Source organism: Pezoporus wallicus, unplaced genomic scaffold (genome assembly GCF_028554395.1).
Source record: "Pezoporus wallicus isolate ANWC-B61680 ecotype Strahan unplaced genomic scaffold, APGP_CSIRO_Pwel_v1 scaffold_2584, whole genome shotgun sequence".
In the NCBI taxonomy this organism is placed as follows: Eukaryota; Metazoa; Chordata; class Aves; order Psittaciformes; family Psittacidae; genus Pezoporus; species Pezoporus wallicus.
The window spans coordinates 12,003,461-12,260,670 of record NW_026642851.1 but is presented as its reverse complement, the minus strand read 5'-3'; the positions used below and the strand labels follow the sequence as shown (position 1 = coordinate 12,260,670).

The following is a 257,210-nucleotide window of genomic DNA, read 5'->3' as shown; positions in this document are numbered from 1 at the left end:
AAAGACGTGTGCTGTCCAACATGGTAAGCCAAAGGAGCAAGGAGAAAAGGAGTATGCCAGAGACACAAACTATGTTTGTGAAGCATGTTCATGTCTCACACACAGAGCATCCCCCCTGCATCCCAGCTCACCCTTACCGGAGGAAGTACTCAGCTTGGGCTAAGGAGCAGCTATCTGGTTAGAAGGAGGTTGAAAGCAGCTTCTGCTCACGTACAGGGCTTAAAATAAGCTTTGCATCAGAGTGGGTAAATACTGCTCTAACATCACAGCACCTGGCACTAGCTGGGTGTGATGCAGGGCTATGGAGTGGGACACCGGTGAAGTGCTTAGGGGTGTTTCATTCAAGCTCAACCACTGGCATAGGTCTGGGCTTTTTCATACATGGAAAAAGCGACAGTTTGCCTTCACCTTTAGTAATTTTTAATAATGCTTGGTTTTCTCCATCTCCTTCCATTTCTCTTTCCTCACTTTTCACTTTATGATTCCCAAGATTCAGCAACAATCACTAACCTTCCCCCACCTCTTTCCCAAAGTATCTCAATATTTAAAACTATAAACAGTTCAGGCTGTCCAAAATTCTTTGATACAAGACCCTTTTCCAGTGGATTATAAAACCATGAAAAGGGGGAAAGTTTGGCAAGGTTTGAAATGTGGGATTTCTGTTTTGGTTTGGAATCTTCGAGAGCAGCCATCACAAAATCTGTTTTGAGAATCCTCAGAAGGAGCTTAGGGGAAGACCTGGGGGTGACAGATGCTTTGTTAGGGAACATTAATCAATTGTTTGAGGCAGACATTTAGCAACCTGCTGAGATCACCCTCACTTTAGTGATGGGCCTTTGTCATCTCCATGCAGCCTGACCAAATTTGGCCAATTTTTCAGCCTCTGAAAACTCTCAGAGTGCACACAGGCAATAAATGCCAGCTGGAGTTTGCCAGCTAAAATATCTTTGCATTGAACATGCTCCAGCTGAAACACTAGTTGAGCTTTCCACATCTCCCCTCGTGGGACACAAGCACTGGGGGCCAAAGGGCAAAATTAGAGCTATTTTAGCAACCTGAATTTTGGAGTTCCCTTTATTTCAGTGTTTGGTTTAACAAAGCTGTGTGGACAAACAATTCCCGCTGCAATTGAACCATTGGAGAAGTTAGTATTGAATGTATTTAGTGTTAAAATATGCAAAAATTAAGGCTTCTGTGAGAAACATGTTCATGTCACAAAAAATGTCTTTTATGTTCATCAAAATAATTGTTTAATTATTTGTAGATCTACACAGCATTGCTGAGATTTACACAGTTGTTCAAAGAACAGACTTGCTTTAAAGAGCAAGATGATGTCTTTATAGAGAAAGCCTGTGTAATTGGCATAGCCTCATCTTGGCTGGACTCTGTCAGATTGTCTGTAATATTAAATTACCGGGATATGGAGTCAAGAGGAGATAAGCCCAGCAGGCTAAAGCCGGGGGTGGGGAATGCCAAGAAGGGCGAGAGCCTCGCAGAAATGAGTTTCTCCACACGAGCAGCCTGGAAACCAGGCTCAGGAAAACGCTTCGTAAAAGTGAAGCGAGAGGTAAAAATAACAAGGCAAAAAAATAGAAAACAAACCAAAAATACCCCCACCAGGAAGTGAATGTATCTCCGAGGCAGGATGGGAGAGTGGCTCAGGAAATGTTTCTACAGATGAGACAGCTCACTAAACAAAACCCGTCGACCCCTGCACCCTGCAACTCACGCATTGATTGTGTGAGGGCTGTGTTTACCCTGACTGAAGGAAGGGCACTGTGCTGCTTTCACAGCTTACAGAGACCACGGCTGCTGCAGAAATTGGCCTGCAAAAAAGGGTTAAAAAGCACAGCAGTCTGCCAAAGCCGTCATCTGAAATGTCAGGTATATGCAGGTTGAGCAGGGATGGTGAAAGGTGGCTGGCTGAGGTAGAGCCACAGCCTTCAACTGCGAGGCCCCAGTCAGCCCAGGTAAAGAAATGCCTGTAAGCAGCATGAAGAAATGTTACACAGTTAACACAAGGTTACTTACAGAAAGACTACAAAAGAAAAAAATACCCTGCTGTACTCCTTGCAAGCTTCCTTTCCTAATTTGTTTCTATTTAATTCCAACAGAGCAGAAGGAAAACTTTAAGAGGAAAGAGGATAAACCTCTAACTCAGCATAGATTCCTCTAGGCCTCTAAACAGCTACAGCTACACAGCCTTGACATTCCTGATCTTTTACAACAGACTGGGCGCTGAAGCAAGATTTTCCATGTTTGCTTTCTTCAAGTTACAAAAATTAGAAAGTAATGAAAAAATTGCAGGCTACACTGAAACACACAGACCCAGAGGGACATTCCTGAGCGTCCGCCCTGCGCGTAACCCCGGGCTGGCATGTTTAACTTGAGCTGCTCTGGAAACGCCAGTCACATTGATGGCCATCAGGAAACATTCCTGCTACAGCTGTAACTCCAGCAGGTTGGTGAAGAGCCACAGAAGCATTACAGGAGCCTGGTGGTCCAAACAGGCACCCCTCAGAGGCACTGGCATCTGTTGTGGCTTTAGGGTTTCTGGAGCTTTGCCCTGCTGGAAACAGTCTCAGAATCACTGAATTACCAAAAGCTAGGGCTGGAAAGGGCCTCTGGAGGTCATCTGGTCTAATCCCCTGCTCAAGCAGGGACACCTAGAGTAAGGTGTCAAACCTGGCATTTCTCCTCTACCGCTGCTACTCCTAGGAGGCTTGCTCTGTACTCAGTTCACATCCTACAGAAAACAGAGTGTGAAAGTCAGTGTGTGAAATCAGTGCATGAAAGTCCCCTTTCCCACTAAATAAGCACTCATGGCAGTGTCAGTACTGCTGGTACCGCCCTCCCTTTTCCTCCAGCTTTGCCATCAAAGCACTCATGCAGCATGGATGAGCCTGTTGTTTAGCTCCTTGCCTGGCCCAGAAAGTACCAGAGGCCCCCACGCTGCGGATGCTCTCCACTTGCTGATCATGTGATGATCACAGCTGCAGGGACAGTGGTCATCCTTGATCACAGACAGCATAGCACAGCACCTCTTCTTGTTCCTCATCCCTCCTCTAGATAACCATGGTGCTCTGCCTGTGGGATTGGGGCACCTTGGCAGGTGATCTGGGATAGACCAGAGCCCAGGGGAACAATAGCAGCCACTCCGGACAGGGGGAATTATCATTTAAACCCCACTTCTTCAACTGGTGTGTCTACCAGCAGCATGGTGATGGAGCCATCCTGTCTTCCTTTGGCCAGATCTGGACAGAAAAGGCTTTTCACTCAGCCCTTCCTCAGTGACTACTTCAGGGAAAAGTCTAGGCGGTGAACTCCCCAAATGGCAGGATCCATTCCCCTAAGCAATACACCTCCTAGGTGCCAGGTCATGCAAGTCTCCTTGGATTGTCCTTTTATATGGGGACCACATGCCTATCATAAAGAAAGCAGACTTGAACAAGGCCTTTACATTGCAGAGGGCTGCTGACTGCCTGATGCAAGGAGTGGCACTGTTTTGAGCACTTAGGCTTTAGGTTCTTGCAAAGAAGCAGCAGCAGAGGGGAATAAAACCCAGCCTGCTAGGGCTTCCTTAGTGCCTGGCAGGCAGTGAGTCTCCAGCGTCCCCCCTTCCCATCACAACTTCATTGACTACCAGAATCGCGGCTGTATCCACTGCCAAAACAAAATGAACATTCGTGCCCAAATTGTTCACAAATGTTGGGAACGTCTCAGAAAATACATAAAGCCCTAAATTGGTCTTTCACTGAGATTAATATAATGTCATCCTGGCACTGTGCCACTCAGTAATCTGCCAAGCCAAAGAAAGTAATTAGCAAAGTGAAGACTGTGCTGTAAGCCCAAATAAGGGAAGAGGAAAATGAAAGTTTATCTTAAGCTATCCTTAGCTCACCTTGCTAGATGTGTCTAGATGTGGCAGGTTGTCAGAGAACTGTCTAAGCACCTTGGAAGTGTCTATGCAGCAGTCCCAGCTGAGCAAGACGTGACTGATGCTTACAGGCTGAAGCTCACTGGGAACCTCACCAAAGCATGGCTGGACTTTAAGCCTGCATTTTTCAGAGCTCCTGATGTATAGAGCACAGGGTGAACTGGAGAACAAATCCAAAATTACAAATCTTCTGCAGAAAGGTGTGAGACCTTAGTTACTGTCTCACTGCCTCTTCTGGGTATTTTAGAAGGGTCTAAAGAACAGCTCACTGGAGAGACCCCCACAGAGCATCCTACCATTTGTTAGCAGATTTATAAAAGGAAGACAGTTATGTGTCAGCATAAGGGCAATACAAAAGCCATGAAATCTTGCATTAACTATGATCTAATACCACAAAACCCCTACATGTACACAAAACCCACCCTCAGGAAGATTACATTGGGTGAGAGGAGGAAGAGGAGTAGTAAGGCTGTAGATTCAATAACTTCAAAAGGAAATAATATAGATTATGTATCATAAAAAAAATTTTCACTGTGAGGAAGGTGAGGCACCAGCACAGGTTGCCCAGAGAAGCTGTGGCTGCCCCATCCATGGCCGTGTTCAAGGCCAGGTTGGATGGGGTGTTGAGCAACCTGCTATCAGTGGAAAGGTGCCCCTTCCCATGGCAGGGGCGTTGGTCTGGATGAGCATAAGTTTCTTTTCAACCCACACCATTCTGATTCTATGAAAGGCCTACCAACACCGAATTATTCAAAGAAGAGTTTAGTCTTCCCTATGTGCTGGTGCTCTTTGAAATTATGTTCATGCAAAAGAATTTGCTTTAGATATGGGATTTTAAAGGAAGACTTTGACATGTTTGGCCTTAGAAATTAGTATCTAAGATGCAGCAATAGAAGGAGATCATGGTGGGTATGAATTGGTAACAGAGAAGGAAAACGGCAAATGGAGCTGGGAAGGATCAATAAGCATGAGCAGAGCACAAAGCAGACCATAGCAATTACATCGTCATTTTGCTCTTATGCCAGCACTGTATTTTGCAAACAGTGTTTTTCTGTTCCCTGCGGCTTAACCCACAAAGTCACAGGCTCGCTGTGCCAAAACCCTTCAAGTTAACATGCTGTATATTTATATCATTAAAGAAATAAGAGGCCACTTCATTCATGGTATTTGAGCCTATATATTTTAAGATATAAACAGGTTTTGAGTGACAAGGCTTAGTAAGGTTATTCCATTCTGCTATGAAATTCTTCTAAAATATCTGACTGCTGCTACAGACACATACTGGCATAGCCAGATCACTCACTACAGCAAATTCACCCTCCTGCAAGTCTCTGTATTTACACACATCCTTACTCTCCCCCCATCCCTATCTGAGATCAAAGATGCTGCTGTGTCCTGGTTCACAGCACGGCAGGAGCTGAAACTGGAAGTGACATGTTTAAAGAGTGGTCATTTAGCACTAGCATGGTCTTCATGAGTTTTCACTAGCCTTGATACTAAACAGGTGTTAAACAGTAGGCAATTCTGTAAGTTTCTTCTAACTGGAAACTGTCTTGAAAGCAACAGAAACCTCACAGAGGAGGTTTTGTGAAATGTCAGAGGGAAACAGCTGTTATTCAAAAATCCAATAGAAGGAAAGAACTCGAGTTAGAAATGTCTCTTTTGCACATTTTTCCCATGCTGGGAAGTGCTCCTCTGGGACTCCCACTCTCGCCTGTCTGCAGCTTTGCTGGTTCAAGTCTTGCTTGCAAGAACGGTAGGATCTATTGCTGCTGGAGGTCCAGTCAGGACCTGAGCCACCAGAGAGCAGTCAGGGTGAGGCATTTTGGCATTATACACACAAGACCATGCAATAGCTTAGCACCCCTTTGCCTCTTTGATCTGCTGCACTTCAAGCAAAACCTGACTTTTAAGCACTGCTGGTGTTCATCAAATTATGTTGCTTACCAGAAAAAAAAAATGATTTCAGAGACAGAAATTAAAGTTTACTGAGAACATCAAGGAGGACTCCAAACACAGGGAGGGAATAACAGGTAGGAATACATGACAAGTGCTTGCAGTATAGACAGATTCATCATATTCCTCCCCTCAGCATCTGCTATTGGTCACCAACCATAGGCAGCTGGCAAACTCAGGCAGGGATTATTCTAAGGGATAAATCTGAGATGGCTCCCAGAAAGCCATCATTTCAGCTGCAGGCGCAGTCCTGGCTGCTCCGCTGGGGCTCAGGGAGAGAAAATGATACTTTTCAGAGCATTATGCAACTGGTGTTTTCAGCCTCCGCTGACATCCTTTCTTTTGCTGCCCCAACCTCGGGCACAAGGGTGCAGTGGGTCCCCAGTTTCTTACAACCTCAGAAACTCTGGACAAGAGCAGTTTCAATGATAAGGCGGTGGGTCCTAGAAGAGACCAAAGGGGTTGCTTTTCTAAATAGATCTGGGGAGTGATCACCTAGGTCTGATGTACACCTGGACGTTATTCATATGCAAAACAGGGGGATCTGAAGTAGATCAGCAAGACAAGACATACTCAGATTCTTGTTTCTACAGTCATTTCTTTATTTCAACTCAGCCTGAGAGCAGTAGGGGCTGGTAATCTCCCACATCAGGGGACAGAGGTTAGCAAGGGGAACCACAGAGTTTTAGCTCTGTCCCATGAACAGATGGTGGCCAAAGCAGAAAACAAACCCACCCGCGGGGGATTTCTATTAGCTCCATTTTGTTTAGGGCAAACTCTTAGAGCCAAAGACACTGGTTGTTTACTGTTGTGCTGTCCACTTTAAACTGCTCAGTGTGACTGTTTTCGGGTAGAATAAATAGCTTTTGTTTCACTCCTCTGCTGTCTTTGGCTCCTGCATGTATGGGTTTAGTGGATTAAAACACACAGATTAAGGGGATAAACTAATCCACAAACAAGTACTGAACTTTGCAAGGATGGAGCAGATGGTGGTGTAGTGTGCACTGCCAGCTCAGCCTCCATACCTGGGAGCATTGGTTCTCCCAGTGAGTACTGCTGTTGGTATAGAGATGGGTTTGTCTTAGCTCTCTCTGGGGCATCACACTCATGGGCAAGCACCACTGCACATACCTGGATGAGAAGTCATATCCACGTTCTGTTCACATGGACTCACATTCTTCTAGATTTCTGTGGTCCTGTTTGGTCTGTGTCTGCACCTACTTTGAGATCTCCTGACGTAATTTTAGACCCCAACCGAGTACTTGCAATGCGTCCTGGCAAAGGCCTTAGGCAAAGTCAGCCCAAGGCCTGTGACAGGAAAACCTATAAATAGGACACGCAGATATTTGTGAGTCACACATTTTCGTGGGGCCCTATTTAGCCAACAACAGACAATTGGCATAGGGTGGAGCTTATGTATGAGACAAACCCTTACCAGGCATCCCTGCACTGATTTAAATGGGCAAAAGACCTTGTACTACTGTGCGGGCTGCTGGCAGGATAGGGGTGCTGGCTGACACTCATTTTTACAACCCCCCAGCCTTTAAACAGAAAAACCCAACACAAACCAAAAGCCCTGGGTTTTTGGGGGGAAGGGAAAGAGTGACACATGCATGTACATATGCACTTTCTTGTCTAGGCATGGGCTCAGCCAGACACGCTCTTTTTCCTTTTCCTCTGAGTAATCTCTGGAGACACCATGCTTAAATTGTCCCTCTTTACACGGGCTGTTTGTTGCTGTGTTACATCCCCACGGTATTTGCTATAAACTAGGTTCCTAAAAGCCTTAGCCTGAAGTCCCTTATAAGAAAGTTATTTGACATTCATCTGCTGCTCAGTTCCAGGGAAGGTTACCTTGGGCAGGTTGCAAAGTTATGATGTAAATACATGTAGCTTTACATTTCAGAGCTAACATAGCCCTGCCTGGGGACTCACTACTGGGCCTGCAGGGAAACCCCAGCAAGTGCCTCTGCAACCCTCTTGCAAAGTGCTCTGTCCTCCCTGGCAGAGGCAAGACTGCTGCTTTGGCAGACTGTTGAATGCCATGCCTCATGCCTCACAGTTGGGTCAGTGCCACAGCCACCTCCTTGCTGCAAGACACATAATCACAGCCTTCATGACAACCTCTTCATGTGGGCATCACAGTCACCTTCTTCTCCACTTACCTCTCATGCAGTCCTGTTTCTCATGTCCTCCCCTGAACCACTGTGCTAGCAATACTGTTGCATGTCCATCCACAATCTGTCTACATGCTGGTTATGAAAGAACCACTTCTGATGCACAGCTGTCAGAAGGCAGGCAGTGGCCTCAAGCACAGTGGATTAACTTCATGAATTATGAAATCCCATTTTCATTATTCTTCTAAAATTTTGGAGCGGAGGAGGAAACCCAACTTCTGAAATTGCCTTCTTGTCTAAGGAAGAAATCATATGAAATAAAGCTGAGGCAGCTTCTCACCCAAAGGCATGTTTTTAATCTCCAGCAAACACACAAAGGTGATGCAAAATGTCCATATTTTATCTGCAAATGTTGTATTAGGCTGAGAGTACAGGCTGACCCAGCTGGGCATGGGTTCTAAAAGCAAATAATGTGTCCTGAAGCATTATTTCAGCATCTATTCCTCTTAGAAATATGGCCAAAAGAGCAATCCTAGCTGCAGCAATGAACAGCTTCTTAGACCTTAGAGGTGAAGGCAAGTCAAGCCTGCTCTGTCCAGAGCTGCAACCACTGCTCCACAAACTTAAAAGGCCCAACCCATTCCTACCTGTGCTGTGCAAGCCACTTCATCTAGACTCTGACGCGTTTGACTCCTTTCAATTGTCTTGATTTTGTGGACCGAAACATATGGACACTTACAGCAGGAGCCTTTTCCCTTCTTAAGTGAAGTCATGAGCTTCGTGTCAATTGCTTAACCTTCACGAATTAGGACCTTTTTTTTAAAGATGTATTTTTTAGGCTATACTGACATCTGCAGGTGCACCATAATGGATTTTGGAAATCAGACATGTTATAGATGAAAAATCAAACTCCAGGTTTGCAAAGAAAACGATGATTGCCCTACTTCGTCAGAAAGCAGTAGAGGAGCAGTGCAAGTTCCCACGAGAGGGTGCTATGCAGCTCAGCAGCCAGGCTCTGCTACCAAACTCATGCTGATGCTGTCAGAGCTGACTTAATTACTCTCTGCTCATTAAATTGGTCTCAGGCCAGTAAATCACATCAGGCCAACACAGTAAGGCACCTGCAAGCTGCAGCCCCTCAGGATTAGCAGAGATGTTGTACTTAGGTATATTTTTGCTGGTAATCAAACCTGTGTTGTCCAACATTGGCCTTAATTTATTGTTAAACTGTAGGCACAGAAATCTACATTTGGAAAAATGCAGGAGATTATAGGTGAGAATGAGGGTCAGATTAAGTTATGTAATTTTTTACTTGAATTTAGAATCACTCATCGAAGCCGTATTCATCCAGAATATAACGTGCTTTACAAATGTTCCCAATTTTCTACAGTTGTGGTCTTATAATGAAGAAGTATTTACACTTCTGCTTACTTGCAAAACTGAAGTAAGATGTCATGGGTTCTTCAAAATCAAGAGGGATTCAGAGTGTTTTGCCTTTAATGAAGAGCACAAAACCCAGAAGAGATGCAACTTGAAGGAGTTGAAAGAGCACAGCCCAGGCACCAAGACAGGTAGGCATTTCTGCTGTTTAATACATGTCTGGAAGTTATGGAACTGAAAGAAATTGGCTGAAGCTTAACTACCCATTACAGTACTATAGCTTTACAGCTTTGCAAATATGAGTTGTTCTTAGAAAATTTCTTTATGAAGTACACACACAGAATATTATCTCCATTTTCCTCTCAAAGATTTTTCTGGCTTCTAAAAATATTCTCTTACCAATACAAGCCTTTCTGTTTTATCTCATCCTCGAAGTATTTCAAGGCATGAGGATGTGCACAGTCATTATGTTACTTCTAGACAATGAAGTCTTACAAAAGAACAAATCCCTGGAAACAACACACAGTCCTTTTAGTTTAAACAGAGAAACTTCCAGTACCTAAGCTGTGATTTGTTTGTCACACATCAGATGGTTAAAATTCAGGCTCCTCGCCCACTGTACAATGAACCTCAACAGACACCTAAGCCCACCTGAGCTTCCCACAGGAAGCCCCAAAGGAGGGGGCTGCAGGGTGAAAATCTCCACCTTCTGCTCACAGACCACCCTTGTGTGGTCCATGCTCCAGATCTGCACCTCTGAGCCCACCAGATACCTCATGCCAGAGGTGGCAGTGACTGATCTGGAAGCTGTTACTTTTTAAGATGAGATTGGCATGGTTTAGCACCAAATTATAAGAGGAAATACGTGTCATGCAAATGAACCCCCTCAGATGACAGAAAAGCAGGAGAAAGCCTGAGATTAAGACATGCCTCTCTCTCACGTCAAAGGCCAGACTCTGCTCACTTTGTCTTTCCACTGAAGTCAAAGCAGCTACTGAGGCAGCTAAAGAGGAGTTGGACTGCGGGTGTGCTAACATTAGATCTTTCCTCCTCCACAACCCAGATACTACATCTGAGTGTTGTCTCAGTGACTGCGTGGGTGCAGAGCTGCCTTTGCACCATTTCTGAGACCTGATCGATCTGGTGGGTGCATGGAGAAGCAGATGAGGTGCCATCTCCCCTGTGAGCAGAAAACTCTGGCAGCTTCCTCCTGTGCTGAGGACTAAATCTCCCAATCAGAATGTACAGTGCTTAAAAATTACCCTAGCATGCATTAATGCTGAGTGCTAGCCAGCTATGGATCAGGAGAGCATAAGCATGAGAAATGAACTCCTACTAACACCATACATTTGACACACATCTCCCAGGGTTAGATTCACAAAAAAGGTTTTTAAGACCCTAACTGCCAGATAGAACCCATTGAGTTATGTCTTTAAGCTCTCTGCATACTATATGACTGCAGGGAGTCAAGCACCTATGAATAACAAGTGGTGAAAACCAAGTTGCAGGGTAAGGAGTAACCCTGCACAGCAATTACTAAACACTCGGGACACTGCCTTTTGTGTCTCCCTGTGTACTCAGAAAACATCTCCTGCAGTGAGAGCAGTGATTTATCTCCATCTGACATTCACACCCTTGGAGCTACAGAGCCTGTATCCCTCTAGGCACAGCTGTCTGCACCCTTTTATAAATCCTGTAATGGCACATTGATGAGCAGGAGGCAGAGGTACAGCTCCCTCCGGCTGTCATGGCTTCAGGCATGCCCCTCCCAGCCCCAAGTGCTCTCCCAGTGAAGATCAGAGGTGGGAGCAATGCAGTTTTTCTAGTCCCTGTAGCAGGAGTTACTCCTTTTGCAGCACCAGAAGAAGATAAGGCTGGAAAGCTGGAGCAAAAGTGGATCAGAGACAAAAAATTTATTCAGTAAAACAAGTACAGCAGCTCCGTGTCTGATTTCACTGAGTGTGAACTGAGCTTTGCTTCTCCATCCATTTAACTATCAGAATGAACTGCTTCACCTGGGGAGAAGCTAGTCCTTCTGACTTGGCTGCACTGGGGAGAGGCTTTCAAACATTCTCTTGAGAGGAGGCAAGCCAAAATCTTCATTGCCCCCTCTGTTTATATTGGCCATCTGGACAGAGAGAGATCTTGCTCTACGTGTGAGTAAACTAGCCATAAATGCATCATTTCCATCATAGCTTTATACACGTAGAGAGAAAACAAATCTCCCTACCTCTTTGTTTCCACAAGAGAAGCCCTGGGTCAGGTAAGCCCTGTACTACACCTGTCACACATTTTGTGCAGCACAGCCAACAGCTGTGAACTTGTGTCAGCCATGAAACAGATGAGGAGAGGGTGGGTCCAGTTCTTATACTGCCATCCCAGCAATGGTAAACACCTTGGAAAGCAATCCACAGGAGGTCACAAGGTCCAACTGCTTCTCTGTGCCAAGGCAGTTGTAGTACCAATCAACTTACAGACTGAAGCAGGGTCACAAGAGCCAAGGCCATAAACACCAGGGTGAGCCTTCCTTTTCTTCTGTTATGAAGACATTTAATGAAACAGGGAAAATTGACTGCATACAAGACCCTCTGAAGCCCATATGTTGAGGCCCTTGCTCACTTGCTGATGTGACACAGCTTTAGTTCAGCAAAGAAGAACATGAGAGGAGGCAAAATCCTCATCCAAACCCTACTTGCTGGAAGTGATGGGGAGAAAGTAAAACAAACTGCATCAGGAGCCAGAATGTATGTTTTGGTTTGTGTTTTGTGATGGTCTAAACCTGAAGTCTGATCTTAGAGTTTCTGAAATGCAAGAAATTCAAATTCAGGTCCAGCAGACTTCATATTTGGATCCATTGCAAGTAAAACTAAAAAGGACTAAGTCTTCTGCTGTCTGAAGATTAGACACCTTTATCTGCCAAACTGTCTGTTGCCAAGCATGCGTTTAGCCTAATTTAAAAAAGAGTGTAAAAAAAGAGGGAGCAGTGTAATGAATTTATCTGGTTTTTAAGCAGCGACTGAATAATCTGCATCTGAAAATGCCACATATGAGCCCAGCTCTGAAATTGGAAGTTTTCCAAACTACTAAAAAAACGTGTAACATATTGTCAAAGCAAGCTACAAGTAAACAAGCATACAACAGGTGAAGAATGTGACTGCAAGGGGTGTGATGACACTTCTGTTTGCACAAGGCATTAATTTCAAGGTACTTCAGTGTCTCCTGCATATTTAGCTCCTTTCTGTTAAATACATTAAAGCAGGTGAGTATCATTTACACCAAAGAGACCATATGTTTGTGAGATGCTGGGAGATTCACTCAGCAGAGAGAGATGCATTCACTTCAGGGAAGAGCAAAGCAGACTGAATTTCTTCTTTACACAAATTGCTCTTTATTATCATAAAGCTATTGATGCAGGTGATTTAAAGTTATGTATGCAGAATACAGCACCTGGGCTAAATACCTCCTCTTCCTTGCTCCCAAGACAGTAAACAAGGATCTTGCTGTGGCTTTTGTTGACAAATAGAATATAGAAAGTTAAAAGTGGCTGCTTTCCTCTACCCTTTGTACTGCATCCTCTTCTAAATTGTCAGGATGGGAAACTGGACATGAAAAGGTGGCTGCCAACTAGGTTTCTACTACTAAAGAGAAGCTCCCGGGTACTTAGCTTAAAGCTTCAGCTGGAGACAGGAAAGGAAGAGGTTACTTTGTCTTAAAAATTCCTGTTCATGATGTCCCCATTCACAGAAACACAGCAATGGCTGCTTTTGCTCCCACTATTTGAGGCATTTTTATTTGAGTGTGTGGCTGCCAGGACAATTCAGCTGGAAGGGCCCAAGTAGACACTGCCTGATTTCTAACACGTTTGCCCAGCTCAAAAAACTAACGAGGTGAATGTGTCTGCTCTTCACTGACCACTGCACTGGTGGGACAGCCAGGCCTCAGCCTGGAGAGAGGTTATAGATTTAAAATTAAATTCAGCTGTGTGCACAAACCAACTGATTTCATATTGGTGTAGGTGCACAAGCAGAGCCTCAGAGGAGATTTGCTGCAGCTGAAGAGGGGGGTAAAGTCATAACAGCAGAATAATGTCCCAGACTGTTTGCTGAAAGGGTTTTGAAGCGTCTAGAAAACAAGCAACATGATGCTTTTCTTGTCCAAGTCTAAGGAATTCAGGTACTGCACTACAAATAATGGTTGTGCTACAAAGGCAGAAAAATTATCTCTGAAAGACATTCAGAGGGGACTATGTTTGTACGTGTGTACTGAAGTACGGAAGTACAACTGTTTTGGTATAACCTTGCACAGCAAGCATTTGTAATGGTAACAAAGGGGAAATTCTGCATGACAAAATGCAAAGGATTTACTGCTTGAATGGGCTTTACTTAAAATTAAAGCACTGGTATACCAAATAGTTGTTAATGTGTTTTTTTTATAGTGTATTAAATGCTTATTTATTAAGGAACTCTACAGTGTTTCCTCGCTGATGTTCATGGGAACTATTGACATATTTAGTTAAAAACTAAGATCTATGCAATGTTTTCTGAAAAGACAGAGCTGAAGCCCGTGTTTCAGGAAAGGGTTAAACAGAGATCCCCAGTAAAGGAGAGCTGGATGGTTACTAAAGGGCTGGCACTGAAATGGGGTTACACATGCAAATGGGAAGGACAATTACTATAGTTAAGCACCATCTTGCTGCCTCTGTTTCCCTAGGATAAAATCAGGATGATGTTACGTGAGCTATGAAAACATTGTGCAGGGCAGGAGATCTCCAGCCCACCAGATGAAGACCCCCACTGAGCTGCAGCAGCTGGGGAGGGCAGAAACATGTCCCTGGAGAGCCAGCTGGTGCAGAAGGAGAGGTGAGAACCATCACCCCATCCCATCCCAGGAGAGGCGTTAGTGTAAACAGATCTGCCCATAAATCCTCATGCTTCTCGACAAGAACAGCAAGTGGAGCACCCATCTGAGTTTCTCTGTGTCTTTCCTGGCCATTACTGTGGGACTCCCGCTGACAGAAAGGCAAAGAGGAGCAGCCTCCTGAAGCTACGAAAACCTGCCAGCATTTTAGGGCTGGTGAGTTAGGGGTGCATCTTTGGCGTCCCCAAGCCCTTTGGGACAAGAGACAGGCAGGCCTGGGAGCTGTTTTCCTGAGCCCAGGGGCTGGGCTTTTCTCCATACCAGTGCTTGCAGCAAGGCCGTGGAGGTGGAGGGGGGTGGCCCTGTGTGGGGGCACGTGGCCGCTGGGCTGCTCTCCTCAGGCAGGCCGCTGGGGCCGCCGATGTAACGTGTTCTGATGGCCTGGGGCGCTTGGTGGGGAGCTGCACAAGCTCTGCAGTGGAAAGCAAACGCTGACCTCCACCATGCCACGTACTCCTCAGGGCCTCCAGCAGCGCAGAGCCCCCAGAGCCCTCTGCCTGCTGCTTATTTATTTATCTTGTAAAGATGAGCCTGGAGCGTTTTGACCCCTCCTGCGCCCTTGAGGGAGGAGGTAATGGAAGACCTGGCAGGAGATGCAAACGCTCATCACCCCTGAGGTCCCTCACACCGCCTTTAGAAAGCACCCCACAACAGGATGCTCTGTCTCACAGGGAGAGGATCACACCAGCATTGATAAACATTTATCAGCTCTGAAATCATTAATCTGCATGCCTTTTAAAATAAGGAACATGAACCTAAATAAATCCAGGGAAAGAGTATATGTAAAAATAGCAGGAAGCACTGGGGACTTGGAGTAGCATTTTTCCTATACTGGGGGGTTTCCTTCGGCATAAACACAACAATAAATAACAAGTGCTTCAACTAACAGCTATAAATAGCATCTTGTGTGCACACTCAGATGATTTACATTCTTGCCCTGGAGTGATTGGGCTGGAATGAGTTGCAGACTGTTCCTCTTCCTACATGGCAGGAGTTCTCCCATTACCTAAGCTTCATTGTTTTTGCACTTTTTATTCCAGAGCTTCATGCATGGCTTGTTTGCTGCTCAGTTCCTTCCCGTGTCCAGCTTCCCCGCTTGCCAGCATTTCCAGCGACGGAGATGACACCTGATGGTGAGCTGATCAATGGCTGGTTTCCTTCCTCTGAACTCACCCCGTCCCACACACACCACAGCCCATCAGCTTCCCAGATGTTCCCACTTGTTTTGTTTTCATAGGATATTTGAAATCGTTTCAAATCCACCATGGCGGCTGGATGAAAATAATTCAGGCCTCAAGCAACTGTGCTGATTTTAATCATATGCTTCCTGTTGAAGAGGGGACACATGCATTTATACAGTACGCACTCTTTCCACACAAGTACATGTATACATGTTTTGTCATGCAAATAACATGTTTCTTCTATTGGTTACTCTTGATATGAAAGAGTATCTTTTGAGACAAAAGAATTTGTATGACACCAACAAGAAGTTTGTATTATTTGGATTGTTATGGTAAAGGTACTAATGGAAATCTATCTTGCAAAAATACATAGCACCTGAGATTTCTCCTTACATTCATGGACCCTTCATAAATGAGTCTTGGTTGTATGAACTGCTAATTGAGAAGATGCAGTACAACTCCCCTTGTACTGCATCTTCTCATATCTATGCAATTGCACGTGCTTTCTTTAAAGCTTTCCTGTCACCTCAACTAAACAGAGGGCAGAAAAAGGGAACTACTTTACTAAAACACACTGCTGTCCCAGAATAGGGGTTCGCAGACTTTTTAATCTGATGTGCCAACTCTCAGCCTTTTCAACTACAGCTCCACAGATGAACGCCATCTCCTCTGCAACCCACATGTTGCTGGAGATGGTTCAAAGACATATGGGGAGTGAGAGCCTGTTAGAAGGAGAAGACAGCACCGCTTCTGCCGAAGGCAGGAAACAAGCCAAATGAGAGCTTGTGATGTATAGATGAAGTCAAGACTGTGCCCGCTTAGCCTTACTGCTCTGTCAGCCTTGGCAACTCCCACAGACAAACTGCAGAGTCACAACCATCAACTGAGAATGGTTGACCTAGGCGAAGTCACTCGCTGCTTCAATATTTCTTATAGGCAGATATGGAGGCAGAGCTCCCACTTCATCCCAGCCTCACAAAGATTCACTTTTCTCAAGCAGCAGTAACAATTACAAAGACGATGTGCCTGTGCTGAGGGTCCACACAGCTGCAGGGTGCTGCAAAAGGGCTGGAGGCACTCCCACTGATGACAGTTGTTTGCCTGCAGCTGGATTATGCACATGGCTGCTTGCAATGTCCACAAAAGGTTGAAGAATGCAGAGAAAACAGCTCAGATTGTTGTTTGTTTGTGTTACAAAAAGGAAAAGAAAGAAGAGACTTTCTCAGTGAAGAGCATCAATTCATGGCCAAGCACATGTCTTTGGGGCTACAGTAAGTAGTGCCTCCACTCAAGGAAATGAAAGCTGAGATCTCCTGCTAGGCTGGGCCACGACACCACCTCCTGCTTCTGCCTCACCACAAGTGGCAGGGCAGCCTCTCCCCGAGGTGAGCACAGCAGAATTAGGGTCTCAACCTCTTTGTGCATCTGTCAGTAGAGGGCAATGTAGTTACAAATAATTGACCAGCTCCAGGTCCCCACCCAGCAGAAGGCACAGACCTTACCTAGTATTTTATATTGCCATGTGTGACCTAACAGTGTATCCTGCTGTTATGTGCTGTGTTTAACATACCAGTAACACTATGTCATGCAGCTGATACTAGAATTAATGTCTAGGGTATTTGTTTATGAAAGTAGGTTCCCTTGTGATCACTGCTATTTGTGGCAGGGGGAAAGGAGGGGACACAGTACTGGAATGGGTTTCCAGTGGGCGTTTGTTTACTGTACTTTCGATGTACTGGTTTATCAGCCCAGGGAATAAGTTATAGCTTCCCAGCCTGCCTGTCTGGTTACAAATTCCAGTCTGTTCTTCCAAGCTGAATATAGAGAGCAGCTGGCTGAAGCTAAATGAATAATACTGCCTCACAAAACAATAGTGCTGGGCTCAACATGTTGCACAGACATCTATTTTGAGTTTGGATATTTAAAGACTAAGAGGCATGACAGGCACATCTATGGGGCAGCAATTACCAGCAGCCTGCAGACTGTGCCTTGGATGTGAACAGATTAACACCTTCCTCCCTGTGTGTGTCAAATACCCTAGTAAAGAGCTCACCTCTGCAAAGAAAGTTATCTCTGAAGGGTTGACAATTCCTTCCACTTCTTGTACATCCATCATTTGTATGTTCAATAACCAAAAGAAGAAAGCTTCTGTGCTACAATAAATCCTGTCTACAATACAGTGATGAAATTTAATGCTATTATTTTACTCCATCCCAGACCTTTTATCAGTGGGAAAAGGCAGAATGATCTAACAAACCTATGGTTTATAGTTTTCTAATTTCAGGGCAAATGCTTTTCTGTGTAAGAATAAAAGCACTGCTAAGAACATCCTTAGCATACAAGATACTCCAATACAGCAGTTACTGCTTTTTGAAAGCTAATGGACAAGGGAGGATATTTTCTGTTTTTCAAGGCAATCAAAGCTAGGATGTAAGCAGATATATATTTTGCTTCTGGAGATACTTCATCTCTTTCTGCTTCCTTATCTGAGTACAGCTACAAATGCCTGCATATACCTATATTCCAGCAGACTGGATTCCTATTTTGGACAGAACCTGCTAGCCTCTATTTTAGATGAATCTGAACCTGTGCAGAAGAGTGATTTGTATAATTTTGTGGCCTGGGACTGCAAGTATGTACTGAAAAGCATAGCTCTCAGGACACTGACACGACAGATTAAACTACTCTCATGCAGCGCAGTGCTAGGACAAGACATTACAATCTATTTGTTTTAAAACTCAGGGTCATAAAACTGGATATAAGCAATTATATCCAGAGATTTTAAAAGCTTATGGTAGCTTCAGGTACTTGGAAGCTCCAAACAGACTATTCTTTTCAGCAGGAAGGAAAAATACTCTCATTTAAATGGTGCTTAAGGGAAAAAATTCAATCTCTCTTAACAAGCTCACTGGGCAGTGACCCTGTAGTTAAAGAAAGCTCCTGATCATAGTGGGAAGTGACACTATAACCCTGGTTTAGGGGTTGAGATCTAAATGAACACAGGATGAGAAAGCTCTTGATCCAGATTTCAGCTAATTAGCAATGTGGATTGGCCTGCAGATAGCTTGTGCATTGATGCATTAGTAGTTTCATGATAAGTAACTCAAAATACCTAGTAAAAACCATTCAGACATGTTAAAAAAAGAATGCTAGGAGATCCTAAACAGCTATTCATTACATCAGAATTAGCTGTCTTTTTCTGTAGTTTTTAAACAAGCACAATTTTTACTCTCATCATGTGATTCTGTATATTGCACATGACTAGGACAGTGAAAACAAGCAGTGGACAGAAAATCCCAGCGGAAAATTTAGTCTACCGTACTTCTCACCTTTTTCTGAAGGTGCCTCATGATATAAATGCTTTAGTCTCACCAGTAGTCCATATTAATTAAGATGAGCATGTGATTAAATGCTTTGCAATGCAAACAGTATTTAGCCCAGGCTTTTGAAAGGTGAAAAAAGAAGTATAGAAGCATTTTGTAAGAAACAGAAAGACTCAGGTTTCAGGTTGAGACTTCCAGAAAAAAGCAGAACTGACATTGCAGCAGAATTAAATGTTCACAGCTGTATTTGTGTCATAAGGCTTACAGCAGATAATTAAGGAACATATTCCCTCAGTCCCATACTTCACACCTGTTTACCTGGCTAGCCTCTCTAAGATCTCAGTAAGGAGCGAAAAACTTCTTTAGTGGGCAAATCAAAGACTGTAACCTAGAACTGTACTTTAGAGCACAGGCTTGAGGAGATCAGATGGCCAGTGTAGCCTGGACAGTGTCTTATAGCCACAGACTAATTTAGATCAGAAGGGACCTCTGGAGATCATCTTGCTATCCTGCCACTCAGAAGAAGGTCAAATACAGCAAGTTGCTCGGGATTTTGACTAGCTATGTGTTGAATATCTACAAGGATGGAAACTCTACAACTTCCCTAAGAAACCCATTGCAATGTTAGGACCTTCTCCTGCCCTTCTGATGAAAAAGGTTTTCCCACTATTTGGAATTTCCCATATTCCAGCTGGGTGCCTGTTGCTATCACTGTGCACCACTGAAGAGTCTGACTCTATCTGCCCTTTTGAAGGCTTCGCTTCTCCATGCTGAACAAACCCAGCTCCCAGCTTCTCCTTGTACATCATTTGCTACGATCCTCTCACCATCTCTCTGGCCTCCTCTGGATTGATTCCAGTTTGTTGATGTATCTATCCCTCAGTTTACTGCCCCCACTCATGCTCATACAGCTCAGTGTGCAGCAGGCTGCCTTTGCTGCCAAGGAACACTACTGTCTCATGTCCCATGTGTAGTCCACCAGGACTTCAAGCTATGTTTCTGACAAGCTGCTGTCTGCCACTTGGTCTCCACTTGTCCTCCTGCATGGGGTTTTTCCATCCCAGGTACAGGCCTTTGTTGAGTCAGCCCTTCTGGGAGTCAGTTGTGGAGACAGACACATGGCACCCGCTGGTACAGACTGTCCTGCCGCTTGCAGACAATCTTTCTAGGTACCTGTCATGTTTCAGATAATCAAAGCATAGGACCGCAGTGTCTGAATGTCTAGGGTATGTGCCCTGCTCTATCTGGAGGATTTATTGTTACGGTAATGTAATATTAAGACAATAAGCAGGAGACAAAATGTCATTATGTTTGTTATGAATCCTTTTGCCATCAGCCTGCACTGCTACATTTTAAACAACCAAGAGCATGGGAAGTAGCCAAGAATCATTAATTGAGCCAACCAAAATTCCCTGATTTCAGCAGTTCCCTATCTCACTTTTCACCTTGATTTTAGAGTGCTTTTGCTGGGACCAGCTCTGTCCTCCGCTAACAAGACTGCAGCTAGTCCAAATCTGATGGGTTAAATGCTCTGTTCTTATCTCTGCCCATGTTTTGCTGCTCTGGAAACTTTGCCAGGGCCATGTCTGCAATTTGAATTTGATCTAATAAAAGGCACAGCATCTAGACGGTGAAGCAAACTGTGCAGGGGATGCACCGAGCCCGACCTCCGCTCACGGCTGCCGCAACGCAGCGTGGTGCAGCACAGCTCCTTGCCTCGGCCTCCTGCCCGGATGGCTGTTGGAAACAGCTCTTTGTGTCCAGTGGAAGATACCAAAGCCTCTTCTGTACCAGGGAGAGCTCTCAAGCAAGAACAAACCACTTCTTACTCCATGTAAGTGTTACTCAGCACAAAAGGTTGCGCCGTTTCCCAGGGATGTGATTACAAAGCTGAGGAGACACACTCGTGCTGCCTATTAATAAACATTTGGTTAGTTAGACAATTGAAATCTCCTCTCTTTATGCTGAGTTTTGGCAGTGCTGGCCACGCAGGGCTCCCAGCTTCATGCTGTGGTGTGCACAGCGCTCCCTGACTCCACACTAAACAGGCTCCCACCTGCTGCAATACCCAAGGAATCACTTGGCTTTGCTTACTTATAAATAGCATACACCTAATCCAAGTGCTAAATTAAATTAGACTTAAAATAATCACATAGTCTACACCTGGTTTCCTGCTAATGGCAGCTAACAGCAATGTTAGTAAATGCCCCTTTTCTCTACCAAATCTCCCTGCTCTGAGGCAGCTCTGGCAGCATTGCTCACTCCCAGGGAGTGAGGCTGGGATGAGGGATGCGCTCCGCCTCTGCCCCTCGCTGGTGCCAAGTCTGCCATCCAAGGGGGCCACCCCTGAAGCCTGCTGCCAGTTTTTTCCCTCCAGAGAGTTCTAAGTTTGCTATTTTTTTTTTTGCATCAGGCACAAAGTACCAGTTCCTTTCAATTTAAAATATTAAAAAAAAAAAATAAAAAAAGACCATCTTGCAGTTTTGGGGATGCTGAGAGAGTGTGTACTGGGCGCTTCTGAAAACACAAACCAGTATTTTTTCAAGGTATCTAATAGGTCTCCACCTAAAATCTTTCATTTTCTCAGTGACATACTGGATACAGAGATTGATGATGTGGCTTTATAGTTTAAGGATTGCTGCATAATAATTTCCTTATAATAATATGGTAGAAGATGCTGTATTTTTAGCACCTAACTTTGGCCTAAAAGGTAACTTGCCTGCTAGACTTCCAAGGAGCTGCTGCAGGAGGAAACAGTTATTGCCATACATGTGGTTCAATAAGCAGAGGTCCAGAAACTTGCAGGGCAATCAAATCTGTTAGCAGGTATGAACAGTGAACCACTGTGGCCAAGCCCCAACAAAAACCATCTCCCCCAAGCAGGAAGAACACTGAAACTTCTGGATAATTAATTTATTAAAAAAAAAATGAAAAAGCAGTATTTTTCATTTTTATTTTAACCTTGACTTTTAGTTATCAGAATGATAAGGACAAGTAATTCAGAAGAAAAAGTCTTTATCTCTGGCCTGAGGAAAGAGTATTTGGGGGTTCACTCTTTTGTAACAGTTTTGGCTGCCAGAAAAATATTCCATTATTCATACAGCTCTTTTCAGGCTACATGTCCCGTCTCAGCCTACATGTCCCATATGTCAGGGTTTAGGCTTTGAGAAGTAGCAAATATCAAATATTTTATGCAATTTGGGGTGGGGGAGGAGAGAAAGCCTAAGTGAATGTTCGTAATTCAGGTTCTGTTTAATCCATGTTAAGAAAAGTCTTTGAAAGCCACTCTGGAGGCAGAATTTAATGTGTTTAACTCAGAACTATATATCCTGGCAAGCTGGAACTGAGTGAGAGGCATTAAAAACAGCCTTCACAGCTCTATAAAGCCAGTTCCTTGTACAGTTCCTTTCTGCTGGTAGTTAGGAGCCTTGTTCTTAGTGGTATGGAAGCTGTGCCAAAAACTGTATCCGTGTAAACAGGACTTCTGACTTGATCACTTTGGAAACGACAAAACAGCAGTAGTGCTCAGGGAACCCGAAGAATTGACAGGCAGAATTATGAATAACGTGTATAAAATATTAATCATTTGCCATTACCTCTTATTGGCTGAATATTGTGTAAAAATAGAGACGCTGCCTGTTCTGACAAGCATATGGACCTTGGTTTCTTAACCAGTAGCATGCAGCCAGACCACGGTGGCTGAAAGGCGAACCACTGCTTTCATGTGCATTTTTCACCAGCAGACCCTGCTACACAGCAGAGCCACCCAGTAGGAAGGATGAAAGGGAAACCAGGATTTTGAAAATGGTCTTTCTATTCCTTGCTTTACTGTGGGCAAGCCAAAGGCTCATGTTCCCCACCTTTAAAAGACTGGCGACAGCACTTTGCTACCCTGCAAGGATGGTGAAGATATGCACATTTAAGTCTGTGAGACATTCTGGCACTAAAAAGAGAGAAACATCCTTAGACAGATACAGAGTAGTCAGACTGCTCTGGAAAGCCCTGAGTGATGAATGTGGCTCAGTATTTGCAAATCATAGTTGACACTTTTTTTAGGACTTAGTATTTTCTGGCAATGATAATGTTCTCAAAGGAACAGACCCACAGTCTCTTGCAAATCATGCACTAAAGCAGATGTCATATTTTTGATGTTTTGGTCCATTACATATATTTTTGGAACTATAAGAACTCTTAAATCCTCCAAATCTAGATTGAACATCCTATCTGTGTTGTAACATAAATATGCACAGCTGAAACCCTGGTTATGACTGTCAATACTAACTAGAGAACCCTAATGTGCTTAAATTTAAGCCCACTTAATTTGCAGAAAGCTATTCAGGTGCTGTCAATCAAGCTGGGAATTTGCGGAATATTTAAGTTGTTGATTAAGTACTTAACATTGCAGGTTAATGCAAAATTATCTGCCCTACTTTTCTTGTGGTTACATGGTGACCTGTATAAATATCAGAGTTCTGTTTCATTCCTTCACTGCAATCAGATCCACATCACCCCATATAAGAGGACTAGAGGAAGTGAAAATGTGCATACCCTTGTCAGGCTGCCTGCTGTCATCTCCCTTGTGCTGCTCATTTCTCTTATCAATGACATGTGGGTGTTTGCCAGTCATCCATGTGAGACCCAAATAAGGCAGGAGGAAGAAGTAGAAAGTCCACAGAGCTGTTCCTTTTTCCAGACCTGTAGCTAGGCGTTCTTGCATGGGAAAGGAGGACATTGCCAGCAAAGGCGTGGATGGGAAGATGCATGCTCTTCCAAGAGCCTGGGTTTTATTTAAGTTCAAAAGTTCTATGAGTCAATGTGAAATTGATGACACTAGATCCCTCTCTGCCCTAAACATCTTCCATCTGAGAAAATCCTGACCCTGTCACCACTTTGCACATGAAAAATGGAAGGTTAAACTCTCTCTCTTCTAGACACTGGAGATTTGTGTGCAGGACAGAGGATCAGCACCACAGAGCAGAATGGAGCATTTGCACAGCTAGTGCTAGAGCTTTCATGTCAAGGCTTGAACTCATCAACTCTGCAACAAGGGTTACAGGATGTTTTCAGCATAAAACAAACTAAAATATACCAACTCCCCACCAACTTTCTAACCCGTTTTCTTAAAGAGAAAAGATGACCAAATGCAATGTAAAAGACTTAAAATTTAGAAGGTGTTCCATAGTTGTTGTGGGCTATTGTAAAATCTTGTCATTCTAGGCAGATGGACATGCTGAATGTTGAGGCTGCCAGCATAACTCTCTTGAGCACTGCACAGGCCAAGGTGATTCTGTTCTTATGCACTTCCTTCCATCAACTGTGTTAGCACTGTGTTAGCACTGCTGTGCTACAAAGCTCCTGTGCAGGTGTCTTCTTTCTTGTGAACCTCACGTAGGGAAGAGGAAGCTGAAGACCTTAGATGCTCTCTGTCCTCACAGGTCTCACTTCATGTGTTTGAGGCCAGCAACAGTTCATGTTTAACTCCTCCTGACATTGCTTCCAGACCTGAAAAAATCCATTGTGGGGGCTGAAACTCATTAACTGGTTGGAGCAGAGATCACCCAATGGCAACGTCCTCCACCTCCATATACAGTTGCAGAACTCACCTCATCTCCTTCAGCTACTGACATGACATCGCCATAGCTGCTGCAATTACTTTTCTATGTGACACCAGGGAAGAGTATCATTGATTTTGTGCTTGTTTTAATGGAGTTTAGCAGCTAGAAGGGAGGTAGAACAAATGCTGCATCATTGGCCAGTTCCCACAGATCAGCTCCAAGTGGTCCTTCAACTGTAACTGGGAAACCAGCTGATGAAGATGACATGTGCTGATACATACATGGACTCGATGTGATGGAAGAGTTCCTGGCACTGTTCAAGGATTAGGATTCTGAATTTAGCTACATAAACCCTTGTTTTTACTGAGTCGGTTTCTCTGCAGTTAAGGAAATCATATTATTGCCTGCCTGTTTTACTACTGGGCTGTAAGGATGCAGTAGGTTGTTAAAATAATGTATTCTAACAACCTGATACGCACATTTATAAATGGCCTAAAAATCTAGGTCTTGTAACAATGGCACATGAAGTATGTGCCTTAGGTTTAGTCCTAAATGTGCACGTGAACTGAACCAGTATGTTGTTTAGTTCAGTATTAAAGGAAAATGTTCTTGACTTATTTCTAAGTGTTTATTCAAGTATTTGTTACTTTCCCTGGAGTTAGGTATTTTTAAACTGTATTCTCAGGGTAGTAAGGATGTTGGTAAATATTCATTGGCAAAAACATCCCCACATGACTGGAATTCACTCCCAGCAGGCATTAAATTGGAACAGAGGAACAAAGGATATGCCAGACTTGATCAGACCACTGGTCTGTCAAGCCTGGTACCCTGCCTATGGCAGTGGCCCATTCTTTACACTTCAGAAAAAAGCAAAAATACCCCCACCTTTCTGGGAATGCATCCCAGATACTTAACTCATACTCACTACCTCATCTTAAAGTAGCTGGGACTGGAGTTACTGAGAATAAAATATGCAGTGTTGCAGGGAATGATTGTACTCAATTTTTGCTGCACTTTATTGATCATATAATTAGGAGAGACCTTCCTTTAATATTTATGCAGCCTCTGAATTTTCCTGTCACTGCTGAAAATGAGCTGTGACTTCTCAGGGGTAATTCTGGTAGGTGAGTGTCTCAGAAATCAATCAGTTTCACTCTGGCAGTTTGACACAAAATACCCTGCCTTTTACTTACAGCTCGACAATCCCAGTCCAGGAGATCTGGGCAGTGCTCTGAAGTCAGCATCTTGGGTGAGCTTTGCAGAAATTGATCCTAAAAACTAGGTTATACTTTTGTTATTGTAATTTATCCTGTATTAAGGCTTCTCCAGGCCACCCTGTTCAGGACCCATCATGGTGACCCATGCACAAGCCTAATTAAGATCTGACACCTCCTGGCCTCAAAGACTTTACAGTCCAGAAGAGAAATTGTGGCAAGTGAATGAAACAGGTAAACCAGCAGGGAAGATGGAGGGCAGACTATTATACTCATCAGGATAAAATTAACAGGTTTCTCCCATACTGGTACAATCTGACAGATCTGCTCTGCTCATTGAGTATGTATGTGGTTTTATTGGCAGTGTCAGCAGAAAAGCTGAGGTCTGGGGCATGCCGATAAAGAAGGTGCTCAGCACTCAGGCTTGGGTGATAATAAAGGCTCTTAGAGACCTTAGAGGTCTCCAATGCTGCATTCTTCATGGGCAACACATGAATAATATGAGTATGCATGTACATGTGCACGTAAAGTCTCTTCAGATCTGTGAGCAAGCAGAACACCTCTGTTTCCAGGTAATGAAGAAGGGTCTTTGGACATACATTCTTCAGATTTTGAGTCCCCCTGCCTAAGGCCAGTCTCAACCACTTCAGCTGAGAAAACTTTGATGCCCACTGCCTTTATTAGACAAGGGAGATGTGTCATGAAATCCTTGCTTTTGACCCTAAGAAATTACAACCACAATTATATGTTGTGTGCCAGTGTTGTGTGAAACTAGTGCATGTGAAAAGTGGTGTTCACAGAAGACAGGTGCTGGCAGTAAATGACTGACTGCCGAGGGGGGCAAGCATGGTAAAAGAGACCAGTGCTTTGACCTTAAAGCTGTTCTGAACACATCCAGTCTGTATAGAAAACCCAGTCAAGAACAGCCATCTGTGTTTTTGGTCTGTTAACTTGTATTTGACAGCTTGGGGCTTGGCAGCCTGAAAAGATTAAAACAGAGGAAAATAAAGCAGCCCAGCCAGGCCTACCCTTGTACTAAAGCAGGTAGCTGTGAAGGGATTAGAGATGGAAGGGAGACTGAAACACCAGGCGCAGCGGTAGTGGTGGACCCAAAACTCTGTGAGCAGCCATGGTGCTCACTTTTCCTCAGCTGGTAGCCAGTTCTTTGAGGATTTGAGCTGCCTGGCTGCTGGGAGAGGGTTTGTAAAGTGCCTGCATAGAAAACATTTCCATCTGTGTTTCTGCACACAGCTGCTGGAGGAGAAGAGCAAGGCCCAGGAGGCCAGCAACATTCTGCGCACCCCATCTCCCTCAGGCATGCCCTGAGCTGAGCGGCTTTGCTGCTGGTTTCAAGCTCCTCCAGTGTTTTTAGAGCTGGTAGAGCTCTTCTCCTCACTCTAGGGAGCATTCACTTGCTGAAGATAATTAAAAAGAGGAGCTCACATATCTCACTGCTATGGGGTATAAAACTGGATGAGAAGAAGAAATGTTGAGCTTCCAGTGGGTAACATAATTGCTACCCAATGTCTGCACCCGTGCTCTTATTTGTCATCAGAGTCGTTTTGTTTCATTGCCTTAAGAAAGGAATAAAGATTTTTTTGCCCGATTGAGCCTGTAATAGGACAGCAGATTCAGAGAAAGGCACTTCTCAACTTTTTTGCTCCTAGAATTCCAAGTGCAAGATAGAGAGATGCATGCAATACTCATGCCAAGACATTTATTAACCCTTACCTCTGTTAGCACTGTCAGACCAAAATACCCTTCATCACACTGCAGCATCTAATGGTGATATGCTGATGATAATGATATGTTAATGATAAGATTTTGCAAGCATTCTCCTTCCTCCAGCAGCAAGAACCAAGAAGCTGAGATTGCTGTGTTGATTGTGGAAATGCATGTACTCTAGTAAAGAGGTGTTCTGAGAGAGCTCAGGGCACTGCTGACTGTCATCCTAAAATGTTGATCTGGTGGAGGGGGCAACTATTGTTAACACCCAGCAGTGTTGTCTTCTGCTGGTGCAATGAAGGCTGGAGCTAGCCGGAAGGCAAGGGTGTGCAGGCTGTACTGCTTCAGAAACTCACCCCATTGCTGAGCAGCAACCTTCCAAAGCCTGTAACCATTCCAGCTCTGGGTCATGTAGCGATAATGCCTGACAGAGAGGACATTTTCTACAAGCTGACATGTGATTGCAGATGTTTTGAGGCTGAAAAAGAATCCAGTCTGTAAAGAGCAGTAGGAAATGCCAACCTAGCTGATCATTGCAAGTAAACCATTTGTTTAAAGCTGTGACTGGTAAAAGAGTAGGATTACATTCACAACATCTGTACTGCCTAAAATGAAGTAACGAACAGGAAAGCACCATAAAAGCCCAGTTCAAGTCCCCAGCAAGGACAGAAACATCGAACATTTGGAATTATTTTTGTTTACTTCTCTAGAACAGCATGCACAGCCCTCATGAAGTGTCCAAGCTGCCATGTGGCTTGTTCAGGGGAGTTGCAAGTGTCTGAGCAAACATATGGTGAGGTGAAGAACCAGCTGGTGCAGGTTGATACAGACACTGCCAACTCAGTTTCTGCTGCTGCTGGGCAATTAGGCACATCAGGAACTCTCTGCCTTTTCCCCCCCCTCCCTCCATGTTTGTAAGTGAAAAAACATAAAATGTCCATGGTGCTTGTGTGCACTTTCCCTGCTGATGCCTTCATCTGCATGTCCCCCCTCAGCAGTCACCGAAACATAAGACAAAAATAGCACTGTTTGAGCTGAATGTATCTCTGTGAAGAGGGATCCTGTAATGCCCTCTGCAGTATTCAAGCCTTGCCTTGGGACTGCATATGGCTCATGGGTGAAGCAGCTGCACAAAGAGGGCTGTTGTATTGAACAAGTTCCTTCGGTACAATAAAAGTCTCTGCCATGAGAATAAAGCTCCTTTGTGCAGGGAGCAGAGCATTTCCAGTGTGTGGCGGTGGAAGGAACACCCCTGCAGATGGAGCAGCATCAGGCGTTCACCATCATCCTTTCCCAGCACGAGGCATCTTTCTGTGACGCTGCCTTCTTGCAGTGAAACACACAGTGGCTTTGATCTCAGAGGAGCAGGCTATCCAAGGAGGCCTTCTCCTGTGCCCGCCTCTCCCCACAGACCACAGAGAAGCCTGGAGAGGCATGTGGTAGTCATGCTGCTGTGGGAGGGGGCTTGCAGGGTGCGGAGCTGAGACCTTGCTGCAGCAGGGCTGTCTCTGAAAGGAAGGATGAGGGCTGGGAACTGCTGCTGCTGTGTGTCCAGACCATCCTGGGGCCTTCTGGGAAGGATTCCAGGCGTGGCTGGAACACCAGGAGCTTGTAAACCCTTGTCCTGAGTCTGCAGGGCCAGGGTTACAATTCACGTGCCAACTGGAGAGCTGGAAAGTCCCAAACAAGCTCTTACACCCTATGCAGAGATGCCTGTGCTTAAATGATCTTCTGACGCGGGTCCAGATCCAGATCATGAAATGAGGGAGCTCCTGCTGCTGCTCATTCCCAAAAGAAAAGCATTCTGTAAAGGCAGCAGCACTTGTGAGGCCTGTGCTCAAAACCAGATCTAAAAAGAGACAGTGTCAACAGAATATCAAACCAGACTCTGGCTACCTCTAAAACCACATGCAAGGCCTGGCCTGATATTAAGCTGAAGCTGCCAAATGTGCATGGCAAAATGGCTGGTGTGACCACATTTCTTGTTGTCTCTAGACCCAAGGTGCTTTGGTGCCATGAAGCAGAGCATTCATCCCTAGCAGCACTGGACAGAGGATGGGGCAGCCTAGGGCACCTTGGTACAAATTCTCCCACTGTTGCCACTGCTACCCAGCCCTGTGGCTGGAAAGCAGGCATGGCACAGATTGTCCAAGTGCCTAAATGCTGAGTTGTGAAGTGCAGCAAGACCTGATTCCATCTATTGTTGCCATTGAAGGGCCATTTGCTGGCTTGTAAGGTGGGAAGTGGGTAGGAGGGGTCCCAAAAGAACATGGTCTGCAGAGAAGCAGGAGCTGTTGGGTGGCTAACAGCAGCAGACTCTTTGGGCACCTTGGAATCTCATTGAGCAGCACAGAAAATGTTTTTGTCTGCATCTAGTCATAGCAGGACCTGTGATGGTTACAAAGACCTTTCATGGAGGCTTGGGGGATACTATATCCCTCACGATAGCAGAGGCTGCATGTAGAATGAAACATTTCAGTATTTCATGCTTCTCCTTGGTTTGGGAAGGGGATGCTGATGGTGGGAAAGCCAGGCTGAACAGACCTGAATCCCCCTGCTGACACAGCGCGAGACACAGCGCAGTTTCCTCTACTGGGCTGAGGAAAAGGCTGCTGGCTCCTGAGTACCTCTGATGGTGACTGCCAGGTTTTTGTCTGTGAGGTTTTTGACTGCTCTTCACTGCTGGAATGCCTGGGGAATTTCTGCCTCAGAACTCACCCTGGCTCCAGAGCATTCAGTGCAGGGACGAGAGGGACCAATTAGAGGGACCCGCAGAGAGTGGGAGAGGCCGCAGCACTATTCACTCGCTGTCACTTCAAAAAGGTTTTCTTTTCTGTGTGTTTAATATGCAAATATTTAATGAGGTGTATTAGAGCACAACAGCCATAACTTGAGACCTTTCAGTCAAGAGTAAACAGGTGCCGAGCCTTTCTTTTCAAGGCCCAGCACAGCTGCAAGCCTGCCCTCCTGGTACGTGATTCCGGGATGCTGCTGGGGCCTTTTCCACATCCCTCCCCCACGATGCCTCGCCTGCTCCTGCAAAGACGCCTTTTTTTGTCTTTCTGCAAGAGACTGTCCTCACCATTGAAGAAGAACGGGAGAGAGAGAATTGTGATTTATTAGCTCTGGCATGGAGGGCAGGGCTTTGACCTCAGGTGTGAATCTGAGAAAAATACTATTTTCCTGACAGCCAGCCATCTCAGAGTGAATTAAAACTGCTATTGTGAGGAAATAGATTAAAGCCATTTCAGCTTTTATGACAATATCAAGGTGGTTACTTTATAGAGAGCCTAGGATGTAGACTCACCCCAAGCTGCTTTATAATCATCGGTTTAAAGGGGAGAATTTTCCTGCAGAGATGAATCAAGGGGTATATTTTATGAAACATTAATGACTGCTTTTGTAGATGTAAATTTGGGTGTATGTGCCTGCATCTCTCTGTTCTGTCCTGCAGCTGCAACTTAAGCTCTTTTGCTGTTAGTAAGGATCATAATCCAGCAGCGGAGTTTTGCTGGAGGAGCTTTACATCATCTTTTAATGTAAACAATATTGTAAGAGAGCCGGACAGCCCCACAGGATTTTCATTGAGCGCTGATTGATGTGGAAAGGGAGGGAACTGCAGTGATTCTGCATCAGTCACAGCTCTCGCTTGGCTCTAAAACTGACCCTGTTAGCACAGTCTGACTTGGATCATTTGTCTCAGAAGTACCAAGGGATTTTAAAACAGCTGTGGATTCAACCATTTCAAATGGGAACATATTTTTGGTTTGTGGTAAGAACAACATAAACCGTATGTGTTTCAGAACTCAGGCCTCAGCATTCCTGGCTTGTTTTGTCAGCGTGTATTTGCTCTCCTCGGCACCATTTGCATATGCTGCTCCATGGTGGCTATTTTTTCTTGTTTTGTTTTTCCACTTCAGGTCTTCCTCCCTTCTTTTTTTCTCCCATTCCCAAAGAAAGACAGAAAGAAAGAAAATGTGGCACCTTTGCTTTTTACAGCTAGGCAAGGTTTAAACTCTGGGAAGGCTTAAGCAAAGGAAGTATTTGTTTTTCAGCCTTTGATATATCCCACATCTGATGTGTTTTCTCCTAAATGCTGTTGTATCAAGTGCCCACTGGTGAAAGCAAGTATGAGGCATCACAACAGAGCCCTGTGCAGTAGCTGCATGCTGCCAGCCCTATCTCTGTGTCCAGATGGATATCCCATTTCACTAATGCAAAATTACTCTGATTTTCTGCTTCTCTCTCCTTTCCATCACTTCTCCCTTTCTCCTTCGGCAGGCTCCTTCCCCACTGACATCTGTTCCAGGGAATGATGAACTGAGCTTTGGAGCAATTGCTATGGTCTGCATTTCCCAAACCAGCTTACAGCGTGTGTATTAAAAACACCAGCACTAAAAGTCAACAGGGTGTAAAAGGTAACAGAGTCTCCCACCTCAAAGCTAATGATGTTTTGCAGTGTGAACAAGAGCTGTGTATCTTAATTTGCTGGATCCTTTCTCATTTGTACAGTTTTCAGCCACTACTTGATGGAACCCACTTGGTTCCCATGATGTGATATTATATTATCACAATGCTTATGTTAAAGGCCTTATATTTCACCCCAAGCACCTGTGGCTGCTCAGCAAGGAGGAAAGCTCTAAGGTGCCAACTTGGATTCGGATTTTCCAGCAGAAAAGCCTGATTTTGGAAATGCTCCTTCACCTTCCTTGTGGCTGAGCACAGCAGGGGGTGGGGAGCCGTCGAGCTGCTCGGGGTGCCTGCTGCCTGAGGCATTCTCTGTGCTACAGCCAGCGGCTGGGGATTAATATCACAGAGCGAGTGAGAGCCGAGATATTTCCGCAATCCGTTCACATAATGGATGTGAATGTCAAGATGCCGCCATCTGAAGTATGAGCACCTTGGAACAAAACAAAAAATTACTGGCAGTGTCAGCTTTCAGGAATGCTTTTCAGAGTAGTGGAAAGCTGCACATGCAGCGCCGACTTTCTTCAGCATCTTCCTTTCTGAGTAAAGGGGGTGCTCAGGCCCTCTTTTCTTCCTCCACAGACATTCATGTATAGATCTCTTATAAGCTGAACCCTGTGCACACCTAATACTGTGTGAGCAGCTTTGTGGCAGGCAGTTTCTTGGGCAAGCACGCTGCTCCGGATGGATTTGTGGCTCCAGTGTGTGTGGACTCTGCAAAAGGGCTGTGGACAGACCAGAGCATCTACAAACCCTGCCTAAGGTTTTATCCCCCTCCTCACTGCAGACTTCCTGGAGCTCATGTTGGACATGAGACATGCACTGGTTTGGCAGTGTCCCATGTACAAACAGACTTGAGACACAAGCTGATTTGGTAGTGTTCCATGTACAAATACACTGTACCTGGAGCTCCAGGACCAAACTGAAACTGAAGTAGGGTTTAGTATTAACCAGGAGGTATTTGTAACAAGCCTGGTACTGAGATGAACCCTTCTGAGCTCGTGGGCTTCCTGTCTGGAGGTTTAAGTGCTGTCCACATCATCAACATCACTGCAGTTGGTCAGAATAACTTACTCTGTGAGCTCTGATTACCCTTGAGAGCTGCCTACTCTTCAGCTGTTAAAATACTTCTCTCTCTATCTGGGGACACAGGTAGAGAAAGCTGCATTGCTCAGATCTTGGTCTTGGATGCCCAGCAAGCCTCAGCCCCCAGGGCTGTAGCACTGCTATAAGGCATTAGTAGGGAATTTTGACTTATATTTTCCCGAGAAAATTGCTACTGACTTTGCAGTGGGTCAGCGTGTGGGAGAGCACTTCTCGCAGTTTGGAAGGGTCCTGGCCCAACCCTGTAAGAGCTCTGTAATAGGGCCATGAAGGACAGAAAGGGAATTTTCCCAGGAGTTCCTGTATTTAGTGCCTAAATTGCACAGTGACTGATGTCCTGGAAATTAAATACCTGGCTGTTACATCAAAATAGCTGTGAAATAATTATTTTCTCCCATATAGGCCCAAAAGTGCTGCCCGAAACTTTTTTTGGTAGAGAACCTTCAAAGCTTGGATATTGCTCCTCCCCTGCCCCAAGTCAGCTGCAAGGAGATCATCAATACTGAAAACAGTAGGTGCAAAAGAAGTATTAAATCCTTCAGTCAGACCCTGTCTGTGACCTCTCAGGACACTTCATGGGCTGAACAATACCTCCAGTCTGCCACCCCATGTTATCAACTTTCCCATCATGTAACGAAGTTTTGTTTCTAGGAGGACAGGAGTGCCTTGGCATTCAGATCTGGTTGCCTGATTTGAATATAGATTATTCCATCAAGGTAATAACAAGATCTGGGATCACAATCTGCTGGAATAATTTAGTAAGCCATGCGAGGTCACTATTGCTTCTTACAGATATGGCTTAGACATAATTTACCTGGCAGTAACTTGACCTGGAAGAGAGAGGTTTATCTTCTTGGCATGCTGTGTCTGGGTAGCTTGACAATTTCGACATAAATTTGAGATCTTTCATTCTCCAGCTGGTTGTTATTACTTATAATCTCTTAATGCAAAAAGTATTCCTTCCAGAGGCCCCTTTCCTTGCCTTTCTTACCTTTATTTAAAAAAAAAGAAAAGATTTATTGCATGTTAGTTTGTTTTAGGATCTCAGGCACATGTGCTTGCAGACATTATAATTTGGTCATTGCACCAAAAGCTCTTATAATGTTTGAGGTGCCTCTTCTAAATGTAGACTATACTATATTAATGTTTCACAAAACATTGATTAAAGGACCTGTGTTGAAAACCTTTTCTTGTGGACATATCCTGTAGCATTACTTAGAAACCCTTTTGTGGGGATATTACACGCAGAAGAGAGGAATTATAGAATTACAGTAGAGCTGGGGAAAAACGGCTGCAATGATTCCTGAGGGAGGCCTGATCCTGGCTGCTGTCATGGTGGTTATGGTGCAGCTCCCACTCCATTCCTCTCTGGGTGTTTGATACCAGCAGTGAGTCACTGTCTGCCTGCACTGTGCAAGTACGCTGCTCTTCTCTGTCATGGAACACTATCCTTTGCCCCCTTTTTTGGTGCCAGCAGGGACTAAGCGCCTCCTCATCACCAGACAGCTGCTTCCTTCTGCTGCCTCTGGTGCTGCTGCTTCTCCTACACCTACTGCTGCTGTTAGCTGAAGTACTGGGGAATTTCTTTGCACCCCTTTGCACCACTGGGTTTGCTGAAACATGAAACACCCCCTTAGCATTTCCATGTTCTAGAAAGGGTAGTTTCATTTCCCTTTAGGGTTTGGTTTTTTTTTAAGTCCAGGAGGGCAGCCCACTGCAGGCTCTGCTTCCTCCTCCTTTACCAGAAAGAGCCAGCACTGAAGGGCTGCCCTGTCCTTGTGACCAAGTGCTGCAGGAATTCCTGTGCCACCTTCACCATCGTAAGGGGAGGGAGGCACAAAGCTCTGAAAGTGAGTTGTGCCTCTGTTGTCTGCCCATTGCTGGCAAAGACCCACCTTATGAACCAACTGGTGTGTCTTGGTCACCACAAGCACATGGCAGCTGCCCTGATCTGTGCAGCAGGGCTCCCCTGAGGGAATCCTGGAGGCAAGGTCCATAGCTATGGCATATGCAGAGTGAGTCTTGAAGTACAGGGATCTGTGGAGCACTGTGGGGCCAGCCTGCACTGCTACAGAGATGCAGCCCCTGAGAGCTGGAAGGTGGCAGACATGGTGTCCAGCCTCAGCTTCACTGACAGAACAGTGTCAGTGCCTTGACGTGTCTAGCCCCAGCACTGGGCTTAGAGAATGGTCACCAAAAGCAGTCACATTAGAAGGCAAGAATAAGCTCTCTGGAAATGGTACTGTTTGTTTGGCAGAACATATTGGTGTTCAATAAAATATACTGCAGTGCAAACTTCCAGTTGGATACAGCCATTATAGTTATTGTCTGGGACAATGCCCTTTCTCTCAACAGTCTTTTTTTCCGCTATGATTATTTGGGCACCAGTCATTACCAGTGTTTCCTTCCCATTATCATTGTATCTCATTTTAGCAATGTGACAAGCAATGGCAGTCTCAGAAATGCCGATTTTAAAGTGACTAAACTCTCACCCACACTTTCAAATTGGGACAGCTAAGAAAGAGCTTTTATGTAAGATGATGCAGAGCATTACAGCAGCCCCATCAGGTTCAGAACCTTTTTTTTTCTTTCTCCCTCACCTTAAGATGTTGTAATTTTAGCTTATATTTGCTTTTTTTTCCATCTTATGACTCCACTTCTGACTGGAAGGCACAGCTTCTGAGCAGGGCTCTGCTGATGTCTGTAACATTAGCACAGGGCTGTCAGGGAGCAGACGGCATGTGATTAGGAGAGGCTAAACCAGGATGCTGCGATTCAGATAACTGACTTCCCTATTTCTGGCTCTGCTTGGAGGTCCAGGTTCTGCTGCCCCACATCTTGGAGATGGGGGTGCAGGGCCGCAACAGCCCACCATGGTCGGCAGCCAGTGCCCAGGACTGCACAGAAGAAACTCATGCATGAAGCAGGGCAATGGCTGTAGAAGAGGAACCAGTCAGGGGACTGGGCTGGAAATATCCCAAGGAACAAATACTTTTACTAGTCCCATTGCAGAAGCTGAAGGATTTCCTGCTTCTCTGGAGGTAAGGAGCACCCAGCCCTGTGTGAGGGAGCTGCTCTGTCCCCTCTGGCTCCTCTCCCACTGCTTTTGCTTTTGCTGTGTGTTTCTCAGCAACTTTCCCAACAGTCTGTCATCCTTAGCTCTGCCTCCCACCGCTTAGTCAAGTGCCTGTGATGGATGGGAGGTAGAGGGGGTGCTCTTTGGGAATTTATCCAGCAACCTCCGAACTATGCAGAACTGTACAACTTCAGCAAAATTGCACTCTGCCCCTGGAAACTGTAGGCTATTTCTTATTGAAGGGGAGAATTTAATAGAAAATTCAGGGCTGTGTCTCCTGTTGAGCTATTACTTACGATGAATGTAAACACTTGAAGTGAATTTTACTTTAAAATATGGGGCAATGTCATAGGAAAGGAGCATAATTTCATTCCTGTAAGAGTTGCCCACAGACATCTGAGAGGGATGCTCTTCCTACGCAGCCTGCCAGAGGCTGGCATCTGAAATGCATAAACCTACAAGAGGCAGAAGGCAGAAATTAAGCTGGTACATTATAGAAGCTTTAATTGCGCAAAAAACAGTGACAGCCCTGTGCCATGGTGATGGCTGCAGGCAGCCTTTCCCTGCCCCAGCCACTGAGCCAGCAGGGCAAGCAGTCAAGGCACAACATCTGCCTGAACTTCACAGCTTCTTCAGCCCAGACCCTCAGCCTAAACCCTTGCTTAAGGGCCTCCCCAGCCCTGTCTCTCTTCCCAGTCCCCTCTCCCCACTGGCCTCAGCCTGCTCCTGAACAGGCCTAGTTTCCTTTCCTCCCCCTTTCCTTCACAATGTCTTTATTTTCTTTTCTGTCTCCTCAGCAGTCCTCTTGCTGTCTGTGCCCTGCCAGAAGTTTCTTCCTCACAGCATCTCTTCCTTCTTCCTCTATCTCCTCCCCCAGTTTCTGTGCCCTGGGCAAATTCACTGCATATGGGCTGCTTTGCTCCTCCCCATCAGCTCTGCCCACCTTCTGCTGTGTCTTCCCTCTAACATTTCCCCATGACCTCCTGCAATGAGGTCCAGTTCCACCACTGCCTCCCTGTCTCTGAATTTGCTTCATGGAAGTGGTATTAGACTCAAGAGGACCCAGGGAAAAGTGGAGATTTGGGTATCCCTCATTTATCAGCAGTTGGAAATAAGCACCTTAGCTTGACCAGTGATGACCCCTCTATTGACTTCACCATGGACAACTGCCCTAGAAGAAATGGCTTTCTCTTCTGCTCCCTCCTGCTCTCTTTAGATGTGCTTTTTGCCTCTGGTTTCTCATATTTTACTCACCATCCTCCCACTCACCAGCCATTCCCCACCTACAGCCTCCATAGACCACCGTATGGTGTGATGGTAATAGCGTCTACTGCACTGCCGCATCTCAATAATTACAGTCAGGCTGTGCTCCGACTGTCCTCTGCACCTGCCTACTATCACCCCATGCCTAGTACACACACATTTGCCTCCTGCTGTCACTCTTTGACTCAGACCAACCACTCATCAAGGTGCCAGGATGCTGCCAGGTAAAAAGGGGGAAGGGTCATACCCTCAGTCCTGGCCTTCTTTTTGCCAGGTTTTCCTTTCCCTTCCCTTTTCTCCACTTTCTTACTCCATCAGAGATTCTGTGTGTTAACATGCCCTGTTTTGATTTTTGAGTCCACTCTGAAAGGTAACAGTTCAGTTCTTTTCCTGATCTGGACTGATTTTATTTTATCAGGGCTTTTTGTCACCCTTTTAGCAACTTTTTCAGCTCTCCAGCTTGTGCTTTACTGTCTGCCCCTGTGCCTGCCTCTCAAAGGGTCCCTTCCATATTTTTTTTCCCTCACCTCTTGCATCTTATGCTCAAAGGCATATTTAGATTAGAAGAACTGGGGATACTTGTGCATTTTAAGTTCCAGCAATGATCTGGTCTTGGCAGATTTCAGTGACGTTGTAGCAGATTAATCTATTTCCCAGGATACCAAAGCACCCCACCTGTGTCCTGCCCTGCCCTCAGCAGTAACATGCACTTGGACTTGGCCGTGTTCCATATAATTATTCCTTCAATATGTCTCTCTGGGCTTATTATCTATTCAGTGTAAGACTCACTCTTACCTTTTTATTTCCAACACTGGCCACATCTCTCCTGCTCTGTCCTCTCCCTTACCTCCACATTAGCAGATCATTCCAGTTCATTTCTTAGCAGAAATCATGTGTCTTCATAACTCTCTACGTTGTGCTTCTCTTCCCGGTCGAAAGAAAACAGATGAAATGAAATTGAACTTTGGGTGTTCTCCTCTGCATATTTGTAATCCCAGCCTGAGGAGCACTTAAAAAAAGTTATGGAAGAGCTTGTGATGACTTAATATGATGCTGTCATGCAATTAGTACCATACAAATTTAATAATCTAGTTTTAGGAAAGAAATTGCCATTATATCAAGAAAATGTATCAAACCCCCAAAACACTAACCATCCTGACATCAATATGGCAGTTCATATTTCCTCTTCAATCACTTGCTGCTATGGAACCTGGCTTATTATACACAGCAAGTCTGCTTCTGTGAGCCCTTTTCTTCTTCAGAAATAATGGTGTGCCACACCATTCATGAAGAACAACCCAGTCCAGGAGCTTTTCTCAAGCAATATTTGGCGTTGGATGTTTCAGAGGAACACCTAAGCTTCATTTGCATGAAATAAGGCAAATTTTTTCTGCCTCTACCTGGCAATGAAGTTATATGCCTAAGGAGAAAGATTGCTTTTGTGTAGCTTTACAATCCCTGGCATAACTACAGGTACCAATCTTATTGTGTCCAGTACATGGACTCTATGTTTCTGTTTTGAGTTTTGAAAAAAAAACCCGCTAAAGCCTTATCTGAGTGGAAAGCTTTCCCTTGTCCCTGTGGTTTCTGGTGCTGTCCCTCTTTTATCTTATTCCCTTTCCCTACACAGTGCATGCTGGAGGAGAGCTGGGTGTGCTCTGCCATGCCTGCAGAGGGGAAAAACTATGGCAAATTCATCTTTCACCAGCGTGGTGGTGAGGAGTCTGCTTAAGTTGTATCAGGAATCAGAGTGATTTTATATGCCATTACTCTGGAGGAGAAACACATGCTGCAGCAAGTTCAGGGTCTAAAATACTAGACACCAGGGGGAAATAAAAACATGTTGGCGAGTGGACTGTTAAGCCCACACAGCCAAATCATGAAAGGTCTTAACCCCTCACAAGCAAATCCTGTTGGCTTCAAGAGGGCTTCAGGTGCTCATCTCCCCCCTGGATCTGCTCACAGGGCCTTTACTTAATGAAAAGATCTTCACTGACGGGGTGAAGAGTTAAAGGTTTTTGAGCACAACAAAATGACTTCCTTGGATTTGTGGAGCAGAGAGCGTGGATTAGGGTTTGTAACAGCAGTACCTCTTTCCCTGCTGGTCATGGCTCCTGGTGTTGGGAATATGTTGCTGCTTCTGTACTCGTTACAGTGAACCAGTGCGTAAAATGGGGAACAAAAAGAGCCGCTGTCAGAAGGGTTTGTAGGTAGCAGATGCCTGTTTGGCTGTCTGGAGGGAGGAAAAGCTCTTAATTCAGATGACTTTTGACTCCTGACTCTTCAACAAACTCTGTATTGTACAACCCCAAACTTACATTTAAACAAAAGAGACTTCCTTGTTTCCATGTGGCGTGGAGTGTCTCCCATATAACTCCTTGCAGGGATGCAGAGCGATTGGTAATAAAACAGCATTTCAGTGCTTGTACATTCCACAAAGGGCAAATCTTTACCAGGAAACTGTTTTAATATTATTATTATTATTGTTATTATTTAAAGACACTGAGCAGGAGTGCATTAACTCAGGGTATTATTTCCAGTAGTTCCAAAAATGTCTGCAGCACACCTGCTCTCTCTGGCCACTTCAAGCCAGCTCCTGCTCTGTTGTTGTTGGCTCCATACCAAGAGCCAGCAAAGCAAAAAATTTTTCACTTAAGCCCAGACTTACTGTTGTCCTGTCAGCTTCCTCGTAATGTATTACCTCACCTCGTCCTCTGAACTCTCGCATTTCTTTGTAGAGAACTGTAATTAATTGTGAGCCACAGTTTAGCTCTGGGGGTTCAAAACAGTTTCACGTGTTTACCCAAACATTAACATTTTTCCTTCTTTTTTAATTTCCAAGCAGAAAAGGTGATGAGGGTTAAACAAAGCATTGCTCCTTCCAAGAACTCCAAACCCCAGCAGGGCTGGAAGGAGCTGATGGGAGGGAGGAGGGTGGAAGAGATGGACAAGGGGGTTTTCAGCCAGACACCAGGAGCCAGAGCTATGCCTGGGAACTCAGGTTCAGGAAGAAAAAGGGAATCCTCTACTGCAGAAACAGCTCAGCTGATAGAGTAGTGTATCCCAGGGATCCAGGCAAACATCAGTATCTTTATTTCTTACTGAGGAATTGGTACACAGAGGGGGTGTTAAACTGACCTGCCACCTTTTTTATTCACACATTAATTTATGAGGATTTGTCATACAAATGAGGACAAATCTTATGACTGGAGGAAGGTCTTATTTACTCATCACACCAATAGCACCTCTGTAGCAACCCTACCAAAGCTGAAGATATCCCACTTCATTTGTGGATTATTGTCAGAAGACCTAAGGTGTTTCTAGAAGCCCTGAAGGACCCAGTTAAACCACTTTTCCATTATTTTCTTGCTGCAGAATCCTTTTGTCTGTTGCAGAGCCTGCTCACGTCTCATCTGAGGGCAGCTCCTCCAAATCCAACACAGGGGTGCTGTTAATCCCACAGGAATTTTCTTCAGAAATAGAGCAAAAAGAAAAGTTGCATATAGATCATAGAATATAGATACAGGAATAAACACAAAAACCCCTCATGAAACTTCAGAACATTTCTACTTCTCAGCCATTCAGGGCTATCCAGCACCATAAGAAACCAGTAACTGGAAAGAGACCTATCCAGTAGTAATAAGAGATGCACTTGGGTTTCTGCTTTCAAATGGATGTGAGGTTTCTAGTCCATACAAACTTAACAGTAGTCCCATAGCTGATGCTCCCCAGAAAACCATGATAACCCTTTGCCAGTCCAGTCAGAACCTTTGAAGTCAGTGACAACGTTGTCACAGTAATAGCTCTGAATAGCTATGTTGGCCCTTACGTTTCTGAAAGACCATCTATTTTGTACCACTCAGGTTCTTTGAAATAACGCCAGCGCCCAGTCTTACAGCACCTGGCACATTTGCCATCAAGCTTCTTTGCTTCTTACTGCTTTTCCAAAGCAAGCTTTCCCATAACTTCATCTTTATTGCTGTTAGTAGAAAGAAAAAATGGTTCCATAATAACTGAATGTCTAACTTTGCAGGAATGTTATACAAACAGCCCTGCTGAGACTGACGTAGCAACCAGTTGCTGGAGATCAAGTTCGTCCCTTAAATTACTTTTCTTCAATGCAGTCATGAAAACATTCTTGCTTGAAGACTAGTGGGGAAAAAGGTCTAGATTTAATATCAAGAAAGGTGCAAAGCTAGTTGGAAAACAGATCCGCTTTTAAAAAATCAACATTTCAGTATCATATTGGGAGGATTTAGTAATGTCCCAACAGTGTTTGTCACAAATCTGTTAAAGGCAGTGGCTAAAAGCTATTAATAACAGCCAAAGCTGGCATCTAACATCATGAATCAGCTAAGAAAACATGAAACCTCACAGCACAACTCTGATTTAACCATGATACCTTTGACAGCTGTATGGCAAAAAGTTATTTGCAGGTTAGTGGCATGTTGGAGTATCAAAACGGGGAGGTGATGCCCTGCCTAGGCCTTGCATGGCAATCTCAGCCTCAAGTCTATGGCATAAACCAAACAGTCAATGCTAGTGCATAATCTTCTGCATGAGGAAGATGTGCTAACTAACCTGTGTGAGATTGCATGCCGAAGGGTGATCTTACCCTTGACCATTTTCTATGCACATAATGAGGAGCAGAGTACATTAGTAGAATCATAGAAGCAATAAAAGGTGAGTGCTCAATCCTGCCAGATCCCACTGTGCCTTCTGCTTCTGCTCACCACCTACCACAGTGCCCAGTAACCTGAATGTCAAACCCAGTACCAAACTGAACTTCCGGGCCACATCACATCTAGTCCTTAGCAGGGGTGGAAGAAAAAGCAGCCTGGAGTAACTGGTTGTAGCCAGGGACCAGGAGGCAGCAAACAACCTGTACTATTTTTTTTTATCTGAGAATTGTCTGCTAAACATCCAAATCGTTATGACATCTAACAAGGAAGGAAACCAATAGTAATTTATCTGAAGCTTTATGGTCCTTTGGGTAAACTAATTCCCCTTGCCTCTCAAGCACAGGCCTGTACAGCCAATGCAGTTTGGCCACTCTTTTAGTACTCAAAGTAAGATAAATGACCATCTTGTCCACGAGTCATCTATACTGTTTCCCATAGGAAGACAAGGTTTGAATTCAAATTGATCCTGAAAAGCCCAAAGGAATGGACAGAAATCAAATGAATGACAGTAAAAAGCACTTAAGAGGGAAATGTCAAATGCAAAAGTCCCCAGCAAACAAGCCCAACCTGAGGCCTTTATGAGCAGTGACCTGCCAGGCGGCAGTGTGCAGAGAGGGACGCACAGCCTTTAGAGATCCAGAAACTGCGGGAGTCCTCGGTATTGTCTGCCTACAACACAAGAAAGGGCAAAACGTCACCCCAGGCCACACCTGCAAGAGTGTTTTATGTAAGGCACAGAAGAAATTATTGTGCTCTACTTGGCACTAGTGCAGTCTCAGCTGGAGCACCATGCTTTAAGGAAAATGGCAGTTGGACAAGGTCAAAAGGAGCTCATATGAAAGACAAAAGGTTTAGAAACGCACCCCAAGACAAAAGGTTTATGGAGTAGGCGTCTTCTGTGTGGAAATGGGAAGGTGAAGGAAACCTAACAACACTCAGCTGTCAAGCAGAAACTTGACTTCTTTCTGCCCATTATAAACTGGTGCTGTGAAGTGTAATGTCTTCTGCTCTTTGCTTACATTTGGTGGGCTTCGTACAGCAGGACTGCTTTTGCAGTGCAAATTCAGACCACTTGTTAGCACATCTTCAGACCTTTAGTATGTCTGTAGAACCAGACTTTCATCAGATCAAAGTCCTTCATGATTCCCCTCAGGATCTGGTTTTGTGGCTGGTACTCATCACAACCAACTGCTTTTGGACATATCCAGTTGTCTGGAAGATTGTCCACTTTAGTCCTGCATTGCTGCTATTAAGCTGAGACAACCTCTGGGACATGATGGTTCTTAATGTGCAGTGCCAGTCTGCCTAGTGACTTGCTCTAGGAGACACAACCTGGACACACAGGGCTTGAGTCATTTCCAACATGGGTATCTCATGTAGTGCATCTGCCAGGGCTGGCAGGTATGACATAGTACCTACAGAAGACCTACATGTTTCTGGACAGGCATTTGGACTCAGGCGGCACTTCCTAGGGGAAAATAGCAACTAGCATGCACTCAAGCAGCTGAATTGTGCCTGCTGCCCAAGCAGAAGAAGAAGCATCAGAACAGCAGTGAATTTATTAAATTGCATATAATAGGGGCACCTGGTGCATGGATGAAAATCACACCATGCTGCAGTGACACTACTAAGCAGGAGATGGAGTTTCTGTCTGCCCTCCAACAGAGGCTCCCAAACTGAAGCGTTCTATCCACAAGCACGACTTGTCCAAGGACCACGTGCAGTGCAGTGCCCAGCTGGGCTGGCAGCAGGGTGCACATGTGAATGCCAAGGAAGGCAGCAGGATAAAGGGAATGGCTGGGATAGGGGCTATTTCCTCAACACGTTACTGCAGGTACTGTCTCCCCTTCCCTTGCTGGAGGCATTACTACCAAACCCTTTGCTTACCCAGGGTGCGGAGCTGGCACAGACCTGCATCAACCCCAGATCCTGTTTCTGGGCCACAGTGACCAAGAGTGCAATCATGCACACTTCCTTCCAAATTTATGCAAAAAGCATCCACCCCACACATATTTTATCCACTGTATTTAAGGCCTTGTGTAGTCTTGGCAGAAGTGGATGGATTTTGCCCAGAATACACAATTTAGTGTTAATTATCCCTTCCTGCTGGGCTTTAGAGCACAGAGCTTTCAGTTTAAGAACAACAGCTACAAGAGCTAATGAATTGCTCTGTTACCAGGAAGCAAACCCTTTGCAAAGTGCAGAGGATCCTGCCCCAATGCAGGTCACACGGAAACTCTTCAACAATAGGAGGATGGAATTTGTTAACTCTTCAGGGAAGGAGAGAGCATCACCAGCATCACTGCTGCTAGGGGGAACACCCCAACACAAAAGAGCATCTTGCCCCCCCAGGACACAGCAAATCATACTGTAAAAGTAAGGGAAGAACACTCCCCTCATCAGTCAGTGAGAGGCTGTAGAAAAGGAAGGAAGAAACATGGCTGAGATTCATTTCTTTCCATGTAACATACAGTAAAGTCTGTATTTTCTGCTTCCATTTGGGGGAGTATATAGGAGCCGGATTAAACTGCTGCATTCCAAACCCCACTTCTCACATGCATTTATGCCACATCTAAGATAGTCTATGCACCTGTCACTAGGGCTCCACTGACAGACCACTTCTCTTTTGCTGATACTCCTTGAGATGAGAGAGCTTTGCACCACTTTGCTGGCAATTCAGCTGCAGGTAATGAATTAACAGCACATGGGAGTCATGCTTGGAACCAATAATAATTTAATTCACCTGCACTGGAACTTAACCATCCAGCAATAGCCATTGCAGAGTGCCTCTCTACACAGCTGATTTAGGAGCTTTATAGACCTACATGTGGTGATCATTTGATTCTGAGACTGACACGTTACCTGAAGGAGAGTCCAAACTACAGTCTAGCATAGCGAGTATTTTGGCTGGTGGTGACCACATTTTAGCTACTCTTTCAAATGCAGTCTTTTAGGTGTAGATGCTCACTTACTTGAATATCCTTACAAGAGTAGGAAATGAAATACTGAAATATAGAGCAGATGCTTCAGTACCTTGGACTAGATCCATTATTGACACAGGACCAACATTACACCCTTCTCAAAGATACTTTCTCACTTGCTCATATGTTGTACAGATGTAGGCTGCTGGCAACGATCTCTAAGGCAAAGTGGGCAACTTCCAGAATTTCAGCTACCCTTTGTCTCCATTTCTGGTGCAAGATTCTGGACAGTTTATTCTCATTTGGGTCTCTGTAGTTGTCATACTAATATATCCTCATTAATGCCATATTTTGGCTCCCTCTTGAAAACAGGGTAAGGGAGACACCACTGGATGAATGGAACAACATCCAGCACTGGAGGCAAGGGATGGTGTCTGTCCCCAGGAGCATTACTGCAGGCCACTGAGATAACCCTGTGATCTACCTGCCAACATGCAGAGGTTTTAACAGCAGCTCTTCCAGAGAGCCTGTGGCAAAAGTCTTCAACGGCTTGGAATTGCAACTACAAGCACCAAGAAGTAAAAGTCTATAAGGAGTGAGAATCTTTCTTCCTGAGTCAGTTGAGGAAACAGCTGTATGAAGCCTGACATCCCTTTGCCAAGACAGCCGTGAACATCTTCCATCACATTCAGATGCAGCTTCCTGTCTCTAGAACAAGTTGTCCAGCAGTGGCTCTCTGGGAAACACCAGGCGAAAAAAGAGAAATACCAGATTGATTAGAGGGAAGATTTTATTCTGTGAAATGAAGATAAATCTGCAGCTTTATGACTGATGGTTTTACTGTGAGGTACTGCATAACAGGCTTAAGTAATGCTGAAGTATGACTGCCTCCTGTTTTATCTGGCTATAGTGTTTCTCCTTAGCTCATTGAGTCTCAGAGAAGGTTGTGAAGAACAGAAGCCTTTCAGAGCTGCAGCCTGCTTGCATGTGAATCCTTCTTGCCTGGCCACAGTAATAAGCATGAGAAGCGCATACTGAAGTCATTCTTCATAATGTTTTGCCTTGTAACATTTGAAACTGAAGAAAGCTTCTTTCTTTTACAAATAAATATTGAGCTAATTGCAGTAATATACATGAATCAAAGCCACGTATTTTGGTGAATAAAAGGCAGAACATCTACTCGGCATCTGGACAGCCCCAGTTTCCAGCATGAGCAGGTCCATGGGGGAGCAGCATGGGCAGGCATCTTGAGGGAAATCAAAGCAAGTGGATGCCCTGTTTCCAAGCCCCCATGGGCCTCATCATGGAGCCTGCAATGGCCCATCTCTCCTACTGGTTGGCCTGCCCTATTTCTTGAACAATTTTAGCAGGGTTTGCCATGCTCCTTTTCTGTCTACATGGCCTCTACCTTAGTACTGTCTCAAGAGACAGGAGAGACTCGACCTCGACAAACCTGCTGCCCACCGTGTCCAGTAGAAAGAAGCCAGGGCAACTCCCACCTTGGAAAGAAAAGCATTGATTTACCTCTTTATACAAGACACTGAGGATGCTCCATCAACACCTTCCCCACCCAGCTCCTCAGAGGGCAAGTTGCTTGTCTTCTGTCCCTTACTTCTTTTTTTTTCTTTTGAAAAAAACTCAGTTGAAAAACTGAGAGGCAAGTCCCCACATGGGAAACAGAGCTTTTGATAAGCAGCTTGAAGCAGATCCTGCTGGAGGGGAGTTAAGCAGGGGTGTCAGACAGTAAATGTTGAGCAGACCCAGAGACATACATTTTCTTTTGTGCAGTGTCTTCAAGCCCAGTGCCTTGGGTGTGCTGTGGCATGGGAGAATTGCACCACACACGTGGGATTTAATATGTTGCAGCAAAGTGCAAGAAAGCCATGGTTTGTCATCCCTTCACATGAGGCTTGGGATGTGAGCAGTAAGTACAGGACAGCCCATATTGCACAGGGCATCTGGCGACTGAACGCCAAGTGACCTCCATACTACAGGCAATGCTCCAACCCCATCTGCATGGCTACAGCTTTGCTCTCCTAGAGCTCCTACGCTTCACCAGCTAGGCATTACTGAAATTAGATCCCACAGCATGCCTGTAGATAATGATTTATACTTATCTTTCCTCTAAAGATAGGGAAACTGGAGCAGAGACAAGATTTTTTTCTCCTGCTGTTGTTTCCACCCCTGAATGTGCTGTCTGTGATCCAGGACATCTGCCTCCCACTCCAAATATTCTTGCACTGGGTCAGGATGCAGGCCCCTGGCTGTCCCTCCCAGGCAGTTCTGCTACCTGGCTTTGACAAGGGGGCAACACAAAGCAGAAAGAACCACTCGGACACCCACCAAAAATGTTTGGGTTCTCTTCTGGTTTTCAGTAGGGCAACATATTGCCTGCCTGGGGGCAGGGAGAATGAGGCTGAGCTTTAGGAATTTTTTGGAAGGTCTGCTGATCATCAGTCATATAGATATAAAAATCTTATGAGGGTGTGTAAACTCTGCCATCCTCTTCACTGGAGAGTCACCGATAGACACTGGGTAAAAACTAGTGAGGCAATGGACACTGGTGTATTTCCTTTTTGTTGTCACCATTGACAGAAATAGACAGTTTATGTGTTTTCTGACATGATGTAGACAGCAAAACCTAGATCTGAAGTAAGTGCTTGTAATAACTATCGGCCCCTTCATCAGGCACCCAGAGGTCCCTGCTGCTCTTGCAATCAGGGCTACCTCAGTGCCAGCGGGTTGGTGTACCTTCCCTGCCCAAGGCCACAAGGTGAAGGATGCCTAGTTTTTGGGACACCCCAAAATCTCCTGAGGAGCCTGACCTGCTGGCTCTGCCTGTCTCTGTATACTGATTTCTGCTCTTGTGAAACAAAGGCACAGTCAGTGTTTTCTTCTAAAGCTTGGGTGGAGGAGGTACCCATCTCTTATATAGCAGCTTGTAATGAAAGCATTCATCAAGGATATTGTGCTTTGCCCAGGCTGGTTCTTGTCATCTCCTGCTCTATGATGGTGGCTGAATATGCACGGACTGGTCCTTGGGACACAACGCATCTTCTCTGCCAAGGGACTGCTCTTCCCATCGGAAAAGTGTTAGGTTCCCTCTGGCACCTGTGCTTGTTTGTGTGAATCTTATCTTCTTTCTCCACCTTCTCCTTTCACCTAGGTCCTGAAATACAGTCCAAAGAGGAAAATATCTTCAATAAAAGGAAGGGGAGTGCCTCTGCCCTGCTCAGAAATAGCCTGTGTCCACTGAGTTACAGTTTTCAGTCACTGAGGTTATCATGGGTGGAGTAAACAGGATATTGGGATCCTCCTGATATGAATAATTTTACCTTTAGGACGTGGGCAAGAGTGGGGTTTGAAGGGACACAGCAAGCCCTGTCCAGAAAAAAGATTCTCAGGGAGAAATCCATGTTTTGGAGCATGTGAGGACAGAAGCACCTGAGTGCTAGCTTCCCAACAGAGATCCCTGGACTTTGTTCCAGAGATGGGCTCTCAAGTTCTTTCTTATACTAGCCTGTAGTCTCAGTGTGATGACATCCTGATATCAGCAGCTCATTTATGTGCAGGGAAAAACCCAACCCATTCTCATTTTCAATATGCTAAATAAGTAAGAGAGCTAATTGTGCCCTCTGCTCTTGTAACAGCTTGAAAGTGAAAAAGAGGTGTTGTCGCAATAGGGCAAAGGACATTCTCTAGCTCCGACAATAACTCAGCAGTCTGGACTAGAACGGTCCAGGTTTTTTTTGCAGAGAACATGCCATGCTGCCAGCAGCCCACTCTTGCTGGGGTCTTGCTTGCTTTTGTGATTTACTTCTGGGTTTTGCCATTAGTACAATCTTAAACATCATCGTTCTTGGCTTCACTCTTCACTCTGGTACCTACCAGCATATACAGAGACCCTGTGACGGATAAAGCAAACCCAGAAGAATAGAGTAGCTGTAATCTAGCCTCTACTTATTTTTACCAAAAGCAGCAGCATGCAGAGCACAGACATAGGAGTGGGAGAATGGAGAAACATGATTTTAAGTCAGCCAGCACAGGAGGTGGTTCTTAGCTCAAAACCGCTTTCATCATAAAATAAACGCAGCTTTTTGCAATAGCTGGAGGTCTATGCAGCCACATATACAGGGAACAAAGAAGTTTGTTTACGTGACACTGCTTACACTGCATTACAGGGTAACAAATGTCAGTGCAGCACTAAGAGCAGAGCAAATCCAGTAGCTGGGTTTAATCGTGAGCTGTTACTGCTACAGACTGTAATGAATGGATCTTTCCTAAATTGTTTCCCACCACTGATATTGAGGCATTCGCCTTGGACAAATAAACTGTACAGGTTGATGACCTTTGGCAAACTTGCTTCAAATTAAAATGGAGAACATTTCAGAAGGGCAAAATCGGAGGTAAATAGAAGCTGATGAATCTTATTAGTAAATATAAAAGAGCTTTAAGGTTTCATCTAGATGCAGTACCAGGACCAAACTTCTTCATTTGAATTAATTCATTCTCTCAGAGCTGTATATCAAAGTGCACCCCTCAGAAGCTCCAGCCAGGAACTGTGTCCTTGGGAGGCAGGGATACCCTCAGCAGATCAGGCTGTGACTCAGAGCATGCTCGGTGCCTGCTTTACACCACTGTAAAAGGAGCAATCCCCACCCCACCCTTCCTTTCTCCTGCTCTGGCAAAAGCTTTGGTTACTCAGTGAATGGATTCAGTTGAAAAATAACCTAGGAAACATGGCTTGTTACTTGTTCACTGGATTAGTCCTTATGGGACTGTACTAGCCTTGGAAAGGGCAGAGGATGAGACAGGGCAAGAAACTCCCTTCTAGCAGCAGCAGCACTTGCTAACACTGATAGCAGTGGTTGTCGAGTTTCAGGCTCAGTGTTCAGAAATACAGTTCTCAGGAGGTTTAAACATCTGCTTCTGACATTCCCAGAAGTCCACCAGCATCCATATATTGACTCACCCATCAGAGCCCACAGACTGGGTCTTCCTTCACCTGTATTGCCTGAGGAGCATGGTGAAACAGGCTTAAACCTGCTTAAACCATTTGGACTGAGCTGCACAGTGGTGAGGGAATAACAGGATAATCCATGATTATGTCCATGTTATAACACTCATGAGGGATGTGTCAGTTTTTCCATCGAAAGAAGGAAGTTCAAGGGCAGCATGCTCTGTTTTGGCCCTCCTGGAAGACAAAGACTCTATTATTGAGTTAGTCTTACTTTGCATGACAATTTTGTATTTGTTGGGCTGGAGAGTGAATAACATGATTTATTTGTCACACATGTCTGTGGTGGAGATGATGGTGTCAATCGTCTTGGCAGTGTCCCACGTGAATAACGGCCAGACACTGTAACTGGTACCATAATTCAAGTCTCCTTTTTAAAGGCGCTGCAATAGTCAACTACTAATTAGGAATTTATACTTACTCTTGTGTGTTTTATAATTGTCTCTTTTGTCCTCTCAAATAACAGCATTAGCAGGAATGCACCTGAACAAATGGAACCCTCTGTCACCTCCCCTGCTTTTCTTGACTAGACAAGCAGTGGCATATGCTGGGAGTGGTTCAGAGCTGCACTTGTGAAAGTAAGGCATTGAATAGAACCTGCCTTTGCCTAGCAAGGACACTAGTTTGGCAGCCAAGTCATGCAAGGACTTGGCATCTTCAACACATCCCGTTTTCTCTTAAAGCTGGCCAGGAATAGTCGTCAGGTCAAAATGTGCTGTAAGATGACAGAACATGCAGTATAGGCTCACAAAAGCCATTGTTTAGGAGACCAAGGCCAAAACCAAGGTAGGTGGGTAGGTGGTTACAGGATATTAAGAGCAAAGAAATGGTATTCTGCAAGGAGACTTAATTTATTGCTGTCATTTTTTGACTGACAAATACATCATTATCTCAAATTTAAAGTACTCCTGACATTATACAGCAGCAGTGTTCTTTCACCCCTTGCCACCGCTGGTCATTCAGCAGAGCATCGTCATGTGCTGCAGGACACTGATGGTAACATGCACCTTTCGGGGGAGGAAAGGCTCTGCTTTTCACAAAGAGAGCTTGCTGCCAGTGTGTGCTCAGCAAACTCCACATCAGGTAACACCACATGCCTAAACACCTAAGAACAAAGGTGGGCAAAATGCACTTCAGAAGCTACGGAAGACAGCTAGTTTAGTAAAACTACAGGAAGAGCTAATTTGTGAAATATGAAGGTATTAACCATGAGAAATCCTACAGAAATTAAAGTTTCTGCTTAGAAGGAAGTATATGACTAGACTATGGTGCAATGGTCTGGCTGCATAAGCCGGTTCTGAAGTGACAATGAAGCTAGCCTGCCATCTGTTTTGGTGTTTTGAAGTGCTCGCTTTTCCAGGAGGAAGGACAGTCACTAGAGCATGGCTCTCCCATGAGGAGAATCTTATTTACCTACCACAGTCACAAGGGATGTGCACAGGTTTGGGTGGATTATGTGTACTGGGCAAAACTGTAGAAACAAGGTATCAGGAGGAGCAGAAGATGGACTTGAACGTGCAGTTCAGAAAAGTCAGGAATATAAGAGCTCTTTGACCCATACATGGTTCTGGCTGTGAAATATTTGCATTTTTTGCCATCAGATCTTCAGCTATTTTCAATTAGTTTTAAATACAGTGAGCTGAACTGTGTATAAATCTGAACCCAGATTTTACTGAACCAAATACATTCCCATTATCAAAGAGTAAGCAATGCAGTACTGCCCTTTTTATACAGAGATGGTGAGGCCACAGTTAGAAACCAGATTACATAATAAGGTACAGTAAAGCAGGAGTTAAGTTTTTATTTTGCTTAACACTGAAAGAACCCAGTATATTTTAACTGGAGTTAACACAGATCCTACAATAGCTTTACTTACATAAGTAATGATGAGTTGATCGATTTCTGTAAAGAAGGATTATTCATAAGTGGAAGAATTTGCTGCACTGAGGTGCGTTTTTCCCCTCTGCTCCTCTCCCGTGGGGATTACAGCTGGAGCCTCCACTGGGGAGCCAACAGGACCCAGACAACTTGTCCCTGACAGGTGGTCTTCACAAAAGAACCTGCAAGGAACAAGATGATGTGTTGGGCCAGCAGGAAATCAGCAAAGCTTTTATTCTTTCCCCTTGGTAGGAGCCCACTGGCAGAACCTGAACTCCCCCCAGATGCATAGCACACTTGCCACACTTTGCTTATAGCAGTGAACCCAGCATCAGCCCATGAGGGAGCACTGAGGCACAAATACTACTGGTTTCAGGAAACAGTTCTGGAAGTAAATTGCTAGTGGCAACCGACCACCTAGCCAAATGTCCCATCAGACCATTTTTTCTTTTCGCATCCACTGGCCTGAATGAGATGCTGTTACTGTATACAAAGTCTGAGCCCTTGCTGCTTAAGCAGAAGAACTGGCTTCTAAACTGCAGTGTAAGAGGGTAAGCTTGTCAAGTGGTGTAGCTGCTCCACTGGGAGAGCTCCACTGTGCCACTGAAACTCACATAAATGCTCCATTTGCCATATTCCTTCAGAACAAGCTGCATGCTAAAGTAAAAGGCAGATGGCTTGCTCATGTTAGAGACCTCCGTTCTGTTCCCAACTCTGCCTGAATAACCCTGTGCATTCATCAGTTATTCCTTTCTATCCGCCTTTTTTTTTTCCTAAGATAGGAAAACTGGGTTGGAAAAGATATGGAAATTGTTATAACACTCATCGCAAGTGCAAATGCTGGAATTCCTTGTTCCTGGTGAAGCTCAGTGCCTCTCACTAAGCTTCAGGATCTTTTAAGGGCACCTGACGTAACAAGTTTGTCTTGGAGACCAGAATGCCAATAAGAGACAGCCTGATTAAAAAGATTAACAAAAAAAAAAAAAGTTCCAAAGACAATGCCGTGTTTTGGGAACATGAGTCACTACTCTCCAGAATTTCTAGTTTACAGACTGAGGGATGGCTCTTATCCAGCCTCAGGTGATACAGGCTGGCAGCTCCTCCAAGTCATGGCTACTCACTCCTACCAGAGACACTCTTTGGAGTTGTTTAAATGGGGGGAAAAAAGCTGACTTGAGGTCAACTTAGTCAGCTTGTCCTGATTGAAGCCCCTGTTATCTCTGCAACCACAGCTGAGATCATTTGACCTGGTCAGGATGTAACCATGACCACTTCAAACACTCCCTTGGCTGGTAGCAGCAGCAGCTTATGGGAAGGTGCTGCTGGCAGGACAACTGGCCCCAATTGACAGGAAGGTTAAACATTCCTCCTCTTCCTCCTCCTAACTCCAATACTTACTGCTCCCAAGGCCTCAAAATGAAGAATCTGCAAGTCAGATAATTGTTCAGCTCCTGGTTTGGAGACCAGCGACAGCACTGCGCTCAATATGAGCAAAAGAAATTGGGGACTACTGTCCACAGAAATGCTTTTGTATTATTGGGTTGATTTGATTGAGGAGAGGGCAGAATTCCAAATACCTTTTTTGTATATAGTGACATGGCCTTTCAGAGCTGTTGGAAGCCCTTGTTATTTAGAATTTTGCATGATTTTCCAATGAACTTACGTCTTGAACAATTTGGTCCAACAGATTTTATTCTTGCACACTGAAAGAGCAAAATGCTTACTCTGTATCTTTGTAACAGCTTACCTGACATTAAATTTGTAGAAAGCTTCACAGAATTCAAGGGCTCTCATTATCTTCATCAACAGTCATGCAAGATCTTGGCTACAGAGAGAGCTCCTGAAGAGTAAGTGACGGGAACAGGATCCGGTCAGGCAAAGCACTGGCAGACTTGTGTCTGCCTTTGGGCACAGAGTGTGCTAAAAGTGAGCAGGCTCTCCATGCAGGTAAGGAACAGAAACTCATGAGGAATGACACAAAGATAGCGTAGGAGTGTTTAAGTTTTTTTTTTTTATTTTTTTTTGGGGGGGAGGGGTAATTAATTTATCCCCTTAATTCCTGAATTAACACACAATGCAAATCTTGTGATTATTATGCAAACTTTAGTTTACACAGATATGATCAAAACCCAACAACGGTTCCCAATATAGAAATGTTAAAATCTAAAACAGCATCAGAGAACTTGAGACTCCCTGGAAAAATCATAGGAAAGACCAAAATGGCATTCTCAAGATATTTATTTTAAAGATTACTTCCCACCGTCCTCATATTTTTTAAAGATCTTTTTGGGTATCTAGTCGTGTAGAGGTAAGGCCTTGGAGAACTTTACCTAGTTGTAGATTAATACTACACTACTTTCACGTTCAGCAAGCTATTAGGACAAGCTTTGCCAAAACGTGCTCTTGACATCAGCCCATTTCATGTTTAATCCCACCTGTCACATTATTTTCTAACTACAGTTTAAAGGAGCAGTTTTTGTTTTCTGAAGCAATGAAATATAAAATATATAATAGAGTTTCCTCTAGACACAACATACATACAATGTGCATGATAGCCATAACACACACAATGCAGAAGGCTATGTGACAGATTAGTGACCAGAGGTCATGAAAAAACAGAGGGACAAAACAAAAGTTGTAAATATTTGATCATTTTTAAGAGTTTATTTGACTATCATAACATTTTTGCATAAATTTTTTGGTGAAAATCATACTGTGCAAATATAATTGGAACAACTGCCTAAGAAAAACATGAACAACAAATGACAAAAAAAAACCCCTCAAAATATATTCTAATATTGAATTTCTCTTATGAAATTCAGAGATTATTCTAGTAGCAATTAAACAAGCTATCCTGCCAAGGAAGGAGAAAAGAAATACTTTTGTATTTAAGTACCAGAATGTGAATTGCAAAATATACAGCAAAACCTCTATCGAAGTGAAGAATTGAGCGCAGACTTACACACTGGTAGTAAAGAAATTAAAACCAACACACTTTTCAGAAGCACTGAGGACAGCACAGAGCAAACTTTTTCCTCTCTCCTCCTCCTTTGCTCAAAAGCCATTACCTATCTTCAGTATGGCCTCCAAGAGCAAAATGCCCTTTTCCCATCCTCAGATGGTCTTCTGTACAGTAGAAAGTATTTTCATTTCTCTACTATAGACTTCTATGTTCGTTTAGAGTGTGAACTCCTGATCCTTCATCACTTTGATGATAAAAGCCCCAATGTAGCCTGTTGCTGTGGCAAAATGGTGCTTTTAGTAGTGTCATATTTTCTGTCTTGCTTTCAAATTGCCACCCAGTCTTGTGGCCACCATTGTCCCAAGCACACTTTGCCAGCACAAATATCAGTGAAGTGCTGCTTGTGCAGACACTGGCTGAGGGTTTACTGGCAATAATTGCATTAGAATAATTTTATTCAAGAGTGCAAACACAGCCCTTCTTGCCAGTTTAAGCAATTTTTACTCAAATCTGTCTGAAGAATAGTGCCTTTTAGGGTAACTCGTGCATTTTGGGCTACGCCATGGTACATTCTTCTACAAAAATATAAGACAGCTATTGGAATGCACTGGCACTCTGAGATTAGCCAAACTAACAAAACTTGCTCATTTCTTTTTTTTTTTTTTTTTTTTTTTAGTATCTGTTGATTTATCTGATTATTTGTAATTCTATACAATTTAAACCCCCTTGACTTTCAAGCTCATACCTACAGCATTGTTGTTACCAATCACACATACGGACAGGCTGCTCCAGAAAACCAGCACGTAGACAGCAATGAGGCCATGGAGAATTTGACAGTGCCACCAGAATCACCAGTGGGATGTTACATGAACACTACTAAAAGAGGAGAAAGGAGTTAACTTCTCTTCAACACATCTTTTAGTTTCTTATGTTTCTTTCTGTTCCTGTTTGCTCACAGTCTCAGAAGTGTATTCCCCATCCATATAAGCATGACACTTAATATATACTTCTGTAACATTCTTCCTATAGTTTTTCTGTAATATTGTTCCTGTTCTCAAGTTGCTTGAGAGAACATCCCACTGTCACAATTTTGCAACTGGAACTGATTTTTAAACATACAAATTGATTACATTCTGCAGTCATAAAACAGGTTGGTAGCAAAACCGAACCCAGAACATCAGGCTCAGGTCAGTGCTCTGTCCCATGCTGCATTCAAAAGACACTTTTCATTTTGTCAGTCTGGACAGGTGACAGTCCCCTGTTTGCTTGGCTGAGTCATGCACAGTGAGCATGACAAAGCATCAGGCACAGACAACAGCCTGGGCAGACAGGCAACTGATATACTTTTCATCTTCTGACCGGAGAAGAGGGCACAGGACAGTGAAGTTTTATTAAAACTATGTTCCATTTTTACTGCTCTTTTCCAACTTCTATTTATCTTCAAAGAGCAGAATGCAAAGGCTTTATGCTTTTGCTTTCATTATTTTTTCATGTGGGAAACGGCTTGAAATGGCTTTACCGTTAATGTAAAGAGAAGGTCCATGTGCTGCAGCTGGAGCAATTCTGGGACCTTGGTGAATGTACTCCTTCACAGCTGCCTGGCCTTCTCTATGCTGCACACCTGTCTATGCTGCAGGGATCTCACTGGTGGGGCTGCGAATAAAGCCTGTGCCTTCTAAGCTGCTTTATGTTCCAGATGAGTTTACTCCACTACATGAAGATGCATCACAGTTTTTTGTGGTTTTCAAAGGGATAATAAATGATGTTATTAGGTCACAATCAGAGGCATCTTCAAGCTTAACAGATGCAAAATTCAATACACCAATCCACTATGAAGATAAAAATGTTAATGATGGTTTCACAGTCTAAGTAATGAATATAAATTTTCTCCACAAAACTATAACATTCCCTGAATCAAAATTGCTTGGACTTTGCTCTCTATACAAGCACAGTTTTCTCTTGCTTCATTTAAAGTTCTGGAAATGGAAGTTACTGGCCTTTCACAAGCTTAACCATGGATTTATTAAAATTCTTTCTTTGTTCTATTACAAAAGACAGCAAAATTTTCCCGTTTCAACAAATGTCTCCCTGGGCTTATTACTATAGACAAGTAACATGTTCCTGGAACATGAAAAACCTTAAAATAGTTTAAAAAAGGTTGTGTTTCATTACCTAGAACAGAGCAAAGCCATTTTTACCTGCAAGAAATCCTGACCTACCTGTTTGATTCTGTTACAATAATAAATACATTGCAACATTATTGAGGCAGTATAAATGACTATTTTTTTCAAACCAGCCTTTTCATGTTTACCTCAATGATACTACTGAGTTAGAAGCTTACTCCACCTAAAAGTGCAATATTTGGTATACTGTACGGCAAATACAGACAAAGCAAAACAATTAATATATGGAATAAATCTTTTGTATGTATTAATGTTGAGATAATAAGATTAAGAAGTATTCAAAACTTAGATATGTGAATATAAAATAAATTACATGGTGTTTGTGAAAGCCAAATGAAATTAACAACTGAAATCCCCTTCTAGGAAATCATTATAAAACAGAATGTTTCTTACAGAACAGTCTCTAAACTCCGCTTAAACTGCAAAACATTATAAACACGCATATATAATACAAATTTCAAGCCTTTGTACTTACATTGCTGAAATCTTATGTATAATATATATGTAATGTTAGTGCCGTATCTTTGGAAAGTTCAAGAGCAATATATACATCAATCTTTTCACTAGCTTATTGCTAAATCAAGGAAACAACTATAAGCTTACTTCCTTTAAAAGCAGTCATATTAAAGAGAGCATTAAACTCTGTTATGTAGATAAAGAGAGGGGAAAAAAAAATCACAAACCCACACAGTTCATTCTGAAAACTCAGTTGTTCTACTAAGGCTGGTAAATCAAAGAACTAACGCAGCAATTCCTGTGCCTGCACACAGTCAAACCTTCCTTTCACTTATGTGCTCCTTATGAACCATTGAAACCAAGTATTGACACTGAAGCGGGAACCGTGTCTGAATAACATCTCATAGAAATAACTTAAAACCATTTTCTAAATGACCAGAATAATGACAGTAAGTCAGACTTGTTGACACATTTTATTGTGAGATGGGGAGTCTGGTAAAAAACTAGAAAATGACCATGATGTAACAAGGAACTTAAAAATGAAGTTTCAGATTTGTAACATACATACATGAATACAGGAACAAATTGGCACAAAAATGTTAAACATTGCTCCCAACACTGTTTATAAGATCATTCTAATTTGGCTTACTAAGGAAATGAGAGGTTTATGGTTAGACTAATCTCTTAATAAAACTGCAGAGCATCATGCTATTAGTCACACAGTGAATTTCAAAATTTAAGAGCTTTATATTAAAAACTGGGTAAAGGTAAAATGAATTGATTGCAATTGTAAAATTAATACATTCCCATTTTAATTCTTCTGTTCTACAGTCCAAGGCAAGTATAAATGTTAACATAACACTGTTAAATCAAATCTCAATGCAAGAGAACCGATTGCATCTCTACTTTAAATCTTATCAACTTTCCAAATTTTCATACTAAAATATATTATTGTATTAATACAAACTACAGTATTATACACTACACTGTGTAATAAATAAAGAAATATAAAAATAAGACACATAAATATAAAAGTTTTCTAAAACTAAAAAGGTACATATGTCAGTAAGAAGGGTATTAATACTGCCAGGTTTGAAGACATACAGTACAAAATGTTGCACAGATCTATAAACTAAAAGAAATAAAATAATACTGATAGGTAAAAATCAGCTAACATTGTTAATAAATGGGGTCCATAATAACTAACATTTGAAAATACTTATGAGCCAGATAACATGTCATGTATGTGTCTGAAATTAAAGTAAACCAATAAAGCAATAAAGCAGATTAGAAAATTTCCCTTGTAATTATTTTAGAGAAATTCTGCAAGTCAGGTATTAACCCAAAATACCACCAAATAATTAAATAAAGAAATATACCAGTGTTCTTACTTCTCTGATGGCTGAGTGTTTTTTTCCCCATGATTAGTTTAGAAGTTTGATACAAATCAACAAATGCTAGTTATTGTAGGCCACATGTTGGATAAAGGCTGCTTAGAGCCTTTATAATACTGATAAATGGCACTTACAGCACACAGGTCTTGCATAAGGCCAAAGGAGATACAAAGCTTCATATCATATCCTTCATATTGTTACTACATACTCAAAACACAATTACAAACACTGATTTTGACGACTTTGCTGTCCTTACCAGTATTAACACTGTTAGTCCCTGCAATCAGAACTCAACAACAATCCTTTCAACTACATTTTTAACCACATGAGTAAGAAACTTCAGTTCTTCTATCATCTGCTTTCTTAAGGCTAACAATACACTTTAAATGAGAATATGCTCTACTACAACATCTAATGTCATAAACCGCTACCTTCTAGGTTGAATTTATTAAGGTAGCCAAGCACTGTTTGCAACTGCATTACAGATTTCTGCAAAAGGGAATTTTGTAGTGCAGAAGTTCTCACATTTTGAAACATAAGAAAATACTGAAGTGGATTTAGGAAATGTTTTACCATTAAAAAAAAAAAAAAATCATATAAATCTCTCCCAATTGTACAGCTTAAAAATTAATCAACTTAAGAATGAAAATTAATACTGATAAAACAAACAATGCCAGATGCTTGTCTAATAAATCAGGTTTCCTAAAACCTGTTAAATCTTTGCTTCCAGAGTCACTGTATTTTTCTAATCTGCTTCATGTTATAAACTTGTTCCTAACTTTGAAAACTGTGTGAAAAATTACTAAGTTTGAGGTTCAGGCACACCTGGATTTCTTTTTTTTTTTTTTCCTTTTTTTTTTTATATATATATTTTTTTTTACACAGTAGTGAACAGAAATCACAGTATGCAGGCTACTGCGTTTCCATGAAAAGCATGTATAATATAGAACAAACTTCATTACCAATTTTTTTCCTTATAGAAAAAACTATCATTTAAGCTTTATCTTTTTCTTCTGACACCTGCCCATTATTCTGTATAACTTCTGGTTCTGCATTGCTTGCTTGATTTACAGCTTCATCATTCTTGTTACCTTCAGTTTTCCCTTCTTCATCTTCTTCTACTTCTTCTTCTTCTTCGTCCTCTACTTCTTGTAGTTTCCTACGTTCTTTTTCTTCCTGAAGTCCTTCTATCTCTTTTTCTTCCTCCTCCTCTTCCTCTTTTTCACTGTCTTCCTCTTCTTCCCTGGTTAGACTCTCTCTCTCATCTGAGTCGATCTGTGATGGAGATGCCCTGGAACCAGCATGCTCATTATTGAGGACCTCCTGGCCTGTCTCCTCCTGTTCCGTGCTGTCACGCTCTTCTGCCTCTCTTTTGCAATAGGAGTATCGATGATTCATGTGTTGAGAGTAAGACCCCGAGTGCGAAAACCGCTTTCCACATTTGTCACATTGGTAGGGTTTTTCCCCAGAATGCAGTCGCATGTGTTCGATCAAATGGTGTTTGTGTTTAAATGCTTTTTTGCAAATTCCACACTCATGAGGTCTTTTACCTACAAAATAAAGCACAAACAGTTGGACATCTTGTAGCAGCAGTTGTAAAGAATTACGTTGTTGTTTTCCTCATAAAATGCTGTTGGTGAAGGTATTACCAACAATTAATTTTATTTAACAAGACAGTCTATTCCATGCACTCTCACCCTGAATTTTTCACCTGAGGATCAAAGGATGCAAGGGTACATTATCACAATTACAAGGGTAATTTGTACGTTTTTTAGGAAACCTGAAGGACAGATTCTCAGATGTAACTTTTAGCACAAAAAAAATACAATACAAGTAAATCAGAAAAGGAGATATTTTTCTTTCAGTAAACATTGTTTTGATTCAAAACCATTCTGATTCTTCTGTATCAATGGAGATTTTAAGCAAACTAAGCTTGTATGTTGTTTTTTGTGTACCAATTCCTTCTTCCACCTTCTAGGTAAAGGAAAAATCATTCTAAAATCTAGGTTGGCACAGGCAAATAAATGCCTTAGGTACAAAACTTGCTGACTACACGTACATTAATACGGCAAATCTGCTTTGTTTCACTTAGTTCTCTTTCTCCTCTCTTTTGCAGCTTTCTACTTCGTTACTTTGTTGCCTCGTTTTTGGAGTCTCTTATGAGCACAGCAGGAACCTAGCAATGTTATTTTGATTTCAATACTCTAAGTTGCTATGCAAAACAACTTTGCACTGTCTTGGCCCATGAGAGACAGAGACAATCAGCAGTTTTTTGGTCACACTATAGCGATTATCAACACCTCCATGTCAGCTCATGCCAAACAGGCAGTGAGGTGGATGTTGCTCTCTCTTCCCAAGTAACAAGTGATATAATAGAGAAAATGGGCTCGAGTTGTCCCAGGGGAGGTTTAGATCGGATATTTGAATTTTTTTTTTCCCTGAAAGTGTTGTCAAGCACTAAGACGGGCTGCCCAGGGAAGCTGTTGAGTCACCATCCCTGGAGCTGTGTATTTAGAATATGTGTAGTTGTACTTAGGGTCGTGGTTTAGTGGTGGACTTGACAGTGTAAAGTTAATGGTTGCACTTGATGATCTTAATGGTCTTTTGCAACCTAAATGATTCTATGATTGTGAATACTGCACTTAATTTAAAAGTTGAACGAAGAGTCGTGTTATGTAAAGGAGGAGTTCAGAGTCTCAGGACAGGAAAGGCATGAAAATAGCGTTAATGAATACAAGTTGAGAAACTTGATCAAGTGGTGAATACAGAAGGGGATTTTTTATCTTTTAAATTCCATATGTAAGATGAAATATATATAATATAGGCACCTAAACAATTAAAAAAAATAATTAAGCCATCACAGAAGAAATAAGAAATCAACAGTTATTTTTAAAAATGACTAAAGATAGCAGAACTGGAGTCAAAAGGAACAACCATGAAAAGTTAAAAATAAAAGTAAAATCCAAAAATGCTAGAGTCCATATCTGATAAATGGCTGTTAGTTTCAGATCATTACAAATGCAGCTTAATTTGAAAACCCATTGTGCTAGAGAGATCTCTCTGCCTCTCATGTAAGGTATCACACTCATACACAATCTTTTTTTCTTAATTTATTATTTTAATTTTTAATTTCTCTTAATTCATAACCAGGCAAGGTAAATTAGAAGTAATACAACCTTGACTACAGGCTGTTGCTTGCAGATGACTGTTCATGAGCCAGATGGAAGAAATTCTGGTTTTTCTATTCAAGGGTTTAAGTCTCAAAAATTTAAAGAAACATAGAATTGTAGCTGTTGAACAAATATACAAAACATAGGTTCCTAAAGACAGCTGAGCACAGATTGTAAGAAGGACTATTACATTTGCCTACACTTTCTGAGAACTGGGTTCCAATTGAGATTATCAGTTATACACTGCATGAAATAATGATCTGAAACTGCTTTTCCTAGTACATACCTGTGTGTTCATACTTATGTCTCAATAATGAGCTGCTCTTCTGGAATATTTTGTCACACAAATCACAGGCATACATCCCATTTTCTGTCTTTCTCATCTTTTTCTTTGGGGGTGTTGAATCAGAATCATTTTGATCTTCTACATTCGATACTCCTTCTGAGCTAGTGTCTTGCCTTTCATCCTTAAGAAAAATTATGAAAAAGGTTTAGTTCAATAAAAAAAAAAAGCATGGATGCAGCACACAATATTATAAAGTATAAGCTGAAGCCACACTGTTATTCGCATTCAGTTCCATAAACAGCCAAACAAAATTGTTTAGACTTACATAGTCAAAAAAATCTGCTGCTGCATTGCTCTGCTTTGCAGTCCCTGCCACCATACAGAATCAGAATTCTCACTGGGACTGACTTTCATCACATCCAAATCTGACTGCTGGCCATGTCTAAGTTACACTGACACATCGTTTTTAGGGCCCATAAAATAAATATGATGTTAGGAAGGAAAAGAAGACTACAGACCTATAAAGTACACCAGCAAGTTGGAAGAGTAAATTCAGTATCTAATTGCATTTTTCAACTTATGTTTGTCACCCACATTTTGCTACCTCTAGGATTTTATGAAAGGTAAGACTATTTTTTGCCAGAGTTTTCACAAAAAGCTATTTAACTTACCATTCAAGTTTGCATATTTTACTATCTTCTTCCTCATAAAACTATCACAAATAATAAAGCAACATCTGGGGGACTTCAAATGTTCCATTAATAAAAAGTTTTAAAAATCTCCTGTTGTTTATTGCTAAGCATTTAAAGTGCTGAAGCTCATCTGTAAGAAGCACAGTATTTTCTACCGATATCAGTAATATCACTACACACAATTCATTTTATCATATATTATCAAATCTGAATATAAAAATGTACCTGTTAGTTAGCTCAAATATCATCTGTCTTATAAAACTTAACACATAAGCAACCTCATAACTCTTCAAGGCTCCTCAGCCTCTGGCAGTACAGAAGCCTGCATGAAATGCTAAAAAGCATTTCTAAGTTTTAGTTGGAAACTCTCAGTCTTTACATGAGCCACTTTCCTGTTCTGCTCTGTCCCTACTCAACATGTACAGGTGTTTCTCAGGAGGACTGACTCAGATCAGGTCATATCTAGATGTACCCAGGGAGGAACATGGCAGGATACAGGAATAGCAGATGAGAAGATAAATACCTGCCTGACTTCCAAAGAGAATACATCTGAATTTTGTTTAAGGTGCCATTATGGTGTAAGGATACATTCAGCTACTCTGCAAGCCAAGAAAGCAGAGCAGTGTGAAGGGAGTAGCCAAAGTTCCAGAGAGTTTATTTTCTGAATGTGGGGAAAGCGATGACACAGAGCCAGCAAGAAACAGAAGTCATGGCCTTACTTTGCTTTTTGATCAGGAGGATTAGACTGCCTTTAGAATACTGAGCACTGATGTCCTAGAAGACACTTCTGAATGACTGAATATGGTGAAGAACCGACTTGATTGTGCATAGAACTACGTAGTTTCTGTAAGTCTGGACTCAAGCTGCCTGAGCTTACTAGCTTTACAGAGGACTTAACAGTAACATCTCTTACCCATTAACAATCAAGCCAAATAAGCCTAATAGCTTATAGTTACATTTTTATTTATCTTGACAGTTTTCAATTAGTTCAGCACAGGTACAGAACAAATACATCATACACAGTATCAAGTGATACAGAAACCAAAGTACCTGATTTCCATTGGCTTGGGTTGGTTTTGGTGGTGTTTCTTGAACTGCAGGACTAACTGTGGTAGAGTATGTATAAGCCACCTGTGGAATCAAAATGGTTTGCTTATTGGCAGCAAGAGCTCTCAAGCATGGAACACTGTTCTGGTCAGCAATGGCAACAATTGTAGGTAACTGGGCAGTGACTGCAGGTATAGCAATATTTATGGGATTGGCACTTGGTGGGATTACATTTACAATAGGATCAGAGTCTGTAATACTGTTGTCCTTTTGTGGTTCTTTTTTTGCACAAGTTAAGTTCAAAGGTTCTTCTTGGACAGAATAAACACTGTTCTGGTAAACACTAGTTATGGTAGATCTTTCCAACAGTTCTCCATGTTGCTTTGGTAGCGAAAGGTCAAGAGGTTCAATTTGTGGCTCTTCTTGTACACCCTCTGTTGTGTACGTATAACCCTGTGAATTTCTTGATGAAGAAAGGTTTAGTGGCGATGGGGATGGCGTGCTACTGGGTGAACCATTCAGAGTTGATCCCCCTGGTACAGTCTGAGACTTTGTTGTACTGACAGAACTTTCAGAGTTATTTGTGCTGCTCTGGGGTTTGCTTGCATCTGTAGCTGCCGCTTGATCATCATTATCTGTGGGACTGCTTAATTTAACTTGCTCAGGAGAAGATGGTCCAGAAGACTGCACAGAAATCTGTCCAGCTTGCATTTTTTCAAACCACTTTTTTACCACATCCAGTGGCAGGTTTACTGAATCTGCTATTTTTGAAAGCTCTTCTGCGCTCGGTTGTGCATTTAATGCATAATATGCTTTTAGGAGCGATAAAAGGTTCTTTAAAGGTGGCTGACTAGGAGATAAGTTGTTCTCCCCAGTTTCTGATGGGACAGGGGAGTCAGGCTTCTCAGCATCTGTTCTACTGGGCTGAGGAAGCTGAGGAGGATTTTTTGTTTCATAGTGCTTTAATTCTTGAAGTGCATTAAGGTCTCCTGGACAGTCATCACAAAGAAGACAAGTGCTATCATTGGTCTCTCCTTCAAAGTTCTTATCTTTCTCAGACTTTACTGTAAGATCTTCTGGTAATTTTTCATTTTTGCAACTATTTGTAGGAACAGAGTTTTCTTTTTTTAGATTTTGTGGAACAACCTGAAGTTGACTTGGCTGCTCCAAGCTGTAGTTGATGATAATTTTGGTTGTCCCATCTTGGTCAACCAAAGGAAGACTGATAGCTGAAATGAGTGAATGGCCAGCTTGTTGTATAGATGCATTGTTGATTGTTTCTTGTTCTTTGGATGCAAGATTAGCATGATTGTTTTCCAGTACTTGCCTTATTACATTACCATCCACTGCCACTTTAAGTACATTTTGAATGTCACTTAAGTTGATGCTTATGGGAGACACCAGACCTACTGTTGGTAGAACAACAGCTTGCACCACACCCTGAGGAGAACTGGTTGCCTGCAATGGGCTACCACCACTAAAGACCCCATTCTGCAAAGGGGTTGAACAATTAATTCCTGAAGCAACCACTATGGGCTTGAATTCATAATCCACAGGTTCAGTTTTAATTTGGTTAACAGGAAGTTGCTCTTGCAAGGGTTTATTTTCTATCTTTTGTCGTATCTGTGGTCTTGCTGGGCTACCTGGTGATGCAGAAAGGGAAGGGGAGGAGCACTGAGACGTCTTGAGCCCTGACCGGGCTCGACCATTCACGGGCATCAAACCAATACACTTCTTACTGCTTATGTGTGAACTGTATGAACCAGAATGGGAAAAACGTTTCTTGCAGTTTGGGCACTCATATGGCTTCTCTCCTAAAGATAAAAAAAAAAGAAACAAGGCATATGCAACACTTTACTAGGTTACAGCATAACTTCATCAACATGACCTCTCAAAGAGTCCTACTGAAAAATTATCTCATACAGTTAACTGATCACTAAAGGCAACTATGTTGTGTATAGCTTAGAGTCCTTTAGTGAGTTTATGATCCACTAGTAGATATAGGATGGAGCCCACATGATCATGGTATGTTCCAGTATTTCCCAGTAACTGTCCACATGTCACAAAAATCAGTCTATACGATACTTGAAGATTTCATTTAACTCTGTTCAAATAGTACAACTACTAACTTCAGAAGGTACATAAATTTCATAATGGAAAAAAGAAGAATATTATTAACTAAAGAAAAAAGGGCCATAAATACAAATCATAATTGTACAAAGAGCTATACACATTTTATTGTGCAAGCTCAAATACACTGTATCCGAATCTTCATACAATACTCATCAGCTGAAATCCAGGCAAAGTTTAAGTAAAGGGAAACCAGATACAGGTAGAAGTCAGAAGTGTATTTGCCTTCAGAGATGAATGTCAGGTTAAATCGCCAGGAAGAGGCACACAGCTATGCAATCATTAAACCCCTAGTAAGAGCTGGCTTTTCAGGGGATCCGTGCTACAGAGGAAAAGGGCAGAGCCAAAACAGCTGTTCTGTTTTCAGGTTGAAAAGCACATTGACTGAGGCTTTCCCCCTCACAGGCACAGTGCCACTACCCTCTGGAAATGAAATGAAGATGAGGGAGGACTTGTAAGTGAAGTGCACTTCACTGCTATTGTCATGGCTAAGCAATTGGTAAGAAAGGAAAAGATGGCCTAAAAACTTGTTTTCAGATTTCCTGTCAATGGGTACATCTGCGTTAAAAATAGAAATTGTGAATCTCTTTTGAGAGACCACATTTAACTTATTGTTATATTATGTATTAAAATATACTATTACATATTAAATTTCTTATAAACTGGACCTTTTCTTAGAAACTGAAACTGTTGTGACAGTACATCACAATCCTAGATCTCTGTCCTGAGCCTATTTTCATATGACTAGTCTCAAATGATGACAATCACAGTCACAGTGGGAAGCACAGCTCTTTCTAGGCTCATAACATGCTGAATGAACTGCAAACACTGAGAAAAAATAGACAAGTGAAAAGGCACCAGAAGGACGCCCCTGCTTCTTCTGCCATAAGCGAAGCTTTCCTTAACTGTTAGAGCTTACGTTGCAACTGCAAATGCTCGAGTTATTCTACGTATTTCCTCCACACAGCTGAAGGCTGCAGTCAGTGCTTAAAGTCCCAGAGGGAAAACATAAAAAAAAGAAAATACTGGTATTTTAAACTTACACTTACGAGACTGATAGCACATCAACATTACAAAAAGTAGAAATAGCAACATTAGTACACAATTCAATGCTTAGTTTATTTACCACTGTGGATTCGTAGGTGTTCCTTTAGGTGATGTTTGTATTTAAAAGCTTTTCCACATTCAGTGCACTTGAATTTTCGATTACCACTGGACTGTGTCACATGTCTCTGTAAGAAAGAATTCATAATTATCGCATAGGACAGCATGTTGGAAAAACACTTTGTATTTTCACATTGTAACAGAGAAAATGCAATACGAAACTGAAAAGAATTCAGCATAATTTTAAGAGACTGAAGGTGATATGCATTATGCATGAGAAAGAAACAAATTAGAATTCAGGCTAAAATTGAGCCACGTGTGTCTTCTGAAAAAGCCCGGTATAGTAAAAATAAAATAAAAAACAAACAAAACCCCAAAATATATTTGCTCCTTCTCCCAACTTTGGATGAAGCTTGCACTGACATGTTATATGAGTCATGCTAGTTTTGTGAAAGCAAAAAACCCAAGAAAAACCCCAAGCCCACCACCCACAGAATACGTCACACAGGACAGAGAAACATTAGAGCGTATAAAAGCCTGTTTAAAGTTAATCAGTTGACGTGATTTTTCCATTTACGTGCTTCCAGCACTTACAGTTGGCCTTGGATTCCTCTATGTAATGATGCCACACGATTGCTCAAGAGAAGACAGCTTAGTGACAACAAAGGCACTCCCAGTCACAATGAATTCTCAAGATAAATGCAAAAACTAAAATAACAATATGGAAGGATTTCCCAAGTACACAGCATCAAACCTCTTCACTATCTGCATTGAAACTTTGTGCTTATTTTGTTATATTTTGACTTGTGAGAGAGTTTATTGTTAAGCTCCAGATTATTTTTGATTTATCTTTATTGTTATACTACTTTAAAACCCACAAACGCTAAGACAGACATGTAAAAGTATGTAGTATATATGTGATGTGTATGCAAGATATATAATTTTATCACAAACTGCATAAATCTATACATCTTAGAAGTTGGAGCAGCTTAATTACCAACGTGAAATGGAACAATTATAAATTTTGTGTTCAAGCAAATTATTTAATAGAACAGTGTCTCCTTTCTAAGTAGAGTTCACTTTGCAAAAAGACACTCTGCCACCATTTGGATGCAGCTGTACATTTTTGGTAACCAGAGCAAGTATTTTCATAAACTAATAGAGTTATAGATGTATCTGGGGGAAACAGCCTGCCTCTGGAATGAAACCATGGTGGGGAGCTCCTACACCCAAGTCGGGTCTACTGCGGTTGGCAGCACTGGAGCAGATGCTCACCGGGTGCTGAGGCTATTCCTCAAGTGCAGACACAGTAGCTGGGGGCTGAGATGTGTGCTGGAGAAGCAGGGATTAATAAAAAGGCAGGATGATGTTCCTGGACTGATTTATGTCTTTAGATCTGAAGAATGCACATCTGTATAGTCTGCTGGATGAAGATCTGAGCACGCTGCTATGAGATACGCTGTCCAAATTATCAGCCCTCCCCATTCTACACGTTGTCCTCCTTTATATGATACAGGTGCTAACAGAAGACAAATGGAAATAAGATAATCTAAATTGCTTCCAAGTATTTGAATTTGACAGTTCCCTTGGGATAAGCATTTGGTTAAGCTGCAGTTCTAACCTCTCAGCAGATACTGCTCTCACCCTCCTTAGGGTAGGTTCCTTCCTGCCTCCTACCAGGCTCTGCAGTGAGGCTGCCACTCTGACTTACCCTGATTAGCACTTGACCCTTAGTTCTGGTTTTGTCAGCTGTCTTTTGCTAGTCCACACAACTTTTCAGCTTTCTTTAACTAAGTCCCTTGAAGACGATGTTCTAGATGATTGTGCCTGACCCACTGCCTTTCACTTTAATGATCCAACTTCACTGAGTCTAGAGGACCATGTCAGGATTTACTTAAGCCTGCAGAGAACCAGTTACTACTGTCTGACTTGAGATGATACAAGTTAAAGAATCTCAGCATATACACAGCTATTGCAGATGCTGGACTACATAAATATTCACAGTAATTATTAGTGCATGTATTCAATCTATCAGAAATTATTCTGCTACAGTCTTTAAAATTCAATGTCCTGCTTCCAAAGCATGGAAGCCCATATTCCTCTTAGCAATTTTTTAACGAGTTTTCCTGTTTTCCTGGCCACAGCTATAAGCTGCTTTGAACTTTCTGCTAGGCAGTGTTTCCATTTATTTTGCCTTACCTTCTTATATTTGTAATTCCTTATTCAGCTTTCTGGCTGTCTGTCCTATATTCTTCTTCTTTATAAATCTGTGATATCCTTAGAGTTAGTATCCAGGACCTTTTCTTTAAAATAACTAAGAAATCATAACTATCCTCTAAAGTACCATCTTTGGTACTCTTTCACTCTTAATCTTCTCTTATTCAAATGTTTTTTCCCCTTTCAGTACTGTTAAATCCACATTTTTTGTGCGTCTGATGTGTGATATATTTTTAAATGCACTGTACATAACTGTTTTCTGCTTATTAAAGAATTATCTGTACCATCCAGTAATACTACTCTGCATTCCTTTAAGGACAGAAAGAAGAAACATCCACATTAAGGTTTGTAACTAGCCACTAATGCATCCATGCATCAAACACTTATTATGCTTAGGGCTAAAGTTCACTCTTTTCATAGAAGAAAACAAAAACTAATTAATGGAAATCCTGAAAAGTTATTTGGAAGATGGGAATTACAGTTACATCATGTTTTTTTTAGAGATGGTTTGAGCATGGTGTTCAAGAACTGCCCATTTCTCAGTGGAGTCCACAGCAATATGAAATTTCAACAGACTACCTATGGGCGCTTTGTAAATTTATGAGAAGAAAAGTAAAACAAAGATAAGAAGCACTTATCCCTCAACATCTTTATTTGGTGCTTCATGTGTGAAAGCAGATGATATATAGGCAGCATCACCTCCTACCAACTGTTAGTGGTGTAGGAGCAGCCAGGAGAGCCATGAGGATGCCGGGCATGGGGAGAAAGAAGAAGGTGCAGGATGGTTCTCAGCTCTCACAGAAGTAGCTGCAGTTTGGCCTATCTCCCCATTCCTCAGGGAAGGCAGTGTCAACATACCTGTTCCACTGCCTTCACTACACTAGATACTACCTTTGCTCATTGCTTCCTTGTACAGAACAATTACAAAACTGTCAGTCACATGGTGGACATTAACCAGCCAACAAAGTTATCCATGTAATCTGCTTTCAGGTGAAGTCCTTTAAGAATGACACATTAAGATCTGAAGATGCAGCTGCTTAAGATCCACAACCAGGATGTCTACACTTACTATGGAAAAAAGTTAGTCTTGCATTACACAAATGACGTTACCAAGTACATGCACGTGAAGCCTGTTCTGAAGACATGACACCTTTGTGACAATAACATAAACAAATACATATTCCAAATTTGCCAAGTATCTAAACTATTATAGTTTTGATTCTAGTTATGGCTCTAGAGAAAAAAATACACTAGCATGGGTGTAATATTCAGTTCCAGATACTTCAAAGAAACAACATTTATCAAAAGCAATTGTGCCCATTGAAACGTATCTGCAGGAATACAATTTAGACTTCCCTTTGTGGCAATTCTGAGATCGCTTCGTCGCTTGGCATTTTTTAACTTTTCGTTCAAACTACATGCGAATATGGGAAAGGCTTCTACCTCTCCAACTACTTTATTCTTACGCATTTATGCTTCTAGTTGGAAAAACTGGAAAAATGTAGTAGCTCACAAATAAGCATTATACAAAAGCATTAATAGATTTTATAGTTAGAAATACAATGTGTATATAAGACCAAGTCTCAAGTGGAAGCCAAGCCAATAAGACAGCAAGACAAATAACTTGTTCATGGGAAATACATTTGAATAAAGAACTACCACCCCAGCATATGCAGGTGAGGTTATTACAAACCCTGAGAGAGAGCAAAATCCTTGCAGTGGGATAGCCAATACCTGTAACAATTTTTCCTATTTAATTTACCCATGAATGTAAAAACTCAGGTATAAAAATGTATATTAATGTATAATAAATTTTTAAGCCTGCTAAATTCTTGGATTTAGTGATACTTTGTAGAATGGAAGTTAATATGCAATGTGTAAAAACGCATTTCCTTTACTCTGTGTTACAGCCTTTCAGTTTAATAAAATATCTGTTGGTTTGGAGCTTCAACAAATACTGAAGCGCCTTCTTCCCCTTTATATTCTTTTCAGTATTCACTGTTTCCTATCTTTCTGTGATGTTTCCCTCCTGTTTCTTTCCATGGTGGTGGAAAGTATGTATCTTTTTAGCTTGGGTAATTCCTGACTGTTTCAGTAATTTTCAATTGGCTCTTGAGCCATAGAGTGCCCCTGAGAAGTTATGGAAGCATGTAATTGGGGGCGGGGAGGGGGTGTGTGTGTGATAGGAAATTGTGGGGATAAAAGCAGTAAAGAAAAAGAGGGAGAGGTGAACAGAAGCTCAGGACCTTCTGTTAGTGATGAGATGACTAACTTATGGAAGGCATTCGAGGGGACCATGCCCTCAGGACAGACCATGAACCAGACAAAACAAGCTCAGAGTATCTTTAGCCCTTTCTGTTGCTTCATTTACTATTGAAATGCTGTATTTCATGCACAAATTATTTGTATATTGCCTTATTGCATGGACTGCATTTAAAAACCGTTATCTCACAGTTCAAGCAAATGAATCAACGCAATGATTTGTTTCTTAAGGGCAAAAATGAGTACAGTAAATTTTAAATTAGCCAAACAGGATTTATGACAGAAAAATATGTTTCATTAAAGATTTGAGATTAGATCTGAGTCACAACTTTAATGTAATGCTAGCTAATGAACAGAAAAACACTAATTACCTATAAATGCAATAAAGCACTTCTGAAAACTAAAATTTAAACCCAACCAGATGCCTAGATGAAATGAACATAGGAATTCATATCTCATCCTTTGACATCTATGGAAAAAGCCTGACTTCAGCAGCAAGTTTAAGTGTGTGCTCCAGAACTTGGACTTCAGCACACAGATGATCTGATGTGAACAGTTTTATTTGCTCTGTCCATTTTTGCTCACATAACAAATCACAGCGTTGTTACAGAGGACGACAAATCCTTAATTCAAACGCCTCTTACTTGATCTCTTCCTGATTTGTGTGACGTCATGTGGCGGTCAAGCTGTGTTCTGTACGCAAACGTGTAACTGCACAAGGAGCAACTGAAGTTATCTTCATTTTTTTCATGGCGATACTTGATGTGTTCCTTCAAAGAGGTAAAACGCTTGTACCCTCGATCACAATATGGGCACGTAAGTAACTGGGAAAATGCATCAGGTGTTCCTACACAGGAGAGACAATAGACCATGTTTAAATAAATGTAAGTTCCAAACTTATTACCATCAACAGACATGCTTTACATTTACATATATTACTGTAAGAAAAGATGCAGCTGCTAGAAGGTCCATCTGTTTTAGAAAAATGACAATTTGTATCTTTTCCCACACATATTATGTTACTAACTACGCTATGGTACCATTGCCCTGTGTACACTGAAGAAAGTTCAGCACTATACCCAAACCCACACCTCTCATTGAGTCTGCCGGACTTCCCAGTATAGCACTAGAGATTCTATATATGTATTTCCGTTTAGAAAGTGGTCTGAAAATTGTGAAACAGTTTAAGATCCAGCAGTCTTTGTAGATCTGATTGACTCAATCACAGCAATCCTCAAATCCTGTTTACAAATTCACGTCTATCACTGAAACAACTAATAGCAGCCTATTTTCAGCTCCTGATATTATGAATATTATAAATAATATTTACAAGTTGCAGAGTATGTTTTTCTCTTTACCTAACACGGAACTGTAAGTGAAAAAGAGAACTGAAATAAAAAAGAAAAAAACAAACAAACAAAAAAAACAACAAAAAAAAAATCCTAGAAATGTGGTTTATAATTCTTATACCTGGACCTGTTGGAGCAGGTCCAGAGGAGGGCCACAGAAATGATCAGAGGGCTGGAGCCCTCTATGAAGCCAGGCTTAGAGTTAGGGTTTTTCTGCCTCGAGAAGGCTCTGGGAAGACCTTATTGTGGCCTTTCAGTACTTACAGGGGACTTACAAGAAAGACGGGGATAGACTTTTTATCAGGGCCTGTAGCGATAGATCAATGGGTAATGATTTTAAACTGAAGGAGAGTAGATTTAGACTAGATATAAGGAAGAAATTTACAATGAGGGTAGTGAGGTAATACAACAGTGCTCAGTGCGGTTACAGATGCCCCATCCCTGGAAGCATTCAAGTTCAGCTTGGATGGGGCTCTGAGCAACCTGATCTAGTTGAAGATGTCCCTGCCCACTGCAGGGTGGTTGGACTAGATGACCTTTTAAGGTCCCTTCCAACACAAACCATTCTATGATTCTATGACACATCATGTACATGCTAATAGGACATGCTGTCTGCAGATCAGAAAGGAGAGAGATCAGACGTGAGGCCATAAATATGATTCTAATGTGATCCTCAGAATTTATTCTGCTGGCTTTCACGAAGTTACTTCTGTATCAGTACAGGACAAAGTGAAATCAGATTGAAGCTGAATATCATTTTCACAAGTCTATTTCTGAGAAGTCAACATTTATGAAGTTTTAACTCCATCTCTTCTTATCAGCATATATTTAGCGCCATAGAATAGTAACATAGTCTATCCTTGAAAAATAATTTTTTTTTAAAGGATCGGAAAGGAAAATATTTTTTATAAATTGACAAAAGTGCTTGCATAAATGTCTGGCTTGCTGTATTTGATCAAACTATCAATTTATACAAAGTGATATCCTTCAATGACCATGCTACTCTTCCACGTTTTAAGGGAAATGGGAAGCAAATTTTGCAAGGATGCACCTCTCTGCTGTGCTGAGTGAGAGCAGGAGAGAAAGGTGGAAGGTCTTTATTGACTATCATTTTATGCTCTGAAGCACGAAGGGCAAATTTGTGTGCACCGTCATCTTAAGTTGAAGAACTATAAGCATTATTAATGCTCATAAAAATAATCAGTACTTTACAAAGTACTTCTGAATTATTTATCTCCATGACCTCTTTTAGGACTTATCACCATAGACTGATTACATGCTCTATAAAGTAGCAATTCACTCTGTTTGTGTGGAATTTACTGACTTTATTTTTACGGAATGTGCCATTGTTCTTGCAACAGTGAAAAGGAAGAGTCAGACCAGTTTTCATTATTACTAAACCCCAACACCTTCTCTGTCATATATGGTTTTTTTACACTTGTTATGGTAACAGTCAAGGTCACACTTGTATTACACTGTTTTTTGTGTTCTTGTACTCCTTTCTGCTTTTCCTGGATCAGCCAGGTTGTCAAAAGATTAACCTCTCCCCACATGCATAGATACAGCATGCTTCCTTTCAATCCTCTTTTTTCCATCTACAATTCAATTCACCTGACATAAAGAATACTCCATTTCTGCACAAATACAACTCAGTGAAAATTACAGAAATATGTTAATTTAAATTCTGTTCCACTGGAGCAAACGTCAAAATGGCAGTGTTTTCCCAAAGCCACTATTTTTCTGTCACTTCTTTTGCCCAGTCCCCTGGTTTGGAATCATGTATCTTTAGCAAATATCACTGTATTTTTGGCATGTTCTGTTCCAAAAGATTAAAACCCTGAACATTATTTTTCAGCATCTTGGTTTTCCAAATACTTCCCTGTTAACCTACTGGGCTAGTTCAAATTGAAATTTTTGATAAAAATGTGTATTTTTTTAATGATTACATGGAAATTATATCGCAAGGCTGTAAAACTAACTTGACAATCTGCGCCACTGCAACCACAGAATAACATCTTAAATTACCTGTAATTTTTAAGATGCTACTGTTGAGCATGTATCTTAATTCTATCTATAGGGATGCTGGAGAGGGACCCTTCATTAGAGACTGTCGTGATAGGACAAGGGGTAACGGGTTAAAACTTAAACAGGGGAATTTTAGGTTGGATATAAGAAGGAAATTCTTTCCTGTTAGGGTGGTGAGGCACTGGAATGGGTTGCCCAGGGAGGTTGTGAATGCTCTGTCCCTGGCAGTGTTCAAGGCCAGGTTGGACGAGGCCTTGGGTGATATGATTTAGCGTAAGGTGTCCCTGACCACAGCAGAGGGGTTGGAACTAGATGATCTTAAGGTCCTTTCCAACCCTAACGATTCTATGATTCTATGATTAATTGAATCGTGCAAAACTTGTATACCACAAAATATTTGTAATTCAGGTCCTATTTCTGTATATGAATAGGCATATACACAGTTTAAATTTCTCAAATATTTTAATTTACTTTTTTTTTTTTTTTAATCTTTAATAACATAAAATCTCTCGAAGAGCAGAACAAAATTGTTAGTGTTAACCCATTCACCACTCTCCCTTAAACTTCAGTACAGTAATACAGCTACAGTGACAGGTTTTTGGCAATGCACATTTTCTTAAATGACTGGAAGACAACTCCTAACCCTTTATGCAGGATGTTACTTTCTTTCGACAAATCTTAAATACAACAGTAAAGGAACACAATCTGGTTGAAACTGCAGTTGTCATAGGTTATGAAAGCTGAACACATCAAAAAGCAAAACAATGCATAACCAATCTGAACAGGTTTTGCATTCAAATATTTCATGATGAAGAAACCTTCAGTCTTTCACACTTAACAAACTATGACTTCTCATCTCACTCAGAGGAGCATTTTAAGCACAAAACTTACAGAAAAAAAGACTTCTATTTAAAAACAATAACAGGTATTTTTTTTTCACAAAAATATTTCTGTATAAGCAATATTTCTTTTTTCTCCACTGCTGTTTTTTCAGGAAAATACCCAAAAGCCTGTCATAGATTGGCTACTTAATAAAAGAACTCCTACCTAATATGTCCTTTTGGGTGTTTTGTTTAGAAATATAAAAAGGAAAGGAACGTGTTACAACTCCCCTGAAGTTATTCTTACATAAAGTCATACTATCTTGCTTCACTCCCATTATATTTAATAAATATTTGTTCTGTTCTTTCGTTTAGTGCTGTTGAATGATTTATGAATGCTTGAATTTTTATTTCCAGATACTTAGGATTATCAATTAGGTACCCATACAACTGAACCCCAGTGCATGTCTTGTTTTACAAAATCAAGTAGTATTGTTTTTTGCATGATGATCCCATCCTCATAGAATTATTTAACTAAGATTCTCCCTCAACCCCCAAAGTCATATGTATATGCATTGCTGTCTTCTAAAATACAATGGAATGTTTGGGTCCAGTCGTTAGTACAACTTATTTGTCAGAACTGAACTGGTGGTATATCTACCATTTTCATCCTGCCCACTAGCTTCTGGCGTGCCTTGTCTCTGGTCCTCCTCAGGTGCTTCAGGGTAGATAACAGCTGTATCTTCTTGCTGTAGGAACTCTTCAACATTAGGGTCATGGTTTTGTTCATTTTCTGCATCAGAATCACATTCATCTTCTTTCACTATGAGTTAAAAACAAGAAACAAGATATGAAATGAATAGTTTAAAAAGAACATAAATGAGATTCAGTAATTCACATTGCCAAACCACCCTCTACCCAGGGATTTCAAAACTCTTTACAAATAGCTGTACAGTTCAAGCTCTTTTAGATGAAGGAATATGACAAGTTTTAAAAACGAGAACCAGTGGCATAACAACATTTTGACTAAAACACATTTGGCTCTTCAATTCAGTGCATTTTTATCATTTCAGATTTAGCTGTTCAGCTTCCCGAGAAGCTCCCCTTAATTTGATTTAGCCCTTGTAGTTTGAAGGCCATCTTACCATCTTGGCTCCTATGTTTGCAAATGTAAATTTTTTGCCTTCAAGACATAATTTTTAACATATTTAAGACCTGCTCATTAGTGCAAGCCCAGAAGATATTTAAACTCTGATAAACAAGTTGGCTGGCTGAAATGCAGCAAACTTGAACTTTTGAGTGGCCTGTTTTCTGCTATCAAAAAGGTTTCAGATCTAGTTAACATTCTTCAACATTTCCCAGTTTAAAACTTACGAAAACAATAAATGAAGAACTATATTTCAATGTTGACAAATAATAAATTAAATATTTTACTTCATGTTTGTATGATAAATATTTACTACCAAGTATTTGCCTAAATACATTGTTCATTGAGTTTACTTTTACCATGGTGGAACATTCTGTGAGGGCTCTACCTGCGGCACACTAAATCATGATAGATCTTCTCCACTTTTAATAACATGAGGTACATTTTTAATAGGAAGGAGTTTTCCCTGTGTGAAGTCACACACTCAATTTACAATTTGACACAATCTTTTTACGCCATGTTCCTGTCTCTCACATAGAGACTGTAATACAATACATAATGTAGCTCTCCATACTTGTTTGGAGACATCTGACTTTGTAGTAACTAAAAAGAATGTGCAAATCTACAGTTTTAAACACATCAAAGTAATTTACTTATTCATTAAATAAAGGTTATCTGGATAACATTGAACTATTTAGTGTTATGGGCATTAAAAGAAAAAAAAAAGAAAGTATAAAAAAATTTTTAAAAGCTGATGGGCTATAAGTTACTTTTCTTTGTCAATCAGAGAAATAACAAAATAACAAAGTATTTGGTTTTGTTTGGTTCTTAAACTGAAGTACACATTTTATTCTACCTTCCGTATAATCATTATAAACAGAGGAGTTGATAATAAGATATGGTATGAGCTTAAGTTTATTTTGCTATATTCCTTATTAGTTTAAAATACTACCTACATGCAAGATCAATGTTATTCTTTGTTTTGCCCTTAGGAGATGTGCTGCTGCAGCCAGCCCTCATGGGAGGGGACAGCTCTGTGTCACTAGTCAGCAACACCTCCAGACCCAGGACATCCAAAAGGAGCCCAGACTATTCTTCCTAAGCTAGAACAGTTTACAATTTAAGACATCTACTGAGGAAGAGCAAAGCAGTTTATAAATAGAGGTGGGAGAACTTCGAAGACTTCGGGAGAATACTCACCTAGCCCTAATTCAATAGCACTTTATGAATAAAGGGCTCAGATTAACAAATAAATACCTGTACATCCAACTTCATCTGTCTGAGCTTCAGGCCCCAGGATTTCTTTCGTTTCTTTTCCAGCTGAAATAGTACATTTCACAAAAAGAAGAATGAATATTTATAAAGAACCCAAAACACACACAAAAAAGCCACACACACCTCAACAGCTTAAATATCACAGAATCACAGAACAGCTTGGGTTTGAAGGGACCTTCAAAGGTCAGCTTATATTTGAGTTACTTCTTCAGCATTTTTTCCCATTTCTCCATTGTTTAGAAGAAATGTATTTAAACACAATGTTCTTTCAAAAGCATGGATTGCACGTTATTTCAGCAGAGTGCAATCAGCTGAACCACAAAGATATTCCATCATTACAGAAATGAAATCTTAAAAGGGAGAAACATTAAACACAAACCATAAGTTTAAGAGAAGGACAGGGACAGTGTATTTCTCCAGCAAATACAGTCAGCTACTTAAATAACCCTATCTACAAATGTAGATCTATGATACACTGGAATACTATTTCTGGAAACCAAAGTATCATAAACCAAATATATGAAAAAACTGTTTTCTCCAATTAGCAGTTTTTTTAAATGACTGACAGTTTGCTAGTCAAGTCTGCGAACAACTACCTAATGCGTTATCTTTCTTGTAAATCATCTAGAAACCACTTTTAGGCTGCCATTGCTTAAATAAACAAGGATTTTAAACACATGCTCTCCGATTCAGATCAACTGTGCACTACAAAGATGTTTCATGTATCGATTCCAATATTCAGTACAAGTTTGCAGGTACCAGATGTCCACAGAACTAATGCTGAGGAGCCTACCTGCCTCCAAAACTCTACCAGCTCCCGCTGAGCTGCAGCATTCAAGGATGCAGCATGGAAGTTTTAACTCACTATAGCTGTGGATTCAAATCAATAAACTGCCCAAGTTGTTCCTAATTTATGTTTGTTGGGTCACCTGAACTGGGAAGTTCCTATTGGAAAGGACACTGATGCCACTCTGTCAGTGCTTAGGAAAGCTATGCTGGATTTTGAACTAATTATAATTTTGGCTCATGATACCACAGATTTGGTTCAGAATGCAATGCAAAATTTAAATCCAAAATTTAATTTCTTAAAAACAATCATGATACAAATCCACTATTTTTATTTAAAAAGGGTTTGTGATTTTTCTCCATTATGAAATAGGCTCTGTGGAAGAGGGGGAATATCAGTAAGTTATTACTCATAGAAATTTAAATTATAGTGTTGCTAGTAAATTCCATTTGCTTCAGTATAAATAAAAGCTATGCTTTCCATGGCAATGTCAAGGAATTTATGACATTATAGATTAATCTCAGTGAAGTTGAAAACCATCTCAGTTCTAATAATCAGAACCTCTGCTTGGTACTTTCTCTTGCAATATCTAAAAGTGGGGTGTAAGACAAGGAGGAGCCCTTTTCCACAGGGAGTGATCTTCCTTAATGCTGTAGGAATAATTAATAATTTGAGAAATGTTAATTAGAGCTCCATCTTTGTAGCTATGGATGGTCCACATAGGAAGGCAACTTTGCAATTGTCCCTTCAGAAGGCCAATTACCATGCTGCAAATACAGCTGCTGGGAAGCAACGGAAAGGGATGTGAACAGATTTTAAACCGCTGTTCCACCAAGCAGAAATCACAGCTCTGAATTCCAGAAGAAATTTGAGCTACCTGCTGAATGACAGCTTAAATACAGGTTTCCATGAATAACATCTAGGTCATGAATATCCATCTTGCCACTACATCTGGACCTACCACATAATTCTAAAACATGTTCTTGGACTTCTGTATCTCATCATCACTTATGAGCAGCTGTTTAGAGATACAGTGGGACTTCCCAGGGTTAAATACTAATGATTTTCAGATCACAGGCAGCAGTGTGTACTAGCGGCGAACATGCATGACACAATCACTGCCTTATAGGCTGACTGTAAAGATCTCTCCATGGGTAAGATACTGATGAAATTAAAACCACTAGCAAATGGAAAATTTGGATGCTGGCAGAAAGTCAGACTTCATTGAAATTTTCACTGCAGTCTTATCTTCAGAGAAGGGAACAAACTCGAAAGCCCATCAAGAGTTTCTAATTTAAATTCTTTAGAACTAATTTTCTGATATGCATGTAGCAAGCGCTATTTACAGCTTACAGTATTGCCTGGTTGTTTGCTTATGTGAGTAAAAACTTGATCAAAAAGATGCTACACTTGTTTAGCCTTCCTCCTAAATGAAATTAATAAAGAATAGTACAGTAACCTTCCTCAGCTACCCACCACACCACACAGAAAGAACACAATCCATCTTACAGCACATAGGCTCAACCTAAAATTTTATGAGTTAAAGGAATTTTTGAGTTCCAGGAAGAACTTAAACATAAAACATAACTTCCTTAATTTTTAAAGGTTATTTCAAGGTCTAGACAATTTTTTGACATTTTCAAAGATATCCTACTTCCAGGGCTTGAGATCTCTAGAATTGCTAAATACTCATAATACATAATAAGGATTTTTAAATGCATTAACATAATAAGTCCATAAATTTAACCCTTAATTAAAACAAACCCCCAAACATCTGTAGTGTAGGTTTTACTTCTAACTAAAAAAAAAAATAAAAGTCACATTACAGAATCATCACACACATGAATGCTGGCGTACAGCCAAGAACTTGTGCAGGATACACGTGATTCACTTTTTCAAACCCATTTAACCGTTTCCATTAAACCTCTTGAGATACACACCTTATATTTAAAAACACCTGTTCTGAAGGTCTTTCATAAAGTCAGTTAGAATGACTAGAAACGGAAGGAAACTAATCTGATGAAGAAATGTTACGTGTGTTGTTTCTATTCCTGGGCATTTGTGAACGGAATAAATATGTAAAAAACTCATTCTGTCAGGTTGAGCTAAACCCAGGAACTTTCAGTACTACTTTACTGATAAAACACAACTTACTAAAACTGCTGTAGTATGTATTCTAAAAATAATCGCTAGCCCTGAAGATGGTATTAGTGTTGCAGAGACACCTACACCAGTACATTTCCCTGCATGAGAGAAATCATGCATTCAATACTCCTCTCTTAGAAATCTTCAGATTTCTAATGTGCAACCAAGACTAATGATTTTCAGGTCACACCTTTCCTTCTAGGAAAGCTATAATAAAGTAAAGAGTATTTTACCCCAGCAAGTCAAAGCTCCGTAAAATCTAATGTATCCTTAATTTTTCTCATGTAGTCATCACCAGACTGCTACAAAAGAGGCTTCAGAACACATAATTTTTACGGAAGAAATTTAGTTTGAGCAAGCCTGTATGGCAACTATTTAATCTTTTGTCTGTCTAAACACTGATGAAAGCCTGTCTTCATCAGCAATGACCAAGGCAGAGAAAACATTGCCTACATAGTGAATTCTACAATCACAGTAGAATTTGATTCAAATGCTTCATTTTGGAAAACTAATTTTAAAAGGTTAAAAATACTACATTTGAAATAAGGAGTCAAAAAAGATGCCACCCCATGTCTAGAGCTCTGAAAAAAACCAAAGGTTTTCTGATGAAAGACACTGTGTCATGACTACCTGTGTGTAGGTACATTTTCCAGCAAATTCAGTCCAAAGGGTCTTCACCCAGCACCTCTGTGAGGCAGCGCTGCTCTTCGCTCCCTATTTCAGGTTTCCTACACTTACACTTGAAGGGTTCAAGAAATAGTCTACACACAGCCCATTTTTATGTAACTGCAATTCCTGATAGATACAGCCTGCAGTAGAGCAAAGATATTACAAGAACTAAGAAAATTACCTACCTAATAATTTAGCTACAAAATACTCATTTCCCTGCACAGCATACCTTGGCAATAGCAGCTATGTAAAAACAGGCTGAGCTGATGCTATTCTTTGAACTCTCAGCTGCTCTCTCTCAGCTGGATTGCAGTTAGGGACCATCTGACTGCTTTCTGTTTATTTAGATGTGAGGTCATGCAATTGATCTTAAACCCCCAGTTTTAACAAGGTAGATGCTGAAGAGTTGTGGCTTGAGATCAGACACCAACAAGGATATGACAGAAAATATTCTCTATCTTTCAGGGAACTAAGGCCAAATTCCACGATAATTTCCAATAGTTTATGCATTTATCCCAATTTGGCACAAATGTAAGCATGCTGTGTGCTATTATGAAACTCGGGATCTGATTCCACAGTAAAAAAGGCCTATTTCCTGATTGCTTCAAATTTTCAGCTTCTAAAGCTGCTGCATAATACGTGAAACATTTAAGTCCTTTTAGTGTTTTTGAAACACAGATTCATTATGAATAAGAGAGCAAATTCTAAACTTAATAATCTAAACCTTTTTTTTTTACTATATTTTACAAGGGAAAAGGCAGAGGCAGCTCAGAAGGAGAAATTTATATCTGAATATTACTGTTTCATGTTTTTGGCTTATGGCTTACTCTGTAAGTTGAGCAAACCCTGAACCTTACCGGGAGTTATGGCAGAGACCTGCCATACGAAAAACGAAAAGCAAGTGGCTAGTCTCTGATCACCCTTGAGAACCTACATTTGAAGCTCCTGTTTAACAATGCTGGTGGAATGAATGCACCTTTGAATCTGCCTCAAATATTAAAAAAGAACATGAAATATATTACAATATACATACAAATATGTTAAAAACCCTCTATTTTGACTATGACTATCACACGTTATTTCAGTGTCCTGGGTTCAGCTGCAGCAGTCATTTTTCTCCTTCTTAGTAGCTGGTGTAGTGTAGTGTTTGCAACTTTAGCCTGGGAACAATGTTGCTAACAAAGTGACCAAAAAAAATTTCTAGTGAATCTACACTTTAGAAACCTTTCTTTACATATCATCATCAGTGAAAATGAACATACCTTCATCTTCCCAGCCACTGTTTGTACTCCCTTCTCTTTCACTGTTTTCTGGTAATACTGTATGGTCTGTTGGCAAGTCATCTTCTGGCACGCTAGCATCACAGTCTGCTGCATCAGTTACACTTTCTTCTTCCACTATATGCAATTTATCTTCATCGTCTGAATCTGAGTTTGCTTCTACCACGTTATTATAATTGGTGACTGTAGACAGACAAAAAGCAAAATACTGATCAATATACTCATTTACAGCATGGAGGTCCAAAGCTTTCAGAACTTTGTCTTACTAGTGTTAAACAATATTTTGTTACAGATAGCTGTGCATAAAGAGGATAAGCTGTATATATATATATATAGCAATCACTGGGGTATAGAAGGCACAAAACTGCAGGGAAACAACTGACACTGAAGGCCAAGTGACCCCAGGTTGACCACACTTGAGATGGCAGCTCAACTGCTCTTGTCAGGTCCCGTGAAACAAGACCTTGTCTGCAGTTACCTATGCTAGCTATGCGCACCCAGTCCACCTTCTGGCTGGCTTTTCCTGTAACTGATGGGTATGTGAATCAAGGAGCAATAAATAGGAACAATAAGATTTGACTCAGAAGGGCTAAAGTGCTCTTGATTTAAGCAAAAAGGCTCTTGTAGTTACACCCAAAGATCCCACTAAAGACTCAACAGCACGAAATGTGAAAGGAAAAATCTCAGAGGTGACTTACAAAGGAAATCTTGCATAATATTTTCCCTAGCTACCAGGAAAAAGTAATAACTCTACATTTCAGCCTGAAGAACATATTGTGAGAGTCTTGTGGACAAAGGATTATACAACGATATATGCTTCTGCCATATGGGAGCAGATTATTATTAAAATAGTCTTCATTTGTAAGCACAAAAGATCAGTTATAGCCATTTCAATTTAAACTGTAAGGATTATGTATTAGGAAAAAAAAATCACTTTCATAATCTGTTGAAATGTCTTGTTACACTGAAAATAAACTATTAAACATTTACATCTATATGCGCATTACTTCTTCATTGCCACATTTGAATTTCTTACAGAAATGCTTTAAAATACAGTTTAAGACAAGAGAATAAATATATTGATGAATAAACTAACAAGACTTGTCATGGCTGCAGTACTCCTTCAGTGGTTATCAGAATAACTGACCTGGAAGGCACATAATCATGCTACTTAATGATACCTGCATCTTGTCACTGTTAGCACATGAGAAGCCAGACTGATTCTTTCATGTGAAATCCAGCCCATTGTCCTGGGTTCAGCAGTAGCAGTCATGTTTTTTTCCTTTGTGTTAACTGGTGCAGTGCTGTGTTTTGACTTCTAGTTTTGAGAACAGCGTTGGTGAAGCCGATGTTTTCGGTTGTTGCTAAGTGATGTTTACCCTGACCAAGGACTTTGTGAGGCTCATGCTCTGCCAGGGAGGAGGGGAGGCTGTGAGGAAGCAGAGACGGGGCGCCTGACCCGGGCTAGCCGGGGAGGTATTCCATACCACAGCACGTCATGCCCGGGGTGGGGGGTAACTGGGAGTTGCCCGGAAGGACACGGGCTTCCGGGTGGAACTCGTTTTCTTGGCCGGTGGTATCGTATTCTCTTCCCTTGTTATTTTCCCTTATCATTGTTTTAGCTGATAGTAGCGGTGGTGATTTGTTGCTGGACTGTTCTTGTCTCAACCCGTAGGAGTTGCACTCTCTCGATCCTCCTCCCCGTTCCTCCGGGAGCGGGGAAGGGGAGAGCCCCGGTGCAGGGAGGGGGGGGGAGACGAACACGGACCTTGATTGTTGTCAGCTTGGCACCACTCACTGGGAGTGAGTGAACAAGTTACCTGACTGGGTTTAAACCACGACAGTTCTTTTTGGCGCCCAACGTGGGGCACGAGGGGTTGAGATAAGAACAGATCTGACTGGATTGATAGTCACTCGTCACAATGCTGATTTATTGGCTCTCAAGGTTTTTCCTCTTGATCTCACAGTTTCAGTATACCATATCTTACGTCCATCCGGTATTGGCTGTATTAGTGTTTTTCAAGTGTGGGGCTTGGGCTAAGGTTTTTATCCCATTGTACTTTATGGTAATGACTTGTAATACAATAGAATCATTGATCATGAAACTGATCTGGTTTATGTTCCCAGTGTGGTCACCACCTTTATACTTTGGGAGGTATATGATGGAGGTGCATTACACATTTTTTTCTCCTTCTCAGGTGCTCAACCTGTGAAGGAGACATCCTTTTACCCTCCTAGTCGTCCCCCCAGACCATTTACATTTGAGAGTTTTGAATTTTTTAAATGGCCTTTTAATGCTCTTGAGACTTGTTTGCTGATGGTGATGGGAATCACCATGCTAACACGCATACAGAGTGTGTTTTGCCCACTACTGATTTCAAGAGTTAAGCAGATTCAGGTTTGGGTCTTGTCTGGGGTCAAACGACGATGTAGGAGGACCGAGAGATTTTCCCAGAGGCTGGACAGCCATGAGTGGCAGGGTGTGTGGGATAGTATGGGCAAGTATCTAGGTCAGTGGGCCCCTCCAGTATTTTGGAATTTCACTACCGAACAACTGCAAAATCCAGAAGAGCGTGTGCTGCTTTGACTGCTAAGTTTCTGCAATGTGTTTACAGTCACCACAGAAAACTACTGAAGAACATCAGTCTATGAAATCACATGAAATTGTGTCTCAGTTTAGCTGCTCCCACATAGGCTTCCAAGGACAAATCCTTGAGATGTACTAGGCTATCCCACCTGATCCCTGTCTGTCTCATAAGTGTTGTGAGAGCCATGTACCAGACAGGTTGGGTATTCTGGGGCAACTCAGGCAGCCCTAGGCACTTACATGGAATTAATTTACAAATTGATTGACTGAAGGTTATTGAATGAAGTCCTGTATATCCACTGTGTAGAATCCACTACATGTCCTGTATCCAGTATAAGAATGCAGTCCTACATATCCACCATGTAGATGTCTACATCTGAGCTGAATAGCCTAGTTTTCAGTCATAATCTCTCTACTGGTGTAGAGAGAAAAATGTGGGGGGTTAGATAAAATTAATATAATTTACTTGAGATGGGATGTATTGTCCTCCAAGATTTCTCAAGTGCCTAGATCAAATCAAGACATCAATACCTTTTCTATCATATTTTTCTCATTCAAAAATACAATGTCCCTTGATTGCATTTTGCTTACGGCCATACCACCCTGAACACGCCCGATCTCGTCCGATCTCGGAAGCTAAGCAGGGTCGGGCCTGGTTAGTACTTGGATGGGAGACCGCCTGGGAATACCAGGTGCTGTAAGCTTTTTTGCTGACAACAATCAAGGTCCGTGTTCGTCTCCCCCCCCCCTCCCTGCACCGGGGCTCTCCCCTTCCCCGCTCCCGGAGGAACGGGGAGGAGGATCGAGAGAGTGCAACTCCTACGGGTTGAGACAAGAACAGTCCAGCAACAAATCACCACCGCTACTATCAGCTAAAACAATGATAAGGGAAAATAACAAGGGAAGAGAATACGATACCACCGGCCAAGAAAACGAGTTCCACCCGGAAGCCCGTGTCCTTCCGGGCAACTCCCAGTTACCCCCCACCCCGGGCATGACGTGCTGTGGTATGGAATACCTCCCCGGCTAGCCCGGGTCAGGCGCCCCGTCTCTGCTTCCTCACAGCCTCCCCTCCTCCCTGGCAGAGCATGAGCCTCACAAAGTCCTTGGTCAGGGTAAACATCACTTAGCAACAACCGAAAACATCGGCTTCACCAACGCTGTTCTCAAAACTAGAAGTCAAAACACAGCACTGCACCAGTTAACACAAAGGAAAAAAACATGACTGCTACTGCTGAACCCAGGACACCCATTAAGGTAGAGGTAGATAAATAACAACCTAGACTCCTGCTCTTCTGAGGTTAGCTTTTTTTTTTTTTTTTTTTAAGTAGATATTCTAGTGATTTAAAAATGCATTTGAGCAGGGAAAGTGAGTAACATTATAAACTGACTGGCTACCATCTCATTTCCTTCCAATTCAGGGGAAAAATCCCTCATCTAGAACATGCGTAAGCATGAGAAAAGAGCATTCTGAATTTAAAACTATCATTCCATGTTTTCATATTTTATACAGACAGTGCTATTTAAAAAATATAGTAACGCTCCACTATTCATGATATTGACCTCTTCTAAGACAACAAATTTAGGCAAATTACCTGAATACTAGTATTTGGTCCATTTCAATCAGTACATTGATATTCACTTTATATTCTGTAACTAGTTTTGTGAAGTAAAAAAAGTACTGTAAGGAATGCTGTAATGTTGTGTGAAAGAGAAACATAGATGTATTCCCTCACCAAAGCAGAAGAGATATATGAATTTATTTGCCTGAGAAATTGTAAATGTAATTTTAAAAAAGTGCACGGAAAGACATAAACCAGGAAACTTTTATGGAAAAGTGAAAAAAATTATTTTGGCCTGTTGTCTTAAATAGGTTTTACTGTGATGATTAGATGTGGAGCATTATTAATACAGAACACCAACATACTTAAATTTGCCACACAGAAAGGAGATCAGTAAGAGCAGGAATCAAAATTTATAAGCAAAAGTTTTTATAAGCAAAAGTTCAGATTGCAGTACTGTAGATAATGAATACTTGATTTTTAAAAAATAAATTCCTTGCTTCGCTTGGGAAATTAAGTGAAATACCTTATATTAGGTTTAGAGTGGTTTCCATGGAAAATGAAAATCTAATCAGAAAGTTTGTCCTGAAGAATTACACTTACAGAAAACCCCCATATCTTCTTTTCCTCATTACCTATTTTTTTATTTTAAGTATAATCTATTTACTATGGCTCTATTTACCTTGAAACTTGTTCATAAATTCTCACTACGCTCACTCATGTGCCAGCTCTGCAAACTCTAAAATACCACCTTCTCCATAAAATGTAAGGAACAAATGGTCTTTGGGATTTAAGTTCCTTCCACCAAAGAGCACTTGTCAACAAGGCAACACAATAAAATCAGCAAGAAATCTGGCTCTAACATTCTGGTTTTCCTCTTACAAAGGGCTTTGGGGGAAATAAAATGTATTTAAAAGGGCTCGGCACGCTCGAGATGGCCGCGCAATCCACACACCAGACGCAGCAGCAAGTCAAGTACTTAAACCAACAGAAACATCCATCTATCGTTGAGCAACTCTAAATGATTACATGCTGCTTTCCTTCTACAAGATCCTTGCCTCATCTCGTACAGTGATGGCAAATATGCATGGAACACTCAGTTTTATGGAGTGAACTGAGTATTTGTAGCAGCCTGCCTCATTTTTTCAGATTGCAAAGTGATTGCTCATTCTCTTTATCCCCACCAGCCAGCAGTGCTCCCAAAGCCTCACTTATAGGATGCTAGCCAAACTGGGATTCCTTATTATACGTTATACTTTATATCCTCTATTTTATATACTCATTATATAGTATATATTAATTATATATTATATTACACAATATAGTATAACTACATCTAATGTAATCATATGATTATATATATTTTCCCTACATGGCATTCAGCAGGAATGCTTCAAAACACATAATTTACTGGACTGTGGTAGGTTGATGGTTTATCTCCATTTAACAGAACAGAAACTGTCTACTTAAAACCCAGAGGATTCTTTTGGCAATCCTGGTATTGCCACGTCAGTGTAAGATGTTTTGTGCCTTTCTTTTCAGAGGACTTTGAATTTATACAGCATTTCACATATTTCAAGCATGTTTTTGTTCATTCCAATCCAGCTGTGCTCAGAGCCCAGGTATCCTGGACTGCATGCCACAGCAACTACATACACAGAGATCACCCCCAAAATAAGTAACCTTCTAAAATCACATAAAAACTCCTTAAAAGAGAGAGAATAAAATCCAGTCTTTCCATGGAGCTTTCAAATGCCTTAGAGAGCGTGCTTTTGATTCCTGCAGCTCTCTACTAAAATTACTACACTTTCTAGCAATTAAGGCAAGGGTTCTGGAGGCAACAGCTTTCTTTAATAAACACCCCTAATTCATTCTCTGGGCACCATTCCTCCTGTGAAAAATTATGTGATCACATAATTAAAGATCTTATCGTTATGCACACATGCAAGGGACAAATTAAAACAGTTTGAACAATCTTCATTCTGACATTTTCCAACTTCTTTTTAAACACTCGACTTTCAAAGTCAAGTGTTTGATTTCAAAGAATGTATTATTCTTTAATAGAAATGATGGCTAAAAAACCAATCAAGCCCTGTAATTTACTGTATTTTTAACTAATTAAAATTAAAATCCCATTACATGGTACTATACTGATGCCTGCATGGCTGCAAAGCTTAGCTTTAGCAATGCAGATCTGCTCCTGGTGCCCTACAAGACTAAGAGGTGGCAATAGCAGGCTGCTGCCTTCATTTGCTTCAGACATGCTTTAGGTACATGTTTCACAGCTCTTTGTAGATATTAAAGAAACCCTGAAACTAAAGCACCCGGGATTCAACTCCAGAGGTAAACATCCTCCCCTTCTCCCTTCTCCAGTTCAATAGTAGAGCCAAATTCAGAGCTTCCCTATCCACACATCACTTTGGGTGTTTTCTCCTCTGTCCTTCATGTTTCCTCAGGATAGCCACAACTGAAAGAAGAGGACAGCAAAGTTCATGAGCCTCAGTTGATGCCTGGCACTACAGTAACTGCTTAAGTTGGAAGCAATAAATTTAATTACACCTTTTTGGCTAGAATTGAAATACATTTAGTAGAAAAGCCGTATGGACAGTCTTAAAGCCTCTAAAAGAAATTCAATTGAATACACATAATGATGACTTCAAAGGACTTCTAATTAGGCCAAATATTCCAGAAAATAAAAAACACATGTAAAACATTGCTTAAAAGAGCAGTTACAGCTTTCCTCTGAAGTAACTACAAATATTTTAAACTTCAGTAATACCTATTTTTAGTTAATGTAATTTAAGTGACTACCAAAGCAAAATAATTCAGCCTGGATCACATAAAACTGGCACAAACAGCACTCGGTATCTCCACGATGAGACACTGCTCTGTGAAAAGCAATGATGGCAAGAAAGGTTACGTTGCCCTCAGCCACCACTGCTCTGGGGATGGCCATCAGCAGCAGGGAAGAAGCAACTACTGAAGGGAATCTTATCTTCATTGTAAAAGCTAAATCTGACTCAGATAATGAACCACGGCTGTAATCCATGTTCACCAGACAAGCATATGTGATGTATTACAGATATATACAAGCCTATTCTGTCCATTGCATTGCATGTAACCTTAGCATAAAATTATATATTAAACAGTTTCATTATTAATTTTAGCTTTACTTTTACAGATAAATAGAAAATGACCCATTTTCAACATATATATTACAAATGACACTGAAGACTAAATATTTATTCAATAAAAATAATTTTCTATCATTACTATGTATCTTTTGAAATAAAAGATGAAATATATTAAAAAGCAATATATGAAAAATGCACATTATGAACCATAACTACTTCTTTCCCTGTTGATCACTTTCTTGCTACAATAGCCTGACTTCTAAACAATAAATGAGCATCTGTAGCTCTAAAAGTAAATGACTGCAAAATAAATTGCATAAAATGAGCTTTGCTTTCTTGATTTTTACCATCCTAAATGCAGAGAAGGTGTATCATGTTGCACAATTCTAATTAAAAAAGAAATATGTTCAAATGGAATTAGTAATTAAAGAGCTAAACCAGAGAAATATATTATTTTGCTAGTTGAATACAGCTAGGAAAGAACAATACATATGTCTAGTCAATGGTACTAAAAGGAAAAGAATCTTTTATTCTTTGATTTAAAGAATGAATCCAGGAAATTTAAGGTGAACACTAATGCTGCTTTGATGAAAGACTGTAGGACTAACTGTTTCCATAGCATATATTATAATGGGAGATTCCCCAGAAAGGTGAGTGACCTTGGTGGCAATAGAAGGAAAACTCAAAAACCTGGCAGCAGAGCCCACTCACTGCTTCCCCTCCCAGATCTGCTCTCAGAATCATTAGATGACATGAAGAAGAACATTTCCAACCCGAAGAATGACCCAATCAAGTTCATATCACTCAAATTCTGATAGGAATTTACTCGTCTAAACAAGATAAAAAAAAATGTGGTGGAATATATATCAAAATAATTTGAGATCAGGTGGCAACAGCACAGAACTGCACTAAAAAGAGGACAGGGTTCAACAGAACTAATCTGTAACCTCTAACATGTATTACCAGGATCTGGAAGCATACAGAGGGAAGAATGCTTTGAACCTGATCTGTTACAATCTTTTCAATTCCTGCCAGTAGTCACTGTCTTTTACTTACAGTCTGGTCCAACACTCTTACTACCCACCTCTTTCATATATTTCCATACTTAATCCAAAATCCTCCCTTTCCACTGAAAATAAACCCTAACCAATTTTTAGGAATTCTGAGTTAACAGAAGCACCCTTGAATTTTTTTAAGATGTTGGACACATCACCAACATGTTAGAGTTGTGTGGGCTCAGTATCTCAACACTGAAAAGACTGGAGACCTAGAACAGGTGGGATTCTGATCTTTCAGAGATCCTGCTTCTATAAGCTCTTCCAAATTCTAATGGAAGAACTTGAAAGCTTATTCATTAATACTGTTAGAAAAGAAACCTTTGATTATACAAACTGGAACAACTCCTGTGCTCTGTTAAGTGCTCTCTTGGTTCATGGATTTCTGCTCTGACAGCCTACAATCATCTCCTGGAATCCATTCACTCTGTCAGATCAACTGAAAATCTGCATCTATGTATTATTTTGCTCTGGTCTTAAAGATATTTTTAGCAAAATATATTGCAAAGGCAGAAACCTGATAATTTATTGTTCAGTATTTTATAGTTATATTTCAGGTCATACTATTAATTTTATTACTACTACTGAATGAAATGCCTTACTTATGCCTCTCCACTGACAAGCTACTTTACTGAAGTCAGCCCTTTATGTTCTTTTCATATTTTTTCTCCCAATTTAATATATACGCTTGAAATTAGTGAGTAGCTTCCATGCAATAATACACACACAATCATGTTACCATTTGAAGTACAAACACAGGGAAGAGCTAAAGGAAAGGGATAGCCACTAGCACTACAGAATGGAGTGGAGGTAGCAGAAAACATTGCATCAGGTAGCTTGTTGAACTCAGTAAAAAATACACTACAATGAGATCTCGTTATGTGGAAAGTGTGAGGAAACTGTATTACTCTTTTGATTAAATCATTCCAGAAAATAAAACCAAACCCAAACAACTGAAATAACTTCTGCCAGAGCACAGTTTCTGAAATAATCCATTTTAAATTTAATCTAAAAAAATATTTGTAATTTTCAGAGGAATAATTCTGTTTTTAAGAACAGTGTATGTGCTATAACTGTGGAAAAAAGAACTATATTCTATATATAAAAGATTAATTTACTGTTTATTTAGACATATACACGAGTGTGCTCACACAGGAAAAGGGGACCTGGATTCAGTCCTTCCTCTGCCTGAAGGGATCAAACTTGCATCTCGGACATGTGTTTATATAAATACATGAATAGTTGCAAAAATGTAAGTCTAAACATTTACATGCACCAAGCACATATCTGATAATTTTGTTTAACTAATAAAAATCTCTTTCAAAATGTTTTCATATCTCTTAACTGAATACTAATGTCTACTCAAATGCAGCTTGACACATACTGATGGAATATTCCAACACAATAAAACCCATGAAAAATCAAGAATCCTAATACACACTACGGTATAGAAATCAACTCAATACACACACACTTGATTATTTGGTCTTCTCGTCCAGTCAAAGAAACTTGGAGTTTAAAATAAATGCTTTGCAAATGGACAGCATCTAAAATGTGCTAATTTTAAATGTGCTCACAATGTCCCAAATGCGAGACTGAATGTCTGACTTGGCTTACACAACACACATTAAAATCAATGGTGCAAACACAAATTTTAATTTTAAATCATGGTTTTAAAATGAATCGGTATTTGACACTAAAACCAGCCCTCAAAGTTGATTATATTTTTTATCGATAAGGCAAAGTCTGGAACAAAGCCTGATGATCTAAGTCAGGATCAGTTTCCTACAATGAGGGTAATGGTTACAATTTTAGAACTAGACTCTGAGATGACATAAATGATACTTGGAGCAAATATCACAGACACAGTAATTTAACTGTATTTAGGTAACTCCCAAGATTGTAGATGACAAGCTCAATTTAGGACACTGGTTTCACATGCATGGCAGGGGGGTTGGAACTAGATGATCTTAAGGTCCTTTCCAACCCTAACTATTCTATAATTCTGATTCTATGATTAGAAAGCATCACTACAACTAATGCAGGCAGTCCTCTCAACAAGGGGTCTTAGTACAGGTCACCAACTGGGAGCTCTTAAGGTAGCTCACGTGCCTTTTAGTTTTAACTGTCCATAACCTGAGCAATAAAATCACAGCATTTGTACGTTAGGATCTACATAAACCTTTCCTAAAAGCACAACACCCCAAATACATGTAACTTTGAATGGCTTTCCAGATGCTGTAACAGTGCCTTAATGCTACACGTTAAAAATCTGCACAACTCATAAGGGCGGGAAACAAGTTTAAAATCAACTCTCGGGCTTATATGAGAATTTGGTTGCATGTAGAATCGACATGAGTCTGTGGATGAGAAGTAGAGAGTACACAAATTACTATTTCAAGTATGTAGTCTTGGTCCCATAATAAGTTTAAAATACAGGAAGACATATGCTTATGTATTTATAGATAAATATACATACTCACATAGGTATTTTCAGGTTTGATAGCTTACAATTATATTTGGAAATGCAAACCTATACCATCATACAAAAAAAATTGATTTTGAAATATTTCTCTTATTAGGGATACTTCAGAAAAGTAACTTAAGCAATTTTCACCATGCTGCTTTGAGAATTCTCATTACTCGGCAGCTCTTCTGTGCTAAAAAAGAAGCTTTAAAGCTTCGCAAAATGAAAGCTTTCAGTCTATCAGCAAGAGAGAGGGACTTGCAATGATAATTTCTCTACTGGATTTGCAAATTATGGTCCTTTTTCTAATGAAAAAGCTAACTATCATTGAAATATTCTATCCCTCTACACTCTGGATTGATGTAAATTCTACACGCAAATACAGAAATTGTCAGTGGGGTCATAATTTGAAAAAAGGTATTATTATAAGGTGCTTATAGGTTTGGAAGTACTAAAAATAGTACCATAAGAAAAAAAATCATATTTAGGAACAAGATAGCCAAAGGTATATGAAAAAATTAACTGTACTCTTTACCTGTTATCACCACTTACAAGCCAAGGTTGCAGAGCTTTCTACAAATGAGAACTTAACTCTGAGTAATTCCATGTCAAATGCTGCTGTCAGGAAGTTTTACAGAAGTGTGAAGTAAGTTTAATACTTTAAAGAAGTATTCACAAAAACTTACAGCGAAAAGAAAGAACCATATCCCTTCCTCCAGCATTTTTTTTTTTCTTAATCTACTGGAGAAAAAAAAGAAGTTAATAATTTCATTGATGCTTTTAACATTCGTCAGGGGAGAAGTCATACCTTGGTTCATCATCTCTCAGCTCCCCATTTTACATGTGTCCCTAAGGCAGCCTCATAAAATGCAGAAAGGTGTTCATGCATTATAGATGACAAAACCTCTCCTATTCAGCATGGAAATTTTTACAAGTATTTATATTTGTGAATGCATGTGGTCAAAATAAGTATCAATCAGAAGGTGGGGACAGCTACATAACGCACAGGCAGGAACTTGTGACTGAATCTCCTGCTCTCTGCCCATTTCTGTCTTTTTAAAGAACACACATAATTTTTCTATATAACTATAATGATATAAATATCAAATAAAGTCCCAATTTTTATGATAAAAAAAAATAATCTGAATTTTCAAAGAATATCCTGTGGGGACTAATTCTGTTTAGACTGTAACGACCTAGTCATTTTCTGCTCCAAATTAAATAGGCAAAAAGTAGAAACCTTTCCCTCATGTCCTATTTCATCCCAGGTAATTTTGCATTTCTGCCACCAGGATTAGTTTTATAGTTTACCATTTTACTCAGAAGACTGGAAAAACCAATCTACGCATCTGACTAGTGTCCCTGACAGCCAAGTACAGTCTGACAGCTGCGATGGTTTACTGCCTCTGAGACAACCGACTGTGGTGATCATTAAAATTAAGCATAAGATATATAAATATCTGAGAAGCCTTCATCTTTTAGTACCTCCAATTACTGAATAACTGAGAACAGTAAACTAAACTGAGAAAAGACTGAGAGGAAGAAGTATTTCCATGGGTTACATAGTCTATTTCACTCTCTAAAAAATTATTTATCCACTGGTAACTGTACCACTCTCCTGTATGTTTAAAACACTATATAATGGGCACATTGTTTCTACACAGTTCCTACTACAGGTGCTTGGGAATTTTTTCATCATAAAAATTCTCACATATAAAAAAAGTTAGCTAATAGAAGTATTTAAAATGCAAGATTATTAATTACTTTCTTGGAGATATATTTTTAAAAATAGATTACTTATTATTAAAAAAAAATTAACAATTAACCCTTGCACACAGATATATGTCACCAAGTTAAAGATGAGACACAGAATATTGTCTCATAATTAACTGGTACTAGGTACCAATGGATACTGGTAGTAGGTACCAATGGGTACAAATAATTTGGAAGAATGTGGACCATAAGAGGAATTTGCAGCAAGATGGAGGTACTCACTGTAAGATATATACAGGCATAAACCACATGCATCATAGTAGCATGCTCCAAAATTACAAATTCCCTCATACAGACCAACTTGCTAAAAAAGCATGATATCCTTTTTTCTATTCATAACTGTAGCATAAATTCATCACAACTGTAATGCAGTTGCTTTAGATTTATCCTCATTAAAGAATTAATCTGAACTACATTTTGATAATTACCTTAATACGTACTCAAAAACTTGACAGCCATGTTTTGGCATTGTAACTAAAAACTCAGGTTAGTACAAACTACCAACTGTATCCAAAATCAGTCCGTCATGCTAACTCAACTACCGTGTGACATAATGCACTACTGTTATCCACTCTTACAGAGCATTATCCACTTGTACCTGAATAGGCCTGAATCTTGTAACAATTAGGCCAGGTTACTTCCTCAGGAAGACCCAGCTCACATGTTTATAGAAATGTATATTATATATTTCATAATACTGGTGACTTTACAACATTAATAGCTAGGTTTATAAATAGTGATTATTTATTTAATAGACCATAAAACCACTGTAATACGGGAGTACCAGTTTGGCTTATAAAGTTCTGAGATCTTCTTAGAAACAAGGCAGAGGAATGACACTCCAAGTGCCACATTTTAAATACAAGAGTAGCCTATTACAGTAATTCTTTCTTGCCCCTGAAGTATTATGACTGTCATAAGACTGCCATTAGAAAAGTCTTCACCATTAAGAAAGTTATATTCATGGCAGAGATATCACCATAATGAATCACATGCCTTATGAAGCCCTGACATTTTTCTTTCCTCATTCCTAAATTAACAGAAGAATAAATTACACAACTTCAAATAGATATTGTGCAAATATGATCTAAATTAAGAATTTCTCAAAATAAATCTATTTAGAAATATTTTTTTTCCTATTTCATATATCACAGCATTTTTTCTTAACCTCTAAATAATCCCTTAACTATACCTCTTGAAAGCCAGTTTGTCAAATGCATAAAGGTGGCTATCTATTCTGACTACAAATTTAAACATTGGCATGAAAGTAACTCCCCATGCTGTCTCCTGCTTATGACAAACGACCAGGGACTTCTTTAATTTTATTATTAATTTGACTTTTAAGTTGAGCAGCTACATTTTGGTTTCACGCAGATTTCACACAGTGACAGAATAGATTTTTAATGGTGATCTAGGTTTCAGTTTTCAAAAATATGGGTCTTGACTTTTGAATTCAGGGTAGCAAAGTTTTAGAGATTATATGTTATTATCACGACACATTGTTATATCAAGTATACCAAATTCACTTTTCTGGAAAATAAAGACTACAAAGAGATGTTAGGATACCAAAGTGTAGTCAGACACAATTTTAGTATGTAATCTGGACGATCTGGTTTGCTTCATGTAGCTTTCCATCTTGAATAACACGAGGTTCTTATGCATACTCATATATGACACACACATAATGTTTTGCATTTATATTTACAGCTAATCAAACAAAACACGGCAGTAGAAAATTACTTTCTAGGAGTGGTATGGCAAGTTTCAAGTCTCTCCAATTTTAAGTTATCTACTCTGTTTTTACAAGGCTCATTTTTGCATTGCAGATTTTTCACATTACTGATTTTCAATTATTTTAAAATATTAAATCACTGACAATGTATATAATTTATTTGTGTGAAGTGGGAAATAAAGCACCACCTAAATTCTAAGTGTTTCTTGTTAATTTTGCAAGATAACAAGCAGTTATCATTCCCAGAAACCTACTACAGTGTAGGAGCATGAATAAAGAGACAATAAAAAAATGCAATGGATTTACTGGGTTTCAAGGGTAGACATTCCCTGGTGTTTGATTTAAACAGGTGGACACATGAGATTATTAAAGATTTCATTTTTTCTGTTTAAATGGCAGTACAAAGCTTAAGAAATAGTTTAATTTTCAAAAGATGCATTCCATAAGGATGATATACACTGCTAAAAGAACATTAGGAAATTATAGGTTAGTGAATTTTTACTCATTTAAATAAAATGTTGTATATTTACACAAATCAGAATGAAACCTAATGGGTATTTCCAACATTATACTAAAGAAATAAATGCATTTTTCCACACTAACCTCTTCACTTCAAAAGGCTGTGAACCTAGTGCACAGCACACATTTTACCAAGACCTTTATAAGATCAAGTAATTTATGATAGATGATTCCAAAGGCAGGGCTGTTGACTTCTGTAAAACTGTAATCTGGATTTGCACTGTTCCATTCCTGTACAAAAACTGTTCATATATAGCTACTGAATCTCCCCAAGAAGGCAATTATACCTAGATTTTTGGATCAAGAACTGGATAAACCAGCTCTTCATTCCCCATGTTGATGCACAACCCTTATCTAGCTATTAAAATATTTCACAGACATAGTGAAGCACATGCTTCAAAAGAAGTCAGGTTCACAAAGAAGGTATGAAAAGAGACCCACAAGCTTCTAGGTTCACACAGCCAGGCTGACTCTGACACTACAGCTGCTTCCCATCAGAGATGAAGATTCAAAGCATCATTAAGAAAGTGCTGCAAGGATGAAGAAGAAAACATACAAGCACCTCTTGTTGAAATACAGACTCACGAATGCACTCTAACACAAAGAAATATTAAATTTAGGCACTAGCATAAACCAAAAAACCAAGGTCCTTCACTTCTCAACACAAACTACTTAGATGAACTAGCAAGCTAGTCAAACCACTTCAGACTGTTTTCCTTAAAATGTGAAATAATATCCTGAGAAACCAGCACCCGTAGCCTTGAAGAATGATAGTCTACCTATCAAAGCGGCCTTAATGAATAAGAAAATATATTGCTAAGCCTGGAACTTCTGAGCAGATGTAAAACGATGACATGATACTATCTCTGTCTGAACTTCTGCAGAAGAAAATGCTATTACTATGGAAAAAGATCTTCAACAGCTAACTGACTACTGAAAACACTGAGTGTACACATGATCCCTAGTAAAGTATTTTTTTGAACCACTCATCTAATTCAATATGTAAATAATGAAAAAACATGCCACAGGAGAACATGCAATTCTGCTTAAATACTCCTAATGCTTGAGCACCTGCCTGAACTCCTCATCACCACTTGCACCCAAGTTAAGTATACCCCTTCCCCTTTAACAGCTATATGCATCTACAGATAGAATAACACACATTTTCACATAGACTTTGACGGTCTGTCAATGGATATGAGTTTGAAATCTGACAAGTTCAGTTCTTTGAGACTGAACTGAAGACAAATGGAACTGGCCCAGAAAACCATGGGCTGCCTGTTCTCCTGTCCTGAAGGTCAGCAACACACACTAGGTAGGGCTCCCACTCTTCTCTGCTTCTTCTCCTGAGAATTAAGTCACTTTCCAAATGACAACCCTTGCCTTTAAGCCTTGTATTACACTGATTCCAGTTCAGTCTCATATTTCTGAATCCTACCACCAACTGAAACTCCTGACAACTACTGAAAATTTGTTTATTAATCAACGTTTTAGGAAAAAATCTGCTTCCCTCAAGAAAGGTGTGGAATTCACAAACAAACCCAGTATAGAAAGAAGGGAGCTACAATTGACACAAGGGCAAGAATTTCCAATGTTTATATCTAATTTGACCTAATTTAAATAATTTATCTAGTTTAAGGAAGCAATGGCCAAGAAAGCATTTTTCCAATCAGAAGAGAAATAGCTTTCCTTATTAAACAAAACTACAGTAATTGGTTCTGTAACATGACTGAGTTTCAGAGAAAGACATTCTGTCCATCAACTCCTGCTGGGCCTCTGGAACAGCTCCCTCCACTGCTTTGCTTCAGTCTCAGATTTGTTTCCGTATATATTCCAAAGTGAATTATTCCTTAAACTATTTCAGAATTTCTCATCACAAAAAAAAAAACAAACCAAACACAGGCAAAAATATTTCTAATCTTTCATTAGTTTCTTGCTGCCTTCCCCTCCCCCCCCCCCCCATATAAAAAGAGATACTGAAGATTATCTGTAATTATGTGGAGGAGCAAATGAAGTGTTGGCACAACATGGTAGAAGTGAGAAACGAGCTTTTTGACATACTCCAGTTAGTGTAACATTACTGTAATATGAGCTGAATGAATAGTAGCTAATAAGCTAATGCTAAACTCTTTCTTAAATATTCATAATTACTTTTTATAGTACGCAGCTACACAATACACTGAATTTCCAAGATAGCATGCGCTCATGTTTGCATAGGATCAACACACGGCACAGTGAAGCTTGTAAAAGGCTCCCAACAAATCAATACTCTAAAAAAAGAGTCCTGCAAATGAAGATGATGTAAAATATCAGCGCATAAAAGACAGCTGTGAGATTTTACCTATGATACTGGACTTCATAGCAGGTATGCTCCAAGACTAGTTAATGGTGATACATAACTGTATTCAATTTAGTCCAACACCTCCAAATTCTCACCGTCTACACAAGGATGAAGTTAAACATTTTGAGACTTTAATTTAAAACAGCTTAGCTGTTCCATTTGACATTGAATTCATATGTAAGGTCAATGAACAGCAATGAAAACAAAGGATCAGTGATGGAGTAGCTTAAATAAAGAGATGAGTTTCAAAATAAAGGAGAAAACATCCAACCCTGCATTTATTCACGTAAATGACCTGACTTGCGTTACAGACATTCTTAAATTTAATTTTCCCAGCTTACGTAAATGAATGGAAAAGACCTTAAAAAAGCAACAGAGACATGCTTGATGACAGATGAATACTGAGGAGGACAGTAAGAAACATCTGTCAGTCACTTCAGAACAGCAACTTTAGAATCATAGAATCATAGAATAGTTAGGATTGGAAAGGACCTTAAGATCATCTAGTTCCAACTCACCTGCCATGGGCAGGGACACCTTACACTAAACCATATCACCTAAGGCTTTGTCCAACCTGGCCTTGAGCACTGCCAGGGATGGAGCATTCACAACCTCCCTGGGCAACTTTGCCTCTATACAAACGCCCGTAGCATGGGGAACAAACAAGAGGAATTAGAGATGTGTGCACGTCTACGGGGGTATGATATAATAGGCATCACAGAAACTTGGTGGGATGGCTCCTACGACTGGAGTGTTGGAATGGAAGGTTACAGGCTCTTTAGGAAGGACAGGCCTGCCAGGCGGGGAGGGGGAGTTGCCCTTTATGTTAGGGATAGGCTGGAGAGTATGGAGCTCTGTCTGGGGACAGGTGAGCAGTCAACACAGAGTTTGTGGGTCAGGGTTAAAGGGACAACAGCTATGGGAGACATTACTGTGGGGATCTGTTACAGACCGCCTGATCAAGAGGACTCTGTGGATGAAGCACTGTACAGACAGATAGGAAAAGCCTCACACTCACAGGCCCTTGCTCTCATGGGGGACTTCAACCACCCTGATATCTGTTGGAGGGACAGTACGGCCTGGCACAAGCAATCCAGGAGGTTCCTCAAGTGTGTGGAAGACAACTTTCTTCTGCAAGTAATAGAGGAGCCGACAAGGAGAGGTGCCGTGCTTGACCTCATGCTCACCAACAGGGAAGGGCTCCTTGGAAATGTGACTCGCCAGGGCAGCCTTGGATGCAGCGATCATGAGATGGTTGAATTCGAGATCCTCAGGACAGTGAGAAGAGCATGCAGCAAACTCACTGCCCTGGACTTCAAGAGAGCAGACTTTGGCCTCTTCAGGAACCTGCTTAATAAGGCTCCATGGGATATAGCCCTAGAGGGCAGGGGGGCCCAAGACTGTTGGTTGATATTCAAGGATCACCTGCTACAAGCTCAGGAGTGGTGCGTCCCAAGTAGAAGGAAGTGCAGCAGGAGGGCCAGGAGACCTCCTCGGATGAGTAGGAGCTGCTGAGGAAAATGCCAATGAAAAAAGAGGCTTATAAAAGGTGGAAGCAAGGACAGGTGGCCTGGGAAGAATACAGGGATGTTGTCCAGGAAGCTAGGGACCAGGTTAGGAAAGCTAAGGCCCAGTTAGAATTAAACTTGGCTAGGGATGTTAAGGATAACAGGAAGGGACTCTTATAGGTGCGTAGAGAATAAAAACCAGACTAGGGACAACATGGCCCCTCTCTGGAAGGTATCAGGAGAACCGACTACCCTGGATTTGGAGAAGGCTGAGGTTCTGAATGACTTCTTTGCCTCAGTCTTCACTGGCAAAGGCTCTGACCACACCACCCAAGTCTTGGAAGGCAGACGCAGGGACTGTGAGAATGAAGACCTTGCGCCCACTGTAGGAGAGGATCTGGTTCAAGACCATCTTAAAAATCTGAACGCGCACAAGTCCATGGGACCTGATGAAATCCATCCGCGGGTCCCAAAGGAGCTGGCAAATGAAGTTGCTAAGCCACTGGTCATCATATTTGAGAAATCATGGCAGTCAGGTGAAGTTCCCAACAACTGGATAAAGGGAAATATAACCCCCATTTTCAAGAAGGGTAAAATGGATGACCCAGGGAACTACAGAGCAGTCAGTCTCACCTCTGTGCCTGGCAGAATCTTGGAGCAGATTCTCCTGGAAGGCATGCTAAGGCACATGAAAAACAACAAGGTGCTTGGTGACAGTCAAAACATGGCTTCACTAAGGGGAAATCCTGCCTGACCAATCTGGTGGCCTTCTATGATGGGGCTAGGGAACTGATGGACAGGGGTAGAGCAGCTGATGTCATCTACCTGGACTTGTGCAAAGCATTCAACACTGTCCCACACAACATCCTTTTCTCTAAATTGGAGAGACATCAGTTTGACAGAGGGACCACTCAGTGGGTAAAGAACTGGCTGGATGGCTGCATGCAAAGATTTGTGGTCAATGGCTCAATGTCCGGCTGGAGACCTGTAATGAGTGGTGTCCCTCAGGGATCGGTGTTGGGACCAGCCTGGTTCAACATCTTTGTTGGTGACAATGGACAGTGGGATTGAGTGCGCCCTCAGCAAGTTTGCCGATGACACCAAGCTGTGTGGTTTGGTTGATACACTGGAGGGAAGGAATGCCATCCAGAGGGACCTTGATACGCTTGTGAGGGGGGCTGACGCCAACCTCATGAAGTTTAACCGTGCCAAGTGCAAGGTCCTACACCTGGGTTGGAGCAATCCCAGGCACAGCTACAGGTTGGGCTCTTTGTCAAGGCTGCTACAAAAGCAGCTGAGCACTGACAAACCACGATGGGACTGCCTGGCTTAAAAATAAGTATGTTTTGTGTAGGAGGTAAATGACTTTCAAGCTTACAGTATCTGATCTCCTACAAAGAGACAGGACTTCTAAAAAGGGAGAAAAGCTTTTGACTGCCTTGGGAATTGCTTTTTACTGCTTCACAGCCAGTCTCTTAGAAATTTCTCAAGAGCTACCTGGTTAAAATTACAAGCTAGAAAAACACTGAAGACAGAAAAGGCACAGTGTTACCTGCAGCTATTTTAACATATGTAATCCTTTCGTTTTATATGCAGTATTTCTACAACAGATTTTAGTTTTTAAGAATCTTATTTGCTCTATCAGCTAGTCCAACTGCAATTCGCTGACACAATAATTAAAAAAAAACAACAATAACAATACTGCTAATAAATATAAAACACTTTAACCTAGTTACTCTGTTTGTGAATCTTACTAATAGATAGTCGGCTGTTAATACCTCAGATACTAAACATCATTAGGCTTACAGTGCTTAATTCCTAGGGGAGAATGAATAAGAAAACATGGAATTTAAAGCAGAATGAAGCATTAAAGCGTAATCAGACCTGACTTCTGGATCTACTGAAATGAGAATTATGTTTTCCAATCTGATAATTTTTCCAAGAAGATACCCTCACCCATTTTTAAGACCTATCTAATTTTCTGTTTCTCATAAAAATAGTCGAGACATCTTTCTGGTTACAAGTATAACAAAAATGATAATGATCTCCTAAAACAATTAGGATCAGAGAAGGGGCTAAGTCAACCTCTGAATACTTCTGCAGAGGCATTTAGTTCCTTGAAATCTGTGAAGCCATTAGAGAAAGGAAGGTGTAGGGAAGTGTATCAAGGATTACAACACAAGCACAGCCGGTGAACAGTGCTACTGAAGAAAAGGCACTGAACAGGAAATCAATACGCTCATGAAAGATAAATAGCCAAATGAAGGTGGAAGGATGAGATGAGCAATGTTTAAAAAAGAAAAATCCCACAGCTCTGCAAGGTACCCTGACAGAAATAGCACTTCTGGGAAAGGCAGGAGCAGATGGAAAAAAATTTGTTTCCAGTGTGCTAAGGATTGTATGGAAAGACTCCATGTCTAGTAGTTGTCCTAACTTTCCTCTGCCACAGAGAACACAACACTCAAAGGTGTTACAGACAGTCTGAAATGCTGCCTGGTAAAAAGTCTAATGAAAGAGTTGAAAATATTATGGTATATATCAGTAATAATCAAATACAAAATACATCCATACTCTGTTGGGATCCAAAGTCAGCTCATCAACTTTTCTCAACACTCAGACTGTTGAGAAAGAGAAATATTAGGATGAACCTCTGTGGCTAAAGACACTGTGTAGAAGCTTGACACATATGCTCTACACTGGTAAAAGCTGAGAGAGAAACCTATGACAAGTCTTTCCAGAGTCTGGGTTTTTATTTTTTCTTAAAGCCCAACATGAGACATGTGAGGTGAAATAAATATTCCTCCTTGAAAACATGAGTCAGTAAATTTAGCCATGCATTCAGAACACCCTTCTTTTCGCAAGCTGATAAATGACATATTGATTCTTTTTGGGGGATCAGGAAACGAGGGAGATAAAGAGCAAAACATTAATAGCAGACTCACAAGGCTTCACATGATAGTTTCAATACTACCTGACTTAAAAAACTCTTTAGTGCAAAAGTGAAAATCAAGTTTGTTTTACCAGTTAAATTTAGATCAATTAATAATCACTGTACTCTAACATGAAGCAACTAGTTTTGGCCACTTCAGGTGATCACTGTACTCCGGAACCAGCAGCTGTAAAAGTACTGTAACAATACATCATCTGGCTCACTTTTGTCTGTTGATTAACAGTCTCAAGGCCACACAAGTGTTCAGTAAGGAGGAAAAAAAAAAAAGAGGGAGTAGAGTGAGTAATTGAACTTTTCATTTACTACACAGCACATAGAAACACATGTGAATGTTCCCCACATTGGCTTTAATCCAGGTTCCTTCTCTGACTTATTACAATGTCGTATTACCACTCACATCAACTTAAAGCCATTAAAAAACATAAAAGGAACCAAACTTCCTTAACAGAAAAGTGATTTGAACTCTGTGACCAGGAGTTTTGAAGAATGACAGGTGACATTTAGAATGCATAACCTTCATGTTGTCCAGGATACTCAAGAATTTAAGACAACTCCACTGAATAGTTGGTCAAATCATAATGTGCCTGCTGACCACCAATAAACAGCATTCTGAAAGGACAGCAGTGCTGCATTCCCATGTAACACAGAAGACAGGAAGTCAGAAAAGTTAGAAACCTTGAAGAAACAAAATAGTAAGACATGAGAGTATATATTAAAGTCCATCCTATGCTGTTCAACTCAGCAGCAAATTCAGGTACGATCTTAGGACATTTTTATGAGAATAAGCCGTAAATTAACAATATAAATGTAATATCAAGCATTGTAAGTACTTAGGAAAAATTAAATAGTTCCAAAATTTTGTTATTCCAATTCTGTCTGTTTTGCCCAGCTACATACTGTTTTCTTCAAGATATATGATATTCAGATTCCTTTTCCAGGAAAATTCCAAGGCATTTTGTCAGACTACGTATAATGGAAACATTCAAGACTACAAACCAGCCAACTCCTGAGTGGAATGTCACGTTCATTTTGGGCCAGCTAAAGCAGAGTAGCATTTTGAGGAAACTGAGTGAAGAGTGTTGTTATCAACTAGAACAGCTGAAAGAATATATTGCCAGAATTTGAACACACCTAGTAAATGGTATCCCTGCTCTGTAAAAAGCCCAACTGAGTTCTCAGGAACAAAAGTAATGCAGATTAATTTTACAAGATATTTATTTAAATAACATCAAGATCTTACAGTAGTCCATTAACTCAGTGCAGTCACAATACTAATTCTGCACTCTCTCATTTTACTGCCTTATGAGGTAAAACCTGCAAAATTATGAGCTAACAGTAACTGTGTCATAGCAATTTTTTAGTAGCCACTTATTCTATGAATTTTTAAAGAATCTAGGAAAGTTATAAATTCTTTCTATAATACTACTGTGACTTGTACCATTCAGCATGACAGTACAATAATATCAGTAACATATGCTTGGAAACAAGCCAATATGATGGATTTCTGCAGTTCTTGTTAAACACTTTGAACAAACATTTCTGATGTGCACAGTAAGATTTAAAGTATGGTCAGGTCACTGCTAAAAGAAAACACTGTAGTGAAGAACAATTGCTATCAATTTTTGGTTGCAAGAAATTCAAGATGCACATGAAAGTTCTTGCAAAGTTCTGACACACCCTCTCCAAAAGAATTTAGAACATTTTATGGTTTACGCTGTCACCATGAGGTGTACGGACCAACAGGGAACTATGTACTCCCTTAAGCCAAGGCACAGGGGCTTTCATTACTGACCATTTTTAAAATGGGTCTACTTGGTCAAAGGAGATAGTCAAAGGGCAGAGCATAAAGCCATACAGATATTTGTGCTTATCAGCTATATGGATAAACACTGAGTGTTATCTTATTACCAATCTTATCTACAAGCTTATTGGTATCTATGTAGGTTGTTACAAAAACCTCAATTGCTACAATGTGATTTTAACTAAGTAAGTCTCAGTCCTTTTTTCCTCGATTCTTGTTTTTTGAATAGCAATGAAAAAGTATTCGATTGTCTTCCTGAAATAAGAGATATTTAGAATCCTAATCTAAGATCAGAAACATCAGAGATAAGTCTTACTCTCATCAGAAAGACAGATGTCTGACCGCTTGATCAAACTAGTTTGGATCTACTATTTCTATTCAAGAACAACATCTGTTTTTTCCAAGTAAAAATGGATTTGTTTGCTCTTATTTTAATAATATGCTATAGATAGATCATTAAGACACAGGCTAAGCAATTAATTAACCTTATGCAGTTAAGAAAAAAATAAATGTGTTTTTTTCTTTTAATAATAAAAATGTCAGCCACATATACCTGTTCTAGGCACTTGTCAAAATGCAGCTTCCCCTCAGAAAAATGAAGTACAACTGAGCAGCATAAACGTTCTAACAGCGATTTAGCAAACAAGGAGCTGTCAACTTCCAATAAGCTATTATTCACACCTCTTTAATCACTGCCACAGAGTCGATTATAAATAGCCTCATGCATTTTTAAATAAGGTCATTCTGAAATGAAACAACAAAGAAGGTAGTAAATATTCCAGTACATAAGCAATTTAAATTCTACAGCATAACTGTGCCTTCTCAGGTATTCAGTTTAAAAAAGAGCCAACAAAACCATTTATTAACTGGTACAGTGTCAGATGTGTAATCTCTGAGATCAATAAACCATCCCAATTATGTGATAGTTTGCAAACAGATCTGAAAGAAATGAAACCATTAAGACTTGCTTACAAAATCCAGCTCCAACAGCATTATTTACAAATATATAGTAATACAAATTAATACAATCCATGCATTGCATGAGTAAATCTACTATGCAAAGATATTACACTAATATGAAACCGCGCTGCTGTGCTTTCGCAGAAGAACATACATAAGCTTGCTTAGATCCCTATGAGACTCCATTTTCTACTTTTCTTGAGATTTTAAATAATTTAAATTAATACATAAAGAAAAACAGGAAAATAGCTGCACAAGTAGGAGCGATTTCTTGGTTTTTCCCTCTTCCCCTGTTTTTCTCAGGTTCAAGATTACTTGATAAAAGGATACAACAAAATAATGTTAATATCAAATCTTTGCAAATTAGCTTAGGGAAAAAAGATAAAAATCAGAAATATTTATGTGGAATTTTTCTCAGAAACATTATAATAATTGCAGATGTTGACATCAATTTAAAGAAGTTAATTTACCACTAGCAGAAAAAGAAAGACTTGGAATAAAGATATAACCGAACAGTTCCCATCTTACTGACCGGTACTGAGATGTTACTGTGCTAAGTATTGAAACATTCCCTCCCGTTACAGGTTTTGTTTTTCTGACTTGATATTCATCTTTGCGGACAGACATTAACTGCGGTTTTTCAAAATCATGGAAGAAGCATCTACTGACACATTGTGCTCTCTCTGCCCAAATACCAATAGTCCTTATTGCTCCACTGGGGACAGTTCATTCCAGAAAATGGGTTCTGTGAGTAGGGAACCCCAGTATCCTCTCCCCTCCCAAACTTTCTGAGGTATTTAATCTGGTTACAATTTAAGCTTCGCTTATTTCTTAACTTTAGCTCAAAGGCATTCTGAGCATGAGATGAAGTTTAACTGCCGAGCCGAGCAGCTCCAGAGAGGAGCCTTCAGCACCGCAGCCAGGCCAAACCCCGCGCCCCGCAGCCTCAGCGCTGAGCGGAGAGAGCGACCCAGGGAGCCTCGAGCCCTCGCCAGGCCTCGCCCAGGGGCTCACAGGGGGCGGTGCCAGGAGGGACGGCCCCGCCCCGAGCGGGGAAAACCCGCCCCCGGCAGCGCGGGAACGGCGCGTGGCGCGGGAGTCAGAGCGTGGCGGGGAGGTTGGCGGCGGGAGCGGGAGCGAGCGAGGTGGGGGGAGATCGGGTGAGGGCCGGGGCCCGCTCTGGGAGCTCTGCTCTGGCTGCCCCGGCGGCGGCAGCGTCGGCACCCGGCAGAGCCCGTGAGAGGGGAGGCTGCAGCGCGGAGCTCGGGGCGCAGAAAGTGCGTGCCCGTGTCTCTTGAGGCGAGGGTGCACAAGGGGCAGGGCTGCACGCGGTGCGCCCTGGTGGAGGTCCTGCTGCAGCGGGGGCTGAGCTGCGGGATGCTGTCAGTAGGCTGAAAGGTGTCCAGGGAGCTGAGAGGAAGCTGCGCTGCTTGCTCCAGGCCCAAACTGCGGAGGAGCCACGAGCGTCCACCATAACGCATATAGAAGAGGAGGAGGGCGTTAATCCAGGAAGCTGGGAGCTAGTAGCAAAAGAAAAAAAAAACCCAACCCAAAAGCCAACAAAACAAGGAGGAGGAGGAGAATTAAAAGCAAGGGGCTTCCTCCAAAATTTGATGTCCCGCTTGACATCCTGGTCTCTAAACTGAAGAGACGTCAATTTGCTGTATAAACCACTCAGTGGATAAAGAACTGGCTGGATGGCCGCATGCAAAGATTTGTGGTCAACAGCTCAATGTCCAGTTGGAGACCAGTAACGAGTGGTGTCACTCAGGGATCAGTTTTGGGACTGGTCTTGTCCAACATAGTTGTTGACGACATGGACAGTGGGATTGAGTACGCCCTCAGCAAGTTTGCCAATGACGCCAAGCTGTGTGGTTCAGTTGATACACTGAAGGGAAGGGATGTCATCCAGAGGGACCTGGACACACTTGAGAGGTGAGCCAGTGCCAACTTCATGAAGTTCAACCACGCCAAATGCAAGGTCCTACACCTGGGTCAGCACAATCCCAGGAACAGCTACAAGTTGGGCAGAGAAGAGATTCAGGGCAGCCCTGCAGAGAAGGACTTGGGGGTGTTGGTCGATAAGAAACAACTTGAGCCATCAGTGTGCATCGAAGGAGGTGATCCTGCCCCTCTACTCTGCTCTTGTGAGACCTCACCTGGAGTATTGTGTGCAGTTCTGGTGTCCTCAACATAAAAAGGACATGGAACTGTTGGAACAAGTCCAGAGGAGGGCCACAAGGATGATCAGGGGACTGGAGCACCTCCCGTATGAAGACAGGCTGAGAAAGTTGGGGCTGTTCAGCCTGGAGAAGAGAAGGCTGCGTGGAGACCTCATAGCAGCCTTCCAGTATCTGAAGGGGGGGGCCTATAAGGATGCTGGGGAGGGACTCTTCATTAGGGACTGTAGTGACAGGACAAGGGGTAATGGGTTAAAACTAATAGAGGTGAAGTTTAGGTTAGATATAATGAAGTTCTTTCCTGTGAGGGTGGTGAGGCACTGGAATAGGTTGCCCAAGGAAGTTGTGAATGCTCCATCCCTGGTGCTGTTCAAGGCCAGGTTGGACAGTCTTGGGTGACATGGTCTGATGTGTAGTGTCCCTGCCCATGGCAGGGGGGCTGGAACTAGATCATCTTAAGGTCCTTTCCAACCCTAACTATTCTATGATTCTAGTTCATGGGCTACTCTCCATCTGCATGAGCAGCAGAACACACCTACATCTTCCTGGCTAGAAACATACCTTAATATTACAATGTCATGTGTGAGTATTTGTGCATCTGGACAGACACAGGACACGAGTCCATTCTGCCCATACTCCAAGTTGGCCAGGTCCAGAAGCTATATCCCCAGAGCACTGTGCCTAACCTAACAGCCCTGCTGCATCTTCTTGCTTTTTCATGTTCTCACCATAAAGCAAGAGTGACCTCCGAGGTAAAGGAGGGCATTCAGATCAATTAGGAACTTCATAATTATCTCCACCTTTATCTACATCCAAAACGACCCTGGAAATCAGTGTGAAAAGATTCACTGACAGTTTGTTCTCACATCTTTTCCTGTAGTAAGGCAACACTGCTATTCTATGCAACTATACCTTCTAACTGGATTCCCATGTCCTCAATAAAGCATATTACAGCAGCTTACGCAATGAAGGGATAAAATTGCTGCTGACCACAGCAAAATCGACAAAAAAGCGAGGCATGACTTCAAGGAGCAAACTTTGCTATTTCAGTTCCCAGATAGCACAAAAGTAGAAAAGTTCAGATGTCACCAAACAAGTGTCGAGGAAATATTAATGTTTTTTATTTCCAAAAAATGATTGTCAGTGTAGGAGGAAGCTTAATTTTGTTCAGTGTTTCTACCCCCATCATCCCTCGTGAGTACATTCATGTTTGGGTCCCTAGCCCAGTCAAAAACTGCTAGGAGAAAAAACAGTGGGAGAAGCAACAAAAGATCTGTATTTAAAATTGAAAGAAGATTTGAGCATCCTAACATGAGCGCAACACAGGACAACATTTTTCTCATGTTTCATTGCTGTCGTTGCAGAACTAAGAATGAAGATTTTAAAATAAATTTTTTATTTAGAAATTATGACACTGATCAGAAATAACATTTTATAAGGCAATTTTCCTCAATTTGAGAAGATCACACAGATATGAATTTTACAATCCTATTACACCTACTCAAACTGTAACATGCTCTTCAAAAACACAGGCCTTGTTTTTTATCTCTAGCTAGAGTAAAAGCAGAAAATAGATGTTCAGAATTTTCAGTTTAGGTGAGCTTTTAGTCCAGGTATGACCTGTGAGATCTCTGTTAAATAGACTCGTGTGGACCTGTGTACATGTCAGTGCATGTTCAGCTGTCCTGTCACATGGTGTACATTTTCTCCCATCTTATCAGCAGAAAATTACTAAGAGAATTTGTAGTTTACTCTGCTCAGCAAAGGAAATAGAACAATAAAAAAAAACAAAAACAACCAGTGACAGAACAGCTTAATGTGGTTCTTGCCAATAACGTGAAAAGATGAGCCAGTTGTCAGAAAGTATCTATGGGAAGGTTCATTTTGCTTTCTAAAGTCATTCTGAATTAGGTACACACTGGTGCAGCTGGTAGGTCTGTTGAGGATTATGACAGGACAGTTTTTTCCTATTCTGTAATCTTAAGATGTATACGGAACTGCAGAACCACAAAATTGTTGGAGTTGGAAGGGACCTTATAGATAGAATCATAGAATTAACTAGGTTGGAAAAGACCTTGAAGATTGTCAAGTCCAACTGTTACCCCAGGACTGCCAAGACCACCACTAAACCATATCACTGAAAGCCTCATCTACATGGTCTGTGAATACTTCCAGGGACAGAAATTCCACCACTTCCCTAGGAAGGCTGTTCCAATACCTGATCACCCTATCCATGAAGAAATTTTTCCTAATATCCAGTCTAAACCTCTTCTGGCACAGCTTGAGGCCATTACTTCTTGTCCTATCACTTGTTTGTTACCTGGGAGAAGAGACTGACCCCCAACTCACTACACCCTCCTTTCAGGTAGTTGTAGAGAGCAACAAGGTCCCCCCTGAGCCTTTTCTTCTCCAGACTAAACATCTGCAGTTCCCTCAGCTGCTCATCATAGGACTTGTTTCCTAGAGCCTTCACCAGTTTTGTTGCCATTTTCTGGACCTGCTCCAGCACATCAATGTCTTTCTTGTAGTGAGGAGCCCAGAACTGAACACAGTATTCGAGGTGCGGCCTCACCAGTGCTGAGTACAGGGGGCTGATCACTGACCTGGCCCTGCTGGCTATGCTATTGCTGATGTAGGTCAAGATGCCGTTGGTCTTCTTGGCTGCCTGAACACACTACAAGCTCATGCTCAGCCAGCCATCAGTCAGCATCCCTAGGTCCCTTTCTGCCAAGCAGCTTTCCAGCCACTCTTCCTCAAGCCTGTAGTGTTGCATGGGGGTTTTGTGTCCCAGATGCAGGACCCGGCACTTTGCCTTGCTGCACCTCATACCACTGGCCACAGCCCATCGATCCAGCCTGTCCAGATCCTTCTGCAGAGCCTTCCTATCCTTCAGCAGATCAACACTCCCACCCAAACTGGTGTCATCTGCAAATTTACAGAGCGTGCACTCAATACCCTCATCCAGATCATCAATGAAGATATTAAACAACACTGGCCCTAACACCAAGCCCTAAGGGACACCACTAGTGACCTGTCGCCAACTACATGTGACACCATTTACCACCACTTTTTGGGCTCAGCCATCCAGCCACTTTCCAACCTGGTGAAAAATATACCTGTCCAGGCCATGAGCAGCCAATTTCTCCAGGAGAACACTGTGGGAGACAATATCAAATGATTTACTTAAGTCCAACTAGACAACATCCACAGCCTTTCCCTCATCAACCAGACTGGTCATGTTACTGTAGGAGATCAGGCTGGTCAACCAGGACCTGCCCTTCATGAAGCCATGCTGATCATCTAGTTCCAATATCCCCCTGCCATGGGCAGGAACACCTTCCACTAGACTGGGTTGCTCAAAGCCCCATCCAACCTGACCTTGAACGCTTTCTGGGATGGGGCAGCCACAACTTCTCCGGGCAACCTGTTCTAGTGCCTCACCACCCTCCTAATACAGAATTTCTTCTTTATGTCTAATCTAAATCTACTCTATTTCAGTTTAAGGCCATTCCTCCTTGTCTTGTCACTACGTGCTCCAACAGATCCACATCCTTCTTATTTTGGGGGCCCCAGAGCTAAACACAGTACTGCAGGTGGGGTCTCATTAGAGTGGAGAAGAGGAGGAGAATCACCTCCCTTGGCCTGCTGCTCACACTCCTTTTGATGCAGCCAAGCATGAAGTTGGCTTTCTGGGCTGCAAGCACATGCTGCCAGCTCATGTTGAGCTTCCACTCAACAAACACCAAGTCATTCTCAGGGCTGCCCCCAATCTGTTCTTTGCCCAGCCTGTATTTGTGCTTGGAATTGCTCTGACCCAGGTGCAGGACTTTGCACTTGGCCTTGTTGAACTTCACTGTGTTTGCACAGGCCCACCTCTCAAGGTCCCTCTGAATGGCATCCCTTCCCTTCAGATTATCGACCACACCTCACAGCTTGGTGTCATCAGCAAACTTGTTGAGGGTGCATCAATCCCACTGTCCATGTTACTGAAAAAGATGATAAACAGCCCCATTCCCAATAGTGACCCCTGAGAAATGCCTTCTGTCATTGGTCTCCACTTGGGACACAGAGTTGTTGGCTGCAACTCTCTTGAGTGTGACCATTTAGCTAATTCCTTATTCACCAGGTGGTCCATCCATCAGACATGTGTCTCTCCAATTTAGAGACAAGGATGTTGTGTGGGAGTGTCAAATGCTTTTGCATCCAGGTAGATTATGTCAGTCGCTATCCCCTTATCCACCAATGCTGTAACCCTGTCATGGAAGGCCACCAAATTTGCGAGGCACAATTTGCCCTTAGTGAAACATGCTGACTGTCACCAGTTGCCTCCTTATTGTCCATATGCCTTAACATAGTTTTCAGGAGAATCTGCTCCATGATCATGATGGGCACAGAGATGAGACTGACTGGCCTGTAGTTACCTATGTCTTCTCTTCTTTCCCTTTTTAAAAATGGGAGTTATGTTTCCCATATTTCAGTCTTCCTCAGTGCCTAAGACAAAAGTACAAACGGTGATTTCTATACCCATTTTCATTTTTTAAACTCATTATTAATCTATACACTGAAGACAGACTACAAAAAGCTTATTATTAGTAGGAAATTGTCAGTGAATTAATACAATACTCTTGAATTTACAGCTTCCTGGAGAAAAGCCAAACAATGTCAGCAAGTGTTTTAGGATCCATACAACCTGACTGCATGAGGAACATAAAACATCCCCCTGTTAGGAACTAAAAAAGTACTACAATATTAAAAGTAGTTTCTGAAGATGAAGGCTCATCTCTACACCTAAGTCAGAGCTTCAGCCAACCTACAGAAAACCATTTCTGTTCATTAAACCTAATAAAATAGTTCAGAGAGTAAACCTGGTCTTGACTTCTAAATAGAAACCTCATTTGAAATTACTTTATATGAGTAGAATTTCATGGGTTCCCTCCATGTTAGGCTTGCAAGGCATAATGAGAAAAATGTATTTAAGCATGTTTCACAGAAAGGCAGTTTTTTCCTTCTTTGCTTTTTTACAATTATTCTAAACTATTTGTGGTGGTCTCTTTTGACGACAAAGAAAAACATACATTTACAAGAAAAGTGGTAGTGAGTCTCTAACTTCTCTTCCCAGCTAGTAAGGGAGAACCCTACAGAGCACAAGAGAGCTGAGGGATGCTGAGACAAGACACAAAGTTCCCTAGACCTCTGCCAGCTTTATGAAAGGCCAGAGCCAAGGGCTTCGGCTTCCCAGAGCTCTTGGCCTTCCGCTGACCCCACGAGAAGGAGAAGCGACAGTGGGAAGGAGGCAGTTTTCCCAGTTAAGTGCAAGGCTTGAGAAATCCCAGAAAGGTGGAGAAGGCTGTGCCAAGGCAGATTTAGATGAAAGAAAGACTGGAGACCACACTGATAGGTGCACGTTTATGCTTACTTTATTAATTAGCAGCTTAGAGTTTGTTTTGTACACATTTGGTAGCCTTGTCTACTTAAGACTAAAAATTGATCTGAAGACTATCCTTGTATTTGCCCTAGTTGAATTTTTTCAAGAAGGACTTCCATGGCAACTCCTCCTCCCTCAGCTTAGTTAACCAAAACCTGTGTACAGACAAAGCTTATTTAAAACATTCCTAAAAGCAAATTTGAAGTAGCCATATTTAAGCAAATGACAAAGAGACAGGTTTGAAGGTGAATAAAAAAATTTTCATAACACAAAGTCATCTTTAAACCTGAAACTAAGAACTGATCTTAGAGATTACAAAAGAGGAAGTGGAAAGTTATTTTTGCATGGTATCATGTAAAATTAAAGGTTTTATTTTAGAAATGCTTATATATTGACTTCAGCTTTTAAAAAACAATTATTTTCTAACTTAACTTCAGAAAGATTTTAAAAATAGATTAGTAAGAAATGCCACCAAATAAATCTTTCCTCCAGAATCAGTGACAAGCAGTTAACAGATCAGCAGCCAGAAATGTGTCATCTGCAAGCTGTGCCAATTAGATTATTTCCAGTAACGTAATACCCTCTATACCCCAATCATTAGATCTTTCTTCTTTCATCTAACTTTGAATAGTATCTCAATAACACATTACAGTCACTAATCAGCATCAGCTCCACAATTCAGAGCATCTCTGCAGGAGGGGCTGAACGTTGCACACTGCACACCCTCCCCTTGCCATGCAGTCCACCTTCTGAATACACATTAGCGCACACAGTTCAGAAAACAAACCATTACAGCACTTAAGTTTTTGAAATCACAGGTACGAGACTGCAAGAAATATTTAGATTTTCAATAGTAAGGAAGAAAAACCCTCTCCACAATACTGCTTTTCTGGTGCGATAGCAACTTCTCAGCACTTAAACAGATAAAAATACACTTTACAGCTCTTGCTGGGAGCAACCGTGCATTCAGTAACACAGAAGTAATTTCAACACTGACAAAAAGTTTCCTGCAATAAGTAAAGGAGAAATGGTACAGTACTGGCATATGCATAACTAAAATTAGAAAATTCAACCTTTTGTCATGGACATGTCTATGCTTCAAGCAGAACAGGACACTGACCTGTGCATATCTTAAAAAATGCAGTATTTATGTTAATGTCTTCTAATGCTCACCATTTTTACTTACATTAGAAAATGCATTCATGAGCTTCGAAGTAATTAATGCTACAGAATTCTTACACCTTCTGTTCCAGTGTTAAATAGCGAGAGATATTTAGTTAATGATTACAGCAGTTTCAGTTGTCCCATCACATTTTAATGCAATATCCTTAAAATAATCCTATGATTTAATCTGACATTGGGTGGAAGGGGTTGAGGTGGGGAGTAAACACTTACATATTTAAACGCTGAGACTTAGCCCACTGACTGTTCATTTCTAAAATGTTTGCAAAGAGTACACTGAAATAGTGTGTGACAGTACAACCTCACATCAGCATATTTGAGAAAAAATAAAGTTTTAACCACATCATATGATGTCAGCAAAAAGATCAAAGTGACAAGCGTGACAGCTAGAATCATCACTAGGTAAGGATTTCACTGGTAAAAGAATTAAATTGGATGTAATGAAATTAAGCAGTAAAATGAAAAAAAAAACAAAACAAACACGCTGGCTAACTGTAGGTCCTACTCTTTATATACCCATCACCATGATGACAGAAAATCATGACAGACTTGAAAGATCCTCTTAAATGTTTCATCTACTGCTTATGTTTAATAACTTAAAACTAAACTATAAAGCATCACAAAACATACTTGAAAAATACTGTTGCATTAGATACTTGAGAGTGAAACTGATCACCCAACTGATGACATTGTGAACCACCAAATGAGAGGAGTTCATTGGAGCGATGGGTGGAGCGATTCACTGGACACGAGAACAGAAGGGGCTTCTTGGAGCACTGCTCTCAGTTCCCTCACTTCTTCCATAGATCTGCCAGCCTCCCACCCCTGACAGAAAAGGACTCTCACCTCAAACTTTTAAAGTTTAGGGGTTTACTGGTTCCTAGATTTTGCTATGAGAATAGAAAATCGTTATAGCCTGAGTGAAGTCTGAGACATGTTACTTCCCTTCAAAGAAGAAGAAAATAGAGACTACAGGTGAAGTAGCTGGACAACTTGCCTGATAATGAAGTAGGCAACATGCTAGGATAAAGAAAGAAAAATGCTCTTTACTTCTGCTTCTTCCAGGCCTCTGGCAAACTGAACACGTTCTCCCAAGACTCTCAACACCAAGGTGAGTATCGACTTCAAATACAAGCAGCTTTTCCCATGCTAAAAAATTACTTTCAGAATCTATCACACTCAAAAAGTGTTCAGCAGCCTTTGCTGAGCCAAAAAAATTTAAAAATCACTACAGATATATGGGTGCTCATTTCTTGAAGGAAGAGAGAACTCCACATCCCAACAAAGAAAAGACGATATGCCAGCTCCAAGGAGTGGCTAAAAGAAGTGCTCCTGGAGTTTTCAACATTATTAATAATCTAGTTTCAAAACAGCAAGACTTAATTCTTATGTTGTTCTGTTTCACGCACAAAACTATTATAACACTTTGTGGTTCACTACAGCAATGCACCAACATTCTAGGTAATTACTGAAAGCAAAATCCTGTAACCAGTTGCTATGCCATAGCCATTAGGAGAACAAGCCGGGCCTCAGAAGGACATGAAGTGGCCTGAAATTTCAGAAGTGAAAAATATTTGGCTGCTTAAGGCAAACCAAAAATTAATGATATTAGACGACTTCTAGAGTGTCAAGAAAAACCTGTCAAATCTGGAAACATATTCTAATTTTGATACTGTGCTAAATTTACAATTTTAAAGACATCTGAGCCAGCATAACTGCTAGCTTCGAGGCGAAAAGCAGAAAATCATGCCCGCAAAATGGAAAGAAAGTTAAAGCAGGTCTAAGTCTTTTTTGTTGCTTTTTTTTCTTTTAAGACTTGAAATCTTCGTTAAATAATTTTTCTTTATGTAAGTGCTTCACTTCTCTGCTTTAGTTAAGCTACCTGTAGGGGTTGATTTTTTTTTTTAGCTTTCCTGAGGACAGATTAAACTACTGTTTTCAATTAAAAAAAAAAAAAAAAGCTATATTGTTACAGATTGATAACTTTTTTAAGAATTCTGCTAGCAGTATCTAGGAAAATGTATTAATGAACTTGAATTTATAATACTGTCATCTTCGTAGTCCTCAGAAAAGGAGATCCTTAGGATCTACAGATTGAAAGTTAAAAGGCACTGGCAGATACACTCTGAATGGCATTTGATACATCAAAGTTCTGACTAATACACAGCTGTAGGGATTAAGATGAAAAGCACTGAAACTTGTTTAAGAGATAAGAGTGGACTCAGCATACAAAAATAACTCGGCATAGATTGCATAAAAAATATCATCAGGAGCTAAGCAAAGAAGACTGCACAGCTGAGGAGAAAATAATGGCTCCTTCTGCAACTCCTTCAGCTTGAGTCCCTAAGGCATTTTACTATAGTTTTCACTTACATGATCACCTTATACTTTTATATCTGACTTCTGTCTCATTCAGTGTACAAGACAAGCAATGCTCTCTCACTAGGCAGGTAGTCAGATCTAATTTCCACAGGTATCACTGAGTGATCACTCAACACAAAAATTTCTTACATTCTTTCTTTGTATTCTTGTACTTAAACATTGACAGAACATCATTGTGACAACAGGAAGACTTGGCTCCTCTTGATAGAGAAAAAACAGATTAAAAAACCAACCAACCAACCCCCAAAAAACAACCAGAAAAAAAAACCAAACAACACAAACCCCCCCCAAAAAACCAAACAACACCCACCTGCGACCCCCCCAGTAAACCACCAAAACCAGGCAAAAAACCAAAGCGCTCAATAATTTGGAAGTTAATTCGAAGTATTAAAGTCCAAGTTTTTTATAGAATGTATCATTTTGACATTCATCTATATGTGCATATGAGAATTTCAACAGTGCAGCTGCTTCTGTGAACACCAAGTACAGTGACCTGAGCAACAGCTACACAGCCACAGCAACCTCTGTTCACTGACCACTGAATGAGAGCAGAAGTGACAGAAAGTACACAGCCATAATTAAAGACCGTCATAACCACTACTGTTCCATGTATGGAGTAGCCATGCTTCACATTTTATGTATGCTCTTCTTCAGCTGGTGACCAGGCTAATCTCTGGGATCTTGGCTGCTCTGTCTAACAACTGCAAAAACTCAGCACTCAGATTGGATCCAACTTGCACCTTTCCTGTCTTCTCAACACTGTGAGTAATGCTGGCAAATTTATTTTGGCTCTCATGAGTTTCCAATCACAGACCTGAAATAACCTCAACAACTTCAAAAGATAGTATTAGTTAAATTCTCAAGAGAGATGTGAATGAAAGCAAAAGTTTGAAAGATGAAGCTTTACCTGCACAGGATTCTGTAGTACATTAGAAGCCTCTGCAAACATGCGCCTCGTGCATCCAAGCTCAGCCGATATCAGCCCTGTCAAGCAGCTGCAGCCTGGTCCTCAATAGTTTCCTTAGGGCCTTCTCTTCCCTATTCGTTAGTTTGCAGGTTTCCTCTTTACAGTTCCTTTGCATTTTAACCCACAGAATTCAGACAGGTTAACATAATACCAGAGTAATGCAAGAGGCACACATAATTTAATATTGATTTAAAATACACTATGTCAAGTGTTTTCTCAAGTGCATGCATCATTGGGTTCAATTAAGGTTAAGGTTTTCCAGATAGTTTTTCTACAATTTTTTAAAACCTTTATTATTATTTTTCCTTTTAGATTATGTCCTTAATCAAACCCTACAGAACACTGCATTCAGAGCTTAAGACAAAACATTTGCTCAAATTTCATCAAATTCTGCAAAGTAATTCCACACTAAAAAGGAATTTTCAATAGACACATACGCACTAAGGTGGAAATGCAGCATGAAATTCCAGCATAAATACTGAAGTTTTTGCAAAGCAATAAGCAGCCCCCCCGAAAGAAAAAAACCTTGCTTTTACAAGGTAAAGTGTTACCCAGGTGCTGCATATATTTAATACGTATTTTGAACTATCAGTCAGATGTTGGTTTAAAGATTAAAACTCCGTCTGGAACCGCTGTTATGAGGAAAAGCAGATGTTTAAGAATTGAAAGGGAAAGAACAGATGAGGGCAGTGTAGATTTTTGTCAATTAATACTTTAGAAGATAAGGAAATATTTACAGCTATTTTTAGCTGCTGCTTCCTGCTGTTTTCCAGACATACAGTATTTAAATCAAAGTGCCACTTGCAGGGTAAAACTGCAACTATGACAACTTTCACAAGCTGAAGCTGTTCCAAGGGAAAAAAAAAAAAAAGCCCAAACAGAATCCTGACTTCTCCCCTTAGTGATCTGTGCCATAGCAGTTTCTCTTAGACAGGAAGTATCTCAGAGAACCATGTTTTTAGTACTGTAAAGTAAAATTAAACACTGAAAAACCAGAGAAGGAGTATTGATTTCTACAGGTTAAAGAGGAGCAAACAAAAAGGAAGAAATAAGCAGTGTTAAAAGAATAAATTAGCAAAATTTCCAAGCAGAACAGATTAAGTTGACTAGCAACTAAGTTAAAAATGCTCTATACTTTGTCTCAGGAAGTACAGTAATATGTATAGTTTCAGTTTTATAGGTGTACCTAATTTAAATCAGCATGAAACTAATAAATAGGAAAAATCAAATAATTGATTTCCTCAAGACTGTTTGCTACTCCAGTTGTCACATCCAATTCCAGCTCGTATGCCATGCTAGGAAATCCTATGCTATTACCATCAAGGCAAGCTTGGTTTTGTTTCTCCCAGAGTCACTGAAACCAGAAAAACAGAATATACATTTTTTTACAGTCCTAAGAAAGAGACAGAGAAATCCAGAACAGGAACAAATCTTATGCATCAAAGGTAAAAGATAAAGTTTCACCGAAGTATCTTCTATGTAATGGCACATGTTACTGTTTTCTCTTGGTTTGTTTTGTGGGTTGTTTTGTTTTTTTTTTTCTCTGTGTCACAGGAGGATGTTTTTATTTACTGAAATCAGGAATTTAAAGAGCCATAATTATAAAAAGAAATTACATACACACATAGCTGTGAATCCTGGTGTTTAAGGGGATAAAAATGAGTGCACTGAAAAGTTTAACTGGTTTTATATATAGTGAAACCTTCATAAAAGCAAGTGTAATTCCAAGAAAGGTACATAGAAACAACCACATCAAATGCCTTTCAAGTACCGCTATGGGCTGTTGGTAAAAAGCAAAACTACATTAATGATCTTTCTAAAATGGTAGGTTGAACATGGAAGTCAACTTTCGTACATCCACATTAACATAGAAAATGAAAATCTTTCCAAGCATTCACATACTTGATGCTTAATTTCTTAAGAATGCTTTCAGTGCATCTCATAATAGCTGCTTCACCTTTACAGAGCTCTAACCCAAAACAGATATAAAAATAACTGCATATTTTAAAACACTGAACAAAACAACTATGAAATGCATGACAGTTCAGCAGAAAGATGGGTTGTTATCTGTTATAAACAAAGTGGCATTTCAGGTAATTTACTACTATACAAAATAGCTGTTATTATTGTTGGTTTGCTGCTATAAAATCTTCCTTACAAGCAAAACCCAACAATTTAGAAAAAGCAGAGTGAAATGCAGAGAAAAAATACCAGAAGATCTAAATAGAGGCAACATTTACACACAGATGATAAAACTTCGTAGAGTGGCATATAGTGTACTAGATAATCCAGAAGATACTGCATAGAGCAGGCATACATAAATCCTTTCAGCTTGATTTTTAATGTACACAGATATTTTGGTTCAGGAAGTTACTAGAGCTACATACTGCTCAATTTGGGTAGTTTGCTGTTCTCTAGCGCTGGTGCTACCTGCCAGAACTAGCACATGGCATGGTAAGGGGACCTTCAGGTCTGCATGCAGGGATGGGAGTTGTGCAGCAGGTTCTCAACAAGGTTTCTCTACACTCTCTCTATGACGGGGATTCAGTTGTTCTGAGAAGCTTTCAAGTTCTTTCTGGTGAAAGACTGGTAGCTCAGAATAGTCTTGAAAAATATTGTTTAGATATGTTGGTAAAGAGCTGCTGGTCATATTGGAGTCCTCAGACATAACAGAGGAAAGCCCACATCAGAATGTGCCATGCAGGACAGCCTCCACCACACAGGAATCTCTGAAGCCTGGAGGTAGAAATCATGAACCTGAATGCAGAAGCAGACCAGGTCCTGTTCCCACTCTTCATTCAGGGGCAACCTCAAAAAATATACAGAGAACCAGTGAAGGATATTTACTAGCTAGCTCCTTAGTCTGACTCAGTGCAGACAGCCTTTACTATCAGATGACTGAGTTGCAGAGAAAGAGGCAACAGTTTTGCTGAGTAATTTTTATTTTAGGAGACACTGAAAATCCCAGTCCTAAACCAGACTTTACTGGTTTGGCTTTGGCTGAATTACACTCTCTCACCACTACAGGTGCAAGAACAAAGGGACAGCTGAGGTCAAGAGGCAGAAGAGAGGCTTTAAATATCTTGTCATCATGGCTGAGGGGTAGCTCCCTCTTCTAACAGACCAGCAGGGAAGGCATTTGTTGTTAAAGGCAACTGCCTAAAATTATGCAGGATGGAATGAAATTTAAAGATTGCTCAATGCTCGAGTTGCTATTAGAATACTGCATTTCATTTCCTTGTAAAAGTAACATCAGCCAATTTTGTTAAGAATTTTGTCATATAATTTAATTTGAGGCAAGTACTCAAGAGGAGCTCATCTGTCATAAACTAGCTCCAATCATTTCAAGAAACTTGGATACAGGAAAAAAATTAAAACCTGAGCAAAATGCATGTGCAGGCACACACAGAAACCTCGTCTTTGAGCATGGTGGCACCTCTACTTTTAGTAGAAGGAACCTGAGATGTTTAAAAAGGTGCAATTTATAGGGTAGGAGTTTGTCTTTTACTGTTTTTGTCCCTCAGAGTTGGCCTAAAATACATCTTCAAAGCACTATGGGAATACTGAATTTGTACATACTAATGACATAAAAAAGGCTGAGATCCACAACCCACATAGCAAATCTCAGTAGGTTTTCTCAACTTTTATCAGCTAAGATTTCTAAAAGCAAAAGCTACTCTAGGGAAGGTTACAGCACCCAAACAGTTTTTATACAGTACAAAAACACAGCCCCAGCAACTGAGACTCTTTTGTGCATTGGCATTATCTGGAAGAGGACTGCCACAGTGACCCTAGAAACAGTTTTATGATGCATCTTTAACAAACATGACTTCAACGATAAAGTTAGTCTTTCTGAAAACAGATTTTCCCCTCAGTTTTAGCCCTTTGGTTAGGTAAGCACTGAAAATACAATCCAGAAATCAGAAAGTTTCTCCTATACTTTCAATTACTCTGTGCTGACACCTAGGCAACATAGAAAGGAGAATGTGACTAGAATGCAAAGCTCATGAATGAAGTGAGGAAAAGGAAAAAAGTATATTGTAACAGCTCTGGTGAGCGGGAAGCTGCAGGAAGCTGGCAAGGAAGGATTTGAGCCTACTTGGCAAGGCCAGTGGGAACTGGAGGAAGAGTCAGTGAAAAGCCAAATCCTTTGGGCAAAGAGGATTGAAGACAGAAGCAGCAATTGACTAAAAGTCAGTAAGAAAAATGGTAAATAAAGGACTAACAAGCAGTTGGTTGGGGAGTGAGAATGGGGACACTGAGAAGGTGGGAAAATTCTGAGAACAGAAGGAAAGGCAAAAGCAGCACAACAGCTGGGAAACTCCAGGAATGCAAGTAAAGGGACATTGAGTCATTATCACTGGTGCTCAAGGGCAGCAGGAAGAAGACAGATTCATGTAGTCCTTTTCCAGTTCTCCTGAGAGCCACAGGTGAGGTGGTGCATGATGAGATGGAACAAATTAAAAAGGGGAAAAAATAAAAAAATAAAAAATAAAAGAGAGACTGAAGTCCAAGGAAGAAAATACAGAATGGTAATCAGAAAAAGGGGGAAAGGGAACTGGGTAAGCTTCCATGAAAATACTGGTACAGATTGAACAAAGTGTGATTGATACAGGAGCTCTGAATAATGCAGCTGGTATCATGAACAAGACTAAGACAAGCACCCAAAGGTGGAGCAGGGGTAGGGAAGATGAAAGCAAGATAGAAAGGAGAAATTCTCATGCGCAGAGCTTCAGGAAAAGAAGTAGAATCATTTATGCCTTCTAGAAAGCCTTCTTCAAAGCTCCTACTGGAATGTGTATTTCCTCCGTGTTATCTTCTTCCTCAGCAAACACTCTACAGCTGGGTAGCAAAACATGCCTCCTCCTGCTCTATGGTGGACAATGTAACTAGTAGCAATAGCCCAAGTGCTATACTTCCTTATGGAAAGCAAGGGTTTGCAACCTGCTGATGAACGGCATATAGGGTGACAGCATGAAACTGAAAGTGTAAAGGTACCAGTTGAGGCTCTTAAACTGTACTCTTCCATAAATAATGAAACCATTATTTATGTGTCCCTTCCCACCAAAACTGTATTACTGTTTTGTCTCATAGCCGATATAACTGCATGCCAAAAGCCAAGCAAGCCACTCAAATTTATTAGACCTTATTAATTAAGCTACTTTTTCCATTTTTCAGATATCCAACTTAATTTGCTTCTTAAAGGAAACAAGACACTAAATAATCAGCTGCAGCTATAGCCAGTGGGAGTTGTTCTTGGTATTTCACAGTATTTCTGTGCTTAAGCCACAAGATAAGCAGGTTTAAGTATTGAAGTATTTAAGAATGCAAAAAATCACCCCAAATTTATGGAAAACTTTCCCTTTACAATCCCACCTCAAAGAAGCACTGTGAAAGAGACAACAATCGTGAGCTCTTACAAACACCTATTTAGAAATAATTTTTATTTCAGAATAGCATTGAACATTATACTGTGAGACACAAAGCAACACGTGGAATGGTAAGGTAGAAAACCACCGTGACTAGTTTTCTATTAAATATATACCACACATCTGCATTGAAACAAGTTCTGTGGAAAAAATGCCAGTGATGAGGAAATTAACCGCAATTATCCACACACACATATACTACACATTCACTGAAGAATACATGCATCTGTGGTTGGAGGAGAAAGATGGAACAGAGGACAGAGCAGTGACGTACAGATTAGCTGTGTAGTTTGCCATTTTTTAACCTCTGAATGCTCACTTAAAGCCAAAACACCATTTAAGATGTAAGAGCATGTAGATCAAGGAGGACAGGAAATTGGAGGGGTCTTGCTTCAAGCATTCTTTTTTCTTTTTTAATAGAACATGGCTCTCAAGTCCCAGAATAATATCTTCACGTACTCCATTTGCTGCAGTGCTTCTTTCAAAGCAAATTATATTTGACAAGATTTGGATATCAACAATTAATTAAACCCAAAGTGCTAAATTATGTTCACAACCCACTTAAAACATTAAAAGCTTTTGCTACATAAATTTAATAAGTAAAATGACCAGGAAAAGCCCACTGATTTTTGAAAGCAATCCTTTTCTGGTCAGATGCAAGTGTTTTATTTCTTGGTTAAAATATCAAAGATCTGCCAGAATCTCAGAAGAAACTAATGGTAATAGATCATCTCCTCTACCTCTACACTGTGAATAAAGAACAGGTGATAGTGACTCACCTTACATGCATATCAAAGGCATGACTAAAGATGAATCTCCCTGCAAAATGAAGTAGCCCATTGTCCAAAACAAACTTCAACACCTGTCAATCATTTCTAGAGAGTAAATTAACAGAATTGCTGACACGTTCTCTCCTTTGCTACATGCATCCTCTTGAGCTTATTGGGAAAGCTCGGTCTTAAAGGTTTAAATTAGGATAAAAAAGAAACCCATAAACATGTTGGAATGGAATCCAACATGCAGAGCATATTTAGAGCGTATATGCTTCATCTGAAACAAAAACTTTTATTCCTGCAGTTGAAGACCAAACAAAGAATATATTTTAAAAGAAGTCTTCTCATGTAAGAGGCAACAGAAAAGGGAATGCTGAGAATGGTATGCCTCACAGTGTTCTTGAAAAAGAGAATTTACAGCAATTAGATGGCCTCTCTGGAGTCTGCAGCACTCTGGTTCAGTTGAAGAGTCGCTAAAAATCCACTGTTCCCATTTTTAATGTTATGTGTAGTCTCGACGGGAAGAATTTGATTTGACAGTGAATTAATCTGTTCTTTTGGTTCTTCTTAGATGAGAAGTAATTCTGTGGCAGCAGCAACCATGTAAAGCAACTATATTGCAGGATTTTTCTTTCTTCTTACATTACACTTGCCTCCTAGATTGTAATTTTTCCTTTGATTGTTCTTTCCCATTCTGCACTGCTTTTGTATCATACTTATTTTAAATTGGATTATGCTGGCTACAGTCTTGATGGAACGTTGTTGATATTTTCCCTTTATGTCATTTGGTAAATATGATAATCTGGTATATTATGAACTATAAAAACCTTTTTAGTGTGCCACTATCACAATTCTGGTTTAGTTTCATGTGTATTATGGTATCCATATCCTTGAAAATGGAGTCTAATCACAACTACAGTGATCAGAACCATATGTTATTTATCATGTTAGAGTTTAGTTTCCCTAAAAAATAAGACAACTACCTGTTCTTTTGATGCATATATTCAGAATCACAGATCAGTTACTTGTCCTTCTTAGTAGGACAAGTACTTTGCTTCATTACTAGAGTTTTTAAATACACTGAAATTCATTTGTCCTTTTTGCCTTTCTAGCATGAAATCTCTCTGCAACTCTATGTCAGCCTTGTTTCTATGATTCAGAATAATCTTACATTAGTAAAGTGTCGTGGTTTAAGACCAGCTAGCAACCCAGAACCACGCAGCTGCTCCTTTATTCCCCCCCCCCCCCCTGCCCCCCGCTCCCGGAGGGTTGGGGAGGAGAATCGAAAGAATGTAACTCCCACAGGTTGAGATAAGAACAGTCCTGTAACTAAGGTATAACACAAACCACTGCTGCTACCACCAATAATAATAATGATAAGGGAAATAACAAGGGAAGAGAATACAACCGCTCACCACCCACCGACCGATACCCAGCCCGATCCCAGCAGTGATATAGCCCTTCCGGGTAACTGCCCCCAGTTCTACATCCTGGACATGACGTGCTGTGGTATGGAATACCTCTTTGGCTAGTTTGGGTCAGGTGTCCTGTCTCTGCTTCCTCCCGGCTTCCCCTCCTCCCTGGCAGAGCATGAGACTCAGAAAGTCCTTGGTCAGAGTAAACATTACTGAGTAGCAACTAAAAACATTGGTGTTATCAGCTCTGTTCCCAGGCCGAAAGTCAAAAACAGCATTGCACCAGCTACTAAGAAGGAGAAAAAGGACTGCTACTGCTGAACCCAGGACACAAAGTTACTCTTTTTTCTATCCATTCCCTTTTATAGAGAATTTAACATTAGCAGTGTATCCAACTACACAGATTCCAGAAGGGAGACTCACACAAATGCAAAAACCTAACATTTATCACCACTCCCTTATTTCTGGTACCCTCCATTTTAAATGAATTTCTCTACCCAAAGACCTTCCTTATCTTATTGAAGACTAGGATTTAAGAACCTTTAAACAAGGGGTTTGGTTAACCATGTCAACTGCATCCCCCTAGTCCACCTGCTCTGTGACTCACTTGCAGAAAGCAGGAGTGTGCCATCAAGCCTGCTGGTGGGGAACTCTCTGGACTCACCCTGGAGCTATACCCAACTGTCCTACAGTGAAGCAGCCCTGGGCAATATATGTTGCAGATAGCTCAGCCATTTCATTCTCATGTCATTGATGAGGAAAATTACATTTGACGTGGGGGTTTGTGGTTCGTTCTGCTCACTCCTGCCACCTCCAAACTCTCAACTTGTTTTAAGGCAGTTCCCTTTTGCAAGGGAGCAGAGCTGGACTGAAGTGAACTTGTCCAGTCTCCTATATTGTGAGCACAGTTACCCAAATTGCTTTTTTGTTCTGTGACCTTATTTTCTTCAAGTGCCACTTCTATAAATTAATCAGTTTCTAGTGTTACTGCAAGGTTCTTGTTTCTGACGCCTGAAAAACAGGCTTTAATAGTTTTCAGGCACCTTGTAAATTGTTCCCAAAACTCTTGTTTTGGCCTCCTCTTTGGTGTTTTTAGAATAAGCCTATCGGAACCTAACATACACTTTCTATTCCCTATGCTGGGCACCATTTCAACTTTATGAGAGAAGGTTATCTTCCTCTTTCTGTAGTTCCATTTATTGCACCATTTAATCATACAAAATCCCTTGATCTTTCAAAAAAGTCAACCACTTGCAGGTTACGTGGCAATTTCAAGGCTTCAGGAAAAAGGAATCACACCACTTGCAGCTGCCACTTTTCATTTCCTTTTAGGGTTAAGGAATATTCTCACAGACATACCAGTTGGAGGGGCTTCAACACAACCATGAAGGACTTGTTTTGGACAGTTGCAACAACCCTGCAGGAGTGAAGTACAGTCTGATTGCTGTTAGAACAATTCCTCAATTGCAGCATTTCCAGTATCTTAACTTGGGTCCAGCACATAGTTTAGGACAAGTGAAAAACAGTTTTCCTTGCAACCTCCCCAAGAATCTGGTCTATGATATTTTTGCTGTCTGATGAAAAGTACCGAATTGTGCAATGGAATACCGACAACTGTTTGCACAAACTTATCACCCCCTCTAAAAGGAGGACCAAGCGTGTCTGTGGTCTTTCTGGAATCTGACAGTATTACAGTGTAATTTAAAAGGCAGCTCCGGATCCTTCAAATTATATTTCCTATGAATAAAATCACTGTGGGCAAAGATTTTATTGTGACCTTGAGGGGACAACAAAGTTCAACTGAGGACAATATTATTGTGTGTATGTGCATATATTTACATATTAAAGCCAGAGCATGACAGCAGCCTGAACCGAAAACTCTCTCACCCCCTCTTCATCAGTTGCAGCTTTTATTTTGCACTTCTGCAGCTCACTTGTGTGCTGTATTCTCTACTGTAAGTACCTAATTAAATTCATAATAACTTTCTCCTACTGTATAACGTGCTATAAGTTTTTTCAATTTGTGAGAACTCAGCCATGCTTATAACTGAATTAAACACTCCTGAGAACAAACTGTTTTGGGTTAAGTTTGGGCATTAATAAAATTGTTCATTTACTCAATAAAAGCACAGAGAAGGTATGAGTAAGATGACTCAGATGTCTTAACACTACATTTTTATTTTAAAATTATGTGTCCTATTGAGATATGCAACTAGAATTAGTTTTCATACGAGAAATATCTAATGGAAGGTCCATCTGCATGCAGTGTTACCCAGGTCAATACTGACTGATGGAAAGTCACAAGGGTTGAAACAGAATTTTTGGAAGTAATAAGCTCCTTATACTAACAACACTTGTATTATCATATATGTAACTAAGTGATTTCAGGATCAATACATTGCAAACAGGTTTAACCTGAATACTGCAAGAGTCAGGCTGCACTGTCACAAGAAATATAAGTCATATAATCTAGCAGAGATGACACACAATCTGTACATTTGAAAAAAAATATTCCTCAGGGACAGCTGTATAGAACAAAAAATCTTACCAGTAGCCATAGTCCTAAAACACAAATTTCTGCATCTCAGCAGTGTTCAGTGAGATTAGACTGTAGCTAAAATAGCCTGCCGTCTTCCTTAAAAACAGCTGAAAGAGTAAGTAAAAATTTATCTACTGTATTTTTTATGGAACTTCATTTTCAGACTTTGTTATTCATATGCCTTTACTAGTTTTCTTTGGTTTCTTCAAACCATGAGGTAAATACTGAAGGTTTTATCTGCATTCAAAAACAAAACAAAGAAACTCCCACCCAAATCAAAGCAATATTGAGGCAAATCAACACTAAAATTAACACTATTCACAGCCAAATCTTGAAGTTTGTTATACAGCAAAGGTAGTAGATATACAAATATTTCATATCCATTTTGATAGGGTATCTTGAAACTGAAGAAACTCTGAATTTCATATTTTCAAGTATCTGAATCATTAAGGCTTGAATACTGTACTGAACTGTCAGACAGGTAAATATTTTCAGTAGCTGTATGAATGTATAAACATCAAGAACTATAATGTATTCATTAAACTCTATAATCCTTATCAGAACTACTATTCATCAAACCCATATTAACAGCAGGAAATGTTTATTATACAGAAAACCCTAATATGATTTCCAAATTAAGAAAAATATTTTCTTGATTAACTAGTAAACAAGTTAGAAGAACATTATTAGATTTTTCAAGTTGCCTTGATATTACCAAGTTGCTGCTTTTTTGCTTCCACTTCTGAAGTGCATATTTTCACTTAGGGCATTCTTAATTCTCATACTGATTGAAAGAAAATTCCATTCGACTTACCGCTAAGTCACTAAATAAGGAAGCTAATTCTGCTTGATGATAAACACTGGTAATTATATCATTTCAGTGGAAATTATAGATGCTTTCTAGTCATGAAAATTAGAGGGAATCTTTAGAGACAAAAAAAATGAAGTTAAAACAACATGTGAAAGTTGACCAAAGTTCACTCATTCTATTATATACCTTTATTTGCTTTTAAAGGATCTTTCTAATATATCTTTTTCTTTTCCTATCAGGATAAAGATTTTTTTCTTCCTCTTCAGTTTAGACTAATGTTTTGAGTTTAATATTATTAAGCATCAGGTAGGGCAGCAGGAATAGGAAGGACAAGAGACCTGTGATCGAGGAAAGTTTCAGTGGCTAGTTAGCAGGGGTAAAGTTGTCGCAGAGCACAGACCGATGGGTGTGCCATTCTGACACAGAAAAGCAATATTACAACAAAAGGACAGCAGAGAACATTTGGCCAGGTCAAAGGTCTTGCTACAAGTCCTCTACAAAACCATCTTGCACTCTTTCTCCGCAAGTAATTATAAGATCCCAGTTTTGAGGTTTTGAATGTAGGCCATGCGACATTACATGTGGTACTAAGAATATGTGAAACTATTGCATGCACCCTCTCAAAAACCAAACCACAAAACTCTCCCAAAAATTTACAGGACTATACCTGATTCATGCATGCAAGAGGGCTAGTTAGAGCTCAGAGTTCAAGACTAAAGCCTGTTCTTAATTTCTGACAGGCTTAAGGACAGAATTTAGCACTATTAAAAAATAGACAGGAATATGAACTTAAATTTATCATAAAGAGGTAAACATTACAGGCATCTGTCCTGGGTTTAGCAGTGGCAGTCATTTTTTCTCCTTCTGAGTAGCTGGTGTGATGCTGTGTTATTGACTATCAGCCTGGGAACAGAGCTGATAACACCAATGTTTTTAGTTGCTGCTCAATTTTATTTATTCTGACCAAGGACTTTCTGAGTCTCATGCTCTGCCAGGGAGGAGGGGAAGCCGGGAGGAAGCAGAGACAGGACACCTGACCCAAACTAGCCAAAGAGGTATTCCGTACCACCGCACATCATGCCCAGTATATAAACCGGGGGCAGTTACCCGGAAGGGCTATATCACTGCTGGGATCAGGCTGGGTATCGGTCGGTGGGTGGTGAGCGGTTGTATTCTCTTCCCTTGTTATTTCCCTTATCATTATTATTATTGGTGGTAGCAGCAGTGGTTTGTGTTATACCTTAGTTACAGGACTGTTCTTATCTCAACCTGTGGGAGTTACATTCTTTCGATTCTCCTCCCCAGCCCTCCAGGAGCGGGGGAAGGGGGGGCAGGAAGTGGGGAGGAGTGAGTGAGTGACTACGTGGTTCTGAGTTACTGACTGGACTTAAACCACAACAGCATCTTATGTTAACTTCACTGTCTTTTAGAGATTAAGTAACCAGGAGACAGTAGAAACAGCCAAAATTTTAGATTTTCTGTTGTCAAAATGTTAGAACTCTTCCTTTTACTAGTAGGCAATCGCTACATGTTTTACCTTGTAATCAGTCAATCTGAGTAAGTTACTATGATCATACTCTATTACCTTGCTTTTTTAATATAAAATATCCTAAATAGTTTGCACTGAACCTTTGCTCATGCAGAGATTCTTATTCACAGATGTTTCAAAACCTCCTTGAAACTTATATCTCCAAGTTCAGAGTAACAGTTCAGTTCTTTTTAATTTAATTAAAAAAACCTGAACAATTTTAATTGTTATCTATTCTTCCTCTCAACTTGCATTTAACTGTCATTTAAGAGCCATATAATTCCATAGTCATCTCATCAGAAAACTCATGCAATATGCCTCAGCTGTATTGGACTGCTCTTTACGATTCACTATACTGCATTTTTTGATACCTGTATCTAAATATTTAAATACAGAGACACATTTAGTAAGGCTTCTTCACCTACTGCCATAAACACCTAGGCTCTTTGATAATGGTTTTTTGAATACTGTTGTTCCTATCTAAACAGCTGGAAGCCATCAATATGCTACAGCTGTGCAAAATTACTTTTCAACTTTAATCTGAGAGCAAGAGGGAAACAAACACATTGGGGTTTAAATCAAAATTGTTAGTTATCAGGATTTGCTCTGGATTAATTAGAAGGAGAGAGAATGTTCTTTTTTCAGGGGTCAGGGCTTTTCCCTTTCGACTTGCATGGAAGAAATACAGAGATCTGTTGCAGTATCAAAAGTAGTATCTAGGCATTTTATAAAACCATTTTATGAAGATTTAAAAACAAATTAGTAATAGAAAATTATTTTACAAGCAGAGGTTGCAAACAGTTTCATAAAGGGCACAGGAAGGAGGGGAAAGGGTAGGAAATAAAACAAGAAATATTTTTTAAAAATGCATTTGGCTAATGGGACCACAAGAACATCTCAACATGATGGTGGCATTTTCATGTTCCTAAGGGAGTAACAGGATTTTTGATGCACTAGCATTCTTTACCTACTAAGTATGGCAAGTCCCTTCTTCCATCTGACCTTTCTGATTTCTTTTGAACTGCCTTATTTAACTTTCTATACCTTCTGCATAAACGTGTGTGGAGGAAGCATGTAGGTCACAGAAACATACTGAAGTAATTGAAGTACTTCTAACATTCTTTACTTGTCTTTAGTAATAAAAATGTAGGACAATACTTAATTAGAATCAAATCTGTTCATGTTCATATTACACACAGATATCAACAATTAAAATATGAGCACTATACATATACAAAATTTTCTCCTAAATGTTTTTGGTTTTTGGTATATCTGTAACACAAACCAGGTAAGAATTCATTAAAAAAAAACCCAGCATACACAAAGTTTTTTAAAGCAAACTGTCTGCAGAGCTGGACATGCAGAATCCCAAACTGCAGTATTTATAAAGTTTAATAGAAATTTGAAGAAAGCATATAGACATCACCTTCCAAGTTACAACATCACAATTACTCCTCATGGCATTAGAACGCCTGCATACTACATCCATAAGGTGCATTTACATTAGGTACTGGCCTCAACAGCTTACCTCTTGAAGCTGTGTTATACAAATAACGTCGTGCATTTCCAGGAGGCTGAACTCTTAAAAGAAACAAAGAAGGGTTTCTTTACTTCTAATATTAAAGCTCAGCTTGAATGCCTTTCCAACCTGGCTATTACAGGTTACTTAAATACCTCAGATAAGCAACATCTGCTTAATGAATTGCCTTACTTATACTTAATAAATACCACCAGTGCCTAAGTTTATAATTCCCGGTTCTTAAGCATTTCACACTGCTCACATACTCCAAACTGTAAAGCAGTCGCATCACTGAATTTCTCAAAGTAATAACCAGCATAAAAGATCTAAACTACTAATTTCAAGTAACAGGTATCTCATTTACTTTTAAAGTAATGTTAGTTTTAAAGTAAAGCATTTACTTCTAAACCAGATACTAGTTTTAGAAAGAAAGCCAACAAGTCTTAAAGAAAAAGAAAATAAATTTGCTAAGCATGCAATTAAAAGGGCCAACATGAGAAAGACACCTTTGGAAGGGTGACATCAGTCCCAGAAAGCAGTGCCCTGATGCAGATACAAGCACAGACAATGGCCAAGTTTGCTGTATCTCTGCAAAGATTGAGGAACTGGAATAAATAGTTCTATACAATTCTCTGAGTAGGTCAAGACAGTACAATTATGTACAATTACTCTTTGAAATAGCTTGAAGCTTCCTAAAGAACCAAAATTGTATTTTTTTAAACACCTTAAATCAATGAACCACAACTAGCACCCAAACTACATTAAAAAACCACAAATAAGCAAACTGAAAGTAAGCTGCAAAATGTTTAAGCTAGTTACATACAACTGAGCTGCTGACTATCTAATTCCCCCAAACCACACAAGTACCAGAACTTCTGCTTCAGTGTCAGATCAGCACATGAACAACACTGCAGCTCTGGAGCTGACTGGAAGAGGTAATTTATCTCTGCCCCAGTTTGTACCCTGTACTTTACTAATGACTTCTCAGAAAGATAAATGGGAAGACTATAGCATTTGAAGGTTAAAAATACTGTTTACAAAAAAAAAAATCCCTCCACCTGAGATGTGATGTAGGACATATTCCTGCAATGGTTTCCAGGGATGCAGCTTTCATCCTTGCAGAGATGGCTTAGTAGTACAAATTTTAAAGTTGTCTCCCAGTAAGCATAATCCATGCAGATGGATCAAAGTGCAAAAATGCAGCACTACAAGGTTCGTCTGTGGGCCTGTGAGTTGGAGATGGGGGGACAGGGAGGAGGGGAGCACAACAGATGTTATTTTAGCATCAATCTAGAGAATACTATGTCAAACTTGAAGCGGGAAAAAAAAACAAACAATCAGAAGACCTAAACATCAGTAAAAAGAACAACAGTCTTCCCTTAAAATGAATGAAATAGAGAACCAGCGTCATGCTTAGAAGTTCTTAGGTTGCAAGGGACATTGCTTGTGTTTATACTAGTTTCAGTTATTCTTCCCAAGCCCTGCCTAAGGGGTTATTGCCTGGATCAAGTTTGTTGCTGTCAATTAACACTTGTAAGAAAATGGATTATGAGCTGCAAAGACTTTTATCTATAAAATAAAAACAAACCAAGATTTTCTCACAGATAAAAAGATTACAAATACTAGATACCACAGCAATTTGGGGGAAGGTGGGGGGGAAGGTGGGGGGGAAGGGACAATGACACAGGGACAAGCAGTTCCAAGTAAATGTTTGATTCTTGTCACAGAATCTGTTATTTGAAAATTAAGATGCTCTTCATGTAAAGTTAAGACTGACAACATACTACATCCCAAAATATTATTCCTTCACATAATTTATGCCTCATCAACTTTCCTATCTCAGGGACTATGGAGAACAAGAACTAAACTCTCTGTACAACTACAGGAGAAACTCCAGTTCACAATCACCAACAGCTTAGCTTTGCACTGAATGCCAATGCCATCAGCTTCTTACAACACCTACTTACTGCTGAAGCGCAGACAGTAGATATGTAGGGCATCCTAAAATGACAAGCTTTCCATGTGTTATTTATTTACACAAGCTTAGGCATGTCATAGGAAAAAAAAAGGGGGGGGGGGAATATTAAAAAAGAGCAGCAAATATGGGTAAGTCTATGCATATGTGGTTAAATAAATGATTCCATTTATTTATTTATTATGATTCCACTGCAACTTGCATCAGTACAAATAGCAAATTATAGTTTCTGTATCTCCTAACAGACCCCACAAGAAATGTGCTTTCAATAGCCTTCCACCTCAAAGACTGATGGCAAAGAGGAGACTTCAAAAAAGGGATTCTACCTCTTCAAACATTGCTGAAAGCCTCCCTGTACATATCTTCTATACAATGCCAGGTGAGACAGTATTTATGAAACTTATGTCTAGAAATCATAAGTATTAACATTCAGCTTTTTATAAGAGCAAGTAGTGAAAGGAAAAGGGGAAATGGTTTTAGACTGAAAGAGGGTAGATTTAGATGAAGTTCTTAACTGTGAGGGTGGTGAGGCACTGGAACAGGCTGCCTAAAGAAGCTGTGGCTGCCCCATCCCCAGCAGTGTTCCAGGACAGCCTGGACAGGGCTTGGAGCAACCTGGTCTAATGGAAGGTGTCCCTGCTGGTGGCAGGGGGTTGGATCTTCAAGGTCCCTTTCAACCCAAGCCGTACTATGGTTCTATGCCTAAATAGCATACTGTTGGTAATTTGGGGAACACTGCTAAGATTTCTCATTATAAAATTGCTTTCGGTTTGCAATACCAAAATACTTGGCATAAAAAACACCTCAAGATTTGTACTTTGTTGGGTTTTTAATATAGGCTTTTCAGTTTACTTTGGTTCTTATAGGCCCAAAGATAGACAACAGGTGTGGGGAAGAGTGTGTGAGTAGTGTGTCTTGTTTTTAACTTATGCCAACAAGATGCCCACAGACTCTGAGAGCTAGTAATTCATATAATTAAAACCACACACAGGGTACACACAAAATTCTTTCAGAAGGAAGTTCTATCCAGAAAGAGAGGGCAGGAAGCTAATGATTTACAGCTCCTTTTCGGACAGCTGCACATGATGAAATAGTATTAGGGAAAATTGATATTCCCTCACAAGACATTATGGATGAAATGACCAAAAGGGAGAAACAAGAAGTAATTTAAAAAAATTTACATTGACAGTTTGGAGGGGAAAGACCTCCCCTGACACATTTATGATCTCTGAGAAGCCAATACAGGCAAAACCAGAGCACTCTGAATCAGAAAATCAGGAGAGAAACTGATCTACATTGGTTGCTCACAAACTTGTCCGCCCCTCTCCATCTCCTGGCTTAATTGATACATGCTGCCTTCTGGCAATTCTATTTATTACGTTTGTACATAAGCTTTATACATTTTAAATCTTCTCATGTTTAGTAATATCACTCTATCCGTGCGTTAACCTGCTTTGTTTTCTCATTAAGCCCCAAAACTTAAATCCATGAAAGTTACATAAGAAATTTCTTTAGGTAACACTTTCATTTGAAGTTTTCTTACAAATACCTTAGTCTTTGTAAGAGTGTATCAATACATACACATATATACCTATAAATAGACATACATATATTTATATGTGTATGTGTTTTTAAATCAGCAAGCATATGGTTGCTGTAACCTAAACCTTGTTTAGGTTACAAATTATTCTGTGAGGAAGGACTGAATGACTGCACACACTTCTCACCATGATCCAAAATTGCAGACTTAATACAATGCTCATCTTGGGTGGTTTGTTTTTGTTTGATCCCCTCCTTGCCCTACCCCCCAACCAAATCAACCAGAATTTTAATCTGAAATGGTGCTGGTTCCAAGCTTTTTACAAACCCATAAAATCAGCAATTAAGGATGGTAGGAGCAGGGAGGAAAGAAAAACCCTCAACAACAATGCTAATATGAAAAACACTCATGGAGTTACAGCTTTAGGTGTAGCATTTTTGGTTTACTGTTTAATATGCAATATGAATAGCCATTAGGATCACAAAACATGGAAGTTATCTTTCTGACCCACTTCTGTGTAACTGTGACTTACATAATGGCACAAAGGCAACAAAAGGAGTCAAGCCCTCTCTTTGACAAGGATTCTGGCTCATTTCGCATTTGTTAGTAGGTACAATAAATATCTGAAACAGGGCTGGAAAGCTATGCTAACAGTCTGAAGTTCTTCCCCACCCTTTGTCCCTCCCAAACAGAGGAGATTGGCAGGGTTTATTGTTGCTCTGCACAGTAGAGTAACAGGAATTAATGCCATCATTGTGCTGGACTTGGAACAACTTTATTTCCATGCACTTTTTAACATCAGTATGACAACAGCAGTGCAGAGTCTTTTTACTTAGCATACAAAACTTTAGCCAAATACTCCCATTTATTACTATCAGTTATTTTCAACTATGAGCCACAGTTATACAGTATAAACTTTTGCCTCTCTATTAATAGTGAATTTAGAACATACTTCATTTTCTACAAGATTATACATTTTAAATATTAATACATGCCAATCACAAATACAATAACTGCATCCAAGCCTGTACCACAAACAAATGATTGGCTTGCTACAAGTATTCACAAGTTCAATTCAAAATACATAGGTTTTAAAAACTCATGATGTTGATGGCAGGCTGAATTTGAGATCATCTAGTAATACATGTTCAAGCTGTACATTTGAACCATTCCCAGACAATGACAACCAATTATAAAAAAAAAAAAAATTCCACAAGCAGAAGTGCATCAACCTTCTCCTGTTGCAGTCCCACAGCAATAGGCAGATTACAATGGGCAGATTACAAAGCAAAATCTATGAGCTGTTGTGCCAGGTTGTGGAGGGCAGAGAGCATGATGCAGCAGTTTCCATTAGCACCAAAGCTTGCACACATCTTGCAAGAACAGAGCCTCTTTAAATAGTTCACAAGGGTGTTCTGTAACCTGTTCAGCAATTGAGATACGTCCAGCTTCCTTTCCTCCTTCTATGTGCTGATGAGGGAGATGCAAGCAAAAAAGAAAAAAAGAAGCTGGTACAAGGGGTACAAGTTTATGCTGGGAAATAGAGTTCTTAGTCTGAAAGGATTTTTTTGAAATCCCTTATAACACCAAACTGACAGTGAATATACATACTGCAGACTTACATCACTAATTCAGAGGACTATTCAGCTGTAGTCTTCAACTGTGTTCCATAAAAAGGGAGGATGCTTATGGAAGTCAAAGAGATCAATGTTTTAGTTTGGCCCAGTAGCTTTACATTTTACACACTATGCGTTTGTATTAGTAATAAACAAAAGAGAAAAAAACATTCAACATTTAAACCTACATTAGACTGCTACATTAGATTAACTGTTTGCACCCCTTGAAATGAAGCATGGGATGTTACATACAAGCAGAACAAATGCCATTTCTCTAGTTTTCTTTTAATCTCTTCTTTATTCTTAACCAAATCTTTTTCTTTTTTTTTAAGCTATTAGTTGCAAGCACTTTTACTTCTTTAAATTTAGCTTTTCTATGTAAGCTTAGCTTTTCTATGTAAACAAAACTATGTTTTGTTTAGTGCAGATGCTAATTAGTAACCAGACAGCATCTGGAAGTGTCACAAGTGAGCAGTAACATAGCTGAAAGAAGTACAAAGATATGGATGAGGAAAGATTACACTAGTGACAGCTGAAGAGTAAGGACGGAGAATGACTTAAAATTTGTAAGAACAATAAAACTCCACTAAAACCAAACCGCACAAACCTTACCACACCTTCACAAGGTATGGGACTGCGAACTATTATACTAATATGAGACGCCTGAAAAGCTCTACTTTAGGCTGTGCTTTATCATCCACTCATCTGCTCCATTGAAAATAAAATGTGTAACACTTAAAATTTAATCAAAATGCAACTGTTTGTTTTTCTGTTATATGGGAGCTAGTAATGCTTTTTTATGAATAGTTTTGGGCAATTTCAAGTTGTTCTCCATTCAAGTAAAAGAAGTGCAACAGCACTTGCTTGTGTATAGGGAGTGTAAGTGCTCAGGAAGGATACTGCAACATCTGGTGTGCACTGCTTTTAAGTTCTTCCCTGGAATATAAATACTTTTTGTAGCTCCTGATACTTTCTTCAGGAACTTGATTTGCAACTGTTATCCATGATGAGTATGTAATCCTACACTTCCCTCTGCAAGGACAAGGGCCTTTTTTAGAGATAAAATTCCTACAGGAGACAGGAGACACACTGTTCTCATCATGATGTTCTTTAAACAACTGCAAAGAGAGACTTAAAAGTAGCACTTTTCAAGAGCATAGATGGAAAAAGCTGAATAGTTAGAGATACAGTGTAGTTTACCTAGAAAAAGAAGATGCCCAGGTAGATGATGAAAGGCAACAAGCATTACATATGTAATACAAATGCTTCCTCCTGCCCCACCTCATGAACAGCCTCCCAAATAGACTATTTAGCTTTATTTAACAAATTAAGAAATGTAGACACCAGCTGTCAATAAACACCATAAGTTGCAAAATTCCATTTGATTAGATTTTGGAAGGATCATCTTTTATCCTGTTAATTCCCAACTTTCCTGTGAACAATGCACAGGTGGGCATACCAGGTTAAACACTAACACCCATGCACACTAACAGAAGTATCACACACAGTGCTTGACAAATATTAACTGATAAGAGGAGATTTTTACAGAAAATCCAGCATCAGTTTTATGGAAACACTCTCCCTTTCCAATTAAAAAAAAAAAAAAAAAGCCCCCAAAACACCACCAAAAATCTAACATTAAAATTGAGATCAATATATTTCAACTTTGAAGAGAGACAAATAGAAGGTTACAGTTTAAGAAAAAAGAAAAAAAAGTCAAATATCAGTCTGAATCTCAGAATCCAAATTTAATTATTAACCTTCATTCTATGTTCTCATTCCTGTATCTCATCTAAATTAGGAGTTGCAGGCCTTTGCTGTTGAAAATGGAGCTACCAAGTCCAAAACCAGTTAATTATTCCAGACAGCAAAACACATGCTCTTCAGTGCTAACTAAATGCTATTAGGACTCTTTCACTGGCCTATCAGTTACCAGACCTCTCAGTTGAGCACCCAGGAAAAAGCAGTTACAGATCAAGGCCATCTTCACATGTAACCACAACAGTGGGCCAATACCATTATACTTCTACCTCACACTTAAAACTTCTCTCACTTTCATCGTGGTGTAAATCACTCTGCCAAGAAGTGTCTAGGGACATTATAAACAAAACATTGTCAGGAAAAGGGGCTGTTATTAATGCCCCTGGATCGCTGGAAGTATGAGCCAGGCTAATGAGAAACAGCATTAGTCTTGCTGTGAGGCTTTTTCCTCAACAGAATCCCTGCAACAGAATGACAATTTTGTCAATATTGCTTAAAGTCAGGCTGTTCCTCTCTTCAAACTTTCTTTAAGGAACATCACAAAATATAGGGCTGTACTGGGTTTGCATAGCAAGGTTTTGGTAGTGGGAGGGCTATGGTGTGGCTTCTGTGAAAAGCACTGAAAGCTTCCCCAATGTCCAACAGAGCCAATGCCAGTCAGCTCCAAGATACACACCCGCTGCTGGCCAAAGCTGAGCCCATCAGTGATGGTGGTAGCATAGCACAATTAGTACAGAGAACTACGCATCTGCAGTCAGAGAGAAGAGCAAGAATACATGCAAGAAACAACTCTGCAGACTCCAAGGTCAGTGCAGAAGGAGGGGAGGATGTGCTCCAGGCACTGGAGCAGAGATTCCCCTGCAGCCCATGGTGCAGACCACGGTGAGGCAGCTGTGCCCCTGCAGCCCATGGAGGTCCGCGGTGGAGCGGATACCCACCTGTAGCCCTGTATCCACACTGGAGCTGCGGGATGCCTGAAGAAGGCTGTGACCCCATGGGAAGCCCATGCTGGGGCAGATTTGCTGGCAGGACTTGTGACGCTGCAGGGGGCTCACACTGGACCAGACTGTTCCTGAAGGACTGCACTCCATGGAAGGGACCCACACTGGACCAGCCTGTTCCTGAAGGAGTGCACCCATGGAAGGGACCCACAATGGACCAGTCTGTTCCTGAAGGACTGCACATACGGAAGGGAGCCACTCTGGAGCAGGGGAAGAGTGTAAGGAGTCCTTCCCTGGGGAGGAAGGTGCAGCAGGGACAGTGTGTGATGAACTGATCACAACCCCCATTCCCCATTCCTCTGCACTCCTGGGGGGGGGGGGGGGGGGGGGGGGGGAGAAACTGGGAGTCAAGTTGAGCCCGACAAGAAGGGAGGGGTGGGGGGAAGGTGTTCTAAGATTTTGTTATATTTCTTATTATCTTACTCTGATTTGATTGGTAATAAGTTCAACAAATCTTGCCAAGCTGAGTCTGTTCATGACAGTAACTGGTGAGTGATCTCTCCCTGTCCTTATCTCAACTCATGTCCAGCTGTGGAGGTGAGTGACAGAGTGGCTTTGGTGGGCACCTGGTGTCCAGCCAGGGTCAACCCACTACGAGAAAAACACTATCTTAACTTTAATAGGGGACCTAACTTCCTAGAACACAAAGATCTTCTTAGGATCTTATTAGGACAGACTGGTGTCGTTAGTTCAGCAACCTCCTTGCCTCTCAGAATAGGGAACATGCTTAATTTGTCCTGCCTCCCAGCTCCACTCCCATCCTAGATGGATAGTTGCTTACATACTCTTCCTGTCTTTTCAGTTAATAAGACAACCCCTTACACTGTACGAACCAGTACTTCTGCTGCTTTTCACCTGGGAGTTCAAAAGCAAGCTCCCAAGCATAACTACAACTTCAGCAAACAGAAGACCAGCTGGTAGAAAAAACATGATTTACAGTTTGAAACCCTCCTTGAGGACTGCTAGTTTAATTAATGAGCTGAAGCCTTAAGACAAGCAGAAAGAGGTGGACATGAAGGCTCAGGGTATCTCTGCAGGCATGGGTGGTAGCAGTAACCCCAAGTGAGCATGGTTCTGCTGTGAGACTATGTAGTTTCCTGCAGAAGCATTTTCCTTTCATGTACTGAAGTGCTTTAGGATGGTACTTGAAAGCTTGACAAACACAAACTATTACAATCTGAAGAACTTGGATAAGCTGAGTATTTCTTTTAACTTTTTGAACAACTATGCTGCCTAGCTTTCAATGACCTTTACATGTACTAAAAGCTGTCAGACTTGGTAGCACAAGTATCTGAAGTTATTTATTCATCATTATTATTTCAATAACTTGTCTGTTTGGGTATGCTGCCATTATGTGTCATCCTGCACAGTGTGAGAAGTTATTAATATGAACAGACACGAAAAAGATTCATACATTTCTGTATGTGCCTATTTTCATATTGCTTAAGCCAGGGTATTTCTAGATATGGTCTCGCTCTGAAGGTCTAGATTTAAAATCTGACAGACAGGATACAGATATATTAATAACATAAAAGCCTGAATTATATTGACAAAAGCTGTCTTTCAGATTTACTTTGTTTAGAAAATACTGCAAAAGGTACTACCATAAATTATTATTTTGCTAATATAAACTGAATTTAGAAGCATCTGCAGTTATTAATATCTCCAATTCTAGTTATGCCCCCAGTGTACAGTTGTTCTCCATCAGGACTATTACTGAGTGTCCTGGGTTCAGCAGTAGCAGTCAAATGCTTACACAGTACTTCAAAAAACATCTGCAGAATATTCAGAGGAACTCAGTCTAGCTCAGTGTTTACTCCAACTATGAATGCAAGTCCTTTCGACTTCACTTCTGAACCTGCATTCATGGAGTTAGTTAATATGTATTCTGGTAAGTGACATCCTTGCTCTATCAGGCATCTCTAAAGTGCTGCAGTTAGATTTAATACCAGTAAAAACTATAATTCAAATTCTTACTTTGTGTTTCAATTGGTAAATAACCTGCTTCAAGTACTTTAACCTTAATTTCTTAGGTAAACAAACTAAACAAAGAACAGTCTTGGCAAAAGCTTAAAATAATTATAATCAATTTATAAAAGGGCTCTGCTTGAGGGATTGCTTTCATCAGCTCCAGTCCATCACCACCCTTAAACAAACAGCAAAGTTTAATTTCCCTATCACTTTATGGCAGCTTGAGTTGAAATTAACAGTACATTTACAGTATGCAGTTAGGATTTTCTCTACAGCCTGGGAAGGTTTTACCATTTCTTGCATATACCTCCTTGAGTAGATTAAAGTTGTAACACATCCTACAGCTTTTCTCTGAACTTTCAACAAGAATAGCCATATGCTGAGAAGGAATCGGGGTAGCCTAGAAAACACAGTTCACCAAAACCAAGTTTTAACTTCTTATCCTGTATTTACCTAAAAGGAATCTGAACTGAAGAAGAAATGAAAAAGGCATTGGGAGCTAAACACTGCAAAGAAGTTTCTAACAATTTCAGAGATTTTTAATAGAATGCCATTTTGTTCATACTACTTAAAATGGCAATCATAACATTTGTTATTATCATAATCCATGGAACAAATAGTATAGACAAAGCAGTGAGCTATTTGTGAGAATACTAACCAAACTGCAAGTCAATGTGAGGAGACTAACAGTAGGTGAAACACCTTTGAATCAAGCCTTAGAAGAGCTCTCCATATATTCCTGGGGAAGTCTTTAAATTTGGCCTTAAATAGACACATGGAACTTCTTCCATCATCTACTCTACTGCTAGAAGCTGGTGACTACGTTTACCAAGAGAACAAACAAGTGATTTGACATGAACCTACATAATACTCCTAAAGATTACATAAAAATGGCAAAGTTATATCCTAAACATTAGACAGATATGGACTTAGTAAATACAAAAATCAGATCATTATTGTACAGAATTTTTCATAGTAACCTAATGCCTAACAGCCAAATGCTGTAAGGTGTTGAATGCTGCTGAGATACGTGGCTGCAAATTACCTAAAGGTCTCTATGTTAGTTTCACATCCAAAGGCACAGAAGTGGGAGATGGATTACAGGGAGTACCAAATGTAAGAACAAAACACCACAAACCAAACAAACTAACCACACAACAAAACAAACCAATTAAGCAAACAAAAAAAGCCCACAAAATTCCAAATCAATCAAATAAAAACCGCCCCAAAACAAACACACACTCTTCCCCATCAAGCACACTTAAAGCCACTGCCTACCATTACCCTGGAAAATTATTCATTCAGAAGAGAAAGACTGATTACCAGAGCTAGATAGCAACAAAAAATGAACACAATTGAATCTGGTGACAGCACAGGAGTCAAAGACACTATGAAAAAAAAAAGAGATTTGTTTTTCCTCTAGAGGGTGGACAGATACTTCCTCACTACTTTTCTTTCAGGGTAGCAAGGAAGAGCAAGTGTGTAATTTGTGAGGAAGCAGTAAGTGTTTATTATGAGGACACACACCATCCACATCCTTCAAACTAGACAGTTACAGCAACGTTAAAAGCAGTCACCTGTTTCACTCTGTCAGCAAGTTTTTTACCCACACTCGCACACTTGCAGAGAAAGAAATAAAAGGTGGAAACATGACTAACAAACAGAAAGAGCAGGGAGATTCACTGTGGAAATAGTGAAGTGGTTAGCTAGAAAAACCCTTCCTCACAGCTAGCTAAATTGAGCTCAACTTCTGCATGTTGTGCAGGTTTAAGTGAAACACTGCAAATGTAAACACAGGTGTAAATGACTATCTACCTGAACTGAAAGGCTAACAAGCAATAGAAGTGTTATCCTTCACCCTGAGGAGCAGCAACCAACTTGTCAATTTGAATGATTACAGGTAGCTCAAAAAAAGCACACAGATTAAAGCAATACAATCCCTTCCAAAACATACATGCACACACACACGCAAAATACTCTCATACAACCCCACCACTTGCAAGCCCATGCATTAAGACAGATAACAAAAATCTCTCAGGCTGCAGTTATTCAGCTCCAGAAGCACCTGATGGACACAGTAGTGTGAGAGCAACACCACCAAGAACTCCAGGGGGAAGAAAAATTAAGTCTCAATTCAGTCTGCCACAGAAAACTGAGTTTTTCAGTCCTAGAACAACCTTTCCAAACAGGCTGAAAGTTTTTTTTAAACAAGTATTCAAACACTGTACATTCTAGGTCTTACATCTTGTGCAATGAAAGTGATAAACAGAATGCGTATTTCAATTATTTACTGAAACCATCTGTCTAATCCAAAGACTCAGTTAAACCAAACTGCACAAGCAGTTTGCCTGATTGCTTAAAATGTTTTACACCTTCCATAGTTCTGCAGAAGTTCTGGGAGCAATGGGAGCAATGCACCTGTGCCCTTCAATTCTGCAGCAAAGCCCATTCAACATAAATACATACACTGCACAGGGAATTCCCATTTTCAACATGCATTAGTGTATCTGCACAATTGTGTGCATGTGCTACCTCACGCTGTACAGGAAAAGAGATGAAAGACAAAACTTTGTTCTCGTTTTCTGAATTCAAACCCAAAACATACAGATCCAGAACCCCAAGTTCAATATTGAACTGAAGAGAGAAGTGACTATCACGTTAAATTCTGGAGTTGGTGAAGGAGGTGTCTATATTAAACACAATATAATTTACATTGAAATATAGACCTTACGGTTAAATATAGATGAGATATTAAGATTCAGAAGAAAACATTATCAGCTTTCTCTGCTGAGAAATAGAAAATTAAGTAAAACCAAAACCAAACAAGTAAACTCCAATTGTCTGAAGATGCTAGTCTGTCCACCAGACAGAAGTTTCTAAGTTAAATTTCTTCCTCCAACGAGTTCATTTAGATAAATTCCATGAGATGAAGATGTAGCTAACATGCAAAAAGACAAAAGTGATTTGGTTTGGGTTTTTTTCCCCCCCTAGATTCTCTATTCATGAGTTTCTACAAAGCTTTAAATTATTTAACAGTGCAACAGCTCACCATACACAAAAGTGATTCTGGACACATCCTATCCCCTTCAGAGGCATCGCTGTTCTAAAGTAAAAAAGCTTTCTGCAAGGTGTGAGTAGCCAATGATCCCACTAAAGGTTTCTAACAGAAAATGAATATAGCAGTGGCAGACAAAAGAGCCTAACAAATAACCTCACAAATGTAATTTTTATACAAAGGCAGTATACTGAGACCTCACTACCCCCCTAACTTTTCTTCTCTGTCATAGTCAGAGATCACTCTCCACTGCATGTTAATTCTGTCTCATAGTTTCTAGATCTAAAATGATAAAAGCCATATACTAAAGAATGTAAATTAAAGAAACAAGTCTCACCTTCCCCAACACCTGATGTCACCTTAAATTTACATTTTAAACCTGAGAATATTAATCTTCAGATTTTAAAACAGTGAGGGCAGGGAAAAAGAAGTCACTTTTAAAAAATTTCCTGCTATCCTCTCAGGACAACCCAAATAGCAGGATAATGACTAATAGATGTTACCTCCCTGTTACGATATTCAAACCGTCTCATAATTTCCTCCAGCACCCCTTGCTCTCAAATCCTTAGATGGTTTGCACGATTATGTTCACAAACATATGAAAAGGCTGTTACTCGCCAGCATACATGAAGCAGCATGATCTTCTGGAGTCTGAACCGCTAAGTTTCTAGATCTTGCGCACTTTACTCCAAGATACTAGATGAGGCCGTGCACTATTCCCTGGGAGACAACAAAGGCCTCAACATGAAGTTTAGCACAAGCTGAACAGAAGGATTACAATAGTGAAGAATCACAAGGGGTACGTATATCCCATATACTTAATTTTCCCATCATGATCTGTTTTGCTATACAAGGATCCTCAGTGCAATGGAAAACACAAAAGTCCTTTGTGCAGAGGTCTAGTGTAGCTGAAATAGTGCCAAAAAGACTGACACGCTTTTTGCTCCATCTGCCTGTTAAAGACCACCCGAGCCATCAGCCAGCTGTCTCTCCTGCCCATCTGTAATATACAGAAGTTTCTGAAAGACACAGAGAAGTCTCAAACCCCCTACCCACATACAAAACCACAGCAAAGAAAACGTAATGCTGTTCTCCAGAAGAGACTAGGAGACACAGGAGTCAACAGGAAGATTGGAGGAACTCCATGCAACTATTTTTTTTGCTCATCGATGATGAGAGATAGCCTTACATCATGCTACAGTGGCAAGCAACAGTCACAGCACTAACTCAGTGTTTGACTAGTAGCAACAGTACTCTTTACAATCAGAGTGATTCAGCATGACATTAAGAAACAATGCATGCAAAGCGACTGTTTTAAGAAGCAATTATCTCCTGAGCTTTTTGGTAAATGCTGCCACATTATCAGCAAACCCTACAGCAGACAAACCACCCGGGGGTGTTGGAAGGGGGTAGATCCCCACAACAAAAACCCTACTGCCATCTTTTCCTTTTGCAATACAACAGGGTATTAAATAGCGTGAAGCCTAAACAGACATAAATATAATGGAAATCTTACAAATATACTTAGTCCCACCTCTATAAAACTGTATTAGTCCACACTGTTTTCATCTGCGTAAGTGAAAGATATACTTAGCCACTGGAGGGCTCTTAAATCTGAAGATGTACATATTGGTGGTCTACTCCAAGTACTTTTTACTTACCATTTCAGACTTGAGAAGCACAAATTGTGACCCTTTAGCATTTACTTAATGTTACTATTACACTTTGATCTCGAACTTGTATACATACTTTGCTTTAAAATGAGTATTACCCCCTGCAGCCACCCTCAACAGAAAAAAACAAAACAAAGTACATAGTTGTATGTCATGGTATCATGATTTCTGGATGTTTGGGTTGTTGTTTATTTGGTTTTTTTTTCTGGGGGGGGGGGAGTTGTTTGTTCTGTTTTGTTTTTAATAAGATATGAATAGAAGAGTGATTTGGGGCACTGAATATTAATGAAGCTGCAATTATGTTTCAAGACTTGAGAAAAAAAATAAACAAAAAGAACCACTAAGCAAAAAAAGACCTTCATCTTTTCCAAACTTACATTCAGTCCTTGGCAGAACAACATTTAAAAAGGTACACTGAGATAAAACCCAGTCTTTTCTTCATCCCCTCAAGTTCTTTATTTTTTAGCTGTAGTGGCTTCAGATTCTTTCTTTGCCACACAGTTACTGGAAATCTGATTTCTTCTTGACAGTATATGCCACAATTGTGTGTTCCAACACATAAGGCAGCACAAACTTGGCCACTCTGCTAGCAATTAGAACTGACTCTCCAATATTTAATACAGACATATACCTGGAAAAGCCTTGCAAGAAGTTATATTTTAGACTTTTTGTTCTAAACAGACATTGAGACAGGGAAAGGAAGACTTAAGACATCTTTCCTATTGATAATACTAACAGTAATTTTCATTAGGTGAAAGATTGCCTCAAAGGAAAGAATAACATTTTTAGATAATAAACCTGAAGGTATCTATTTTGATACTGTTCCTAGAATGTTATGCATGACTTGTAAAATTGATCAGTTTAAGAAATAATGTCAGCATACAAGTTAAAACAAAAAAACAAACAACAAACCACTAAAACTAAAAATAGAACTCCATTAACTGTGGATTCAAGTTTGGTACTTGCACTTAATTTATGTTTTGCTCTCAGTTAAAGAATACCACACCTCAACTAGGAGCAGAATTTAAAGTACTCTCTTTTCCGAGTTCTCTTCTTAATAGGTTTTTTCGGGGGGGGGGGGGGAGACATTCAAGATCCAGCAACCAAATAATTTAGAAATTCATGAAAATCTTTAGAAGACTTAACTTCCCTAGGAGAGTTATTCAGCAGTTAAAGGGGTATTTTCTAACCATATGTTTAAATCAGTTAAGTGCAACTATTTCAAGATTCATGACTTTGAAGCAAGTTTGAGTAACTCAACCCTTTTCATAGAAATCATGTTATTAATGCAGAACTATTGAAAGTCTATATAATATTTAACTGTTTACAATTTAAGCCTTCCAATTTTAGAGTATGAATAAGAATATTAATTGGACATGAATTACAAAGCAGCAGTGTATATGCTTCTGTCCCATATCACAGAATACTTTAGGTTGGAAGGGACCTTTAAAGGTCAAACTTCCACATGTGCTGCTATTGTCATCCCTCCCATGGCAGAACATAATATTTTATTGTGACTGGCTGCAACGGAGAAAAAAGGATGAATACAATAAAAGTAGAGCATGCTGGTTTCACACTTCTGATGCAGAGGAAGTTTTTTTTTGAAGTGGACTGAAGTATAACTTTTGAAGTATAACTGAAGGAGTTTAGCTCCTGATGAAGTACTTTTTTTGTTCAAAGTCAAAACTCACAAGTTGCTTCCAGTAAGCATAGCGTGTTAATTAGTTTTAAACAGGTCATAAAAGAGTCATAGTTCACATACAAAGTAATTTAACCATTCACTAAAATCCTATTCAACAGGCAATGAAGCTTAACAAACTGCTTCTTCCAGAGGTCTAGCAAAGACAAGTTCCTAACACTCCTGAAATGAAAATGTACACATTGACCTTTGTTAGCAAAACACATTCAACATGGAACTTGCAGCCAAACTGATTTCCTCCCTTTGGACGTGCCTCCCCAGCAAATGGAGCATTAAAAAAATCACTGTCAGAAAACTTAAGTGAATTTTTCCACAAGTTGCCCAACCATAAAATTTATTTTCAGGAGGAGGAGGAAGCCATCATTAACAGTTAACGTTTACAGAAAGTTACTGCAAATCCGTGTATATTAAGCCAGTCTCAAATCCATAGAAGTCATGTAACATCTTCCTCCCCCAAAAGAGGGAGGATGAAAGCATGGCAGTACAGAAGACACAAAGGGAGAGACTCCCTTGAACATAATAGCCAGTTCTTAGGTTTTTTGAATCATACAAATCCAGCTACTTTATGGAGCTGACTACCATGAGTGTTAGTTGTCTTAAATTTGTCTGCTTGCTGAAAATCTCACATTAATATTTTATTTTGTTACATAATCCTTCCTTCATGGTTCCAGAATCTGACACCTTCATGTAATACAGAGCTTAACATCCCCCTCCACAACCTTCCCCCACATTTCACATTAAATTAAGATGAAACCAGCATACTTCACCCCACAGGACAGAGTCTGCCATGTCTCCTTTCATGCCTGCTTCCCTGTGCACTCCTCTCACTGCAGCCCATCTCCTTACAGCAGGTACAGCAGCTCCGAAACACAACCCGAGGCCACTCCTGGCTCAATTTACGCCAAACACTGGAAAATATTCCTACTTTTCTTCTTTACCCACAGTATGATACTGAAGAAGATAAGTAGCTGAGGAGAAGGTTCACTGTGGAAGGTAGGGATGAACTTACAACAAACCGATAGTTACACAGAAATGCCTTCAGCCCAGGTAAGTGCAAGAGAAACAGTTGTAAAATGCACACAATAAATGTTTTAAGAACAAGGCTCCTTCTTTCAGGGCTTTTTTGGTCACACCCCTAATGAAGTCTTCCCCTTCACTGCTCTTTGACTAGCATGATAGCAAAGAAGGCTGACAGAGGAACACCAAGACTTCAATAAAGCCTACAGCCTCTCAAGACAGTGTTTACATTCATACTCTCTTTTAGGGTTTTTATGTTGCCATAATGCTTGGGACCGTTTCTTCAATGCATCATGGAGGCAGGATGTCTTTACAAGATACTTAAGACCATAAACCTGCTTGGCTTGAGTTCATCTTACTATTAGCTGAAAACAAGTGACACTGTTCAAATATTAAACTCTGAGGTTTACCTGGGAAAAAATACAAAACCAAACTGGGCCAAGAAGCAGAAATTATTTTATTCCAACACTTTCAATTCTCTCTCAGGGCTGCTCTTCCACATTCAGTACATGTTCAAACATGTTATGAGGGGAGTGTTTTCATTACACTTTTATCAGCTACTATTCCCTCAGAAAAAGCACCACACCGACCACCTGCACTTAAAGTATGATTTCTGATCCTTCATCTTGTTCTTCTTGAGCTCCATTAAAAAAAAAACAAACCAAAACCAAAAAAACAAACAAAAAACCACCAAACAACAAAATACAAAACAACTTTGAACTGGATTTTCTTCTCTTGGATTAAAGCACAGCCTTAAGTTGCATCAGCTCCCCAGTTCCCAGAAGCCTGAAGCTTCAGGCCTGGGACATCTCAATTCTACAAACTCCCTTATATTAGCTATTTCTGCCAGCTGCTCTTCTCTTTTCATATATAAAATAACCTTTAAGCAGCATATGGCCTTGGCTATGCGTGTATGCTCTGGCAGGTTCAGGCTAAAAGGGTTACAGGCCATTTGTCAAGCTGTATCACATTTCCTCCACGCCCTTCCTCTCGTGAGTAACCCAACGCTGCTCACAGCTACAGCTAGATGCAGCAGTGCAGCCATGACGGAGTGAAGGCTATTATTTGAACCTAGCTAAGTGTGCTGGGGCGTATGTAGTGAATCATGGCTATTAAAATAAAGGCCATGACACAGCAGAAGTTAAATTGATGGGGAATTAACAGTTAATCAGGCTTGAGGAGAAAAGCCCAGTTCTCCAAAAATCAGTTTTGCTGGAGAAGATCCCTCAGTCCTTCAGTTTCACCAGTGGGTTAGAAAACCACTGGAGTCATCATAGGCCAGCACAAGAGGGAGGTCACGCTATGCCATCCTTCAGACCCCTGGACAAGGAAGCCTGTGCTCTACATGCTCAAGAATCCTGTTCCACTCTGTGCACCATGAGATTTATAGCAAAGGTTTTGCCATTATAGTACAACCAGCCTGGTGATGACTTACACAGTCTGCTTAAGGAAAGGACGGTTTGAATAACATCTACTGTCTTATCTTAGTATCTCCAGACATGTTACAGGAAAATAAGACTTTTGTAAATATAAACTCCTACATGATTTATGGAAGTTTTATTGCCATAGCTGTATCAGTCACAGGTCACACACTACCACACCTCTTACCAACACTACTGAAATGAAGCACTGTAACCAGAATGAGCTTTCGAGATGCTACTAGCTTGTTTTTGGTTTCCTACTTTCTCTGAAGTAGTGCTTTGGGAAGAGGTATCAGCAGATGGCTGGAATGTCAACTCCATCTCCCCATCCACAGCTTCACAGACAAGTTTTCTGTACTGCACAATTAAATCCGTCTACTGAGCCAACCTCTTTCCCTTTTAAACAGTGCATTTAAAGTGCGTTAATTGCATATAATAGCAGAAATCTCTTATTTAAAAATCCCAAGCAGCCCTCACAATAAATCTTTATATTAACAGAATTGGGATTACAATTATAAAACATCACACCAAAAGCTTTATCAAGAGAATCATCTGTTGCACATAGGTCAGTGAACAGGTACTTTACAATAAATACTTCAATACAAGGATAAGGACTTGTCCCATCTCTAGAAGAGACACCTTTGGAGAAGAAAAAACAATAAATTACTTATTAGGATATTTAATTATGGTTGAGGAAAGACTGTGTATGCTTCCATAAATGGCAAAGACCAGTATATTTCAGAACCTGAAATGCACAGGTTTTGCAACACTACAGGAATGAGGAAACCCATCTTGTTTACTTAATATCTCTGAACTTGATCGTTCCTACGTAACTTACAGGAACACTGAATCCAAGTTCATCATAATGATTAGGTACTACACCATGCAAGAATATGCAGTATAAATCTACTTGGATACCTACACTGGTAAATATGAAATAACTGGTTTCATAAAGCAACTTGTAAACAGATGGTTGTGTTTCAAAGCTTTTTTTCCAAATACAGTGGTGGCCTAATGCTTGAGAAACAGCAAACATCCTTCTGTTATGAAAACCTTCAGCATACACATTCATACAGCAGTATAAATGCTGAACAGTGAGATATCACAGCACACAGCAATAGACTCTGGGTTTACAACCTATTCTACCAACTCTGTCCTTATTTCTTATTCCAACAACAAGAATATATCACAATGTCTACTTTCCTGACCCTGCTGAAAGCTAGTTCTGAAATGCCCTAGAAGAAGGGGTGGTTCTCCTAACACAAGAACAAGCAGTTATCTGTAGAAAATACTCTCACCTTGGGATATGCTACCCTTGGAATTGCTTACTCTATTTCTAATGGAAAGGTTTGAGATTAAATAACAGAAGCAAATTACAAAACTTGACTTCTGAAGATATTTCTGTGCAGAAAGTTTGTTGTGAATTGTTAAGTATGCCATTAAAAGCATTTAGAGCACAATAAAAGAACCACAGGAATGCCTACTCAAGATAAGGCTAAGTATCATTCCTACACCTGAAGAAGTTAGAAGTTCAACAACTAAAGCAGACATAACTTCACTTCCCTGTGGTCTTTTCTCTCGCTTCACTAACATTCATAAGAGTGCAGTAAATCAGGGGAATAGCAGAACACATCTAAGAGGTGACCCACGTCCAGATTAGTATTGTCTGGAAGATACAGTCCTGTGCTTTTTATGTATGCTAAAAGGCATCCATACAAATACCACAAGTGCAAAACACAGCCAGACCAACTTCTCAGGACTGCAACTAGCACTGCACTAGTCCTCTTACTGATGACACAGTATCATAGAAGATAACTACTTATTTTGCATGTCTTACTTGAGGGGTAGACTGAAATGGAGGGATGGAGGCAGCACAACATGTTTATATAGTGCAGTAACATATGTTTTATCTATCACAGCCACATTTTAAACAGTTTTGTTTGGGTTGTTTTTTGGCGTTTTGTTTTTTTTTTTGGGGGGGGGGAGGGGGAGCTCAAAACTATAGAAATACTCTATGGGGCTTTTTCAAAATTCCTGCACATTGTAAGCCTGCAGCAAAACTGCATTTCTTTCCTTTTTCTCATAGTGGTTATACAGGGGACTGAATCTAGGGTAGTGCTAACAGGTTTAGAGTAAGAAATTCCCATCAGAATAGAACTTTTTCCTCCTTTTTCCTTTCCCTTAACATTCATTAACTTTCCAAACCACACCTGGCAGTTCTGTGCTTTCTACACTGAAAAGCTGTTACAACTCAGGGTAGCGAAAACATTGCTAAGCATTTAAAAGAAATTCCTTATAGGTCCTTTTCAGAAGTTACTCCTCAGAAAAGGCTTCAAACCCACTCCAAAACTGTTTTAACCCATTTCAAGCTGTTTCACCATACAGGTGAAGCATCAGGGAACTGCTGCTCTTGTGGTCCACAATAGCCACTGGAAAATAGTGACCAGCTGTCCAGACTTCGGTAGACCCCACAGCAGGGGTGTTACTTTACCAAAAACTGCTTGACATACCTCAAAGGAAATCACTGACAGATGTGATAATATTGTCAGCAATTAATCCAGTCAAGGGGCAAGAGATGCCTATCAGTTCCCAAGACTTTTGTTATTTATTTATTTATCTTGATGCCATGGCAGCAAAAACTTGCTGCTGTTACTTGACAGCATGGAAACTACTCAAAAACTGAAGCTGTAAGCAACTGGTTTGCTTTTTCCTTAAAAAATTATATACATTTTCCTGATCTGTTCAAAATAATGAGAAGGTACTTACTTAGTTCAGAGAAGCTCTCATTACAAAAAGCAGTTATTTAATACAGATATCCCTGTCCCTAGCTCTTCCACACACAAATACAATACAATTCTACATGATTATTACAAGCCTGTTTAGGTCATTGCTGACCTACTGTTACATATGACAACAATAAGAACACACCAGAACAATCACATTCTCCAAAAGAAAGAGAAAGTCTAACCAGTTCACAAAACCCAAAACATTTTCCTGTCACGAATGTCCCTAAACTTGGGACAAATACATTAAAATCCTACAATATCCAGAACTTTAAGTACTTTTTGTTTATATTGTTGAAAGCACAAACTTTCAGCTGAGAACACTCTCCTAAAACAACAAAAATGTTCAAGTAGAATACTAGAGAATCCTACCAAGATTCCAACTTAAACAAGACAGTTGAGGAAAGCCTATGGCGTAAATTGTATACACTAGACTAGACCTTAAGTAAATCTGTTCATTTCAAGAGTTTATCAAGTTCAGAAAAAAACAGATTTCCTGAACCAACGTAACTGTCACTCTGTTGCTTGTGGCAAAGCAATCTGTAGAGGTGCAACCAACAATCAAGATTGTAATTCTTCACTGACTCCTGCAAACAGCTACATTCTACATTGAACAGAATATCACCGCATGTGGATATTCCTCATCAGGTTCCTTGCAAAAAAACTCTCTGCTTTGTTTCATTTACAGGAGAATTTTATTAAATTATGAAATATCACTTGCTCATATCCAGTACAGCAGACATTGGCTGATCTGTAGGGAGTAATCTCATACAGTATCACTGTCACCAAGTAGAGTCCCCCAGACAACTCCTGCACAATACAGAAAGCAGACAGGCTTCTGGGGCTGGCAGCATTTCAAAGCTGATCCTGGCCAACAACAGTGCCATTTGCCAGCTGTGCAGTTAAGGAGCAGGCTGAGCTGTGCTTCCAGAAGGCTAGGCACCTTAGGTATGCTGAAGCACAGGGCACATAACCAAAGAGCACACACATTCAGCAGAAAACCAAAATAGAGAAAAAGCAAACATGTTGGATCTGCTGTACTGAAGGTTATGTCCATTAGTATATAATGCATATATACTTATACATATATATATTTGGCTATATAGTATACAGTTTGCTACCAACTGCATCAGTGAAAGCCTACAGAAGAATGCATTCAAGAGAGGAATAGGAAAAAGATGACAATTTCAAACAGTCATCATCACTTTGCAAAATAGCTAGCAACTTCAGAGTTGCAGGGATGCTGGCTACCAGCATAGTTCCTTTCTCCTACTCATCCATTTGAAGCACAGCAACTGCCTTTCTTCCTTTCTGGAAGATGCAATACCTAATTGATGGGGGGGGGGGGGGGGGGGGGGGCGTGTGTGTGTGTGTACATGGTGGTGTTTTCTTTAGAATTTAAAGTCCTAGATCAACAACAGCACTGTAAAAGATTAAATTCAAGCCTTTTTTGGTAATGGCAGAGGTTTAAAAGTGCACTGGCACATGAGCAAGAATCAAATGATCACCTTTATTCCACTCAATGGAAAGGAAGATCTGCAGTATTAGCAATGCGTGCTCTCCCTTTCTATCTCAGGAATCTGGTTGACAGAAATCCAGGGTACCAGGTGTAGACCAAGAGCATTTCCAGCTTACTATGTGTATTCTGCTGTATATGTGATCGAGCAAGTGAATCTGACAGCATCCAGCCCCTTGAGGAAGTATGGCCAGGTGTGTTATTCAAAACCTCCAAGGTCTGATATTTGAACAGATAAGTAATACAATGCAATGGAAACAACCTACAGCTCTAACTAAGTAGAAGTTTTACTTGCAGTTCCCCTGATATAACCCCAAGAATCCAGACATCCTCCTACAAGCCTTTAGACATCACCCACAACCCAATAGTGGAAGTGGTGTAAGAATCAGTTATTAATTCACTTCCCAATTTGGCTGTTGGGGCAAATAACTCCCTAATGTCTCCCAGATTTCCCCAGTACTGTCTGTGGAAAGCAATCACAGATATCAACGCTAGTCACCAACTCTTTCATAACAATGTACTTTGCCATGGATAAGGACGCAGGTATACTGATTTTAAGCACAGACATAGTGTAGAAGATATACAGTCAAATAATCATCTAAACAAATACTTAAGAAAAAGGCTGCATCTGTTCTCCAAACTTAGTTAAAATAACATGCATGAAAGTATATCTAAACTGCATCCAAGAAAGTTTTCCTAACTTTTCCTAAGCAACCATTATTTGGAAAATAATGGACATTTTGTATTTAGACTGTAATTCATTCAAATACATGTAACAAATTGTGTTCCCCTCTTCCCTGATTAAAAAAGATATACCAGCACAATGACCTAGTCTGATATCTTGACTAGAACTGATTACAGAAGTTTCATCCACCAACTCAGAAGTACACAGTTTCTGGTGTATCTGGAACATACTATTTAGAAATGCTTTTAAAGACCATTTAAGAAATTAATTTACAGACATCACAAGCCAACTTTTGGTAAATTCTCCAGTTTTAACTGTCTTTTAATATCTGGCACATAGAAGCAGAAGCTATGCTGAAAGTAACTACTGAGAAGCAGTATCTTATCTACCTTTGCCTGCCAGAACTACCCAACTTCAGCTTTCACATCTTCCTTCCTTTGAGCTATTAGACTTACCACAACACTTCCTACCCTTCTTTCAGGTAAACTCAGACTATGCTTCTTTATTCTCAGCACTAACAGTTTTACTGCAATTTTAATGTAAGTTTTTGGGGGGTTTTATTGTCTTGATTGGTTTCTGGTTTGCTTTTTTTTTTAAATTTTTCCCTCTTCGGTGGTGTTTTTAGTATTTTCTGCTGTTTGTCTGGTTTTGCTTTTATTATGAACAGAGACACTGCTGGCAATCATTCTTAAGAGCTGGCACAAAAGGCAGGCATGATGCTCTAGCTCTGGTCTTCCACTAGTGACAGGTACAACTGTAGCACCACTTCCTTAGCATTTTCCTGCAAACAAAGAGCCATTTCCAGGAGTTCTGGAAGCTCACAATCAGTTAGCCAGCATGAAATTCAACATCTTTCAAGAATGAAATCCCCAAAAGGTCAATATGAAAAGTTAACGAGTAAAGATTCCTTCCAAGTAGATAATCTCACTTACTGCTACATATCAGAGAAATTATTCCCAGGCCACCAGCTTCTTTCATATTACATTTCATAAGTTTACCTATCAAACATGGATTTGAATTCTTCATAAGGATATTTGGAACAGCTAAAAAAGTTTTTTTGGGGAAAAAAAAAAAAGGCATTTCCTAAAGACTTCTTAAAATTTAGACTAACATAAAAGGATCAGAAAAGAACATTGCATAGACCATTTTCACTCAAATATCACATTTTGATGTTTGAAAGAATATGGTGACTTAATAGATCTTCTTGTATAACTAAGAGATTTTGATTCCTACAGAAAGAGATTAATATATAATTTTTAGTCCGTGAAATTAAACTGTTTTCTTTTCATTACTTTGGATAAATTAATGTAAAACTTCTAATGCAGTTGTGCATATAGACTTAGCTGCTCTGTAACTTCAAGACTCCTACCAATTCTCAAGTAAAAACCACAATACAAAAAACAGATACAAAACACTGTTTCAAAACAGACAGATACTACTCTGATACAGTAATCGGAAGAAAGAGAAGGAAGGTCAAAGATACAAATGCACGCAGCCTGGCAGGTATCTGCTGAACAACACACCGAAAAAAACAGCATGAAGTTTGAGAGAGATGGGAGCTGCAGTCCGCTCTCAGTCTCACCCCGAATAATCCACATATGGGGTGATAGTTCAAACAATCCCAGCGCTTGACCTCAGAATCCAAGATTTTACAAGAGACAATTACAAGCTGTAACTTGTACAGGATACCTGCTGTGTACTCCACCAGTCCACCAATTTATTGCAATGGTGCAAACCTAATCCTGTTCTAACAGAAGCCTCTTCATCTCCATCAACAAAGTCAAAAACACTGCACAGTATGAACATTAAAAGATGGAGGAATTTCAGCTAGAGCTTCACACAATGTGGGAGACTTAACCAAACCCATCTATTTGTTTAAGCACCATTCTTCAGGTGGTTGTCTGTTTGTTCCCCCCCCCAGTCACTCCACTAATTAAGTACAGAATGTATCCTGTTGTTAGTGAGTGCTGTCAATATTGAGGACATAGCAAAATCCAAGCTGTCTGCATATCTAAAGGTACACTCTCTGGCTATGAGTAAACCTTTAAAAAGGAAGTATTAATAACAAGAAGCAAGAACAAGAGAGTTTTATGTCTAAATTGCTCAGTTACAGAACTGATTCTTCCTTGACCTGAAACAACTAGCAATAACCCTAACCGCACTGAACTCAAGGCCACTGCACTGAAAAAATCACTGCTATTAAATACATGTACATAATCCTAGTTCTTTATAGTGGTATCTCCCACTCCAAAGCAGCTTTTCCTATTACCACACCTCCCCATTCCAGTGCTCACACACCAGTTTAACTTGTGATCATCAATTCAATACAAAAACACTAAGTAAACAACAGAAATTAACATTTTAAGTTAAAAGCTACTTGTGACCAACTCTAATAGCCCATGCAACTGAGTAAGAGAAAACAGAACAATTTCACTGCTGCTTCCTAACAGGACTTCAAGATAGCATACTGTTTGCAATAAGCTCATTTGTTTCCCATTACGAGATTGAAGAAACTTCTCTTAAGTCAGAAGGGTCCAGCTAGAGTTCAACACCAAGATGATCTGAACAGAGGTGCATGGGGCAGGAGGAAGGCAGAATGCCTGCTTCTCGCCTGGACAGAGAAAGCAGTCTATGAGTCCCAGAGAACTGAAAGAAACTTAAGATCAGACTGCTAGAGAAAGTACTGAGACAGGTATCACCTTAAAGGTATAGCTTTGAACAATCAAGAATTTCAACCATGCATATAATGTTCAAAAGAAAGTAATACAGGAGACAACTCACAAATGGAGTTTTAATAACTAAAAGAACATCAAAAATTTTTTCAACTCTGAAGAGGTAAAAAGCATCATTAGGGTAAGATACAGCTCACAGACAACCAAACTTAAGATTTAGGAATTTATACATCCGCTAGCTGCACAAGTTTCTGCTATAATCAATGATATTTGAAGTACTATTCTGCTCATCCAAAAGCAGATACCTATGTGCAGTCAACAGCTCTTCAGCTCCACTGACTAGGCCTCCACAGACGGTAATGGGAGCATAGGCAATGAGCTCACACTCTGGCATCTAAATTTAGGTGCTGTAGTCTGTGAGCCAACCCTACAGTTTATACAGCCAAAGTACATAGGCAGGCTTTTAGGCCAAACATACACATGCTGTAAACAACTGCTGGGAGAATGATCCTCTAGAAAAAACACTTTTCTAGACAGGGGCTCTCATGAGAAACTTCAAGTCAGTGTAATAAGAAAACCTACCAATAGAGCACAAGTTGAATTCCTGAACTATGTTCCATAAAAGTTTCTGTCTTCATGAAAAGCAAATGCTTTCTAGATATCAACAGAGGGATAGATTCTGCCCTACAAAAGTTGTCTTCAAAAATAGCAACACATCTGAATGACTTCCAGCATGCAACTGGTCAGGGAAAATACCCCTCATTCATGAACTGTGTGAGCCAAGAAGAGCTGACATGGATTTCTCTTTTTAATAAGCAAGCATTGTGGTTGTCACATTTTTCACCAGCTGCCATATATATATATATTTGTAGTGCTGGATTTACAAACCAGAAAACTAAGTAAATAAAGATTGAGCGAAAGAGAATATTCTTTAAAAGAAAAAAAAAAAAAACCTACACCACAGAAACCAGAATTTGAGTTGGGGCACACTGACACACTACAATATGACAACAAATTACAACTTGCCTGAATTGCTGTAAATTGACCACTTGTTCTTAATCTGTCCCAATTGTGAGATAAAATGAATAGAGAGGATAATTGCTGCATTCTATGCTTTCCATAGATCCACTTGTTGACAGAGACAAGGACTGCATCAGTTGCTTGCCCACAGAATAACTCTAGGACCATGTATTCAACAACTACGCAGGCTAACATCCTTCTCTCTTTCAGTCCCTCAATATCACACAGTCACAGAAAAGGACAGAAGAGCAAAAGCATTCTTGACTCTTGAAATGCCAACAGTTGGCCTATTGAGGTGTTCATCTGCACCCAGCTTTTTTGGTGACCAGGAATCTCCAAAGTGACTGACATCTCTCCCTACAATCCATTAGTTCTTTCTCCTTTGGGTTGCCTGCCAGCTTGATCAGGCATGATTTTCAGTCAAGGACCAAGATGTAAAAGCATAGATTGAAGCAGCAATTACACGCAGATTTGAATGAAATATTGTTGAAAATAACATGGCATTGATTCTGCATTATTCTTTCTTCTTGAAGTCTCAGAAAAGCTGTCATTTCCACACTTTTAAAGATTTCATCATGATGGCCAGAGATAACACTTTCCCTAAACCTCTGCTTAATGGAATTTTATTTCCTCTATCCAATACTTTGTCATTCCCAGTAGCAATCTTTCTGTTACTTTGTCTGAGCACATAAATTTGTAATTATTTTGATTGCCTTGTATTCTCCCTTAGCTACTGGGATGGGATTGACTCCAAGAAAAAAAAAAACAACAACAAACAAACAACAAAACACAAACCAACCAATAAATAAAAACCATAGAAAACAATTCCACAATCCTAGCAGTGCAGAGCTGTCAGCCAATTTAATTCTGTCGTAGTTGCTACATAAATAGGATCAAAGTTAGTTTTAAATGAGCAGGTGAGGTAACTTCTAGTTTTCCTTTTGTAATGAAGGATAATATTTAGCTAAAGCTCAAAGAAAGAACAAAAACATTGTGGTTGTTAGTAGCTAGACATGCTAGAGGGCTCAATGCTACTGTCCCCAGAGGGGAACCTGGGGCCAAACCCACTTCCTTCACATTTTAAGACAAGGCCATTCGAACATTCAACAAGCATATTCTTCAAGACCTCAAAACTATAGCGGGGCAGAGTGGTTTACTGCAAATGTAAATTTCAGTACAGTTCGAAAGAATACTTTATGCCAGTGGGCTCCAGGCCTTGGAAGGCATGCTGTCCAAATTAGCAAGAAGATTCTGAAGTGTGGCAAGTTGCAGGGGCAGGTGAGCTAAAGGACCCCCACATAGCAGGCTTCTGGTCAGCTATTCTGCCAGGAACTATTTCTTTGAATGCACTTCTGCCCATGACTTTATGGTCTAAACTATTCCAAATTAGACTGCCTTTAAAGCACATTAAAATTCATTTATTACCATAAGCACTTGTGTTTTGGACAGTAAAAGAAATGTAAGATCAGACATGTTAAGTTTATTTTCCTGAATTGTCAACTGTTGGTATTACTGAAGTATATGGATGCCTCTTTAAACTAAACTGCATTTGTGATCAGCTGTGAAATCAGATCAGCAGCACACACCTATATTATTTTGCTGTTTCCATGATGGATTTTTAGCATTGTGTCAGTTCTAAAAACAAAAGTGCTGTTATCTTCTTCAATATTCGCATCACTTAAAAGAAATGCTGCTTAATAGCAGGTTTGACTGGCTGTTCCCTCCTCTGCTGCCAATGTACTCCCTTGCTTCATTTCTCTATTGTGTGTCTTCCCATCTGAAGTTGGCAGAAGAAGAGTTATTCTGACCTTCTTGAAAGACCCTAAGAGTGACTAGGGATGTACTACTTTGCAGCTAGGTACAAAACAGCAGGTTTGTTTCCTTCAGTATTGCTCCTTCAGTTCAGCCTCTTCACAGCTAGTAGAACTGCTTCTCCAAACACCACCTTCACACCACTAGAAGTTAAAAAACCCAACAAACAAAACCCCAAAACAAAGAAGAAAACACAGCAGATTTGGCAGCAAATAGACTAGCCACGTGAACATTAGTTACTAGAAAATCTCCCTTCACATCTCAAGACTGAAATAGTCTTGAAAAGGAGAATATAAACTCTTACACAGCATGTAGTTTTATAGCCCGACAGAAGAGGAGGGAGGAAAAAGTAAGAGAAGAAAAGCTACCATTATATAACAGTATAAGTGGCGTTTTAAAAACAGGAGGTTTGATTTACCAATTTAAAAAAACCCTTGATATTGCAAAAGCAAACATTTGACTGTTGCCTTTTAGTTCTGATTAATAGAAGCAAAGGATTTTCTGGTATTATTGTCAAGTATCCTTCAAGTTTACTAATCTTAGTACACGAGAGCTCGTAAACAGTTCTGAAAAATGCGTACCTGTTTCACTCAGCTACGGTAGAACTGGTCAGAGTTTTGCTATACTGTGAAAAAGTAAACACTGAGGCATGTATTTGGAGATGGAGATTCTAGATATAACTTACTGGTTTACCACCTGCAAGGTTAAGAGAGTTTTAAGATGCAAGTTCTTGGTGTCACTAATGTCATTAAGTTAAACTAAGAATGCAACAGAGACACTGAAGTCAGATGTGCAGGTTTCTGGATGCTGGTTGGTGACAATCAGGTATGCAAGTGCAACATCCAAAGTAGTAGATTATGTCAGGTTTTGATGGGAAAAGGGAGGGTGAACAATCCAGGGAAACCCACACAAAAAAGAACACCATGCTGCTCAGCCTGAGATTATGAGCAAAATTACCTTGGCAGTGTTGAACAGTGGCACTAAACTTATTCCTTAATGCAGCAAGAGATGATGAGGACAGTAGGTTCCCCAGAACTGCTCTCCTAGAGCAGTTACTGGTAACACCAAGGAGATGGAGGCTGAAAGTGTCTCTCTCCAACACCCAAAAAACTTGAAAGGATGCAGCTAAGGAGGAATGAAAGCCATTACTGAAACTCTATCAGACTGCTTCCTAACCCCAAATACCTCTTCTGCCCTGCTCCCAGTGGATACTGCTTCCATAGCACAGACAGCTAATGCAGGCATAGGTCCAGGCTTGTGTTACTTCATTTTAAAATTATTGTGCAGGTCTGGAGCCTGACAGTTCCAGCTTGTGTGCTAGGCTGTGCCCTGTGAGGCTGAGGACTCCTTCAGTTGCTTCTCTGATGGAAGTGGGAGCCTGCTCTGGGTGTCGCTCCTCTTCAGCCACCCCAGCTCACCTAGGCTGGGCAAGAGAAGCAGAGCCCTGCTCTCCCCCAGGTACTTGCTCTCCTCTCTTCCAAGGTTGACTGAAATAACTCAAATCTCCTTCAAAATAAAACAAGCACAAAACCCATCCAGCTCATCAGCAAGCCTTTGTGAGAAAGTGTTTTAAATCTGAAAACTGGGTGCTGAGTGAAGCACATTTGTTTTCAAGCAGAATGAGCAGGTTTTTAAGAACTTATTCACTAAGCTATGAAAGAGAAAGTAAACAGTGAAACACAGAAGCAGCTGAAGGGAACTGCAGATCTAACACAGAGAACATCAAATTTCAAAGTTTAGTTTAAAAAATGAAAAAAAGTACACTCATGCTTTCAGAATGATTTATTAGGTTTGGTTAAAAATAAGGGGGGGGGGAAAGAAAAAAAGAGGTATCTGCTTGTTGCTTATTGTTGTATTTAATCTGACGTTAATGAGGGCAAATTATTTCCTTGTTTGGAAGCCCTTAAAAACCAACAAATCCCCCTCCTTACTTAAGAATAAACTTTGCAAAGTTTGATTAAAAAGTGAACAGAAAAAGCCCAGACAAGTATACATGTAAGGTGAAAATACTGGCTGAAGTGTAAGATTAGGAACTGTTCACCCCACAAGGTGTGTGGGGTTCAGAGAGACGTGTAAAGCTGTTGCAGGCAAAGCCTCAGAAGGCGCAGGGTAAATCCACACAAGCTGAAAACCCACAAGTTGACAAGAAATTTCCCACAAGCCTCGTGCGAAAGACTGCCTCCTTATACTCAAGTCTTTGAATAGTGCTTTTCTTCTGAAACAAAGTGTATGAGGTACAGCGAACAAACTGTAAAGGTAACTAGGCCTTTTGTCATATAGTTCCTCCACCCACTTGTACTTTACCACACAATAACTCGTTTACAGATTCAGACCACTCCAGCTTCACATAGAAACAATCCTGTATTGTGAAGTAAATCTACCACAGGAGTAAAATCTAAAAATACTGCAAAAAGTCTATAATAATAATTTAGGAGAATTCTACGGTTCTTCCCTTAGAGACAAAGGCTTTCCCAATTTGAATGGGTAATAACAGACTTAGTCACTCCTTACTTATGACTAATGGCCTGCAAAAGCAAAAAATACATATGCACCATACAGTATATACAAAGCTCTTTATCTCCTAAAACAAAAAGATGATTTGCACTGAAGCAAAAGTAGTTGTAGCATAAAAATTCATATTATTTCCCCTTCTGTCTCCACTGGAGAGAACATAGCACTATGAAACACAGACCCAATTCTGCATGTGCTACCCAAGACAAGCTGTACTTGGTTTTGTTTACATCAGCTGATAGGTGCCGCAGCTACGAAATAGCTATGGGTAGAACAAATAGCAAATCACATGGATCAACCAGTCATCTGCCTAGTCAGCCATACATTAGCTCAACTAAATCATGGGAGACCAGTTAGGTTGTTAGGAAAGCCTAGAAGAAAAGACGGATAGCCTACCTACACTCTACTTGCACTTTCACCTCATAGAGAATAGTTACTCCATCCCCCACAAGCTGCTATAATAGAATAAAGATAAACGCGGGGATTATGCCAAGTTGACCCCAGGCTTTGTTCTTTCCCTCCAAGCACATTCAGTGAAAAGGTCTAAACACACATCTGATTTGACAAGCATTCAGATTCACAAAGAACGTGGTGAAAGTGAAATCATACTCAGGGCATTCATGGGTCCCTATGTCAAAGGTCATTCTGCAGCATTTCAGCTGCTGCTTGCTAGGATTTAAAATGAACTAGTTTAAACCCTCATCACCACAGACACTGACATATAGTTTGTACCAGCCAAGAATATTTCAATGTACGGTTAGCAAAATTTACTTCACAGATAATACAGTTTCTGAACAAACATTTAATCTTCACAACTGGCATCATCTCATCTAGAAAAGATGAATAAGTTTCCCTTTTAGCCAGATCCTTGATGTCAACTCACATAATTCACCTCCAGAATACTGAACTATTATTAGAATGAAGGTCTGAATAAAGCATTTATATGCTTTCCCCCTCAAAAAAAAACCAAAACTTTTTCTACCTAACTAAAGGTTGATCAGTTGATTCAATCAGAAAAAAAAAGTCATATTTAAACCACTTAACTAAACCAGAAAGCTCAAAAAGCTTTATTAAATAACTTTTCATTAATTTTTTTCAGGTTATGAAAATTGTTCAAGTCTTCCAGCCTTCATTAAGGATTTTTCAACAAGGTACATTAGAAATTAACTTGAAACAGAAACAGTCTGAGCAGCTTTAGGGTTACAAGAAGTGGGGGGAGCAGCAACTGAAAACCTGCTGAGAAATAACAACAGCATAGGAAAACAAATGTATTTTTCCAACGCCTTTGTGAAGCTCACTCTCAGCTATGGACAGCACAGTGCAAGACTGTCACTCCAAAACAGGTCACAGATCAGCAAACAAGTTGTTATTTGTTTTTCTTGCAAATGAAGAGGTCTACTCACTAAAAAGCAGCATTTCTGGGGCAATGCTTTTCTAGGAACAACTATATGCCTTTATGTATTACATCTAACATGGCATGCTGCCACCAGCAGACATGACTTCTTCACAAAGAAAAACTCAAACCTCGCTTTATTACAGAAGCTGGTTTCATATAAGGATGACAGTTTGCCATAGCTGGTAAGCAGACTTGTCTCTGTCACTTTGTTAGCAATCCTAACTTCCCCAAAGTTGAGCAGTAGAACACCAGCATCTCCTACTGCTATCCCCAGCTCCTATGCCAAGGCATTTTGAGTGTATCTGCCAAAAAGCTGCCTCTATTCCTTGAAATTTCCACCAAAGTCATACAACTTGGTAATAAGAGACATAGAACTCACAACTGATTGCTTCCCAAAGAAGTAGCAAGATGGATCTGTCATTTCTTCAGGTGTTTAGTGGGACATGCGCCATTAGCCAACAGGAATTAGTTGCATTACATGCTGTCATCTCATACACTCAAGCATCAGTTCAAATTATCTTTGGGCAGAAGACAGCCTTTATCCTTTTGACTAATGGGAAAAAAAAACAACAATCAACTCTCAAGGAAGCACAAAACGTGCTTGCTTTTTTTGGCCAAGGAAATAGGCCCTCTCAAACCTCCAGATGCCAAAAATGACTTCTTCATCTGTACCCTTCCCCCATGATCACTAAAAATCCCATTTAAATAGAAGATTGACATCATCTCAAAGACTGAATATTTTGTTCCAGAGCCCTCATGCCTAAATGGAAACCCACATGTAACAGGCTTTCTACGAATGCCCCACTTCCAGAAATGGAGAAAAACATCCAAAATAAGGACATGCTTCTAAAGGGTTTGGGACACGAGAAATGACTAAAACCCCCTTTTCTTCCTCACATGATACTGTTAAAGATGACAACACAGACATCACAAGGCAAGGCAGGCCTCACTTGTCTGCAGATCCTTTCCATCCCCAGTGGGAACAAAGCACATTGCTTTAATAATGACTAGCAGGTCATGTCCAGGATAGTATGGAAATCCCTCCTATTCTATCATGCTGTGTAATTAAACAGAGTTTGTCATGTTAGTGCAGCTGCTTACTAGTTTTAGAATATTCTAAGTTCTGTAGATGGCTGTGATGGCTACCAGATAGTTTAAGAATCTGTGAAATACAGAGGAATAAGATCCTATTTAAAAAAAAAAAAAAAAAGAAGACCCCAAATACCCCCACTTTTGTAATAACAACATGCTTTTGGCCATTTGGTTTTCCAAAACACCCTTACAAATCAAATGAAAACCCAAGGGCAAGCATACGTGAATGAGTACGAAAGATTTTTAATACATGCTTCCTCCAAAACAGAGCTTGACATGCCTCATTCTCATCCACTACAGGCTGATCTGCTGAGGATTACATTTCAGTGTTTGCAATTTACACTAATTAAAGAGTTCCCAACTGTAACAGACGCTGTCCACTGAAGTACTCAGCAACAGTCACACAGGTTTTGCAGAACTGCATTAATTGCTCCAGAAACCTAAAACATCTATTATTACAGCAGAGATAATCATAAGCTTTATTTAAACTTAAAACCATCGATTTGGCTTTTTTGGTAGTGGATTTTTCCCTTCTCTATAGTAGTCTTGCTTGGAAGAGGACAAGGGGGAACAGAGAAGATAAATACCCTACAGCTCTGCATAGCCTAAAATCTTGACCTTTTTTGACAGCTAGATGAGATAGCATGACAGAGTTCACCACTTCATCCAGGAAAGAGAGCAACATTGCACTGATGTCTTTAATTTCTCGTAAGAGCTACTCAATTTTAAGATAAGGAAGTAAACATGAGGCTTTAAAAAAATTGACTCTGAGGCACATAGAATCATAGAATGTTTGGGTTGGAAGGGACCTCAAAGATCATCTAGTTCCAACCCCCTGCCATGGGCAGGGACACTTCCAGCTAGACCAGGCTGCTCAAAGCCCCATCCAACCTGGCCTTGAACACTTGCTTGGATGGGCAGTCACAACTACTCTGTCCAACCTGCTCCTGTGCCTCACTATCTTCACAGTAAAGAACTTCTAATGTCTAATCTAAATCTCCCCTCTGTCAGTTTAAAGACGTAATCCCTTGTCTAAGAATGAAGCACATTCCTGCTCACAGAAAAGGAATTCCACAAAATTGGAGTCATCAGGATTCACACAGGGCCTGCAACACATAGAAAAGATGTCAACAAACAGTATCTCAGGTAACAAAAACACATACTCTAATTCTTCTACTGCAGAAACACACTTCTGCTCCAACTCTGGAAAACAGCAGACAAATAAAACTGAGGTCACTACAGAGTTCTGTGCTGAACTAGGGATCAACAGCAAATCACTGTAAAACCTCTGATCTTCCACATCTTAACAGCATTGTGTTTGCTGAAGTTTAAGGCAGGAGTTGGCCATTAGGATTCAAGAAGCCAAAATTGGGGAAAGGAAACAAGAAGGCATCTTCCAGACTTCTATCATCTGACCACCTCATTTTGTGTCAAGCACTGAACCTCAGAGTTCATACCAGACCTTCTGTAATTTCATAGCTTATACACTAGATATTTTACAGAAGAGGCATTAAGGTCTTGCTGCCTGCTCCTCACTACAATCAGCAAACAAAAAATCATTTGTGCACAAGAAGTTTTAATGTATGATGTTATTTATTAATGTATTTAACTCAAAATACATGTCCTGAACTTGGAATTCCAACTCTGCTGCACTAGTACTTGCCAACAAGAAACAACAAAGAGATCCTAAGTATCAACCCAAACGCTGTTAAAATTGAAAGATAATGCTGTAGCCTAAATACCATAGAAAAAGAAAACAGCAAGAACTATCTGCCAAAAGAATATTTTTCTCTATTACCTAAATACCTTTAAGATAACAAAACCTGTATTTCCTATGATTCCCTCTGATTAAGTGAAGTTGAGCTTTCACCTGTTTTACCACTCTGTGTCTGGTCCTCGGCAACCTCCCAAACCTGTCCTGAAAACCAGCCATAACACAACACTGTAGCCGTGTCAGACCAGGCTGGTCCAAGGTAGCAATAACCTTACTCAGCATGACATGTAATTATAAAAAAAATAAACAACAAAAAAAAACATAAAAGAGCACTTCTAGATTTTTTTTATTCATATTCATGAGTGCAACTTCCCTAAGCTGCATTAATATGCAACATACTGCTTTCAGTAGTGCCAATTAAGTCATGGTTGTTGAAAGATTTGTAAAATATGTAGCTACCTCCTTCCCCCATAAAAGAACTCACTTTCTTATTTTTACTCAAATGCCTTTGCATGACCTACCAGGAACTACCTCCCTTCCCACCTGTGACTGCAGAAACTAGTGGCTTCCTACTATAAACCACAGTGATCACATGGGGCAAGGAAAGAGGCAAAAAGAAAAGCTCCACGGATCCTCTCTCAATGAAATTAGCCCGGAACATATTTTAGTTAGGCTAACAGGCTATGCGCTGTTAAAGATTGTTAACTAAGCTTTTGTTTTATCACCAGCTTCTCTCATAAGCAGCTACAGTCTTCAGTGTCATAAAAACCTCATATGATCATAGAAACAATTCTGAACTGCAAAATAAAAATGCACATAAAGTGAATTAACGCTGCTGTCAAGGGAGCAACATCTGTGGAGCTCTGTGGTATAACTGGTCTCAAAAATCATGCTCAGTTGTTTCTTTTTTCTTTAGAGGGCAGGGGGCAGACTTTATTGGAGGAAAGGAAGGGAGCGAAAGTAGTGTGCATGAAGTACACATTTTGAGCAAGGGGTTTCCTTTGGTGAAAAATCAATCCAGGAGACTGGAGAAGAGTTGGTGTGTGAAGTGCAGCTAAAAGGAGATCTTCAAGGGACACGGTCCATACCATAGATGGAATTACCATGCAGAATAGCCTCAGTGAGACCTGGCAGCAGCTGACAGAATGAGAAAAATAACACAAGGGAGATTACCCAAAAGTATTCCCATTTTATTTATCGCAAGTTGCAATTTGTACATTTTGCTGCTAAAGCATGTATTTCCAGAGTCCACTTAGGTTGTATCCACAGTGACATATTGAACAGACTCCAACAAGCAAGGCAGACTAGAACAAGTATCAATTAATCTAAGAGGCTTCTTTAAAACTAAGTACCTTAGGACAAGCATTGCATGTTTTAACAATACTTCCATGTTCTATACACCAAATTGTTTTTATGCTGACTTGCCAGTTAGTTTGGAAGCTCCTGTATATCAGTAGCTGTCTTCATTTCCTGAACAGATGCAATTCAGGAAGATCTTCCATTTAGCACAAATGAAAGTAGTGCACCTTCTTTTTCTTTTTTTCTTTTTTCCTGGCATGAGCACCTTTTAGATCTTGCATGCCATAAAACAAACACACAAACCTTCTTGAAAGCCAGAACTGGCAGTTAGGAGGGCAAGAGCAGCCACTACTGCTTACACTGTAAACTGTAGACAATTGAGAGGGTTTGTTGTGGAGGTTTTTTGGTTTTCTTTCTTTTTTTTTTTTTTCAGTGGGTAAGTATAGCTGTCAAAAACCTTGACAGGATTCAGGATTACTAGTTATTTTTCCTGCTACTATGCTTCTGCACACACACTTGTACCTCTGCTTGATCCAGCTCATTAGAGCTTTGTATTTTATATCCTCCTCCAACATCTGGATTCCCTCTGTCTCAGTCAACCATGTTTCTGGCCCAATTTCCTTTAAATCTGTATTAGCACATCTTCCGAAAGATTTAATAAACCCAACATGCTTATGAAGGGCAGAGTATGTAATCCTGTAACTAATTAAAACATTAGAAATAAAAAACTGAAAAGAAAGAAAAAGGAAAAGAAAAACACATCTGTATGGTGAAAATGAAACTGAGCCATCATGCTATTACTCCCTTCCTTCACCCCCACATATACAGCTATCAGGAATAGCAAGTTGTACATAATCCATTCAGCCCATCACCATTTTCCTGCTAGAAGGATCTTCAGCACTACTCTGTAAAACACCTAGGAATACTTTTTACAGCTGAAAAAAATTAAGTTTATTTTACATCCATTAATATGATCATAAACCAAAGGCTACTCTCTCCATCTCACCAATACAGATATCCTCCATGGCAGGCTTGTCATTTTTTGCTTCATAATGAAGTCATTTTATTGTACGCAAGGAGCCCAAGGCATTTTGTACAGCCCATTACTCTTTGCTGCCCACATTGAGATGGCTAATCTGCTATCAGCCAGAAGCTTGACAGACAAAAGGAAAAGGCAGGAAAACAGCATACACAGTTGCACATTCACACACATTCAGCTACAAAGTGTTTCAATGGCAGACCAAAGAACCAACAAGACAGAGGTTTGACTGCAGTTCTACTTAATGCTTCTGTGGTTGAAGGAAGAGGTACAAGTTCTTTAAAGCCAGATAGGCTGGGAAGAGATAAAAAAAAAAAACAACCGAAAACAAAAAACAAAAAAAACCCACCCACAAAAATCCCAAACAAAACAGGGCAACTTCATTAGGATGTCTATTAAGACTATTAAGATACATTAGGGCACAAACCTAGAATGCTTTACTCAGTAAGTGAGTATCCTGGAACTCGAAAAGTTACAAACATCTTTCTACTCTGAGGATTTGCTAAAAGACCTTCAAAATGCTTAAAAAAAAATTAGAAAGATGAAGGAAGGGCTAAGTATAAGCATTGTAAACTATTAAATCAAGACATTTGGCAAGTTTTCAATTTCAGCACTTGTGTTTTCTTACCTGCTCAGAAAAAAAACTCAGATTTTTTAAAAAGATGTATATTCTTTCCTATATCCCAAACTATTCTGACACCATACATATGCAAAACAAATGCAGTGAAATAATTTGCATATCATATATCATACTGCATAGCAAGAAGCTTTTTTTTTTTAAGAGGTTGGGGTAATTAAATGGAGAAGCCTTGCAGCTTCATACCAAAATAAACAAAATACCCATATTTTCCAGAGTTCTTAATTACCTTACTTCTTTCGTTTCATCTCAGCAGAGTCACAGCAATATAAGCAAAAAGACTTTTTTAGCATCAGATCTACAGGCGACACTTTGCTTCAAATACCCTGTAAGAATTTTCTGTCAGGATCATAAACATCTGTTGTGAGTCATGATTTTGATTCAACCAATTCTAACTGTATGCTTTGCAGTTGGAAAACTAAATTTCTGCCTCTTGTTTAAACTGCTTTAGCTCACAGAAAGTCACTCATGTCCTGAGGTACAAATCTGGCTCATCCTTTTAAAAAGTCCCTCTCAATCATGTAACTACCACATCAGCTATGCAGGCTGATCCCTGAAAGCATGATTAATCACGTGATGAAATACAGAGAACTACAGCATGTTATACTTCATTATGTGTCACTGGAACTATTTCCCTTTTCCTATGCTACAACTACCAACTCAATTTTGCTTCTCATTTCTGTTTAAATTATTATTTCACTTTAGTGCAGAAAGAATCTCCAAGCATTTTGACTGCAATGTATAACTGATTCTCTATCATGTTCACTATTTGTTGTGAGACATATTTAGGGTTTCAGGAAAACAGTACATCAGTCAATTTAAAGATCTGGAAAAAGTACAAGGTAAGCCTTCCCATGAAGGTAAGAAGTTGTCAGAATAGCCTCTCCCATAGAATTAGTCTCTGTGATTTTAGTATCATTACAACACTGTTACAAACTACAGAAGGTTTCCTTGTGTTACTATATGGAGCAACCAAGCCAACCTAATAGGTTAAATTATTTGATATAACTATATATATATGTGTGTCCACAAAATAAATTCCTATTGTAAATGCAAATTCACTCTCAGCCCTCAGTAGCAAGAATGTATCAAAATAGGTTGTTACAAGTCATTCAACAATCTGTTCCTACCTAAAGTTTGAAGTTGGTAAGAACAGTGTTTTCTTGTTGCCTTTGAGTCACAGAAGTTCTGAAAACCTCCATGAGTCTTGTTCTGCAGGACAAGTACTTCTCTCCTCCTTTGGCCATCTGCAGCACCTCCTCACCTCAACAGCAGCACCACCCCTGGCAGTACTCTGCAACCTTATCTTTCTCTCCCACATGTACAAGGTAAAAGGGAAAAAAATACTACATTTGCATATGTAATTATGGTGTAGTTCAGCAGTGAGCAAAAAATTACTGGAAGTTGAGAACAGATATGCCTGATGACCACACCTTAGTTTTTCAAATGAAAATGCTTTGCAAGGAAGGGGAAGGGACAGCAGTAGGGAAGGAAGCCAGTCATTACAGCTCCAAATCTGCTTGAAAGTCCTTATTCACCACCTCATGCTCTTTGTGGGGCCAACTGTACCTAGGTCCTTCCTGTGAACAATAACACAAGAATGAATCCAGTAGTATGTGACTAGTTCTACTTTGCTTGAATTTACCAAGCAGCTGTACCAGGAATAATAGGGAAAAAACCCCGCAAGGCTATGGAAAGACATAAACAAAACAGATGACTAAACAGGTTACAGATTCTGAATAGTGTCTCCTTTTTCCAGCCTAGAACTTCACATGACTTATAGCAGGTAGCATACAGTAAATTAAGAGAAAGAATAAAATGGATTAGAAGGTAGGAAGAAGGAAAATCTGATCCATACCCGAAAGGGCACAAGGCAGGAATTCCACATGGCATTGAAAAAAACTGTTTTAAACCAAGTATATTTAAGGAAAACGGGACAACTCATCTTCCTAAGTTTTGGGGCATTAAGAAAAGTTATGTTACATTTTGGGAGGGGAAATGTTAGAAAACAAACAAAAAACCCAACCTGCTTCTTTAGGTCCAATCTACCAGTTTAGCAAAAAGCAACCTGATCCCTGTAATTAAGGTCTAATTTTTCTATTCTTTTTGCACTTTTTCAGACGTAACAGATTTCCCCAGGACATTTTCAATCATGCAACATTTGTGATGTTTTGTAATTTCATACTGCTTTCTCCTATACACACACTGTGGACAGATGTCTCTACAAAACGGAACAGAAACTGCCCTCAGTGTCTGTCAGTTGTCTGTCAGACAGAATTTAAAAAGGAGTGTTTGCTGAAATAATGAAAACCTTTCATATCACAGTGACTGAAGGTGTTCCCTCGTGTCACTGGCCCAAGTAGCATTTGATCCTAACAAGGACAGGCACACCGGTTCATAGGTAAAAATACTCTCTCTACCACATCAGACTCTTTTAACCCCTTTATTTCAAGTGTTATCTGAAAGCCACACTCGGGATCATGGTGAAATGCCAGGTTTATAATCTGTTTATCTCCAATGATCTTGCCAGCTCCTCTAACATTCCTGATCTAACACTTTACTTGCAACAAGCTAAAAAACTGAAGAGCTTGCAGAAGACAAAGGATATCTGCATCAAATACAAAACCATACTTAAAACCACTACGGAAAACTATGTAGTTATTTAGATAGTTAAGGAAGAGTTGTTTCTTCTGCTTCTAATATACTCCAATACCATATGGGGCTCTTAGCATTTAAATAAGTAATTTTACATGCTCTTTCACTCTAGAAGGACTCCTACTTGTACTCACAGATTTGAAGTAGGTAAGATGGAATGTCATCCCAGCAAGGATAGAATTTATCTATTTTACTCTCAGTCACAATTGAGCCTAACATATCCAGAGGAATATATTAATCATTAGACACATCCATTTGCTTTACACAGTTCTCCAAAAATAGGATAGATTGAACACACTGAAGGCAGAGCAACAAGGGAGATGTTACCAAACAGAAAGTAAACATCTGCAAGGGAAGCAACAAAGGATGCCACTTTTCAGGTTTTAACCTTTGGGTGACAGCAGCTGTTAACCAAACTGCTTCACAACAACAGGGGTAAAGTCCTTACATCAAGGAGATTGTGACAGCTGGGAATGACAGCTGAAAAGGACAGAACTGAAACAGGCTGCTTTCAAACAAGACTGACTTCTCAAAGATGAGAAAGCATATTTTTAGTTAACTTCTGTTGCTCTGAAAAAACATGTTAAAATAAAAGATACAGTAACGGCATCAGAAACAAGCACAGAGCAAGACAGAGTGAAAAAACAAAAACAAAAAAACAAAAAAAACAAAACAAAACAAAAAACCCAAACAACCAAAAAAACAACCAACCAAACAAAAGAAAAACAACACAACACAAAACCAAAAACAAAACCCCACCTCCTTTCTTCTCCATTTGGGGTTCCTTTGGCTACAAATGTACAAGACAAAAAAAAACTGGCTAAAAAGTTCAGCACTAACCAACTGAAACATGTGAATCACTGCCTGGCTGCTCCACATGTGAAGATACAAACTTAACAAGTTCCTTCTTTCTGCTCTACCATTACTTCTCCTCTTAACCTATGAATGTAAGCTGCCAGGTACTCACACAAGGAACCAGATGTATAGGACCAAATACAGAAAGAGAAGACCCAACATATTTTTACTGCCTGAAAGGTGATTACATACTGTGGTGATAGGGTTAGTATTTTTCTTAGGAGTCCTAAAACAGATATATAAAGCTACGCTGCATTTAACTGTAGTTAGTATTTCATCGTCAAGTCTCACTCTTCTTGACTGGGCTTTCCATTTTCCTTGACTGTCACACAGGAATACTACTTACCTATGCAAAAAAAAAAAAGAACAAATAGATTATTAAATAAACAAACTGGGGCTCAATACAAAAGGAAAACCGATAAAAACCCTACTCTTCCTTTAAAAGTGGAGGGCAAGCAAAGATTAAAAAGGTGCAACTGTGAACAGTTTTTAAAAATATCCAGCTTCTGTTACCCTTTTCCAATAACTTAAAAATAAGACTCCAGGAACTGGATAGCTAAAAAAGCAAAACCAAGACTAAGAAATACCCATGTACTTGATAATTAACTCAAGAAATTGAGTCAATCATAGTATAAGAAGCAATGGCAAAAAACTTTCTAATGGAACATGGAAGCAAAAAGCCCTACAAAAAACACACAAAGCTCCCTACAAACCCCTGCCCCAGCAATTCTAGTGTTTCAAGGCATCACCTAGTCAACTGAGGTCAAAGCTATTTCCCAGTGTGATCTTCTCCTGCAGCAGATGGGAGACCAGTTTCTTCACTCCCTGGAAGGCCACCAAGGTCAATCAGATATAAAGTATACAACCTTCAGTGAGAAGCAGATTACTCCCTTCCCTATACTCCATCCTCCCTCCTTCCAACACATGCTATTTGCCTCACCCATGCACCCCTGCCTACTCATTACATCCATCTCTCTCTGCTTTCCATGGCCTGCTTGCTTAGAATCATAGAATCACAGAATAGTTAGGGTTGGAAAGGACCTTAAGATCATCTAGTTCCAACCCCCCTGCCATGGGCAGGGACACCTTATGCTAAATCGTATCACCCAAGGCCTCGTCCAACCTGGTCTTGAACACTGCCAGGGATGGAGCATTCACAACTTCCCTGGGCAACCTATTCCAGTGCCTCACCACCCTCACAGGAAAGAATTTCCTTCTTATATCCAACCTAAACTTCCCCTGTTTAAATTTTAACCCGTTACCCCTTGTCCTATCACTACAGTCTCTAATGAAGAGTCCCTCCCCAGCATCCCTACAGGCCCCCTTCAGATACTGGAAGGCTGCTATGAGGTCTCCACACAGCCTTCTCTTCTCCTGGCTGAACAGCCCCAACTTCCTCAGCCTGTCGTCATACGGGAGGTGCTCCAGTCCCCTGATCATCCTTGTAGCCCTCCTCTGGACTTGTTCCAACAGTTCCATGTCCTTTTTATGTTGAGGACACCAGAACTGCTCACAATACTCCAGGTTAGGTCTCACAAGAGCAGAGTAGAGGGGCAGGATCACCTCCTTCGACCTGCTGGTCACGCTCCTTTTGATGCAGCCCAGGATACGGTTGGCTTTCTGGGCTGCGAGCACACACTGCCGGCCCATGTTCATTTTCTCATCAACCAACACCCCCAAGTCCTTCTCCACAGGGCTGCTCTGAATCTCTTCTCTGCCCAACCTGTAGTTGTGCCTGGGATTGCCCCGACTCAGGTGTAGGACCTTGCACTTGTTACGGTTAAACTTCATAAGGTTGGCATCAGCCCACCTCACAAGCATGTCGAGGTCCCTCTGGATGGCATTCCTTCCCTCCAGCCTATCAACCGAACCACACAGCTTGGTGTCATCAGCAAACTATCAGCTTTTTTTGGTGATTTTTTTTATAATTTTTTTATTAAATATTTCACACAGGGAATTTTTGTTTTAAAGAAGACTTATGCTTTCTTAATTATCTAGCAATCATGTTCAAATAGCAGAAATACTAGCCATATTCTGAGTCCCTTCTTTAGTCATTACTGTCTGAAGAATACCAATATCTGATTAAATCATCTCTGCCCAGGTATTAAGCTCTAAGAAAGCAGTCTTCTAAACACCCCACACAGTGAAGGAGGGATGTTGAGGTTAACAGTATAGGTCTTAAGTCAATTTCCTCCTGGTGTGTTTTACTTCTGTCTACCGGCACACCACTGAACTTAAAATTTGGGAATACAAAAAACATCCAAAGACAAAACTCTACTTCTCTGGCACATCATTACATAAACACTAACTATGAAGACAGGAAACATCACCACTGAAGATACTATCTTAATACCATTTAAAAATGACTAAAGAGAAAAAAAACGAGTTTTGCATCTTGCCACTTGTTTGCTCAAAGTGCAAGTATTTCAAGACAATAAATATGAAAGAGTTTAAATACTTATACAGAATGATAATACTTAATATGTATTAATATACATAATATTTATGCTGAATGATAAATCTGTTCTTTCTCTTTAAGGCTGTAGATCAAGCCAAATGCACTGGTAGTCCCAAGGATTAAAAATGGACTGAGACTCAGTCTTGCTATGGACTTCCTGTGTGACCTTGGGTAAGTCACTTGAGAATTTAGTTCTCAAAAATAACAGGCCTATTATAGCTGCCAGAATGAAGCACCAAAGCTTCTGAGACCACAGGTGCAAGCCAGGTCCTGTTTACATGCGCATAACAGAGAAGAACCTACCTAGTAATTTCTCTTGAAAACAACAGGTAAAGTATGACCAGAACTTCAGGAATATTAAGCAACTGAAAGTTCATCTGGGACCATACTTCGAAAATTGGTATGAAAGCCTACATCAACCCAGAATTACTTCCATTTTTCAAGCTCTTGTTTGGCGATTTGTGTGAAACCTATCATAAGTAGACTATGATCTCCAGAAATGCAATATGTACTGTTAAATATTGGATTTACAGTGAGTGAAGCATACCATACTCTAATCAGCTTGCAATATCAATTAGTTTGAGTTTTTGAAATGACTACAAACAGCTAATGAGTTGAACGCAATGAGCTTATATTTTTGGTAAATAATAATGACTATTTAGAAATAGGGATTCTTAAGAGCCATTTGGCTCGATACTGTACTTCCAGCAGTTTCTCTGCAACAGAATACAGTTGCTCAAATATCAGCTAAAAAAAAAGCAAGCAAAACCCCACAAGCCAAGCTTCACAGAGGTTGGTTTTATTTCTTTAGCATAATAAGTTTGTCCCATACATGTTAAAAATGTCTGCCATCCCTCACTGGCATTTTAAACCCTATTATAACAGATACTTCCACATGAAGAAAGGCACTGCACTGGTATTTTTACTTCAGTCCAGCTTCTCCATCTACCACTGTAAAACTTCTGTAAGAAGAAATGAAAGGTTAATACCAACACCTGAGTCCCAGCCGGCAAGGAGGCAAAGGATGGCTGTAGAACCCTTTCCCCCTGCACTGCTGACAGGGGAACTCACTTTCAGAGAGCAAGGACCTAACTAACCACAGTCAGTAACAATGATACCAACAGGACTTGTAGTAAAGCCAAAAGTCCACAGGAAGACTCAATGGGGAGAAATTACTTGATACAAGAGAAAATGTTCAACAAAAAAATTTGGGCTGAGCTCACCTAAGTCAAATCCTCAGACTTCAACCAGGAAGTTTAATGTGAGTGAATTCTATGATCAGGAAGTCCAAGTCAGAGGGAAAGTTTCATTTACTTGCTACTTTTCATCAACCATTGCAGCATCATGTTTACCAGAGTCCCATAAGTGAGTAAAACTGTTTCAGGCAACTAATTACCTTAAAACACTCTGCTTCACAATCATTAAAATAACAAGCACTGGTTACTGAGAGAAAAATGAAGAGATAATGACATCTTAAAGCATATTCTCATTACATTTCAGTAGTTAAAATTAAAATAGAAGTATTACTTGTTTATATGAGGGAAGATTTCCCTGGTCTCAAAACAGTTAATTCAACTGTTCATGTAGACCTGTTCACTGTGCCTGGAATTTTAACTCAGGCTACATTCCTCAATTCCCAAATTGCAAATTTAAATTAATGCTGGAGTTAAAACATGATACCTAGTGAAAAGAAAGGCATGGGGCAAGAGAAGAAAGGCAGGACAAGGAATGTTGTACCCCAAGGGTCACTAACACCTGACATCCTGCCAGTAGTTAACACCTTGGAGCTAACAGAACTACGCCATGCTTTTGCCTTATTCAAAGGCACTTAAGGTCTTCCTAAAGTCCTTCCCTTTGCAACTAAACTTAATATGAAATGATTATCTAATAAAAATAGAGGAAATCTCACTGTAAAGCAAGTGAACTATCACTCCAACAAGTCAGTCAATCTACCTAACATTTTAGTGACGAATTCACTCTTACCAGGGGTTAAAAAAATCCCTGCCTCATGTATACTTCTCCTCACATATACTTGACTGTATGCAGAGTTTACTCAGTTTCATTCATTATTCTTTTTACCATTAAATATGCATCCGAAAATCTGAAGGCATACTTACTTTTCAGAACACAAATATAAAAGGTTGGTATCTTTTTAACCCTCTAGTAAGGAAAGTTTTAAGTATTTTGCTCATTTTACTTGTTTCACAGCATTGCTAAAGAACAAGATGTGTTACTTTTAGTTTTGCTATTTAATAAGAATTAAGACAACCCTACAATATACAGGAGAAATGCTAAGAAAGCAACTAATCCTGATCCTTCAAGCAACTTAGAATTTGAAAATCTTTGTTGAATCTATTTAAAGTCCACACAGGATTCATGTAGCATGGCAATGCAGATGACTGGCAAAAAAAAAAAAAAGAAAAAAAATCACATTGCTCTTTTCTCCTCATTTCTCTACCAAAAGAGGGGGAGAAGGAGAAAAGGTAGATAGGAAGAGACACTCCCAACCAGTGCTATGTTTCTGCTTTGTCAGAACGGTGTCACTGTCCCAACACCTTGCTAACTCCTGTATGGGGTGTTTGTGTATTGAGCAGAAGTAAGGACAATGACACAGGATAGTTTTCTTCAGGTAAGAAGTGCCAGATTTTCTTGCAAGTGGAGGCTTTAATGGCAGTGCCAATCGGCTCTTTTGCTGATCTCCCATAGGGGCCAATAAACAAGGTAGAAAATGAATCAGCTCTAGAGTTAAAAAAAGACAAGAGTGTCTTTCCAGCTGCAGTTAATGCATCAGGATGGAAGCTCTAAGTCCTAGCTCCCGAACACGGGGATGGGGGTTGGTGGGTAGAAAATAAAGTTTACAGTACAAGAACAGCTGAGTTAAGTTTATCAACAGATAAACAGAAGGAAAGTTTACAGTGTAACAACTCGATGCCATAGCCCAGTATTATTAACTGGTATACCGGATAGCAAGATCAGTCTCTCTCTAATAATCTCATATTCTATGCGAAAGTGGAGGAAAAAGGCAACTGAAACAGCAGAAATTTGATCTAGTATATATTACCAACAAGCCAGCTGCTGAAGCATCTCCTGTATGCTGATCTCTCATTAACAGAAGATACCTATAAAAGCAAAGTGCATTTAGAGACTTAGGGGAAAAAAAAAAAACAAACCACAAAACACACACACAAAAAAAACCTCTCATACTTATCCAAAGGTTAAACAGTTAACATTTTTCTAGCCATTTTCTTTAGTAAACATTTGCAAGTCAAACATAAACCCACTGCTGAGAAATGTCTATTATCCAGAATCTATTATCTAACCAATCCTGATGCTTCAATGCACAATGACTGAAGTTGGTTTTAATTCCCCCAAAAAAAGAAACAAACCCAGCCTAAGACAAGCCATTCTACAGCACAGAACTAGTTGATAAAGACTCGGAGACGTTTTATAATGACATGGGTGCAACAATGAGGTCCAAAAGTGATGAAGATGAAAGATATCTGGAACGATACCACATCTTATACACCTTTTGTTTTCTGTGAGCGATACATGCTGCAGACAAAACGTTCTGTGCTAAAAAGCCTCAAATCTGGTTTTCTAATATTAAGCACAAAGGAAAAACACTGACAGCAAGCATGGTAAATAAATCCCTCCCTTGAGAACGAAAGCAGCAGACAGGAGGGGGCTGACATGCATGCAGGAGAAAACTAAACACCATCTTTTTTTCTACCTGCACAAGTTGCCATTTGCTGCAGTGATCAAGAATCTCTTTTCCACGTTGATTTCAAAAACCAGGGTTTCAGAAAATTTCTCTCCCAAGTCATCTGTTGATATGCTTTATGAGCATCATATTCATATCACTGGATCTTTAAGAGAAAAATCCATTTCTTTCCTGTTCAGGTAAACATGTTTACAGCTCCTGCACACACGCTGGGTGGTTCAGACTCGCATGTCACACACATGTCGTCAGCAACAAGAAAAGCCCCTTTCTCTGATCATCAACATTTTTAATAAGGTAGAGAGTAAAGCACTTTCCAAACTTACCTTTAGCACAGTCAAATCATGAGCTAAATATAAATATTTACACAGGGACAAGGAATTAATAACACGAGCGTGCAAAGAGAAATACTCGCTAGAAAACGCACAGAACAATATAAGAAAACCCTCCTAAGTTCAAAGCGACCAGATCAACTCGCCGGCCCCTGGAGAGGCCGTTATTTATCACCAAGCTACGCCCGACAGAGTCAGGATTAGAGAGGAGAGGCACCGATCGTGACTCGGAGCTATTTCAGAAACCGTTCCCTGAGTCTCGGGGAAAACGCCTCGGATCGCAAGCGAAAGCCTTCCTATCTGTGACCCTGCACAGGAAATGCCACACAAAACCTAAAATTGCCAAGGAAGGTTACAAAATCTCCTGCTTCACACCCTGTTGCGAAGAGTCGCTACGAGAGCCCAACTACTTCTCCATTTTACAGAAAACAAGTAGAGAGTGGGTGTTACGAGCGTTTATTCCCCCCCGCCGTATACCTTCCAAACGCATCTTAAAGTAACTCACGTACCAAAGGGAAAAAAAAAAAAACCAAACACAAACCCACCCCACGGCAACCCTTCAGTACGAAATGTAAATCTAATTCCTTATATAGACTGCAACAGCCGGTCGCACACGCAACGGAGCGGGGGCCCCGGCCAAACCGTTACCACCCATTATTATACAAACAGGTACCTCCGAAGCCAGAGGAAAGGCAAGAAACTTCGCCGCCCGCCCTCTCCGCCCAGGAGCAGCCCTCCCCTCCCCACCGGGGCCGGGAGGCAAGCACGGCCGCCGGGCGCCGCCGGGGACCAACTTTCGGCGGAGAGGGGAGGTGGCAAAAGAGGCGAGCGGGCGGCGGGGCTGCCGGCCCCCTCCCGTGGGCCCGGGGCGGCCGCGCAGCGCTGCCCCCGCGCGAATCGCTGCCCGCTGTGGTGACAGTGCCTCCCCCACCACCGCCAGCCCCGCTCCCCGGCTGTACCCCCCCCAACCCCTCCCGCCCCCCGGTGACGGCTGGCGTCCCCCACCGCCGCTCCCCGAAAAGCGAACGCCAGCCCGCCCCACGGCGCCGGCCCGGGAGCGAGGAGCCGGCCCGCCGCCGGGAGAGCGAGGGGAACTCCGGCGGGCGGCAGAGAGAGGCACTCCCCGGCGGGCGACGGGGCGATCCCGCCCGCGAGACCGGGGGGGAGGCGGGCGGGGAGACCCTACTCCGCCGGGGCGCGCAGGTAACAAGTTTCGGAGTTAGGACTGCAGAGGCCGGCCGGGCGGAGAGAGATGCCCCACCGCTCCCCGCGGGGATTCGGTGTCCCCGCCCGGGCCGGAGGGCGGCGGCGCGGCTGGGGGGCTCCCCGAGCCCGCTCCCCGCAGCGGCGGCGGGGCGGTCGTGGGGCGTGTGGAGGAAGACAGCGTGTAACGGTCCCGGACAGGCGGCGGAGTGCGGACGCACCGCTAGGCGGAGGAGGGAGGCAGGCAGGCAGCGAAGCGAGGGAGGCACCAGGTAGCGGATATAACGGTGCGGAGGGAGCCGGGCTCCCGGCGAGGAGCGGCGGGGGAATTACTTTCGCGCCCGCCCGACCTCCCCTCTCCGCGCTCGGGACGGTTCTACCCGGCCCCCGCCCCGGCCCCGCCGCCGCCCCAGCGCGGCCGGGCCACTGCCCCGCGGGCTGACTGACCGTTATTGCGCCTCGGGTTCGCCTGCTTCCTGCGCTTACACCTGGGGCCATCCGCCATGATCCTCTCGCTTGTGTCTAAATGCTCCAGTCACCTCCTCCCCCGCCCTCCCCCCTCCCTCGCCTCCCCTCCCCCCCGGACCTGGTTTACGACACTGGGTGGTTTTACTTTTACATCACCTTCCTACACCTAGTGCTCGGCCGGAACCTTGTTGCCAGGGGAGACGGGTGCTTTACGGCAGGGCGTTTTGAATGGCGGCGGGGGAAAAGTTGCGGCTGCAGGTACCGGCAGCAGCCGTCGCGGACGGGGTGGTCGCGGGGCGGCTGTAGCGCCGCCGCCCGCTTCCCACCCCCCCAAGCCGCCGGGGACGCGTCCTTCCCGATCCATCCTCAGGCGGTAGCGGGGGTGGGGTTCCCCGAGGGGTGGGGAGGGCCGAGGGGGCAGGAGCTCGGGAGGGCGTCGGAGGAGGATTCCCCCGTAGGCGCGGCCCGCGGGGGAGTTTCTCCCGTCCCGCATCGCCGCGTTGAGGGACCGGTTCGCTGCCAGGTGCCTCCCGCCCCGCTACCTTGCGGCCTCTTCGGCGCACGTGACGGGCAGTCGTTCGTAGGTACAGTGGGGCTGCCGGGCCCTCTTTCCCTCGCCTCCGCTCCGGGCACCTGCTTTGGGCGTTGGAGCAGAGATGGGACTGTCCCCTCCACAGGGTCCGCTCTTTCCCCGCCGCTGTAGCCTGTCCCCCCGCAGGCTCCCTTACCATAATCCGGGCGGGCGGACGGACGGGCAGGGAGCGGAGCGGTGTGGGCGCGGGCTGATTCGCGTGGGACGGCAATCTGGTGTTACAGGTCTAATCAAGAGGCAAACAGCCGGACGAGAGTGATGCTGTTCTGTCACTCTGTGTGAAATCTGACATTCTGGGGCTTCCCTTAATAATACTTTCTACTTTTTTTGATGAGGTGAGGTACAAAGCTCTATGCTTTAAAAAATAAAGAGGGAAGAGTGTATTTTTTTTTCACAGATAATTAACAACTGTGTTTGGGCTTATGTATTAAAAATTGAAACATTACCTTTAAACACTCATACTACTTGAGTTTTATTTCAAGCAATAAAATAATTTGGTAAGTTTCCATTTGTTTGGCTTTGTTATTTCTTTTCTCTTTTTTTTCTTTTTTTTTCCCTTATCCTTTTATGATTCTGTAGAATTTATAGTTCCATGCTGCTGGAGTATCATTTTATCCAGACAAATCTCCATGGAAGTGCTTCTGTTAATGGGATACTTTATTAAGTTATTGATATACTACTGAATTTGGGTATATCTCAGCTATTCTGCATTGTTTCCACATGCTATATGTTCACACACTGTAACACAGGACCTCGTCTCGTGGAAGCACCTCATCTCAGAACATGTTCTAGAAAATGAACTACTGAACGCTGGCAGTTTGTGGAAGTACCTGGCAGCTGAAGCTTCCGCAGAAGTCAGTACAAGCAGAAATGCTTAGGCTTTAGGCTGGGCATTAGCTGGGGGTACTGAACCCCAAATACAAGGTTTGCTAAGAACCACGACATGAAACCAGCTGCAAGATAAAAAAGAAATGTCAGTGAAATTTGAGTGGGTGAATCACAAAATTTAAGGCAGAATGTCAGTTTTGTCCTGCTTTAATAGTTCAACATCCTTGCCTGTCAAGATTTTGTACAGAAAATACCTGTGGCTGTGAAACTGCTTGCAAACAAGGCCTTAAGGTGTTCTGGAATTCTGGGACATTTTTATGATTTGGTGGATGAACTTAACCAAAATATCAAGTGCAGGTTTTCATGCCAAGTTTTTACTTAAAATTAGTCATGTTTTAGAAGTTAGTTGCAAAAAATAACATATCTGTAAATATTTTTGTAGATTTGTAACAATATTCCCCTGCATGCCCACCCAGAATTGCAGGCTTCTCTTTAAGTCACTTTGAAGTAGCTTGTTTTCATTGAGTTTTGTCACTTCTCACCTCTGGATAAGAATTCTTGTCTCTTCATTGTGAACAATTTATGTTTTCCTAACAGAATGAGGAGAGAAAGAGTCTCCTGTTTTTTTTCAAATGGCCACAGTGGCTCTTTGAGCATTAGTCTCTTGAGATTTCCTAGCAGCTAGGAGAAACTAGTGACAACTCTAGCTGCTTATTAGTTTTGAAGAGCGGAACTGAAACTGGCAGGAGCATTGCTTGCTCTACACTGCTATAGTTTTGATAAATGAGAAGAGAAAGCCAAAGCAATCTTTGTATTATGTTATCTTTGATAGCAAGGAGGTCCAGAAACTAAAAAAGCAGAAGATAGTGTTTTGCATCAGGTTACTGATTGCCCCAATCACTATTCATTGTGAAAATCGTTTCAATCACAATCTGTAAATAGGTATGTGGACGGGTTGTTTTGGGGTGGGTTGGTTTTTAAACTTTGATATATTTAATCCAAGCAACTGGGCAGTTCACATCTTTGTATACAAAGTTCCCGTTATTTCCTGTGCTAAAAAGCATCACAAGGATGCAGCTGCTGTCAAAGTGCTTTGGCCTATTACATTCTTCTAATCCTGGATGCAAACCCACTAGTTAAAATTCCTGCCGTCTTTGTAATGTTCTGCACTATATAAGCACATTGTGTATGTAACTTAAACTGGTTTGTGCTGCAAGAACAAAAATCTTGTTTTTCTTCATGATGCACAACTTTCAATCTGACTTTTCAGTCAAGAATGCAAAAATTGGGTAATGTACTCATGTGCAAAATCTCAGCAAAGCAGTATATTTTCTGTATCCTCCTCAATGTGGCAGGTTTACTGCTGTACTTCATCTGTTTGAAATTTATTTCTATTGTCTGAAGACAGGAATTAAAATACTTCAGTAGTCACACTGGAGTATGAATGCACGAAAACCAGGTAATGATTATTATAGATGGTTTTTGCCATTTTAAAAAGTCATGTAGTGTTATGGTTTATGATCTTTTGACAATGTATTATTAAATTAAAGCAATCAGCCCTCTTGTATGTGTACTCCTTATTCATGTTTATGAAATGAAGTTTCACATTCTGAGTATCCTAGATTTAATGGTGTCATTTAGACAAATGAATTTAGAAATACAGTGGAAAACGGCTCAGTGAATTGTTTCTTGTTTCATTTCTGGTTCGTGGAGTTGGGTTTTTTTTCTGATTTCCACTAGTGAAACTTCATTTTCACCTGCATGTATTTTCTTGGAATGTCAATTGTTACAATTTACTGTTAAATTGATGATTTTTTAATTTTTTTATATATGCTTTTGCTCTATAGAAACTGAAGTTGAAAGATTTACTAGGAGAACAGTGACCCAGAAATACACAGCTTGACTGCAGCTAGCTGAGGCACTAATCTTGAATAAAATGTGGATTTTAGAGATATCAACATACGGTTCTAGTTCCATTCCAGATGGCCTTTCAATTTCTATATTTGCTTCCAAGTGTATTGAATAAGTTTTGAAGGTGCACCCTGGGATGTTGTACAATCTCAAAAAATGGTAAAGCCATATGAAATTAGCACGTTCGCTTAGAGCAGAGTTTGTAAATATTTATCAAGAGAAATGATCCCTTTTTCACTTTCCTCAGCTTATTTTTTTTCTGTTTCTGTGCTTTCCTATGAATATGTTTGTTCATTTAAAGCTTAAAGCTGATTCCTGATAGTCATCTTGCAGCAGGTACAGACTTGAGAAGGCTGCATCTGCGTGCAAGCATGAAGTATAAGGATGTAAACCTCCATAAAGCATCAATGTGTACATATTTATATTTAGAACTGTAATGAGTTGCATGCACACAATTGACTTTCAAAAAATATTCCTTGTTACAAAAAAGTGTTTGAGAAGATCACAAAGGCCTTCAAAACCATTTTGTTTCTCTTGCTCTCCTTTTGCCCTACTTGTTGCATATTGTTTTTCTCTTGAAAGCAATTAACCTGTGCTGATACCTATGTCAGGCTAGTATGCTGTATAAACTAAATGTATAAAAACATAATGAGGACCTACAATTCCATTCTTATGTTAATTTTAACTTTAGCTGTGATTTCTGTTTCACAGCTTTCAGACAAGCAAAAAGTGATTTTAGAGAGGGAAAAAGGTTGAAAACGTCATTCCACATTCTTCATCCAAAAGGCAAAGCTTGTATGTTCTAAATGGAATTGCAATGCAAATTTGGATGCAAGCATTGGGTTGTGAATTGTGACTTTTTTGTTTGCTTTCAACAGACCCGGAACTCAGTTGAGAATGTTAAGTTCAATATTTTCTACTAGATGCAGCAGCAAAATACTGTTATCAAAATACTATTTTTAGATTTAAATTACATATGAACTTGTGACTGATCAAATTACAGTTGTAGTGCAGTTAGATTACTCAGTTTTATTAGTAGCACATTTTCTGTTCATCTTTGTTTATGATGGTTCTGCATAAGTGTTCTTATCCATTATATTATCTAATTAAACACTAATGTATTGTGAATATTTCCCCATATGGTTCATGTTTGTTTCCTTCTGTAACTTACACTCTGTTTCTGATTTAATTCTGCTCCCCAGCCCTCTTGCTGTTTGCTGTCTCACAGTTTTGTGCGATTGCTCATTTGGCTCTCGTTTGGAGTTACTCTCTTTGTTATGGTATCTGTACAGCTGGCTCACTCAGCTCTTAAAGTCCCAACTTAAAACTGATTTCTTAATTACTTCATGCATATTCTTGTCATTTATATTTGTTTTTTTTATTGCTAGAGCACATCCTATTGCTAGATGTTATTCATTTGCTATCTCTTGTTTTGTTGTTTGTTTTTTTTTCCTTACTGCGAAGTGCATAATGCTTCTGCAGAAAATTTTTGTTAGTACATAAAAGAAAGCTGTTGTTTTGGAGCAGCTATGGTTTTGGAGTTTGTGGCGTGTGTTCTGAATATACAAAATTAACATAAGGTAAACCAGAGGAAAAAACCATAGGAGTCTATTAAAACAAGCAAATACAATTAGAAGTTTATTTTTGCTTAAGAGACCTCAGCAAATCATCAGTCAACGCCATAAGGGGAAACACAGACCCTGTAATGATACTTTTCCAAGATGTGAACTGAAATTTTGGTATACTCAGCACAGTTGGTATGATTCTCCCATTTGGTGAGGTAAGACTCTGGTAGATACAAACATGGTATTAAAATGGGCAATAGTATGTTTGAAACTCAGAAGCACAGACCAAATTTGTTGGCATTACAGAGCTGTGTAAAACAAAGTATAATTATAGGTGACTTTAGTTTACTGGAGCAAGGAACAGCAGTTCAATGCTAGAATGATCATATGTTGATAAAGAATTGGAAAGGGATTGTGATTCTCATGTAAGGCTATGCATATCAAGAGTTTTTGGTGGCAAGATCAAACATTTAATTTGGATCAAATGTAGTTTGGTTCCATCAAAACAAACTTTTTTTTTTCTTTGTGGAAAAAAGAAGCCTAGAAAGATTTTCCGTGTGATCAAATAGAAAAATATCCTTTCTACCCAAGCAGTAAAAGCTTGGATTAGAGCACTTGTTACAGCAGAGCAGGTGGTCCAGGATTTCCTTTTATTAGGTTCCCTACCTCCCTGGGGAGGTGTGAACAGAGATGTCTATGGTAGGCAGTACCCTACGTCACTGAGCTTTACATATTCTGAAGAATTTTCATTTTTTTCTTATTCATGCTAACTGTTTAAGTACCCAAGAAGAACAAGGGCTCCTGTGTCATCTTAAGAGAAGTACTTTGAAATGCGCTCTATTCCTCTCACTACTCACTTAGGTAAATGTTCTGGCTGTTAGGTTATAATCTTTCTCTAGTTCATGACTATTTAAAGTATTTTGTAGAAACAAAAACCTTTTTATCAGTACAGATGAAGACCACCTGAACTGTTGTCTTTAGGATGGTGAATTGGCATCATTGGTAAATGATAACAATTCAGATTTCTTTGAGGAGAGGACAGAATCGAACCTTGGGTTTCATATCCTGGAGGAGTCTGCCTACAGGGATTTCATATTAAAGATGAATTACACCCAACATTTAATGCATGCAGGACATGTTCTGAATAGCCCAAATCAGTTTCTGCAGAGTAGCCAGGTAGAGAAGAGCCAAGCTTGAAAATCTGCAGGTGGTGGGGTAGAGTGCAGAGGTAGGCAGCTGTAGGGATGACCAGAAGCAGATCTTCACATGCACAGAGAATTTAACTGAAAAATCCTCAGTAACTAGGATTATTTAGAAGCTGCAAGTGGTACTGGAGAGCTTTGTTTGAATTCAGATGCTTGTCTGATCGCTGTTTTTCAAATACAAAAGCTATCTGTTGTAATAAAATTAAAATTGGATGCATTTTACATAATTTTATTTCTATTTAAAGATTTATTACATATGTCCTGGGTTCAGCACTCCCTGATTCCCATCCATAGGCTGATCCGTAGACTGGAGAACCAAGGAGTGATCAGCAGGATCCGCTCACCCTTTAATAGCACCAAATGGCCAGTGCGAAAATCTAATGGAGAGTGGAGACTAACAGTAGACTACCGTGGCTGAATGAAGTCACACCACCGTTGAGTGCTGCTGTACTGGACATGCTAGGACTTCAGTATGAACTGGAGTCAAAGGCAGCCAAGTGGTATGCCACAACTGATATTGCCAATGCATTTTTCTCAATTCCTTTGGCAGCAGAGTGCAGGCCACAGTTTGCTTTTACTTGGAGGGGTGTCCAGTTCACTTGGAACCGACTGCCCCAGGGGTGGAAACAGAGCCCTACCATCTGTCATGGACTGATCCAGACTGCGCTGGAACAGGGGAAAGCTCCAGACCTGCAATACATTGATGACATTATTGTGTGGGGCTATACAGTGAAAGAAGGTTTTGAGAAAGGGAGGAAAACAATCCAAATCCTGCTGAATGCTGGTTTTGCCATAAAATGGAGTAAGGTCAAGGGACCTGCACAGAAAATTCAATTTTTTGGAATAAAATGGCAAGATGGACGTAGCCAGATCCCCACAGATGTGATCAACAAGATAACAGCAATGTCTCCACCAACTAATAAGAAAGAAACACAAGCTTTCTTGGGTGCTGTGGGGTTCTGGAAAATGCACATCCCAAATTACAGTTTGATTGTAAGTGCTCTCTATCATGTGACCTGGAAGAAGAATGATTTCAAGTGGGGCCCTAAGCAACAACAAGCCTTTGAACAAATTAAATGGGAGATAGCTCATGCAGTAGCCCTTGGACCAGTCTGGACCGGGCCAGATGTAAAAAATGTGCTGTACACTGCAGCTGGGGAGAGCGGTCCTACCTGGAGCCTCTGGCAGAAAGCTCCATGGGAGACTTGAGGTCGACCCCTCGGCTTCGGGAGTCAGGGATACAAAGGATCTGAGGCCAGCTATACCCCAGCTGAAAAAGAGATACTGGCAGCCTATGAAGGGGTTCGAGCTGCTTCGGAAGTGATTGGCACTGAAGCACAGCTCCTCCTGGCACCTCAGTTGCCAGTGCTGGGCTGGATGTTCAAAGGCAGGGTCTCCTCTACACATCATGCAGCTGATGCTACGTGGAGTAAGTGGGCTATACTAATTACACAACGAACTCGAATAGGAAATCTCAGTCGTCCAGGCATTCTAGAAGTCATCATGGACTGGCCAGAGGGCAAAGATTTTGGAATGTTACCAGAGAAGGAGGTGATGCATGCTGAAGAGGCCCCACCATATAATAAACTGTCAGAAAGTGAAAAGCAGTACGCCTTGTTTACTGATGGCTCTTGCCGTATTGTGGGAAAGCATCGGAGATGGAAGGCAGCTGTATGGAGTCCTGGACGACAAGTTGCAGAAACTGCTGACGGAGAGGGTGAATCGAGTCAATTTGCCGAGGTGAAAGCCATCCAGCTGGCCCTGGACATTGCTGAACGAGAAAAGTGGCCAGTACTTTATCTCTATACTGACTCATGGATGGTGGCAAATGCCCTGTGGGGGTGGTTGAAGCAATGGAAGCAGAGCAACTGGCAACGCAGAGGTAAACCCATCTGGGCTGCTGCACTGTGGAAAGATATTGCTGCCCGGGTGCAGAGCCTGGTGGTGAAGGTACGTCATGTAGATGCTTGTGTACCCAAGAGTTGGGCCATTGAGGAACGCCAGAACAACCAACAAGTGGATAAAGCTGCTGATTGAAGTAGCTCAGATGGACTTTAATTGGCAACATAAGGGTGAATTGTTTTTGGCCTGGTGGGCCCATGACACTTAAGGCTATCAGAACAGAGATGCAACATATAGATGGGCTCGTGATTGATGGGTGGACTTAACAATGGGCGCTATTGTCCAGGTTATTCATGACTGTGAAACATATGCTGCAATTAAGCAAGCCAAGCGGTTAAAGCCTCTTTAGTATGGAGGAGGATGGCTGAAGTGCAAATATGGGGAGGCCTGGCAGATTGACTATATCACACTCCCACCAACCTGCCAAGGCAAGCGCCATGTACTTACCATGGTGGAAGCAGCCACCGGGTGGCTGGAAACACATGCTGTGCCCCATGCCACTGCCCGGAACACTATCCTGGGCCTTGAGAAACAGATTTTGTGGCGACACGGCACCCCAGAGAGAATCAAGTCAGAAAATGGGACTCATTTCCAGAATAACCTTATAGATATTTGGACCGAAGAGCATGGCATTGAGTGGGTATATCACATCCCCGACCATGCGCCAGCCTTTGGGAAAATCGAACGGTACAATGGGCTGTTAAAAATTATACTGAGAGCCATGGGTAGTGGGACTTTCAAACACTGGGATACACATTTTCCAAATGCCAACATGGCTGGCCCAGACCAGTCAGAACTTTTACATACTGTAAAGGGGGACAAAGTTCCTGTGGTACCCATAAAGATTTTGCCGGGGAAGACAGTCTAGGTTATTCCCGCTTCAGGTAAAGGCAAACCCACTCATGGGATTGCTTTTGCTCAGAGACCTGAATATACTTAGTGGATAATGCGGGAAGATGGGGAAGTCCAATGTGTACCTCAAGGGGATGTGATTTTTAGGGGAAAACAGCCAATGAACCCAATTATATGCTGTTGCTTGCTATGTAGCACTTTTATATCCCACCAACTAGATGTCTTCAGGTCACCAGCGACTGGCCCTGACTTCCCTGCTATCATCATCCCAACAAAGAACGAACTTTGACAAAACCAGACGAGCTCAGCAGTGACCAGACAGGTTCCGCAGTGTCATCAGCAGGCAACAATCCAACACTGCATACTGTCTCTCCTGCTCTGAAAGACTTAGAAGAAATGGAGCCCAACATCATGGACCAGATGAACTCAGCAGCTTTATAGGGCTTGGTCCATGCACTAGGGAGTGATACCTCTGTGTTTGTGTGGGTGCATATATACATGCAAATATATGAGACAAGGGTGATGGTATATTGAAAAATGTGGGATCTGAGCATGATGTGAATGGTATGGAATAAGGAGTGGATACTGTCCTGGGTTCAGCAGTAGCAGTCATTTTTCTCCTTAGTAGCTGGTGCAGTGCTATGGTTTTGACTTTCAGCCTGGGAACAATGCTGATAGCACTGATGTTTTTAGTTGTTGTTCGGCAATGCTTACTCTGACCAAGGACTTTCTGAGTCTCATGCTCTGCCAGGGAGGAAGGAAAGCTGGGAGGAAGCAGAGACAGGACACCTGACCCAGGCTAGCCAAAGGGGTATTCCAGGCAGGCAGAGTGAGGGAGCAGCTGCATGGTTCTGAGTTACCATCTGGGCTTAAACAACAACAACATATTTCAGTAGCTCTTGGTAGGCATTCACTGAAGTAGTTCATTTCTTGTAGGCAATGGCTAATTCATGTTTAGTAACCATAGTAGGTGATCATGAGTGGGACTTTGCTGCCTGATGTAGAGTTTCACTTAATGGCTAGTCCCTCCAGGCTGCCTTTGTGGTTAGTGAGGATCTAGTCAGTAGAGCCTGGTATATTTCGCAGGCATCTGAAGTTAAGTGAGAAGAATCCCACCCAGTTTCTTACTCTTGACACCGGTCCAGTCAGTGAGATACTTTTTCCTGTCATGACACTGTTGGGGTTTATAGAGGTGACTTCATCTCTCTGCTCTAATTTTTACTCCCAGTTTTGTAGGGTGAAAAGTCCAAGGACTTGTTGCCTCATCTGCAACTGGTGTCTTTTTTTGCCAGCTATCTTTAGACATCATTCCCTGATCTGAAGGGGAGCTATAGGAATGCTAGGGATGGACTCTTCATTAGGGACTGTAGTGATAGGACAACGGGTAACGGGTTAAAACTTAAACAGGGGTAGTTTAGATTGGATATAAGGAGGAAATTCTTTCCTGTTAGGATGGTGAGGCACTGGAATGGGCTGCCCAGGGAAGTTGTGAATGCTCCATCGCTGGTGGTGTTCAAGGCCAGGTTGGACAGAGCCTTGGGTGACATGGTTTAGTGTGAGGTGTCCCTAACCATGGCAAGGGGGTTGGAACTAGATGATCTTAAGGTCCTTTCCAACACTAACTATTCTCTGATTCTATAAGGCCGTACCAGCTCTGTGGATTTCCACGTCATGTACTGTGTATGTACAACACCAAGGGCAACAAAAGTATTTGTTATGGCATAAAAAAAAAACAACTTGCTTTTCTTTTTTTTTTTAATATTTGCAATCCAGCTAAACGTTTTTAAAACATTTGGACAGTCCTAGCATAGAGAGAACTGTGAAAATCTTATTCTGCAAAGATGCATAATCCAAAAGCTCAAAGTTTGTTCCTGCAGACAAGTGTGCTTGTATTTGCCTTCATCATTGCAGCATCTTGAAGAAGAGGACAGAAGAAACTTACTTAATTGTTATTAATAATAGTACTTTGGTGCCATGCCATTTATTCTAAATAATATCAAGCACTTTATGGGATTTATTGCTTATTTTAGGTGTAAGATTAATTCGTAAAATGGAAAAGCTGCTCACTGCAATCCTATTCTTCACTATGCTTCACCTTAGACTGCTTTATCTTTAGTTGATTGCTTCAAAAGGACTGTGCTACTCCTAAATGGCATTTATAGGTCCTGCGATGTTTTTATCTTAGCGTTGTTGCTTGCTTAAATGTTTATTCCAAAAGGTTTGAAAAATTACGTTTGCAACTCCTGTTAATTTCCCCTATTGAAAGGTAGCTTATGCACAACTATTTTTCAGAGTCTATTTCAAGACATTTTAACTACAGTCTAGTCTTAATCTGAATCAAATCACAGTCACATTTTCTGTTGAATAGTAATGCACTACATTAGTTTTACAACCTCTTGAAACTGCATTTTAATGACATCGCTTGGGTCTCCATTCTCCTCCAAATGATGTATGCTAATATAAATTCTAAGAAAATGTTTTTGATGCTGTTTTCCCAGCCTATTTTTCCTGTGGCATAGTGATGGATAACCTTTTCTGTTGACTTGGGCAAGCATAAAGAAAAAAAGCAAACAGACAAACCTGTCTATTGCTGCGACTACCTAGACTGAAATGCCAAACCCAGCAAACAGACCATTCTTCATGCATAGAAGAAAATACTAGATAGAGTATCCAGCCAGCCAGAGGTCACCAAATGTACCAGAGCAAAACCCGTGGCTAAACTAAAATGGAAACATTTTATGTAACTTCATCTGTGTGTTCTTTTTCTTGCTTGCTATACTTGATGCTGTCTCATGCCATACTGCACGAGAGCTCAGCAACTTTCTTCACTAGCTTTTCTTACCTTTCAGAATATTAAAAAATAGAAAACTCAATTTTAGATAACATTTATGGTGCATATTTTTTACTACATTCTATCTGTCTGTATGCACACATGCATGCATAAAGCTATTTTTAAAGATTAGGAAGGTCACAAAGTCATGGGCTTGGCCTAGATTTGTGATCCTTTGGTTATACCCGCATCTGCCTGCCCCATCCCTGCCCAAGAGATTACTACCAACTCAGTCAAGGCTGCTATTCAAATCACCATATATTAGCTAGCTGAAAACAGTGGTAGTTAAAAATAATAGGAGTACGCTGGATCAGCAGCTGCAGATTCAGTCTTTCTCCCAGATGAATATCTAAAGAGGTTACCATTCCCAGTTTTATGATGAGTGTTGTTTTCAGCTGTTCCAGCTATATGCAGCATAGAATCATAGAACAGTTAGGGTTGGAAAGGACCTGAAGAATCATCTATTTCCACCCCTCTGCCATGGGCAGGGAGTTCTCAAACTAGACCATGTTGCCCCAAGGCCCTGCCCAACCTGGCCTTGAACACTGCCAAGGATGGAGCATTTACCACTTCCTTGGGCAACCTGTTCCAGTGCCCTCACCACTCTCACAGTAAAGAACTTCTTCCTTATATCTAAGCATGGGTGGCAACATTACAGAAAGGAAATACTAATGCTTCCCTTTTCAGTCATAAAGTTTTAATTTTGATCTCATATTATGTTAGTAACATTAGCTCATCTCTTCCTGCACCTTGAGATATGTCACTTGGTAATGTATTAACATATCTTTCTTCCTCATTCAAAATAAATAGTTCCCAAGTCCTAATCATGAAGGTTATGCAAACTCTACTTATGAAGACAATCTTTGAATTTCCATGGAAGACACTCCTAGGCAGATGCTTAGGTTTGATTTCAACTTAAATGACATGCAATATATGGAAGGTCATGCATCATGTCAGACACATTACATTTCAGTGTTGGCTACCCAAATGCTTTGAGAAACTAGCCAAAATCACAATATGGGAAATTCCTTAACCAAGAAGAGTGAGGATTCATATGGACTTTCTTGTTCCAACAGCATCTACTGTATCATTACAGTGTATATAACTACCAGCTAGGGATACACGTCTCTGTGGAAGACTAGCATAGGCAAGTAGGGCAAGTAGGTAACAGAAAAGCTCCATGTATTTTTTATTTCACTTTCCTCCTGGGAAAAAAAATCAGCTTTCTCCAACCTTTTTTGCTCTTCCCCATCAGAATCTCAACAAACTCATCAGGAAGCTCTTTCTTCCTCAAGTAAAAGAATATCAAAACCACTTAATTTCCCTTTTGCAGTCCCACTTGGATCTAAATCTGCATTTGACATTTCATGCTACACCCAGTTCCAACAGATGTAGGCTCTGTGGCCTTGCAGTTAGGTACTGTGTTAAGTGATACCTAATTTTAGGGGATGCCATATGGCTTTCCCTGTATTTTCCTATATAGTTTATGAAAGGTAAGTATGCTGTTTCATTACAGAGATCTATCACTTCCTGAAGTCATGGGAAAGCTCATACTCCCCTTAAGAGGATCCCGTGCTCCTTGGACCACAGTCCATCACTACACTACATAAAGCCCTTTCTATGTCCTAGTTACAGATATATTAAAAAGAAAACACAGGGATTAATTAATGTCAGGACACTGATTGGGGTCTGGGAATGTGAGTTTCAGGATGATGATATAGCAGACATTCTTCTATCTTTCCTATTAGAAGATGCCATTTGATTTTAATGACTAGTAATCTCCAATTTTCAAGTTACTGTTCATTTCAGTGTAAAAGACCTTTCTTCTGTTATCTGACCATCTGGGATCCTTTTATAAGAAAAACATCATTCCAGTATTAGAAAGAATATTTCAGCTTGCCATATTTGATAAGGAGATACTGAAGCAAGATGCAAAGCGGTATCAGATGCAAGCTAAACTCCTCTGTTAGATGCTAAGTGAGTGCAACATTCTTGTCTAAAGAGAGTCAAAGAGTTTAAGAAATTACTGGCTTAGTACTATGCAGAAAATTGTTGCAAGCAGTCATTTAATAATAATAATGACACAGTTAAATATAATAATTCATGCAGATTAATATATGTTGATTATGATACATGTTAAGACACCTTAGGGGTTAAGGTATATGTTTAAGAGAGTGTCAGGTTTGTCTCCATGTCTCTCCCATTAAGGATTACATCACATTCCACAAGGCTAAGGGTAATCTCCTTGTTATCCTTTTCATTATGAAATTTTTGGTGCTGCTCTGTCAGGCTCTAACCACGTATTTCCTAAACAGAGTCCATCTGACCAGTTGTCATCTCTTCTGCTTGCTGCGGTGCATTGGTCTCTCAAAGCATGTTCCCTCCTCACCTGTCAGCACTGTTTATCCAGCTGTTCCCAGAGTGGGAATCTACAGAAGGCACTTAAGGAAGAGACAGAGGAGGCTGTTCCCCGGAAAGCAGCGCTCTTTGAGATGAACACAAGGAGGTTTTTGGCTGATGCCTTACCACATTCTGCTGAGTCAAGTCAGCATTAGGTGAATACAAATTCTCCCTTGGAAGTCCTAATTACAGCTGAGGATCTGAGGAAATTATGGAAGGAAACAGGAGGCCTGGAGTGCTTTCTTATCCCCTTTATTTGAATACCAAGGAAAAATACAAGGAGAGACCCATGACCCGCAGCACCCAAGAACTGCAATTGGAGGCCATATCCATCTTCACCTGCAGGACTCCTCTTGGAGACTGATTTTTAGGATAACAGATTAATCAATAGTGAGTCCCTATAGAGCTGTCTGTAATGGGCATTACTACAAGATCTGCCAGCATCAGGGCTGCTGGTGCTTGGTGTCCATTCCTCCTTGCTTAAATTGATGTACATGTCATCCGATTGTATTTTTAGTGACTTTAGTATTTTGTAACAATTTATATCATTATGGGAGTTCTTCAGTGCAACTTGTTGAGAGTTATCAGCCTGTAGTTGCAGTGACACAGCCAAAATAAATCTATTACTCAAAACTTAACGATAGGCAATATTGTCTGAAGTCAGCTGTGCCAGTGGAAGGAGGGATGGGTAGAAGTGCGGGTCACTGGCATACAGCCTGCAAAGCTGCTCAGGAAAAGGCAAATAAAAGCAACAACAGAAGTAAAAACATGCTTTGGGGAGAAAGTCCAGCAGAAGAACTCTTCAGCAAAGTGCTGGCTAAAAGCAGCCTTGAAAAGAAACTGTCTCCTAATGTTTTTATTTCTGTTTGGTTAGAGAAGCCGTAAACCAAAGGTTTTTGGAAACTGTTCTGATTTGCATTTGACAGCCAAGAACTTCAAGAGTGGATCAGGGCACAGAGGGGTTTAGGTCAGCCCCTGACTGCTGCGCCCTGCCTGGCGCTGTTCCAGCGCTCCCTGGGACACCCTCGGTCACTCCTGTGTGTAGCCTCGGGAAAGCACCCTGGCTCAGCGTGCTACTCAGCAGAACAAAGAGGCGAGATCAGTTTGTAAGAACCATACCATCAGCCGGCAATTAAGGATCATCAGTTAGGAAGAACCTTGAGGCAGGATGAAGACCTATGTCTGGGAACAAAAGATTGGGCTCTAAGTCTGTGTCACTAGGTCGAGAACTCTTGGTCTGGATTTTGTTTGGGTTTGGTTTCTTGAGGTTTGGGGGGGAAGGGGGGGCGTGGGTTGGGTTTATTTTGGGGTAGGTTTTTGTGTGTGTGTGTTTTGGTTTGTTTTCTCTCTCATTTTAAATATCCTTTCTTTACATTCCTAAGGGGCTTAGAACGAAGTGCTCCGAAATAGTGAAGCACAGCCAAAGAGAATTTCAAAATACTTGAACTAGAATCATCCTCAGAATTTTGAATACGAATTTTTGATACACAGTGTTACAAAAGGGTAACAAAGCTACCTGTAGCGGGACATCAGGGAGACCTCCCAGAACATTCTCTAAAAAGACCAGTGTCTTGAATCCATTGCAGAGAAAGTCCAACCGTGTGTAAGCTTCATTTTCGGGCACATGCTACCTTGCTTTCAGCCATTTTTTACACTTCATTTTTGTCCATCCGCTTTCAGATGTAACTAATCTCCCCTGGGTGATTCCAGCATTGCTTCAGAAACCGTCCTGCTGCACATTCTATAATAAAAAATACGCCATAACAATATTTAACAAGGAAAAGAGGAATAGGAAGTGGTACATCTGCACAATGGATGTAATATAGTATTGACTTGGAATTTCCTGACTTCAGCACTCCCTCCAAAGTAATAATGCATTAATAAAATTACACTTAGCTTTCTGCTTTCAAAAGGAAAATACTTGAAAACAAAAGTCTCTTCATCTTCCAAGTTCTTCTGGCTCTGTGTGTGAGATGGTGAAAATAACACAGGACTGTGTAACCACAGCAAACAAGTGGGGTGAGAATTCTGTAGCAGCTTGGCTGGCCTGAAGGAGAGTGCTAGTGAAGGAGCAGCCTGGATTTTGGATTTAATAGGTGGATTGCCACCTCCCCCCCCCCGACCCCCCCCCCCCAACCCACTCCCCCCCGTCCCCCCATCCCCATTCATTTCTATGGATGAAAATAAAATGAGTCTGTTCAGGCAGAGCTATGGTGACCTATAAGTAAAGATGTCTGACATTTCCATTATAAGAGGCAGGGTTTAATTGGCTATAACTTCAACTGTTGGTTGGTTGGAATTTTAATTGATTAGGCAGGACTTTCCTTTTCTGGATATCTCCTGCAATCTGACTTCTTTTTTGAGAGAGGGAAGCAGCAGAGAGGGTAAGGAGTTCATCAGTATCTATAAAGCAATTGAGCAAAAATGAAGTATTTTGACCATATAGAGAAGCTCTAAATGCGTTGCTTAAAATTGGCAAAGAAGTCACGCTCTTCTGCTTTCTGTGGAAAATTTCAGCTGATACACTGACAGTAGAAATTTGTTCAAATTTAGCACACGGATGTGCAAAAAAACTCCATTTACCCTGAGCATGCTCCAAAGCAGGGACAGAATTAACTCACTGAGGAGCCCTTGATTGATCCACCAGTAAAAATGCTGAAAGACAGCAGAAGTATGTACATATCTAATCTCCCAGCACTTTTAACTTTTGTGAGGCTCAGCTAGTGGAATGTATAAAGTTATTTTTCTTCCCTGTTTTACCAGTAAAATTCCTTGGTATAGACAAAAATTTGAAGTATAGATTTTATTCTTTATCTTTTAAATTAACCTTGCCTTTAGAATCGCTGTGAAACAAAGTACATGACCCTCTGACTCACTGGATTCTTCCTAGGTGTTTTGCTGGAAGGCATTACCAAATGTTCATTGGGTACTGACATTTTTAACCATGTTAATAAAAATATTGACGATGTGTTAAGATTACATAATTTGGGGGTCTTGGTTAGTGGAGATCAATCAACGTTATCTGTATATAGCGCTACATCTTAGCTCGATTCCTCGTGAAGTCTGGTTTTAATATCCAGCCCATTGTTACAAAACAGGGATATTTTTGATGTACCATAGTCAAAGGCTCTTGTCCTCAGAGCTCTACCAAAGTAAATTCCTTTCTGCTCTTCACTGACCATGTATCCTCCCCTATTAGTTTTTTTATGTCTTCAATAAAATTTTATAACAAATAAAAAGGCGTGGAATCTGCATTACTACTGGTTAAAAACCAGCCTTGCTGTTGTTTACAGAAGCAGTGCCAATCTTTTGTTTTCATGATAAGAGAGAAAATGTGTTTTCTTTCCTTTGCAGGTTAGTCAGTATGTCAATAATTTAAGATACTGGGGTTTGACACTTCACTGTTTTCCTGTGGAAATATTTGAAGATAAGTTCACCAACCAGCAGGTCTTAAGTATGACATACTGCTCTTGTTTTAGAACCAGCTCTTAGGGCTGGGTGTACCGTACACTGGCCACCAGAGGCCTGAATGATGGGCTAATGCTGTCATTGCCAAGACTCCCCAAGATGCTGGTGGATATTGGGTCAGGCCCTAGATTATCTGTCTTCTTCCATTTAACGGCAGGCTTAGAGCAAGCCGGAGCAGCTTTTCCTGTGGTGAGCTTAAGTGTGCGATCAGTGCAAACACATACATTCCTGTGGCTTCATTTTACCTAGAAAATCTGGTGGGAGTATGTATGCAACTTAGTCGTGATTGCTGCAAGCTGTGAGTGTGATCAAGAGCACTGCAGAGCTTCAAAACCCTGTTGAAGACTATGTTAAGGTTAATGACATTGGGTATGCAACCGATTTACAGCGTGCTGAAAACATCTCTCCTATATAAGATATAGAAGAACAAACAATGTGAACTGGGACCTTTTTGATGTGGAAGTTTCTGCATCTTAAAGTCATCTAAGAAGTTTTGGGGTTTGGGTTTTGGTTTGTTTTTTTTTTTTCAAACTAAAGATACAGTATTGATTTTCAGTAATTAAAAAATCACAATGTGTATGGTGCTTACAAGTTCTAGAAGCTAAATCAAGGCTTTGTCTGCTGCTTATGTGGTATCTACCTACTGCATGTCCTAGTATTTAGCTTAAGGAGTAAAACTGTGCTGGCATTATTTTTTTCCATCTGTTCCATAACCTCTTATACGGAGCTTCTAAAAACTCAAGCAGACTAAACAGGTCGCAGTAAAAACAGTAAGGTTGCTTTTCATGTATTCTTCGAATCAGAACTTTTAATTAAAGATTTTAGTTTGTTTGCTGATTAGAAAACAGGTCCACAATGTGGTGTCTATCTTCTTCCATTTGAATCAATAAACAGAGAAGTCATGAGAAAGGGACCTCTTCCCTCCAGGGAGTCTTTTCTTCTTAATGTTGACTCAGGTTTTTAGTGCTTATTCTTGTCTTCTTTCCTGTACTGACTACTTCCCAGTCTTTTCTCTTTCAGTTCCCCCTTGTTTCCCAATGTGAGATCAGTTGCCTTACAGATGGCACGTATGCATTTGTCCTTCACATTTAACTGCTGTGTCGTGAGTGTGGTGCACTTTTCAGCCTGCATTGCAAAAGTAAGCTCTTTAACCAGGCTGAATGGTGCTTTTTAAGCCCATCAAATTTTAAAACGTGAGTTTCATTGAAAGTGAAACAAGAGAAATACTTCACCTATAAATAATGGATATGCCCTTTTAAGTAACTTGTGAGGCCTGTTCGGAATTATCCCGAAGGTTTGCCTCCCACCTGAAAATCACAGTGCTGGCTGAGAAATGAGTACTTCATGTACTTACAACTTGATTAAAGAGAGATAAGTTACAAAATGGTCTCACACTTTTGGTTTGCTGTGTGCTTTGTATGGCATAGTTAGATTTTGTAACTTCTCTTTTATGGTTAGCTGAGTCCAATTCCTGCAAAGACTTAACATGTATATTTAATTTTATTTTGGTTAACTCTCCGTGTTAAGACTTTAGATTTGGAACTCTGATTAGTTTCTTCCTTGCTGAAAAGACCACTATAAATTTCAGTAGGGAAACAGAAAAGTCCCCTAACAATTTTTAAGGAAGCTTTTGAAACAATGATTTGAGGATGCACTATTTAAAGTAAATTGCATCAGGTGCTGGGTTATTATAAAATAAAAAATGTCTGAACAACAGTGACCTGCTTTTTGTGTGTTTGGCTTGCTACTGCACACTAGGAAATTCAGAAACTGATTGTAAAGGAGCAAATAATCAGAAATTCAAGTGTAACCAAATGCTGTGGGGTTTGAGGGCTGCAATTCCCACTCATCTAACCATGAGTGCAGGATATATTGGGTCCCTGCAGATCCTAGACACACCTTGCTTGTGCTCTGTGTTGCTCCTGTGTGTGTCAGCTCTGAAGGGCTTTGCCTGTGATGTGGAAATAAAGGTCAGTGAAAACAAATACCATAAAAGGACACAGTAGAATATTTCAAATTTTAGAGACATTATCTATCTTCAAACCCCCTCACCAGACCTGCATTAAAATAATGATCAGAACCCAAATATAGAACATTTGAACTGTCCGTTTCCAGGCCAGATGTGCTGTGTTATGTAATGCCATTTTTGGGTGATTGCTGGTGCTTGGAATGAAAGGAAAATGTATGTTCATTGTAGATACTGTTCCAAAGAGCAAATGTCATAAAAATGTTACAAAAACTCAAGGCCTTAAGCTACAAATTTTAGCAAATGCAAGTTCTACACAGAGCCTTGCCTATATACAGGCTGAACTCTCCAGCAAGGTACAGTCCAGCCCCAGAGGTTATGATGAGAGCCCAAATACATATCCCTACACCAGCACACTTTAGCCAGATACAAAAGCACTGTACCTCCTAAAAGCTTGTTCCTCCAGGCATGGCACATTTCTAAGTTAAATGCATCACAAAAGAAATTTTCTCCATATGCTTTTCAAAACCCTAATAAATAAAAGCCATCCAAGCCAGTAGCTGTTGATATGTATGTGCAACAGGCTTCCCAGAAATACTTTGTAAAGAGAGCATCAATGTTTTCCACTGTTTGCAGGGAGGAAATCCGTTGAGTTCAGACCTCTGTAATCAATCCACATTGCAGAGTCACAAATAGACAAGCAAAGGACAATTGCTGCCCAATTTTTGCACTGCAGATGCATAAATCAGACTCCATTTTCTTCACTGCTTCATATTGCATTCTCAAGGCTATGTGCCAACCTCATGCCTCCATTGGTTATGTAGCTGTCCCCTCTGTCACTGCAGCCAGGGCTGGGATAGCACACTCACCACTTGAAGCATTTCATGGTTGTGATCCCAAGCAGAAGACTAGCATCTACACAGGGCATTGGAGAGTCAGATATACCAAGGGAAAGACTTGAAACATCTACATGAAGTGTCTGAGCACATATAGGGAGCATACCACAGGGGTCACCAAGCTCAGTCAAGTCAGGGAGCATTTCTTCTCTTTCAAATCAGTTTCACTGTGAAGAAAATTTACCTCTTTTTCAGGCATTCTGTAGCAAGAACAAAAATAGGAACCAAATTCTGCCTGGCCTCTCTGCATGGAGGTGAGAGGTGTTGAGGACAGAGGGTGCTGTGCTTCAGTTATGCCTAGGGCACAACCTGCACAGGAACTCATTGTCCTCAACGAGAAATGTGACCTTTAGTGACTCACTTTTTCTCAGAGGGGATGGCAGAGCAGCTACACTCTGCAAGAGCAGCAGGCGAGCCTGCATCTGAGCTCTGCTTCTAGAAGGGGTAAGCCTTGGGATATTTATATTTTAGGCACCCTTTACCTCCACCTTGTAGACTTACAATGCAAGAGAGGATGAATAGTCTTTCCGAGGGCTATATAAGAGAAACCTGCTCCCTCTGGGAGAGGGACTCAGCAGTAAATGGGCAGCATTTGTAGGCTATTAAAGTACCCCCATGGCTTCAAACTCTTTGTCAGGCTGACTTAGGGGTAGGAATAGGTAAGTAGCTCAGGCACAGCAGATAGCAGTAATCTGCCAGCTCTTTTGCCATATGTTTCCTCCCCAGACCCAGCTGACTGGGCCTGTCTGCACCCAGTCCAAGATCTCTGGCTTGGCTCTGGGAAGGCTGGTGTTCTTGCACAGTGCTCAAGTGTTGTTCAGAAAAACAAGTGCTGGTTTTCAAACCCATTTAGTTCTACAAATGTGTTTCATTGCTATGGTATTTCTAGATCTGTGCCCCTTTTCCTTTAGCCTCAATAACATCAGTAAGTGAGATTTTTAAAAGAGCAATCATATCTCCTCTTTGGCTTTATTTAGCAGATTCGTTTAGTCCCATAAGGTAGTTTACTCATAACACAAACTGCTTAATCTTCTAACCTTCCTCTGCACCTGTCCCATTTTGACTTTGTCTTTTCCGAATGTGAGCAACCCGGTATTCAAAAGATGTCAGGAGAGGTGTCACCAGTGCCTTGGACAAGAGCCTGAATTCTTCCTATGCTCTACCAACACTTTTTTGTATCCTGTGACAATGTTTTGCATTCTATGATCATGTTTGTAATTTCTCAGGTTTGCAGTGACTGGTAGGCTGTGGTTATCCTGTGATTATCTCCTTCCTCTGCTGTTTCCATTTCATTCTTGTTGTTAGTTGAAGCTCTTGATCTCACACTTTCTACTTTAAAGTTTCAGCTCATTTCTACTACCTCACTCCCTCTTTCTGACCCTTTCTGAAAAGAATATAATATACTGATGATGCCATCTTCTCATGATTATTATCTATTCAGTTTCTTCAAGGTACTGGTATTTTATGTGAAATAATTATGTGAAACTCTGAGAAGGAGAATCAGGCCTCTCTCTTTTTTGAGCTGCATCAATTCAGAGAATCTTAGGCAGCATGTGCCTGCCTGCTGCATCAGGGCTGGTCACCTGTGGAAAGCGAGTGTTGTAGTAGCTGGCAACGCACAGTCTGCAGCTCACAGGGAATCAGGGAATCAGTAGGGGTTTGATGCGATTGATTAAGTGATACTGTACGCAGTCATCAAAAATGGAACTCCATGATGTACACAATGATGTGCTTTGTTCTAATCTTTGCCTACATTATATCAGAGGAATATCTATTTTTAGATAAAATAAATGTAAATGGATATAATCAAGCCTGCCAAAGGTATCTGACTTCCCGGTTGCTGGGTGTAAGATGAGAGAATGTAATTGCCCAGTCCAGTTCCCAATAAAATGTTTTAGAAACTCACAGGTGGAGGATTTGCTGCTTTAGGGGGGCAGTACTGCAGGATTCCAGGTGGTCATGCAGCAGAAGCAGCAGTGATCTGAGTGTCCCACAAAGGTGGGTTTGAAGAAGTGGCAGAGATTTTATAGTAGCTGAAATATAAATAAAGGAGAAAGGCAAATGTCTGAGGATGAGTCAGCCAAGGGGTGAATGCATTTACTCATAAGTGGGCTGTTTTGTAGATCACACTGAGACTTAGAAACCAAGATAAAGCTGTGGAGTCTGTGCTCGAACTTTTTAGAAACCTTTGATTAATTGCTAGAGGATGACATCTAAAATATCCCCGCTCCTTTTCTTCTTTTTTGTATTCAGCTTCCATTTCTTTCACTTTATCTTATCCTGCCTTTTCCTTTTTCTCTCTCTTTTTTCTCCTCTAATTAAATATAAATAAAAAGGACTGCATGTTCTGTGCTGTCACTTATGATATATAACTTCTCACCAGCAATCCCAGATCCAGATTCAGTAGTGGTTTTAACTGACAGTTTGTAATTATATAACGATAGAAGGTTTATAGGTTTCAACTGCGTATCTGCATTTGTTGTCTTCTGGGTAGTTTTTGTTAACTTAACCATGTGTAAATCAGAACTTTCTTACATATCTACATGTATAAATATTTCTGCTTTTAGATCTCATCAGATTAGTGATTTTTAAGTCCCCTCTAGTCCATAAAGCCATGCTAGTATAGCAGTATCAGCCAGGGGAATGATAGTTTGGGGCTTTTTTCCCTTTCTGACTGAAGATAATGAGGTTAATGTGCAGTGAAACTAGAAGAATCTCCATGAAGACTTAACAAAAATTCTTGGGTTTTTTTTTTCTGGGAGAGCTCATTTTCGTCTGGGTAAAGCTCTACAGGTAAGATTACTCTTTTGCTTTCTTTCTTGCTTCACGCACACACACACACGCACCCTTCCAACCGCCTGTAAAACGCTTCTAAACGAGACAAGGCTGCCAGCATGGCTGCAGCAGCTGTCAGCCAACTTCCTGCTGGAGCCAGAGATGACACTTCTCTGGTGCAGCGCTGCCATGGCTTGGACTTTCGGCGTGAGCCGGATTCTTCCACAGCCGCTCAGGCTGGGAGCGGTGGGTCAGCCGTGGGTGAGAGGAGGAGTTGCCGGAGCTGGTACTGCGTGCCTGGGGAGCCTGGGCTATCTCCGGCAGCAGTTCCACCTCTGGCAGGAACCGGCCCTGGGCGGCCGCGGAGCCGATGTGTTTCCCCGCGCCCTGCCAGCTTCAGGCAGACAGAGCAGCCATAGGAACAGCTGCGGAGCAGGAAGAGGACCCAGAAAGAGCTGAAAACCGATGCTGAGCAGCAGCGGTCGGTACGGAGGATGCCTGACGCAGCTCTGCTGCCCTGGTGTTGTGGCAGATTCCCAGCGGGACCGTGCACGCACCACGACGGCAGCGTACGGCCCTCCTGCAGGGGGGCACCTCTGTGCTAAATGTCAGGAAGCAAAACTGAATGCAGTCACCTGTGCTTGAACAGGCGAAAAATCTCTGGGCACCTCACAGCATTTAAAAAACCCCTCAAACCAATTGTAGAATTTTCACAATATAAAACGCAATGACCTGAAGGTGAGATTGCCTTCTTCTTTAGCCCTGCAGCGAGCTGGCTTTCTGAGGAGAGGCCTCTCTTTTATTATCATTCTTCAGTGAGATAGTTTGCATTTCTTTACAGAGATGATCTGCATTGCCTCCCCAGAAAACCTGAAATGGTGCCCCCCCCCCCCCCCCCCCCGGTTCTGCTTGGAAAGCCATGCTTGGAAAGCCATGTGACCTCAGCTCCACATACACTTTCCATAGTAAAGGATGCTGTGAAACGGGAAAATCTCTTCCATCCTGGGCCCTATTCACATCTAATTTGGCAATCCCACTTCAGACTAGCAGAAGTACTAAAGACTGGGGAAAGTTAGTTTACACTATTCAGCTACATAGCTCACTGCAGCCTTCCTATTTGGTCTGTATTTACTCCCTTTTAGCATCAGTACCGCTTACTGGGAATTTGTTATGAAGTAAAAACCTTAAATGCAAACTACTTCCCAGGCCAGTTAGAAATATTTAAACACTTCAGGCAGTCAGTCTGTGATTCAGAGATTTATTTTTAAAACTGTTGATTTTGGGACACCAAACCATTGCATTTAAACTGCAGAAGTGAGTCATATTTGTGGGAGGTAATTACTACCAGAAAGTACAACTAACTTTTGTAGGTTTCTCTAGAAAATGTCCACTTATGATCTGCAACTACTAAAAATAACATGCTTTGTTGAATTTCAGCAAAGTTATCTTTACAGAATTAGGTGGATTTATACATATATTCTGTTTTCCTGACATATAATAAAATAAATGACTCACATGCCTGAGAATTTATTTGGATGTTTTATGTGGACTGTCCTGACCAGGTAACTTGCTCAGTTTATACTCTTTTCATGAAAACCAGAAACTTCGTGGTAATTACTAGGGAAAAGCAATTTAACATTGGAACAATGATTGTAGCTAGCACTTACAAACAATGTTTGTTCATCAGAAGGGTCTCTGATTTCTTGTATCATCCAAACCCACAATAATTTATTCAATCTGTTTTCTGTGGTTAATAGATCTTGGGAGCTGAGGGAATTCCAGATGTCCAACACCTGCAGAAGCTACTTGCAGAGCCGGAGGGAACTTTTCTCATTATCCCTCAGTCATGACTGAGGAATTCAAGTTTATTTAACTTGTGGTCACTTAGCAGCGCTCCCTACCAGTAGATGACTCAGATGCTATGCCACCTATCCCAAGAGAATACTCTACAACTGGGTTCAGAAAAATAATGTCATCCATCCTGGCATACTGGGCTTTGAACAGTTTTTCCCATGTCAATCAGGGACAACTTAAGGTGCGCCATAAACCCAAGTGACCTGCCATTGCTAGCAGACCAGGAATGACTGCAAGCAGACCAAAAATGGAGTTGCTATCCAGAAGTTAAACCACAGTCCTCTGAATACCTCCTTCCCCCTCCAAAATGGGCAGTTACTGAAGACGCTTTCCTTTAAAAACTGCAATTACCTGTGTGTGATTTGCCAGCGCCCAGGTAGTCTCTGCTACATTTCCCAGAATCTTGTGACTGGATCACAGGAAATCTTTCCCCTGTTCTCCCTGCTCCTCCAAAGTGCATCCAGCTCCCACTAACCACATGGTCTCCTTGATGTCATGGGGGTCAGAGATTGGGAGGTTAGGACTTGCTCTTGCCTTTCTATGGCTTTTTGAGGAAGAGAACTAAATAATATTATCCTTATCATCCTTAACTCTGTGTCTTTGAACAGCTCCACCCTATTGTCCTATTCTGCCCATGATTCTTGGACAAATAAGCACTTAATTTATTTTTCCTGTTGGTTTTGTGTGGTTTTTTTGGTTTCATTTGGGTTTGGGTTTGGGTTGGTATTTGGTTTTTGGTGTTTGTTTTTTTTTTTAATTATTATTATTATTCATTTTTCTTCTTCTTCTTATGATCAGGTTTAAATTACCGGTTGGCTCTGGGTAAATGCGCTGCACTTGGCCATAGCAGTGGGGCTTTCTGACAGAGGTTTTGTTCGCATTAAGGTTGCTCTCTATGCTGCTGGGATGCCACCCTAATGTACCAACCCAGGAAGAGAGCTGAGTGAGTGTCAGCCAACACTTTGAGACACCACACATGGCAGGATGACAGCTGGTGGTCAGGGAACATCAGGACTATTGTCAGCATTGAAATGGACTGGGGTACACTTTTACATCAAGTAACAAATTGCATCTTTGAGGTGTTGTATCAGCGCTACTTACTACAGCAAGGGTGGGAAGTCAAATTGCCTTTTCCCTTGAATTAATTCTACAGGAATGTAGGAATTAGGATTTCAATCTGATTAATGTCCCACTCACTTAAGTGTCTTCAATCAAGGAGCAGGAGTCCTGAAAGCTTCAGAGAAAGAGACAAAACCTGGTAATAAATTTTTTTATAGATGCTTTTGAGGAAAAATTCTTCCTAATATGAAAGTTATTTTTGAATGAAAGGTTCATGAAAGATGAGCACAGATTTCTTCTTCTGGCGGCTTCTGCAGTGGAAGGAAACAGTTGTGTCCCAAACAAAATGCAGTGACGGGCTTGAAATTGGAAAAACATTTCTCAATACAGCTATATATTACGTCTATTATTTAACAGGATAGTCACTATCAAAATGGGCTAAAGACAAATCTAAACAATTAGTTTTTTTTTCTGTTTTCAGAGACATTTTAGAGTTTTCAATGTTGGTATTGGATGGAGACTTAACCAGAGCGTCCTTACTATTATTAGGGATTCAGTGGTCATGGGTAATAAATTTAAACACACTTGCATCAAAATTAATCAACTTTTACACATAACTTAATTTCATAATCTCAAATCAGATAATTTTTGTCAATATTTTTTAATCTTCCTGATTTGAGAAGCATCTTTCATATGTTGAGGAGGGGGTCTCTGTTAATTCCTCAGCACTCCCTCAAGCCTTTCAAAAACCCTCCAAATGGCAGTGGGTTTTTAGGAAAGCTGGTGATCACCACTGAGTCTTGGGCTGTACTGTAAGCTGAATGCTTTGAGGTAGATTCTGTGTTTGTTAAAGTGGGTCTACTTTTATGACTCAGTTTTTCCTGCAGCAGTGAAAGAGCAGCATATTCTGCTTCACTTATGCATTTAGATCTGACCAGCAGTTGCCTAGAGCTGAGTTCATGTATTTGCAAAATACTGTTTTCCCTGCGCTGGATCCCGAAGGGTGTTTGCCTCAAGAGTTGTGTCCAGGTCTCATCTTCTGTAATGCTTCTGTACACTATTGTTACTTTTTTGCTGTTGCTTTGCAGGACGGAGAAATACAAGGTAAGAGAATCATATTAAAATTGTTTGTACCTCTCGAGACTGCTGCACATTCCATTAAAATATATTTTTGTACTATAGTTACTCAGTCTTCTTCATGATATAAACCAGGGGTGGAAATGCTGCTGAGACTGTGCTGCTACACCTTGATCAGTAGGAGCGAGGCCAGATATGGCTTCTGGGAGATGACTGCTAAAATACCAGACTCAGGTTCCACCAATCCAGCCCACTGGAAATCCTGCTGCCTCTGTTTCTTTAGACAGAAGAGGCAAATAAAAAGCATGATAATTCTGAAAGGACTCAACTAGCAGTGACGAGGACTTGGCTAGAGGGTTTATAGGGCTTGCCAATAAAATGGTGCCCCAGATCTGACACTCCACAGAGGGCAGGACAGGGTTGGCATGGGGCTGGACCTGCCCAGCCCAGCGACTTCTTGCACTGACAGTCCCTGTGCTCCACACAGGAAGTGGTAAAGGGCTTTTCCTGCTTCCCAGCTCACCCAGCCCTATAACATGGCCTCTTTCTCTTGTGCCTTCTTCTAGGTGCAAACTGTTGCTCTGCATTAGGGTGAGCACCCTCCTGGGCTTACTTCTGTGGTGCTTTCCCTGGGCTTCCCCCCTCCACAGTCCCACTGTATTTAGACATAGTTGGTGCAGCCTCTACTGCAAATAGAAACTCCCTTATGGTATGCCTCCTTTTCTAACAAGAAATAACTTGCCAGAGCACTGAGTGACCAAGCCCAGACCTTGCACCAGGAGGGGTTTGCTACGTGCCTTCTTGCTTCTCTGCTTTTCTGACTTTCATAAGGACTCTCTACCTTGTAGCTTCTGCCAAGAAACTTTTGCCTTGATAAGGGGAAGCATAAGAAAGATTGCCTGCAAACAGACAGACAGACAGACAGAATGATAGCTGCCTTTTGGTACAGAGGTTGAGCTCTGCAGTCTCTGGTTTAAATATTTGTAAGAGGAGTCAGCAGCGTTTTCAAGATGGTCGCTTCCAGCAGACCTAGAAGTGCAGTGGAGATTGCAGGGGTAAAGTCTGGTCATAGATTACTCATAAAAAGAAAGAAAATTTAGTACAATAATCTAAATACTAGCTGACAATTTTTTTTTTTGCCAAGTTTTAGTTCAGCAGAGTTGAAATGGCCAAGTTTTCAATGCCAACAATTGAGGTTTGTAAAGGAAATACCAAACCAACCTTGGCGGAAAAAGAGGCGGACGTTAAATTACAGAGCAAAGATTGCATTGGCTCCGTAGGTGGAGAAATAAACAAGTTAAAAGAGAAAATCAGTTGGAGTTTTTCATTTTGATTCTCGAGCCTAAGCAGAAAAGGATAGGATTTACCAGCAATGGCTGAGCTGAAGCTGACGCTCAGAAGCTGTATGGAATTGCCGGTGAGGGGAGCAGGGAAGAGGACCAATACAAGGAAGTGCTGCAGAAATGCCCAGAAAGTGTTGGTCAGTCTCATCATGTAACGACTTAAAAAGAGCTCAGACCACAAATTCTTGACTGTTCTTAATTTAGAAAGTGCCCAAAAGACACATTCTTTAATGCAGACAATATTTTTTCTTGGATACAGTGTTGACAATATACACTTGTCATTGGACATTTGTGTAATTTTTCCTGTATGATGTCTAAGAGCATTCCCCTAAATTCCTGCAGCAGCAGCTAAACTCACCATGAGCTATCTTCATCCAAGAGGCATTCCACTGAAGTTGGAGAAACTATTTGCTGTGTGTGGACTGCCAAGTCATACAGGAGCAAGGACAGCAAACTCTTCCCCTGAAATATTATTTCAGTCATTTCAGTTTTATAAAGGACAGAGGAAAACATTACCCATTGCATGGGTAGACTTATTTGTCTACTCCAGAAAGCTGAATGTATTTCATCCAGAAGTGACAGTGGTGCCTGAAAAACCACTTCTCAGAATTAGAAGGTTGAATTTGTAGTGCAGCTTGCCAAGCCCAGGTTTCCACACCCAGTAATGGATGGACATCAGAGAGGTCACAGTACAGAAATGCCAAAGCATAGGTGCTGGCTCTTGTACAGGACCAACCTAGAGATAACTTGGTTGAGTAAATCCTACACCACGTACAACCCTGACAGATGGGCTGTATGTGTAGTTAGTGGCAGAGACTGACAGTCAGTGGCCATAATTTCCATACTGCTTTCTCCAGATTACCTATGAATGACCACCCTACTGCTTTTAACTTGCTAGCTCAATGCTTTCCTGTTCAATTAAACAGATGTCATGCTACAGCAGAGTATTTCTGGAGCTTCTGCTGTAAATTATTCATACCTGGAAAAAACCCAGACCCAGATAATACTTGGGTACTCAATCACATACAGCAGTCACCTATACATTCCTTTTGTAATGGTTGTAGGCATTTGCAATAAGCTGCTGCAATTTTCCTTACTCTGTGCTATGTTTCTCTGTTCTTTCTCAGTTCTCCATTTCTGCAAAATTGTGTTTAACAAATTTTAAGTAAATATGAGAGTGTTCTACCATGTGCAAATATGTAAATCTCGTGATACATAGGAATACACAGACTATTTCTGCTCTTAGAATCCTAGAATAGTTAGGGTTGAAAAGGACCTTAAGATCATCTAGTTCCAATCACCCTGCCATGGGCAGGGACACCTCACACTAAAATCTTCCTTAATCAGTGCATGAACTTAGTAGTTTTAACCTACCAAATAAAATTAGAGATAAGTTTTACTGATTAAAGGATCTGTAGCAGCAGGAATACATCATTTAGTTTACCTTATATGCTTCTAGCTAGAGGTAAATAAGATATCATTGCAGTACCATTCACTTTGTTATAGCTCTGGCTGTGTCAGCATTCATATTACAAACCTCTTCTTCCAGGGGTTTATAACTCAGCCATAAAATGTGCTCCAGTCTGAAACTTGGCACACAAGGTCTGAGTCTGGCATAAAGTTATTTTACAAAAAGGTAGAACAATGCATTAGCTCTTTGGCCGTATCCAAGTTATAAGTGTTTAGGATCTGAGCAACGGCGTGGGCCTACATAGAAAAGCCAGTGAAGACCTGCCCAACACATCGCTCCGGCCTTGCCCTTCTAGGGTCACTGTAAAATCCAAGTGTGCCAAAGCTTAAAACGTTTCATGAGGTTATGCACCCTGAAAAGTTTGATTCAAATGGTGAAGTTTCAGCAGTCAGTGTTGTGCATTGCATTCCTACTGCTCCTGCTGTGAGCAGAGCTCAGCTGAGCTCCCGAATGGCTTTTCATGGTTCACAATGGAACCCCAGACCTGCTGGGATGGTTAGGATGTTGAGGAATGATCTCTGTTTCACTTGCACTTGTACCTTCATTTCCCAGACTGTGAGTATCGCCTCTCAGGGCCTGACTCTTCCCTTCCCTTCTCTGCTGCCCTGCAGCAGGAGCCTGGACCTCTCTTCAGACACCACTCCCTGCAGCTCAGGGCCATGCAGAGAGCTGGGCTGCCTTCCACTCGGGGCGGGGGACGGACACAGGACACGGGGGGAGGGCCCTGCAGCCACAGCCGGCCTTTGATTTCCTATCAATCAACCACACAGGAAAAGGTCCCATAAACAGCAGAGTTGTTAAAGTCATCGGGTTTCACTTTCGGAGACTGAATTTGCCATGCCCTTCCCTCGGGGCTCTTGGGAATTTACAGTGTTACAGTCCCCGAGGCCAGGTGTCCTTCCTCAGCCGCAGCCTTCTGCTGGCGATGGGGAAGTAGTGCTCTCAACACACAGTCACAACACACAGTCTCATCCTCCTCCGCCACAGTGGTTACCTACCCAAAGCTCCCACCCAACGTTTTTAAGAGACCTTCTGGCATTATCGCAGGGCTTTCTCCAGCTAGTCCTGGAACACAACTTGGGGTAAGTATACATCCTTGCATTTGCCACAGAATTGCCATTTCCAGAGACAATGTATTTAAAGGCAGACACTAATAAAAGAGCTGGCAAAGCCTCTTTTCAACAAAGCGCACCTACCCCCGGCTGTTGCTCTGTGCCCCGCCTCGCATTTTCTCCCCTAGTTTCAAGAACGTGTTTTGGCTCTCTTTTCATTCCCAGCTGACCTGAGGAGCTGACTGAGCACTAGCCAGTTTTTAGTGAACTAATCAAGTTTGCCAGGTTTGTATTACACTCGCTAACTGGCAATTGTAAAAAACGCTTAGAGCGTGTAACATACAGTACTATATAGGTTCTGAGTGATTCTGTTATTAACCATTAAAGAACACGCTTTATTTAAATAAAAATAGAAAGGCTGATGAGATTTTATCTAGAATCCATCTTTAAAACATAGGCATGAAATGTGGTTTTCAAAGATTAACTCACTTTCATCTTATGATATTTCCTTTTGGGAAGCCTCAACCCTTTGGGTTCTCCATTTCTGCACTGCAGATGGTGGAAGATCATGATATTGATTGCATGTGTTTAAACATAAGACATTTGCTCCTGTTTCTTTGCTCCAAGTAATATAAGACTATACTTAGGGAAAACAGCATGAATGTGGTTTTGAGCATTTACATGCAAAAGCATAATACTAATAACGCTATCATCTTAAAGTATAACTCAAATAGACGCATAGTATTCTATAAAAATCAATTTAAAGAAAAACAGACACTGTGTTCTGACTTGTTTAAGCCAAGGTTTGCATTGGATGTACATTCAGGACATATTTTGCTTGCATTGTTCAGGTATTTATGTCATTTGGAAGGAGATTATTTCCAGTTTCCAGCAATGTAACTGATCTTCCAACTCACAGAAATAGGATTCCAGCGATTAGGTGAGTAAGTCACTGACACGACCAATTCAATTAAATATTTGGACTCTATTTTAAAATTTACGTTAACTGATAGTCACGATGTTTTGCTGTCTCTGGGAAACATTAAGGAATAGGAAGGGAATAGAGCTTAATATTATAATATGCAAGCCATTATAACAAGGATTTGGGGAGGAAAATAGGCATGTAATGTGATTCAGTTTTTTTTAATTGCATCAAACCTGTACATTGCACACTTACAGAACTCAGTAGGGTTACAGTCATGTACAACCTTCCTCTTAAATTCAGGGTAAGACTTTGTTTCATTAGCTTTTTTTTTTTTTTTCCTACCCAGGAAAGGCATATTAGAGGCACACATTAAGCGAGTATGTTTACCCTTATACTGGAAAAGCAGGACAGTTGTTTCTGTAGTGGTACCTTTGTAAAAAAAGCACAGATAACTAAAGTGCCTGTTGTCGCCAGCTTCAGTTCCTGAAGCAAAAAGATAGCAGAAGCATCCTTTCTTTCAGAAAGCATCCTGATTTCAGACAGCATCCTAGCTGTCTGAAAAGTAACATTAGAAGAAATGCTGAACCTGTGAGTCTAAATAAGAAAATGCTTTCATGGCAGTGAAACCAAATCACTTGGAAATCTTATGAAATATTTCTCCTGATAAATTGTTAGATTGAGTCTGAAATTGGAAGAGGTAACTCCTTTGCTGTGATGTTATTTGTTTGTGGTTATGGAGACAAAATGTTTTTCTCGATGCTGAAATGACTGGCAATATTTGAAGAAGGAAAATATAGGTCTGAAGTGACAAATTGTATGAAAAAATCTCATCAGCTGTCTTTGAATGTATGAGCACAGGAAGCAGTCTGACATTTTAAAGACAATATTTCTTTTTCTACCCTGAGGTTTTCCTCTCGTTGGACTTAGTGGTCATGTCAAGCTGAGCTGGAACGAGTGAGCTGAGAGACAGATTTTTCTGCCTTTCCACCAAGCAGCTGCAGTGGGGCCCAGACTTTTCCTCCATGTCCCACTAGCAGTGCAACAGCTCCAGCCCAAGGAATCAGTACCATCAGGAGAAATAAAGCCTTGTGGCTTTTGTGGCCTAATAAATCCTTGGTTTTATCCAGACACCCAAAGGAAAGCCATCTGGGTTATGCTGGTTGCAATTTGCTTATGCCATCAAGTGAGCAGAACCGTCAGCTGAGACCAGCTTTTGATTGCTACCAGTTTGCAATATGTGAAAGATTCTCTCTTTCCTTAACAGTTCCTGAGCTGTTCAATTCTTATACTTTATCTCTGGCTCTATTTAGGGGAGGTGTATGCAAACTAATTTATCTTGCAGGGGTTGGCTCTCTCCTTAACATCTGCAGGCCCACATTAGCACCTTGAAAATCATACTGGGTAACTGCTGAGTGTCTCCACCAGGATCAAAAGCTATCACAATTCAGTAACACACTTTCATCCATCACAAACATATGATCTCACATTTGCTTTCTGGTCCATGATTTCTGAGAGGTTTATTTGTCACAGAAGTGCTATTTGAACCATGGTCTGGGCTGACAGAAAGACAGCATTGGTTTGTAATTTATTATATGCAACAAAACCAAACATGGGTTAGAGAAGGGAAAAGAGCTTCAAATTATTAACTTCAAAGTTGAGAAACAGTTTTTATTTTAAAGGTAAACTCAGCTAAAGATTGTCTTCTGGCAATTTTAGGTTAAATAAACTTGAACAGACACTTTGTGGTATGAATCACGCAAATCATTGGCATGTTCTTTGAAAAAGTTTGGGTCACTATCTACCAAAAAGATAACATCATCATCACAGTTCAATCATTTTTAGACAAGAGTGAATTAAGCTGAGTTTGAATGAAATCCCTTGTGAAGGGTAGTGTTCATATTCCCAGCAATCACGTCTGGTGGTGTGGTCTTCCTCGATGCCTCTTTCTCCCAACTCCAAGCTCCCAATGACTGTATATTCACATTTCCATCATGAAAACGTTCACATGATTGCATACTGAGAGGCCACCAGCCCATAAGTCACTTAAGAATACAGAAACTACTAGCAAATTGGATCGGACTCATCCCCTTCAGCCCCTGGTCCTGTCCCTAGTGTGTTTAAGAGACACATTAGAGACTCATGGAGAAAGGGGCAGCTACAGAATGAGTCTCCACAGTGCCCTCTTATTTTATAACAATAAGTATTTTAAGGAATTTTACAATAGGAAGTTCAATCTGGAGCACTGGGCTCATCACCCATATGGATATAGCCTCTATGATAGTGTTTAATCATCTATCCCAAAACCTTTTTGCACTCAGCCTATACTTCAGGCTATAATCCTGTGACAATAAATTTCAGAGATTAGTTATGAACTGTAAGAAAAAGGACTTATTTTTGATTGTTATAAACTTACTGTTGGATAAGCACATTGGGGGCTTCCAAATCTGTTCTGACAAGTAGCATCTAGTTGTCCCTTGTTCATTTTTTCCACAAACCATTCATAATTTCATAGACTTCCATTACAGTCCTATAAAAGAAGAATTTTCTCATTTCTGAAATTGAAAGTCCTATCCACTACAGGCTCCCTATAGAAATGCTTTTCCAGACCTCTGATCTTCATCGTAAACCTTTTATTCTTTGCAATTCCACTGTGTACTGTCTGAAATGAGATTTCAGATATGTGGCATTTAAGAAGCAGGAACACTGAAGACAGTGACACTCTGGTTTCCGGTCAGCTTGCTCTTTCTCTCTTAACAACTCCTCCAGACTGCTTGTCTTTTCAGCTATTGCAGAACATTATGCTGGTGTGTTTGAACTCGGCTGTCTCAGAAACATCCGATGTTTTGAGAGACATGGGCCTGCTTTTTCTAGACAGGGGAAAGTTTTCTGCTTATAGAAGCCTTAAACTTACAATGATTGATTATTTCAACCAAAAAGCATGAGGCCAGTATATGGCTGCAGACAGAGCTCTCCAATGTCATATTGGCTTCTTGCTAGTGTAGTCCTAGGTGCATGGGAGAGCAGGATACCAAGGATTTGGAGGAACAGTCCATTTAAATTTTTTATTTTGGTTTGCACTGTAAAGCAAGTGAGTTCTCACTTGGTTTAACAAGTAAAGATGTGTTTTCTGGGAGAAATGGCTTCAGATTACAATGAGAATTTGATCCTATGAAAACATTTTATTAATTTTGTTTGTTCAGAGAAAGGTGGTGGAGCCCATATTCTTGACCAAATCAGCCTACCGTTACCCAAATTTAACCCTTCACCCCAGTAAAAAAGAAAGGGTAATGTAAATATTGCTTAGTCTCATTTTCCATATTCCCAGTGTTATTATTTCAGTGTCACATGGGCCCTTCATATATATTTAAAGCTGAGAGGAGCCCTTTGACTCTGCCCTTTTTGTTATTTCAATGTCCAGGAATGAAATACACTGTTTATGTGACTCCAGGCTTTGCACTTGTTCATATGCTGTGTATACTGTTCATAAGCTGGGTTTATAAAATGGAATGACCTCAGCCACCTAATTTTCAAGCCCCAGGTCCAGATGTTGACACAAATCCTTCAGCCTCAAGCTCTTTTTTTTTTTTAATGTTATTGAAAATTTTTATTTTGATTTTGCAACTTTTATTTTCTTGTTACTTGGAAAAATTGAAGAATCTCAGTGTCCAGCCTTCTCCTTCACTGAGACTTTAAAAACCCCTTAGAGTCCACAATTTCTCCTTTTCTTATTTATTTATTTATCTAAGAAGTTGTCCCTTATCCTTATAGCAGAAGACAGAACTCTCTTAGTTAAGATACCTGCCAGATTCTGCCCTAATATGAGAAATGCAATACATTTGGAGTGAGACCTGCAAGCACCTGTATTGCCTAGATGAAACAAACAGAAAAACCTAGTGGAAGTAACTCTTACTCTATAAAATGCTTTATATTTACAATATCCAAATTTCATGATGTCCCAGAATTCCCTTCCTACACACATATGCTCCCCCAATAAAGAAATGTTATCCTTGTTTTGTATTAAAACAATTATACTATGACATTTGCTCTTAGCTTGGGACGAATTAGAAATCAGAATCTGCCATTGCATCAGACCATCTAAAGCTTTCTTTTCTCTCTTCTTTTATCATTATATAGGAATAAAATATTGTTCTTCTCTTTCTTATCACTTGCTTTTATTCAAATGACATTTTATTTTATTTTATTTTTCCTCTGAGAAAAGAGTTGAACTGCTTGAATTTTTTTATTCTGCATTTGTGAAATAAACCCAGACTACCTTGGAGGAAAGCTTTAATAAAATGAGTGGTTTCAAGGTAGGAGGTCATGCTAGTAGGAGGTCTTGAGCTAGTCTCTGTATATATGAACCTGCCTGGGAGCTGGGGGAGGAGAACAGCCTGCAAGGCAGAGTATTTTGGAGAAGGCAGTAAAAGGTCAGTCTGTATGCACATGGCTGTGTTTGCCACAGGTGCAACATCTTTCTATATCATTGTATTTATGCTCCCAGCTTTGGCCCCAACACCTGATATGTGCTGTTCGCAGGCTGTGGGATTAACAGACTCCAGGAGCAGATGAAGACAGTAAAGAGTCAGTAGAGATAGTTTGAGTAGGGGGCAAGTGGGAGCAAAACATGAATGCTTGTGCAGAACCGTGACAATAGTCATGAAAGGAAGAAATTTAAGGTAAATATTTTTTATTTACTTTCTTTCTCTTGCTCTTAACACACACGCATGAAATGGCAAGGAGTGAGACTTCAGCAAAGAGTGATGCTCAAAACACAGAATCATTAGGTAAGCATCAGAAGAATAGCCTGTTTCAGGCAGGTGGGACTGCCCAAGAGGAAAATAGAGATTTATACTAAGCAAATGAGAAATCTGGCATCCTTTATGAATCTGGAAACATTAAAGGTTCCCCAGTAAATGACAGGGTCATTTATGAGATATGTGCTTCCAGCTTGCAGGAATGATCAGTGAAAGAAACAGTTCTAAATCACAGGTAAATGCCTCCATACTAGTGATAGCCACTAAACAGTCCTGGGGGGAAAAAAATGTACACAAGATCAGCAGAGATATGGGTCACCAGACAAAGCTGTTTGTCCTCTCCTGTACTATCAGGGAAAACATCAGTTTTGGCTGTCGGTGCAGCCAGGTGAATGGGGTACTTTTGAGCACCAGGATTAGGTGGAGAAAAGCCACTAAGAGCTGGGTCACACCACAGACCCATTCTGCAGCCAGTAAGGAGATGCAGCTGGCTGCTGAGACTCATAAAGCTTTGGCTTTATGTGATCTAAAGCCAGATCAGCAGGGTGACCCACTGCTGCTGCTGGAGGAGAGAGGTTGAATGAAGGTCAGTATCAAAACTATCCTCCTGTGAGGAAGCCCCTGGGGGACCACAGCCTCCAGGAGCCCAAGACGTGGCTGAAGCCAGGAATAATCTCCCCTGCCCTGCTCCACAGGGTGCAACAATGACTGCCAAGCTGCAGACCATTTGGTTTTGTGAGACAGTGAGAAAGGACAGGCAGGCCTACAAAAACAGGCATCATTCATCCTGTAACCCCAGTGCAGCGTGGGTCTACCTGTGACTGGGAGAAAACCAACAGGTAACCAAAGCATCTGCACTGGCAGAAAGCAGTTAAAGAGAATATTGAAAAGAATTACTAATAGCTGAGGAAATGATGCCTAATAGAGTATGGAATAGCGCGCACCACTTGCGGGTGCACAGGAACGGGTGCTGGCTTTCTGAGACAGATGAGCCATTCAGCCACCTACCAGTGCTGGATGCAGCTCCCAGCAAGCAAGGCTTGGCAGAAGTGCCCCTGGGCATCAGGCCAGGCAGAGAGGTGCTGCAGCAAGGACTGACCTGCACCAGCAACTCCCAGGCATTGCAGGAGTACTGCAGATGGAGCGGCATGCCAGAGGTAGCAGGGAGGAGTGTGTGCCTGCACTCCACAACCTCAGAACAAAGGTCAGAAGGAGAATATTAGGGCAAAATTAGTCCAGTGCTAATCGTCTACACCTGACATCTGTCGACTTCTGAAGAGCGTTGATTGACAGGCCCTGACCAAAAGAAGAAATCTGGCCATTTGTGCAGACAGGCAGCTGTCTCTCCTCACTCTGAAAAGCCCAGGAGCAAGTATGGGGAGACCTTGGGGGCCTACTCAATGAACCCCCAGCCTCAGTCCCTATGGGACAACCAGATCTCCAACCTGCTGCCTCAGGAGGACAATAGTGAATAAGATAGAGCAAAATTCAGCAGCCCTGGGCATTTCCTAGCAATAAACACAACAAGAGAGCAAGACTGAGAGAAAATTTCCTCTCCTCTGTTTTCTTTAGGTCTGTTAGTTCAGCTTTGAGTTTTTGAGTATCACTAGTATCCCAGGGAGGTCCTGATGAAACATGTAATTACATCAAGAAACTACATGATTTTTTTTAATACCACAGTATTAAAGGTAATAAGGTACTGCCCTTATAACAACATTCGAACTCTTCATTTCTCTGTGGAAAAGAAATAGTATTTAACATGATGACACTGCACTGGGAGCATCTAGGCATCTAAGAAAGCACTAAAGAATTCTGGGTGCTATAGAGCAAAAGGGATGGCATAAAAAAAAAATACCCTATGAAAGAAAAGCAACTACTATAACTGCTTACTGCATGATGAGCACTCAACCAAGCCACTGAGTATCTATGCTCAGCCGATGTACATCAACCAGTGCAGAACTGACTTGCCCTATTTGAAAGAAAGGAACTACATGGCCGTATTAAATTGTTACTTCTCTTTCTCAAAAATGGGCTATGTGGAGGGCATTCAAGCAAGAACTGGGATCATGAAATGCAAGGTACATTTTCTTAGACAGTGATTGTAATGCATTGCAGCAAAATTCAAGTGATTCTGTACCCTGAGGATTTGAGTACAAGACCTCTTCCCCTTGGTACTTACAAAACAAGTGAAAGGCAGGAATGACAGTAAAGAGCCAGGAGCAAAACTGCACAGACAAGAAGAGATGTCAACTTGGAAATGCTGTGCTCTTGCAGCAACCCCCCTAGGGACTAAACACCAGTAAGAGACTGATGAGCAGGAAAATCAAGACCCTGAGGTAAGATGACAGACAGGTTGGCAGCAGCCACAGGCATGATGGTACTGGAATAGACCAGCAGCTCACAACAATAAACAGAGCTAAGGGTGAAGCCACTACCAGGATGGTGACTGAGTGGAAGACCATTTGTCAGGCAAAGGGCAACAGTGGGATCTGTAGCAAGACATGGGGCATAGCTGGTACTCAGGGCAGCAGCGGAGACAAAACTGGATCAGCAAAAAGCAGCTGGCAAGCACACAGGATAACAAGGCAGGCATAGGAAGATCTCAGGAATTAACCAATTTGACACAGGAGTGTTGAGGAAATGAGCGTCCCAGGAAGCCACAGGAGCAACAGAGCACCAAACATCAGGACTCAAGCAGCCAAGGAGGCTTGTAAAGCCTCATCAGTAGCAATAACACAAATATGATGTGGAAGACTGGACTGAAGAGAAGCACACTTGAAAGACAACAAGGCTCAAGGTAGTGCTAGAAGGTAGCAGTAAAAGTCAGAGCCCAGTTCAGGCTATGTAGAGGGAACTACATGTTCAGCAATAGCTGCCAACATGGCAACAATAAACAATTAAGAGCAGAGATTAATGACCTTCATAGGTCTTGGAAGGAGCATATGTGGCTGCAGCGAGGGGCTTGAAGGGGGCATCAGAAGCTGCATCTGTGTTTGCTTGGCTTGAATGGCTGCTGCGGCTCAGGTTTTACAAGTGTAGAGCCCTTTCATGTTGTTGTCCAGCACCCAGAACATGAAACACTTGAGGTGAAATCCTGCCCCCACTGAAGTTAATGGGAATTTTGCCTTGAGTCTGGTTTCTCTCTGCTCACACTATCTAGTATAAGGAAAGACAGATCCCACCTCAAAAGAGAGGAAGGGGGTGGGGCGGTGGGGGGAAAGGAGGTTAAAGAAAAGCATTAGTGCTGCTTTGCTAGTGAGTGTGTGCTGGTGGTAATGGGACAGGGCTGGTGTTCCTTACTGATGGGGACTGAGGGAGGCCCAGGGCTTGCTGAACTGAATAGACAGGGAGCAGGACTGAGATGACTGGAAAACCCTCACCAAGAAGGGAAGGAGATAAAGGGAGAGACTGGCAGGAGAACAGAAGAGCAGAAGAGCTGCACCAAAGAGCTCCCAAATGGCAAGGGGCGATCACTCCCTTAGGGCAGATGCAGGCCACCAAAAAGGCACCTCAGCAGCACCAGCAAAGACACAGCAGAGTTGGGAAAAGCATGGGGACAAGTTTTCCGCAGTGCCTCATTGGTGTCTATGTTTTCCTGCTGTGTTGGCAGGGCAAAACACACACCTGATGTACTGCTGGTATGGGTAACTTCAGGGCTTCGAAAAATGAGAATGGGAAAGTTTTTTGCTTCATGGTTTGAAGAAATGGGAAAGTTTGTTTCTTCTTCTTCCCACCATGGGAAGGAAGGCAACAACATTACCATCAGGTCTTTGTATTTCAGCAGGAGACCTGAATCCTACAGATCAGTAAAAAGCAACCACATAAGCAAGAAGACAGGAAGATCACATGCAAAAGGTAGTTCAGTATTTGAAAGCTGTGTAAGACGCTGCTAGAGAAAAAGTAGCAGCTGCATGCATCTGAGCTGTGCCAATTGCTTTGACTCCAGCAAGTAGTTTTCATTATATCTTTGGAAGAGAGACTATGGAAGACACAATAAAAGACCTCGCAGAAGAGGTCCCTTCCTTTAGCTGAAAGCTACAATTGTGATACATACAATTCCTGATTGTCACAGTGCTGCAAAAGCTCAGAGAGAAAGGAAATTCCCACAGTAGAGCTGCCAGTGACAAATGACAGCAGTGCTGAGAAAGGTAGAAAAAGAGCTAGAGCCAGAGAAGTCTGTGGGCAGACCTGCTTAGCACCTTCCCCCCCACCCCCCCACCCCTTTGACTGGAATGCATTCTTATGGGAAATGCCCACTTGACTATATTGACATTTCCCTTTCTCATTTCCTTCAAGAATGCATGTCTGAAGCCAGTTGCTTGCCTAGAAGTCTGTTGTTGCTCTCCGGCCAGAATGGACATGAATTTCCCAGGAGGCTACGATGGCAGAGTATAGCATCTTTGCCCCACAGGACCTGGCAGCACTGCCAGGGTCCCCATCCCACCACCAGAGCTGGGGCAAAGGGCTGGGCCACCACAAGGTTTTGGCAGAGGGAGTGGGCAGCCACTGAGGAAGCAGAAACCTTTGAGTTTTCACTCTCCTTGTCCATGTGGAAAGTAATTTCTGGGAAAAAGACTGCGGCTTCTATGTTCTTTCCTCCTGGATCACCCTCAGTGCAGACGCAGCTCCAACACCTTGTGGCTGCTGGGCTATTCCATGCCTAGTGGATAGCCTGAACCCTGCCTGTCTCCACACAGCCTCAGCTCATCCCTCTGCACCGCTGCACAAGAGTTGTTTCTAGCCCATAGGGCTGTTGTGAGGCCTAATTACCAAGTGTTTATGGAGAACCTCATTCATTAGAGGAGCTTGAGCTATATAAGTGCATATTATCATTTAGGATACTTCAAGATGAAAGGCACTTAAGTACTTGACAAACTGAGAAAGCAAATGTATACAGGCATCAAGCCATTTGCGTCTGAAATGAAGCATCTGGGCTGAGACATAACAACTGTTTCAGGCAGCAGTGCAAGGTGAGAACAGCAAACCCTCAAGGTTCAGCTAAATGTCCCAAAGCAGCAGCAGTGCTGATGCCTGGGGGGCTGTCTGGGCTGGGGGCTGCCAGAAGGACCCTGGCACTAGGGTTGATGTCCCTGCATGGTAGTCCAAACCAAGGAGCAGAATGGCTCCAGCTAGGACCTACTGGGTGCCCCTAATGGAGCTTGTACGTCTCGAAGGGTATGCCCAGTGGGTTTGCAACTGTGAGCTTCCCCTAGTGGCTCTTTCCCTGGGAGAGGAGGAGAAGGGGGGAGAACAGGGATGGGAGAGGTTGTGTGCCACATGTTTGTGCCACAGCAGGTCACCTAGGTGGGGCAGTGCAATTGCAGGGCAGGAGGGTTTCATCAAGCCACCCTTTTTATGGCTATTTTGCATGCATAACTTTGAGCTGAAATAAATACCAGTGAATGATTTAAGTCTCCTGCAACAGGCCCTGTAGCCTTTCAGAGGTATTAGCACTGTGCCTCCAATAAGGAGTTCTCCTTTTTTCAGTGATAAATCCATGCTACACCATGCCTCCCACGTACACCCAGGGACTCAATTCTGCAGCAAGTGCAGATAGCAATGAAGAGCCCTGGAAGGAAACCAGAAAGCAGATTACTGAGTACTACAGACCATTTGAAGCACATACTGTAGTGAGAATGAAGCTCTTTAAAGCATCTTCATGAGCTACATCTTTGTTTATCTTTGGCCATGCTAGGAGTCTTGAAAAGCATATATTCAACAGCATTTTCGCCAAGCTTCTAAGCCTCATAGGATTAGTACGTGTTACTAAATTTCTTCTCCCTTTTTTTTTGGTTCTGTTTCTTAAGCTGTGCACAACACCCTGATATTAAAGCACTGAGTGAAAAATACACTGGACTATATTTTGAAGAATCATTGTGAAAAAAGAAAAGCTGGAGGAAGATTTCTTAGGTACTTTCTAAGTTGCTGAGCCCTAAGTATGTGTGCAGTACTCAAAAGTTTGGACCAAAGTACTCTACTCATCTGACTTCTATGTTGTTTCTTCAGGTATGAGACAAACTGTTCCATATTTGCCACCTAATAATCATGAGGGTCTTTATTTCCCAAATGTCAGCACTCCAATTTATGCTTTAATTCTGAGGTCATCCATTTTTTTCTCACTAATTGCACTCTCAGAGGAGATCTTATCATTTGCACTGTCCACCTGTGCACCACTGCTCATTTTTTCCATCCTCTGTTCTCCTCTCCCCTTGTATCAACCCCCTTATCTGCGTCAATTACTGTAATTTCTAAGAACATGTATGGTGAAATCCAAACACCTTCATTGGTCATTTTAGCCAAGCTATAATGTATTTTGGCTGAGTCTCCATTTTACTTTTTTGACTAAATCTTTTATCTCACAAGAGCAGATGTAAGTTATTGAAAACATTTGATGGGGTCTAAACCAATTCTTCTTGCCAAATTGCCAAACGGCAATTATAAATAATCAAATCCTGTGTAAGTCAGTAGAGCTTCATGACATTGGAAAGGATCAGGAGGGCTTTCCTCTTGTAACAAACCCCAAGCTGTTCCAGTGCCATATGACATAACCTGTTGGTGTCTGGGGCTGCAGAGGAGGAGACTGTAGGGATCACACCCCACCATGCAAGGCAACTGGGGGTTTCCTCCCAGCTACTGCCATGCACCCAAGGGCTTGGGCTTTTGGCTGTTGTGTCCCCCACTTTTATCATCCCTGTGGCATCCTTTGTTGCCCCTGGCATGCTCTCACCGCTCACTGCTGTTATCTTCCTCTATAGATGAGCACAGAGGGGCTCTGGTACTGCTTTGTGCATGCAGGGGTTGGGGCCGTTAGTTATCTGCAGGACCATACGTGAGCAAGACAGCAGTTATCAGCAGGTTGCCTTGCAGCTCACCAGAGTAACAGAACTTAAGCCTAAAACAATAGTTAACATTTGCTGGCACCTGTAGTCTACTTACATGCATCTGTCTTGAAAGAGACCCTCAACTGGGAGTCTGGAGAGTCTCAAAACTCCCTGAGTCCTTGTACTGCTGGACATCTTCACTCTATGTGGCTCATCGGAGAGGTGTTTTGCTCTCTGCACAACTGGAAATGAAACTGGTTTTATTCATATTGCTGTATTTAGGACCAAAAGTGTTATCCCATTCTGATAAAGACACACTGACCCATTCTAATACTGACAGGACAGCATAGGTAACAGTAAGAAGTCAGTATTACTGAATGCCACTTTTATGTGAATTTAAGGTTGCAGAAAAAGTAAATCAATCTTTAGCTATGCTGTATAAACATAGCTTATTTCATTAACAATGAAAGAGTGTAGAACACCACAAGGAGGAAGAATGTTGTCTAACTTGTGCAAGCATATGGATGTATCTTTTGCATTTTATTATTATTTTCTTATGAAAAACCTGTGATTTAGAATAAAAAGGACCCTTTCATGCAGCCAGTACCTTCAGCTGCCTGGTGCAGAGCTGCAGCACCTCTCTCAGCACTGCCATACACAGGCAGGGACTTATTGTGAAGATTGATCTCCCTCCAGCATCACTGACATCATACTTAATTCAGCAGGATTCTCAGGAAAATGTAGGGTTGTAGGAAAATGTAGCAATGTATGATTTCTTCCAGCTCCAGGTTGAGGCTTTTGAGAACTTCAGCATCATAGAGAACTGTTCCTGAATATGTGCAAGGTGGACACCGAGGAAACATGATGCCCCCTTCAAATATGTAGACATTAGCAAGTAGGTGTCTGTGAACAAAGAAGAAAGTGAAGGAAGAAAGAATGAGAGGAAAAATCAGACAAATGGTAAATCCCAGGCAAGGTAATAGGGCCAAGGCAAATTCACAATTAGTGCATGACACAGTATTGAACCCCTAAAGCTCTTTAAAGTCCTGAAAGTCTGAAAGTATACAGCTGAAGGCACAGGCTGAGTTAATTCTTGTTAGCACTGCTGAAGCTGGAAGACCTCTAACTCAGCCTCTAAATGTTGACTATTCTGAATAGAGATATGAGAAACACACCTTATCTAACACAGTGCTTGATCTGGTGTGCCAGCTTCCAAAGAACAGCTGCTGCAAGCGTGTTTCCCTAGGGCTGATTAAACATTGCAAGGAAATTTCCAGAGTTAGAATTTACATTGTGGAGAGGTAACTTTAACAATGAAGTTTAACAGAATGGCTCTGTACCAGCTGCTTCTGGAAACAGTTACTCCAATGAAGAAAGTATTTCTTAATAATACACCGTGCTGTTGTGTAAGAACAGGGATACTAAGTAGGCAGAAAGTCAAAATGAAGTTGTCTTTCTTTACCCAACTACACAGATACACAGAGGGAAACAAGCACCAAATATTGCTAATGAGTGAATGAAATGTCAATAGTTTTTCCTTAGTGGTAATGAAAGAAATGTTATTCCATGTTTGTTATAGGGGTAGGAGTAAGGATGAAGAAGAGAGATGGTGAATATAGAAAACATTCCACATCCTTTGGAAAACCAAAGAAACTCAGAAGTGGCAATGGGGCTAGGTCTGCTAGAAAGGGCAGGGAGGTGTCATGTTGTGGTGAGGGGAGGGATGGAAAAGGGCCTTCATCCTGCTGTGGCCTCTAAGGCTTCCCTCCTTTGCCAGAACCAAGACTAGTAAGACAAATTCATGTGCGAGTTGGTGAAAGTTGCATCCTTTTTGTATTTCCTTCAATCCACCTTCATTTGCTTTACTTTAAATGGATTTAAATGTGTACGTCTTAGATGTCAAGAGGCTGAAGGATGGTACAAGCCAAAGCAGCATGTAAATCATAGCAATTAATTTTCTTTTTGTCAGGTGAGATCAAGAAGTAAAGATGAGTCAAATCTAATTTAAAGGGGTCTAAGCCATGCTTCTATCATACAGCCATGGTCTAATCCTGCCCAGTGTTTCCCCAATCAGTTCTTCTTGGTACAAGCGCTCCTTAAGCACCTTTCTCAGCATGACCAAGGCTGATAGGTCTTAAAAGTAACAGAAAGGGACACTTTTTGTATAGAAAATAATTCTTAACCTTTAATGCAAAATCTGCTCCAGTGTATTGCATTAGAAAATCTGTGAAAATACTCAGTGAAAACAGGAGCTAGAAAACATCCTCCCTTTGACCTGCATGAGACATTTTTCTAATAGATTAACAAGAGTTTCCCTTCCTACCACAGGGCAAGAACTTGTCAATTATAAAGCAGCTCCAGGAAAGCAGACCTTCCTGCCTTACACACTCAGTTCTGGGGGGAAAATAGAGGGGGATGGAAAAGACGTTTGTCAGGTTGTGCTTAAGGGCAGGCCAATTTCTGTACCACAGCTTCCTTCTGTGCTGCAAGCATGCAAAGGGTTCAGTCAAGGCAGAGAAGAGTCAGAGGCTCCTGACAGTAGGAGAGGCATCTGGGAAGGCTCTTGCCCTCCTGGGGAGGTAGACTTTTCCAGGGACACTCTGCAGGCAGCGGAAGCCATGCCTGCTTGCTGGAACATGGTTGATGCTGTGTTTCCATTCAAGACTGCTCCATCTTCCACCTGCCATGTACCCAAAATGCACTGAGGGCCTGCTCCCATCACCAAGCCCTCCAGAAGGAGCCCACCACCATGGGCCACACATGGGAGGTGGAAGTGTTTTATCAGCTGCTCCTGAGGCAGGCAGCCAGTTTTAGTTGTTGGGAATCCATCAGCAGAGCCCCCTTTGCAGTATGTGGGGAACAGCTACAAAGGAAAGGGTCTGCAAAGCCCAGTTTGCAGTTCAGTGGGTTCATCCTTGGTTTGAGGATGAAAAAATGTGTGGGATTTTCTGTGCAGCCAGGAGAAACTCAGTTGTACCAGGTGGAAAACCACACTGTGGGGTTTCCCAACTTCTCTTACAATTTACGCAGTGAATAAAGCTGTTATGGTGATGGAAAGGGTTATAGTCAGTATAAATCACTCCTTCAGGAAAACACTGGGCATTTTCCTATGTATTTGTGGGAAGAACTTCAGGGCCTGTGTTGAGGCCTCCATATATCAAGTCTATCCCTTCAGTTTTATGACAAAGTGAAAAATCTCTTGGAGATTCTCTGCAGTTGAAGGGCATTAGGGATATTTACCAAGCAGAAGCTGCCCTTAGCATCAGAGGTGATTAGGTTTAAATACTGCAAATCTTTCAAGATTAATAAAAAGCTTTACACTCTGTTCTTTTCATGCCTGTTTTGGGTGTCAATAAAAAGCAACTTCATTAAAGTCAGTGAATTACAACCATTACCAGCATGGGTGGAGAATGGGCTCTCTGGATAGACTCCAAGGTTTCATCATACTGGTTTGCAGTCTCTCTTCTCACAATGACATGCTTTTTTTGTTATTTTGTCAGGTCAGGCTGAAAGAGATTAAATCCTAGCTCCAATAACTGTTCAGTAGTTTAAGGTCTATAAAATACTTATGCACTCAACAGCTTGCTTCTGCATAATAACTTTCAAAGATTGATAATGTTCCATCTCTGAGGTTTTCAGCTGATGGCGTTAACTCCTAATATGCACTTATTTACTGCCCCTAATGCTTTTCTCCTCTTTGGCTACCTCCAGCCAGGCAAAGCCTGTGCTATTGATGTATTGCAAGGAGAGGTGCAAAGCATGATGAGGAAAGGGCTCAGGAGAGATGTGCAGCTGAAGGGAGCCTTTCCTGCTGCTGTCATTTGGGTCAGTAATAAGCCATTATCCTGGGAGTGGCTTAACCATAGATGTGGAGTCTGCTCCCAGGAAGGCAGTGATCCACCTGCTGCAGGTTACAGCTGCCAGCTCTGGTGAGGCTGGGAAAGAAAGCATGAGATTTTCAGTTCCTCTACAAGCCTCTGGCCCCCACAGTCTCAGATTCCCCCCTGGTCCCCCTTCACATTCAATAGTAACAAATCAGCAGTAACAAACATGGCCAGGAAAAGAAGAGAACCCCTATTTTCGGGGAAGCAAACCGACAATGGGCTCAGCCAGCCATTTGTGGTCTGCTTGGCAGGACCCAGATTGCTTTTCTTCCCCGGCTCCGTGCAGCGATAGAAGAAGGGCTGCAGCACTTAAGGCCTTGGCACCGTCACCTCGGTTGGGATTTGGAGTTACTCCAGGAGGCCCAAGAAACCTGCACCTCAGGCCAAAAACTGGAGGCTGGGAGTACACCGGGCTGTTCTGAAGGCTGGATGATTTAAGGTAGATAGAAGCAATTTGAAAATGCCTATTGCCTGGCTACTCCTTCAGACTGTGAAAGTGTTTGTGGATGGCTCCAAGGTTTCAGCTGCTGCAAAAATGCAGTTCCTTCTTTTTAGGTGCCTTGTTTTTCCCAGGGGCCATTCCCACCCGCAAAAAGCTAGAAGAAAAAAGTTGGTAAATTCAAAGGAAAATCTGCAGAGGCATTTGACCCTCTCAGTTAAGAAGGAGCGTGAAAGCTCCTCACACAGATGATTTCTTCTAAGAAATTGAGTGTATTGGTTACTTCCCCAATTTCATGTTGGGATGATGACAATATCAATAAAGGACAGGAATGTCTTTGACGCATTTCCAGGAACAAAGCATGTGAAGCTCAGTTATGTCCTTGGACTCACACAGTATCATCTGTTGTTTGCCATGGTCGTTTCACAGTCATGACAGGGTAGCCTGGGTTAGGTTCAAGCAAAGCGATTAACCTCACATGGCTACGAGCAAAACTGCTGTGTTTACGGCATTTGCTCATTCTGATTATGCAGTCTTGGGTTGTTTATTCCCAGAAAATTATGAATCATTATGGGGCACTCTGCATTCTCCATTCACTCTTACAGACTATTAGTTTTTTAAGAATAAGGGTGTAGAGCAGCATCCTCCTGGTGGGTTCTATGGGAAAACAAGCACATCAACAGATGTATTTCTTCAGCAGTAAGTAAATTCACCTGTTTGAACAACATTTCCCCATACAAAATTCCCACTGCTGCTGTAATCTCCAAATAATCATCAGCATTTGGAAGACTATTGGAAAACCTTCAGGATTAAGGAAGTAATTATTTTGAATGTGGAACCGAAACTTTGAAAACTGCAGAATTATGCTTGCAAATCGCAGCTTCACAGTGTCTAGCATCCACACCTTTTCCATATATATGGGAAAAACAGTGCAGGTATCCCAAGATATTCTCTGCCTTATTCTGACACATTCTCAAGCTCAAATCTGATGTCTGCCATATAGATAGGTTGATCTTAAATGAAATTCTTCAGAAAATATATTACGGAAAAATGCGTTGGTATTCCTGATGAAAAATGGAGGAGTTAGAAGGACAGGTTAAAACCACCCCACACCCATGCATTGTTGATGTTTGCAGATGGAAACAGGGAGGTAATGAAAGCACAACAGCGCAAACAGAAGACGTGGGACATGGTGGCAGCTATGGTATCAAGGCTGCAGTGCTGTCATGCTTACAGTGAGAACCTTGATGTCTGGATCTGCCTGCTTAGTCCACAGCATTCACTTTACCATTTTCTCTTCTGCCTCCAATCACACATTCCAGGTAAATCCTGAATTGGCAGTCCTCTGAAAACATTACACTGGGGGTTTTAACTGTGAGATAAAAGTGATCTTCAGATAGAAAATATGACATTGTACTAATGGAGTTGCCTAGAAGGGAAGGAGTTATACATGATGGCTGGTAGCCCTGACACTGTCAATGTGCAGAAAACCAGCTCTGGTACTAGGAGGAAGAGATCTATGTCTCAGTCCAAACAGCTCTGGGGTTATGTGTTACCTGAGATATTTTTGGTTACTGAGTGAGAGTTCACTGAAGAGACTGCTAGTATCCTACTGAAAGCTCCATGTCCATCTTCTTCCACTCATGGGCAGTGCTGAGCAAATCAGAAGCTTTTCTGGCCTGTTTTCAGTCCAAAATTTTTATAGTTCTGGGCAATTTCTAAACTCTCAGTTATGGTGCTGTAATTTTCTTGACATTCACTGTAAATGTGTGTGCACGAGAAAGACATGGGAAGAGAACAGGGAATATTTCTCTTCTGGCAAAACTGCTATACCACTCCCCTTAAAAAGTGAAAATACATTATGTTTATAAGTCATGGCTGCTGTAAATGTCCTATTTTATGTACCATGTAAAAAAAAAATAAAATCTTGATTTATATTATTTCAATAAAAAATTCCTACTAAATTCAAGGTGCAGCCTCATGCCCTAAATAGGAAAGTCTTTTACAGGTTTTGTGGATATATGAAAAGCAGTGCTCAGAATAACGCTCTAACGTGCATTGTGAAAATAATAATCTCTACAGAATTGCTTCAATAATTTCAGGATTAACATTTGGACAAGCTGTGGATGTTCAGAAAATCCCTCTTTAGAACCACAAGACTCTGCGTCGGTGGGGAATGTGCTCCACTCCTACAGGGACTAGGCAAACATATGTTCATCCACAGCAGTGACTGTACCCACTTCAGAGGGGTTTGCTTCAAGTGACTCTCATCATAACTCTCAGCCAATTGTGCTTTTCAAATCCTACCAGACTTTTCTATCAGTTTTAATTTCAGCCACAGCTTCTATCAGGATTTCATAAAATATTTGAAGATACAGCAAACTTCAGCAGACAGCTGTTTTCAGGAGATCTGTACAGTAATGACACTGCTGGACTCTGGAAAATCTTCCAGAAGGATGGCTACAGTGGAGGTTATCACCATCTCTGTTTGTGACCCTCATGGTCAAGAGACCCTTACCTGAAGCCCAAGGAAGGGATACACGCATATCCACAAAAACTGATTACCTTGAACACAAGCCAGACTTATAGAATTATTGAATAAGCCAGACTTATTGAATTAAGACATGCCTGTAACTGCAACTGAAGAACATTGCTCTGGTTCAGATAGTCCATGAAAGCAGGTAGAGGAGCTGAATTCCATTCTTACAAGGCAGACGAAACACTGGTAGATACAAAAAAGCCATGGGGCTCAGTGATGCCTCACATTGCCATCCAAAAAAAGCCATTTTAGGTGATTCCAGTTCAGTCAATACTTTAAAATAAGGTGACTGGGACTAGGAAGAGGATGCAGAAGAAAGAGTTAGATCTAGCCTACTTACAGGTTAGACAGTATGCAGGGAGGTTAGGTCCTCAGAAAACCCTGGCTCCTTCTGAGGGAGCTACCTAGAATGAGGTAATAGAAAATAGCAGAGGTGCCACTGTTCTTAGGAGTTAGAGCTGGCTCAGAGCTTCATGTCACTAGTCTCTGCCCAGGCATGGCCCAGAGGTGGGAGTCTTTTCCTGAGGCTCAGCACCCAGCTGGGTAGGGCTTGGGAACCAGTGGCCATGTTGACCCTATTTTTACCTGGTGTTTTAGTCATAGGGGGACCTCCCTGGAAGGAGAATTCTGCTTTTGGATGATATCGTTGCCTTAGGGGTTCTGGCCATCATCTCATGCTTTGACGTGTACCCTGTTGACAACTAACAGTTGTCCCTGTTGACAGGGGCATCAGGGACTAGAAGTGGGGTACCGAGCATTACAGTGGCCATAGTTCACTGTGGATTTATCCCTCAATCTCAAGGAATTAGGGACTTGGGTTGGGAAAGGTTGTTGAAAATGCTTTTCTCTCAAACCTATCAGAAGTTAGTAGAAAGATTCCTTTAGCTGTATGGGTTTGAGCAACATGGGAATCTGGCCTTGTGGCAGTAAGAGATTGTTCCCTGCAGGGTACATTCTGAAACTAATGCAATTTTCCTGCATGTTTGAATGAGACACTATTAATATGTATTGACTGCTCACTTAGCAATAATTGTATCTACTTCATTACTAATGACAGTAATGTTGCCATTTAGAAATTTTATGTAAAATTTGCAGCTGAGGGGGGTTCCCAGTTTCAATACTGGATTCCTATTTAACAGAGCTTGGATCAGAACCTCTTTAATGGTTCTTTAAAGCAATAAAGAAAGTTGTATGCTCACAAACCATTAACATTTGAAAATGCCATCCAAGCTGCTTTAATGATTCATCCAGCAATTAAAAGAGCTAGAGTAAAGGTGAAACTCTTTTCGTAGTCCTGTGCATTGGCTCTGCTGCTTCACAGAGCTCCATCTGAATTATAGGATCAAGAGCACTTCCTATCTTTCATGTCTAGCTACTCAGCCTGCTGAAATCTCAAAACCAATCAGGGGGTGAGAGCTGGATGCACCCTTTCTGCTGGGGTTTCCAAAGAAATGAGAAGGTGGAAGAAAACTGGATCTCAGTGCTCTGGATGATAGATCATGAGTGTAATCAGGAGCATACCTGCCTTGTCTAGATTAGTTGGCCAAGCCTCCAGTTGCTGAGCTCTTCAGGTGTGGGTCCAGTCTTATAAGTGAAAGATCAAACTACAAGTCTGGTACTCGTCATGCTTCTCCAGAGCTACATGGTCAAGTGTGTCTTGCAAGTGTGATCATAAGAAGTAAAACACCTCAAACCCTGCCTGAATATTCTTTGGAAATTAAGAAATCTTCTCTTGCCTGGTTCTTCCTTTGATATCTTTTGCTACGGTGTTCATTGGCCAAAGTAACAGGAAGGTGCTGCCCACCTTCTGCATGGCCCTTCCCATAAAAGTGGCCTGTCCCACCACAGCTTTTGTGGCCCTCTACCCTTCAAACAGCATCTATGCTCCTGCTAATAATAGCCTTCCTGTAGCTGACAGAGCCTCACAATGTGCTCTGAAATTTTAACTAACATTGCACACACCTATTAATCTCTTGACAAATAAAATAAATTAATGGTGAACTGAAATCTTGTGCCATAATAGGATAGGCCTTGTAAGGCTTAACTCAGCAAAAATGCATTAAGATGTCACTCAGGCAGGCATTGCCAGGGTAATGGGGACTTTCTAATAGGATTTCTTTCCCTCTTCAGAGTTTCCTTCCACACTGGAGTAAGCATTTTATTAGTCTTGCTGACTCACACCTTTAATTAGGAAAGAGCAATGTTTTCTGTTCTCTGAATAATATACTTAAATAAAATGTTATAAGTACTCAAATGTATTAAAATATTTTAAAAAATATTCCATAATTTAATGTCATATATATTTCTTGGCAGCAGTGAACTCCATGAGCCTGAAGCTGTAATTGAACAATAAATTTAAACCATGATTTCAGCCCATGTATTATAGATGTGTCTGGGGTCCTTACCAAGCTCCTCGCTGATACCATGTCATCAGAATTCCCGTTCTTCAGACAAACTTTTTCTATGTACTTTTATAGACAAGTTCTGGTATTGTAGCAGTAATGCCTGCAAAGTTGTATTTGACTGTAATTTTGAGGTCTTAACATGTGGAAACTGGATAAAGCTATGATGCCTTTTCATTCACAGCTGAAACATAGCCACTAAGTTTATTTTTCTGACCTGAGAGATTTTTGGGTAGGTTATTTTCCAGCTTTGTACGAATACCTTAATAGTTTATTCACATACAGAACTGGCCCTCTGCACATCTTGCTAGAACTTGATATTTAGAATATTTACCTTTCCAGTCCTTCAGAGATCTTTATTCACTGCTTATAGAATCAGGTTTAATCATGAGAGATGTTCTGTAAAGATTATTGAGAATACTATTCAGTATCTATTCAGGAAGCTAAAAAGAGGTTCCTTTTCCTCTAGCCTACTGTGTGTGAAGATTCAAATTCTGTTTCTAGGCTGGATCTATAGCCAAACTGCCTCCATTCAGTTTATGCAAAGTACCTCTAGCTCTGGGAAATGCATTTGTTATTTTGCAGACACGTATGCTTAAATTTGGATTCAATTGCTTGCCTCTGTTGTGGCAAAGCAATATTGTAATGGAACAAATACAGAGTCTGCTTTCACTTGCGTTTTGGCTAGTGCTTCTTCTCAAGGCTTTGCAGGGCCTCAAGAGAAAATGCTCAGCAACAAGTCATCTGTGCTGATGCCCTCCATGGCCCGTGAAAACTGACCCAAAAACCAGTGCCAAGCTATGAAAGTTGCCATGTCCACATTAGGGGGGAGAAAAAATAGTTACTGCTGTTTCTTACTGAGGGATTTGGGTGTGCTCTGCTCCAAAACCTGTCCCTTGAGGTTGACCATCTGTTGTTACTGAACCTGCTCCAAACCCCCTGTTCCTGAGCATGACTGTCGAGAAACCTGTGGTAAAACAGTCCTTGCAGTCTGGACACCCTCAAGTCTCCCATGACCCCACACTGCAGGGTACCCAACACATGAGTGGCGACAGCCTGTCCTGTTTGGGTAGTGAGTAGCAGAATGTCTGCCAGCACAGGGAGCTCCAGTGGCTGTACTGGTTCTGTGTTTGAGGTTGTGATTCACATAAGGTTTTTATGAAGGTGCTGCTGTCAGGACAGCTGTTGGGGCATCTGTTCCCCCTGGAGCAGAGTGTTAAATATTACTTCTCCTTTGCTTATGCAGTGTGAGTTTTGCCTGGGAAAACAATGGATATTTGGTGTCTCTCTGCTTTATGCTCTGTAATTTAAGGGTGTTTTGGAGACTCCACTCCAATCAGTAAGTATTAGATAACTTGTGTTAGGCTGGCATGACTGAGCAAATTCCTTAGTTTGAAGTTAAAACTGGGTCTCTACGACAATCTTTTGTTCCCAAGTGCATGAGCTCATTTTTGGTATTATAAGATTTCATCCTTTTCCTCTACTTTAGCCCTGAGGGCCATTTGCTTCTTTTTTGTATGGTATTCTGCTCTTCCACTGTATTCACGATGTTCCTTAACATTAGGTCACCAGCTAATTTATCAGCCCAGTTCTAATGGTTTTGACAAGGTCATTATCAAAATATTAAGACTTTGGAGTTTCGCCTAGTAACCTCCTTCCAGCCAGATACTTCTTGTAGGATTACTCATTGACTCCTTTTCCTTTTACACTCCTATCTCTAAGCCAGCTTCTTCCTCACCTTTCAGTTTCCCAATTCACCCCATCTTTTCCAGTTTAAAGAAAGGATTTCCATATGACCTATAACAAAATATTATACTAAAGTCCAGAGAGTTTAACTGGAACATATTCTTTATCAGATAAATTTAATGTCTTATCAAAGGCAATCTGGCAGAAGCTACCTTAAAATCACTCCTGTTGTGTTTTATCACATTTTCCCTTCACATTCATGTCTTTAATTATGATTTTCTTCAGAATCCATTTTAAACCCTGAATACTGCTGAGACAGACTAATGAGTCTAGACTTGATCTGAGCACTTTGTTTTCCCCCTGAAGCACCGGTCTTGCCATTTTTGTGCCAGGTTTTTTCAGAACACAAGGATGAGATCATCCTATTTCTCTGAACCAAATGCACTGAACTCCTTGAGTTTTGTTTCCACCTTGATTTCCAGCTCTTGTTCCCATTGTCTGTCTTTTCCTCACATGATTTAGCTCATCACTCTTGTGGGAAACTGAGGCAAAGTCTGTATCCATAGTGTCTCACTTCTTTTTTTTCCTTGCGTTTTATACTGCCGAGGAACTTTTGCTCTTTTGCCTCAAGCTTTGTGAGATCAATCTCCATTTTCCTTTGGCAGTACTAAGATTAGCTCTGTTCCTCTCTTTGTTGTATATCATTTCTCTTTCCAATCCTCATACAGATTTATGCTCTTTCTTATGGCTCTGCCTCCAGTCTAGCCTGGAATGGAAATCTGTCTTCTCACACTTTACCCTGCTTGGGACATAAATTTCTGATCCAATTTTTGACATGCTTGTCCTGAAAGTATTTTCTTCACCTGCACGTTCAGGACTCAGCCTTAACACGCAGCCCAGAGAACTGCTGGAGCAGGTGGGATGCAGCTGCAGCAGGCAGCGGTGTGTCAGCTCTGCTGAGTATCCACATTTCTCTGTTGGGGTTGCAAGCTGCAGGCTGGAGGATTGCGGGTGACAGCTGCAGAGCGAGGCAATTGCTGCAGGTGCCTGCTGGAGGAATCAGCCCTTGCTGTGATCCTGCTGCGCTCCCGGCTGCACATGCAGTATCCCAGTCAGTGCTTTGCTCTGAAATGAAGGCAGGAGCCCTGGCAGAGCATTTTCTCAGCCATTGGTGCTCTGTGTTTGGACATGACAGGAAGCGAGAACCAGGCAGAGAACACAACGTTCACCTAGCTGTGGGGTGGCCATGAGACAAAATAGGCATGAACCAGGCTTTTAACCTACATCATCTGCAAGGATTATTGCAGATGATCATCTCAAACTTTCTGACAGGGAAAACAGCAGGAGTTTATGCTAAACCAGCACTCCATAGGCTGCAGGCCAAAGCTCAGCCATGGCCAAGGTGCAACCAGTGTAGGTCAGGATGAGGAGGAAAATAAAGCACTGGTGACATTCTTGATTTATGTAAAAGTAATACTGGGGCTGTGTTACTGCTTCTTTGAATGTCCCAAAGGTTGTGGCAGGGGCAGGACATTGGAGGGATTTAAAATACATTCTCCAGACCTTTTTTCCTTATTTATCATCCCTGTTTTGGTACTAGGAGTGGAGATAATAAAGAAGTAGCTTTTACTACAAAATAACTCCCCTACTGAAAGGAGTCCTGGGAACACTGAAGAAAGGTTTCCCCCAGTAAAGCAGCACAAAGTATTCCCACAGTGTGATGGATCTGATGCTTTCCTGGATTTTTGTTCCAGCATTTGAGTCATTAATGCCACAGCTGAGGGCTGGAATGACTGTAATTCTGGGGTTTTGGTCTGTTTGGGTGTCTAGCAGTGTATGGGAAACGAATGAGGCAAGAGGCAGGCTCTGCTGCAGTGATGGCAGGCACCCGCTGCTGCACTGAGCACAGGCTTTCTGCAGCCAGCACCTGCAGTTCTCTCAATGCTGCCTTTGTTAGGTTTAGAAATGAAAAATAGTTTCCTATTGAAGGAGTGACACTTGAGCACCCAGAGGGTTCTGCCGAATCCCTGGTTGTGTCACTCAGTGTAAGCACAGCTTTACTAGGTATTACATGTGTTGTCTGGTCATCCTCGTGCTATAGACAGGGTTGCTGTAGGCGCTGGTCCGTGTGCCCTGATCCTGCGCTGTCAGCCCCAGCTGGTGTGCCCAGGTCTTGCACACTCACAGAAGAGCTACACCTGAGTGAGCATGGGAATAGTGAATGTGCAGGGAGCGCATGCAGGCAACACTGGTCCCAAGCAGGAGGCTTAGATACTCTCAGGTCAGTGAGCTGTGAGAAAGCAAAACTACTACTGCACTGGTGCTTCTGTAAGTGGTCATCACAGTGGCCAAATAGGAGAAACACCTGTTTTGTAGACAACACACTTGTGTTGTAACATCAGGCACTTTGGACACACAACACATTTGTGTTATAGCAGCAGGCACTTTGGATACACTCATGTACTCAATAAAACTAAAAGTATTTCTAACCTGTAACCCACTGTATAGTACAGACACTTCATTGAAGTCATGAAAGCTTAAGTCCCAATTGGTATGAACTGGCACTGAATTCAGTGGGGCCATGCTGACCCAAGGGAGGGTCTAATCCTGAAGCCTTTAAAACATGTGATGGCATCTACATCTGAGGGCTGTGCAGCACTGAGCACATCTTTCTTCATATCTATTTTTTTGGAAAAAGGCATCTTCCTAAGAAGCCAGTATTGCCAAAAGGAATAAAAACTGCAGCATGCCAATCTTCACCAGGAGAATCTTACGCTTAGCCCTTAAAATATTTCCGTATCTTCTGTGATCTTGGGAGGCACATTTCCTGATGGGGTAATTCCCTGCTCTTATGGGAAGTGGAATTTTTTTGTTAAAGCATCTGTGTTTTTATTTCAGCAAATGAAATTTTATGTGTGTCAGTGGTATGTTTTGATCACAGAACCTTTCTTGTAACACAGTGGAAAATCTGAGATTTTTTAATATGAACAAAAACATAATCTCAAAGAAGAATGAATGATAAAATTATGAAAAAGGTACTTTATATAAAAGAGAAAATATAAACCCCACAACAGTGTCTTATATAAAGTAGCATCAGGAAATTCCACAGTTTCCCTAGGAGGGAGAAGTGGAAAAAAAAAAAATCAATCCAGTTTCATAGAACAGTTTTGCTGTTTATTAGGTTATTATTTCTTTGTCTAGTGCAATAGCAGGCCCCGTTTGATAACTAACAGAGACCAAAAGCTGTGAAGATGACAGAGTTTAAATTCTCTGATATAAGAAACAAATAAAATTCTTTAGTTATTCAGAACCATTGAACTGGAACATCATAGTACAGAATACTACATTCTATCACAATTTAACTACCTTTTAAGCAAATTTATTGTTCTGTTTGTAAAAAAACCCCAAGTCCTCTACTTGTCATATTTGATCATACTGTGCATTCTTTAATGCCAAGTGCATCACTGTGAGTGCCTGTAATTTGCCATCGCCCCTGAAGATGTTCTTGAAAATGAGATGTTTCATCTCAGTGGTCATACCCTGCTGACATTTCTAAAATAAATAAATTATCAGTTCTGTAGTAGTGTTGTCATGGTTTGAGAGGATTTTACATAGAATGCTGTGCTTCTGTGGGAATTGTCAAACCTTAATCTTCCAGTAAGCTGCAAAACTATTATTAACATATCTCTAGGTAATGTTGTTTAGTGTTAGTACTCAGTGGAATATACTTTTCATTAAAATATGAAAGCAGTCCAAATATGTTTTACCCTCAGGTGTAATATTAGCTATGGTGCTTCTTGGAATGACAGCAATACAGAAATTAATCTAGTCTTAGTTCAAATGACTTTTGTGTCACTGTGAAAACTGAATTCTCTGTGTGTCAAGATGAGTCAAGATGGATGAAAACGACCCTGTTAAGCAAAGTCAATACAAATGTGTATTAAAGCCACAAGTTTCAAAGCATTGAGGTGTTCCCTGTGATGTGCAGTGCAGCTCCTCTGCTCTCTATGGCACATTTCATCTGATCTGGAGTTACTCTCTAGCACATCCTGTTTGGTGAATGTTTATCTCAGCCTCATCACATGAATGAGCTTTGAGAGTACAAATATGAAGCTCAAGTTGGCCCTGGGACATGGCAGGGTGATTCCCACTGTGAGAAGAGCAGGCACTGTATTTGGCAGAGTATAAACACTGTCCAGGGCTGGGTTCCTGAAGCTCCCTCTGCCAGATGGCTAAGCAGAAAGACTGAACAGGTTGTTGGAGCCATGCAGGTATCCTTTAGAAAATGCAAATACCTCCTTCATGTATCCACAAGAAGAAATATAAACAATCACATATTTAAAATACAGGAAATGTCAAATGATTGTAGGGTGTGTTTGCAGCAAATGTAGCCCTAGAAATAATAATTAATTAAAACCATAATAAAAGCAAAGATAAAAGAGTTTTTTGTCAGTGTGCTGGCAACAGGTTACCTTCAAGGGATTCAGTGAATTTATTGAGAAGTGAAGAGGATGGCTTATTACCATGTGGGGAGGAAAGGGGTAAATTACAGTATAATGTCATTTGAAGTTAAGAAAAGTTTTTTCCTAGGTGACAGCTTTATAAGTGCTAAACTGATGTGTGAGAATTCAGCCTAATCAAAATTAACAAATGGGAGTAAATGCTTCATTTTCACCTGGGGAAAAAAAAATAACTGTTGAATTAAATCAAAATACTGCTCTAGAAAAAGGGACAATTAAAATGTGCCTTAATGACATGATTGGAGAGATGGCAAAAAGTAAAAGGCAGGCAGGGTGCAAATGAGATTGCAAGGAGCTTGAAATACCTCAAACAAAATCATGGGCAGCCCTATAGAGGAGGAAAGTTGTTCCAAATAAAGCCAAGGCTGAGCAGTGTTATCAATGGACTCATTGCTAGGCTCTAAATGCACCACAACCAGTCAGAAAAAAAAACCCGGCGTTAGGGAGAAACTGGTGAAATCTTTGTAGGAAGAGTAACTTTGCATGGAAATGTGATTTTGAATGTCCTGAAACTATCTGTGAGTGAGTTCAGATTGAGGCACTCAGATGGTATCACTTTCATTCTTTCCTTTTTTTTTTAGCAAGAAGACAGGGAGAAGGAAAGAACGAATGAGCCAGTAGGGGAAGTGTCATTTCATCCTGCATCTTCTACCTCTTCTTTGCCTTTGTCTAGGACATGGGAGACCCAGCTCTAAATCCTTCCTCCTTCTGAAAGGATCAGACCTCTCAGAAACACCCAAATAGGTGGGCATAAAGTACTCAAGGGGACTCTCAGGGCTAGTTAGTCATCTTCACATTGTGTCTGTGATGATTTAAAACTTTTGCACAAAGCAGAACTGTTTCACAGCAGAGGAGCCCTGGAGAAGATTACAGGCCATAAGGTACAAGTCCTCCTTCACTTTCCCCCTGTAGATCAGGCCATCAGCTGAGCTGATGCAGGTCTTCCCCCTCTCCTGTGACCCCTCTGCTTCCAGGCAATGGTGGGGCAGGGTGCTTTCTCCCCTCTGGGTCACTACTTTTTACTCTGCGCAAAACACATCTCCTGGTGAGAGAACACACCAGTGTCCATCACCTTCCAGCAAGAGCTTATTTATGTATGGTGGGAAACAGTGCAAACTTCATTGCTCTGCATTTGTAAACTGTACATGGAGCAGTTTACGGGAGCCTTTGGGCAGCTCCAGAAAGAGAAACAGGATGGCCAGGGCAATCACTCTGAGGAATAGGCAGCCAGAAATCACTGAATGCGTCTGGAGGGGGTACCTGAGGCTCAGGGTCAGGATAGATCTGGGTCCTCTGTACCCTTCTCTGCCCAGAGCCAGCAAGAGCACTATGGTGCTGTTGGGCACCCTTCTAGGCAGTTCTAGAGAACTCAGAGTCCAGGTGGGGGTCAGGACTGCCCAACAATTGCCTTGGCACTGCTTGACTGTGGCACCCCAGCAGGTTTCATAACAAATTGCTTTGTGTTGTGTGGAACAGAACTGAGGGAGACAGAAAAGGGTCCACTTCTACAGGGAACTAAAAATCAGGAGGTTTGTGTCTGAGGGCTAGTTTATATGCCAGCTTCTCAACAGTGCAGTTTCTCCTGTAGATGGTTTTTCATCACGGTGTTTGGGAAGAAGATCATTATCCTCAGATGTTGATCAATACCTTCCCAAACTAACCTAAAAGACAAATCAAATATTTGCCAAAAGAAAATACCAGACTTCCTTTTTCTGTCAGCTTTTCTTTGTAAATCTCACAGCCTACAGCATGCAGTAATAACTCATTCATTATTCAAGTAACTGTAACTGGGTTAATAATAGTCTTCATATCTAAGTACAGTAGTCTAGCTGATGGAGTTAAAGTTCCCACAGAGCTTTTGTTTTCCTCAGTTCACAATAATATTCCCAATAAAGCCATTCACAAAAACGACTGTGCCACAGCAGCTTGTGCATAACACCCAGTGAATTATTATATCAAGATTTGTTAAAACTGCGGAGGACATTTGTAGTGAGATAGTTATCCGTAAATGATCTTTCAGGAAAAATTGCTGAAAGCTCTCATTTCAAGCTATGCTGTTTTCTCTGCTGCAGTCAATTCCAAGAGCTGATGAGGTTACTGCAATGTCTAAAGGTAGTTCATAATTAAAAGGCTTAGAGGATTTTCCCTCACACAAAGCAGAATCTGAGGCACAAATACAAGTAGAAGCATTCAATATAGAGGCCACATTTAAAACAGGAGCTAAGGATAACTTTTGAATCAAATACTTCAGTGAGTAGAAAATTGAGAAAATCATTAGAAGCACAAGAATCTCATAATTCGATAAGGACCCATTGGTGTGACATACATAGAAGTAAATTATGCTTCTCCTAAACTCCTAGGAATCTCTGAGTTAGAAAAATTGTACATTAAGGTAAGATGATGGGTATAATTTATTTAGAGTCTTGAAAAGCTTTCAGTAAGATTCTGCCCATGAGACTATGAAAGAAGTCCAGTAACAAGAAAGTGAGGTAAATTCTTGTCCTGGACTAACAAATGCTGAAGAGACAAGCTGGCAGTGAAATAAATGTCTGAAGCCTGAGGTCGGAAAATATTAAGAGTGAAGTGCCCTGAGGATGTCTATAAGGACTGTTTTTTATCTATCCACGTGCAGGTGACTATGTTGTACTTATATGACGCTGATTTCCTTCAGTTCCTGCGAAGATCTATTTACAACAGATAGGAGACAAATACAGACTTTCAGATGAGGAATGTACCTATTAGGGTTTTTTTTTTAGAGATTTTTTTAGAATTATTCCCTGTGTCTTAAGACTGTGATTGTAGTTTCAGTGGATTTGCTAAGTACTGCATTTCCTAATAACACTCAGAATTAGGTGAACAATGAAATGTCAGAATTTGCTGCTGATAAAAGCTTGATCAGAAAGGAAAAGCTGCAAAGGATTGTTTGAAACACCAGACAACTCTAATACCACCAGTGGTTGTCCTAACATGATGGCAGATGAACTTGAACTAAAAGGTAATGCATTTGAAAGAAATAATTTAAACTACTCTGACACACTGATGGCTTCTGAATTAACTGCAATCTCTGGGGAAAAGAACTGAGCATTATTGTGAACAGCTCAGTGAAGATACTAAGCAGCAGAAGCAAAAAAATGTGTCTGAGATGCTGAAGTGGGGAAATGTACTAAGAAACGAATAAGAATGTACCTACCCTAGTGCACAGATGTGGCTGCACGTGTAGCCACACGTGCAGAGGGGTGGCTCATCAGCCTCAGTACTGCATGCTACTTTAGATGCTGCATGTACAATGTGAACTTGATAAAAGAATATTTGAATAATTAATGTTTCCCAAGTGAGTAGACAGGCTGAGGAAGACGAAATTGGTCACTTGCAGCAGGAGCTGATCAGTCCCTCTGGCAATGCACTGAAAGTTCAGAGCCTGGAAAGATTTGGGTTTGCATAAATGGCATATGAGCACTCAAACTCCTTATTAGCATTGGTCCTGCTGCTCGTTTCCAGGATATTTCCAATTTCTTCCACCAAAGTTTCTCCTGTCATTCTCCAACCAGGATCATGCCCTATCTTGCCTCTCATATTTATTAATTATTGTCATACTTATGGTCTGGGTTCATAAACCCATATGGAAGAGTGCAATGGTGTCAGTCAGAACTCATGAAGGAATCATGCAAGGAAGGGCTGAGGGATGAAGCTGGAGTAGAGCGATGGCAGTGAGCAATGAGGAGTGGAGAGGCGGCAGGAGATGGCGGAAACACATGGGAACCCTCTTCCAGGTTGGATCAACCTCTCAGATGGCCTCTCTTGGGTAAAGTTTTCCTCTGTCTCCAGGTCTGTGGCATACCAATATCCCTGATGCATCATTTTACAGTAAGCTCCTTTGTAAGATAAATAGAGGAAGCTCATAACTCTGTGGTTTTGTCGCAGTTTCTTTAGCTTTGACATCACAAGATAACCTCCGCAAAACGCAAACCGAAGCATGGTTATCTTTGCAACCAGAAGGGCTAAACACTTCATTAGCTTTTTAAATGAAAGCTTAGGTTCTGGAGAATGCAGTCAAATCTGCAGGAAGGACGTAATTCCTCCCACATTTTCATGAGCAGAGAGGATCAACATCTTTGCCAGTCAGACACTCTTGTTCTGCCTGTCCCAAAAAGAAATGAGAAGGGGACTGTTGCATTTACAAGGCAACACGTTTAAAGCAGATAAAGAGAACCATGAGTAAGTAGGATAGAGCAAACCTGCAGAATTCACTGATAAAAATTTTTACTGGATTCTGCAGGATTAGAAAAGCTTTTAAACAAGTAATGTTTGCAGCTGCACGGGTTTCAGTGTCTGCAAATGACGTTAAGAGTAAAAACGCTTTTCCTTGCAGGCAGCACAGCCCAGGCCTGGCGTTGTGGGTTAAGTTTAGTTCAAGCTGGGGGGAGCTACGAGGTAAACTGTTCTATGCGATCCTCTTCATTTATTATGAACTTCATCCCAGTATTGTTTGTTGTGGCCTTTCCTAGCGGCAGTAATACTGTCTGAAAATCAGTTTCCATTAAAAGAGGGAAGTGGATTGTTTGTTTTCATACCTGTAGAAACAAACTGGAAAATCTGACTCCTGAAGTTTCAAAAAAGCAAAAAGCAAAAAAAATGCAGCTTAATGAAATCTGCATGTCTTTGGTTTTGATAGGTCATGATAGTGGTTGCTGTCAGCAATACCGTGAACAGCACCTGGAGCTGGTGGGAGTTGTAAGGAGTGTTTCAAGAGCATGAGGAGGTACGAATAGCTGCTCACACCAAGGAGAGACTTGAGAAAACAGAAGGAAGTGCTAGGGAAGAAAAAGCAGCTCTACATCTCCCTATTCTAAAATTCTCTGAAGAAGGCAATGAAAAGGCTCCGGAAGAAGCTCAAATAGCCCAGCAAACAACAAAGGAGGCTGGATTTCAAAGGATTGCTGAGAATGAAGATCAATAGCCCCAAGAAGGAGATCTCAGTCCTGCAGAAGAGCTTTCAAAGTCTTCATCGTGTTAGTTTATTTCGTGTTTTGAATGTGTGTTCATTTGGAGGGCATGGAATTTCTGACTTAGTGGGACAGCTAAAATATCCAAATAGTGGGAATAAAGCAGTCATTGGCCAGGTTATCACGGTAAGAACATTCTTTAGTAAAGGTTATGAGCTCTTCTCTTCCAGAATTACCACATAGGAACCAGAAATACATGTTTTATCATTGCTGGTGTGACAGGAGAATGATGGAGACAGTGTGTTATGTTAGGGCAACCCATGTCCCCATGGATCATCGGCCAGGATATCTGAGACCTCTGAAATCTGAAACATTGTAACTCAGGAGCTGAATCTGCCCTTTCTTATTAAAGCAAGTGGGCACCAAGGGGAAAATGCTTGCTCCCTCCTTTAAGTTCTTCAGCAAAAAGCTAATGAGGAATTGACATAGGACCACATTTTGAAGCGTAACTCAGATAAAACCCTGTAACTGAAGCTGAGTCAATAGGAAATGTCATGCTGGCTTTCATAATACAAACCATGCACCTGTCTCTATAATTCCATACCCCACCAGAAGGTACATTGGTGGAGTCTGATAATGAGCCAACATCACAGAGCCATGCTGCTGCTGGATGAACTGCACAAGGTGTCAGCATCCTGCCAGACTTATTCCCTGAATAGGCATGGCTGATGTTTCCAGGAGCTGTAAGACTTCTAGGAGAGTTGCCAGTGGGGAGCAAAACCAATGCTGCCAGTAGCAGCATGGGATAGTGCCAAATTAGTACAGAAGCTCCTGTATGTGCCAAATAGCATTCTAATTACATTGCGATCAGCAAGACAAAACTGTGTCTCTTTAAAAACATATGTCTGTATTCATAGTGGGTCTTCAATGCAGAAGGGAAATTCAGAGGAAAAATGGCAAATAAGAAAGGCTTGTTTGTTTTCAGATGTGTCTGGGCTTCTAGGATCCCAGTCTGTGGGACTGACCTGCTTCACTCCAGGGAGACGAAACAAGAGGACAAAGAGGAGGTGTGATCTAGCAAAATCGATGGGACTAATTCATTGTACACACTGAAACATATGCATCTCTGGCAGGTACCTTCTCTCTTAACACCAAACAAAAACATTTAGGGTTCTGTTCAGCTGCTTTGAGACTGAATAGCAACTTATTCCAAACACAGCACTGGACCACCGGGCCCAGTTCTTTTTGTGTTTTTGATTTCAGTGTCATTTTCTTCCGAAATGAATGTAGAACATATTTCTAAGAGTTGGGTTGCAGCAGCCCAAAATTGAATAAGCTGGTCCAAATTAAAAGGATGCATCTGATACTCATTAAAAAGAGGATACAACAGCTTTTGGAACAGATAGTGGACTCCTAGGAGTACCATGGAGGAATTTACAAAGAATGAAAAGTGAATCATGTTGCTGTAGAAATAATTATTCAAATATGTGCTAAGTAAAATTTCATCTGGATCCTTTGTGCTTTCTCAGACCTTCCTTGAGCTCCTCTAACTGGTAATGTAGTCATCATGCAACAGAGTGACAGTGCAGTTGAAGTACACATGGGCTTAAGTGTCTGTCTCTTCTCCAGGCCTCTTCGTTTGGCTCCCTCAGGGGCCAAATGCATTTTGTATCCAGCACAAAAAAATTAAAAGAGGAGAAGATTGTAAATATTGGCTGTTCTGTTGATTCGATGTGTGGCTATACTGCTTTCAACTCAGTGAGGTTAAGGCACAGTGAACTGTGGTGTAGATCTATGCTATAGTAGCTACACTAGCTCCCTTTCCAGACTTCTGGAAGTCAGGCAGCGATAAGAGAGAACAGCTTTCTCTGTTTTCATTACTCCATAAATTCATATAGAGCTGTGACATGGGTAGGGATGCACAGCTGGGTAGATGCTCCTGCCCCATGTACTTCCATGGGGCTTCGAGCACTACTTGCCACCTGGGTTACAGCACATGGGCACCCCCTGAGATAATCATGCAGGTTCCCTCTGTGAATATGAGCAGTGCCTAACTGTGCTGGAGCTTCAGCCTTTTCCCACTTTTCTCCACATCCTTGCCTGAAGTGGCCTATCCCTCCTTATGTAAAATGGCTACACTACTGCCTCCCCAAAACCTCATTCAGAGCAGGGCTGTTTTTGTCCTGAAACATATAGACACATCCTATAAACTGGGCAGAGGTTTAAAACACCTGAATGTGGAATGCACGACAGTGGTTTTCATTAAGAAAAAGCAATAACACTGCGCTTAGAAATAACATTAATATATTTATTCAGTATGGTTGTTGCTGCCTATGGGCACATAGGGTTTGTGTAGGACTGCTTGTGGGTTTGCAAAATTTATCACTAATAGTTACTATGAACCTACAGCACAAAGTTCGGGGTCCTCCAGAATTAGGGAGGGCTATTTCAGCATGTCACCACTTGCCAGACCCAACAAGTAGAGCTCTGACAGCCTGTTTTCTTTGAGGTTTCAGGCATTCCAGTATTTTTGGCTATTTATTACAGAAGTCTCCTGGCTTCTCTTCAAGAAAAAAAATTGACTCCAACAGGAGGTAGTCCCCTGTGAGACACATCCAGCTGGCCACAGTGGGGGCCAGCCTTGTCGTCTTTACAAGCAGGATATGTTCACATGCCAGAGTCAGCAGAAAAGAAATGGATGACACATCCACAGTCTGAAGGTTTGTATTCCCAACAAACCCAAGTAGAAATAAGACAGGATGGGGAGCCAGGTCCAAATCAAGCATTTAGTTTAAACATTTACATGCCTGAGATCAAGCTCTTGGATTATGGACTAAATCCATAAAATGTCTAGGAAGGCTGGAGCAGCCTGTGAATTGTCTCTTAGACCTGTCTGGGGACATTTTGTGACATCTGTTGTCCAAGCTTGGGTTTGTAAAACCCACATGCAAAACAGTGGGTTTTAGACCAAACTGCTGATGTATGAAATTTTCACTGTGCTTGATATGAGGCACTGCCAAATCTCCAGCAGTATCTGTGTCTGAGGATCTTTTTCCTCTCATCCCATGCACCTTGACTTGATTGTTACTTGCACAGCCTCTTATGCTTGATACTTTGGGAGCCATATATCAAGGAGAGAACTGCTTGGGAGGAAACAACAGCGATTCTGTCTGTTCCCTGATCCTTAATGCAGTTTTCAGCTTGAGGCAGTTTGAGTCTTTCTGTTCAGAAAATCTGACATCAGTCATGCACTCTCAGCCATGTGAGGTTACTCAAGATTTACAGCTTTCTGTTGTGTGACCATTCAATCTGGAGTGGTTTTGTTAGGATGATGTTTGCTGTTGTGATTTGGGGACACTTTTGTCTCACCCTTGTTCTTAGGATCTGGTGTCCCCACATGCCCACACAGAAAGCAGAAGAGCAACATTAGCTCAATAGCACTTTGCAGAACACGCTCCCATGACCCGCTGGTGAAATTGCTACAGAGCCTTAAGCTGCCTTCTGTCTTCTCCTGGGTGTTTTTGGTCAGGAACATGCTCCTCATGGGAAATTTCAGAATTTCTACTGAAGTTTCTTGCAACTTTGTCTGGAGCATTGACCAGAGAAAGCCCTCATGCCAATGCGTACCTGACTGTAGGGCATGTCCCAACCCTTCCTCTGGCCCCCACACAGTGCTAAAGTGACAGCCCTGAAGGTATGAAACTGCATAGTGCTGGAAGGAGACAGCTGCTTTCAGTGGCTCCTGGAGGAGCCAAAGGTATCTGTGGTTCACTCCTAAGGGCACTTTGTTTCAATATTTTGGTCTAACCTGATCTGGTTAGTTCTGCTCTGACTTTCTCTTTTACCACATGGTTGGGTTTGAGAGGGAGCCAGTGTCAGCAGCTGTCCGTCACTGAGAGACAGGAAGTGCCAGATCAGGCCCTAAAATGGACCTCTGTTAAGATCTGGCATTTCAGCTCTGAATTCAGTGGGGAACAATTCAAGGCTTCTGTATGTTCAATGAAATATGGCACAAGAGAAGGTGCCCTTCGTGTGCTTGTCTCATTTGAGAACTGTCTAGCAGGGCAGTGGGGATATCTTTTAGAGCAGTTACGCACCTTTGGGAAATCTTGTGCATATGAAAGTCCAGAGGGAAGAAACTATTATACTGTTATTGTTGAGGGACTGGGGTAAGGCTGCTTGTGACAGTCATGAAAGATATGCCCATGCTGTGCTGCTACAGGCAGCCCCCTTGCTATACCAACTCTCCGAAAACAAGGGGACTTGAGGCTTGGAGATACAGGGCTCCACAAAGACCAGTTTCATTGCTTGGAAATAAAAAGACTGTTAATTAAATGGACTGATTTTATATGGTTTTGGACAGGTTGAGTTCCTCTTTTTTCTGTGCTTACCATTTTTTTTAACTTTCACTGCATACACTCCAAGTATTTGTTAAAACTTTGTTAACACTTTGTTTCCCTTTGGATTAGCTAACAATAAAACCTCCCAATTTCTCTCAAAATCTATGTAGTTGCATCTCTCCTTGACTTGAGAGAACTCCAAGACATCATACCACAGATAACTTGTCATGCAACATGTGGCTGTGTGCATATAAGTGTACATATGTACAGTTACATGGCATACACTATAAAGCTAGGACTGTATATATTAGGGCTGTTTAACATCACTATGGACTTGAGCAACAGATGTTTTTTTTGCACTTCATTTTCTCCCACCTGTCTTCACCAGAAAGAGACTAAGTAGAAACTGCTCATTTGATCCAGGTTCATCCCTGTTGGATCAATCTTTTACTCTGGGAGTGCCTGAACTTCAAGTGATAGCTCAGACCTGAGGTTACCAGACTTGTGTAGGTTAGGCCACATGTGCAAGACAGGCAAAATCCCAGGCCAGCAGATCTGGGTGGTGAGCTCCAGTAGAAGTAGGGAAGTTGGCTGAGTCTTTACAGGAAGCTGTACTGGCAGTATCAGCATCTGAATGATGCTTGGAAGGGTGAGCTGTAGGCAAGAACCAGGCAGGAGTGGAGTCTGTGGCTGCACCCCACCAACACCCAGCAATGGGTAGAGGAGGGGTGTAATGTCTGCCTAGGGCAAAAGATCAGGCAGCATCCTCCCTAGGCAGGATGAGCCTGGATGGTGCCCACAGGGAGATACAGCTCTGCAATACCTCCCCTATGCCTTGGGGCTCATAAGCACCAGGAAGGATTTGTACCTAAGAGAACTTTTTCTTCCAGTTAAAAATAAGTGTTTTTCAAAGGCTGTTCCCAGCCCTGTTACTGCTTTCTGTCATCTTCTCTTTCCCCTTTCCAATCCTCTGGAAGTTTCTCCTGACTTCACAGTGCGTTAAAGCAGCCAGCTCCCGTGTCTGCTCCATGGTCACCCAGAACTCTGAAGGGCTGGGACTGAGCTAAGAGTCCTAGTTTGACTGAACTGCACAGAGCTGTCTCAGCTGGCTCAGGCCTGGCATGCAGCTTATCTGCCAATGGAGAAGCCACCCATGGATAATAAAAAGTGACTGTAGCAATGGAATGTGTTACAAAACTCCTATTGACTTCATGAGAGCTGGCCGGCAGAAATCACTGTGTACTTATACTAGGGAAGTAAGCTGGGACAGTAAATTAATCTCAGCAGTGCTAGCTTCAGGGGTTCTTGAAGCTATTTTGTGCAGTTTTGGTTTGCATGGATTTGTTCCTTATTAAATTCGGGAGGATGGAGCCAAACTTCCCTCAAACTGCTGAGCTATGCTCTGTTTTGGGATTTTTTTGAAAAACAGGCAAAGCCAGAGTTTTGTCTGACTCCCACCTGGGAGCAGAAATCAGTCCATGTCTGTTGAAAGGCTCACGAGTCTCTGCAAACACAAATCAAACTTGGCCTGGGATCCATATCTGCATCCACCTGGCTTCATGTCTCATTACAGAAGATCCGTTCAGCTGTAGCTCAGAGATAGAATAAGTTAAGCTTCATTTATGAGCTGGACCACCCATGATATTAGTAAAGTCAAAATGCAAAAATAAGAGCCATAATCACAGCAAATAGTGGAATTTCTGTTTTCCTCTTTAATAAGAGATGTGTGAAATTCAGGGGAAAGAGTAATAGGACTATATGATGTAGAGAACGCATATCTACTCATTTTATTTTTTACAGTTAAAAACGGCCCCAGCCCAAGCATCTCCCAGGGAAGATCAGGGAAGATTTGTGTCCAAACCCATGTTGGTATGCCATTTTTGCATGTCAGTGGAACAGAAAACAAAGTTTTTCTTTTAAAGTTCAATTTCCAGCTGTGGTGCTATGAGGAACAACTCTGTGGTGAGCAAAAGAAGAGAGAGGAAATCTCTTGAGTTGCTGTGGATTATCATGCAGCGCAGGGAGGAAGCAGATGAATACTCTCTTTATTAAGGTGCCCAGGCATGGGGGAAACGGCTTCCCCTCTGTGAGTCCAGGGTCTGTCTCAACTGCAGCTTAGCTGGGCTGCTTCTTAAGAATTGCCCCTCATGTCCTTCCTGCCTCCCCACACAAACCTCTTGTTTGGGGTGACCTCTAGCCCAACAGGAAACATGGGCTAGAGAGAAGATACTGCTCTCCCTCTACCCTGCCTGCTGCATGGAAGCAGCACAGCTGTCACAGCACAGTGACTGGCATCAGGTGCTCCTAGAAATGTGGGTGGCAGAGGTGGGAAGCGTGGCTGCAGTAGGGACACCACCACCCAGGTAGGATGCTGCTGGGGCAGCCTCAAGTCACCTGAGATAATTCCGCTACGGAGCAGCAGCTTGGCCAGCCAAGCCTTATCTGCAACAGCCACCAAAGGCAACGGCCCCACCATGGGGAACAGGATCCCCATCACTGCCACTTGTGAGAGCACCCAAGAAGCAAACCTGTGCAGTCTTTCTTCCTCTGCCCCAATTCACCTCTATGCTTCCAGCCTGGAGACCGCCTGTCTCCCTCGGGGTCACTGAGAGCTCTCTGGCTTCCAGGAACGCAGCTGTTGAGTGACCTGACAAAGGAACAACAAATTTGTTGAGCCTGGTTTGTGTTTTTATTGGCATTAGAACTTCTGGGACAGGAGAAAGGGAAGGTTGGACTTCCTAAAAGACTGAGAAGTGAAGGACATACTCACATATAGCATCCCTGGTTACAGGCAGAAGATTGCCACAAGAAGGGTCTTCAGTTGCTACACAGCTGCTCTGTAACTCGAAGAGGAAACAAAATGCACTCTGCTGGAAACTCCTGATTGCTTTCATTTGGGAACTAGCACCAAGGCAAAGATCACATTCTGCCAGGTCTGCTTTTGCCCTGGCACAGGCAAAAGCTTTATTGTTTGTAGAATTAAATACAGGTTTCAGATTGCTTTTCTTAAAGTTGTTTTTTTTTCCCTTCATACTTTCTTAGCTGCTCTTAGAACAGTGCTAGATGGCTGGCTGTGTGCATTACGACAAGCACGAAGCTTTGTAACCTTCTGTGAACTGAGACATTTTCTTTTCTTTTCACAGGTTCTCACAGCCGATGCTCAGTGGCTTCCCCCCTCTATATTCCTGCACCAGTGACTCATTTCCCTGTCTACCTTCTGCCTACACAGAGTCCAGGTGCTGACAGCTTCTCATGGATATTGAGCATGAAACCAAAGTGATTTGCTGAATCCAGACTACATTAAAGTATTTCCTTTTTTTTGTTGGCTTTTTCAAAGATTTCCCATCTCTTCTCTACTTATTTTTTTAACTTTCTCTTATTGAAATGCTTCATCAGATTGACAAGTCAGCTTGGTCTGCAGGCTATGTTCATTTTCCGTAGACAGCCAGGCCAAAGAGAGGTTCTTTCTAACAGACTTTTTTCTCCCCTCAGCAGTGAAAGAGAGTGAGGTCGGCTGGGAAACGAGAGGAGTGTATGTAAACTGCTGTGGGGAAGACAGGGAAGGAGTTCATTTCATCAGGGCTACGAAGAGGTTATCAAAAGATGAGGTTTAGAAACATGCTGTTGTGAAGTCTGTGCACTTAAATGGAGGGACCAAAGGAGCAGTGACAGTAAGGCCCAAACTTGAACACTGGTGCATCTACATCAGCATCTTCATTGGACTAGAAGCCAGCTTCCAAAGCCAGCCTCCTAGTTGTCCCTGCTTACAGTGCTCCCTTTTGACTTAAGGAATGAATCTGGAAGAGATGAAGCCAATGCTTTTCAGATGAAACACACACTTGAAAACATGCTCCGGGAGCCCACCTGGTGCACTCCATATACAAATGCATATTCAGTCCATGCCATGGTTTAGGTAGCATGTCATTCCCATGGGGTGGCTGTGGCCTTAATTTTAGGCTTAGAATAATAAAAAATCAAGCTTTCAACATGAACAAAGGAACAGTGGTCAGTGCTTCACTATGAACAGACAATCTAATGATATTTGGGCATAAGACCATCTATGTTCAATAACTTTAAAAAAGTGTTTGTGAAGTGACATAGCACTCATGAAAGAGTTATCGGTACAGAGCTGTCTAATAGATGCTACATATATTGCATGTAAAGCCCTTTTGCACATTTTAGAACCCTTTTACTCTGCCTGAAAATATATATGCTAATATATATGTAATATATAGTATTTATATATAATACATATACACATAAAATAGTTGCTCTGTGTATGTTGTGATTTTCAACACAGTGGATTTATTCTTCACTCATACTGATCTCTGTAGGCGACTACACAGGTTCTTTAACATGTTGGTTTGTCTGTCTGTCCTTTGTATACAAACCCTCTAATAATACTGGTGTATCAACTGTAAGCAAATAAATCTTAATATCTGAAACATTAACTTTACTGCTGTTGCTGCATCTTGATCTACAGGATACAAGGATCATGAAAAGCAGTTAACACTAGTAAAAGCTTAATTATTCTTTACTAATTACTGACTGAAATAAATGTCAAGGGTGTCTGTAGTAAAAAATGACATCATGTATGATATAATTAAATACACAAATATGTTTAAATAGCTGGAAGTATCTGGCTAAACCAAATCAACCAAAAA

The 257,210-nt window shown here is 41.0% G+C and overlaps 1 protein-coding gene, 4 long non-coding RNA genes and 1 other non-coding gene across 7 annotated transcripts; 4 read left to right on the top strand and 2 right to left on the bottom strand.

The window, feature by feature from the left end:
• Positions 1-44,614: 44,614 nt before the first annotated feature.
• LOC130611761 (uncharacterized) lies at positions 44,615-46,442 on the bottom strand. The gene is made up of 2 exons (XR_008975308.1): positions 46,343-46,442; positions 44,615-45,554 (listed from the first exon to the last, which is right to left on the bottom strand). It is a non-coding gene; the product is annotated as an uncharacterized LOC130611761 (long non-coding RNA).
• An 11,326-nt stretch (positions 46,443-57,768) lies between these two features.
• On the bottom strand, positions 57,769-184,385 carry ZEB1 (zinc finger E-box binding homeobox 1). Of its 2 annotated transcripts, none has more exons than XM_057432851.1 (9): positions 184,227-184,385; positions 83,097-83,297; positions 78,216-78,278; positions 76,473-76,634; positions 72,261-72,463; positions 67,160-67,265; positions 63,907-65,717; positions 62,165-62,345; positions 57,769-60,258 (listed from the first exon to the last, which is right to left on the bottom strand). In XM_057432851.1, the coding sequence occupies exons 1-9, from the start codon at positions 184,282-184,284 to the stop codon at positions 59,702-59,704; spliced, it is 3,342 nt and encodes a 1,113-aa protein (XP_057288834.1). In that variant the 5' UTR covers positions 184,285-184,385; the 3' UTR covers positions 57,769-59,701. The 2 variants fall into 2 exon arrangements, with proteins under 2 accessions (XP_057288834.1, XP_057288833.1); XM_057432850.1 differs by lacking the exon at positions 184,227-184,385 and adding an exon at positions 183,250-183,403.
• Positions 86,287-86,405, top strand: LOC130611773 (5S ribosomal RNA). The gene has a single exon (XR_008975313.1). It is a non-coding gene; the product is annotated as a 5S ribosomal RNA (ribosomal RNA).
• Positions 176,857-179,522, top strand: LOC130611762 (uncharacterized). Its single transcript, XR_008975309.1, has 3 exons — positions 176,857-176,909; positions 178,608-178,697; positions 179,412-179,522. It is a non-coding gene; the product is annotated as an uncharacterized LOC130611762 (long non-coding RNA).
• LOC130611758 (uncharacterized) lies at positions 183,907-185,159 on the top strand. Its single transcript, XR_008975305.1, has 3 exons — positions 183,907-184,051; positions 184,418-184,505; positions 185,064-185,159. It is a non-coding gene; the product is annotated as an uncharacterized LOC130611758 (long non-coding RNA).
• Positions 185,160-204,937: 19,778 nt separating this feature from the next.
• LOC130611759 (uncharacterized) lies at positions 204,938-210,918 on the top strand. Its single transcript, XR_008975306.1, has 3 exons — positions 204,938-205,106; positions 206,571-206,660; positions 210,090-210,918. It is a non-coding gene; the product is annotated as an uncharacterized LOC130611759 (long non-coding RNA).
• The last annotated feature ends 46,292 nt before the right edge of the window (positions 210,919-257,210 follow it).

What these genes read in the sequence shown, in the direction of transcription:
- ZEB1 (XM_057432851.1), bottom strand. Translation starts at nt 184,284, where the DNA reads ATGGCGGATGGCCCCAGGTGTAAGCGCAGGAAGCAGGCGAACCCGAGG. An exon ending in AGATGAAGTTGGATGTACAG is followed by an intron (nt 76,635 to 78,215) that starts GTATTTATTTGT and finishes TTTAACTCATAG; the next exon opens with TGAAAGAAGATGAATGTGAT. An exon ending in CCCAAGCCAATGGAAATCAG is followed by an intron (nt 62,346 to 63,906) that starts GTACTTTGGTTT and finishes ATTTTTCTTAAG; the next exon opens with GATGAAAGGCAAGACACTAG.